The 288,358-nt window shown below is 31.6% G+C and overlaps 19 protein-coding genes across 21 annotated transcripts; 10 read left to right on the top strand and 9 right to left on the bottom strand.

The window, feature by feature from the left end:
- Positions 1-31,986: 31,986 nt before the first annotated feature.
- Positions 31,987-50,991, top strand: LOC125065444 (RYamide receptor-like). The gene is made up of 6 exons (XM_047673026.1): positions 31,987-32,621; positions 39,432-39,630; positions 41,848-41,916; positions 43,085-43,243; positions 50,345-50,435; positions 50,795-50,991. Exons 1-6 carry the CDS (start codon positions 31,987-31,989, stop codon positions 50,989-50,991), a joined length of 1,350 nt encoding a protein of 449 aa, XP_047528982.1.
- A 34,892-nt stretch (positions 50,992-85,883) lies between these two features.
- Positions 85,884-97,807, bottom strand: LOC125065310 (RYamide receptor-like). The gene is made up of 5 exons (XM_047672843.1): positions 97,533-97,807; positions 95,803-96,001; positions 91,743-91,901; positions 90,032-90,119; positions 85,884-86,179 (listed from the first exon to the last, which is right to left on the bottom strand). Exons 1-5 carry the CDS (start codon positions 97,805-97,807, stop codon positions 85,983-85,985), a joined length of 918 nt encoding a protein of 305 aa, XP_047528799.1. The 3' UTR covers positions 85,884-85,982.
- Positions 97,808-100,839: 3,032 nt separating this feature from the next.
- Positions 100,840-121,925, bottom strand: LOC125065443. The gene is made up of 4 exons (XM_047673025.1): positions 121,814-121,925; positions 120,617-121,734; positions 102,436-102,633; positions 100,840-100,917 (listed from the first exon to the last, which is right to left on the bottom strand). Exons 1-4 carry the CDS (start codon positions 121,923-121,925, stop codon positions 100,840-100,842), a joined length of 1,506 nt encoding a protein of 501 aa, XP_047528981.1.
- Positions 121,926-122,127: 202 nt separating this feature from the next.
- LOC125065442 lies at positions 122,128-126,549 on the top strand. Its single transcript, XM_047673024.1, has 10 exons — positions 122,128-122,181; positions 122,260-122,411; positions 122,573-122,669; positions 122,748-122,877; positions 122,985-123,069; positions 123,340-123,544; positions 123,797-123,985; positions 124,387-125,116; positions 125,192-125,955; positions 126,533-126,549. Exons 1-10 carry the CDS (start codon positions 122,151-122,153, stop codon positions 126,547-126,549), a joined length of 2,400 nt encoding a protein of 799 aa, XP_047528980.1. The 5' UTR covers positions 122,128-122,150.
- Positions 126,524-132,251, bottom strand: LOC125065097 (peptidase inhibitor 16-like). Its single transcript, XM_047672523.1, has 9 exons — positions 132,083-132,251; positions 131,373-131,528; positions 131,106-131,202; positions 129,953-130,085; positions 128,015-128,108; positions 127,777-127,945; positions 127,115-127,654; positions 126,713-127,045; positions 126,524-126,575 (listed from the first exon to the last, which is right to left on the bottom strand). The coding sequence occupies exons 1-9, from the start codon at positions 132,218-132,220 to the stop codon at positions 126,562-126,564; spliced, it is 1,674 nt and encodes a 557-aa protein (XP_047528479.1). The 5' UTR covers positions 132,221-132,251; the 3' UTR covers positions 126,524-126,561.
- A 3,145-nt stretch (positions 132,252-135,396) lies between these two features.
- LOC125065099 (ribulose-phosphate 3-epimerase) lies at positions 135,397-136,998 on the top strand. The gene is made up of 4 exons (XM_047672525.1): positions 135,397-135,785; positions 135,985-136,092; positions 136,200-136,421; positions 136,737-136,998. Exons 1-4 carry the CDS (start codon positions 135,549-135,551, stop codon positions 136,851-136,853), a joined length of 684 nt encoding a protein of 227 aa, XP_047528481.1. The 5' UTR covers positions 135,397-135,548; the 3' UTR covers positions 136,854-136,998.
- Positions 136,718-138,741, bottom strand: LOC125065098 (putative methyltransferase C9orf114). Its single transcript, XM_047672524.1, has 4 exons — positions 138,063-138,741; positions 137,544-137,816; positions 136,882-137,401; positions 136,718-136,767 (listed from the first exon to the last, which is right to left on the bottom strand). The coding sequence occupies exons 1-3, from the start codon at positions 138,614-138,616 to the stop codon at positions 137,020-137,022; spliced, it is 1,209 nt and encodes a 402-aa protein (XP_047528480.1). The 5' UTR covers positions 138,617-138,741; the 3' UTR covers positions 136,718-136,767; positions 136,882-137,019.
- Positions 138,742-139,221: 480 nt separating this feature from the next.
- On the top strand, positions 139,222-146,976 carry LOC125065096 (bifunctional purine biosynthesis protein ATIC). Its single transcript, XM_047672522.1, has 11 exons — positions 139,222-139,369; positions 142,499-142,604; positions 142,714-142,930; positions 143,784-144,059; positions 144,159-144,271; positions 144,773-144,996; positions 145,072-145,320; positions 145,403-145,624; positions 145,794-145,977; positions 146,206-146,369; positions 146,628-146,976. The coding sequence occupies exons 2-11, from the start codon at positions 142,583-142,585 to the stop codon at positions 146,745-146,747; spliced, it is 1,791 nt and encodes a 596-aa protein (XP_047528478.1). The 5' UTR covers positions 139,222-139,369; positions 142,499-142,582; the 3' UTR covers positions 146,748-146,976.
- A 2,147-nt stretch (positions 146,977-149,123) lies between these two features.
- On the top strand, positions 149,124-168,841 carry LOC125065517 (nuclear factor NF-kappa-B p110 subunit). The gene is made up of 22 exons (XM_047673198.1): positions 149,124-149,494; positions 149,867-150,003; positions 151,268-151,413; positions 151,672-151,780; positions 153,015-153,147; positions 153,751-153,855; positions 154,598-154,709; positions 156,403-156,584; positions 156,956-157,005; positions 157,112-157,174; positions 157,422-157,665; positions 158,373-158,410; positions 158,607-158,666; positions 160,066-160,191; positions 163,014-163,123; positions 164,291-164,466; positions 164,571-164,708; positions 164,801-164,979; positions 165,955-166,065; positions 166,253-166,417; positions 167,549-167,704; positions 167,915-168,841. Exons 1-22 carry the CDS (start codon positions 149,338-149,340, stop codon positions 168,011-168,013), a joined length of 2,796 nt encoding a protein of 931 aa, XP_047529154.1. The 5' UTR covers positions 149,124-149,337; the 3' UTR covers positions 168,014-168,841.
- Positions 168,842-168,985: 144 nt separating this feature from the next.
- LOC125065516 (dnaJ homolog subfamily A member 1) lies at positions 168,986-172,560 on the bottom strand. The gene is made up of 8 exons (XM_047673197.1): positions 172,326-172,560; positions 171,758-171,964; positions 171,435-171,676; positions 171,179-171,337; positions 170,925-171,080; positions 170,468-170,639; positions 170,117-170,244; positions 168,986-169,650 (listed from the first exon to the last, which is right to left on the bottom strand). The coding sequence occupies exons 2-8, from the start codon at positions 171,954-171,956 to the stop codon at positions 169,501-169,503; spliced, it is 1,206 nt and encodes a 401-aa protein (XP_047529153.1). The 5' UTR covers positions 171,957-171,964; positions 172,326-172,560; the 3' UTR covers positions 168,986-169,500.
- A 1,800-nt stretch (positions 172,561-174,360) lies between these two features.
- Positions 174,361-180,644, top strand: LOC125065379 (ATP-dependent RNA helicase DDX54). Its single transcript, XM_047672946.1, has 13 exons — positions 174,361-174,669; positions 174,915-175,094; positions 175,175-175,358; positions 175,463-175,809; positions 175,949-176,159; positions 176,520-176,638; positions 176,914-177,027; positions 177,223-177,414; positions 177,758-177,871; positions 177,994-178,145; positions 178,278-178,413; positions 179,001-179,142; positions 180,391-180,644. Exons 1-13 carry the CDS (start codon positions 174,472-174,474, stop codon positions 180,564-180,566), a joined length of 2,265 nt encoding a protein of 754 aa, XP_047528902.1. The 5' UTR covers positions 174,361-174,471; the 3' UTR covers positions 180,567-180,644.
- A 457-nt stretch (positions 180,645-181,101) lies between these two features.
- On the bottom strand, positions 181,102-209,937 carry LOC125065121 (phosphatidylinositol 4-kinase beta). 2 transcript variants are annotated; one of them, XM_047672565.1, is made up of 10 exons: positions 209,382-209,937; positions 194,555-195,446; positions 190,734-190,934; positions 189,338-189,604; positions 188,954-189,133; positions 186,576-186,809; positions 185,070-185,248; positions 184,376-184,487; positions 184,108-184,249; positions 181,102-183,657 (listed from the first exon to the last, which is right to left on the bottom strand). In XM_047672565.1, the coding sequence occupies exons 1-10, from the start codon at positions 209,468-209,470 to the stop codon at positions 183,476-183,478; spliced, it is 2,478 nt and encodes an 825-aa protein (XP_047528521.1). In that variant the 5' UTR covers positions 209,471-209,937; the 3' UTR covers positions 181,102-183,475. The 2 variants fall into 2 exon arrangements, with proteins under 2 accessions (XP_047528521.1, XP_047528522.1); XM_047672566.1 differs by lacking the exon at positions 209,382-209,937 and adding an exon at positions 195,526-195,731.
- Positions 209,938-210,654: 717 nt separating this feature from the next.
- LOC125065228 (dynactin subunit 6) lies at positions 210,655-211,844 on the top strand. Its single transcript, XM_047672735.1, has 4 exons — positions 210,655-210,819; positions 210,894-211,064; positions 211,157-211,329; positions 211,471-211,844. The coding sequence occupies exons 1-4, from the start codon at positions 210,809-210,811 to the stop codon at positions 211,683-211,685; spliced, it is 570 nt and encodes a 189-aa protein (XP_047528691.1). The 5' UTR covers positions 210,655-210,808; the 3' UTR covers positions 211,686-211,844.
- Positions 211,845-213,725: 1,881 nt separating this feature from the next.
- LOC125065346 (ATP-dependent DNA helicase DDX11) lies at positions 213,726-219,790 on the top strand. The gene is made up of 14 exons (XM_047672897.1): positions 213,726-214,065; positions 214,153-214,273; positions 214,399-214,730; positions 214,820-214,986; positions 215,343-215,583; positions 215,698-215,965; positions 216,263-216,582; positions 216,727-216,915; positions 217,336-217,539; positions 217,929-218,117; positions 218,195-218,310; positions 218,501-218,661; positions 219,411-219,511; positions 219,627-219,790. Exons 1-14 carry the CDS (start codon positions 213,934-213,936, stop codon positions 219,717-219,719), a joined length of 2,634 nt encoding a protein of 877 aa, XP_047528853.1. The 5' UTR covers positions 213,726-213,933; the 3' UTR covers positions 219,720-219,790.
- On the bottom strand, positions 219,708-221,633 carry LOC125065347 (NAD-dependent protein deacylase-like). The gene is made up of 4 exons (XM_047672898.1): positions 221,230-221,633; positions 220,964-221,158; positions 220,504-220,663; positions 219,708-220,122 (listed from the first exon to the last, which is right to left on the bottom strand). Exons 1-4 carry the CDS (start codon positions 221,545-221,547, stop codon positions 219,917-219,919), a joined length of 879 nt encoding a protein of 292 aa, XP_047528854.1. The 5' UTR covers positions 221,548-221,633; the 3' UTR covers positions 219,708-219,916.
- A 3,698-nt stretch (positions 221,634-225,331) lies between these two features.
- Positions 225,332-269,852, top strand: LOC125065230. The gene is made up of 14 exons (XM_047672737.1): positions 225,332-225,404; positions 232,663-232,756; positions 251,922-251,947; positions 254,753-254,789; positions 260,355-260,417; positions 261,373-261,587; positions 261,659-261,778; positions 263,690-263,815; positions 264,211-264,360; positions 265,785-265,980; positions 267,282-267,415; positions 268,334-268,463; positions 268,902-268,992; positions 269,130-269,852. The coding sequence occupies exons 2-14, from the start codon at positions 232,678-232,680 to the stop codon at positions 269,257-269,259; spliced, it is 1,497 nt and encodes a 498-aa protein (XP_047528693.1). The 5' UTR covers positions 225,332-225,404; positions 232,663-232,677; the 3' UTR covers positions 269,260-269,852.
- A 642-nt stretch (positions 269,853-270,494) lies between these two features.
- Positions 270,495-272,713, bottom strand: LOC125065231 (PCI domain-containing protein 2). Its single transcript, XM_047672738.1, has 3 exons — positions 272,335-272,713; positions 271,938-272,100; positions 270,495-271,344 (listed from the first exon to the last, which is right to left on the bottom strand). Exons 1-3 carry the CDS (start codon positions 272,542-272,544, stop codon positions 270,539-270,541), a joined length of 1,179 nt encoding a protein of 392 aa, XP_047528694.1. The 5' UTR covers positions 272,545-272,713; the 3' UTR covers positions 270,495-270,538.
- Positions 272,714-273,169: 456 nt separating this feature from the next.
- Positions 273,170-275,940, top strand: LOC125065202 (MKI67 FHA domain-interacting nucleolar phosphoprotein-like). The gene is made up of 8 exons (XM_047672704.1): positions 273,170-273,343; positions 273,424-273,639; positions 273,883-274,060; positions 274,142-274,242; positions 274,345-274,406; positions 274,489-275,097; positions 275,392-275,501; positions 275,814-275,940. The coding sequence occupies exons 1-8, from the start codon at positions 273,263-273,265 to the stop codon at positions 275,894-275,896; spliced, it is 1,440 nt and encodes a 479-aa protein (XP_047528660.1). The 5' UTR covers positions 273,170-273,262; the 3' UTR covers positions 275,897-275,940.
- A 50-nt stretch (positions 275,941-275,990) lies between these two features.
- LOC125065184 (protein AAR2 homolog) lies at positions 275,991-279,004 on the bottom strand. Of its 2 annotated transcripts, none has more exons than XM_047672673.1 (5): positions 278,653-279,004; positions 278,284-278,486; positions 277,856-277,918; positions 276,867-276,987; positions 275,991-276,486 (listed from the first exon to the last, which is right to left on the bottom strand). In XM_047672673.1, exons 1-5 carry the CDS (start codon positions 278,853-278,855, stop codon positions 276,036-276,038), a joined length of 1,041 nt encoding a protein of 346 aa, XP_047528629.1. In that variant the 5' UTR covers positions 278,856-279,004; the 3' UTR covers positions 275,991-276,035. The 2 variants fall into 2 exon arrangements, with proteins under 2 accessions (XP_047528629.1, XP_047528628.1); XM_047672672.1 differs by having other exon boundaries at positions 276,867-276,993; positions 277,673-277,918; positions 278,653-278,998.
- Positions 279,005-288,358: the final 9,354 nt, after the last annotated feature.

Here is a 288,358-nt window from a genome sequence, read left to right as displayed (position 1 = left end):
TTGGAATATAACATTTTTAAATTATTGGTGATAAAAACTATATAAAATGTTTATATATCATATTTTAAAGAGATAATAAACGTGATGAATTGTTTTTTATTTAATTTAGTGAACTTGTTAATTTTAGAGTTTATTAACTTTATTTTATTATTTTAGTAAAATATATAGTAATAATATAATACTTTATTGAAATCCATTACATAAATATTATACGAATTAGCCCAGACTTCTGAACTGGTGTCACCCGTGCGTCAGAAGTTAGTTCCTTGTCATAAAATTATTACAAAGTATCACTATACAAAGAGCCTTAGTACTATTTTTTTATTTTTTTTGAGTTGTATTTTGACCATGTCATGTCATTGTTAGATTCTGTTATTTGTTGTTTCATGTAATGTGCTTTTTTGTACAAACCATTAGAATAATCGTTTCATCAATTAAATGTTATGTCAAGTATCAAGCACGTCGTTTGCGAATTGCGAATATTTTCTGGTGTGTGTTTTTTATATCTGTTGTTTGCTTAACCCGGCACAAACAAGCTTGTGTGACATCGTTTATTTTTGGACTTAGGATCTACGCATTACGAATTAAATTGGCTTTTTACCTGCATCATTGACAATAATATATTAATTATACGTAATGGATATTATGTTCTTTGAAATAAAAAGTTCAAAAATAATTGTATGAGTTGTTGTTTTAATTTAGTTCGTATTGTATAATGTAACATCTCGCCTCAGTTCTTCGAAGGGACAGGCACAGGTATATAACATCACATACTGTTGGCCACATTTGCAGTTCGTTGAAAATTCCCTGTATGCTATACTGCAATGACAGAATCATATCATAATGTACTTCCGACATCCAGACTTGAAGCGTGATAAATATATAGAGGATGAATAAGCATTTATATTCTAATAATATATGTATATGTTCTGTTAAGAGCCTATTATATAGTATTAAATTAACCTGAAGCACCCTAAAAAAATCTTTTAATGGCTCGATTAAACTACATTTTTTTTTTATAAAAATTAATTTTAATTTATTGCATATACAAACGTTGATTGAGATATACTGTAAATGAAGAAATATATTCAAGCAAAAACGCATTAAAATCCAACGTTTCGTTTAGAAGTAAGCTAACAAACGTCAAAAGTGACTTCTGTTTATGTAATTTATTGAATTAACCAAAGGTGTTAAGAGTATTCATTTACAATTAATCAATTTAAATGGTTTACAGGTTAGGATTTGAGAGCAAAGATTTCATTATTTATGACAATATCTTTCTTTCTTTATAATAATTTATTTTTTAATATTTCCGTCAAAGTTTGTCATCATTTTCAGATTGTCTACAGGTTCTCGGGCATGCGCCGCTGGGCGGGCGGCCGTCTAACTGCATATCGTTGTAGGAGGAACGGCAGGCGCGACGTCTAATAAATTTTACACGCTATTCACGTTAACTTTCGTGCAAGATACAAAAACCTAATTTAAAAAAAATTTAGCACAGTGACAGTGTAGTTGTAAAATTTGCGTCAATTTCTTTGATTTTAATTTTAATACTTGTTAAAAGTATATGTGAGTTCAACAGTTTTGTGACTTCGAAAAAGTTTTTGTATCGTGGATATATATATATATATGAAGAATTAAGTAAGTTCTTATAGTATATTAAAATATGTAATTAAGTAAGTAAAGTGCATTAAAAGTAGTAAAACTATGATATTTACTATACGGTATCATACTCACTCACTCACTATTTAGCATACAGTGTGTATAAGCTGGTTTAAAATATTAGAGAGTACTGCTAGTATAGTGGCTCTGCTATTTCATATTAATATATATATATACTTTATTCAAATAGTCTTGCCAGATATAAATTAAAGCCACCAGCGTCTACATGCCATACCGGTGTATGGCATGTAGACGCTACCGAGAAAAACCAACAAGAAACAGAAGTTGGTCTTTTCCGATAATCAGTCACAAAGATTATTATTGTGTCATTATTCTATCTATTTAAACCATCGAGGCATTTAGAAAAATTATATATACTACTGTATTATTATGAACTGAATATAGTTTTGCGTGGGGGTAGGGCTTTGTACAAGTCCGTAATCAGGTATTCTACCGCCAAACAGTAGAGCTCAGTGTTGTTGTGACATTGTTCCCAAGGTTGGCGATGTAAGGAAGGGTTGATATTTCTTACAGCGCCATTGTGTATGGGCGTTGTGATAACACAACCAGGTGGCCCATTTGCCCGTAAGCTTACTAACATTATAAAAGAAAAATAAATCTATAAAGATTACTTTACGTGCACATATAACTGAACTCCTCCTGTATCGTTGGACTGATTTAGATTAACTATTTTGTGTGTATTTGAGTCGATGATTTAGATTAAACCTAAACCAACAACGGGAAATATTATAATATTTTACTCGGATGTAATCAGGACGAGCAGCTGGTATATTATATAATTTTGATTAAACAGATATGTATATTACTAGTATCATAATATCTAATACATTTCAAGAAAATTGAATGTCGGGATCACCTTGAACAAGCAATATAATTAAAATGTGGGTACAATTATTATGCATATTATTTTTATAGTAAATTTAATTTAATTTATAGTATTTACGATAACGATATTCCAACACTAATGTCAACAGGGCACGAAACCAATTACGCATATACAATTTTTATAAATCACCTTAATCACATGGCCTGTTATAAAAATGCTTTGAAGAAGGCGAGTATTTTGATAAAAATTATAATTTTTAATCTTCATACTTTTGATATATTATTAATAAACGATAAAAATACAAAACGGGTCGATAAATAAAAGCAACAAACACTATTAAAAGGGCAAAATATTTGTGAAATAGTTCACGGCTAAGATGAAGTAGAAATATTATTATGTATGTGCATACAAGTATGTTATTAATATGATAAATGTTTTTTTTATTTATTTATTTTGTGACTACTTTGAGGAAGTAAGTGATAAGATGTAGGATACATTAGTAGAAAATGTGTCTTTGACGTTACAAGTTTTCATCAAACCATAATGAATAATAATTAATATAATTACGCTATACTAAACCAATAATATCCTTTTGGCCTGTTTTGTTTATTGGCCAAATACCCAATCACTTTTTAACGACCTTTCCCGGGGCTTAAGCATTGTATGTACATATTTTTAAACAAAAAACAAAATATATGTTAATTTTAAATGCATCAAAACCCACGATTATCCTATTAATATCAGTAATCCTTCTCATATTAATTACAACATAAGTATAATCATTCAGTTAGTCATTATTACAACAGTGTCATATATTGGCAGCATATCTACTAAAGTCATCTATTCATTATCATCATATGTGTTTTTTGTAGAATTTTTTTTATTTTATTTTGAGACAAGCAATGTATATTTCGAGAAACAAATAAAAAAGACCACTTACCAAACACTGTCTCTTTTACTAAGTATTTTTAGGAGAATCGGTACACCAGTATAAAAGAATTAAAGGTATCAATTTTTTAAATTCACGCAAATTTCCGACTTGTTTTTTCTATTTTGACTAGGCTATACTATTTATTCTATAAAGTACAATGATAAGCAAATATTGCCCAGTCACTTACTTGGTGGTAGGGCTTTGTGCAAGCCCGTCTGGGTAGGTACCACCCACTCATCAGATATTCTACCGCCAAACAGCAGTACTTAGTATTGTTGTGTTCCAGTTTGAAGGGTGAGTGAGCCAGTGTAACTACAAGCACAAGGGACGTAACATCTTAGTTCCCAACGTTAACGGCGCATTGGTGATATAAGGAATGGTTAATATTTCTTACAACGCCATTATCTATGAGCGGTGGTGACCACTTACCACCAGGCGACCCATTTGCTCGTCCGTCTACCAATATCATAAAAGAGTCAGAATAGGATGATTGCGGATGAAAAACAAATTTTTCGTAATTGCTCCGTGATGAAAAAGTACTTGTATCGGATGACATTCTGTAACATGTATATTCCTGTGTTATATGTTAATATCGTTGAATCATTACATGGGCTTCGTGCAAGCCTGTCTGGGTAGAGATTACAGCTAAGCAGCAATACTTAGTATTGTTGAGTTCTGGTTTGAAGGGTGAGTGAGCTAGTGTAACTACAGGCACAAAAGACGTAACAATTTTGTTCGCAATGCTGTTGGCACATCGAAGATGTAAGAAATGGTTCAAATTTCTTACGGCGCCAATGTCTACATGAATATGTAATGGGCGGTAGTGAAAATTTACTATCAGGTGGCCCATTTGTCCGTCCGCCTATCTATGTTATAAAACAAAAACAGCTCTAAATGGTCTTTATAACAGAGGCCTTGTTCATCAGTGGGATACTTGCGGTCTGTACTACTAGCTAAGTTTAAAAAAATAGGTTTTATTAAAAATCCTAAATACTTATTACCTGACTTAAAAATGACCTTACCTTTACCTTATTTAAAATTGTTTTTTATATTTTCGTTACAAAAATATTTTAATCGTCTATAGATCGACAACAATGACTGTTTTTATAGGTTTTAAAAATTGTTTCTTATACCCAAATTTTATTACGCTGCCTTGCACGGGATTTAAGACGTTTATTATTATTGACCTAATATATTCATTGATGATATGATATTTTATTTCCCCTGTGCCTTTAATTACCCTGTCTGGTTCATCATTTAAATAAGAAGATGTATAAAGTATTGCTAGGTGGCGATAAAATATATACCAAATACTTGCAAACTGAGACAAGCCTCCTCAAATCAGATAAATATATACCATAATATATTAGATAATATGGTACCAATCTTTTTACTTTTGGATAATATATAAGTGATCTCATTGAGCGGGCTAATAAACTAATAGAATCACAGACGACAATAGTATACCTGAACCCCATTGGAATAATATTTGCAAATGTTTGTTTGCAAATCAAATGTTTTTCTGTTTGCTATAAACAATTTTCCTGGTTACGAGAATTTAGCTTACCAAATAGTTTGTTCCGTTAGTTCCACGAAATTTTACAATTTATTAGAATTAAAGAATAGGTTAATTTAAGCAATTGTATGTTTTGATAAGAATCATCGAACCAGAGAATAACTTAAAATCGATTTAATATCAACATAAAAATCGGCTACCGTAGTTTATTATCGGCTATCATAAGACTTATAGACGGTCATTACAAATGTGATCGTAAATTATCGACCAAGCGTTATGACAGTTCCATATTTTTTAGGTATTATTATATTATGATGATATGTTGTTGACCTTAATAATAGCTATTTAATATATATTAACAGCCTGTAAATTAACTTTAGAGTTTGTTGGGCAAGGCTTATTCGACCACGCATAGACTGGATACCGCTCAGCATACGCTGGAGACCTGTCCCGTATGGAATGTGGGTCAGAGAGACTGGACAAGACCTCTTCATGCGAGCAATCGTATCAGTAATGCTCCACAGGGAATTGACGTAGAGCCTTTAGCCGTGACTTTCTTCTGCGAGATCTTCATGGTCTAGAAAAAGACAGTTGTTTTCTTGCCATTTTGTTATGTCGGTCCAGTGCGTTGGTTATTGAATACACGTGTTTCAAAATTGTATCCGTCACAAGCATGTTTTCTCACGATGTTTATCTTAAACACAATTTAAGTACATGGTAACATTTAATGCTTGCTCGGGCTTTAACCCGCAATCTGTGGACAATATTTTAGTGTTCAATGTACCATACCATCCTAAGTAAGTAGTTTGTCTTCAGCCCTTAATGCATCAAAGCAATCACGCCAATATATGCTGTTGCTACGATGAGGCAAACCACCTGTCTAGGTTCCACTGTTTTGTCTAAATAAACTCGCCTGTCACAGAGAAGTTCCACTGTCTTTTATTTCGCTCGTTTTTCTCAGGTCGGGGTATTTTCTTTTCCGACTCGCGGTAGTTTTTAATTTGTCAATCAGTGAGTTAATGTTATATTTCTAAATTGAACAAAGGATTTTGCTTCGATTTGCTGCTGCAATTTCTTTTTTTATGTTGGCGGAAGAACATATGGGCCACCAGATGGTAAGTGGTCACCACCGCCCATAGAAAATGTCACTAAGAAATATAAACCATTAACTACATCGCCAATGCTCACCAACCTTGGGAACTAAGATGTGATATTCCTTGTGCCTGTAGTTACACTGTCTCACTCACCGTTCAAACCGGAACAGAACAATACTGAGTATTGTTGTTTGGCGGTAGAATATTCGATTAGTGGGTAAAACCTACCCTAACCTACCCAGACGGGCTTGCACAAAGACCTTCCATCAACTAAAGTAATTCTGGGAACACTTCACAGTACAGCACAGCACAGCCTGAATCTAAAGATACTCCCAAACCATGAATCTCAAATATACTCGCTCAAGCTTGGGTTTAAGCATTGCGGTCTTTAATGTATGTTAAGAGCGCCTGCAAATAAATAAAATCGAGCGTAATGTTCGTTCAAATAATATTATCCTTTAGGTTATTTTCGGTAGCGACAAAATAATTTATACTGATATCCAGATATTCATTTAGCAACGAATATTTATTTTGAAATATTGTTTTCGATAAAAAAATAAAATTTCACGAATTAACGCGACAACAGCTGTCAGTAATGAATTCACGTTTCCAAATAGTCACAATATATGTTTTTTTTTTTTTAAATAATAGCTTTCATTTGGAAAAAATCTGCATGGTAAAAGTTTTATTTATTTTTATATTTTAGTTTTAATATTTTTAGTAAGATGTAAACGCAACTTAAACTTTGATATTTCCACAAATATATAAAAAAAACTAAGCTTGATTGTAAATAATGGAGAAAAATGCCTTAATTTCTTCTAAGTATAGTATATCTATATTTGTACGTAATAAAGTTAAGAAAGTGCATTCGCTATGTAAAATAATAGACCAAAGGCAGATTTAAATATATTTTTTAATACTCACTATCACTATAAATTATTTCGATAACGATTATCCAAAGTTACTCGAATGGAAATTATTCAATTTATGTAATAAGTTTTATTAACATACGAGATACATACGAAGATTTCTATACTATGCAAAAATAAGAATAGTTTAAAAAAATACATTGTACACTATATTAAAAATGTAATCGATATAAAATGGCGTACGCATAATTCGAACACAAAAATGTTAAAATTATCTATCGTGGGATTTAACACGTCACGTTAAAATGAATATCAATTCATAATGCAAGAATGATAAATGTAAAAAAGATGTCAGCGTGTACCTTATTCTTTTGTCTTTACCGCGAAATAAATGAAACTGGCACATAACAATCAAAAATATATTCAAAGAAAATATAACTCTAGCAACTGACGGATAATGTGAGTATTATGTGGCGCCCTAGGGTCCTACTGAATGTATACCAGAAATAATCTAGATTCAAATATTTATAACAGATAACTCAGTGTTAGAGGCATGTAGTAAATGAACATTATAGATATAATATACGTCTATAGGACCTACGCGGACCGAATGAGCTCGGGGCTACAGCTATTAGCACTGTTGCCGCACCCCATCTATCATACTGATTGCGTTTAAGTCTGCGATTACTCTACGACCCTAAGTCTATAGTAGAAGACAAATAAATATAAAATATATTTGCTCATATATGTTTTAAATGGCACCCGATAACATGTCACAAGCACTAATGAGAAATTAATTACGAGCGTTAATTATAAATCAACAATAATAAATATATCACATCAAATGCTTTGTTATTTGATTCCAATATTACGTTAAGGTCCAAAGCTTACCACCGGTAGATACGGAATACAACATATTTCAAAGCCCTTAAGTGGATTTATTGAGAACTAGCGACCCGTTCCGGCTTCACACGGGGGTAATTTTATATATTTTTATGGCACACAGTCTCTGTTATAAAACCCATGCCAACTTAAGTTTCCTAGTGTCCAGTTTTCTGCGCATTTCCGTAAGAACCTTCTGTAAATCAAATATTAAGTCTATATATAAATACTGACGATTATCCATTTTTTACTGATATCCTTAACGAATCGTGAAATTAAATAAAAAGCATACAAATCAAATTAAAATCTACAAGTATTGAGCCCGACTTATATCCAAACATTTGATTAAGATATAAGTAATAATGTTGCACCTACTGAGCTATTTTATGAATCACTGTTATGTAATACATTTTACATAATTTATATTAATGGTGAAATCGAAATATATACGTTTTAATACCTTTGGATATAATTACAAAAAAAAATATTTTAATTGAATATTTACAAAAAAATAACAATTTACAAGACAAAATGCTATTGATAGACTTTTTTCCTTTTTGGGTAGGTTATACACCTACTTCATATATTCTATCGCGAAACATTAAACTTAACTTGTGTTCAGGTTTGTGGGATGAGTGAGCCAGAGTAATTACAGGCACAGAGGACAGGAATGTGTATCTTAGTTCGTATTCTCTATTCCAACCATAACAGGAAAAAAGCTAAATAAAAAACATTTGACAGCAAATTGACGCGATATCATTGGTTGAGAGCTTCATTAATCTATGGATTTGCACAAAAATGGCGTTTTGAAAGTTGACGAAACTGTTATAGGAATTTTGGAAGTAAAATTAAAGTGGAAATAAGTAGTTAAATGTGTATTAAAATTAAAGATATAACATTAACAGCCTGTAAATTTCCCACTGCTGGGCTAAGGCCTCCTCTCCCTTTGAGGAGAAGGTTCAATGCAGGTTAGTGGATACACATGTGGCAGAATTTCGTTGAAATTAGACACATCCAGGTTTCCTCCGATGTTTTCCTTCACCGCCGAACACGAGATGAATTATAAACACAAATTAAGCACATGAAAATTCAGTGGTGCTTGCCTGGGTTTGAACCCGCAATCATTAAGATGCACGCGTTCTAACTACTGGGCCATCTTGGCACATTAAAGATATATAGATCATAAACTATTAGTAGTGCACAATATAGCTGAGTTATTGGCAAATCGCGTGAATTACGTAAATCTAATCTTCCATTGGAATAGGCTATAAGGTGAGCAGTGTATTTATGATTTAGGGATGTTTAATAGTTCTTACAGTGGTAATGTTTATGAACAGTCGAGAAGAAAAGTGAGTTACTTATATACGCGCGTGACTATCTCTATTCCTTCGGCATATCATATAAATATGCTCTCATTATTTTTTTTCAAAACGTGCCCAAAGAATTATAACTTCAAAAAACTAATTTGTTAGATTTTTTATACCCGATATGTAGATAATCAAAGATATAGGTTTCGACAACGACACGAAGATAGTGTTTCAACTTAGTCAAAACTCGTTAGCAATATTATTTCATATAGGTATCAGAAACATCGATGTTATAGGGCCTATCAAAACTTTTTGATCGATGTTATTGAACCGATAGGTTGACTAAAATATCCTTGCAAACTTAAACTTACTCTAAATGATTGATCTAACTTCAATTATTTCGAGACAATTGTAATAATAATTAATTATGTAATTATTGTTTTTTATTCAAAGCACAAATTTTAGTTACTAATATTACAAAAACTAATTTCGTTGGTAGCTGTCTACAAAAAATCAACATTCTGCATTCCGGATTGGTGGTAGTTTTACTTTAAATTCAATACTGTAACATAACTTATTAAAATGTCCTTCGTGAGCGGGAATTAATAATAATTTATATGTTTAATTTGATTTTATAATGTACTAGCGACCTGCCTCGTCTCTGTACGGATAATGTCTGTAATTTTTACTCTTTATAGTATACCTAGTAGAAACTTAAATTATTCTATTACAAATAATGTAGATTTCTATAAGTGAAAATATTTTTTTAACCTCCAGTTCCAAAGGTGCTTCCTACAGTCAAACAAACACATTTTAATATTAGTATAGATTAAGAAGTAATTTTCATAAACGTTTGTTTACAATTAAAACGACGATTTGATGACAGTAGCAGACTCATGCTTATTGGTTAACGCGGTTCAGGTTAATAACAAAATTTATTACTTCTGGACTAATTCATAAACATACATGACTCATATACAAAATTGTATAAGTCTAGCCTTTCACATAGGTAAGTGTATAACCGGATTTTACCGGAATTACAGAAAATAATAGCGCAATATAAATACAGTTAATAAATATATATATATATATATATACATATATATAAAGTATAAATATGGGGTGGGGAAGACATGGCCGCAATCTATTTAGGTAAACCAGCAGTCCGACCCGTTAACGAATGATGAAAATAGTAAGAGGGCGATATATTTGGTTAGGGAACGTTAGGCTCAAAGTTAATATAATTTTGATTAAGGTGATATCAATAGTACAATCAAATCTATTTATCAGAGTTACTAGGTGTTACCCGCGGATTTGCTCGCGTAGAATATGAATATATTTACAAAATTAACTTAAAATATTACGTTATGTAAGACCTCTTTGTATACTACATTGGTGTGTATTTCAGCTCCTAGGGGAGAATATTCAGAAACGCTTAAATGCGAATCAACTCATTTTTAATCGGTAGCGCAAAATTAAAATTTCGAGCTTCTAATTTCAATAATGACGAACTTCCAGACTATATACGAAATGTCTACCCAATTTCTATGAAAATGAAAATGAATATAAATGTGAATCAACTCATTTTTAATAAGTGGTGTTAGAAACACTTAAATACGTATTTAATCATTTTTAATCAGTATCTTAAACGAAGTTTCATATTTTTAACTTAAAAAATAACGGACTTCCATAAAAACTTTCATCCCTTTTTTCACCCCCTCATAGGTAGAATATCAAAAAACGCTTTCATACGTATCTACTCATTTTGAATCAGTATCCCAAAGAAATAATTCATTATTTTAATTAAAAAAATGACAGACTTCGATAAAAACTATCATTACATATTTCACCCCCTAAGAGGTAAAATATCTAGAAACAATTAAATACGTATTTAAACATTTTTAATCAGTATACCAAATATATATTTTTCATTTTTTTAGTTTAAAAAATGATGACTTCCATAAAAACCTGCAACCCTTATTTCACCCCCTTTGTGGTAAAATATAAAAAAAACACTTAAATAGGTATTTACTCATTTTTAATCAGTATCCCAAAAAGAAAGTTTCATGTTTATATCTTAAAACATTACCGACTTCGATACACATTTTACCCTTATCTCACCCCCGTAGGGGTTGAATATACAGAAACACTTAAATAAGTGTCTACTCGTTTTTATCAGTATCCCAAAAATAAAGTTTCATGTTTCTAACTTAAAAAATGACGGACTTCCATACAAACGTTCAAACCCTATTTCACCCCTTTAGGGATAGAATTTCCAAAATTTGGTCCTTAGTGGGTGTCGTGATATGTTAGTTAATAAATATACACCCTAAAATATAAGTTTTATGCTTCTAGTTCTAAAAATACAATACTTTCAACAGCTTACAACCTTCATCCCCTTTTCAACCCTTTACAGCACTTTGTCCAAATAAAAAGTAGCCTATGTCCTTTTTCAGGCTTTAGACTATGTGTGTACCAAATTTCATTTAAATCGGCCCAGTAGTTTTGTGAACGTGAAAGCGAGACAGACAGACAGAGTTAATTTCGCATTTATAATATTATATATATATATATATATAATAGTATGGAAGAATGGATTAGTATGAATTATTAATGACGTCAGCGTCAGCTGGCGTAGCTGCAAACACATCATCATTTTCTGTCATACGCAATTGCAAATAATAAAAATAAAACAAAATAACAACATCTAGCAATTTTTAAACTGTGATTAACTTTTAATAATCCTATATTCCGCCCACAGCTTTTTTTTTTCACCAAGTTTTCAATGCACAATGGCGCCTTCGGCTTTTTTTCTAAAGTTTTTAATAACAATATTCATAAAGCTCGAGTTAAATTTAAACTGCTTCTATAAATCAAATAAAAGTAAATATTTGTAAAACCAATAGATATTATTTTATTTTATCGTTTTTAATCATTATTTTTATAAACATAATTACAGAAGCTTGTTGTCACAGACGAAAACAAACAATCAGAAATCCCTTTTAAAGTTATAACTAAAACTATTACAAAATCAATGTTACCTTTTATTATGATTATTTCTTATCTAAATTAATAATAAGATAAAGTGAATACTTTAATTTCTTAATTAAAATAATAAATAGTGCGTCAACGACCGTCCTTGTATCTCTGCGTCGACATATACGAAACAGTATGAATACTGGTGCTACTGTAAATAAAATAAATTAAGGAATCACAAAGGCCACGAAGACGAACTGATTAGATCTATAGCATATTTTTCGCCAAGAAAATTTAAATATTGATTTAACAGATTATACGACTAACATTTCAAACGCAAACTCAAATTCCTTTATTCAATGTAGAAGCATTATACTTACTTATTGATAGTCAAATTAATCACTACCACCGGTTCGGAAAAGGAAACACCTTGACTTGAGAAGAACCGGCGAAAGAAACTCAGCGGGTCTTTCTTTTTTTGTCAATCTAATTAAGTACATACATTTAATATGAATAGAAATAGCCGCCATTTTTATCGCCATTCAATTCGTTCATTTTTCTTTTAGTAATGTTAGTTCTCAAACATTGTTAATTTATTTTATTGTACCTATATTTTAATACAACATAGCGAAAGAAACTTCTTTCGAATCGGGAGTCTCACGACGACTCTCTTTTTTTAATTTTATTAATTTATTTGTTTAAATTTATTATTTACGTGTTGGACGTCTGGCGGACATTTCTTTCACACCAATTTCACGTTTGATACCTACTTTTAATTTACCGTATTTATTTTGCGCAATTATTTTGTGTAATTTGAATTATTCACTATTGGAGGCAAGGAGCTGGGGTAAAATATAAATCAGAGATATAATAGATCGCGGCTTCCGATACAGATAAATCCATGTCAAGGTTTAAATGATTTAATTAATAAAGTCGACTTAAAATACTCTTGCTCAAAAGAGCCCAATTGGCAGTCACTGGACTGATCCATTTATTTTTTTGAAGAGTAATTATTTTTTAAGGTCATCGCTCTTCTTGAAATGCAATGTTTCTTGGTAAAATGTTTACTTAGTATAGAAAAGAATTATACTCAATGTTGATGCTTGTTCATAGATAATATAGTAAAGGTAACCTTAACTTACCCTGCGGCTTTTCTAAGGAATAATGGTAACTTAAAGTTGTAGTTATCCTGAATCTACGTTGGTAAACTGTATTTTGTAATAAAAAGTTTGAATTTAATTATACGTTTATTCTGAACTTTATATTTTTCATTAGAGATTTACATTTTATGTATGATTTTATAATTGTAGTCTTGAGGGAAATCAGTCTTGTTTTTGTCGTCATATTATTTTACATTCCTTTTATAAAGTCATTAAATATACTTTACTCTCTGAACGCGCGCTTTGCTCGTGTGGAATCCAGTTTGTGACTAAAACCCCTAATAACATGAATACAACCCTTCATCTCGAACTTTATCCCATTGAAGGGTAAAAAAAGGAGGCTATGTCCATTCTTGGGCCTTGCATTTATAATATTAGTATAGATAAAAAAAATTAAAGTTGAATAATGTAGACTTTTTCTCAGACATTCTATTTGTTTTGTGCGCCATTTTAAAAAAATCTGTATGTTTTTTTGACGAATTGACCTGATGAAATATCAATCAATAATTATCAATAGAATATTATTTTTTGTTAGTTTTTGCATTCTTATCGATGGAATTTTTATTTATGTCAAAGAAATAAAATCGAGTTGAGTTGAGTGCGTGTTCGAGTTCTCCGTGTGGTACATTTTTTAATCCTAAAAACGTGTTAATATTTTGCTTGGTGTGCTAACAGGCACAACATATTTAACGGGTCGGTTGGATTAAGATGAAGATTAAAGTAAAAGGACTTGCTCTAATCAGAACAATACTCGATTACAACTCGATGAAAAGTAAAAATCGAAAAGTTGCTTGTTTCTACAACTACGAATGTCTCTTAATGTCCATGTTAGTTAGTTTTTGTTAAAAATATAGAATGTTAATATTGTAATCTTTGTATAAAGTAACAGATTGAGTTTTAGGTCTCACAAAAATGATGAAATTCGACGTCACGTTTCAGCCAAGACATTGCATTTTATACAATTACTAGTTTATACCTTCAACTATTTTGTATAATATATAATAATGATTCGGGTATATTATTAAGTCGAGGGTCAATTTCAACGTATTGAATTAACTGCTTCTCTTAATAGAGCTTTTCTCCAGCTAATTATGCTACTCGTGTGTGAATCATGTGATTAATCTTCCGGAAACATTTGTCACAGATATATGGTAAAATTGTGAAAGAAAAACAAGCAAACTAGTAAAATTGCCATGCTCTTGATATTAATCTCTAGTAGCTTGATCTTAATATATATTTTTATATTGTACACACTTGTCTGAAATTCGATGTTTTTTTGGAACAGACCCAATTTTTTCGTAAACATATACAGCGTAATTTCTTTTCAATGATATCAATTATATAAGCTTCGAATCCTTATATAATAAATTTTATTTATTTGTTACGTTTTTTTAAGTTACATTATTAGTGTATATCGAATACTAATAGATAGTTCAATCCACGATGACGTGCCCTAATCTTTTTTCAATTACTACCGTGCACGTGTATCTGCTCAGAGTCTGTATATATATATATATATATATATATGCAGACTCTGATATATATATATATATATATATATATATAATTAAATAACAGAAGATATTTATTGACGACCGGATATATGCTCTACGACATATTCATTGTGAAATATTCTGTATTATTATTTACTAATAAAATATATTTTTAAATATTTTTTTTTTGTTATGTATCTTCCTGTCTCTTTCTATTGTATGATATATCCTTGTTTTTGTTATTGTTTTAATTCATATAAGATTTTTAAGAACAATACTCTCACTGCTATTTAATTATTTCAAACGTTGTTATTTTATTCCAATGTGTCTGTTATTGAATGCAATAATTATATACAAAGCAACTTCGTTCTAATCGGGTATGTAAGTTCTTATAAGCTTAAAGAAATAAATATCCCTGTACCAAGAAATATATTGTTTATAATTAAATGATCTTTCCATTCAATGCCCGATGGATCATTACTTATAGTAAAAGTAAAAGTATCTAAATCAAAGTATTTCATATGTCCGTTCCCTTTTTTTCAGTGTGAAAAAACGTATATATCAATATTGAACAAAACGTCGCTGTTTAATGTATATTTATTTATTTATTTGATCACCAACAAAGTACACACTGATACATGTCAGCACACAGTTCATAAAATAAAAAATAAAAAAGTGGTACCTCAATTACAGGTGATAACTGCATGAACAGTAAGGCAACATATACATTATAGCACAAAAAAAAAAATTCAAATTACAAAACAAAAATAAAAACAAAACCATGAATAAAAAATTAATAAACTAAAATAAAACTAATAATGAAAACTAATATGGATAATTAAGTATGTATAGAAAACTTCATTTGAAATGGGTAGTAATATTTTGAACAATATTATGACCCGCAACGTAATTCGTAGTTATGCCCCATATGTTTTTGATTGGATTAAGGTTCATGTGATAAGGGGCAAGCGTAATTCTCGCTTTAAATTTTATATTATTTGCGTATGGCATTTCTAATTCCTGGATTTGGAACTTGGTATTTTTCCGAACAAAATTTCAGGTAAGTTTCATTATCTAAGACAACTAGTGGATATTTTGGAAATTAGCATATAAGTGTATCCCTTAAAGTGGTAACTTTTTAATTTCGAAAAAAAAACATACAAGAGCCTCTTTTACGATGACTCAATATCAGGAATTCAGCTTAATTAATGTACACCAAGCCGTGGTCGACTCGAGACTAACGCTTGGGTTGTGCTTCACGCACTCTGTGTTTTTTCCTCATGGAAAATAATGAGGCGCGTCTTCGTGGATTGAACTGGCATCATTAAAGTTAATATACAGAATTACTGAGGATGTTTTTTCGAGATTACTTACCACGGAATAAAGGTAAAAAAAGCTTGGGCTTTCAAAAATTTTTTCATATTTTTAATTTAAAACTTTAAAGTCAAAATATGGGATTTAAAGACAATCGCAGATAAAATATTGAATTATAGCCTACATTGTACATGGGTATCGTGAAAAATGAGAATCTTTTCGACAATATCTTGGTATTGTCAAATACTTGCTCAAAAACTCAACAATTCCTAGGCAGGTGTGACTATTCCCTGCCTAGCTTAGATAAAATATAATTTTACGTTTAAATTTCTTATATTTAAATATCGGTTTGGCTCGTGATTTCGTCTAGTTAGTTAGGATCCATATAACGTTGATTTTGTGTAATAACCGTGTTCTTTTAGAGCGTCAGAGATTATAAGTTCAATCGACTATAGAGGAGTCAAATTAAACCAGGTGTATCTTTTAAATGCGTTTTTAATATAAATATTTTGTTTAATATATTTGAAATAATATTAATCGAATGTATGAGATACCGGTCCCATTTCCTTTAACACCTCTTACGAGTAGCTGAAGGATGTCGCTCCTACCCATCTTTATATATTTAACTGTTTTGAAAAATATAAAAGGGGGAGGAGGTTGAAATGGCCCCGCGCCCGCCATCAACTGTAGATTCCAACCATATATCGGTGAACCTTCCTCGAACATGGGAAGTGCAATTTTATAGTGTGCCAACACTTTGTTAAATAATATATGAACTAGAACTAAAGTCCAGCAGGTATCACAGCCGTAGCTGAGGTGTATAAAAGACTAATAGTCTTATAAATAAAACTAGACCGTAGTCCAGCGGATAGCACAGTAATAACTATGTTATTCAAATCGACGATTAGACTTATAAATAAATCAACAAACTAGACCGTGGTCCGGTGGTTTTCACAGTCGTAACTGCGGTGCTTATAAAGTAGCCAATGCTACAACAATAATAATAAAAATAAGGATCAAAGTCCCATAAATAGTTAATCAGTCATAGCTGAGGAAATCTGTAGTCAACGGGTTTAACCCTGGATTATCATTTCATTAAATCACTGTTTCTCATACCAGTTCAAGTGCACGACCATTAGGCGGCCTAATGCAAGCACAACGTTATTCGTTGCTATATCCACTGTCGCAGAGTGTCGTTTTATCGTAAGATAATACGTATTAATTCCAAACATAGTGGAATAATATTCAATTAAACTCATAGATTACCGCGTAGGAATCATTTAAGTGGATTTATCATAATTTGTTATATTTCCTACCGGAGTAGGTTAAAAAGTATGAATATATATATCATATATCATAAACGTATAATCGTATTCTTTCTTATAACTAAGACTTATATCTAAGACTTATAACTAAGACTTATAACTAAGACTTATCACTAAATCGAACGTTTTCTTAACTAGCTTATAAACCTTATAAATGCTTCGCGTATCACGTTTTACTTAAATCTATAACTATACAGTGGATATACTTAACTCTACAACAGGCACACACCCGACAATCGATTACTTAAACCAGCTTTGAACTCAGATCATTATTTGCATGTGATAATCAACTTCAAAGAGATATACGCAGTCTTATTACTAAACTAGGTGTCCTACTACAATATTTCTTATAATATCCTTAACACTGGGCTAAGGAGGCGTCCCTAAAAGGACGAACATTTTGCTACAAACGACACTTCTCGTATTAAGCGATTAGTGCGCCATATATGTATAGTGATGCCAGCCTGGATGAAATCCATTATTTGGGTCCTTCAATGCATGAACGTATCACTTCAGCATTATTACAGCCTCCGCAACGCCCTGCAACATTCGGTCGTGATTCTGGTACTACCGATTGATGAGAGACATCAATAAAGACATCGTAACGTCAACCAGCCATAGCTCAGTACCACATAGCACATACACTACTCTAGTAACCCGGTAAGACAGAGTGAGGGACATTACCGTATCGCCAAAGACGTTATACAGTAACCTCAAACCCCGAAACTATCTCACGTAGGCAGCCTCATTGGTAACAGAAGGAGGGATACTACCGTATCGCCGAAGACGTTATACAGTAACCTCACACCTCGCAACTGCATCACCTAAGCAAATTCAAGACGACATCGCCACGAGGGACACTAATGCAGCGACTCTCGGTCGAGCCACACAGCCTCAGACCACGCGTCGAATCATCAAGAATCCACCAGAGTATATTCAGTACAGTACTCGTGCGCGATCATTTTGCATGTGCATAGTACAAATATATTATAAAGGTTTTGTTATTTAACAATAAAAATCTTAAAACATCAACATCATTAGATCGTTGTCGTCGTGATCGTATCAAACAGTTATACCAAACTTGGATCTGTTTACTGATAATAATTGTGGAGTTTTAGAACGACCGGTTTACGAACTTACGTCCGTCGATCGACACAGTTTTACATGAAGAGTATTTATTTCGACCGCTTTACGAACTTACATCCGTCGATCGTCACAGTTTTACATGAAGATTATTGATTTCGACCGCTATACGAACTTACATCCGTCGATCGTCACAGTTTTACAATATAATATCGCTACAACTTGCTCCGCTTACGGTTTACAAGAATCTGCAACATGGAAGACAAAGTTGACAAGCAATATGTTTAGTTATTTTACAAATTAATTATTATTGAAAGAAGTTCAATCATTATTTATAGCCTTATTGCTATTTGTTAATATACTTGATTTAAATTTCATAATTAATAGTCACCGAGGTAACCCTCTACTATCAGTATGCATCGCCCAGTACATACTTTTTTTCAATTAGATATTATCGCAAGACGGCTACCATCAAACCGTTTCTATATCATATTAATTTCATTATTATATTTTATTCGAGGTTAACCCCGACCTTCTTTATATCGCTTTTATATAATAAATATAATGTCTCATTGAGAGCACTCATTCATATGACGGCCTGCCTTACCGTCATTTGTAATAATCATTTGTATTATTTATAGGAAAAGTGCACGAAGCACATTCTCATTATAATTATATTTTGCCATGCATCCACCATTAATATATGAGTAGGCACTACACCGACACACGGATCTGCGCCACTCCTATATTTCAGAATAATCAACCATAGCTAGCAGCCTCGCAGTATAACCCGCACAGCTGCACCGCCTAGTATCATTTCTTATTATGTAATTTGATATGCATTATTGCACGCGGCCGATGCGGCGAGCGCAACACTCCACGCGTCCAATTTGAACCGAGCTGCCAAGCATCATACCCCTATATATGCTTTCACGAGAGTATGACATTCGGCGCAGGTCAGCCTTAAATCTATAGAATTTTGTATGGAAAAAGGCCGGTGCCGAGATTTTTCCTTAAAAAAGTGGCACGTCATTTTCTTCGCCAATACACGAACATATCCATGAATACACGAACGATTTCACCAAAAACGTATGAAAAAAGGTAAGCTTAATATAATGTCATTAATTTATTATTCCATGTATATGTATACATTTACTATGCAATCTCATGAATTTATTTGTATGTATGTTTTTATGTTTCTATATATGCCATATAATTCTATATATGTATGTATGCATGCATGTATGTAAACTCTCCAAAACAACTTGACCAATTTTGATTAAATTTTAATATGTGCTTAACTGAGTCTACGGACGGCTTATATTGAACCCGGTAGGTGGCGCTGCGATCGATGTTATGTTTTATATATATAAAAATGTATTAAAATAACAATAATTCATTCTCACGTATTTATGTAAATAGTATAGTATAGTCCGTTACACAGGTACTGAAAGCACCCAGACGGCACAGTACCGCACAGCCCGGTGGCACTTGTATTTCGTTTTCGGTGATAAAATTTAGGGAACGCCTTACAATGTCATCTCAATATTAAAAACAAATAATGCAACACATCGGTAATTAAAAAAAAAAAATCTATTGAATGTAGTAATATTAAAAAATATATATTATATAGGTATACAATTATGTAGTAATCTTTTTTTAAATTTACTTTAATATATATTTTATCAAAATATACGCTGAGTCATTAATTAATATACAATATACAGAATTAATTAATTAATTAATTAATTTAATTTGACAGCGCTTAATTACTATGGATGTTTATCTTTCAGTGGAGTTAATTTCAATAATGCGAAGGAAGGTTTAATAATCCGCGCCCATTCCAGACCTTGTGAAATTGATAATTGTTTATAGTAAAGGATACGTTTTATTATTGTGACAATTTATGGTTTTACTGTATTAACCTGTTTTATTTATACGAGAAAAAATATAGCTTAAAACTTATAGTTTACAGGAAATATCATTATTTATTTGAATTTATTTCAAATTTCGATATAGTACCTATTATGTCTATAATAAAATACTTTTAATCTGGTTCACGAGCCCTATGTTTTTATATATCTTAGTTCCTAATAAAGTGATAGCCAGTTGAACTCTAAATCAATCTTCTTTTTTGCGAGACTTTCGAGTCATTTTAAAAATATAATTATTTAGAACAATTTGTAGCAAAATACAATATAAGACTATTTTGTCTGAATAGTATAAAAAAAAAGATCACTTAGTGCTAGGCATACTCTATTCAGGATTAAGGTAGCACAAAAATATGGATAATGTGCACTTTAAACTAACGTGTGTGACTACAAAATTTAAGAATAAGAAGTGATACATAAGCAATACTATGTATGTCTACATAGATACATACATGCAAACATTTTATATATACACTTATTATAATGTAATATAAAAAAGTTATAGAAGAATAATAATTATGCAAACGACTTTTATAAGCGTGTTGGGATGTCATTTTCTTGGCTTGTAATTTGATACGAGGCAGATAATTTCATAATTCGACAAGTTTATCTGCAAAGTAATTGCATTTGAGTACGACTAAGAAGCTTCAGCAATTTATTATCTTTTTCAAAGCGCAAAATTCAGTGAGCCAAGGAACGTATTAGAGGCATGCTAAAGGGCAAGGACAAGGACATACATGTTTCTACGAAAACGTATTAGCGACCGAGATGGCCTAGTGGTTAAAACACATACATCTTAACCGATGATTGCGGGTTCAAAGCCAGGCAAGAACTACTGAATTTTCACGTGGGAAATTTACAGACTGTACATGTGGTTATTGTTGTATTAGCAACTAATTTAATGTTTTACGATGCTCAGAAACATGCACATATTTACGTTGTGCAAATGAAGCGGACACATATGTATGTCACACGTCATATTCTGTATGCGTTCCAGTTTATTTGATTATTTCAGCATGTCCTCAGAAAGATCTAGTCTGGTTCGGCATAGTACAATAGGGGTAGGTGCAACGAGTTGATTAAGACGATTTTGGTTTTTAATGTACCCTAGGTATTTTATGTATTTTTTGTGCATATTCTGACGACGACAAAACGATGGATTTGAACGATGATTAGAACATTTAAAATATTTAATTAAATAATTTCATTAGAGTTACAGATTTTTTATCGTAACATTTAATCTGGTTTAGATGAAAACATACTCTGGGAAATGAAACGATCGCCTCAAGGTTGTTTCAAACAGAAAATGATATAAAAAAGTATCGCTGATCTTTTTAGAAGGTACACATCAGGCCTGAGATATTTCCTTTCGATCCGGTGGTAGATTTTATTGGCAATCAGTAAGTAAGAGTACCTTTCTGCTTCTACATATCTCTCAGAATACAGATTTTTGACGTTCAATTTAACGACTGTTGAATATGAAATAATGAGGGTTGTTTCTTTTTGCTTTTACGGATCAGTTGCATTGAAGTTTATTTAGCTAGATCTTCTCATGTTTGAGCATTACCTTCGGAAAAAGAAGAATCGACAATTCTGATGTTTCCTTCCTCAAAGATGTAAATATATACACACTGCATCATATTTAAGCACAGACATGATTACGTCTTTTTAAAACACTAAAGACTTATAATAATGTCCAATCTTATAATTTACAAAATAAATAAAGTAAATCGCACTTCAAATAATAAACTCTTACATTCAAGTAAGTTAGTGGTTGTAGAGCGAAATTTCATATCCGTGCTAACTAAGGAATCAAAACAAAATAAAAAGTTAATAACAGAATGTAAACGAATATCTTGTTGAGAGTTACAGCATTTCTCGTTAGTCGGGAAAATCGATTGAGCGGAAAATACATGATACTAAATATTTATTTCAATCAAAGAATTTATAAATTATAAAGCCTTTTTATTTTCGAGTGCAGTGTCTGTAAACTCCTAACTAGCCAAGAAATATTAATGTAAAATAGTTTTACGTATTCTTAGTGGCTTCGCGCGACGTTCGCGCTTTTTCCCCAATTTTTGTTGGTTTTTGCAATTACGTATGCGGACAACATGCGAACTTTTCTGAGAGTAGAATACTGAATAGTTTTTGCTGCGATTCGCCCGTGAGGTATTTTAAATACTTTATTTAATATTAACTTAAAAAGTGTCATACATCTTTTAATTCTATAGTGTTATTAATTGAAATTTCAATTTCAATTTCAATTAATAACACTGAAATTAAATGAAAATTAATGTTCTAAATACAAAGAATATATATATAAAACTTTTACATCGTGTAAATTTCGAGTATTATTTTCATACCTCTATTACTAATTGTGATTTGTGAATTTAACAGTTATAGTCGAACTACTGGCTCTTGCCCGCGGCTTTGCTCGCGTGGATGTTGAAATATATACAATTATACATATATAAATTAACTTAAAATATTACATAAATTTAAGACCTCTTTGTGTGTATTTCACCCCTTAGAGTAGAATATCTAGAAAATATTAATCTTTTAATTTTTAATTAGTAGCCAAAAAATAAAGTTTAATGCTTCTAACCTAAAAAAATGACGGACTTCCAGATTAACCTGTATAAAAAAATTAAAATAAATAAATCAAATAAAAGCCGTTCGATGTACCCTACCGTCCTGTAATTATTTAGAAATAATAAACAAAAATATTCAGAAATTAAAAAAAGAAACAAACTTATGATTTAAAAATATTGTTTATCTAAATTAATTAATTGCGATATGATAAGTTATTACAAAAACATATAAATAAAGCAGTTCGCTGAACACAAACGTTCCGTACCGAGCAGTTTATATGTATTATCTATGGTAGGGAGCCGGCCACGCGTCTAAGGCCGGAATACCCACTAAAAAACCAGCGGTACCCACTCCGTCTTTTGGGAGACGTCACGGGATCGCTTGCGCATACTACCGTGACGTCCTGACGGTAGGCCCAACTCTGTGGGCCTCCAATTCCTAGGGGGTTCTCGGGGTACAGAGACCCCCTATCCCCGGCGAGCCTTATGGCGGGAGGAGAAGGTGTCCATAACGAAGACGCCTTCTTCCTGGTCCTCTTCGGCGAAGCGGGTCGGCCGTACTGTTCTCACGCTCCCGCTCCGCGGCCTCTTTCTGTGTCATCACATTTTCACAGAACAAGACCATTTCCTTCCAGCATCTCTCGCTGTCGATCATAGCGCTTATCACGCTCGGCAGCGAGAGATCTCCGTCTACAATGGCCGCCAGGGAATGGCGCTGAGGCCCCCATGCGGAACACTCAAACGCGGCGGACTACCTAGCATAGCTAGAGATATTATATAATATTGATAAAATATTTTATTTATTACTAATATGTTTTTGTACGATATATCGATAATTTGATATTGAAATGTAGATATCGATGGTCGATATATTTTTTTAAGTAATTTTTATTTGTAATTATTTATTTAATCTACCAAATCATCTGTAAAGTAAGTAATCTACCTTTATTTTTAATTATATTATGTTTTTTTTCTGTATTCCTAGTTAATCAATCAATCTTTTAGTCCCTAATAATCGTAGTAAGCAAACAGCTCTTTCTAAAAAATATTAAATTATCTTCTTATTTAAATATTTAAAAAAGTACTAAGAACTATAACCTAACACTTATCTACATTTATAATTTAATTTGTTTAATAAATACACTGGACTATAAACTGTGTAATCATTGTCGAGCTGACTTACGATTATTTTTTTTAAATAAAGCCGATATATTGAAAGTCTAGTGAGCCGAGGAGTGCGATATGCACTCCGATATCAGGATATACTTAAAAATATCGATATATCGAAAATCCTATATTTAAACAAATAATTACAGTCCTAGCTAGTGGCCGACTCGCTACCACGCCTTCCCTGCTTCGCACAAATGAAGGCCCGCCACGCACTTGTTCAGTATTTTGCTGCGGAATTATTTTAATAACATATTTATTTAAATAAAAATTACTACCATGTTTATGAAAACAACTTCGCAAATAATTTTAAAATAATGTTACTTTCGAATAAATTTGGAACATAAGACATAATATACAAACAAACAATGCTGCCATACATGATTATTGCGTAGCTTTAACCTTTTACGCAGCGTACGCAACTAAATCTCTCAAAAGGCATCTATTCTCCAGATTTTGCAACATTTTTCATCGATGCGCCGTCGTAACGTGATATTATATAGCCTAGGATCTCTCTCGTCGAATGGGCTATCCACAAAAGAACACAATTTTTTTTTTTAATTCGAGCCAGTAGTTATTATATAAGGCTAAACTAATTATTGTTAGCGAAGATTTTAAACAAACAAAATATTTATTAATTAAGTCTACATATCTATCCAAATAAACTACAGTATACATAATACTTATATATAAAATATTTTTAAATATAACATACAACAACCAATTTAAGGCACAAAAGTTTAATCTATTCTATAATATATATAGTATCTATGCAAAGTAATATGTACCTATAATTGTTTTTTACGATTACCTCGGATTAATCTATTTTATCAAATATATTACGGAGACATAATACATTGGTTTTTAAAACTAGTATTGTAACCGCGAGCGTTTTAAATAATATTGCAATACGTGCGCACGTTTGCAGTCATTCAATAATACAGGCAGCAGCGACCAGTATACGTTGAACCCTATTCAAATGATTGATGAGAGGTCAATTTATATTGGACAAAGTATAAATTACAAATTCTCCGAATCTATCAGTTTTTACTTTACCTGTCAATAATAACCATTTTACTAAAGTTTCCTAACCAAATCAAATTGATGACATTTTTACAATAAACATTTAGATGTAATTTTCTTTAAATTGACATATCTCTTTTATTTGTGAACCGATTTTAATAAAACAAAGCCTACATGTTATCCCGAGTTTACTACCATAGTGAAAAACGGGTCAGTTAAGCCGATTCCGAGATGAGCGGTAACGAACGAACAGATAAACAAAAAAACAAACAAAAATTCGAAAAATCATATTTTGTGATCTATTGCGTTAATAAATAACCCCTACAATTTTTTCTCAAATATCTTCCATGTACAGTTACGATTTTATTATATGTATAGAAGATATAGAAGAAGATATAGATATACTAAATCATGCATTTAATTTTTATAGATCTACATTTTATATTTATTTATTCATTTAAATAGTTACACCATCAACTTACCACTTCACACTTAAAATTAACAACTGATGGATATAGGTAACATTCAGTGATACTTCTTTTAATCCGTAAACAACTTTGTAACTTATACATAGACTAAATAACTAAAATGCATTAAATATTATTTTTTTTCTATCGTGGTTTCTGCGCCATGGAGAATTACGAGGAGTTAGATTTAGTTAAACCTCGGTCTTAGTAAGTTTCTCGGAAAGGAAATTTCTTATCGCGTTGCTAAGCAATTAGAGCCTTCGAGCATTCTTTGCCTCCCGGGCGAAGAGCGTGATGTCGTCGTTGCAGGAGCCAGGAGCCTGTGTAATAAAAACACCTTTCTCTGAAGCACAATATGACGCATAGAGGTAGTACGTCAAAAGCTCTATGGTTTACGAGCCGCAATGTAAAGTCACAGGTTTAATCCTGATCCCTTGGGTTATTGTCGTCCCTACTCCTAACACAAGCTTTAAGCTAAATTGGGGTAAACATGAATATTAGAGCATTGATATTATTGTTTTAAAAATGTGTATTCGCCGGAGAGTTTTATTTCTTTTAATAAGGTTAAAAGAAAAAAGTTATCTTAAATATTTTTATATTTAATTTTTAGGGGAACGGGCTGTTGAGCCATCCGATAATAGACATTGGTGCTGTAAGAAATATCTAATCCCGACATCGCCAATGCGCAATCTTGGGAACTTAAACGTTGTCTCTCGTGCCTAAAGTTACACTGGCTCACTTGGCTTACCGGATACTTCAACAACATCGCAAAAAAAAATTATATACTCTTGCTTGAATCGGTTCAAAAATAATTTTATAAATTATAATTGACTACAACCATTTATTACATAAGAATATTTACATAAAGGACTTACTAAAGTGTATACGAATCAAAATTAATATACCTCTTAACCACGTAGAATGGAAGCAGGAATGCTAACTGCATTTCCTCGTGGAATTACAAATACAATTCTCAGGCGAAAAGTGATCTCTCCTAGCACCATGCAGAAATGTAATGTAATTTATACAACGTAATTGAAATATCTGCCTGTGATATCAGAATATCTGGAACGTGTATGTATTACTGTCGCTAATTTAGGCTCACGTAGGTAATTATATAAGTACTTACTTTCTAAGAAAAATAAGCCTTTAGCCCAGCAGTGGGAAAATTTACAGGCTGCTAATGCTAATGCTATTATTTTCATATATTACGTGTGTTGCAGCCAACTAATTTTTTAATTAATTGTTTAATTAGCTTTTTAATTATAAACTTAGCCTTTGTAGTTAAACGGCTCCGTTTTATAAAAATGATATTCAACGTAAACATCATGATTCATTAAATAGGGTAATTTGCTTTAGTTAAAATATTTTTATTTGTTAGATTATACATAAGTTCATTTTGCAATTTTATTTAAAGTCATTAAAAAACATTGCAAAAAGTGCTAAACATATTGTAAAAAACTTTTGAAACATTAAATGGCGCCTCTTAGTTAAAAATCCTAGGCTGTGTAAAAATGCAGTGCTGTTAATTGAATAGCTAATTTATCTAGTCATCTGCGATACTCACACAAATAGGGCAACGTCTAACGGGTTTTTCTATAATATCATATATCTTCATTATGTATTCTATAAATAGGCAAAGACGAAACAGTTCAGTAGCCCACTACCAACCGATTTTCTTTTCAGTATTACCAGTTAAAATATTCAAAACATGTAAATTAATTTGTGTTTTCCTCGAATGTTCAATAATGGTTATGGTCAGTTTTCCATCACTAGGCAAATGTTAGTCTATACTACACGTCTATATCACAACTCATACAAATATATGTATAAACCTAATAACTGACAAAATACCATTATGTTAGGTTTCATTTACGTTCTCTTTATGATACATATATATATATATATATATATATATATATATATATATATTCTCTATACTTTTTAATATATAATAGACAAATCAAATCAAATCGAATCAAAATATACTTTATTCAAGTAGGCTTTTACAAGCACTTTTGAATCGTCATTTAAAAAACTATTTAAAGTAAAGCTACCACCGGTTCGGAATGCAGATTCTACCGAGAAGAACCGGAAGAACATACATTATTATTTCTGTTGACAAAGAATGCCTTTTTTTATCCACTACAATAAACTATTTATATAAATTGGTAGGTATAAAACACTAGAAGTATGACACACAGATACGCTAGTCTAGACAGAGCAAATGAATTATGAAGCGTATTTTTTCATATCAATTAGCATTCTGTTTGTTGTCAATACATCAATTAGCGAGAGTGCACAGTGAATCACTACGTGCCCTAATGATAGATGGTTTATTGTATTTTAGTAAATCCGGTCCGACGTAAATAAAACTACATTACACTTCTTTATAGAATTGCTTCACTTGGTCGTGGAGCTTTATACAAGCTTGTCTGTGTAGGTAACACGTATTCATCAGATATATTATCGCCAAGCAGCCATACTTAGTATTGTTGTGTTCCGGTTTAAAGAGCGAATAAGCCAGTACAGGCACAAGGAACATAATATCTCAGGTTTTTGGCGCATTAGTTAAGTAAGTAATAGTTTAAAGTTCATACCAAATTTATATGGGTAATGGTGAAAATTTACCATCAGATTTACTATTTGCACGTCCTATGGCCTACTCGTGCTATACAAAAAATATTTAAATACTCATACCAAATAACTTCATTAAAAAAAGTGACCGCAAAACTCGTACGATATGTTATGAAAATTAAACTAGAAAACCTCATTCGTTTCCGTTAATTTCCTTTGACTAGGCTTAAGAGCATCATATACGATTGCACCTCTGCTTAGAATGGTCGTGGTTGGTGGAGACGGGAGGCTTCTGGTCATAGCACTAAGGTTGTGATCACGTCTGCTTGCGATCACTAGCCCAGGTGTTTGTTAACGCCGGCGGAAGCCGAGTAAATATTACTTATGTAATGTTTTTGTTTATAGCTAACAGCCCATTCGTATGGAACGAAAGGGGTGTTAGCTATAACTATACAACGATTGTTGTTTCGTAGGAAGTGCATAAAACACCAACAGTCATCATAAGTTTCCTCTGAAGTTGTCTTGGACTATATACGGATTTCTAGGTGATTTAGCTCTCCTAAAATAGACCGTTGGGAGCATTCTACGGTGAACCCAAATCAGCAAAAATGAGGCCTTTTATACGATTTAATCAGATAGCTACAGCCTATCTCAACGTGAGCTTGCAATGCAACCCTTCTCTTTTTAATAATTTAGCTCATTGAATCTGACGCTTTGAATAGAGTTTTCGCTCTTTTTAAGGCTTTAGCACAACTTAAAATTATAAAACTGACAGAGTATAAGACATTTTTTGAAACCGCATTTAAAAATCCTATTCGTAAGATTAACTTACATTATTAACACTGACATGAATTAATGTCAAAACGGCTCTCGTTTCAATATTCACTTATTTATTTATTCTTAGGATCACCAACAGAAATGACAAGTCTAATAACAAGTATATGTTATATTAACATCAATAGGTTTATTTAAATATTAATAATATCTCGTCCAGTAACTGTGACTATATACTATGTAGATTTAGTAGACAAACATACCTTACCCAGAACCGGTTCTCGATGACTAACACGATAAAAGCGCGGTAATTATGATTGTAATAGAACAATACTTGCTAAATTTTCTCCGAACATTCCTTTTGTAGACCTTTCGAATCACTGATATTATATGGGTTGTCTATCCGCGAAAGGACTTTTTAAATATACATTAACGAAATATGTTGACTTCAGATAAAAAAATATTTTAAAAAACCTAAAAAAAATTGTATCCAAAAACACTCAGTCAGTAAATGTTATTTTATATGACAGTGTTCTTGTAAAATTAATATTATTTTACTGAAAACTTATGACCGCTACACTCAATATAGATGTATCGTAGCGATTCGATTATGAACATGATTTGTGTGATTTATCGAACAGCTCTATGTTTACCACAAACTACTGATATATATGTCGATCGGCAAAACTCGCGAGTGATTTTTCATCGGAATTAAAGGAAGATAAGAATACCTCCAATTCTTAACGTGTCTACTTTAATTTGTTTCTTATGAATTGAGCCGTAGTTTAAAAGCGCCAAGCTGTACAAACGATTTCTCGAATAGAAAATTTATTTGCCGCTATTTAACTGTGCAACCAAACTAATCTACAACAGTAAATAATACATATGTACGTTGAATAAATCCCTCAACCACACAGATAAATCGCTGTGATATATCATTGCCGCATATAGCCTCCATTACGTAAATTAATATCGCTTGCAGATTTGAGAATTTTAAACTTTAGCTACCTAATCATTTATTTAATAGTAAAATACAATTAAACTACGTAATGGCCAACCAAATACCTTGGATCTTAGAACAAAAAAAAAATCGCGGTAAAAGTTAAACGATCTAAATATCCATTTCTTATTTCAAATTATGACTTTGTCCCATTTGCAGTTGGGTCACTTGATCCTTGGAGTAATAGTGCAAAAACCTTTATTAAAAGTATAATACCTCGCCTTATCAACTCCACTGGTGAGGGGGCTGATTCGTTTTTTGTCCAGGGGATCGAAACTGCAAATCAACACGGTTATGATTTTGCTAAATTTTATTTTTCCAATAATTATATTATTTCATTCAAAAAAAAAAACTCTCAGAGGAAGTATAAAATCTAAAAATATTAAGTATAAATTAAACCATTATCTATTTTTATATCAACAATAAATATACAAATTACTAAATGAAAAAATTAAGGTATAAAAAATAAAATATTTATACCCTTATAAACCGCGAACGTTAGCCGCGTAGGAGGAATGAAAGAGGTTTTTACATTATATTTATCTCTGAAAATAACCTCATATAAAATTTATTATGTACTTATGCTAGCATAACTGATAATATTGTCACTGGATGATTTTATTTATGCTATTTAATTACCTATTCTTTTTCGCAAAAGCTATACCTTATATATATAAATATAATATTATAATTATAGTATTTTTTTTTTGGTGAATAATAATAAATTAATATATAAAGTATATAAGGATTTTACTAAAATATTGAATGCATACGTGCTCGTACTCGCTAATGTGTCGTCTACACAAATAGAGTTATGTCTCTATGGACGTGGCATTTCGAGATAATGGGATATAAAATAGTAAACCCTAATAATAATAGATCTTGATTTCAATGAAAAATTTGTAAAGGTTTTTTTTTAAATATATAGTATATAGGCAGACTGGCAAATGGACCCCCTGACTCTAAGTAGTCATCAACACCCATAGACATTGTAAGAAATATTAAGTAATACTTACATCGTAAATGCTCCACCCACCTTGGGAACTATGTGATGCACAAAGCATCACAATGTAAATAGTATAGAATCAACAGAGTTATTAGTTGATTTACATTAATTCTTAACGTATTATTTGAATGTACCATAATTTAACTCACATTCTCTACTTGGTGATAGGATTTTGTGCGGTTTTGTGTAGGTTTTCATCATATATTCTACCGCCAAACAGCGTTTGTTGTGTTCCGGTTTAGTGAGTGAGCCACTGGAGCTACACATCACATCTTAGCTCCCAAGGTAGGTGGCGCATTGGTGATTTAAGGAATCGTTAACATTTCTTATAACGCCAATGTCTACGCGCGGTGGTGATTTCTTACTATCAGTTGGCCCCTTAGCGTATCCGCCTACCATTGACATAAAAAAAAATTGTGCACGAATTTAAATATGATATTGCATGATCGGCATCACTTCTTCCTTCATTATTAATGTTACAATTTGTTAAATCATAGAATGCAATTAAAGACACCTGTTATTATCAATGGTGTGTAGGAGGACAGAAATGGGTCGACATTATTATGTGTGTATGTGTACTTATTGAATACAATGTATACAATAACACTCCTCCTCCACATACCAAAGCATACTGTTTCACAAATATAATAAATATTTATTTACTTATTTTATTATATTTTTTAACCTTTTTATTTTAAGTAATTTAACATATTAAATAATATTGGATAAATGCTTGTTAGTGGATGCTACTCGATTGGTAATTTAAAATACAATATCATATAATACCAAAGCATAATTATCAATTTCGTATTGAATCAAATAAGATATAAAATACATTTTATGTTATATTAAAATTTTTAGTATCCAGTAAAAAGCACTGTATTTTTTAATAATGAATCTTTATGCGTTGTCACATCACAACTTTTTTTTTCAGATAATGGAAGTCGAAATTGGTTTCGATAAAATGGAAAAAAATTGAGATCAGATAAGTATGAATCACCTGAACAACTTAACAGATAATGTTGTACCTGTATTGCCTGAAATTTTGTATTTACCTGAAAATACCGGAAATGAATCATTGAATGGAACTGATTTAAATTTTACGGCACATGAGTTCGTTTGCGTTTTAGAATCACAGTCGGAAGATTATTTATCGACATGTGTTTTCCAGACTTGCGTCTACGTCACTTATGGTATTATTTTTGTGATAGCACTCTTAGGTAACGGGTTAGTTTGTTTCGTTGTGCAATCGTCACCGCGGATGAAGACAGTGACGAACTTTTTTATAATGAACTTAGCGGTGGGTGATATATTAATGACATTATTCTGTGTACCGTTTTCGTTTGTGTCGATGCTCATTTTACGCTACTGGCCGTTTGGTGGATTAATGTGTAAGTTGGTGAACTATTCGCAGGCAGTGTCAGTGTTAGTGAGTGCATATACACTCTTAGCTATATCAGTGGATAGGTATTTTGTGATAACAAGACCCTTGAAGCCGAGAATGGGAAAAACGGTTGCCAAACTAGTGATGTGTTCAGTTTGGTGCGGGGCTTTAGCAACGGCTGCACCTATATTAATAGTTTCACAACTAGAGAAACCTTCTTTATGGCACCAAGTTTGCGAGTTGTAAGTATGACAGCATTATTAAATTAATATTTTAATTCCAAAGACAAAACAAGAGCAAGGGTGGCTCCAGGATTTATATCTAGTACACAAATGGATGTTTCAATTTTGGACTCTATAAACCTACAACAATAACGGTATGGTATATAATCATAATATTAATATAAGTTTATATAAGCAGTTTTTTTATAAGTTTCCGACTAAAATCTTCCAATACATCATTAAGGTTCATTTTTGGCGCTGTCTTGGTATGGGGTGTACATCAGATCTTAACCATTTAAGCGATCACGTTTCGGTAGCTAGATTTAAACAATCGATCTTCCAGTATTGTAATCTCGAAAAGTAATCGATATATCATAGACTTATTCATTTTTTTTAAATGTATCGAATTCCTGTAGGAATACAATAATTTAAATTATAAATCAATAATAATGAAAGAGAGAGAGAGAAAACAGAGAACGAAAGAAAGAATAAAATAATTCTCAATAGATAATATGATATATAGTCTGATAGTATTTTTATTTGGTTTAAAGTTAAAATAAGGGACTTTGAAACATTACATTAATCGATAAATTGCCGATTTTTGAACGCAATTAAAACATAATGGACCTCCATTTGGTGTTATAATACATTAATAACAGAATATAGGAAAAGTTGTTTTGTCCAGCAGCTTCCCATTTGGGCCATAATGGACGATGTCCTTTATTTGATTGACGGCCTGAAATTCTGCGGAATGTGATTGTTGTGCCAATTTAGTTTCAGTCTCAGCCCTTGCGTTTCCAAAATAGTTTCACGTTGCCTCTATAGACCAGCATTGTTCGTACTGATAGGTTGAATTGCAAATAATATATCAATTTCAATGGCTTGTAATAATCGAGATAAACGTGATTCCTGAAATATTGTTGGGATTATAAACACAATTACATTCCGATGCCATAATAGCTTCACGCAATAAATTTTTCTTTTTATTATGTAATAGGTAGGCGGACCGGCAAATGGGCCACCTGATGTTAAGTGGTCACCACCGCCCATAGATATTGACTAAGATGTTATGACCCTTGTGCCAGTAGTTACACTGGCACAACCGAAACATAACAATACTAAGTATTGCGGCTTGGTGGCAAAATATCTGATGAATGGGTGGTACCTACCCAGACGGGTTTGTACAAAGCCCTACCACCAAGTTATTATTTTATTTTATTTATTTATTAACTCCTTATTGCACCCAAACTTAAAACTAAAAATTACAATTTTGTTATACAAAAGTTGCATGAGGTGCAACATTTGTATAACAAAATTGGCGGCCTTATCGCTGCTTAGCGATAAGGCCGTATGTGTCTATTAGTTGTATTGAGTAAAGTAAATACTTATATATAAATATATAATGTTGGTCTCGGCAACTGATCTAACCGATTTTGGTCATGGCGGCAAATGTCAAAGAAGAACAGTCAACTAAGGGCATATTTTAGTGCACAAGTATTTGTGCAAATATAGGTGCACTCTCATAATCTGATGGGACGGCAAATCCGACACGACCGAAAAGAGTTCAGACGCAATACCAACGGCTGTATGTGTTATCCGAGGCAAGGGAGAGTACACACTTAAAAGTTCTAGACTATTATATTACGACAATAACTTTTGATCGGCCTGACCTGGGGAAACTAGAACCTAGGGAACTCTGGTTTTATAGCCACAAGACCTACGAGGCACATATAGAGGCGAGGCACATATATATATATATATATATATATATATATAATATGTAGAGATAAATAAAATTAACTATAAATCTTACGTAAGCAATAGATATTTAATGTTTAAATTGATGGACAAGGGCTTCTCGAGGAAGGCTTGACTTTAATCTCACCAAGTTGCTTCAATTTACTTTCACTTTTTATTTTATGATTATTGGTTTGTCTTATTTAAAAAATATTTTTTGAAAAACTGGTTTTAACTGATACATATGACCGCAGTTCTGGCTCAAAAAAAAATAGCTGAATAAAAGGTAAACAGGATTCATTAGGGATGCGGTATTTCTAAAACATTCAAAATGCATGATTCGTGTAAACATACAAAAAAGTTATGTCCGACTCATAAAAACCAAATAGCGAAACTCGAGTGTTAATTTTCATTCCAAAACACGCTGATGTAATTAAAAAAAGTCGTAATCCGGAATGCTACTTTTTAAAACCATCAGCACATTATACTTATTGTTCTTTTAGAAATAAAATCAAATAAAAAAAAAAGTTAGCAGACTTTGTAGTATGTTTTTGAACCAAAGCTTTTCTTAAAGCAAGGCAAGTCAAATGTACGAGTACTTCGATTTAAGAACGTACTTATAAGAGGTAAATGGTTATTTTACTTTTCTATATTTCTTATTTTATTATATTTTATAACGTGATTATAATATAACAAAGCTGAAGAGGTTATAAAAAACCATTTTTACTTTCGATAGTCCAATAACCACTTAATTAAGAAGTATGGCTACTGGATACGAATGACTGAAACAGTAAGTACTAAATATGAGTTCCACTATATGACCTGCTATAATGAGCTAACACAGCCGCGCTTACTCAGCTATAAATTGGCTGTTTCAATGTAAAATAAATATATTATAGAACATATTTAACATGAGTTATAAAGATGAGATTTGAGATACTAAAAAACATTTTATTAACTTTACATAAGAGTAAAGTAAATAAAGATTTTTTTTTCCAATAACGCTCGAATAACACATTAACAACACTTTTTCATATGACGGTAATAAGCCGTCGAAGGGCCATAAAATGGCACGTGATACGAGGGTTCAATATGACTGTAATAAATAGCATAATGGACACCATCTATCTAAATGATGCATGTAAACCGGGAAGATTTGTCATTTAGTGTAACGTCTAGACCTTTATCAATCGACTTTATATTATAATTAAAATTAAATCCATTCAATAGTGTAAATAACTTGCTCACTTATTTACCGCGCGTACTTAATTCATAATTTCAAAATATGTTTTAATAATAAGATCTGACATCTTAAAGCTTTAAAGCTTGCATTGCAGCCATGCTTTGACTTTTGTGACTGTTTTTCCATGTTTTATTCATCTAGTTGGGTAGACCTTTCTTTGATTCTTTTGTTTTGGCCGAGTTTTTTTTGACTAATAAAAATAACAAGTTCAAATGAAAGCCGTTGAATAACCAGCTGTGATGCTGATTATAAGTAATTACAAATCACAACTGGGGTAGCGGTTTTATTTACATTGATTAGTTTTGTTATTCTGTATATGAGAAGCTTTATTATTTAATAAAATGAAATATCCCTCTCGGTCAGCACTAAGCTAAATGAGACAATAATAATGAAAATACGAGTACATTCGTATAAAACAGTGTTAAGTGTATTTACGTACACAACAAAGATAAGTAAGAAAATAAGAAAAAAAAACGGTCGGACTGTTTGAAGGATAGCATGTACAAGAGTAATAAATGAGGTTGTGACTTTTATGACTCGAGATAGAGCGAATGGGAAAAGAAAATACTCCAACCCTAACTAAACGGTAATAAACAAACGAATAATAATGATATATATAATAATAGTAGCAGCCTGTAAATTACCCACTGCTGGACTAAGGTCTCTCCTCCCTTTAAGGAAAAGGTAAAGAGTATATTCCACTGCGCTGCTCCAATGTGGGTCGGTGGATTTCCATGTGGCAGAATTTAGTTGAAATTAGACACATGCAGATTTCCTCATGATGTTTTCCTTCGCCGCCGAGCTCGAGATGAATTATAAACACAAATTAAACACATGAAAATTCAGTGGTGCTTGCATGGGTTTGAACACGCAATCATCGGTTAATATGTACGCGTTCTAACCTCTGGGTCATCTCATACATAAAGTTTAATAAAAAGGTTTAAAATAGATACAGGTATTTATCAATAAATCACAAATAGATTTGAAATAAGAAATAAATCCCAAAGTGGTTATTAATAATTGAGTATTCTTGTTTGTACTTTTTCTCGTTTACATTATTATTAGAACAATAAAAAATAATACATACATATTAAACAACAAAGTTGTTCCACTTCTTGACACAGGATTCTTTTCTGTAGGAAAAGAGTGCTACCATAGTCTAATTAATCCAATATCAGTCAGGCTATGTTTCACAAAACATAAGCGAAATTGGTAAAATCTTTTTTAATATAAATTAATAGTCTAGGCATGTTGCAATAGGCAAAACTTCATAATGTGACTACTACATACTACATGTTCTGTATTCGAGTCTCATATTTATACTAGACTTCATTGTAATATTATTTGAAGAGATTTCTTTTGCAAGTAATTGTAACACATTTTGAACTGGTAAAAATTATATGTCCATAAATAAAAATATGAAAATGTAATCTTTGCTTATAAATAAGGCGAAGTTATTTTGTAAATTCCTAAACTAAAACAAAATATCACAAATATAAAACCTTTTTGGAGAAAAGGTTTTAATGTTACTAGCTACCAGATCCGGTCTTGCACGAGTAGAATAAGGATTTAAATAAAACGTTTACATCTTTATATAAATCTTTATTATTCGGAATTTTTTTTCTCCAACAATCACAATAATAACATAAACATTAGTAGCCTTTAATTTCCCACTGCTTGGCTAAGGCTTCCTCTCCCTTTGAGGAGAAGGTTTGGAGCATATTCGACCACGCTGGTCCAATGCGGGTTGGTGGAATAAACATGTGGCAGAATTTCGTTGAAATTAGACACATGCAGATTTCCTCACGATGTTTTCCTTCACCGCCAAGCACGAGATGAATTATAAACACAAATTAAGCTCATGAAAAATCAGTGGTTGCCTGGGTTTGAATCCGAAATCATCGGTTAAGATGCACGCGTTCTAACCACTGGGCCATCTCGGCTCTATGATACTTTAATGAATTATACACCTTTCTCATGAATCCGTTCTCCGTTCATTAGTGCAAACCGTATTAAAATCCGTTTGGTAGTTTTTGAGCTTATCGCGTTCAGACACGTCAGGAGGACTTTATGATATTAAATGATTATTATTAAAGAAGCTGAGATTAGCTGATTCACCCGCTTTAAATTTAGACTATTGACGGGACTTTCATGTTACTAATAATATTATAAAATAAAGCTTTCCTGACGTGTGTGTACATGGCAAATGGTTAAAAAAAAAAAAAAATCCCGCTGAGTTTCTTTCGCCGGTTCTTCTCAGGTCTGAGGTGCTAAATTCCGAACCGGTGGTAGATTTTTGACAATCAATAAGCAAGTGTATACACTTCTATATTGAATAAAGATTTTTGACTTTGACTTTTGTGTACGCGATAAGATTAAACATTACAGATTAAATCTGCAAAGATAATTAAAAATAATTATTATTTTGTTAGTTTCTACTAGATATAACATCAAATGGTTTTATTGCGTCAGAAAGTTTTTGGTAATACTTAAGGGTTTATGATGCTTATTACAATGGGTCGCAATATTTTGTCTCGAGAGAAAACCCAACCGAACTTCAGATAACTCGCAAAATCTGAATATAATTTTAAGTAAACTATAATATGAAATCCATAAAAGTACCGTGAAATATGTATAAAATAAAATAGAGAAGTCTAAATAGTAAAAAGAAAAAAATATTTCAAGGTCTCTAAGATGGTTCTATCAACGTCTAAACAGATAAGACATTTATTTTATATACAAACTATATAATGTAACAATAGATAGCATGGTTGTTGTATCTATATTGTTAAAGGTGATATCAGACATATTCACTCTGAAGAAAGTTTACTCGAGGAATTTCTATGCCGAATGCCAAATATTTCACAAGGTTGAATCGGTTCTGTAAGCAAAACATTTGTCACTTTTGTTTAATATTTTTTGTTTACACGTGTCGCTGTGAAAGAACAAAATTAAATATGCAAAATCAACGAAAACGGAACCACCTTTTCAATTCCACCTTTAACAAAAAGCAATTTCGTTCCATTTTAATAAAAAAAAGTAATTATAACAATAGCTTAGTACTACCTGTTTTACCTCAAGATTTACCTCATCAATGTTATTTTGTACGTAGGAAAACAGTTCCGCCTCCTAACACATTGATAATTAGCTTTCCGAGGAGTAATGTATTCATTACATTATAAATACGCTGAAAACTATTGTGTTTGTAATCAAACGTTGAAAGCTGAAAGGGAAGGGGTAAATGTCATAGAGCAAGAGAGACAGTTAACAGTGCGAATATAATATTTACTGGCTTTGGCCAGCTCGTCCGTGTGGTTACCACCCGACCATCAGATAATATACCGCCAAGCAGCAATACTTAGCATTCTTGTTTTCCAGTTTGAAGGGTAGTGACTTATGTAACTACAGGCACAAGGATTATAACATCTTAGTTCTCAAAGTTGGTTTCGCATTGGTAATATGAGGAATGATTCTTATTTTTTACAGTATCAATGACTAGGAGCAGTGGTGACTACTTTCTCACAGACATATCAGACTCATTTGCATAAATAGAAATAAAGTATTCGAAATCAACAAGTTTAATTACACTGGAAGACATCACTTTTAAGTATTACCTTATTACCTTGTTTGAAGAACTATGGATGAGCGAATATCCACTCACCACTACGTCGACGCAATTTTCTTGAAGTATTATTATTGTTTCTAACAAGAACCAAAAATGAACCATATTCGCGTATATGTACAGAGTTTAAATAAGAAAAAAAAAAGTGTAATTTTCTGATTGATGATAGATTGATAATAATTGATAACTTATTAATAAAATGATGCATACAATTAATTTTTAATTTTAGGGATGTTTGCAGCGAGAAATGGGCCTATCCTGACCAGAGCGAGCAATACACTTACGCATTACTGATATTCCAATTTGCGTTACCGCTCGCAGCACTCGTTTGTTCATACGGTCGTATTGCTTATGTAGTGTGGGGCGTGCGACCACCTGGAGAGGCGGAGAGTGTACGGGATATGCGAATACAACACTCTAAGCGAAAGGTAAGTATTTTAATAAAAAGCATACTACAATATATAAAAAATACCTTGATTGTGTGATGTGGTATGTACCTATATGCAGGTATTATAACTATAAACTTTTTTTTAAAAAATTGTCATGAAGTTATATTTAACATTATTTAGATTAAACATGTAAACTGGATGTAAAGTCTTAAAGTATTTGAATACCCGTTTTATGACGGACTTTATTAAAACAATGTATTTAACATAACGGGAATTTATTTAAACTAAATGTCGTAAACGGCATGTAAGTTACAAGAATTTAAAAAATATCTTGTGATTACAAATACATAATACTGTTTTTTATCAGAGAGAAATTAGGAAATTATACAATATATACGTATATACAATACTATAATAGAAAAACTTCACCAGTTAAACTGGTGAAGTTTTTTAATACTTCGTCTATTTGGTCATACTTAGTGGAACCTCTTTTTGTCGAAATTGCCAATAAAACTTTTAGGTCATACATTGCATTAGTTTACCATTGTACTTCAGAGGTATTTTATGATACAGCTATCATATTGGATTTTTGAACAACTTATTTCGTGTTTATCGTAAACCAAATTTAAACTCTGGCGAGCGAGGTGGCATTTACTTTATCCAGATTAAAGCAGATTTAATAATACGCCAGCCATACAACGTATAACCATCGTTTTTGCTTGTATTAGATTAGGCGTTTTTGACTTCCGCAGTGTTGACTACAAATCATGATTCAATGTTTTAGCGTGTTATCGAGGGAGTATCTTTTGAAGGGCGCCATCAATGCCCACAACGATGTTATCAATCGGTATTATTCTTGGAGACGGATCAAGGCTTAGATCTAATTAAAATAACTTTGAAGCATAATCACTAAGTTAAGAATCAGAAAATTTTACAGTATTTTTTCTGTAAAGAGGGTCCTCATTTACATTTATATTAAAAGTATAAAAATAAAATTTCTCATTCATAAGATTCTTGTCTTTTGTCTGATATATACAGTCCCTTGTTACTTTTATAGTTAGTAATAATTTATTATGATTGGCTTGTTATGGAAGAATGTGAATATCTGACACGGTCACCGTACAGCTCATAATACCTTAACAATACCTTATAGATACTGAAACTTTGTTATGGATAATGAATTTGTAACTATGATTCATATAATTTATTCAATAATATTCATTTACAAAACGTATTTAAAATTGTGATGATTTTCTTAATTTAAAAAATTGAGTTTAAAAAATGAGTTTATATCATCAAACTAATTGTTTTGTCTTGTTTAACAATACGTATATTTGTACTAATGGGCGGACTTTTTATAAACAATAACTGAAAATAAAAAAATTGTGGCCGTAAAATTGAAGGTAAAAACTTCATCCAAAAGTGCTAATTAAATAATGCCTTCAATATTCCTTTTTCTAGTTGCTTCAAACCTCTTGTGGCCTTAGTGCTCACTGTTACTTGTCGAACTTTCTAGAACTTATTTTTTAACTGAAAAGAAGTTAAAGAGCAAGTTTTAAAACCGTGCTCACGTGCTGTACATTATGAATACTCTATGAATGATTAATAATCTTCTTGAAGAATAAGCTTCGACATTAAATTCCATCCTGTGCTAATTATATATTTTCTCTATATATGTATATATAACTTCTGCACGTGTGTATGTAACTGAACTCTTTCAAAATGGTTGGATCGATATCGATGTCTGGTTTTGTGTGTATTTGACTCCCTAAATATTTTAGATTCGATCTGATAGGAGGCGCTGCGATCGGGAAGTAAATAAAATTCTTATTTTACCGAGACGTTGGGACGACCAGCTCGTATACTATTTACCTAATAATTTTTTGACTTTATTAGCGTTGTCTTGAAATTTAATGGTAGTAAATTTTTATGAAATGGTTTTTAAGAAATTTTAATGATCTTCTCATAAGATTGATTTCCAACAAAATATAGCTAAAAGTATGTTATTTATTAAAGCATCTCCATAGCTGTCCTAGTTAATAATCGACCTTTGATCTACAGATGCGTTTCCAACACTAAATTGTACTCGTAACGTCAAAGTGGGTTCTAAAACACACTTGGTATTCATATGATTTGATTACAATACGATATCTATGCATTTGATTCGTACGATTTGATTTACATGCGATATATAAAGCATAGTTTAAGTCACGCATAATGTGTATGAGGAAATATTTCACTGACCCTTTTTTTCAGATGGTTAAAATGATGATAACCGTTGTGGTTGTATTTACCGTGTGTTGGCTACCTTTGAATATTTTTATCGTAAGTATATTTATGTTTTTATCATACTTATGACTTTATGTACTAATGTTGTTTACGGTATAATTAGTTAAACTATACGCCCTTCCACATTAAAAATATGTACATACATATAATATTTATTTTAATAAAATTTACTAGACAAAATAATTATATCATAGGTAATTTGCTTTTTTTGTTGACTTTACTCTTACTCGTATCACGCACACTAAGACATTGTGTAAGGATGAACGTCACTCATACTAATGCACACTGATAATAATCCAACGTAGAACTTCGTGAGCGAATTCATCTATACTGTATCTTAGCCTTTTAAATGTCAAATCAATAATGAAAGACAGAGGAAATCTGCGTTTGATTAAATACGATGAACAATGTTTAAAAAAAGATCGTTCATCAATAAGAATTAGTTTAATAATAATTATTAATAGAGCTTGCGTACATGGCGTTTTATTGTAATAATAATCTTATTTTTGAAACGTCTCTAAAATATAGGTATTTATGTAGGCTAAGTATAAATAAATAATACATTAACGAGTAACATTAATAGTAAACATTATTCTGAAAATGTAAATAAAATAATATCGTTTTCATGTGAAAGATTAATATGAGATCATTAATAATATCATCTCTCATCATTCTTTCAGTACCGAAGCTATTTTATTTGAAACTATTTGTTTGAACAAGAGTTGTATTTCTGAGTATAGAACATTATTATTAAGCATTTGGTATTTATCAAATTATGATATTATATATACGTATGTATATATATTACGTGTATGTTAGAGCTATATTATTTAAATAATATATCATGCTTAATTACTATGTTTTTCTTCATTACTTATGTGTCATTCCATAATATTGTTTTTGGCGGTATAAAAGACGTTATGAAGTATGAAAGTCTATTACATAAATATTTCAGTGGTATATTTAGGGTTTTGTTACGTTATTGTATATAAATCAGTAACCGATTGGTTTAAAGTTACGTGCAACAAGCCGTTCCTATAGGTTCTTATGTAACACACATGCAAATACGAGACTTTGGAAACATTTTATGGGACGATTATTGGGACAATTTTGAATTTCGCGTTCGCAAATTCATTCCGTATTAAATTTTAATAGACCAATAGGATAATATTAAGATGTGCTGTGTTTTATTTGTTGTTATCAGTTATTATGGACGGCGCACGAAGATGACGAGGAATGGGGCAGATGGCCGGGAATGCCGTACGTTTGGTTCATAAGCCACTGTTTAGCTATGTCGCATTCCTGCTACAATCCAATTATTTACTGCTACATGAACGTGAGATACCGCAGTGGATTCATACAGGTAATTGTTTTCGTCAGATTTCTTTTATCTTTTAATATTTTTAATGTATAAATGTGTTACAAATGAGGGTCTTCTTCTTCAAATGGTACATTTATATTATGACAGATCTCCAATAATGTTATAATTATACCGGGATTACTGTTTAATTACACATGGTTCTGACTTTTTACAATAATAGTATTATTTCGAAACCAAAGTAATTTGTCAGAACAATGAAACTTTCTGTCTACTATGAGAAAAAGATATCATAAAAGTTTATTTCCGAATCCGCATCCCAACCTCTTCGCAAGATTCTCGAACTTGTGCAGCGGCGTGGTGTCACTATCTTGTATTACAGTAAAATTTTCGCCTTTTAACCCCATGTAAGGTACCACGTAACCTTCAAAAACATCTGATATATAGTGTTGTGCCGTTAAATCACCTCTTCTACCGTTTTGACGAAACATATCGATGAACATAAGTTCCGTTCACCCGATCATCGAAATGCCACCACACGCTATACACGAACCGCATCCAAATGGAACACTATCCTCAATTCAGCTTTAAGTATGTCTCTCTCCACACGTCGACGATAGACTCTTCACCATTTTAACATTAGAATAATACACTTATTAGTGAACAATATGGAGATCCATTGCTCTTCAGCCCAATTAAGATGTTCGCGCGCAAATGTAAAAGAACTTGTTTATGAGCTGCAAACAGATTTGGACCATTTGCTGGTCGAAAAGTGGTAATTGCCGCTCCTTTAAGCCTCCCTCTTCGTTTACTCCACATATTTCACTGAGCTCTGTTTTGATGTTTACTGTCGTGAGGAAATTATTTTGTAGGGAAGTTGCAACGCTAACAACATAAGCATAGGTTAACATCGGTTGCCAAGAAGGGCGGTTGGTTGAGTGCGACCGGTACCTTACCGGTCTCCTTTTGTAAGAAACTGTCTCTACAAATCTTTAAATTAAAGCTCGATAGTTTTAATTTGATAATGCTAAAGACAATAACATAGTCATTGAGTCTGGACAAATTAAATCAAGAAAATATCCTAAGTAGCCTCGCAAAGATCTCCGCTAACGAACCATTAATTAAATTACAATCTGATCAATCGGCAAAAACATTTCGACAATAGCTATACAAACTTTTCAAGACGTTCAACGTTTCAAGCATCTTCTTTCATTTGTAAAATATTAATTAAACTTATGCAGTGCTAAAGCATTCATTTTATATGAATGCGTGATCTTGATATTTTTTATTATTTATTAATTTATTGAAAAAGTTACACCATCAACTTATCACTAAGTACTTAAAATTAATAACTAATGCCTTTAAATGTGTTTATAACATGTTCAATGTTTTAATAATCAATTATGTTATTTGTAAGTTTATACATTATATTGCTTATTTCTCGCATAATGAAAAAAATACGAATGAAATTGATCAGAATCACGATTGACGTTGACTGACGATTTGAAGACATAGAATGCGAGTTTCATTAGATATAGATTTTTTTGGCCACTCGCAATATTTGAGGAGAGATTCCATTTAGAAAATATTTTTCACATTGTCCTAAGAGACACTCAGACACATACACGGTCACAAAAATTACAAGTTTTGAATGCGGTAAAAAAATTTAAAGCTCGTGGCAGTGCTCGGTTTTCGAGAAAAAATATAAACGTGAAAATATATCAAGATGACTGCTCCTACCATGAATTATATCATTGTAGGAGCAGGATAAGTAAAATATTTTGTAGGAAAACATATAACATTGTTATATGTTTTATGTCCATGTTATGAATGTATTCTGACTAGTGAAATATGTCTTCCGTAGTATTTGTGAAGTTTGAATATTATCAAAACAACTTAGCCCCCTCTACACATTCTCTCAAATTATATAAATAAACCGTATGAGAAAAAAAACTTACAAAAAAACTGATGGAATAATTTTTTGACGAAATTCGGTTTCCAAGTTTATCCTAAAATGTAATCGAGGACTTAAGTTGTAAATTGATTAAAATCAACTCCATGAAAATCAAATTCAAAATATATTTTTTCAACTAGACTTTTTCAGATTCAAACGATTTATTCTTCAGTTGTCGATTTTTGGACCTGGAATAGACAAGCATTTATGAAGCAAGCCTATTATGAAGTAATTGGGGTCCCTTCAAGTATTAGCTAAACATCAAAGGTTACCACCCCTTTGATGTTTTTTTGCATTGCTTATTTTTGATGACACATGGTGATTATATCAGCACTATTTATATCTATTGAATAAGTGATAAATGTGAATCAAATTCTTCTACAGCCTATAAATTACTTTTTCTAGACTCACGTATTGCTTACTGTAAATAACAAAAAAGAAACCTAAACAGATAAAAATAAATATTTACCAATGTTTACGTAAGAATATTGGAATTTGAGTAAGGGCGTTGCTTACTCATGCTGGTAAGGGTCAGGTTAATAATTACAAAAATTCTGCTTACGTAATACACGAATGGCCCCTTGTGAGTAAGCGGTCAGAATTCAACAGACAAATTGGACGAGAATACGGTTTCTATTCGGCATGCAACAGTATAGAGTCCCTCAAAGTTAGTGTCTGCTGCCCTATAACATTCTGAAGATAATGTTTCAAACAGAATAAGGACTACAATGAAAATTTATTTTATTTATTTTAAAGGTAATCTGCTAATTTTTTTTCTTAAAATGATTAGATTCAACAGACAATAATTTTACATTTTTAACATTTATCTCAACAATTATAAAAAGGCTTGAAGCTGCAAAAGTACCTTACCTCTGTCACTAGCTTTAAGTACAACCACAAGTCACTAAACTAAAAAAATAATGACACGTTAGCTTTACAAAGATTACTTTTTCATGTGTATAATAATTTAAAAAATTCAAAAACGACACTTTTCCTCTACAATTGTTTGCACAATTTCTTCTTTATTTTCAAAAAAAGTTATCAAGTCAATTAAATACATATGAATATGTCCATATGTTACGATTCTTATGCGAGATATCAGTATCACTATCTTTTGTATATATTGCAATAATTTTAAGCATAATTGTAAAATGAATATTTACATGTCAACGGTAAATATTCATTTTTTCATTTTTATTCTTATTTATTATATCTGACGTATTTCCTATCATTTTCATTCAACAAAGCCCTCTAAACCTCTCTTTGATGTCCGCTATTAACACTATTTTATGTGATTTTAATTTAATAAAAAAATATATTTTTAGAATCACTCTGAAGACCCCAGGCCTCATTAAAATATCTGTTAGGAACATTAGGTTTAATAAATAAGTAATAAATTTATTTATTCTCTCCCACATATATAACAGCTTAAATGTGTCTTAATAAGAAGTACAATTGTGTGTGGGGGACAAGAGATACATTATATATTATCAATAGATACATTTGGAAATAAGCGAGCCTTAGAGAGATCTACTTTAATTACCATACTTTGATTCAGCGCTATTTCTTATATTTTTGAAAATAAACATTGCCTTTTTTAATGTTTTGATTTTTTATCGATTTATAGCTAAGTTTGTAGTTTGATTGGTTCTGTTAATAATTGGACAGTTAAATTTAATGTGATTTTCTTAATTACATGAGCTACTAATTGATTTCAAATTGTATTATGACACGTGTATAGGAAAGGCGATGTATTGAGTTTTATTTGGATTCAAAGTGAGGATGTTTAAAGACATCCCCTTATTTTACAACTAATTGTATTAAGATTACAGAGCATTTATATAGTACAGAAGTAGAATCGGTCCTAAAATGCTACCCTGAGGAATTCCATAAGTGATAGGACTCTTTGCTAATAACAACATCTATTTTAACCTGCTGGAATGGATTTTACAAGTAATTTTCTTAAAGTTGTAACTATTTATCTCTTACACCTAAACTTATTAAAATATACCGTATATCCAAGGTCTTTTGAAGATTAATAACAATTGTTAGGCATTTTTCTTTTATGTCTAGTTTATCTACTTTTAATCCGTGAGGGAATGAACTGCATATGATGTTGATATTCCTTTCCTAAAGCCATATAGCGCATCAGAAACAATATTTTTATCTTCCAAATATTTCAATAGTCTATTAATTATATTTTTTTCAAGTAGTTGAGAGGGGATGGTCATGTCGAAAATGGCCGATAGTTTGATACTTTGTTTCTGTTTCTGAATTTAAAATTTGGTATAATTGTGGAATACGCCTTCCCAGCCAAGGCCACATTCTGTTTTTAGGTGGATGATATATCTGCTTATTTCATCTTGTAGTGTTTAAGAAACCAAAATATGTTTGTAGCAAACATCTAAATTATCTCCAGCTAGTTGCATATAACAAATAATCCACATAAATCCAAATGGTCCTAAATTTCATAAAATTACGTACTCCGTATACTTTTTTAAAAATATAATTTTTGCTTATCATTTTCTAAGGTAAATAATCTCAGCAAAAAATGACTTAAGCTAGGTAAATTAACCTCAGCCCCGTTGCCTAGGGCTTAAAAATAGGTACTTTTGGGGCCGTGGATGCGTGAAAAAACACAGACAGTTAACACAAAACATCTCAAGATCGCCATTTGAAATCGCTTCAAAATTTGGAATTTTCTTATTTATAAAAAAAAACTAGAAGAAACAAAGAAATCATTATTTAATTTTTTTAACACAAATTATCCACCAATCATTTTTGACGGAAAACTACAGCCTGCACTGAAACGTAACAACGTAATTACTTAATTCCTACCAAATTTGTGATATCACTACGCACCGAACTTAAATTTTAAAAAAAGGCCAAGTGCGAGTCGGTCTCGCTCAGGGTTCCGTAGCAGCAAGTAATATAAAAGTTCTTGTAGTTCGTTGTAACTTTTAAATGAAAGGTAAATTGCGGTTTACGATTTGTGACATATTAAAAAAAAACTACTTTTTATTATTCTCTTATTTTAGAAGTTACAGGAGCTGGGCAGTGGGCACACATTTTACTCCATTACAAGCGTATTTGATACAAATCGAACCGTTCTAGATAGCAAAAATCATATTAATGAAACAAATCGAAAAACAATATTCTACTAACAATATCCTCGTCCGTAACGGAGCTCTAAAACGAACTTGTCAAATGTAATTTGAGGGCATTATTAACGTATCCACATCTTATTTCGTTTGTTTTGCGTTCATTGTGTACTATAGCAGACATACACATATAATTAATAGAAATTACGATTGCATTTGTTTTGACGTTGTCGTCGAAAATGGACCTTCAATGTGTTAATTTACTTAATTGGTCCTGGCAGTAGTATTAAATAGTCTTTGTTCCTTGCATGTCGCTCGAATATGACGACATCGTTTGTCAAAAGAAAGTGGTACGGTAAAGAATGAGGTTGATCCTTGCGACGTAAGTAAAACAATCTTTAGTATTTAATAACCTCATAACTTGGACAGATATTAATTTAATGGGATGAATGATGATGATGATGGGATGGTGACATCAAACAAGTGGCAGGAGTGACGTGGAGTATAGTGGCTCAGGAACGAGCCAAATGGAAAAGGTTGAAGGAAGAGACCTTTGCCGATTGGCAGACGGATCTGCAAACGATAAATAAACAAGAAATGTTGGAAAATATTTAGTTCAACATTTGTTGTTTATTTATCTATTATCAAGTAATTGCTAGATTAATATTATTTTTATGTAATACTTTTGTAGTTTAAGTTTGATATGTTGTTTCCTATGATTCTAATAAAGGGCTATATTATTAGGTATTATTATTTAATTTTTCAATTAACTTGATATCTCATTATGACCTAAAGAAGGTGGCGAGGAGTGAGGACTGAACGCGGAAGACCAAGAACAAACCAAGAACATTGATGCAATTTAGATCTCTTCCTATGTGCAGTAGTGAATGACGATTGTCTGAAACTTATGATAAAATTTGTCATTTATTCTATTTAATTTTAATTAGCAATATTGGCCTGTAGCTAAACGCACAGATGGCTGTAGGTTGTTTACATACTTAAGCGTACTTTGGTATATAGTACATAGTTTTCTTGTACATTTTTATTTGAATAGCTGTTATAATAAATAAATATATAACATTAAAAAAAACTTTTATTTAAAATAGCTGAGTAGCTTCTTATAGTATTTATATACCAAAATACTACTAAAGAAAAGTAGCAATGCCCCTTTATAAGCAATTGCTAACATTCCTGATAACCCCCTTCATTTAAGTTAAAAGCTTGTGTTAGGTTAGGTTAGGAGTGGGGACTATAATAGCCCAAGGGATCAGGATCGGTCCTACGACATTTGATATCCCTAGGCGGCCCTTAAGCCATTAAGCTATTAACGCTTCGCATTGTAATGCACTGTAGCTCATAAGGGAAATGGGAACCAATAGATTGGATATGCAGTATCAGGATATGTATTCGAATTAGTACAACTGACCTAGTCAGCCACTCATCAGAACGTTGCCTTTCGTCTAGGTACTAAAATGCCACAATATTGTCAAATGTCGTGCATATATCGATATTTTTAAATAGTCTTATGTGTAATATTTTGTGTAGTAGTAGTGGTATATCTAAAACTATTACGTATGTTAGCAGTAGCCCCGCTAACCGTAACTGTACACCTAGCAGATTTTTGAAAGCAAAGAAATATTTTTTTTTAAATGTTATATAAGTGTCGTTGGGATTGGAAACAATAAAATGGCAACATAACCTCACTTTTCACTAAGCATATTTTTTTTCTCAACTTTATTTGATTGACTTTGATTAACTTTTTTTGTTAGTCTGGTTTAGTAGCACCAGTTTCGTTCGTCAACGCGAGTCTTAGTTTGGCTCCACGATTACATTAGTGTGCGCAATCCTCAATTCATCAAATTTATTCATCATTAAATTCATGTAGTTGTAGAACGTTTTCACGAACACGTCTTCATTTTTTTTCTGACTTGAACATAGCGGAGTTTAAAATATTACATAAAAGGCAACGACACAAAAAAAAACACATTCTCGTAGCAACAAAATACTGCAATACAAATTTTTTGCTTAAACTTTGCCCCATACATATTTCACACGTGAATTTCGATTAACACGCAATGCTGTTTCCGACAGGTTCTCGGTAAACTTCTGCGCTTGAACAACAATAGTGCAGGCAGCCGCTCGTGTCATCGATCGAGTGTTTGTGAGAGAATTCCACTGTCAGGTAATACTATACTAACTCATACATTTTTAATCGTTTAATTGCATGTGGTTCAATAATACCATTACCGGATATGTTCCACTTGCCTGATTACCGCCATGGCAGCTATTCTCAAGGAAGACTAACCATCTGCAATCCACTGCAGTGCACAAGTGTGTGCGAAAATATAAGTGCACTGTGCACTTCCGTCACTCACACATTTCTAAGGTCTGGAAATCAATAATATCAAAAATATCGATTTAATATTTCCATATGTCCTTAAAAATGTTAAATAAATAATAGGCAATATTGTTTGGAGAAAAAACCTACATGTTAAAATTAATTAAGTTTCGTTTTTAAATTTAACAATGTTTTTTTTTCAGATTTGATGGATACTAATAGATACTCAACACAAAGAAGTATTAACAGATGCAAACGTAAGATCACCCGAGATGGTCTAAGTAGCTCTGAGTTAAATAGAAAATGTACTTCATGTACATCGTTACGGCAATCATCGTCTACGATGTCTCGACCACCTGCACCGGCGCGCGCTGTTTCGGTGCGTTCGCATTTCGACTAGTGCACTGAAAAATTACGATCGTTTTATTTTGATATGACATTTAATTTAGATATTTAACATGATGTGAAATTGATGCTAATTGAAATATTTTATAATTAAAAAAAATAATACAATCATTAAATATGGATTAAATTAAGCAAAAAACTTGTGTTTCTTTAATGGAATAAATATATTTTTCTTATTATTATAATCAAATAAAGCAACAAGTTTGCGAGGGAGTAGAGAGCGGCGGCAGAGACGGGGCATGTCGGTATAACAGAGAATCAAGCCGTTTGCCATCACGGCATATGAGTCGGCCTTACCCCCAAGACAAGGCTATTAGATTTTTATACGTATGGTATTTGGATACTAATCTATATTTAAATTTCGCAATTTTTTCACGCAATAAGCGCTGATTGTTTTTTTTTTAATTTGTTTTATTATATTCAGCGTGTTTCAGAGAAGATTTTTGACTAGTCAATACTATACAATATACACTGACGCACTCATAAACTACAACTGAATGTTTAAGACGCCTTTGAAATAAACATTTTAACCAAGTATTCCAACTTTTTATATAAAATTAAATTGAAACCTATAGTTTGGTTCATTAACTTCTTAACAGCGTAATATCATATCCTTAAGTATATGTTTGTATAATGGAAAGGACCGTCACATTTTTTGAACAAAAACGATGAATGTAACAAAAATTAGTTTATTGTAAAAATATTTTTTAATTTTTACAATAAACTATATATAATAATTATATTAATAATTTAAGTTGAAGCGAAGTTTTTTTTTCTTTTAATATTATTATACACCTTGTATTGCATCCAGGTGCCCTTATCATAGATTCTAATCGGATCCGAATAGATCTGATTATTAAACGTTCTTGCGGAATATTGTTCCATTCTAGCTGTTTAGTGCTGCCACTGTCGTGGGCACAGAATTTATTACGTAATATTGTCTAACTTGTGCAACGGCGTGGGGTCTTTATCTTGCATCACATCAAATTTTCGTCTATTTATTTCATATAAGGTACCACGTAGCTTCTTATACCTCTGTTATATAGCATTGTGCCATCAAACCCACAGTCAATGCCACCCCACATCATAAAAGAACCGGTTAAAAAAAGGAACACGCTCCTGAATGCAGCTCTTCTGCGACCGTCTGCATCATTTAAACACGTCCTACATTAATCGGTGAACAATATGAATAACAATGCTCTTCGGTAAAATTAAGATGTACACGCGCAAATCTTAAACGAGCTTGTCAGTGAGCTGCAGACAGCTTTGGCCATTTGGTGGACTAAAAGGGGTGATTGCCGCTTTCTTAAGCCTCCTTCTTATTGTTCGTGCTCACGTTTACTCCACGCACTTCATTCAGCTCTGTTTGATGTTTATTGACGTGAGTAAACGATTTTGTAGGGAAGTTGAAACAATAAATCGGTCATCACGACAAATGGTTGGTCGAGTTCTGCTGGTAAAAGGTCTGTTTTTGTAAGAACCTCTCTACAAACCTTCGTTATAATCTAGAAAGCGTTGACTAGCTTAAATATGAATTTCTAGTAATGGTTCGATCGTTAATCCAAGCTTTGCATGTCACAATTTGAGCGGCTTGTTCGGATGAAGTATCCATATTTATGGTTACGAAAGTTTTGTTGAGTTAAAAAGACTAATAAAATCAATACTATTTGTAACAATTAAATCAAATATGAAAAATACAAAAACAAAAACAGCTTTACTCCAATAACACACGAATTTGAGACTACAATAGAATTGAGAATATGGAACATACATTTTATTTTCCCGACTACAATTTTACTTTTTACTGCAGTTCAATTTTTAAATATTGTTTTTTTTTTTGATTAATGGACATTCTCGACATTTTCATCTAGTCTAGTCTAAAAACTTTTCATACTTATCAAATAAATCATATTAATTCGAAGGTTGTTCTGAACTTTGATGTAGTTTATGAGTCCGTCAGTGTAATTAAACATATATAATAATCCATAAAAACGCGTCGTGGCCAAGTCTGCTACTGTACTTATAAAATTATATTTATGTTTACAAACGGCTCTCACTTGCATTTGTCTTATGTCATACTGAATCGATGTAAAACAAGTTTACTAGACCAACATGTATCATTAAAACAATTGAAGTAAATAACATGATGATGAGTGGTGCATTTAAAACGCTTAAATATTTATTATCCTTTAATGATATTTCAAATAAACGTCTCCATGTTGTATAAATGAAGTAAAAAACCAATGTTTGATTATGAGTGAATTTGTTTGAACGCATATAAGATTTTGTGTGACGAAAAAGATTATAAAAGGATAAAATTAAGGATCTAATGTTTTTTTTATAAATATCATCGTTTATTCATGTAAATAAAAAATTAATAAAACAAAAAAAGTGTCAGTGTATTTTAATTTTTTAAGTTTATTTGTGTTTAATCCACTAAAAATAAGCGATACCCAATCATCTCTTCGGTGGGCATTACGCGAACGCTTGCGCATGCTACCATGACGTCACGACGGATGACCCACCTATGGCCTTCAACACCTAAGGGGGTGCACAGAATACACTAGCCTATATTTTCTTCGGTCTTCAATGTAATGTTAAATTCAAATAAATCCGACAAAAACTCAGAAGTTTATTTTTTATTGCCAATTAAATAATTTAAATAACATAAATTATATTTAAAAATAGAATATTTTTTGGGCAAATGTGCCAACTGATGGTAAGCGATCATAATCTCCGTTTTTTTATGGTATTGGTTAGCGGACGCGCATATGGGCCACCTGATGGTAAGCGGCCGTAGATAATGGCGCTGTAAGAAATATTAACCATTCCTTACATAACCAATGCGCCACCAACTTTGGGGACTAAGATGTTATGTCCCTTGTGCCTGTAGTTACACTGGCTTACTCAACCTTCAAACCGAAACACAACAATACTGAGTACTGGTGCTTGGCGGTAGAATATCCGATGAGTGGGTGGAACCTACCCAGACGGGGTTACACGAAGCCCTATCACCACTTAAGTTACTCTGGTCTCACTTCTTAAAACCAGAATACAATATTGAGTGTTGTTGTTCGTCGATTTAGATGATGAGTGGGTGGTTCCTATAAGAGAGTCGGGCTTGCAGAGAGCCCTGCTACTAAGTAATTATAATAAAATAATAATACATTTTTATAAAAGTTGGAAGATTGGCAACAGAAACTGGAGAATGTTGGCTTGAAAACCAGTAGAACGAAGACTGAATACATGTTCTGCGATTTCAGCGGTCTCTCTGGTCCTGAAGCCATAGCGCTTGATGGCATGGCCCTTCCAGTCTGATCCGAAATATATCGAACGGTGAAGCACAAGATTAAAACGGGGTGGATGAAATGGCGGCAGGTTACGGGAACAATTTGTAACCCCCGTATTCCCCTTAGACTTATAGGGAAGTTCTATAAGACCATGATCAGTCCTGCAGTTCTATATGGATCAGAGTGTTGGGCTATAAAAGGGATGACTGAAAGACAATTGCATGTGGCGGAGATGAGAATGCTGAGAGGAATGTGTGGTGTTACGCGAATGGATAGAGTAAGGAATGACTATATAAGAGGAAGTTTGAAAGTGGTACCGGTAACCGAGAAGCTATCTGGAAACCGGCTGTCTTGGTATGGGCATGTTATGCGGAGGAATGAGAACCATGTTGTGAGAAAGGTTTTGAGTATGGATGTGGATGGATATAGAGATAGGGGACGACCCAAGAAACGATGGATGGATTGTGTGAGAGACGATATGGTTAGAAAGAATGTTACTTGTGAGATGATGTATGACAGAGAAGTATGGAAGAAGAAGACATGCTGCGCCAACCCCAAGTAAAATTGGGATAAGGGCAGGAGGATGATGATGACATTTTTATAAAAGAAAAAAAACCCAAATAATATATTTTTTTACTTATGCAAACTACAATAGTAAATGTATCATCATTAAAATTTTAAAAGCTGCTTTTTTGTTGCGTCTTCAGAATCATAATCGGAATCATGCGTCTTTACGTTAGGAGTATTCTTGATTGATGACTGTACTGGTTCTATGGCAACAGTGTCTTCATTGTCTCTGAATCATCGTTGTCAGCTGTTTTTCTTGAAGGGGTATTATTGGTCATATTGGGATTATGGGTTTTGGTTGAATAATATTCGGCCAGTCTGTTCGAAATCGTATTATTTATATGCTTATTTATTTAATTTTCAATTTTTATGTATAGTTGTTATTTCGGAAGACTATCATTCCATTTGGAGTTCATTGATAACAACAGTGAAAATACGCGTAATTAATTTGAACTAAATTTCGCTCCCAATTAGTAAGCCGATTTTCGCATCGTCCGAAACGTGAACCACGTAAACCTAATATGCTATTTTGACCATGAAATATATAGCCATATCTTCATATTAGACTTAAGAGGATTTAGGATCAAATACAAATGATTACTGGCAAATTTTTCGTGCTGAACAAGCACTTCTTCAAGCGATATAATATTATTTCTCAATTAAGGATTATCGTAGTCTTTTCATACGCCATATTTGTACAGTCTCGATATTAAAATCTTGTCGTATCATTATTAAATATAGATTTTCGACAATAGCTAAACAATATGATTAGTGTTGTGTACCTGCTGTAAAATTGTATATGCGCTATGAGCAAGATGTAAAACATTTTCAATCTCTAGAAATAATACGGCAAGTGCATTCTAAAAAATATAAAAACAATGTTAAAATTCTGTTACTCGTATTAACGAGTAATCACAGTTACTATAAAATAATCTTAACTTTTAACGGATTAAATAATTTATTAAATATTAGTAAGCATATGAAAGAAATACGTTTTAACACATATATTGATATCAAATAATAACTAATAATTTATTACAATTATTATTAATATTACCTGAAAATTTTACATAAAATATAAAAATGTGATGTCTTTTTTATTTTATACCTATTAGGTTTTTGTGTATTCAAATTATTTTAGTTAAAATGTAACAATCATTGTATAAACATGAGAGTGAAAAAAAAAACTCGTAACAAGTTTTTAAGGTTCTGACTCGACAAACTTCATATTATTGGTACAAGGTTTTCGTTCCTATAATAAAATTTACGAACAAACTTAATACTATTATTAATTTTGGTCTAAAAATTATAAAAATTAAATTTATAAAAAATATCGCAGACTTCACTTTATTTTGGTTGCTATTTATCTGATAGTAAATGGTCAGCGTCGCCCATAGACAATGGCACGGTGAGAAATATTAACCATTCCTTACATCATCAATGCGCCACCAACCTTGGAAACTAAGAGGTTGCCTGTAGTTACATAAGTACGTTGTAGAACTTCTAAGTTCAAATTACTAGTACAATCAACTTCTAACTTATATAAGTTAAACTTATAAAAGTTTTTTAAATCATATTAAATGTACATATAGTAGAATACAATTATTAAAAACAGTACATAGTAATTAGTATAAAATTATCAAGACAAATACGTCTTTTGTATAACGAGATAGCCAATCAAAACCAGACTCGTCAACAACAATGTTACGAGCGAAGTGGAAAGTTTCACGGAAATTGATTAACACACCCTTAAGTATAAATGCTGGTTATAATTTAAAGGAAATTATAGCTTCAATGAAAAATATTGTTTCTAACATTTCCAATCTTTACAAACAAATTTATGAACCACGGACAAAATAAAAATAAAAACGGCAATCTACCCAATAATAGATTGGAAATACTTCCATCTTTGTTAGGTCCCTGTAATATTATCTCTATTAAACTTATTTGTCCTCTGTCGAGTAATATAAAATAATGTAAGTTAGTTTTATTACGTTTAGGTATTATAACAAATTTCTTCGGCAAAGTTTTACTACATACATACATAGCCTTATGGCGTATACTAATCCAAGACAAAGAAATTTAAACATAAACAATTTTACTATTTTTTACTAGATTACAATCTAACAAATTTTTACGATATCATAATCAAATCGAAAGTAAAGTAGCTATTGTATAGATCATGATCACTTCGAATGGTCTGAAGAATGTTGGAAGGGTTTCTCCGATTGATCGCATTCCAATCCACTGGTCGAAAATTGAATTTGCCTTCCTGTTACCAGTGGAGGCAATAAGACGGGGCATTGCATATCTTACGTAGCAATGATTTTGCAAGATTACTCTAAGCTCCCAGGAATCCGGTGACAGATTCTAAATCAAGTTTATTGCTACGACTAATTCCAGAAGGCTCAATAAGAACAGAAACATGATACTAGTAAGAAATTTAATTTCTTCAATATTCTTATGATATTAATATAAAATTTGTCCTTACCCTTAAAAAAAATGATTGATATGAATATGCGTTTTCGCGTTCCCCCCGAATTATGCGAGAGGTATGTGGGACTCACTGGCAACCAAGTGCCGTAATACCAACTAAATAAGCAGCGGTACCCCCGCCGATCCTTCGAAGGGCGCCACGGGATCGTTTATGCATACAAACATGACGCCCCGACGGTTGGCTCACTTGTGGGCCTCCAATTTAGAATGGTCTCGGAGTATATAGAACCCTCCTAGTCCCTATGACGCTTACGGCGGTGTTCCCTTTGTCTTTTTTGACGAGCGAGTCAGTGGAAGCACTCTTCTCACGCGCCTGCTCCGCAGCCAAAGACCTGGTAAGATGAGATATTTGACCATTAAGTCAACTTTGTAGGATACACATAAAATAAAGTATTATCACCCAACATTATAATTTGACTTTTGTTACGTTTATTAAATTTACTCTGTTTATTTCGCAATCTCATCTTTAATATTGTATTAAGTTCAATTGAAATTGAATACGATTAGCAAAATTTATTTTAATTGCCTTATTCTGACTATTAAAACATTTTTAAGAACGAAGAACTTTGTAAGAACGCTGAACTACATCAAATTTCGTGACCGCTCTTTCAAAATTCGCCTCAGAACCAAAAGTCATAAAACAATAATGTTTGAGTTTTATTTCTTTCTAGATTTTCTACTTCTACTTATTCTGCACTTTTAAGAATTTATTAATAAACTAACTGTTACCTGCGGCTTCGTCCGCGTAGAATATGAATATATTTACAAATTAACTTAAAATATGACGTAAATTTAAGATCTCTTTGTATACCACATTGGTGTGTATTGCCCTTAGGGTATAATATTCAGAAACGCTTAAATGCGAATCAACTTATTTTTAATTGATAGCCCAAAAATAAAGCTTCATGCTTCTAACTTAACAAATGACAGACTTCAAGACTACCCTGTATACGGAATGTTATGCCAATTTCCCTCCTTAGGCGTAAAATATCCAAAAACGCTTAAATGCTAATCAACTCATTTTTAATCGGTAGCCCAAAAATAAAATTTCATGCTTCGAACTTTAAAAATGGCGGACTTTCAGACTAACCTGTATACGAAATGTCAACCCCTATTTCTCCCCTTAGGTAAAATATCTAGAAACGTTTAAATACGTATCAATTATTGGTAGCCAAAAAATAAAGTTTCATGCTTCTAACTTCAAAATAACGGTCTCCCAGACTATCTTATATACGAAATGTCACCCTCATTTTCCCTCCTTAGGGGTAAAATATCCAGAAACGTTTAAATACGTATCAACTCATTTTTAATCGGTATCCCAAAAATAAAATTTCTAGCTTCTAACTTAAAAAATTACAGACTTCCAGACTAACCTGTATACGCAACCTGTACATGCAACCCATATTCCACAAAATAAAATTATAATTAATAAACTAAATTCAGATCATTGTGGACAACAAGCTTTATTTAACTTCCATGTTAAAAAAATAAGCAATTCCGAAAAAATAATGTTTGTTCCTTTGACCACTAGTCGTATTGAGAAGTTTAGAAGTAATATTTTGGCTAATCTACCACACTTATCTTTTAGTGATAACCCCAATGCTTTGTATAATAATCTATTTAAATTAATTAGAAACAAGTTTGATGCAATATTCACTTCTAAAACAGTTAATACAAAAAACTTTTTAAAATTCAATGATTGGGCTACTATTGGAATTCATAAAAGTAGGCAACGAATGTACGAGCTTTACAATGAAAGGACGTACAATCACAGTGCCACTTTTGCCAACTATGTAAGTAACTATTCAAAATTATTTAGAAAAGTGTGCTTTTTGGCAAAGTCTTTAACTATAAAAAATAGAATTAAGAATGCACATGACAAAATAAAAATGACTTGGAAAATTATTAATTGTGAAACTGGTAGAGGTGGCAGTCGCAGCTCCGAATTGAACTTAAATTATAATAATAAAGTCATAAATAGTGAACGGGAAGTTGCTTCAGTTTTTGAACAATTTTTTGCTAACATACCAGTTTCTACAACTAAGTTACTTATTTCTTCTCCAGCAGTTGCCGAATCATTAATGAAAGAAAATGTACGTGAATGCAAATCAAAATTTAATTTTACCCCTGTAAACACCAATGACATAATTTGTACATTTAGGTCATTAGACATTAAGAAAACTGCTGATCTATGGGGTATTTCTGTAAAGGTGATTAATTCAATTATTGATCTAATTGCACCTTATCTTGCAATAATATTCAATGATTGTGTTCAACGTGGTGTATTTCCTGACCTGATGAAACATAGTAAAGTCATTCCAATATTTAAATCTGGTAGCTCTTCAGATCCTAACAATTATAGGCCAATCTCGATACTACCAACCCTCAGCAAAATATTTGAAAAAATTATTTTAAATCAATTATTAGCATATTTCAATAGATACAATCTGCTTCATAGAAAACAATTTGGATTTACGAGGGGTCGCTCGACTACCGACGCAGGTATCGAACTAATAAGAAATATCTATGAAGCCTGGGAGAGGTCGCAGGATGCCTTAGGGATTTTCTGCGACTTATCCAAAGCCTTTGATTGTGTTCAACATGAAACTCTGGTCAGGAAACTATATCACTATGGAATTAGAGAATGTGCACTCGACCTTCTGACTTCTTATCTTAACAATAGAATTCAGAGGGTTGACGTTAAAGGGACAAGATCTCCTGGGGTCTTAGTTGGTATGGGGGTCCCACAAGGATCAATTCTTGGACCTTTTCTATTCCTCATATATATTAATGACTTGCCCTTTCTTGTTGGGAACAAACATGATATAGTATTGTTTGCTGATGATACCTCTTTGGTTTTTAAAATTAATAGGAAACAGGTACAGTATGACGATGTAAACAATGCTATGTCTGATATAGTACACTGGTTTAGCGTAAATAATCTTAGGCTGAATAATAAAAAAACTAAAATTGTAAAATTTAGCACACCAAACGTGCAAAATGTAAAACCCGATGTACTTATCAATGGGGAATCGATGGATCCAGTTGAAACAACTGAATTTCTTGGCCTTACTCTTGATGCCAAATTACAGTGGCTCCCCCATATAAACGGATTGGCGGGTAGACTGAGTTCTGCGGCATTTGCGGTCAAAAAAATTAGATTATTTACCGATGTTGATACGGCTCGCCTAGTTTATTTCAGTTACTTTCACAGTATAATGTCGTACGGTATTATGCTTTGGGGTAACGCAGCCGCTATCCATACTATATTTGTGCTGCAGAAGAGGGCTATTCGCGCAATCTATAACCTGGGAGCCAAGGAATCTTTGAGGTATAAATTTAAAGAAATTAAGATATTGACTGTTGCTTCTCAATACATATTCTGTAATGTTTTGTATGTACGGAAAAATATTAATGTTTTTATGAGAAAATGTGATTCTCATAACGTTGGTACAAGGAACAAACACAATCTTGTTACTCCTGTTACTCGACTGAATAGAGTCAGTAACTCTTTTGTGGGGCAATGTATACGCTTCTACAACAGGATCCCAGAAAGCGTTCAAAATGCTTCTGTTGCGAAATTTAAAAAAATTGTTAAGGAACGCTTGTGTGCGAAAGGTTACTATACAATTAGTGAGTTTATGTTTGATAGCACACCTTGGGAATGAAACGATCGCCTCCTGGCTGTTTCTACTCATATATAATTATGTATATAATTAATTTGACGTAAAAAAAAAAAAAAGTCCCGCTGAGTTTCTTTCGCCGGTTCTTCTCAGGTCAGGGTGTTTTCTTTTCCGAACCGGTGGTAGTGTTTAACTTGACAATCAATAAGAAAGTGTAATACTTCTATATTGAATAAAGGAATTTGAGTTTGAGTTTGAGTTTGAGTACGAAATGCCAACACCTATTTTTCTCTTTAGACATAAAATATCAAGAAACGCTTAAATACGTATCTACTCATTTTTTATCAGTAGCCCAAAAATAAAGTATAATGCTTCTAACTTCAAAAATGATGGACTCCCAGACTATCTTATGTACGAAATGTCACCTCATTTTCCCTCCTTAGGCGTAAAATATCCAGAAACGTTTAAATACGTATCTGATTTTAATGACGGTCTTCCAGATTATCCTATACACGAAATGTCACCTCTATTTCCCTTCTTAGGCGTAAATTGGAGGCCCACAAGTGAGCCAACCGTCGGGGCGTCATGCTTGTATGCATAAACGATCCCGTGGCGCCCTTCGAAGGATCGGCGGGGGTACCGCTGCTTATTTAGTTGGTATTACGGCACTTGGTTGCCAGTGAGTCCCACATACCTCTCGCATAATTCGGGGGGAACGCGAAAACGCATATTCATATCAATCATTTTTTTTAAGGGTAAGGACAAATTTTATATTAATATCATAAGAATATTGAAGAAATTAAATTTCTTACTAGTAAGGACTTATACTTTAGTCTGTCTACTTTATAAGTAGACAGACTAAAGTATAAGTTTTATGCTTCTAGTCCTAAAAATGACAATACTTTCAACAATTTACAACCTTTCATCCCACTTTTCAACTCCTTACAGACTTACTTCTCAGGCTCTAGACTATTTGTGTGCCAAATTTCATTTAAATCAGTCCAGTAGTTTTGACGTGAAAGCGAGACAGACAGACAGAGTTACTTTCGCATTTATAGTATTAGTATAGATAACAATATTTTCTATTTAGGTTATATTTTCAATTTCAATTAAGTTCACTGTTTATTAAGTTTTTTTTTATTTTATTTGGTACTTAGTTCATAACAGCAACCCATTTCTGTATGCAGCGAGGTATCCGTTGATATCTTGCAATACCACTTAAAAATTTCAATCATGCATAGTTTGTCGAAATTAGTGTTCATGAATTCCATAAATCAAAGCCGAGTGAATCGAGAGTTGCAGAAAACAAAGTACGTTTGATATCATATAGAAAAAATAACATCGGGGAAAAAGATCTTGTTCATTTTTCCGAACATCGAAAAGGACCAAATCTCACAACGACAAAACTGTACTATAATACGTGTTTTCAACAAAGTCAATATGGCATTTACAAAATGGATACTTTATTTCTGGTAGCACTCAGTGCTGTAAGCCCTTTAACTCTTTCTCATACCTTATGGATCTAGCGCTTAAGGTATGATTTCGGATATATTTTATGAATCGGAAAAAATGACACGAAATCAAGATACGCTTTTTTTATTTTTTAAAAGTATAACACCTCGCCTTATTGCCTCCACTGGTGACAGGAGGGCTGGTTCATTTTTGCCCTGAGGATCGGATTTGCGATTCAACGGGGAAATGCTGATAGCATTCTTGCCACCATTCCACGCGGTCAAGATTTATACAGTAACTATTTTTAATTTATATTTATATATTTTTTTAGGGACTTGGTCTTAATAATTTTAACTTAATAATTACATAAGTAAATAAAAGATTTGTATTTCAGTTGTAAAGGAAGCACAATATACAAGTTTTGAAGAATATTATTTATACTAAGAATAAGTATATAAGTGGTGTATTCACGCCATTCACGTTACTCAATTAGGTGTCATCGATGGAACTACCCGTTGCAGGTAGCGCACACTCTGTGTTATCATACAAATCTGCTCAGCAAAGCCTCTCGTCCCATACTTATTTATACTTATACATTTGGTGAGCGTAAGTCAGGCTGATCGTTAAAAATAAGAATATTTTGTAATACAATAAGAGCCAAAATCCCTTTTGCCCATAAACTTATCTAATTTCGAAAGCCGAAAATTTAGCACGTCTCTTTTAATTCTTATTATTTTTAAAATTTTGAAGCTGATGGGAAATTCTTTCTATATGAATTAAAATATATCTTTTTTTTACATTTGATTCAATATTTATTTAATTAATAAAATTTACATTACCTTTATCCTGATAGTGAAACCAGTTCTATGTCACTTGGAATAAGCTTTCGATAATCTAGGATACTCACCTATAAAAATAAATAATAAAACGACTAAATAGTGGAATAGCGATTTATCGTGCGTTACTTTTAAATTAAGTGACGTCAAATAATCTCTGGTACTGATTAGTTACAACTTTCACACGTTAGTTGCGGGTGGAGAAATGAAGATATAACTTATTGTTTTTCATAAGAAATAAAAATATACAAATCTTTTTATAAGTATAGGTAGGTGGACAGGCTAATAGGACAACTGATGGTAAGTGGTTAACAAGGTCCGCAATCGTTGGCGCTGTAAAAAAATGTAATCATCTTCACATCGGCAATGCCCCACCAACTCTGGGCACTCATATGACAAGTCCCTTTTTCCTTTACTGAAACTGAAATTGAAACTGACCCTTCACACTGGAACACGACAATATTAACTATTACTCTTGAAAATTTCCACTAAAAGCTCATTTAACATGTACAAGTTGTAAGACCACCTATCCCTTACCCATATTCGTCCTTTATTTATTTATCTTCATGAGTTTGGTTTGTTTCACTTTGGTACTGTTGTTTTATTCTTGCATTACCGAATTAGCTTAATAAATTTTAATAGTACTTTTGTTCGCCTGTATGCCGAGATCAGGTGAAATGCAACAATAGCCCCAAAATTACTAAACGTTCCAAAATAAATAAAAAAATAAATTAATATTATGGAGACACTACATGTAGTTTTTGGAACGAGAAAATAGATTAACAGCGGGCACGTCCTGTAATAAAACAGTCAATTTTATTTCGAGTTTGTTTCCTCTGTGAAATATCTCGTTGCGTATTTTGAAAGTAAATAAAAATAAAAACATTAGTAAAACTTTCTAGAAACAAATTTGAATTTGGTATCACATTGCTTAAATCATTGAGATAAAAACCAAAAATATCCTTTCAATGTTCCATTTTAATCTATGGGTAAGGCCGTTCGTCTCGATAAGCAGGGAGATAACTGAGCTTGACCTTATACAACCTTATAGCATTTAGTTCCATTACTAATGAGATACAGATAAACATAGATAAATCGCTTTAATAAAACAGTTCGCAATAAAATTTCCCAATAATAGCTAATGTATAATTTTGACATAAATAAAGACTAGTTTATTCAACAGATTTTTTGGGAATTTCGAAAACTATGACAGGTTTTGTTTTGATTGAATGTCATTGTTAACTGACGACGTTTATTCGCACATTTGACATTAGTTTTTTTTTATACAGCCATAGCGCCGCTCTCTAACCGGCCAGTAACTTTTTTCCGCTCTCTAAATTTATTACTAGTTAAATCGTAACAGTTTATTAAACTGCAATCAAGAATCCTCTTTAATTTTCTGCACATCTATGGCTGGAGCTCTTCAAAATAAAACCATAACCGTTCTTCTTTGTACAGCTCTCGTTCCATAATCACTCGGACAATAATCGGCTTACGCTATTTATATATAACTTTAAATAATTCGGATGTAATCGGTTTTACGAATTTAGCCGATGCTATATCTAAGTTATGCCGTACTATTTATGTGTAAATAAATGAAAAAAAAAACTTCTATCTTTTCTTTATTTTTAGATCATATTCCTAAAAACCATTTGATGTTGCGTACGAAATAGAATTTAGATATCTTATAAATATATAAGTTTTTTATTTATTTTGTAAAATACATTTGTCTTCACTATCGACTACTAGTCAATGGAACATAAATTTTGTGACATTTTCATTTAAAAGCTAAAAGATTATGCAATATATTATATATATTTTAGTTATACGTCTATATCAGATATAGAGTTAATAATTCTGAGAAGAAATGTAAAACCTGAACGTATATGATAAAAACTATTTAAAATGGCTTTGTTCAAAATTAATGTTTCTAAAAAAAAAATTTTAATAAAAATTTGATAAAATCACATTTGACGCGCTTTTTTGTTTCTTTTTTATTCGTTAAAACTGTATTCAAAAAATATTCTTAACATCCATTATTTATTGTTCTAATTCACTCGTTTGATGTATCATGTAGCGTTTATAAAGTTTAAGTTATTTAACGAAGACTACAAAAAAAAAAACAACTTCCTTTACTATTATAAAATTAAATATTGTATGCACAATATTTTAAATCTTAGCTTAACTAGGAGTGCTGTTCTTTATCCAGATGATTTAAAATTTAATTGAACCTTTATGTTCAATCAATGAAAACAATACAACACCAAAATCAACGGTAAAAAACAAATTCACGATTAATACGCGTTTTTTGAAGAAGAGAGAGAACCCATATTACGAGATATTATATCATGTAAACGCAGAACTAATTTCGCTCAAGTACCAAGAATTAATTATTCATCATAACTTGCAAATATTGCGTGATTGGGGTTGCTCCATTTACGAAATCCCTGCTATTATTTAATACCAGTAGACAGACGAGGTTTGAATTAAGAAACGTATCAACAAGATTTTAAGGGGGTTGATTACCAGTTTAGAGTAAGATCGTTTTTCACGGTGACACTAAAATTATGATGTAAATTATACTCAAGAAAATCAAAGCAAAAATGATATTAAGTGATTTTAATATTCGTCCAGTGAGTGATTTGTATCACTGAGCGGTTTTAGAGCAATACTTTTCGTTCACTAATACATTTTTCCCTCAGAATTCACAAGCCACAATTTTTTTTCAAATTCAAATTTGAATTATAACGTCGAAGTGGGTTAGATGAACTGAACGTCTGTCATCCATGTCGATCGGCTAATTATGTAGTTGAGTCCATTGATATACTTTTTGTTACCATAGCAGTAAAATGTATCTGTAACGATCCAGAAGACGAGTCCAGAAGAAGCAAGTTTACAGATCAAATAAAATCTAAAAATCATAGCACTTTATTTTACAAGCACTTTTAAATCGCCATTATACAAGATTAATTAAGTTTAAACCTATCATCGATTTGAAATAAAGTTTCTACTGCGAAGAACCGTCACGAAACTCAGTAGTTATTTGTTAAACAGAATATATAGTCATTGTATTAGTCATATACAATGAAATGGATGAAGAAATAATAACCAACCAATATAAAAGTAATCATCTACACGTAGATATCCCTCAAGTCAAGACAGCGCTGATATTGGGATGAAAAACACGGCTGAGGCCTACAATATTTATGGCCAATTCGTAATTTATTGCAATTAGTATCAAGTCTTAATATAATCAGGGCGTCTTATTATATCTTAATTCAAGGACAACAAATAAATTATTACCAATAATTTACTTCGATATACCTAAATTAATACAATTTAATCAAATAATTGGACTTGATTGAAATTCTACATTCAGCTTGGAGAGGCCGGAGGGGGTGGATCAGTAAGTAACATTAATGCTATCAAAGCACCAAGTATATCTCTTGTACATCATCGAATTTATAAATAAATAATGAAATGGCTCATAGTAGCTGAGATTATTGATTATTACAATTTCACTAGTTTCTACAAGGAGATATAAAATCGTAGACGCGAAGCATGGTTGCGGAAAGTGGAGTACGGATTCTAATTTTAATGAAAACAATCTGTTTAAAAAAACTATTAGTATCTATTTTCTGGTTAAACTTTAATCTACGATGATATCAGAAAATATATGCAAAATATACTCGTGACAAGAGCCACTCTGACACTTAGACATCACTACTCAGCAATTTTACTCACAGTTAGTAGCGGTAAAACCTTATTTAATTTGCAAATAACATTTGTATATTTTTTCTGCCAGCTATGCAAATATTTGTTGTATTTTACATAATATTAAGTAAAAGGTTATTCCTGTTGTATTAGTTTAAAATTTCAACTTTCTCTCTATCCTTAAATATTACACAAATAAAAAAAAGCTAGTGAACAGATAATGTCCGCAGGATGGTGACAAGAAAGAATTATTTCCGCTTTGAGACACAGTTTTATAGGTTCAAATTTAAATTAATATAAAATGGTCTCTGATTTTATTTATGAAGGAACCGAATTCACGAAAAATGATTTTCCAGATGTAGACGGAAATATTAAATTTAAAGTAATATTTTCTTGTTCTTTTATAATTTTATTTTCAAAATACTGGACAAAATTATGCAAAGGTGATGGAGCTAATATACAAGTATGAGAAACAGTCGCAAGCCTGTAACGGTCCGCTCTGTTTATTCACAAAAGGTTACTAAATAATATGTACGAGTATATGTCATCGTAAAGTTGTAAAGACCGTTAGATTATAATATATCTCGCGAGATTGTGAATTGTCGAAAGATTGTGAACTGTAACATACTGCTTACAATTAAACTCATTGCTTTTCATCTGCTAGCCCTCCGGTGTGACAGATATCTATGGGCGGTGATATTCACATAACATAAAATAAATTTTAAACTGCATAATCATTTACACAATTAAGTAATTAAATATGTATGTTAATAAACGATGAATATATTTTCTTTTATAATATAGGTAGTCAGACGGTCAAATGGCCCACCTGATGGGTGACACTAACGCCAGTAGACATTAACGCTGTAAGAAATATTAAGAATTCTCTATATTGCCAATGCGTCACGAACCTTGGGAACTAAGATGTTTTGTCTGTAGTTACACTGGCTCAGTTATTCTTCAATCTGGAACACAAAAATACTAAGTATTGTGCGGCGAAAGATTATTTAATGAAAGTGTGGTTCCTGCCCAGACGGATTTGAACAAAGTCCTACCACCAAGTGAAAGGTTGCAAGCTTTGATTGTTGATTTCAGCTTTTCGACGACGCGACATTTATTCCAGCAATTTATATCCTCGAGTCAAAGTTATGCAATGTAATACAATGTAATATTTAAAACGAATATGATGTACAACGGTATGTTTTAATAAATTTTATATTGTAGTGAGTCTTCGTCCACAGTGCTAATAAATAGACGCAATACAAAACTATTTTAATATTTTATACTTTAAATTAATACAAGAAGGTACATTAACTATTGGCCACAAATTCCCAATGGACCTAACTAGGGACTCAAATCGATACGCATCGGATTGCGCCTCAGCTCATTTTACATATGGTAAGAAAATTTAAAATATCTCTACAGTACATAAACTCTAAAATTGCATGAAACGCGCATACCAAGTACGCATTTTGGAGCCGACTGTTCTTGGTATAGTATATAATGCAGGCCCGAGTCGTCTCTTAGAAATGTCGTTTGTATCACATTATTGAATAATGTGATCACTGTCGTATTGAAATATCCGAAACGTTCTTTCGTGGTGAGACTATGAAATTATTATTAATAATTCTGAATTACACATACTTTCTTCTGGGACTTAAAAACCTCTATCACGAGATTATAACAAATAATATTTTACCGATTTTTTCTTTTACCGCTTACTTCTTTCTCTGTTTAAAACCCGATTGATTGACGTACATAATATAATCTGACAACCGAATTTATCAGATTCATGTTGGTTTCTTCCGAAAATAAAACTTTACCTTAACCGCTATTGGACTGTCCAATTACTATACATTTTTTTTACTTTGCTGCTGCTTAAGAAGTAGTAAGTTAGTACTAAGTTACCATAGGCGGAATGGTGTTGCGATAATCTTTTCTGGGTCGCCTTGAGTAAAACTTGTATTTGAATAAAATTTAAGTTTTTTTCGATTCAGTAGTCGTTTTTCACTTGTATTCCTAAAAAAAAACATAGACGATGAATTATTTTCTTATATTTAACAAGCAAAACAATATGCAGACGTTGTTTGCTATGTGCTTTACGCTTATCCAAATCGCGTTGCAATTTTGGTATAAGTTTTCATAAGGGAACACAAAAATGCAGCCAATTGTAAATCAGACTCGCCAATGAAGGGTTCCGTAGTAGCAAGTAACAAGGTTTATGTTTATGAGATTAATTTTTTTATTTTTATTTGAGTTAATTGAATGAAAGCTAAATTGCGGTTTACAATTGATGACGTATTAAAACAAAACTACTTACTAGGTCTCATTCAAACCAATTTTCGGTGGAAATTTGCATGCACGCCTTAATGTACACCATATATATTTTTTTAGTTTTATCACGTTCTTATTTTAGAAGTTACAGGGGGAGGGACACACATTTAAATACATTTTACCACTTTTGAAGTGTCAAAAGTGGTAAAATGTATTTATAAATGTATAGTTGGAAAACTATTCAGTTTAGAAAAAAAATATATTAAAAACTATAATATCAATTCTCAAAATATTTATTTGAGTTTCAGTTCTAAGTAAGGGTAACTAACCAAATTTTTTGTTTTTTTTTCCACTTTTGAAAGAAAATCTTAATGCGGTTCACAGAATACATCTACTTACCAAGTTTCAACAGTATAGTTCTTATATTTTCGGACATACGGACGGATAAACAGACTGACATGACCAATGTATAAGGGTTCCGTTTTCTGCCATTTGGCTACGGAACCCTAAAAACGTTTTCTCATTTATTAATACGGATTAAGTATCTAAAACTTTACTATTAACTGATGAAATAAAGTTATGCAGTAAACGTAAATAAAATATTAAGTTGATATATAAACTAAAACAACAAGCTAGATTTCCTTCAAAGGTCACCAATTAATCTATTATTATAGCATTACTCTGCCAGAGTTCGTTTAAATTTAATAATATAAACATGTTATCGTAAATTCAAAACAAAACTATTTATATAGTGCGTAAGCTGGAATTCTAATCAATAACATGGTTAGTGGATAACGCTACAGATAATAGAACAGTCAAATTTACTTAATTTAAATATATTCTGGGTAATTAGATTTTTTTGAAAATTTGTTTTATAGATAATATATAATTAATGTCTATATCTATGTATGTATATAAATAATATCTGTATCTTTCTATATAAATAAAAATGAATATTTGTATTTGTTGTACCATCGATATATACGTCTGAGAGGATAGGAAAAAAGACATATATTTTTTTATTGTCCTTTAATATACATATGTATAAGTTTTATGTAAACCCTTAATCTACCCGTGCAAATCGGGGTCGGGTAAATATTATTAATTAATAACATAAATAATTATATTTTATATCGCAACATTTTTTATTTAATTTAAATATGATATATATAATTTTTAGTTCACGACAGAATAAAAAAATATATAATATCAGCCGGTAAATTTTCCACTGCTAGGCTAAGACCTCCTTTAGTTTTGAGAATGAGGATTTTAGCGATGTAAATTAGTTAATTCGATCTCACTTTGTAGAGTTCGAGACAGGTTTTGCAATTGTTCAAAGTTTTCCTTTACTTCGAACACTTTGTGAGAAAATATCAAATTAGATTTTCTCATTCTCAAATCTTTTGCATTAACTTTTTCAAATACTTATAAAACTTCATGTATAAGGTAAAAGGTAAACAATACTATAAAATTGCTTACAAGCGAAAATAGTACTAACTGGAAGCCACAAATATATAATGGTCGCCTTCAAGAAAGCAACATATTTCTGTGCTTCCCGTGGGAAGTGAATGTTATTATCCCATCAACTCAGGGCCGCCACGGAGATTTTATAGGAAAATAGCATGATCATTGTTTAAACTCGGAATTTGAAACAGCCAAAAGGAACAGCCAAATACATTCGGCGAGATCATATTGCATTCCATAATTTATGTTTACAATAGAATTATTAACATCATATAATTTAGTTGATCGACCTTTTAATTCCTTAGATATGTTATTTAAAAAGCTAGAAGTTCTAAAAATTTGGTACACAAATATTTCTTTTTATAATACAAATTCAACTAGGAATGATCCGACTCTTCTAGTTGGTTCTAGACCAGCTACTAGTTACATTCTATCTTATTTAAATTTTATCTGGTGCAATTTTGATTTAGTTTTTATGAACATCAGACGGTTACAGAACATGTATTTTATAGAATAAATACTAATATTTGACTGTTTCCTTGTGATGATGTTCAAAAATTCAGATTGTGATGCTGCCTGCTAATAATAGTATCAGTCTGTAAATTTCCCACCGCTAGGCTAAGGCCTCCTCTCCCTTTAAGGAGAAGGTTAAGAGCATATTCCGCAACGCTGCTACAATGCAGGTTGGTGGAAACTAGTAGCAGATTTCGTTGAAATTAGACACACGCAGGCTTCTTGAAGATGTTTTCCTTCACTGCCGACTAGCACAAGATGAATTATAAAAACAAATGCACATGCGCTTAGCATGAAAAATTCAGTGGTGCTTGCCTGGGTTTGAACCCGCAGTCATCGTTGAAGATGTACGCGTTCTAACCAAGTCACAATGCTTCAATTAAAATAACATAATTAAAATTATGAATTATTTGATATAACAACCGCACGGAAAGCAAGTGTAAAAAAATTATAATAACGTAAAATAATTAATTCATAATAATGTATTAACGTGGGTAGTATTTATTATGTGTTTGTAAATAATATCGTGTATGAAATAAATTGAGCGATTATAATTGTTTCTTCCATATAAAACTCGTTGTCTAAAGTATATATTCAATTAAAACTATGAGAGCCTTGCCATCCTACCACATAATTTTATATCTGGTTAAGAAATAACCAGAGTCTTTTAATATGCAAATAGAGATTTCCATCTAAAAAAACTTAATTTTTATATTAATTTAATAGAGATTTAATCGAATACTTTATATATCACCATACATATTAATATATTTTTCATAAATTAGCCTCAGGAGTCTAGATATGCAAGGCAAATTAATGTTCATAATATTTTAAAGTAATCAAATCTCTAATTTTCAATTTAATCGAGATATATAATTTGTTTATAAGCCGTGATAGCTTGAATCTTAACCAGTAATTCTGAGTTTCAACCCGGGACAAGAAACACCGAATTAATTTGTATTTGTAATTCATCTCGTACTCAGTGGTAAACGAAAATATTTGCCTTTGCCCAAAAGTAGGGTAAGGACCATAACAGTTGTCTAACTTTTATTTCAACAAAATAGTTTGTAAAGACATTTTTAATTGAAAATTTACCAAATTTAAGTTTTATAATGTGACCGAAGACAGTAAATCTTTATAAGAAATAATAGTAAAAAATAACAAATGGCATTTAGTTGATCTTATCCGGTAGGTATATAAGATTTATAATACTATACTGAAAATAAATATGAAAAACCCAAGTATATACTTGCATGCGAAACTATTAATTATAATCAACAAAAAGTTAACGAAGACTCAAAATGTTTACATTTAATTAATATAAATTATCTTTTCATTCATTGAATGAGGTTTCGGGTTCATTGATTATCAAAATATTTTCACAAGCTAAAGAAAGTTCCTTTCGTTAAATTAACTTAAAATAGACTAAAATATATATTTTCCTTCGAATTTTAAATTATATGTTCTTCTTTTATTAGAGATTATGTTTGTATGATTCCTCGCCATGTGGTGGTCTCCGAAAGAATACTTATATCATACACATATAGTATCATAATATCCGCATTAATACATTATTATTATTCTATTTTTTATGTTATTATAATTTAAACACAGACGTGAACTCCGAGCGGTTGTTATGTCATATTATTATTTATAATTTTAATTGTGTTATTTTAATTGGTGCATTTAATTGCGCGGCAGCAAATTCAGTCTGAATTTTTGGACGTTAATACATTTAAACAGACAACTATTGTTCCTAAATAAATGTGATGTAATTTTTATGATATAGGTAAATCAACCGCCCATATACATCAGTAATGTAAGAAATATTAACCATTCCTTACATAAACAATGGGCCACCAACCTTGGGAGCTAAAATGTTATGTCTCTTGTGCTTGTACTTACACTAACTCACTCAACCTTCAGACAGGAAAACAAGAATACTATGTATTGTTGATTGGCGGTAAAATATCATATGATCAGTGAGTGGTACCTACACAGACGGGCTGGACAGCACCCTACTATCAAGTATGGTAATAATTAATTTAAAAAGTTTATGATTTTTTTTGTACATACTTACTTTAATTATTGCTTTTAACAACTTTAACACGGATAATTCAGATTTTCGTAAATCTTAATTTTGACAATGAGTAGTAACTTCCTGCAGTTCTTGTCTATAAGAACTTGCTTATGCTATAAATAAATCGTGAAATATTGTTATGATGACAATGATAAAATTGAACATATTGACTAATAATTATTTTGAGGTTATACCAACAAGGAGGTAATCTACACAATATATTCATGCATTTATAATTTGATATCAACCCATTAATAAACCTTTGTGCTTTATCATTTTCCACTTTAGTGAGAAACAATATGTAATTATGAAGTACTAATGTGTGATCACGCGTGTGAAGACCCTTGATACTCCTATTATATGGTTGATTTGGGCTAAATATTTATATGGGCTTTAGTATTTTTGCGAAAATCAGTCATGTGATCACTCGAAAATAGCCAAAAAAATTTTTTTTTGTAAATTATAAATATAAAGTAAGTCTGTCTGTCTCTGACCTTTCACGGTTAAACTACTGAACCGATTTTAATTAATTTTTCTTGAGTAACATTAAGACCCAAGAAAAACGTGGGTTACTTTTCATCTCTCGAGATGGTAAAATAGGATAAATTTTCGTGCACAGATTTCTTCAGTTTTGAAGTTGAAGATGTATTAACAAAGTAGGCCATGAATTATAAAATACGATGATAAGTGGTGTTTGGAAATTCTGTTCGAAATCGTAATAATAATAGAAAAAGAAAAAAACAAAACATGTCTATGTATTCTTGTGACAAAACGCACACTAATGCAATTACGGGCATCGAGGGAATTGTAAGTAAACTTTCATGTTGTTATCGATATTTTGTTCCTTTTTTGTTGTATTCCCAATTAAAAAAAAAATTTATGTGTACTCTATAGTTACACATACATATTATAATTAACATAAAAAATAAAACATGAAATAATTGATAAGATGTAAAATAAAAACGAGTAATTAAATGATACATTATATGTTAACTAATGTTATATTCATATTGTTTTTTTTTTATTGTTTTAAGAAAATGCTAGCTAACTACGCCGGGTTTGCACAAGTACAATTAGCTGATAAAAAATGAGCTATATATAAGTACGTATATCATAAATGAGCAATAAGAATAATAAATAAATTGATTTTTATTGGCCTCAAATTATTTACGATAAATAATTCATAACGATCAAATTTTATGTCAATAACACGATGGCAACAATATCTAAAAAATAATAATAATATCAGCCCTGTTTATAAGCTGTTTTAAGTCCACTGTCCGAGTGTAAGTTCAAGAGGGCAAATGTTTGCTTGTACTAACTTCTTCGAAAACTCTCAGACATGCAGATGCACCGTTAAGGCTAGCAACAGAACTTCGAAAAGCCAGTATACATATGCGTTTATTTGCTATTACGAGACTTGTAAGGAGATGGTGAGCCCAACATGTCATTGTATTATTTTTAAAATGAACTAGTACTGCCGACATTTGCATATTTTATCTCACATATCACACTTTAGGTATATGCAATTATTTCGAGCAATATTTAGCTCACGTTTGTTGGGCCCACTCGCCTTTTATCTATACAATGGATGCATTTAACATGCGTACACTAATTAAAAATGTATATATTTAATATTCTATAGAATGTATATTATAAGAATAATTAATCAACTCATGCTTTGTTTATATAAATACGAAAACAGGAGAAACCGATAAACTTCAGAGCTTGGAAGCTTGAACTGAATTCGAGAAGTGTTCTTGCAAGACTATAAGTTTGAAATGAAATCAATATAGTAATAGAAATATAATCCTTAACGTATAAATGCATAGCTACTAAATAACGGAAAGGTTTTATTCGTAACCAAAAGTCATGTTTGTCTCCGTTTGACAATTGTTAATTGTTTGATATTTCTTTGTTATTTCATATTGGAACAGTGTAGTAAGTAGTAGGTATATAATTATAAAATAGTTCTATTGATATTGTCAAACGTTATCCTACGATTCATTACAATAGACCCATTAAAATTATATATGACGACCTCCGTGGTCGAGTAGTGTGTACACCGGTTTTCATGTGTACGCCACTCCGGGTTCGATTCCCGGCCGAGTCGAAGTAGAAAAAGTTCATTAGTTTTCTACGTTGTCTTGGTTTTGGACAGAGCCGAGATGGCCCAGTGGTTAGAACGCGTGCATCTTAACCGATGATTTCGGGTTCAAACCCAGGCAGGCACCACTGAAATTTCATGTGCTTAATTTGTGTTTATAATTCATCTCGTGCTCGGCGGTGAAGGAAAACATCGTGAGGAAACCTGCATGTGTCTAATTTCAACGAAATTCTGCCACATGTGTATTCCGCCAACCCGCATTGGAGCAGCGTGGTGGAACATGCTCCAAACCTTCTCCTCAAAGGGAGAGGAGGCCTTTATCCCAGCAGTGGGACATTTACGGGCTGCTAATGCTAATGCTTGGTTTTGGGTGTTTGTGGTACCGTCGTTACTTCTGATTTCCATAACACAAGTCCATAATTTCTAATAACTTTCAAGTTGGATAATGACTACGACAAGTAATACATGTAATAAATAAAAAACATATTTTTAATTCAAAGCTTTAAATAAACACTAATAATAATAGTATTAATCATTAAGAAAGTAACGCCTTGAAAAAAACTGTTTGTTAATAGTTCCGGTACAAAATAAAAATATTATTTATTCAAGTAGGCTTATAAAAGTACTTTTGAATCGTCATGTTTACCGAACCGAGAAGAAACGGCAAGAAACTCCTTAGTTACCTACTCCTTTCTACCATTTTAATTACAGAGTGTGTCAGTTAACAACCCTTTTTTTATCTAGCCTAGTTATTTTAAATCAATAAGTACTAAGTCCACGCTTTTTATCCTTAATATGATCTTGTATTTGCGTTATTTTGTGTTTTGATATGATCTTTTAATTTTAAATAGGCCAAGTTAAAATTAATTACATCAAATAATGGCCTTATAGATAAATAATAAATTTATAATTTTAGTATGTTATTAAATCAAGATATGTACATCGTGAACTCTATTCACACACAAACCTACATAAATTTTACTTACATGATTTTTACATGCTCTCGAATACAAATGCGTTATTTATACAATATGAATTCTTAATAAAATATTTTACTGTATTGCAAATTTCCGGTTGAAAATCCAATCAATCAATCAACCAATCACATAAACAGCTACAAACGGGAAAATATATTAGGTATCCGCAGAATCTGTTCGCCGTCGCAATCTTTATAATAAAACGTTTTATATAAGAAAGACTTTAATTCAATTTTTTTGTAGATTTCTACAAAATATAAGTTCTTTTTATTTTCATTCGATTAATTTAAAGACATTTTAATAACATTATAACAATAGATGTAATAAGATTTATTACGAGTAATCGTGACTATTAGAATACAATTATACGACGATTTAAACGAGATTATAGTTGATAAAATAACGGAGTTCAATAAACTACTAAAAATGTATAAAAATTTGATAAATTTCGAGTAACTTTCTAAAATCATAAAGACACCATAAAATATAATGAGAGCTGCTTTCATACCTAATTTAAGTCATGTAATTTTTTTTGTATTGTTTTATTAATGCCTCTATGTCTTGTTATAGTTTTAATGAAGCCTTAAAGACATTTTTATATAATATTTGAAAGTTGATATTGTTCTTGATTTACTAACCACACGAGACACAATATTGCACAATATACTTAAATCAATGACTGAAATTACTAAAACAAGCATCAGTACAAATTAAATAAATTAAACCATTTTACATATATCTCTATAATACCAAACAGTTTTATTGAAGCCATAAAGAAAATATTTTTTTAAATACTTGTAAGTTGTTATTGCGCCTAATTTATTAACCATTAGTGATTAAACCAGAAAAGTTTCAAGGACGATTAACTACGAAAAGTGTAATTATACCAATAAGGAAGATAACATTTTTTTAGAAATTTATATTTATTGTTTGTATTTACGTAATAATTTTATCTGTTATTTTATGTTTTTGAAGATGTCGTTTTTATATTTGGTGTATTTGGAAAATATTGCTCTCATTATTATTATTAATAACAATAGAATACATACGTCATAGATATTATCGCTGTAAAAATAACTAATGACCGTCGTCATTGGTTTTATAAAAAGTAGCGGCATTAGCGGCATTAATGGCATTTAGCGGAAATTAAAAAGTTCTATAATCACATGTCCTTGACTCTAGACCAATTACTTAATCAAACCAAATTACAATATAAAGAATTTCTATTTGATGAATGGATAGAACCTATTCATAGAAACCTAGATAAAGTTCTACCATCTCGAAAAATATTGTAGCTTATAAATATATATCTATGTCAATTAAACTGTACTCATTACGAAACAATCATCCAAAACAAAAACTTCAGAAAACTTGTTAAATATAAGTAATTTTTGATAATGTTTGAACGAAAAAACAAATTAAGGTAAAACCTTGCAATCATTTTCATACAAATAACCTTTCTATAAAGCTATGGTTGTGTTTTATTGTACAATGGTACTAACTCTGAGCCAAATGAGGTATCGAATTAAGTAATGAGGCTCTGACGACGAAAGATCACATTACAAATGACGCAAACAGAGAGATGACGCAAATGCTGTTAATACTCTCAATCACAAATTTTAATGTATAATTTAGTATCGCTTAACCGATGCGATGTTTTTTTTTTCCTTTGCGACAAGTGCTCGATGTTTCAGTATCAATGAAGTTGTTTGAAGTAAAACTATCCACAGCATAAATATAATTACACAATATAGTTTCCGCCAGCAGTTTTATCTGCAAAGGCTCAGATATTTAGTATCATTTGTCCTTTTCTGTACCTCTGAGAACTATATTTAAAATTTCATAATAATCTGTTGATTAGTAAAATCGTAGCAAATAAAAATAAATTGTTTACTACAAACAAAATTAGAAAGTGACTCATTTATATTAATCAGGAACATAGCATTTTTTTTAGCATTAGCAGCCTGTAAATTTTCCCACTGCTGGGCTAAAGGCCTCCTCTCCCTTTGAGGAGAAGGTTTGGAGCATATTTCACCACGCTGCTCCAAAGCGGGTTGGCGGAATACACATGTGGCTGAATTTCGTAGACACATGCAGGTTTCCTCACGATGTTTTCCTTCACCGCCGAGCACGAGATGAATTATAAACACAAATTAAGCACATGAAAATTCAGTGGTGCCTGCCTGGGCTTGAACCCGAAATCATCGGTTAAGATGCACGCGTTAACCACTGGGCCATCTCGGCTCTAATCAGGAACATCTGCTCCAATTACAGCTACGCTAACAAAACATCCTGCTACGATCCGAAGTCGTAGCATGAGGATAGTAAGATATTTTTAATAATGTATATGTAATATATCACATATATTACTTTAATATAACTACATTATTAAATCAGACTGCGGCTGAGACTGAGGCTTTCAAGCACACGAACAAAAACAATCTCTTCAGATGTAAAAATATTAAAATAAAAATCTTACAGTTCGAGTTGGATATTTCACTTGAACATGTACAGCGTAAGCAGCGTATTCGTGTTTATGGAAACAGTAAATCTAATGAGATTTACTGGTTTCAAGAAAATGTTCTCGCGTAAAATTTCCTTTCTTCCTGGTATCTGGAATCTACCGGATATATCCTTATGCTATTAACGGTAGTCCCATTCTATATTTTAATATGAAGCTGTAGTTTTTGTATATTCTATTACAATTATTTTTTTTCAATTTGTATCTTCTTGTTAGATGTTACAATAGGTTTCGTTTATACTGCTAATCTTAGAAAAATAAAAAACATCCCTATCCTTGTTTTTAAGCATATTTAGCCATGGCCCTCTACGACTAGTCGATATAAGTTATATGCATTTTTTTATTATATAGGTAGGCGGGATAAGCAAATGGGCCACCTGGTGGTAAGTAGCCACCACTGCCCATAGACAATAGAGCTGTAAGAAACTTTAACCATTCCTTACATCACCAATGCGCTACCAACCTTGTAGTTGTATTGGCTTACTCACCTTTCAAACCGGAACACAACAATACTGAGTACTGCTGTTGAATATCTGTTAGTACCTACCCAGACGGGCTTACATAAAACCCTACCACTAAGTGTACTTTAAAAGTCCATCATGAATAAAACAAAATTTTTATAAAAAATATGAATATTATAAAAAAGTTCTGTAATATATTGTAATAAACATTTAAATATATTAGCAGTCAATACTATATTATTTTTTATAATATATTATATATATACTTTGTATAAATGTAAATCTTAGGTAAGACCTAAGACAAGAAAAATATATTTTCACTAATAGAGCAATTTATAAATTATTTCGAATCGCTAAATTATAGAGCAAAGAACACTTCTCGAATTCAGTTCAAAGTTCTTATATAATTATATTTGTCGTTTAATTTTCAATAAATATAATTAACATTTTTTTCTATTCGATAAGCATTAGAAGTCGTGCACTTTAGAGTCATCATATTTTTTTATTTATTTATACCTACTTAATATTTTCTTCAGAAGAAAGTCTTCTGAGATAAGTCAAATATCGTTATCTTCGTGAAGCACTGGTTCAAACCATTGATTACAAAACTTTAGCAATATATTTTTATTTAAATGAATTTAATTTTAAAAGAGTTTATGAACTCATAGTTCTGATTTTACTTTTGACTTCGCAATTATTAATTTTTACATATATTGAGAGTATTCAATAGTTTTTATTCTACTTTTTATTTGGATCGAAAAAGATTTATATCCATATTTCGATAATTACAAAGTTTATTTAAAATAATTTATACAAAAAAAATATGATTCTTCTTTAAATATATATTCGTATTTAATATATTTATATAAATTGCCGTTATTTAACTGATAATCGATCCAAAAATAAATTATTTAGTACCGTTAATTAATTTGAATACCAGAAATTTTGTAAATCGCAATACAAAGAAAATATCATCACCACGTTACTAATAAGAAAAATAACCAATATTGAAAAGCCTCTCCTAAATCAGTTCCAAATGATGAATGAATGAAGTGACAGTTATATCATTTTTGATCTGATTATGGTATTTTATATGGTGGCGTTGAATACATTCACGTTACATTAAGTTCAACAGGTAATAAACAATTTACAGTTCATTCATTGACATGCATAACACCTGTAGACAATTTTTTATAAAATTTTATTTTTTTTTTGTTTTTAAAGCTATGCATTAGCATTAGCAGCCCGTAAATGTCCCACTGCTGGGATAAAGGCCTCCTCTCCCTTTGAGGAGAAGGTTTGGAGCATATTCCACCACGCTGCTCCAATGCGAGTTGGCGGAATACACATGTGGCAGAATTTCGTTGAAATTAGACACATGCAGGTTTCCTCACGATGTTTTCCTTCACCGCCGAGCACGAGATGAATTATAAACACAAATGAAGCACATGAAAATTCAGTGGTGCTTGCCTGGGTTTGAACCCGAAATCATCGGTTAAGATGCACGCGTTCTAACCACTGGGCCATCTCGGCTCTTAAAGCTATGACTATGCGTAAAAATCTATTCCACGTGGTTATCGAATAAAATAACTTTAATATTTAATTACGAATTTTTAGGGTTTCGTTGAATAACGAAATTTATTATTATTATTTATTTACGTCTGCCATAAACTTTTTTCTCCGAATCTATCAGACGACATCCGATACTGATATAGAGTTCGATAACCCAATCTTGGATATATCGCTTGAAAAAAATCTGATTATGAAGGTGATTTGGGGACACAAATAAGAAAATTATCTTAATCTTTTTTCGTTAAAAATCGTTAAAAACATTCTATTATATTTTTATTTCAAACTACATTGCTTAAAATATAATAATTGAGAAAATATCGATCGATAAAGTAACATTTTGTTTTAAAAATACAAATAATCTTTTTGTTTCAAGTTTAGAAGAAACACATGACTAAACAAAAATAAGTTCTTAAATTCTTACTTAAAAATGCACATATTTCATTTGGATTTCAACAGGAAACTAATGATATTTTTTCAGTTTTTTATTAATAATCCTTTTTAATGCTTTTTTGTATGTATTGCAATTTTGCTTATTTTTCATATCAGTATTATAACGTTTTTCATTATTCTTTAATCTAAATTTCGAATAGGAAGCCTTATATTTAATAATAAAGATTTAAAACGACTTGTTTAGGACTACTTTATTAAGAGCATATTTTGTATTATTTTTCATCGTAATTGTACAAAGTCGTATAAGCGAGATAAATTTATAAAAGTTCGACAAGAGCATTATTTTCTAATGTTTTTACTTTCGTAGTAGTTATATAGAAATGTTTAATAAGTCTCGATTTTCGACATGAACAGTTTCCGATGCGCCATTTGCTCGACTTGTTACAGCCATAATCCCTGAAGTCATTGACTTTTTCTTTCAAGAGGTATTTTAAAAAGTTAAAGATTATAGAAATTCTCCTGTCTCACAAATAATGTAAGCTGTTAGTGCTTTGTCTGATATCGTGCACCTGTCATGTTGAAATAATATACCATCGGACGCGATGAAAGTGAGAAAATATACAGTGTACAAATGCTCAGATGTCTGTTTTTTTACCTAAACGTTTCTGTAATATATTGTCGATTAGTTAGTGTTTGAGTGTGGCTGTCGTACCTACACGAAATTTTCAGACAGAATCAGAATATCTCGTATACGTTTTATGTTTAAAATTAATAACAAATATTAGATATTTTATTGTTTAGAAGAATATTATTACATATATAGTACCAACTTAACCGGGTTTTCACAAAACCGTACCATCAAGTGCTCTTTTACCAAGTCATTTTAATAACTAGATTCCATAGTTTATCCATATTTCTTTATAAATTTTATAAATATGGATTTTTATTTAATTTTCTCGGTGACATTTCCTGTCCAAAATAAAACACAGACTGATTTCATGGGCTCTACTTTGGGATACTCGAAACAATCGAAGGTTTTTACCCAAAAAAAAATTGTCCATCGAAAAAACTTCTAACTAGTTTCGTATTAATAAATTCCAAATTGGGCTCTCCCACTACAAGTATGAAACGGAAGTTGCCTTTTAGAAAATAAAATTGCGGACATTATAGTAACTGGGGTCGGCTAAACCTAGTTCACTTCAACCCCAAAAAGACGCAAGTTTGCGCGTTAACTGCTAAAAAAACACCATTTGTCGCATCTCCACGATTCGAGAACATTCCGTTAGCCGCTACAGCTAGTATCGGAATACTTGGCGTTGATGTTTCGAGTCTCGTTCAGTTCCGCGGTCAATTGGAAGGCAAAGCCAAATTGGCATCAAAAAAGCTTGGTGTGCTCAGCAAGGCAAGACAGTATTTCACGTCGGCCCATCGTCTAAGACTATACAAGGCGCAAATTCGGCCTCACATGGAATACTGCTCTCACCTCTGGGCGGGTGCTCCCCAGTACCAGCTCCTTCCATTTGACCGTATCCAACGTAGAGCGGCTCGAATTATCGACGATCAAGCCCTTTCCGATCTGCTTGATCCTTTGGCTTTGCGTAGAGATGTTGGATCGCTCTGCATCTTCTACAGAATTTATCACGGGGAATGTTCCGAGGAATTGTTCGAACTAATCCCGGCTGCTGAATTTCACCTTCGGACATCTCGTCAAAATTCCAAATATCACCCGCACCACCTAGATGTCCGAAAATCCACAACAGCGCGATTTTTAAGACATTTTCTGCCTCGCACAACCACTCTGTGGAACCAGCTTTCGCCGGCGGTTTTTCCGAACCGATACGACTTGGGAACCTTCAAGAAAAGAGCGTACTCTTTCCTGAAAGGCCGGCAACGCACCTGCAAGCCCCCCGGTGTTGCAGATGTCCATGGGCGGTGGTAGTCACTTTCCATCAGGTGAGCCTCCTGCTCGTTTGCCACCTTATGACATAAAAAAAAAAAAAAAAAAAAAAAAAACTAAATTACTTATAAGAAATAAGTATATATATAACCTTAGCGGTTGCCGAGCCATTGATAAAAAAAGAATGTAAAAGAATGTAAAGACATACGTTTAAGTCATTAGACATTAAGAAAACTGCCGATCAGTGGATTATTTCAATCATGAAAGTATGTATGCTAATATTGTTATCAAAATATTTGAAAAAAATATTAGCATACTTAAGCATACATACATAATCTGCTGCATAGAAAACAATTTGGATTTATGAGGGGTCACTCGAATATATATGAAGCCCAAAGAGTCACAAGATGCCTTAGGGATTTTCTGTGACTTATCCAGAGCCTTTGATTGTGTTCAACATGAAACTCTCGTCAGGAAACTTTAAACTTTACGGAATTAGAAAATGTGCGCTCGACCTTTTGACTTCTTATCTTAACAATAGAATTCAGAGAGTTGACGTTTAAAGAAAAAGGTCTCCAGGTACTCCAGTTGGCGACAAAAATCAATTCTTGGATCTTTTCTATTCCTCATATAAATAAATGATTGCCCTTTTTTATTAGGAACAAACATGATACATATTGCTTGCTGATTGATGATAACTCTTTAGTTTTTAAAATTAATAATTATTTTGACGATATCAACAACGCTATCTCTGATATAGTAAATCATAAATATAATAACCATATAATAAAAATAATCACAATGTAATAAAATTGACAAAAGAAATAAACGCCGCTGAGTTACTTTTGCCGGTTCTTCTCAGGTCAGGGTATTTTCTTTTCCGAACGGCTGTTTAATTGGACATTCAATTAGTAAGAATAATATTTCTATATTGAATAAAGTGATTTGATTTGATTTGATTAAAATAAATCTATTAAACTCTAACTACAGAAATATAACAATATTTTATTATTTTAGGATTACTCCGCCCTATAAATAAACAGTTTACTTCCGATTAAATGAAATTCCGAAAAATCACTCAATTAATAAACTTATAACAAGATGAAAAATTCAATTTCAGTTAATTTCAGTGATTTTAGTTGTTCGAAATATTATATATTTTTTTATGCGCCTTTGATGTGATTTTCTTATATTTTGATGAGCGTGCAAGTTTTTATTACCAGACAGCATCACAATCAAAATTTCAAAATACATCGAAATTTAAATACATAATTAATTACCATGTATAAATGCAAAAGACGTGTACTTTATATACCTCTATGTCTTATCTTAACTTCAAGCAATATTTTAATTAACAACGAACAAGTAAACACAGTTTATTAACATTAACGGTAAGTTATTAAAGGTAAATAAGATAATAAATACGACCTCGGAAGTAAATACTAATTTGAGCTGGTGCTCTGAATAATAAAATGTATTTAATTCATTTACTCATGTGCTATGTATTTATAAAGAGAAGAGTTTTTTATTTTTATCTGTATATATTGTGGTCTGAATTCTTATAGATATGATGATCGCTTTTAAACTTATTGGTAGAGCGTGTGGTAGTCTATTTGGCGCCTCTACTACCCACCCATCCCATCTTTTACTGCCAAAATGATAACAAGATTTAGTATTGTTGCGTTCCTGTTTGAACCGTGAGTTCGTCTTTGCAACGAACACTAAGAACATAAAATCTTAGTTCCCAAGATTGACGATGTTCACTCGTGAAGACGCACCCCTCTCCGTTACATTATCGGTATCTAGTATTAATATAAATTTGATAGTAAAGGTTATATTTTAGATACTGGACTGATGACGGTTATCGTACCTATTAGTTATATAGTTAACAGCCAAGGAGGACGAAGTTTAGCTTATTCGAAAGTTACTGTTAAGTTATCGAACCCGACAAGATACGAAAACTGACAGAGACTTAACACAGCTACTACTATAATTGATTACTTTTCAAAGTAATAAATTCTTTAACCTTATTTCTTTAGTCCTGGCACGAAATTAACTTAATCGAAAAAAGAAGTTTATATAAATCACGCCAAAGTTGCAAGAACTTTCTCTAGCTCTTGTTTTTATTGGTCTCTATAAATGTTATCGTGGAAAATATGAATTGGTTGATAAAGAATTATATACTCAAACCGCCTAATAAAAAGGCTTGCGATCGCGCTCGAAGTTTATCTGCTACGGACATGGTATTTGTTATTAATTATTATATATACGTTCATGTCATTGTTAATTGTTAGTTATTATTATAAAGTAAGACAGTATTCTTTTCAAAGAGATATTTTAATTTCTGTTCTGCGAGAATACTTTTGTTTCATGTAGTTAAGCACTATTAATGAAAAAGTCAATTTAAATAAAAGAAAACATATCAAATTCTAATAAAGAGGATTTATAAACATTCAAGATTCGAACCTGATCTATATTGCGTTACAACCAAAAACATCTGAAACAACTTCAGTTACAATTAACTTAATTTGTTAATCATACGATTGTATGGAAAATAATGAAAAATAATTTAAAAAATTACAAATTCACTATGTGATAAAAGGTATTATAACATAATACAGAAACAATTAAAGCTTTTAATAATACGATTATTAAGAAAAAACTAAATCTTAATAATTTCACAACAACAATATTATACCTAGTACACTTTGGTATGTAGTTAACTATGTCTATATGAGTTATTATTTAAATGTTACAGCTGGAATTGTGTACGAATTGACAGCGCTTGTATTGGAGGTGTTGATGCGGTGAAGTGTCTCGATGACAGATTGTTATCGGAGTTCGCGCCACGACGTGACGACATGGTCGACGAGGAAGTCGTCACGCGCTGCAACCGACTCGAACCGCTGCTGATTTCTCGACGGTTAATGCCGTTGACACCGATGAGTTCTACATTAAAAAAAAACATTAAATTAGATAAGGGCAAGATGATGATTTATATAGATGAAAAATAAAATACCCTAAAATTCCAGTAATTGCAAAATCGACTATCATTCTACCGTTCGGTAAAGTTTACTCATTACATATTAAGACAAGTAAAATAATAAAATTCTGTAGACACAACATCTTATACTTTTAATTCAAAAAATATTTCTATGTACGAGGGATTGTGGAGTGCTGTTTTTTAAGTGGAATCATATAGAAATAATTGGATATTATCTGTTACAATTACGTCCTGTGCGTAATAGTGCAGAATCCTGGATGATTGCGTCATGGATGTTCTTCGGCTTTGGTAAGAGTTTGTCAATCAGCCCTACAGGTAGACATAACAAATTCTTTATAATTCTTGTTTTTTTTATAATTTCTAGCGGTGTAACGTAATCAAGCAGCGTCGTCGCCGTAGTAATTTAATTTAGCGTAACAAATTGATTTGCATGATCCGAACTTTAACCCTATTACTCAAGATTTCATTAAAAGTTTAATAATATTAAAATTAAATTGAAGAAACAGAATAGCTTATTTTAAATTATAATAACTCGTTTTACCTTCCGAGCAACTTAATTTTAATGTTCAGTAACATAATTTACTTTCAATATCAATTGATATTCAGTTCGCTATCAAAAGATATTTATAAAAAAAAACACATTGTGTTAAGTTTGGGTTTTCTTGAAATAATTCCTGTCACTGATAATTTGGCCGTACCAACCTACTATTGCGCAGTAATAAAACTATGTATGTATTTATGTAACGGCATAATGATGTACAAAATATATTATTTCAAGAAATGAATACACTAATTGTTAATTAATATAATATAGAGTAAATGTTATCTGTTTTTGTTATAATTGGTTCGTTTGCGGTGATCCTCTATTTGTCGGTTAGTTAACAGTTTAATTGCATCAGATAAGTTTTCTGCTCTTTCTCTATGTTTAATTTCTATAAATAGCAAAAATATTATTAATCTCTCTAGATTAGTTTTAAAGTTTTTTTTTTAATAGTAGTATAAAAAAAACTAATGAATGAGTCGTATTTACAAATTGTGGCATAAAAAATCATTATATACGATACATAAACAGTACAATACAGTATGTTTGTACGTATGTATATGATATATAGTATAGCAGGTACTTTTTCCCGAAAAAGTATTTTTTAATATTAATCTACCTCAAGGAAACAAGTATAAAAATGTATTTTTTTAATAAATAATCAAAATCCACACGTAGTACACGGTAAATCATCTCAGGAGTTGAACAAATTAGGAAAATTGTCTGTCAACAACTGAACAAATTAGGAAATTTGAGTGTCTGTTTGTAATATTAAAATAACCGCTTTTAACTAAACGCATATGTATGCGGTACATATACATATACAAAAATAAACATTAAAATAACACGGTACATATACAAAAATAACATTTTTTTACAATTTTTGTCCGTGTGTCTGTTTGTTCCGGCTAATCTCTGGAACAGCTGGACCGATTAACGGGGCTTTCACTGGCAGATAGCAGGGTTTATTTTAGAATTATATGTAAAATAATAATAAAGTCACGTTGCAATGTCCAAATACTGTCCAGTACCGCGCCCAGCCCTCAAGTATGCCAATACCAATCCGCCTTCAAGTCGGGTACCTCCCACCAAAGACTTAACATTACAAAAGCTGCCTAATATAGAATTAATAAGTTATAGTAAAATCTGCGAACTGAACAGTAACTTTTTTGTTAGATTCAAACGCGCACTAAGTCGCGGGCACATCTCGTTTTTATATATAATAATTATACCTACAAGTCCTTAACAGACAGATTTTGGGACACATTGTGTGTTCACGTTTGATAAATCCGTTTGGAACTTATATATTACGGTTTATATTTAGCAGTCATTCAAGAGGTGGGTCCTTTTCTTACCCTCTTATTGAATCCTCACTAAAGAGCCTGCTTACACATGTGTGAGTAATTCCTATTGAAAATTGATTTATACCTTCTTTATATATAGAGATCTATTAAAATATTAAAAATATGTCGCAAGAAAAGGTCGGATTTACTATTTTCGTTAAATATTTTTTGATGCATCTTCCAAATACTTAATATTTCACTTGGTGGTAGGATTTTGTGCAAGCCCACCTGGGTAGGTACCACCTACTCATCGTATATTCTACCGCCACGCGATAATATTGTTAGGTTACAGTTTGAAGAGAGAATAAGCCAGAGTAACTACAGATACAAATACAAGGGGTATAACATCTTCCCAAGGTTGTTGGCGCATTGATTATGTAGGGTATGGTTTATAATTCTAACAGTACTAATATCTATGGGCAGTGGAGACCGATTACCATCAGGTAGCCCATTTGACCGTCTGCCAAACTATAACACACAAACATTGGTTATTAGCTTAGTTTTATAATATCCTTATAAAATTTTATAAAGGCATGCTTAAAAAGAAAACTCGATAACAGTTTAAAAATAGATATGATTTATTAATAATATCTATTTTTAAATAAGTGAATTATGAAGTATAATTATGTATTATTATGAAGTACATTATATGTGATTTAATTTAGCACAGGAGAAATATCATTATTAATGGCTGAACAGACTGAATATCATAAAAACAAAAACATTTATTATCTACGTATACGTGTACGTACTGTTGAAATAAAACAAAAACTCTCCTCGCAATCAATAATTTATTTATAAGTGTTTCACAATCAAAACTGATACAAAAATAGTTATTTTCTCGATGCTTCCATTACGATTAAAGTAAGAATGACAATTTATATGCTAACTACTAGTATTAAATGTTTACAGGCCCCTTCTCCCACTGTAGGAAAATCTAGTTTTGATCTATTTTAAAATAAAAATGAGTTTAGTCCAAACTATTCAAATCGAATTAATTCTACGATGGCAAACTAACTTACGTGATTTTTGGCAAATAACAGCCGCTGACGTAGTAGGTAATAATCGTCCAGTAATTATTTATGTTAGTAACACTTTTGTTCAAATTTTCAGAAACTAGCGGTATATACGTTGTCTGTTTTAATAGGGCAGTTTATTTAGTTTAATAATACGCGGAAATTACGTGATTCAAAGTAAAAATATATATATATATGTAATGTGCATATACTATATAATGATTGAAAAAACCATTACAATCAAACTCAATTTCGTTAATTTATAATAATAGATCGGATATACTTTATCATTATGCACACGATGTTAATAATTTCATAAGGTTACCTATCTAATTATTTATTGTTTAAATATGACGAGCATATTTGCACAACATATTCCTTGTCAGCAATTATTCTGCTCGGAAAGAATCATACAATGCAAAAATAAATATATCCGATATCGTTGCTAACGGTACATACAGGCGTCAGTAAACGTCATACCATGCTCCATTGCAAAATGCATATCCTAACATTATAGATAAAACAAAAACCATGATGGGTAATAAATAATCCTTGGTATAATATTATAACAATGCATGTGTCATTACCTACTACTGCTGCTTTACACAAGCCCGCCTGGGTCGCTACCACCCACTCATAGCTTACCCCTACTCTACCGCTAAATTGATGTGTATCAGTTTTAAAGGATAACGAGATTAGAGTTAGATGGGTCACCGTGATTACAGTCATATAGGATACCTTGTTTTTTCTCAAGGTTTGTCATTGACCAAACTAACACTAAACTTGCTCTAACAGGGTAAATTTCTATGGTCGTAGTGGTAATATACCGTGAGGTGATTTTTTTTATTCATTTTTGATAGCATATCTGCCTACATATGATGAATAGTTAAAAAATACCTGATAAGGGAATAACATCGCACGTGCTGGTACGTCGGCCCGACCGCGATGTCTGGTATAAGCGATTTGGCATCAGGCTACCCAGTATCTACAAATAAAAAAAATACTCATAATAAAATATATATATATATGTTTTTTTATGAAAATCATTGTTAAAACCTTATTAAATCCAAGATTATAAAAAACTTATTTTTATTTATATACATACATACATACATATATATAAATTAGTATGTATTTATTATTGACAGTGATTCAAAATCAAGATATTCTTTTATCATGGTAGTCTTGAATTAAATGTAAAGCTACTGGTTCGGAAAGTAGATTTTTTTTTATGACATTGGTTGGCGGACGAGCATATGGGCCACCTGATGGTAAGTGGTCACCACCACCCATAGACAAAGGCACTGTAAGAAATATTAACCATTCCTTACATCACCTATGCGCCACCAATCTTAGGAACTAAGATGTTATGTTCCTTGTGCCTGTGATTACACTGGCTCACTCACCCTTCTAACCGGATGATGAGTGGGTGGTACCTACCCAGACGGGCTTGCACAAAGCCCTACCACCAAGTGAATTCTACTAAGAAGAACCCTCAACAAACTCAGTTCAAGTCCACCATTTTAATTACATTGTGTCGATAAAGTGCAACAAAGATAAATAATAATTATGCATTAAATTACTATAAGAGCATTTATATGATCTAGGTCACCGGCATCCATTACCGAAGGATTAAATCCTTACCTACTTAATATTTGCTGTCAACAATAATTACGATCTCTAAATAAAGCTTTAATTTTATTATATTTAATTAAACGCGTCCCAGATTCGTGCTGCGGCAGACGTATCTTTGCTTCTGCGTTTAATAAAAACTTTACACTGTGTGTCTTAAACATAATAAGCATATAATATTTAATCATAATTTCATAATATGAATAGGTTTCTCGCAATCTTAAAAGAAATAGATTGCAATATCATATTTATGTTTTGTCATTTTGGATAGAACCACAGTTAATTTGTATTCTCTCATCTTATTATTTTCTTACAAAAACTTGTCAATGCACATTTCGATAGTCTAGAAGCCAAAAGTGCTAAGTGTCTTTTTTTAAATTTAAATATACTAAATTATCATGCTCTTCCATTTGTACATATTATTATTTCAAAAATTCTATTTTCTTTCTTCTTCCTTGTCTTAACTGACATCAAGATGAATCAAATAGGTTGCAAAATGCACAAATAATCAAGCATGATCAACGCACCTATGGCATTTCACTAGAGTGTTGCCATAACTCGCCATCCACAACAGATCTAAACGTTTTATTGTTTGTCAACATTCAAGACCATTGTTCTAAAACGTATTACGTGATTCTTAGTCTTAGTATTATTAAGTAAGCTGGACAAATAAGTTCAAGGACATTAGATTAATTGTTCATAATGGTGTAACTTTAGTATAGAAAAGTAGTAAATATATTTTTCTTTCTATTAAAATAATTTTTTTCTGTGATTTCTGAAAATAGTCATCTCTTTTTAAGTTAGGATGTCAAAATACCTAACTAAATTAATGTAATGCAGACGCATTCACTATACAAAATGTTGACTTTCAGAAATCCAACTAAAATTCACAAAACTGCTCTCCTGAACAATTACAAAATGTGATTTAACTTGTCTTCTAAACTATCGATTTATAATAAGGTTACATTACATTTACCTGCTTGAACCCTCGACGGTATCTTACATTCATATAGCTGTATATGATTGGGTTATAACAACAGTGTGACATAGCGAGCCAGTGGGCGACGAACCACACGTATGGCATGCCCGGCCACGTTGCCCAAGCCTCGTCGGTCTCGTGGAGTGTCCATAGAATCTAAATTAAACAAAAAATATAAAATAGAATTATAATTATTTATGATACATTTCAACATTTATTATTTTGATGCTACACTACCAAAAATATAGATAATCAACTAATTGTATATCGATGTACTTCTAATATAATTATCGAATTATAATATTATAAAAAATAAATAAAATCGACCTGATTTTTGTTATTTAAAAGATAACTATCCTGGACCTAGACTCCGATTGAAAAAAAAAATTGTGAGTTAGATTAAAATATTATTTATAAGTAAGTAATTATTGATTTTCAATTTCAAAGTAAATGCATTTCAAACATTAGTTTTATGAAATACACATAAATCAACAATGCTAATCACTTCAGAGCCTACAATTATTAATATAACAGAAATAAATTCCTTAAATTATTACGAGCGTGTGTTTTAAATACATAATATTGATACATATAACAGTTTAACTTGAAAAATACTTGCAATGAATATATTGAGAGGGAGCCAGCAGATCGTAAATACAATAACCACCGTCACCATCATTTTAATCATCTGAAAAAAGGTCACATATGAGTTATTATTTAAAAAAAAAAAAAAATTTAAAATAAAGAAGCAAGTCATATATTTAGTAAATATTATTTTTATATTTAAACAATTGCAAATGTGTAAATTCAAATAATAAAATTGAATGGAATTGGAACAAATACTACAAGCCGTGAATCGGAAAGTAAGATAAGCTTCTATCGACTGCGCTCATTCCGCAAAATCCGTATAAAAATCGTAAATTTTGTCTAACCTAAAATAATAATGTTACAATATATTCTGACGCGCCGCAACGTATAAAATCAACTGTAGAAAAAATAAAACGACATGACATCACAACGCAAAAACAAGGGCAATAATCTTCAAATATGAATCATGTCATTTTACTTATTTTTCAATATTAATGTCTTAATGGCCAAAAATCTTTGTAATGTTTGTTAATGGGCTTGTGGTAGTATCGCTGCTTAAGCCGATCAACGGTGACATTGATTTCTTCATCTGTCCGTTAGAAGATCTCCATTTATTAGTATCTCGATAGACTAGTTATCTCCTCCCTTTCAGTCTCGTTTCGTGTTTGCACATTAGCTAGATTTTTGACTGATCCATCTCCCAAGGCTCGCCGTGTAAATGTTTTTTGTAAATTGTTTGTGGACCAAGAAACTGTGCACCGATAACTCAATGTCAATGTCTGCTGTGCTATAGTTATAAATTATTTCGTTAGCATCTACGTTATTTTATACAGCCCTGATTTTCTATAATGGCAAATATAGTGGAATGCTTAAAATTATAAATTCATCGAATAGCTAATAAAATCGTAAAACTCGTTGCTGTTCCCATGTTATACGGATAATATAGCTATGCTCGACATTTACGAGATATATACACCTCCTAAAGCTCTTGGATTTTGAAGTATATTATTGTCGTGCGATTCGTTTACGACATTATTGTTTTAAAGTAACACAACACTTTTACTGTTAAATGTATTCGTTGTATGTATTGTTATGTATTCGTATTAATCTAGAAAAGATAAGACTTGTATGTAGAAAACACCGAGCAAATAGTAGAAGCAGATTGTTAATATTACTCACGCTTTATAATAACACCGTATCTTAAAATAAACGCACAGATCAGTAATTAATATAAATTTCATGCTAATAATTTCGATAAAAATGTATGCCCGATTAAATATTTGAGATTTTTTTTGTATTTATAGCGCTTAACGTTTGAAATTTGCTTGTTTAACGATTTACTTGTACAAAAACACATCATTCTTTTACAATAATAATATTTACGATATAAAGATTACACTTTTATTTTTGTAGAAGAGATTTAAATTCGGAGGCATATAATTTAAAGAAAAAAATACAGATATCACATAACGATATATAAATAGAGATTTTTTTATCGTTTTACGCACAACAAATATCTCCAATACAAATGTATATAATAATAATAATGGTTTTAATAAATGTTAATATATTTTCAGAACACTACGATATTTTTACCTTCAAATATACTTAACTATAATATATAACCTTAATCCTGTTTGATTGGGCAAAAAATTAACTATTTTTATTAATTGCGTTTGAAATGAATATTCCATTACTGTAATCAATAAAGTACATTAATCACTAATTATTCAACACAATTCCCTTTGAGTTTGTATTCGATTTTCGTAATTTTCCTTTAAAATAAATAGATTTTAAGTGTGTAAAAGTGCGTGGGAAATATTTTTTATAATAATCATGTGTTCTATTCCTTTCCAAACTCTTTTTTCAGGTTGCTGTTTACACTGAATTATTGTAAAAAAAAAATGTACGTCGCTTTTTACTCCATGGCCATATATATTGAATATATTCTGTTTTCGGGATATTTTTTTTTTGTAACCTCAATTTTTCTAATTATAACGTTCTTATTTGTTGAAAGGTGCGAAATAATAGGGCTCCATTTAATATTTTTAACGTCACGATCTCATTCTTTCATTATCTTGTAATTGCTACATTTAAAATTTCAAACTGAAATTTCCAGCTTGGACATTAGTCATTAACGTCTTTTGCGTCAGGTAGCGATTACCTACAAACTAGCTTATTATAAAAAATCAAGTAGTATTGCTAGTTCATTCCTTTCTGTTTTTATCTCAATGTAAATCAATAAAACAGTAGGTATTGGTTTAAAACATTTTGTTTAAATGTTAGTGAAACCTTGTGACGTAAACTTTAACCAATCATTACTTCATACGTAATATACAAAATTATAGTAACGTTGATATAGAAACCAAAGAGTAAAACTACATCTACAGCGGAAACTTCGTACAAACGATGAAGTTCATTTAAATACACATGCGATTAAAGATAATCCATTCATCTATTTTAACGCTTTTGTATCTTATTAGTTCCTAGAAACGAAATCATCTTACTCTCTTACTTATTTTTATGAAAAATATAATTAACCTCGCATTAATTAAGTCCCTAATGGTTTATTTTATCCGTAACCTTTTACGGATAAAATAAACCATTAATTGATTTAAATGGAAATCATAGAATACATTAATAAATACTTAAGAATTCCTGTTAAAGTAATAAAATATCTACATAAAAAAGTCTATTGTATATGATCTTACTTTTTTTGTGTAAGTTTAAAATAATATGGAACATAAGAAAAATCTACCGAATGACAAGATATACCTTTTCTCACCGAGATGCACTCTGGAATTATTCTCGGATCAGCGTTCTAAGAATTACTAATGTCTTTAAAATCTATATATATATAAAAGCGAAATACCACTAACTGATTAAGCATGAAATCTCAGAAACTAAAAGCCTACAAAGTTTAAACTTAGCAGGTAGCTTCCCAATAGGGTGTAGTTATCCGCTAAGAACGGATTTTACGAAACTCGGGTGGAGTGGAGTAAGGCGGTAAAATGATGGAAGTTTGTATGAAAGTCCTATGTTTTTGAAATAAGATGGTGTGTGTGTAGGTAGGGTGTAACCCCTTGTGGGGTTAAAACATGGGATAATTTGTAAGATTGTAAGATAATCAATGTTATGGAAGTTAAAGTAATTATAGAAGACAAATTTTAAATGGTATTTAAGTATAAGAATATATATTATAACGAGGGATGTTTTATTATAACAATAAAAAATATTTAGCGTGGACCGTGCGGATCGAGTCGTACATAATAATATTATTAATAAAGATTTGTTTGTTTGTCATAGATAAAATCTGAATCTGTTGAACCGATTATCCAGCAAAAACATTTTATTTTATTTAAGTAACAATAAAACTCCTACAAGTTACAAGGTGAAATAACTACGGATAAATCCGCGGGCACAGCAAGTAAATATATATATAAATATGAAATAACGTTTCAAAGTGAACCTTTCGTTTCGAGTTCTGGATTCGCGTATCTCTTGCTGTTTGTGCTTCGCCCGGTGGTCGAACTCCCCAGACGACGTGTGCAATTCGTGCATAAGTGCAAACAAGCGCAGTGAGGGGCAATCCAAATTGAAGAACCAATAGTGCACACGAGTACTGTTCGTTTTGTTCGGCCCACTCCCATTTTTCAAGACAAACATCTCTATAACCAAAAATAAGACAGAATATTTAGTTACTATTACAATTATAGAACTACTCGATGACGATTGTGCGGCGCTCTAAGTTAATTTAATTATTTTTTATAAATTAAACTTAACACATATAATCTAATTTGTATTTTTATTATCTTAATCTATTCTTAGTCGCCTCACGCACACTAAGACATCTTATAAACACGAGCAACACTCACCTATGCATTTAATATGTTACATATAAATATATAATTATTAAATGATTATCGGCATTCAACATGGCGAAAGCACTTTCGTAAGTGGAATAGATCTATGAAATACATTTAATAGTATTTGACACATTTACTCATTTTTCGAAGGACATAAATTTATAAAATTACACGTGAAATACTATACAAGAAATATTTCAAACTTATGTTCGTTTATTGAATTGAACCCTTATGGGTTGATTGAATTGAACCCTTATTATCATATTTGCATTTAAAAACAAAATAAGTATATAATATGCTTCAATAAAATATAAACGTAAAATGTAAATACTTTGTTTGTTAAAATCTACAAATTTTTCGTTATTTGGCAGCGTTCACTTTGAAAAGCGCCAAACCAACAGCAATATCTTTGATTACACAATTAAGTATATACAAAAATGTACTCCTCTCTCAGTTCCACTCGGTTGCTCGATATTGGGACAATTCTTCATTTCTTTTAAGAGCCTAATGGATGTTGACGTCAGAAATTCTAATCCATTATTTTGAGTTCCCCAGTTCCTTTACCCTCTCATTCCATCAACGACATTATTTAATAGTTCATACTTCACAACCGTAATGTACTACGGGCGATAACACAAGAAGATTCTAATCCGTTGTTTTAAATTAATCTGGCGTTTCTCATTTAAATTTACGAAACCTCATTTTCATGAAGGGCAATGCTAATCTGTGTTAATCTTCTGCAGCACTTTTGAACCAACAACACAATGTGCCTGTAGTACTTTGGTATATTAATTAATTGCTATTTAATTTAACAAAGTCCTTCTTTAAACAAACAGATTTTAAATATTCAAACACCGTAAATCAATTTATGAATGATAAAACGAAGAAAGTTTGAGTTTAAAAGTGTAACGTAACGTTAATGTATAATAAAAATTATTAAACATTTTTAAATATATGATTTTTGGTTCGAAAGTCAAAATTAAACATGTGTTTAAGTGGATGGATAACTCAAATTCTAGTTGAATGTTAATACGTAGTTGTAAAATGTAAGTTATATCTTTGCGATGTTGAATACGTACAAAGATACGCCTTTTAAAGATAATTATTACATTAATATTGCTATAGATAGATACTTCAGGATAATGGCGTTGTTTATATATTCCACTATGAAATTCTTTGCAACAGAAAGTATTTTATTTCATTTTCGATTTCAAACTTGAATATGAATTTCATAAATATAGTTTGTTGATTAAATAAATATAATTTTGTACAAGTAACTATAGAGTTGGAATATTAAAACATCTTATACTCATAAATGTTTCTAAATACTTACGCTTTACAGTATTGATGCCATTCAGTTGGTCTCTGTATTTGGGAAACGATAATGATTGGTGCTGCAGTCGTTAACGCTCCTCCCCAGACCGCTGCGACTACAGTTTTAGCAGCAGTTTTACCTAATCTCGGCCGCAAAGGCCTCATGATTGCCAAATAACGATCAATGGAAATAGCCAAAAGCGTATAAGCACTAACTAGTACTGAAACAGCTTGAGAATAATTTACTATTTTACACATAACCATACCAAATGGCCAGTACCTTAGAACTAACATTGACACAAATGAAAACGGCACACAAAATATTGTCATCAAAATGTCACCAATAGCCAGGTTCATTATGAAGTAATTTGTTACGGTCTTCATTCGAGGTGAACTTTGCACAACGAAACACACGAGTCCATTCCCAATCAAAGCAACTATAAATATAGTACAATACATGAAGAATACACAAAATTGAAAAATCGGTGTCGAAAGCAAACTGCCAGTTGATACAGGTGAACAAAATTCTTCGTTTGTCCATATTGCGTTAGTTAAATTTGTATCGTTGTATTGTTCAATGTTCGTCTCATTGGTGAATAATTCTAAATTATTATAGGAATCCAACATTCTGTATCACATTTTTGGGCTATCGATATTCAAAACATACGTCTTGTTCAATTAAATCTTCGTGAAGATCTTCAACTATCATGATTATCTGCAACAATATGGAAAATTATCTGAGATTACTATGTATTATCTAATTTTGTGTAATAACAGCGTTATATTTCAATCTAAATTACTATACTATAATATTCATATATGCTATTGCGTAAATTAAATTAATTCTCGATATCGTATTTGATTCACAAAACAAAAATTAGTTCACGTGCCGAAGTAATTTGCCGTGGCATAATAACCAAAATCGAGCAATATCAATATCAGTTAGCTGTCTAACTTTTCCAACTGCGTTTACTGCTGAGCTGTCTTCCCGTAATGGACGTTAAATGAGGATTCTACTGAAGTTTCGAATCTAAAGCGATTCCTAAGAACACTGTAGCGATGTAAATAAAGCTTTAACGCATTTTAGGTATACTTTTTGGATGTTTTTATTGGTTCGCAACAGACGTGTGGTGTAAACAATGCGAGCCAAAACAGTCGTAATTCTTCTTCTTTATGGAGACTGGAACAGCATTATAAAACTACGTCCGTACGTCCTTGTCGTACTACTCGGTTAGAAGAACTTTAGAAACAAATTTTATTTTCATTCAAAATATAATAATAATTTTACATTTATTAAGACTATATTTGCTTTTAATACATTAACATTTAAACGAAATAAACGTTAAAGTGTTAATAACATGGTCTGCAATTTTTATGTGAGCTATTTTTATAACATACATATTTTACACGGCCATGTGTGTAAAATTATTCAAATGTTAAGTGTGTCCCCATCGATCATAGGATTGGACTTCTCAAATTTGAATTATAATTTCTGGTTGTTGGAAATGTATTCAAGGCTGAATGTTCATTTTGACCGGACTAAATATGACTTTAACTCTGAGGCCACGTACAAAATAAATACATACATAATAATGTTGAAACTTATAATAATAACCCAACATAAAAACACACAAACATAGAGGTAACTACTACCGGGTTCTGCAACACGATTTTGGCCTAAGATTGGGAAGTAACTTTAGGACACTTTATATCTGCTCTCTAAATCCCTTTTATAGACGATAAATATAGTCTGTGATTCAATATATTCCAATTTAGTGTGGCGATTTTGAGAGTTACTTAATTATTATTATTATATTATTTTTGGAAATTGTTACGTACGGTACGTTTATTAGTCAAAACTTTTACAGCTATCTACATTTGAATATATGTACCCTATGTGTAGGTATTTTATGTTTTCTTCGAATCACGCATTTCGCTGACGTATTTTCCTAAGTTAAATGAAAAATAGAGAGTGTGGGCATTTATGTCTTTTAAATGTATATATCGAAATATTGTAGTAAACTTAAAATATGCATAACTTCAAACTGATATATATGAAATGTTCAGTACAATTTCATCGCGTTTATATTCGTGTTCGTAATATCCTAAGAATTCTGAATCCTCAACGTCAACACTAACTAGAAGGATCTTATTTCCGCCTGAAATGCTGAATAAGAGAATTAAATTTACATAATATATTCTTGTTTCAGGAAACTAAATAACAACTATAAATCGTTTTCATGACATCGTAACATTTCCCTCAACGCGGTTATTTTTAACATGATTAACTTCTTATAATAATACGTGATGTATTACTCGGAATGCTTACCCGTAGAAAGTAATAAGTAATATTTTTCTATAAAATTTATATGTGGAGTGCTGCAGTCACATGTACCCGCACTAAGAGAATTATCGCTTATGCGTCTGAAAAGATACAGGCGTGTACAAATTACGCGACTTACTAATAATAAATAAAATTAATACCGTCTTCGCCCTTCTACCATCGGAAAACCAGACGGAGTAAGAGCGGACACTATTATAAGTGTTTTACTTAAACACGCACAGGCGTCTGTGTTTCCTGAGCATTACCGAGTATCTTAAAGGCCAGAGTGAATAGGCATATTCTAGGCAAGCGAAGTCCATCACAATTCACGACAATTGGATTGTGTCAGCACTTGTCAGGTATAATTGTAGTCAACCGCAAATAAAATAAAACAAAAATTCCTCAGTATTCTCTTTTTAAAATGATAATATTTAATTTCCTAAACACAAGTAAACTTATATCTTCATCATGACATATTACTTATTAAAAATAACCTAATGAATCAGAGCGATCGAACCCATTTCGTTGAATATTTAAAAATAACAAACCTAACATTTATAGCAAGCATCAAAAGAAATAAGCGAAGACATGATTTAACGCAGACATCAGTAAAGACGTTAGATAGACAGACGGACAGAGTGATATTATTTGTAATTACGCATATTATATTATTAAAAAAATACGACTATTACTGTAATTATATACATTAGTAATACACATATTCTAATGTTTCTAAAAAAAATATTCGCTCTTTTGAAAAAAAATTATAGATCACGTATTATTCTGCCTTCATTGGTACAGCACTTTACTAAATACTTTATTTACGTATCAGTTATGGTGTTCGGGTTGGAAACAGATTTATATCTAATTTCTTGGTATCACCTAGAGAACTTTTTTTATAATCAATAAAAAAGTTAAGAATAACATAAAAGTAATGTACAATAAAATGTTACCATAAAGTTCAATTAGCTCTATATCCTACTAAAGTATGCTAATAAAAGTTTTAATGAACTCTATCTTCAGCCCTAAAAATAGATATAATGTTTTGTTGACAGGCAAAAGTAGTTGGACAGCGCAGCACCTGCAACAAAATATAAACAGATTCCGAAAATATTGAAAGCGTGTTTTGCATGAACAAAAAAAGTAAAGTAATTTTACCTTTTACAAAAACTTTCTGGCGCTTGGTACAAACCATATTTACAGATTGTACATATTATTTATTCAACGTAGAAGCTTTTACTTAGGTAGAGGAGACAGACCTTGTTATAGCAGAGGTAAGTAGTCACACTCAATTTTTTTTCCTATAAGATCAATGATTTTTATATTATTTTCGACCTATTTTGTCATCTAATACGAGCGAACCTACATACATTACACGAACCCCGCAAATGTCTTGCTGGTTGAAACATCTATTTAATGTATATAACGTTTCTGACAGTCATTCAGAAAAAAATGTTTTGATGGATTTCTTGCATTTTAGAACCCCTTCGAAGGAATTTAAGGTGAAAGTTGGCTTGATTTTCTAGTTGAGTTAAGGGTTTTTATTAAATATTCTCATGCAAATAGCTATCACAAGATTAAAGACAAAAAAATATATATAACGGAGTGCCATGGAAGTAGTCCCTTTTAATATATATTATATAATTACAATTGGTAATCTAGAGCGATTAATTCGGAATGGAGCTATATGTAGCCTAGCAATGGTGCTGATTACGTTTTGACAGTGTCGCCATGCAGGGCACATCCGTAAAAACATTTGACTCGAAATTTCTTTGTAATAACACCAATTTGTATTTGTAATCTTAAAATATCTGCACTATTATTACATTATATTAAATACAATATATTCGAGGCTTTCATATTCAAGTCACCTGCATCTACGCGCTTATGAATGGTCAAATGTCGGATGAACAATAAAATCTATAGCAAGTCGATAACTAGTCATTTTTTTAAGATAAATTGAAGTTGGCTGCAAATTTAAGTTTAATTAAACCTTGCTAATTAAATACTGAAAAGTTTTCGAAACGACTCTACGAATAAAATTTACTTTGATTTGTTTTTTATTCAGAAGTTAAATGTTATCATTATAAATAGGTACCTAAATTTTTTTGTATCTATCTAATGTGTTGATTACATTCCTATAATGTGACTGAAACAGCAATTGATAGGTACTTGGCAAGAGATTTTCGTCACGAACTGATGGTCATCACCTTATTAAACCCTTCGAATACCCTTACCTCTATTTTCCTCTTATCAGAGATATTATAATACAAAATTAAATAGTATCATTTTAATATTGATTTCTATTGTAATATATCAATGACCTTTTCTGAACAAAGTTACCTAATTTGAGTCTTTGATGATTCACGAATTCTTATATCCAGACTTGTACATTATATATCATTATATAACTGAAGTCACGTGTTTGATTCGGAACAAGTAACAAATTAGAGTAGAAAAATTACCGCAACAAAAGTAATAATGTTTTCTTCCCTGCCCATTATAGTAAATGTTTATATAATATAATATATTTGATCTCTGACGTAATTATTATAAGTATTTTATACTTGAAGTAATATGAGACATGAGTAAACCTCACCATCATCACATCATCATCATCACTGCGGGGGTGCTCGTATCTAAGCGTAGCTAGCCGTAGAGGATGTGAGTGATCTCGCAACCCCACAGTTCTCATTAGTGCGGTCGGCATCACGAGGCTATCCCGGATGCCGGCCTCTCTAGTGAAAAATATACTGAAGGCCTCCACTCCAGGCATCCTGCCTGAAGCAAACTCTTCCTGAGAATGCAATTACTGGTTAATTCGTGCCCCATCTCTAAAAACATTTAGTTAACAATACCACTTAGGATACTAAATTAATATGTCCGTGCTAACAAAAAAAACCCTTAATCGAACCAGTTCAAATTAGAAGTTTAAGAACGGACAGCTTTAAGCAACTGGAACCACACAGCATAGATGAAAATCTTTTATCTTACAATTTATTTTTTCAAGAGAACCCTGAACTTTGTATACTTTTGATTTGTAAACATTTTTCATGTTCACTGAGCACCGTTGAAAGGTTTCCTTCAACCGCTATAACTAACTGAAATTAGACGAAAAACACGACTAGACTATTACTGTGTATTTTTCTGACATAGAAATCTTCAGTTCCCGCTAATTACTTTCAGGCTAAAATAATATATGTTCAATTTAAAAAATAATAGAGATTTATCTTCATATTATATAAATTTTTTCCATTGTATATTAAATATTCCATAGTATATACATGGATTGTTCGATATATACATAAGAGATCCGATTGCACTTACACTGGCCAAGTAAAATGAAAATTCTATTTGTAAGAACTAATACTCTGTTTTATTTATAAATACTAATCCTAATTAGTGTTTAGAAGTATAAACATAACTTAAGTTTTCAATTAGAATATGTCATCTCTTAAAGTTACGTTGACAAATATGTACAAGAGATCGTTATTTAACATCAGTACAGCTATTCTTTAAGACACTCGAAACATACCGCAACACAAGCGAGTGAGATACTAAGTGAATCCGTACAGATACGCAATATAGTAATCAAACGTATTTTTTTAAATAACGCCTCGTAGAACATTTGTAATAATAATCCATATATAATGAATATCGTAAAAAAAGTAACCATTAATAAAGCAAATGTACAGAAAGTAGAAATTTATAATAGTCGTATTTTTTTAAATAAGTGTTTAGTTTTATTTATTATAGGTAGATATACAATATAATAACTATTTTTATCGTAAAATGAGCCAAAAAGGAGTGTTTATCAAAAACCTTTTTGGGCGCCATTTTTCCAATATGGCGGCGGCACGTTCGGCAAAAATGTGATATGGCAAAAGAAAAAATACAAATGCGCCTCTATTTCTATCTCAAAAATACCAATTTAAAAAGATCTCTCATAACTTTCCAGGTAAAATTACCAAATGACTGAACTAATCGCTACATTCTATGATCTCATTCAATTAACCTAACTAAATATAAGCATAATAATTTATCAGAGCTTATTTTTCTATGTCCAAATAAAATTGCCATTAATTGACATATTTCATCCATCTTAATTTGCATGACGCTCTTTTTTTGACGTCATTCTTACTTATTTTTAGTTCAGTTAGCAATTCCTCAGTAACGCCTTGTATTTACTTATCGCGTATAAATTATTCTTCGACGCTTTTGTATAAAAAGTACATAAATATTAATTAAAAATAATAACATCAAGCGAAAAGTATGTACAACATAAATTAAATAGAACATTTCAATGGTGCAATTATTAGACTACTTTAGAAACAATCTACATATAAAGAATGTACGAAAAGGCAAATAATCTTGGCGGAAAATCCACGCCTATTTGTTTTGTGTATGTAGGACGAACAACTAGCAAATACCATACCAGCCATTTCCCATTAGCACGAAGACATAATGCTCGACTAACAAAGGTTATAATCCTATTCAAAATATTATTACAAATTTGAGATAAGCTGTTGAGAGTAAAATTTTCAATTAAATCTGTACACATAAATTCACTCACGAAAGCGCGCAAATCCATATTAAATTATTTTTTAATTAAGAAAAACTACAGTACAGTTTTTTGTAGACTAACTACTCGTATTTTTATTTTTTAATTCTATATAATTAATTTCTTTCATTAATGCCTTGATGTCAATAATTCTTATGTAAAGCGACGATTATTTATTTAAATATAGAAATAAAAGTATAAAATAAACTGAACAAATATAACCTCATTTGTATTTTACTATCCTTATTCATAAAATCGTCGCACGCACACTAACACATATTGTAAGCACGTGCGTCACTCACACGAATGTAAGCCGATATTTTAGCGTGGAGGGCGCAATTTCATGAATGAATATATCTTTGTATATGACTCTGGTATCTCATTTCTTCTTGATTGGTTACATATTCGTAGTTTATTAATATAATGTGCATATTATTGGACCTTAAGCAATGAATCGTAATCTTAGGCCGACTGCGAATCATTTTTATTAACTAAGCGTACCGATTTTATGCATTAGTTGCCTAATAATGTTTGCCGACAGAAGTTTATTAATGTTCCTAACAATATAAATTTATTTTAAAGCTATTTAATAAAAATGAAAGTAAATAAAGCCTTACTTATCATTTTTATACATTTATAAATAATTCATCAACATCGATTAATCATTTACATATCAACAAAAATACCGAAAAGTTTGATGATTAAATGGAATATAATAAACACTTAATTCAAACCAAATCAAATGAAAATATATTTTATTCGAGTAATACTATACTTGAATAAAATATATCTTCATTCAATTTCAATCACTTTTGAATCATGTCACAGTATTTTATTGAGTGTAAAGCGTGTATATGTAATTGAGTGTAAAAATCTACGGTTCGAGAACGTAGATACGTCCGAACGTACCGTGTATGCTCTCAGAACCGACAAGAAACTAAGTAGCTTACTCTTTTTCTTTAATAAATTTATAAATCAATCTATATATTATTAAATTTATATATACTTTTTGTATCAAAATGAATGAGTACTTACGAACTACATGGTTTTTATCTTTGACATAATATTAGATAGTGAAGCTCTTCAATGCTAACCTTCCAGTGACTTAAATACACATAAAAAGTTCGACGAAATCAGTAAAACCGCTTTGAACGTTTTCAGTTACATACATATACAAAAGATTTATATATATATAAAGATAAGGATTCTTAACCTTTTTTATAATACTTATTGAAAGCGCGGCTTTACTCGCACAAACTTTGTAAAAGTTAATGGCACAAAAACCTTCACCCAGCATTTTACCTTACATACATTTATTAATTTCCCATACAAAATTACAAATCCCTTACACCCTCTTACCCCCTTCGTCACACCTGTAAGGTAAGATTAGCGTAATAAAAACAATCCTATATACTTCGCCGAGACTTAAACGTTTTCTATACTAAATTTCATTTAAATCAGTTCAAGCGTTTAAGCGTGAAGACATAACAGACACTGTTACTTTCGCATTCATAATATTCGTAGAGATTAATCATATCACATACGGTCTCAAGGTTAATAGAAGATGACCATTTACCATTTCAAATAGAAAATAAGCACTAGAACCAAATTCACATTTAATTTATCCGTATTAATATTATAAATGCGAAAGTCTGTCTGTCTGTCTGTCTCGCTTTCACGCCAAAACTACTGGACCGATTTTAATGAAATTTGGTACACAAATAGTCTAGAGCCTGAGAAAGGACATAGGCTACTTTTTATTTGGAAAAAAGTGCTGTAAAGGGGTGAAAAGGGAGATGAAAGGTTGTAAGTTGTTGAAAATATGTGTCATTTTTAGAACTAGAAGCATAAAACTTATATTTAAGGCTATATATAACATATCATGATACCCACTAAAAAGGGAATTTTGGAAATTCTACCCCTAAAGGGGTGAAATAGGGGTTGAACGTTTGTATGTTGTTGTTGAAGCATGAAATTTTATTTTTGTGTTATTGATTAAAAATGAGTAAATACGTATTTAAACGTTTCTTGATATTTTACGCCTAAGGGAAGAAATAGAGTTTGACATTTCGTATACAGATTAGTTTAGAAGTCCGTCATTTTTTAAGGTAGACGCTAGAAATTATATTTTTTGGGATACCGATTAAAAATGAGTTGATTCGCATTTATGCGTTTTTGAATATTTTACGCCTAAGAAGAGAAATTTTTCGTATATAGGATAGTCTGGAAGTCCGTCATTTTTTAAGTTAAAATGAAACTTTATTTTTGGGCTACTGATTAAAAATGAATGGATACGTATTTAAGCGTTTCTTGATATTTTACGCGTAATGGGAAAAATAGATGTTGACATTTCGTTTACAGGTTAGTCTGGAAGACCGTCATTTTTGAAGTTAGAAACAGGAAACTTTATTTTTGGGCTACTGATTAAAAATGAGTTGATACGTACTTAAGGATTTCTTGATATTATACGCCTAAAGGAAAAAAGTAGGGGTTGACATTTCATATACAGGTTATTATGGAATTCCATCATTTTGAGGTTAGAAGCATGAAATTTTATTTTTGTGCAGCCGATTAAAATGCGTTGATTCGCATTTAAGCGTTTCTGGATATTTTACCCTAAGGGCTGAAATACATACATCTTACATTAACGTAATATTTTAAGTTAATTTGTAAATATTTACAAATTAACTTCAAATGCTTATTCTACGCGAGCGAAGCCGCAGGTTACAGCTAGTTATATATAATAAAAAAGCTATTGAAATTAAAGATATTTGCTTTTTATGTAATTAAACAGGAGAATTAAAAAGATAAATATTTTGGCCTGACACATTACTATAAAAGCGAAAGTTTGGATGAAATTTGGAATAAAGATAGCTTATACAATATACATATTATATATAACACAAAGGCACATGCGGGCGTAGCCGCGGCCAGAAGCTAGTAATTTAATGACGTTGACAACCAATATTATGTGAAAATTTTATCCGGCGATGTTCCTTAGTGATTAGAAGATATTTCCTTTAAAATTATACATAATTTTAAAACGCTTTAGTTTTTTTTTAATATGACTGAAATAATTAAAATGATGGTGATTCATGAGCTGTCAGTAACAGAACTCTCATCGCTTTCACGGTGAAGTGTGAATTTTATATTAATTTTATAGCTTTAATTTTTACCATAGATAAATTGGATATCCATAACAGATTTTTTTTTGAAAATTAAATTCTTGAAATTGAAACTTAGTCTTAAAAGATAAATTCTTATTATATGGTCCTTAAAATTGTATTTATATTTCGCTAAGGAATATATCAAAATATCTGCAACTGTGAGCATATATATTAAATTCAGTTTACAAATGAAAACATCAATTCTTTATTAGTAACTATTACACCAAACTGTCAAACCAACTATCCACTTTTTGACAGTTGCCTTAGAAAGTAAGTAATTAATTTAATTATTTTATATATAGAGTCTGTAATGAATATAACACTAAATTTTCCAGCATTGATATATTTACAGAATCAGTTGCTAACTTCAGGAAATTTGTGTTAGAACCATAAAACCCAGATCTTTTATTTTTTTTAAAATTTGCCCTTCATTCATTTTTTTTTTCTTATTATTATTATATTAGATTTATAATTAATTTGTTCTGCTCTTAATATGTTTTTAGTTATAAGTGGAAAATTTACTGGTATATGTGCTAATTTTTATGTTATAGCTTTAAGAATGACTTGTACTGTTTGTTTTCCTAATAAAGTAAAATAAAATAAAAAAAATAAAAAAAGCTCTTGCAGATTGCGTAAAAGTTAACTTTAAAACATATAATTAAAAAAATCATGTAAACTGCCCTATCTTATTTAATTACCTAATTTATGACGTTTACAAGCATTTTTATACCTAAACAAACGTAATCACAAAAATCACATAAATGTATATCACATAAACATAATCACATTCTCGAGCACTAAGTGACATGATTGAATGTATTCGCTGCAGATAAATAAATCGAAAATAATCGTATTTGAATCATTACTGAAAAACGTGTGACATTTACTCACACAAAAAAAAATATTTAAAGGTAAAAGTATGGTTTGGTAAATCGTACATTTTAAATTGAACAACCAAATAAATATTATAACGTTTCAGTAAAATAATTATGTGTTGTTAAAAAAGCTTAATTTTTTTTATATATATAGCTTATTCTTAGTCTTCAGACAAGTTATTTCACAAAATTTGCCAAAAAAAAAAAAAAAAAAAAACAAAATATTAATATTTTATTTCGATATTTAAAACTTTCATAAAAAATATATACAAAAAGTGGTGTTTTTTAATATATATCCATCATTTAGATATATATTTTATGACAATGATGGACAACTGGGCCACCTGGTGGTAAGTGGTCACCACCGCCCATACACAATGGCGCTGTAAAAAATATTAACCATTCCTTACATCGCCAATGCGCCACCAACCTTGGGAACTAAGATATTACGTCCCTTGGGCCTGTTACACTGGCTCACTAACTCTTCAAACCGGAACACAACAATGCTGAGTACTGTTGTTTGGCGATAGAATATCTGACGAGTGTATGGTACCAACCCAGACAGGTTTGCACAAAGGCCTACGACCAAGTATAGATTGATATTTTATGAACGATTAAATTTAAATACCCATGACGTATGAATTTTTCACTTTCACAACAAATATTTAAAGCAGCGAAAAAAAATCGTTGTTTTTCACGAAAATTATATTTATAGATCTTTAATATAATAAAGTATACTTTCCCGAATTATTATTTAATATTAAGGCCAATCACACAAGAAAAAGAAACCAAAGAATATTTTTTGTTATAACGTTATTGTCGTTTATAAAAGAAAATATTTCAACTGTTAGTTATAAAAAATGATGTTAGAACAGTGGTCAAAATGAGATGTATGTATATCGTACTCGTAGATATTTATAATTTCATTTCGGATAAACATCAAAGTGATTTATAAACCTGATATGCAAATATTATTCTAATAGTCGCTTCAAAGGACGTCAGAATAATATAATTTACATTTTGTCAAAACAGAAGTAAAGTTGTAAAAACAAAAGGAAAGTAAAAATACCTCATCGCTCAGCTAAGCCCTCCTCCTCTTCATTTAAGGAAATGACTTGGAAATTATTCTACCTGCTCGAATGGATACATGTGGCAAATATAACTCCAACGCATGCCGGTTGCCTGACGATATTTCATAATTATAATTTAATTACATGAATATTCAGTGTTGGCTTATGTTGGAAAGGGTTCAAAAATGATCGGTTATGATTTGGGCCATCTCGGCTCTTTCGTTTTTGTATATACTTAGTGGAAAGGCTTTGTCCAAGCCCATCTGGGTTAGTTACACCCACTGATCATATATCCGACCATCAAACGGCAAAATTTATCATCACTTGGTAATACCAATGCTTATGAGTGGATATGATCACTTACCATCAGTTGGCCCATTTGTCCGTCCGCCAACTTAAACTATAAAAAAGCTCTGGTAATTGAAGACTGTGTTTCGTAATTTAATAACAGCCCAGTGTTAAGAAATTGTGTATTATGAGATTATCTGTCAAGACTCATTAGATTGTTATAATAGAAATATCAACCGATGACAATATTTGAGAACGCGCATCGTTCGATTTTCACATCTTACATAAACTATACTTTTTTTACGGTAAGCATTCCAAGATAACTGCACCATTTCACGCCAAACGGGTGGGGGTTCAGGATGGACTTTGTTCGGTCTCAGAAAGCTCAAATTTCGAGGCGGCGTCTAGTACTCGCCCCCACGCCAACTACTGGAAGGCAATTAGGACCAAAAGCAATAACACAATCAGAAGAAATACCGCTCAGACTCACTTAGCTGCACGTAGATTAATTTTTAATAAAATATACATAAAAACAACAGTGATCATGTAGTCTAATTTGTATTTTATATGTAAAGTTCACATATTCTAATGCACGCCAATAATTTACTGTTTAGGGGCGCTCTTTCGTTAACGAATAATACTACCAATTCAGTAACAGTACAGTTGAATTCAGTATCCTAACTAATGTTATCAATGCGTAAGTTGTTTAGTTTGTTACGATTTTATGACTTAACTACTGTACCGATCATCATGAAATTTAAACACAAATACACGTTGTGAGTCAGAAAGACCGTAGAGTAACCTAGCCAAAAAATTGCACCCCCCAACCTCACACAAGGCAAAATAAAAAATAATAGTTTGTGACCTCGATCGACATTGTATTGATAAACACAAGTAAAATCCATTGAATCATTTCGGCTAATCTTATGTACTTAGTTAATCTCAATAGTAATAATATTTTCATTTTGGTATTAGATGACTGGCGCTTATCTCACTACTCATCGTTATTTTGATGAAAAAATACCTTTGCTTGTACATGTATCATTTTTATTGTATTTTATTTATTTTATAGCTGGATGTGAATATGGAAGAAAAATGATATTAAAGTCAGGTGAACACAGATACCTGATTTAGCACTTACGCTCTTTGAGTTAGTTAGTTGTTCAACTAGAGCTAAAGTAACAAATATTATATAATTATAAGTTATGCTTTCTTCTAAGAAAATTTTCGTTGATGATTACTATCAACATCTTTAAATGATACTTTTATACATAATTAGTTAGCAATCCGCTTACTTTATAGATTTGGTTATATCTCAAAGCGTTGCGGTCAACTTATCGTCTAATACTAAAAATGTATTGTATTTGTTTTAAAGATTCCATATCAAAATTTGGACATAAAAGATAGTGATAAAATCTACAAGCTAATGTCGACAAACATAACGTATAATCAAGACAATTTAATTTAAATGTAAAAGAACCTACGAAATTACAAAAACAACTCGACATCTGGAAAAACTTATTGTCGCCAGATAAAAGATCGGAGTAAAAGTAATTATGAAAATTGATTTGAAAAACTATGATAGGTCGTATAGGAGATAGATTTATAGACAAACTAATAACAACAATGATCACACTAGCAATGACAGTTTAAATTTAATTTACATAATAAAAATATATGCATTCGATTTTTAAAATTCCAATGAGAGAGTTCTGTTAACAATTTAATATCTCAAACTATATCTCTTAATAGTGCAAGACCTATTTAGTAATAGACTAAAAAAATGCTATAAATCTTAAAAAATATAATAACAATATTTTCAATATGTTTATGTTTTGTAGCCAGACATGTGTAGACCATTGTGCATTAAACACGTTTGTAAACAAAACGGTATCTAAAATTATCTTCTTACCTTTATTTGAAAGAAAGATATTTATTATAAATTATCAAACAACATAATTTAAAACACCCACACATCATATTTTAATCGTTCGTTATTTCACTTAGGTTTTTTTCTCGTGAGTTAACTGAACCCTAGTCTATCGTTGTTATATATTCTATATTAAATTCCTTAGTATAGCAATAAAAGAAACTTGTCAAACGCTTTAGAAATTGAGAAAATACCGGCAAGCGCGAGAAGCGGGCGGTCGCGACGCGGCTAGACACAAACTCCCAATTTTTCGCGCCCAAAGATCCAAATTACGCCGTATAGACGTCACGATCCACAACGAAATTTAAAAGTTACTTTTAAACATACAGTAAATACTTCATAATAAATGAATTGCTCTTTTATTGATTACAGTTACTTTGTGTTTTTATGATTTATTCAATTAAATATACCCATGCACACAGTCAAATAGACCTGAATCTTTGACTGTGAAATCAAAATATAAATACGAGTACTTCTATTTGTAAACCTTTCACTAAACATCTCTGCTAAAGCCAATTAATTTTGGAATACTATATTTTATTAACAACATATTTTACCATTATAAACTTTGGTAAACTAAATTTAATCCTTCGTTCGAATTTATTCGTAAAAAACGTCCTTTAGATGCTTCCGGGCAAATACAAACAGCCTCAGCCGATTGATTTATTAAAAGCCGACGGTCACTTACGCCAAAACGAACTGTCGAATAAAATATTTATATAATCTTTTCTTGTACAACTAAGGTTTAATTGAAACTTTGTACTCTGTTAAAGTTAACGAGTTTTCTCTGTACACGCCATTGGGAGACCTTCCATATTGAATAAATCCCTTTGGTCGGAACAACTTAAAATTGTTTGTTAAAAAAAAAATGATATATATATCTCCTGCTTTTTATCCAAAGGTTTTATTTATTAAAAAGTTGTTTCAAAACTACTAACCTGTAGAAGCTTTTTCAAATTCTTGTGTTGATGATTGATTGATGAAGAATGATTTTTATGAAACTTTGACTTCACACATTGATTTTACGAGTGAAAACACAATATTATGATAGTCTCAACTTAATCACGAAGGTCTGATGATAGAATTTATATGTTGTGCCGAGACCTGAGTGGCGTTTGAGAGACTAAAAATTTTATTTATAATATTACAGCTTTGCCTTCAAGATTATTTTTGATTTATAAGCTGAATACTCCTGAGGAAAATACTATGAAACAAAAAATTAAAAACATTGAAAGGGCTATTTATTGGTGAGGTGGTTAAGAGAAATTAACTGGTAAGAAACCATGCAATAAGGATACTATTAGAATGACACAAGCTTGAAATCAGATTAAAAAATAAGAATTCTTAAAAATTAACATTTAAGACTAACGGGTTTATTTTAAAACATCAGCTGTACCAAAAAAAATCATTAGACATGCCCGAACCTTCACGACATTCTAACTTGAGGTAAGGAAACATGCTATTAGTAGTCTGTATTTAGAATATCAGTAGTAGTCTTATGAAATAAGGAAAAAGGATGGCCCAGTGGTTAGAACGCGTGCATCTTAACCGATGATTCGGGTTCAAACCCAGGCAAGCACCACTGAATTTTCATGTGCTTAATTTGTGTTTATAATTCATCTCATGCTCGGCGGTGAAGGAAAAATCGTGAGGAAACCTGCATGTGTCTAATTTAAAGAAAATTTTGCCACATGTGTATTCCACCAAACCGCATTGGAGCAGCGTAGTGGAATATGCTGCAAACCTTCTCCTCAAAGGGAGAGGAGGCCTTAGTCCAGCAATGGGAAATTTACATGCTGTTAATGTAATGTTAAAAAAAAGTACAATCACATGTAAGAATAGTGGGTCTTTTAGCAGAATAAAATAAAATAAAATGGTACACGTTAAAACTTTTTTTAACACACAGGCAAAGGGAGTAAAATAATGTTTTATTCAATTGAATACATTCCCAGTAATCTTTTACCGATTTCACCCAAGATTCTGTTTACTCAAATTATTCCTATTTTTGATTATGCCATCTGTTATCTTGGCCGCTAAGCAATTAAATGAATTTGCGAATTGCGTGTTCAATATCTTTATATTTAGCTTACATTTGTAATTTGTAAACATGATCGAAGTACGTACTGCTTAACTTAAGATATACTCGATAATCAGTACATTTAAAATCTAAATAGCACATTATTATTTAGCGTTATGGATGCCTTTCACGTTTTGTTTTATTTTTGCTAAATTTATGTCAATCCGATAACATCTATACTTCTATCTATACTACTCTATAAATCTGTAGAGTTTGTTTGTACACTAAATTTTTTTGTTGAATTTCGTCATAAATTATCGTTTTATGACTCACTGACATCAAGTTTACCATTTTTAAAATTTTTGACGGTCTGTCTGTCTGTATGTCATATATATAATGCCGTTTTGGCTATAACAACAACAAATTTTAATCATTAATTTTCTGTTTTCTTAAATAAATTAAGAAGAATTATTCAAGTGTGTGTAGTGTGTCTGCGTGTGCGTGCGGTTTGCGATTGTTTTTTGAAAATCTCAACTTTCATAGCGGGAAGTTAAAAAGTATTCTCAAAAATAAATTCGACTTTTCTGAAGTCTGCATAAGTGCAGTGAAGATTGCTGAATGTACTTTGTTTCAATTTGTAAACTGAATAAAGTGTTTTTATAAAAACAGATCACTATCTGTTTATCTGCCATTTGTCATAAATAATAATTGAATCGGCATTGCTTTTGTAATTTACATTACTTTTATTGGCTAGGATTCATCTACATCTTATTCTTATGCTTTAATGTTTTCTTGAATTGTTATTTCTATCTTCATGTAATTGATAAAATATTTTTTGAATAAGAGATTTTTGATCGAGTTGTCACTGTCACTGGTCATGTGGATTATTTATTTACCCCCCATTTTTGTTTCACCATCCAAAATATGGATAGTCACACTCACTTCATCATGGTTCGTGATGAACTTAAAGTTCTTGGTCATCCAGCTGCACCAAGTATGTACTTTTATTTTACGCGATCAAATTATCTCCTTAAAACGCATTCGGTGGATGAAGTAAAATAAAGTAAAATTCTCTTGCACTGGTCAAGACTTCCCTTTAAATTTTACTTTTTGTTGTTTTTGTATTTAGATTTTCACATGCCATGTATTTTTATGGAAACTGTGTGTGTAAAACGAGCTGGACCACGACATTTCGCTTTTCGACCTACGGGTTTTCAACGTCAAAAATATTGAACGAGTGACAGATGAGGCGGAGTCAGAGGCCGATTAAGTTTGTCGCGAAAATTCAATTTATTTTTAATTTGGCGTTCCTGTTATTAATTTTATTATTTTCTCTGTTGATTATCATTTTATTATCTTTTATAATATGCTCTTATTTATTTATATGTATTATTTATTTAACATTTACAAGTATACATATTAATTAAGTTTATGCTATAACTTTTATGAAATTTACTTTCTCATCCTGCTTATCAACCTCATTTCTATATTCTATATACATATGTATATAATTAGGTTAAGAAATTCTAATATTGTCCTTATAATAACAAACAAGTATTTTTTTTTAAATAATATTAATAATGTTCTATTAATATTTCAAGATCATTGAAAATATACGAAGTTCATATCGTATTTGTATTGATTATTTCATTTTACGATGTTCCGATCTATTTCTGAATCGGTTGATGTGATGTCGATTTAAGATTTATTACTTCGGTATAGTTTCGGAGCTCTTAGATCATTTAAATATTTTGTTAGTAAAAATCTCGTCTCGTTCACATAATCTACTACCAAACAGCGACACTAATAATTTTGTGTTTCAGTTGAAAGTATAAGTAAACCCGTGAAACTATACGTGTGATTGTAGAATGTAATTTATCTAAATAACAGATATTATTACACCTGTTGCAATGTGTTTCCATAGCTACAACGCTCAAGAGCATATTTTACATACCGAGAGGAATTTCATAAATTAAATAATGTTATAAAGTAACATATTTATATTTAGAAAAAAAAGTGTATTTCAATTTCGGTTAGGAACGTAATCAATTGAAAGGAAGTCGTTAGATGTGTAAGTAGGATACCGGGAACTCTTCCAATATTTACTCATATAGTTCAGCTATTCGATTCTGTAAGAATTCACTTGTATTTCTCTCGTGAAATATTGACAAACGAGTTACGGTGAACGCAATTGATACGTATAATCTTATTATTATTATCGGTCAGGGTCGCATCTGACTTTTAACGATCGTCTTTTGCGGTGATTTTCGAGATTCTTCTTACAGAATACCTACCTGTGTTTTTTCAAAGTTCCTGTAACGAACCAATCTTTCAGCTTTAATTACTAAGTCCTAAACGAAACGTGTTATATCGATTATTCGATTTAATGAATAATGAAATTAATGTATCTCCGTACATGGAAAATACTAGTAGATTATAATTTTAATGTGAACGTTCATGAAATTGTTAGTTAACTAGTTAGTTGAGCCGTAATTGTTATTATATTATACATATTGCTAATGAAATATTCAAATATTTGAAAATTTGTCGCTTGAACTATATCTTTGGTAATTATTGAGTTAACGGATTTGCTCGTAATAGTAAGTTAAGCTATGTTCAATTAGTCTGTTATAGATCTATTCAGTCACAAAGTCGTGCCCCTCCCCGTTAAATTATTATCGGCTCGCATTAGTACGAGTGAGTGACGATCGTGCTTACAAGATGTCTTAGTGTGTGTGAGACGACTAAGAGTAAAGACAGCAAAATAATTAACATTAGATTATTTTTTTTAAGCTCATTTTATTAAAAAAATCTCTATGACATTATGTGCCCACATTGTGTTGTCTATGATAATGGATGCGCTCTTCAACTTATTTTATAATTATGCTTAATATGATATTCTTAAGTATTTTTAAAAGACACTGATTTAAAGAGGCAGCTGTAAATAGCGGTTGTGGTAAGTTAAAAATTATAAATGGCACATTTAATAACTAGTTCAGCAGTTAAAACTAAGCAGTAAAGTAAACAAAAATGAGTAATAAAAAGTAATGAAATGGATCAGTGAATATATAATTGAGCAGAAAAATAATTAAATGGGCGGTAAAAATTATTGAACGAACAATTACGTGTGGGCAGTAATTAATCGGAATTTGTCGGTAAGAAATCTAGAGTAAGCTAAGCAGTAAACTTACCTCTTTTTTTTGTTTTACGAGGAGGAAATGCATTTACGCATGCCGTCCGGTCGGGGGTCTGGGACGGGTATGTGGTACTCAACCGGGGCCTAATGCGCCGTACCAGGGCCTAATGCCCTGTCCTACCTACTAAAACCATCCTCGGGTGTCCACCATGGTGTCGAGTGGTGAAGTAACGGGATCGCCAATGGCATGCAACCGCGTCCCCACCAGCGGCAGCCGTCGTAAGATTTGTTTTTACTAATCTTCATATTTAAATTTATGTATGTTTGCATATACAATTATAAATCCTACATACAATGCATTAACCAATAGACAAAGTTTTAAATTGATATAAATTAATTAAACATAACGGATTCATTAAAAGTACTATAATACCTCGCCTTATCATGATCTTGAACTGGTTCAAGGTCATGATTTAAACAGGAACTATTAATTTTGACCTAATCAAATTTAATATATTATACGACATTTTCCTACATATACGAATAGCAGTTTTCCCCGAAAGCAACCTAATCACTGGATCAATGCTTAACGAGCAAAGTTGTGTTCTACAGCTACGTCTACGTGGTTTTCTGTCATGAGAAAATAATATTTAGAAAACTACATAATCTGGTTGAATATTTAAAATTAACTTGTACGGAAATTTGTTAAATTTAATGAATATTATGGAATATAATAATATAGTGCAATATAATTAATGAATAGTTAAGACATAAGCAATCCATTTTTATTGGTAGCTGAATTTGAAAATAAGTAACGAACATGGATTAAATTCTACACAATACCCTGTTTAATATTAAAAAAACTATTGGTAGTTTAGAAAATGACGTCAGCGAACATCGGGAACAAATACGCAATATTTAATCTTAAAATTATTTTGAGATAGTTCACTCGGTCTATCGCATTATCATTATTTACAAACGCATTAGTAATTTAGTACGCATTCCTAAGTATAGTATTAATAGAGCTTTTATGAGTCACAAAACTAAAAGATAATTTTAAAATTACTCAGTAATCGAAAAAAATACAAATATAAAAAAAACAGTACCTAAGCTTATAAGTTATAACTAAAATGGTTTTAAGAGTGTTGATGTCACTACACTGTGTTTATTGCATTTTGGCTCAAGAAAGTTTTAATGAGAAAGTTACCCGTAAAGAGTTTCTTCTTAAAACAATAAATTAAATATAAGAAACTTTTTGTACAAAAACGTTAATTAAACGTCGTTTATGAGTTTTCTGGTTTATAGTTTTTAATTACAAAAAGGAGAAACCTTAAAGGATTATAGAACGCAGAGGAAAATAAAATATTAAACCACAAGAGATAATCATTCTCCGATAATGTACGAGTATATAAATGAGGAGTTTCCTGTACGCTATAGAATCCCAAGATTGTCACAACCTTATGCGCGTGACGCGTTAACTTTATCCTTCGATATAGATATATATATATATATATATATATATATATATATATATATAGATATATATAAAGATAATATATTTATTTTATTGCGAAGCTCCAATTTTTTATTATTTACAACATATATTCATTTGTATATTTGAACAATATTTTCGATAAGCATAAATTTTTATTTCACAATAGATAGTGTGAGACATGAGTGAAGTGCTTTCGATTAATCCAGCAGTATAAAAAGAAGAATACATCTAACTAAAAATGTATATAAGCTCTTATAGATTAAATATATAAAGGTGAAAATCAAAGATACACTTTCACATGACTTGTCATTGAATAACATTGAGTTATTGTGGACTAGATACATACTCAGTGTTATTTGTTTACAGTTTCGTATTGTCAGTAGCGTTAAAATGATTGAGGTTATGGCATGAAAAGTTTAATGTGTAACAAATGTTATAATTACTAATACACCTCATATAGAGTAAACGTAACGTAAACGTAAAACTATTTTTCACAGTACGCATATGAGAAAACAGAACAACCAAATACGATTATATTTTATTTGGTATAGTTTGGCGGACTAGCATATGGGCCACCTGATGATAAGTGGCCACAACACATATAGACAATGGTGCTGTAAGAAATATTAACTATTCCTTACATCGCCAATGCATCACCAACCGTGGGAACTAAGATGTTATATCCCTTGTGCCTGTAGTTACACTGGCTCACTCACCCTTCAAACAGGAACACAACAATACTGAGTACTGCGGTAGAATATCTGATAAGTGGGTAAAACCTAACAAGACTAGACTAGTATTAAGGTAAATATTTTAAGGCACATAGTTACAAAAAATTTAATTAATTTAATTTAATTTAACAGAGCATTAATTAGTTGCAATACACAGTATTTGAGGCTTTCAAAGAAGATTTTTTACATGACACAAACCACGATGCAATCCTAAACAAAACTGATAGAGATTTGTCTTTGCTGTCGATGGATAGATGAGCTTACACCCTAGTTATAAGACACAATCCTCGATATGTTGATTATAATGTGCGGGAATTACTTATCTCTTAGAACGAAACACTTGGTATAATTATGATAGAATTTAATGTGTAGCTTAGGTCATTTAATCATTAATTAGGTTTATAAATTCAAAATAATTATTAATCAGAAATAAATTTTATTTTAGTGAATGAATCAGCCCAATTTTAGCAATTTCCTTTGCAAAGTATGCACTAAGACAGCTCTTGATTAATATAACTTTACGCAGAATATAACACTCAGATTATTTTAGATCTATATCTATGATGTCATGTCAATTCGAAGTCTTGTTTATTTATCTTTACTCTTCCTGCCTACCATTGGAAGAGGTTATAGAGTCGAGATGGCCCAGTGGTTAGAACGCGTGCATCTTAACCGATGATTTCGGGTTCAAACCCAGGCAGGCACCACTGAAATTTCATGTGCTTAATTTGTGTTTATAATTCATCTCGTGCTCGGCGGTGAAGGAAAACATCGTGAGGAAACCTGCATGTGTCTAATTTCAACGAAATTCTGCCACATGTGTATTCCGCCAACCCGCATTGGAGCAGCGTGGTGGAATATGCTCCAAACCTTCTCCTCAAAGGAGAGGAGGCCTTTATCCCAGCAGTGGGACATATTCAAGCCACCGATGATTTTAAATGATTACAAATCCGATCTCTGTAAAGCTCGCTCTCTATTAGCATTTAGCATTAGCATTAGCAGCCCGTAAATGTCCCACTGCTGGGATAAAGGCCTCCTCTCCTTTGAGGAGAAGGTTTGGAGCATATTCCACCACGCTGCTCCAATGCGGGTTGGTGGAATACACATGTGGCAGAATTTCGTTGAAATTAGACACATGCAGGTTTCCTCACGATGTTTTCCTTCACCGCCGAGCACGAGATGAATTATAAACACAAATTAAGCACATGAAAATTCAGTGGTGCCTGCCTGGGTTTGAATCCGAAATCATCGGTTAGGATGCATGAGTTCTAACCACTGGGCCATCTCGGCTCGTTTTCGATTAAATAGCGTCTCGTTTTTTGATTTATTTGTCTTCGATTAATTTTTATCCGATTGTCTTAAATGCTTGTATACATTGTAAACAAACTGTGCCAAATTATTATTAATATTTTAATCGAATGGTTTGTTGCTTCATATTAACTGAAAGGAATTAATTGATAACAGAGGTGAAATAATTCATTTAATTTCAAAGTAAAAATAAAATGGTAACTAAATAAATTATCATGTTTTTAGATGATTTTAAGGATGACAATGAACAGTAACAATCTTTAATAACAGCATCGCTGTAGTAAACTTTTAAATCTTCTACTATACCTTCGACAAATTTATCGTTATCTATAACTTTTATGTAACCGTTATTTATCTTTTTTGCTAAATCAAAATCTTTTGTGCCACTGTTGTCATAATTTATTTTATATAATTTAGAATTTAACGTGCATTTATTTTTCGAACATTTATTTACTGACACATCATCGTCTGATTTGTCACTTTCTGAATACTCATCATCATCATATTGGTCATTCTCATCATCTTCAATCTCTTTAATTTCATCCGCATCTGAGAATAATGCCTCGTCAATGTACGGTTTCTTTATTTTCCTATGTTTTGGTAATTTTAAATCATTAATTACATCTGGATGGTAATAAGTTTTAAAAGCTTCTGTTGTTATTCCTAAGAAAAATGATGGGTAAACGAAATAAGGAAAGTACGTAAGAGAAACCGAATAAGCTTCAGTTCTTGTACATTCAGGTCTTATTGTCGAATAATGTTCTGTGTGTGTGCAAATTTTTTCAGTACTCGTTTGAGCTCCGATACCACGATGACTACAAATTGTATGGTGATTATTTCTCATACATGTGCACTGCCGCTTAGCTTGCTGAACGTGAGATAAGCTTTCCGTATGCAAAGGCATAACAGAAAAACTTCTTACTTCGATAATTTTATTTTGATTTTCAACTTCCATATCCAAATTACCGTCTTTATACAAAATTTCATTATAGCTTTGTTTATCGTTTGATAAATCCACAGATGTATAACTGCTAGCATCATCAAATTTTGGTTTAACACTTGTTACGGATATTCGTTCATAAATAGGCCATTTCTGATTTATTTCCAGTGTCGGAGTTGGTACATTATTTTTAAATGATAAATAAACTGATGATGATATTGGATCTTTCTCATACAAATGTTGCTTTATGGATAACATTTCGTTAGATAGCATCTTATCAAATATGTTTGATTTTAAGTTTGGAACTTTTCTTGAATTATTTATCAGGTTCAAGTAATAATTTTGATCTGTTGTGATTGATTTTATTGCGGTCAAAGTTTCTGTAACAAATATTACAAATATTAATATTTCATTAAATATTATATTCATTACAAAAACACGTATAATATACTAAAATACCATTAGATATCGAAATAACTTCATTATATTCTGTTTTGTCTTCTCTCTTAATGTTGAAACTATTCGTTTGAGATAAAAATAAATGCAAAACGGTATAAAACATAAGTAACATAACCAATATTAATCATGTCGTTCATTTTTTGTAGGTATAAATGTCTTTCAAAGATGTAAAAGTGTTATAGAGAATAATCTAGTAAGCTAAGAAAATAATTTATTTAAAAGTGTCATTTTATTTATTCATTAATAATTTAAACAAAATTATCATGCTAAAATTATTTTTCGTTTTTATAATTTCTATTTGTAGTATTTATGCTTATTCAAAAAAATATTGTGAAATATGCCCAAACCATACACTTTGCAGATACGAGGTGATTATTTTCTTTCAGATAATTTATAAAAACTGAATTTTTATAATATACATTAACTTCAATCGTTTTAGGTTTCAGGTCCGAGTTCAACATGCTTAGGGTATGATAAAAAAGCATTACTAACAGAGAATGATATTAAAGCAATAGTCGATCATATCAATTATCGAAGAAATTTCATTGCATTGGGCCATTCGAATGTTTTGCCAGGAGCTGCTAACATGCAAAAGATTGTAAGAAATTTTATAAAAGCTTATACCAAAAGATTTATTAAGAAAAATATCATTTATGTACATGTTTGACTTCGCATTATTGGTTGATCTCATAATTTTGAAATATATTTTAGAGTATTATTATTTCCCAATTTTTCAATTAAATATTTTTTTTATAATAGAGCTGGTCTCAAGAATTAGCAACATCTGCTCAGCGGTGGGTGGATCAATGTGACCAAACGTTACGGCCCGAAAAAGAAGATCAATGTCGTGATTTAGGTAACATAGGATCAATAATAATATTCATTAAGAATGTTTGCATAGGTTTTATTATTCTTGATTATGCAATCATTTTAGAAAACATGAAAGTTGGACAAAATATTGCCACGATATTTGGACCATCCCCTGGTCTTAATGTGAAAAGCTTCGTCGAAATGTGGTTTATGCAATCATTAAACTATCCCGGAGTAGTTACATATTACAATGAGTACGTATTGATTGTTTGATCAATTATATTCCTTATAAAGTAAAAGGATATTGAAATGAATTTAATAACGATGAGAAACATACTTAGTCTACCTATATACTTTTTAGGTCTCGAGACTATAAAAGTAATCAATTTACACAACTTATTTGGGCCACTACCGAAATAGTTGGATGTGGAAAAGCTAAATTTTACGTAAGATTTATTTAAAATAGTTTGCTTCATAGATTAGTATTATTATTGGATATTTATATTCGTAGGCTAATACAGTGTGATATTTATTACGTATCGATATATTTGAACTCCTACCGAAAGCGATTTTAAATGATTTTAATAATATCTTAAAGCTACCTAAAATTCAGACCTTATACCACAGTCCTTCATTTGAATACGTGAAATACTTCATTTCTATATTTTTTATTACTTCATTAGCTGATTCGTATATTTAATTAAAAAATATTGCAGGTTAACAATAATAAAAAAACAATCGCAGTAAGACTCGTTTGTAATTTCGCCCCACGGGGCAACGTACATGGAAAACCAGTTTATATTATTGGATACGCTGCGACGCAATGCCTAGACGATATGGATCCTGATATCATTTTTCCTGGATTATGTCGTCGACCACTACAAACCAATGAAGTATTTGGTAATTCAAAAAAATTCAAAAGTAATTCAGGTCAAAAATCTGTCTTACCTTTACATTGTTTGCTTACAGTGGGACGATTACAAGCTACACTTAAAGGCATTCCTTCTTATTTTTAGTCTATTCCACCACGCCCGGTCAATTGGGCTATCTGACGATGTTTTCTTTTACCACCAAGGACAAAATGAATTATAAATACATAAAAACTCGGTGGTTTATGTTCAAGAACATGTATATTTTTGATAAGAATTTACTAATATACACATTATTTTTTAGGTAGATTGTTACCAGCGACACCAATAGCCAATAGCTTACTTCGGATTCGCAATTTATTTAATGATTCTGCAAAGCAAGAAATTGATCCCGTTTATAATAATTTAAAGCACATGAAAAAATCATGCAAAAATGAAACTCCTCAAAGCAACAAAAAATCAAGCTCTATTATTGTGCAGGATAACACTCTCGGTATATATAATATGATATCACAAAATATTCTTTGCTCAAACATAACACGACACGCGATAAAAATAGTGTAGAAACCAAAATCTTTTAGTCATATTCGACGCGAAACAGTTGACAAAAATTGAAACATATTTAATAAATTTCATTTATGTTTAAAAGCAGAAACAGTTGGAAGAAATAAATATATCGCTGTGCTTTATCTATCTTCGAGACTATCGTTTGATACAATAAGGTCAACTTCTTAACTCAAAATTTCATATAATGTAAATTTTCATTCAGTTATATGAATATTCAAATTCTAAGTCGTATATCTGAAAAGCACTTTATCTTAAGATTAATAATAAAGTAATGTAAGGCTTTTCCATATAAATATATATTCATTTTGAAAAATATTTTCTATTTAGATGCAGTCAAACGCAGCCATACATTGGATAGCGAGAATTTTTGGATAAATCACAGAAATACTTCCCGAAATTATGGAGATGATCTCTTCCATCAGGATAAAGGACATTCAAGAGTATATCATGGCCATGACCATAGAAATGAATTCGATTCAATTCATCCAGAATCATTCTTTACAGATTCTCGAAGATTTGACTACACTACCCCTCCATTAAATTATCTTAAAGATCGAGATTACCGGAAACATAATATAAACAGACAGTGTACTCGTAATATAGGATCTAAGATTATAAAAAATTTTGCTACAGAATGTAATCCATGTAAACAAAAATTAAAATGTACGAGAGGACAAAAAATTAATCCTCAAACACATGTCTGCGATGATCGCGAAGCTCTCGCCTATCCTCAAGATTTTTGTAGATGTCATAACTTTCAAATAACTTGCCCAACTACTAATCTTTGTATTCCAAATACGAACAGTGAATGTTTTAACTTTAACTATCCAATTCAACGCTGTCCAAACATGCTTAGAACTTTAGAAACTAAAGTCAAAAATAATATGGAAAAGCAAGAAGAAATACATTATTTTGACTTATTTCCTAATAGGGGGTTAAGAAAATATGATCCAACTTTGAAACAAGTAAAACTCTTTACTACTGAAAATATAAATATATTAGACGAACAAAATCTAAAACTTCTTAATAAACAAAAAGACAATTACCCAAATTACAGGCAGGTAAATTATTCAATTAAGATATTTTATTTGTATTTTACTTTATTCGTTAAAGTATTTTTTTCTCATTTTAGTGAAATAAAGAGAAGTGTGTCTGAAGATGATACAAAATTTAAACCGTTTTGGCAGATAGATGGTTTTACTCACAAAAAAGAACCCCAGCTTAAGTCCATGAAGTATACCACATTATCAAATAAGAAAAACAGGATATCAAAAAGAACGACTTCAAAGCAAAAACTGAAAACGGAGCACATAACCTTAAAGCTTAATTATGATCAAAAAGAAAATAGGAAGCCTGTTTCTGAAAAATATTTATCATTTGATGAACTTATGCATCTTAGAAAATTGAACACGGGTAATTTCAGTGGTCGGCGATTTCATGATATTAATTCTGAGGATGACGAAAGCAAACAATCTTTAAGAAAATCGGCCACATCGGAAACGACAGAAAGTACATCAGAATATACTGCTAATACGCCATTTATTCGTTTGAAGCATTGTACACGAAAATTAACGTGTACTTGGACAGCCGCTTCATTAACTGACAGTGCAGGTAGTGTTATACCGGGAGGAGCAGGAGGTGCAGCTGGGCATATGGGTTCCCGTACACCTCCTGGTTACGTTGAAGGCTGTACGCGTACATCGACATGTACTAGAGATTATATGAATAGAAACAAAATGGCTAAATTACCTGTGGAAACTACAAGTTCTGAATTTGATTCAGGTGACGAAGAGGACTACTGTGAACGACGTTCTTTAAACCGCCGACATTCTAATAAAACTGTTTCCATTCAAATAAACGACCTGTATAATAAATCTTATTCGAGACAAAATTCTTTAAAAATGTTTACAAAAAATTATGGAATAAATATTATTGAAACATTTGTAGAATGTAATTGTTATCATAAAAATTACAGAAATAAAAGAAATGGACTAATTAATAAAAGATTAGAAGAAAAATTACTTAGCTATAGGAATAAGAAAAGAGAAAATATAAAATATGAAACTGACTATAACAATGATATAATATCGTATGGTGACTTGTATTATTCTGTGTTAAAAAAAATTCTTAATACATGGAAGAGTAAAAATTCATTACATTCTAACAGCAAATGCCTTTGTAATAACACAAACAAAATTAATCATTATAATTTATTGCTATTTATTTCTATATATATTTTCATGTAATAAAATAATAAATATTATGTTCTTCTAATTTTAATTTATATAACTTGAAAAATACAACAAGTACCAGCTAAAAGACCTAAAATAAAAAAATAAGACGACACTTTCTCTGTAGAGTTATGTGAACAATGGAATTTTTCATGTAACTTTAATTTTCTTAAATCATCAGCTAATGTTTTCAACAAATCGATGTAATTTATAAATAAATCATCACTTGTTTCTCTTTTCAGTCTTTTATATTGCTTAAATGAAAGATTCCCTATATTGGTCCATCTAGAATAATTAGATAATGTGGCTTTAATATTTGACCCTAAAAGTTAAACTAAAATTATATATGTATTAAAATTGTATGTTATTATTTAAAATTATATTTAAAAATTATATTATATTTTTTTCTTTTCAAAACATACCATTTGGATTATTTACAGTTGATAAAATATTATCCCTCATAGTGTCTTCTGTAATAAAATCCGATTCAAGAATTTCTTCTAAGAAATCCTTCGTACCAGGGTGTCTTTTTAATTCTTCGATTTCTAATGATATTTCGGATGTCGGAATGATTTCGTCATATAAGTCAGCTGTTTCCTTTTCTGTTTGATCTCCTTCTTCTTCAGGAAAAAAATAGTGTCCTGTAAACTCATTATTGGATTTAACTTCTCCGAGTTCTGCTTGTATTTTGACAGGTCTTACTTCAGAAACAATTGGGGTGAGTAGTTTGGTGTCTTCGGTACTTGTATATTTATCTGTAATAATGTATTATTTGAATATTTTCCTTCGAGCTATCGAATCAAATTTTATTTAAAATTGTTTACCACTGTGTCTAAATATGACCGCTTCTACTAAATCAACCAAAAGTGTTGAATTTAAACTATCATTCTCTGGTAATTTACTTGTTGTAGGTGATTCTTTTTTGCTATATAACTGTTTTATTATAGCTGCTACAGTTCCATCTGAGAGCATAGGCTCGGGGTTTGGCAGTCTAGTTGTTGATAGCAAAAAATCTTTCAATATGTTATCGTTACTGATTCTACTTTTTAATAATTCAATAAATTCGTCTACTGCCAAAACTTCTTTACATTTGGTAGTACTTTGTTCCGTTTGCAACAGAGATTGCTTAGTCATATCAAATAGATCAGAAAAGAAATCAAACTGTGTATCAATACTTTCGACTACTTTCGTTGTAGGCATTGTATGTTCAATATCTGAATTTATGACAAAATTAGTATTTTTAGACCATTCTGGTACATTGCTAATGGTACCAAAATTTATATTACTTATTGCATTTTGTGGATTTTTAGTATTTTCGTCATAATTTAAAATTTCATTAACAGTAGAAGTCAGTCTTGAAGCTGCTAGAACAATTAATTAAGATACATGAGTTCTATAAAAAAAATGTTACTGATACATTAAATCAATTATGTACAGACATACATACTAGGGTTTTAATTTTATTAAATATTAATTCGTTACTTACAACATAAATATGTATATTCGGAATCACAATTGCGTCCAAAATCACATCGAGTGCTCGGTGAGCCAAAATTATATACAGATTTATCGAACTGATTGCCAGCCGGTGCAAAATTACATACCAACCTACTGACTGTTCTGTTTTGCAAAGAGCCAGACTCCATGCCTATTTCCTACAATTTTACAGATTCTGTAACTTATTCAATATATCTATTTAACAAACTTTAGAACACAGATTTTACTTTAAATTTAACTCCACCGCAGCCCACTTGAGTTGTGCTGGCCCACACAAGTTGCGTGAAGTAATCATAATGTTGCATTCCTGTGAGTGAAGATCTAAAATAGAGAATCAAATCAACAAATCAAAGAGCAGGCATCAAAGGAAAACTTTAATGAAATGAAATAGTGTTGTTATTATATTTACTTTTAGAACAAACGAAAATGATATATTTCCTAAATTTATTGTAACTTTGTATTGTTTTCCAAAAAAATCAGGAATATATTTAATAAAATTATAATTCAGTGTATTTCTGTTAATTAACTGTGCATTTAAACTTTGTTTAATAAATACTTTATAATTTCAAATGGCAATCCCTTGAAGTTATAAGTATCGTCATTCGTCACTAACATAATAGTAATGATTACCAAGGGATTCAAGTAGTATTTGCTTTACTTGTACTTATAGAAAACGGTAATACATATTTTATATAATATGTATGTAACATACACCGAATTAGTTAGCTAGAAACCATTGATACTTTTGCGTAAAACCACAATAAAAAGCCGCTTCGTGCGAAATATTGAGATTAAAATTGCATATTCGTTAAATGCAATATACATTTAGGTATCTTTATAAATTAAAATTTGTATTTTTAATTAATATGCGTAAAGTAAAAACACTAGATAAATTAAATTAACTCTCACATTTTCGAATTAAATCTTAAGCTTGTCTTTCGTAAGTATTTACATTAAGCATATGAATGAAAAATAAGATACGATGCACAATACGATACATTTCTTCGATTGAACGAAATTGCTGTCGGAAAGGGAATAACGAAAACCCGACTATAACGAAAACTACTGACCCGAGGTCGATGGGACCTCGGGTCAGTAGTTTTTTTAGAAAATTGCATAGACAAATATGTATAAAGGTCAAATAGAGAACCTCATTTTTCGAAGTCGGTTAAAAATGTAAAACTTGCCAGTATATTTTTAATTTATTTTATAGTGTAAATTCACAAAAATGTGTAGTTTGTGCATTTTACAGTGTGTCTATGAATACACCGATGCGCACTTTTTACATGACTATTACAGCTTTTCTATCCATAGGTAAGAGACACATTAGCTTGACTGCTTTTTCGTCGATTTACGTTACATTATCTTCTGCAAGAACACCTTTACCAACTTATATTTAAACGGCTTAATATGTATTCATGGTCATCCTGAAGGCTCAATCCTAATATGGTCAATCGTATGAGTCATTGACGTCCATATTTACAAACTGTAAGTATTAATAATAATAAGATACATAGCCATATAGGCTGTCGTCTTCATACCGTTAATTATTTTAAAAAATATTTATATACATCAACTTGTCACCGTAAAAATATAAGGGATGTACTTTAATCCCCAATTAAGCCGATGTTCACGATTGACGACTTTTTAAAAACATTCAAAGCATATTTCAGGGAAATACACAAAAATATGAAAATCCTATAAAACAATACCTTCCTACGCCTTTATTATTTATATAATATGAACCACAATCAATTCTAAATTTTGACAAAAAATTACTCGCATGTTTTATGTTAGTCTCGTTTAATAATAAAATTAGCTCTCCTACGCTTTCTTTGTTTGTATAGGGCTTCCAAGGCCTTAAAAGAAGCAACAACAAAGTGGAGTTTTAAAATAATAAATATTATAAGACTATATGGCCTCGCCAAAGTGTAAAAGAGTTGGTCTCCTTATGAAATAATTCGTCTTGTCTCGGAAAAAACACGTAATGAGAGAATAGTGTCAAAGAAGAGGATTTGTCCGGCCGTGGTACGTACCAGGCTGGTAATACTAATAAAAGAAAATCAATAACGGTAAAGTATTCTTATACAAATTCAAAATTCAAATCTATCACAAATAATATATAAAGCAACATCACACTACAAGGTAGCTTAAAATTTACTCACGGTATGTAATGTGACAAAATTGATGCATTCATGTTAAGTAGCTCCACAAACCACAAATCAATCATTGAAGTTACGGTCAGTCCCGGCGCCTCATCGTATATTGTAGCAATATTTTGTCCCACTTGCATATACTCTATAGTTAAATTAAAAAATAAAGTATGTATTATATAGCTCTCTCCTCAGGGCCGGACCGTAAGCTTAGGGGGCCCAGGGCTAACACTGCTTTGGAGCCCACCTAAAAAATATCTGAACGTAGACTTGAATTAAATTAATTGAATGGGTTTGATTAATTGCAGGACTCGCAGGGCTGCAAACCATACGATATGTTTAATTTAATAAAGTTATAGATTCTTTCGCATTATTGCCTATTTTTGACTTTGACTTGATTTAGCTGAGGGCCCCTTGAATCCACGGGGCCTTGAAGCCCAAAAAGCCATATGTTAGATCCGGCCCTGTCTCTCCTGACATCTCATGACTCACAAACGGATGTACGAAACGTTGAACGTTTTGATTTAATGTAGTAAAATAAAAAAAATACTAATCTCTAAAATAAATAATAAAAAATATAACTGCCGCCCAAAACAGATAGCTGCCAAAATGAATCAAATGTAGGTAACTAAGCCGACTAAACTAGTCACGTCATATTAAAGTGCTAAGGCTGTTGGAGCTGACGAGTCCTAAAGAAGAGTACATACAAACGTAGCGTAGGGCCCTGGGCGAATTCGCGCTAGGTATACCCATGATTTGAAGAACGTAGCTGGCCGAACTGGATGTGGAAGGCGAAATAGATAGCTTTTGGTCACCATGTGACGGGCCTAGTCCAGCACGGGCGTGGTCGCGGATGCGTTATATGGAAACGACCCTTCAGTCTTTCCAATCCGTGCCGAGGGTGGCCATTGCAGCAGTCTAGATCTAAAAAGACCTATGTCCAGTAGCAGATTGTAAGGGACTGATTGACGGATAAAAATTAAAACATCGCTAGAAAGTCTCCAATAAGTATTCTGCGGGTTAATACGAATTGTATATGTATTATACTTCTCTTCAATAGTGTGTGACCTATGGCCAGCTATCATTGACCTCTTACAGTTTAATATTTTATACCACTTCCAATATTTGTGGTTTCATTTATTTATGTTGTAAACGTTGCACTAACCTAGATCTCTACACGAGTCTGTTCCGTCATACAAACCACTTTTCACACACTGATCTGCCCATCGCTGAGCTGATACTTCCAAATATTTATTCCATTGCTAATAAACAAATATTAGGTAGAATTTGAATTTCTATATTATATAATACATGAATATTAACATTCATATCAAAAGAAATTATAAATAAGTTTACATTAGAGGAAATTTATTGAACGTGTTGCAAAATAATATAAATAGTGAAAAATTTCACTACCTACATGGATTCTTACCAATTTTACCATATTTTCCGCCGCTGGTAAAGAGCGGATTTCTCCCGACGCAACTTTATTTCTTCGGCTGTTAATTTTGTTTAACAAATCTTTTTTCTCTTGTTCCGTAGTGAATAATTGTTTATAATTAATACAAGAACTCGCAGGACCTGGTGACTGATGAGAGACAAGTTATGGAATTTGTCCTAATCTAGCTTTTTATTTACGTAAGTAGGACGGGTACGTGAGAATCCTGATGATAAGTGATCGCCAATGGGCCAGCCTTGAGACCACAGATATAATGTCCCTGGTGTCTGTAATAAGACTGGATCACTAACCGTTCAAAACAGAACATAAGAAGTATAAACATTGCTGCTTGGCGGTATATATATGAGAAGACATGAGAAGCGAATATATGAGAAGTGGGTGGTACCTACTCAGGCGAGCTTTAACAATGTCTCACCACCAAGTAAAATAAAAAATTTGCGTGCACACTCCTGTTGTTAAATGTAACTCGTAACATTTTTTATAAGCCTTAAATACAATATTATACAATAATATTATCATTATACGAGGTTTAAAGTCAGTAATATATTTTAATTTAGAAAGCTATTCAATTTTACATAAGAGACTAGATGGATATCACGTTTATAATGATATATGTATAATTTATATGAAGAATTACTTATTCACAAAAATATAGCTTTAAAAAAAATTTAGATCAAACAAACCTGAAATTTACATAAGATGTGTTCTTTAGTGTTGTTACAAAATTTAAAACTGCAGAAATTTTTGGAATCACAATAAAATACCCTAAAACATAGTATAACAAAAATCCAAATTTTAAATAAGTAGATAAATAAAATCATTTATGTAATTTTCATGAAACTTAATAAAACTGGGATCAACACAATATATTGGCAATTTAAAAAATCCAGATGGTCTTTATTTAGCTTGAAACTTTTTCGATTATTTATATATCACTATGAAAAGATAGAAATCTAATTTCCTTATTTCTACCCTTTTTGACAGAAGATGGAATATCGAGCAGGTTTTAGAGTAGGTTCCGAGATTCATAAATTTCGCTGCCACATTGGGTAGACTTTTGTTCAATAGGAAAAACCTGGATTTTCCTTGCTGGCACTATACGCCAACATAGTTCAAGCCATGGCATTGTACAGGGCTTATATAAAATTAAATTTCCTGACTTGGTTTATATTCGAAATTTAAAAGGGAAGACTTTGATTTGATTTGAATACAAAATTTATTTTCATATTTTGTAGCATTACTCATATTTTCAAAGCTTTTTAAAACCCAGCCGAATCCTTTTTTTGAAAGTAATTTTAATATTTCACAGCATATTTGAGAAAAAGTAATTTTCATCGATAATAAAGGTAGTTGTCACAAGAAAACGTCTTAAAGAGCATGAAAATGCTTTCACGCGCACTGTAAATTTAATCAGAATGTCCTAAGTGACAGCATTAATTCAATGGAAACGCCTTTAAGGTACCAATTCGTCTAACTACTATTTCTTTTTCTATTTTTTTAATAAGGTTTTACATTTGTATCTTATTCTCCTAAATCCTAGTTTATATAATAATTAATCAGCAATTATACAAATGGCGAAAATAGTAAAAAGTTCTAAAAAGCACCAGTTCTAAAAAACAAAATACATAAATACAGCAAACTAAGTACAATAAATACTTTAAATAAACTGGGTCAAGCTTATTATATTGGTAATTATTAGTAAAAAGGACCACGTCCATTAATACTAAACGACTGTTTGATTATTTAGCATGATGTTTGGTGAGTGTCAAGCGTTGCTGTCACGCACACCAAGATAATAAAGTCGGCTCGTTTATTTTGTTTCGTAGAGCTTCACCCTATATAGATATATAAATAATCTCTTACATCATAAAAAAAACTGATAATCACCAATTGAGAGTGCATATTTATTTATTTCTTATAAATAATCAATATACGAAAAAAAATATAACTATGACTAACTATTGGGAACAAAGATGAACCTGACGGGATAAAATAATTAAATTGATATGTTTAAAACATATTTTTTTAAAGAATTTAATGAATTTATACCGAAATTTATACCGAGTTCAGATAATTTAATTTGTTTTTATTATTCGAACACCCGACTGATAAAACTGTTTAATTTAATTGGTTGGAGTATAATTACCCAAAATTGAAAAAGCTTTTTAATTTCGTTCTCTTTGAAGGGAGAACTCCAAAGGCATGGCAGGTAACAAGAGTGTGGTCGTCTTGTTCTTCAAAAAGGGCGATAAAACCCTATTGAAGAACTATCGACCCATCTCACTTCTGTGCCATGTCTACAAACTATTTTCAAGAGTCATTACATATCGTCGCGCGCGAAGACTCGACGAATTTCTGCTAATGGAGCAGGCCGGGTTTCGATGAGGATTTATCACTATATACCACATCTACACAGTGACGTAGATTAAAGAGAAAACCGAGGAGTATAAGTGCTTGGCATTTATAGACTATGAGAAGACTTTTGACTCTATAGAAACCTGGGCTGTTTTAGAGTCATTGCAACAGTGCCAGATAGACTGGCTATGTATCCAAGTGCTGAGATGTCTGAATGACGCTGCTACTATGAGTGTCCAAGTACAGAACTAAATCTATCTCATTATGCAGGGTCGTACGACAGGGAGACATTATTTCTCCGAAACTGTTTAGCTACGCTCTTGAAGATATGTTTAAGACGCTGGACTGGTAAGGTAAGGACATTAATATTAACGGCGAGTACATCTCACCCTTGAGATTTGCAGATGATGTCGTCATTACGGCAGAATCGTTGCAGGGCTCGCAACAAATGCTGCACAGCTTGGCTAACGCTTCTCTAAAAATCGGCCTCCGCGTGAACTTGGATAAAACCAAAGTCATCATTAACGGTTCGGAGCCTATCTCTATGAGCGCTATACGTATCGAAGTTATTCAAGAGTACCTATACCTGCGGCAAACTATGCCGTTAGGTAAAAACAACTTCAAGAGGGAAGCCAATTGAAGGATTCCGACTGGGCTGGGCAACGTTTAGAAAATCACGTCGAGTCTTCCCGTAGCCAATACCCCAGTGCCTGACGACGAAGGTCTTCAAACAGTGCGTCCTACCCGACATGAATTACGTAGCCGAGACGGCGGAGTACGACTGGTCCACCAATTTAAAGTCGCTCAGCGGGCTATGGAGAGCGCTATGCTTGGCGTATCTCTGAAGAATAAAAAGGATTAGCCAGCTGAAGTGGCAGTGAACTAGTCACATCTGTAGAAGAACTGATAGCCGATGGAGCAAGAAAGTTCTAGAGTGGAGACCGCAAATCGGCTAGCGATGTTGCACAGAAGGTGAACCGGTAGAAGATGGATGAGAAGGGTCGAAGATCAGGCTCAGTGGCGCGCCTTGGGGTAGGCCTACGTCCAGCAGTACGGGTTGATCATGACGATGATGATGATAATTGCCCAACTGCATTCAGACTTCTAATTCCGACGGTTATTGATACTCAAAAAACTGAACTGTCTGGATATCTAAACATACAACAAGAGAGTCACACAAACTTATTGTTTAATAAATGTTTGGCCTTCGCTCCTACGAACCTGATCGCTTACGTTTAATATAATATTTGTTCAATTCAATTTCAATTCTTAGTTTAATGGCTTTTAGTTGTGCCGAGTGCCGACAGGGCACAGATTATTTCGCCAATGTCACGTGATGGAGAAGACACGAAAGAGATTGATCGGTACGATTGAGGAAAATGATATTTGTTATTTAGCGCCTATTCTTTAAAGCGACACACTTGACGTTAACGAAATAATGTTGCTGTGTAATAAAAAAATAAAATAAATCTATCTCAAAACGAAATGTTTATTAATTTTATCATATTACTGGATGTAGATTGTTATTGTTTTTAATTTATTTTCACCTTATAGTTGTACCAGAAAACTTACTCCGTATTAACTAAGGACGTAATATGTTATATGGTATTATAGTTGACTTATACTGTCTTTGGTCATAATATGTCATAACAAGTTCAGTGATAAAAAGTAAATTATACTCTTCGTGATAAAGATAACCTCTGACAAAAACTATTTTGAATATATTATAATAATAGTTTCTTTGATAAGGCGTAAAATACAGCTTGAAAACAACATTTTGAAAAATATTACAAGATGAGCCGTAATTTAAAAGCGTTAATTGGTCCGAGCATTCTCAATGCCGATTTATCTCAACTATACGAAGAATCTCAAAAGTTGCTTGATAACGGCGCCGATTATTTACATTTAGATGTCATGGATGGACATTTTGTACCTAATTTAACATTTGGTCACCCAATAGTTAAATGTCTTCGGAGCAAAATTAAAGATGCCTTCTTTGAAACTCATATGATGGTGTCTAAGCCAGAGCAGGTAAAAAAAACTTCAACGGGTGCAATTATTCATTACAAAAAAAAATTATATTAAATAAATTAATTTTAGTAATAGGATCATTCTTACTTGTTACATCTTTTATATATGAGGTAATATCAAATTTTCCATTTTATAATAGTATATGTAACTCATTTACTCCTGAGTAAAATAAAATAAAAAGTACTTTTAATGATTCCAGTGGATAGTACCTATGGCAGATGCAGGAGTAAATCAATATACTTTTCATATTGAACCAGTGAATAATGTGGAAGATGTATGTCGAAAAATAAAGGAGAATGGAATGAAGGTATAATATACCTCTCAAAAAAGAGTTTTTTCTATTTTTTTAACAAATGATGACTAAAAATATTTAACCATATTATAATATAAATAATAAAAAAAATGCTTTCTTAGGTAGGAGTGGCAATAAAACCAGGTACAGATGTAGGAGAAGTCGAAAAGTACATATCAATATCTGACATGGTGTTAATAATGACAGTAGAGCCTGGTTTTGGAGGGCAAAAGTTCATGGCAGATCAAATGGAGAAAGTTAAATACCTTAGAGAACATTATCCACTCCTAAATATTGAGGTTGACGGTGGTGTTGGTCCTTCAACTATAAGCTGTTGTGCTGATGTATGTACATATAAAAAAAAACTTTTATACTTTACAACAATGATGAAAACTTGCCTTAATCAAATAAAAAATGTGTTTGTATATTAAATTGCAAAATGAGTTATATTTATGGAATTAAACTAAATGTTCCTTTTTAATTTATCTTTAAATAAGGTAAAACAAGAAAACTATATTTATACTTTGATAAGAAAGAAAGTATTCAATGAAATATTACTTAGCATCCTTCAAAAGTATATTCAATTTCCCTTTTAAAATTTAATTATTATACTAAGTTTTTATTTTTATTCTCCAGTAAGTGAATTTGTTTTTTTTTAGGCTGGTGCAAATATGATTGTCTCTGGTACAGCTGTAATAAAAGCACAGGATCAAGCTTCAACTATTAAATTAATGCGGGACACCGTTCAACAAACAATTGGGAAAAATAGTTCATAAATTTGAATTATATAAGTGATTGAATTACCTGCAGGGTAAATAAATTAGGAAATAAAGGCCAATGGTAATATTAGGGATACACATTCCTTGTAGTGATTGTCTTCCATATATTTTTATACTTTTATAAAAACTAAAATAAAAGAATCATATGGTTTTATAAGATGTTTTAGTCAAATCTGCTTAAATCTAATTTGTTTCCTTCACTGAAATTTTCATTTTTTGGGAATGTAGAGCTAACAGCTATCCCACTCTCCTTAAATATCATCGGCTCATGGTTAGCTTTCAATTTTGTTCTAAGGCTGGACATGGCTATGAGTATAGCTTCTTCTGTTCGAATTGTTCTTGAACCCTGATTAGGTAATACATTGACATAATGATTAAATAGCAAGCTAGCTTCTTCAACTTGTAATTGCTCATCACTCTCAAGAGCTGCTTCTATACCATGCAAACCTCCAAACACAATTAAAGCATGATTGTATTTGACTTCATTCACTGGTAAATCATCTATAGGTGTACCTCTATCGGATGTTCCTATAGTTAAATCATACCTGTAAAAATAGTATTTGAGGCATTAATGAGACTACCAATTCATTATTATTTTATCATTGATTTAAGTAAAGCCAGAGTGTAAAATCATATTATCTATGAATTAAAAAAGTTAAAATTCAACTATAATATAATTTTACATACCCATCTTTATGGGGGCAAAGTGTAAAGACTTGGCTGAGGCTATTAGCTATCCTTACTGTGTACCCCCAGTACACACCAGTTTCTGCCCTTGGTGATGTTAGACTAACAATTTTCCCTTTCATTTTCTTACTACCTTCTGAAGACGGTAGCATTTTGACTGTAACTCTAATACCAGGATTTAATAATTTGTCCGTAGAAACATCTTGTAATAATCCCACATTGACTTGTGAACCTTTCCCTGGTTTTACTTTTTTATTCATTGTTATTCCTTCCCTAAAATTAAGAAAATTTTATTCATTATACATACAAGATTATTATGTTATTTTAAATACAAGATATAAAGTTATTCATCTATCACTATATTTCAGGGTGTTATTTGCAAATTACAATAACTAGCCACCTATCGGAATACAAAGTCTGAAATAAAAATTTACTTCACAAAAGTGAAACAATCCAAGTATCAATTGTAGAATAATAGTAAATTCCAAAAAAAGCACAAGAAACATATATATTTAATACCTAAATTTAAAGTCATTTGTCATGCGTAAATGATGTGGTGCATCTAATGGATTTAGCAGTCCCGCAAATTCTAAATCTTTATGAATTGGAAAGAAGTGTTTTCTTAAATATTGAGGACATTCTAAATATTGTAATATCCTTGCTAATTGTACGCAACTCTTTCGTGCAATTTTAACTCCATCAATATCTTCCAATTTTGACTTTTTTGTATCTAACTTATCTCCAATATCATCGTATACTATAATTTCATCTACACAGAAAACACAAGCAGCTCGTGCAATCTGACCCGCCAAATATGTTCGTAATTCAGCCGATTGAGCATTTTCCAATATAGATCCTGGCACTGCTATGCTAATAGTAGAAATTTCAGCATTTTGCTTTTCTTTTTTTATTTCCTCTTTATTTTGTAAGTCAGCTTCCTTCTCAATAGCTAACCGCTTCTCTCTTTTCACAATTTTTTCCTCATTTCTTTGACGCTTTAGAGCTTTTCGCTCTTGATTTATTTCCCGCCAACTTTTACCAGCTGGTTTTATTGATTCTATAGGTAGAGACATAAGAGTTTGTTAAATTTGCTTTTATTTTACAAATTAATGTGTTTGAAATAACACGTGAAAATAGTGTCAAATTATGCCTTGTACCAACTGTCAATCTCTACCATAGAAAGACCAGAGACCACACCTTCAAGGTATTGTGACTTATCTAATTAAGCAACATCGATCGTTAGGTACATTGGTACAGACTAAAACTAAAGTAATATTGTAATTGTGCAGGGACTCCGCAATAATTATAAGATTAACGTTAAAAAATTACAAATACAATAAGCTAATATGTAATGCATCCATTATAGAATTATTAAATACTAACAAACAAACTAAAAAAATCATACAATTTATCTTCTAAAAATTAAGAAAATGTAAACAATACTTAACTTAATAAATAAAAAAAAAAAACAATTTTAGTATATATTATAAAGTAATAGAACGGAATCCTAGCTAGTGTAGACTGGACTTAATTTATTATCAATAATAAATAATAAAATAAACCACAGAGTGACAAAATACAAAAATATATAATTAAACGGATTATTTAGATTTATAGACATCGGCTTATAAATAAACAATTTACAACATGACATTTCATGACATGAATTATTCCATGTGATCTACATGTGGATACTGGCTTGTAGATTATAATTTAATTCACACCGATTGTGTTTTTTTTATGTAAATTGAATCGATAACTGTAAAAAGGGTTACTTTTTAAACTTTTACTTACATAGCCCTAACCATAACTATCAATTATTACTGGTAAGTAAAATGTTTATATTATTATTTACTTTAATAGATGTAACGATAGCGAATATGTTTTTATTTATTTTTTAAAATTATGTATGTATTTGTTATTTACTGTTTTTGACGGTCATTCTCTATGGAAAATAGCTGAAAGTTCAAAGCGCTGAAATAATGTCTTGTGCTTTTCGAGGTTGTATTCAATGCTGACTTACAACATCCATACTCATAATTTCCAGACATATCCCAAAAAATGCAACTTATGTATATAGTAGCTATTATAATATGTAACAATAATATGTAATAAAATATGTAACAAATTTATATTCATCAAATATTTAAAAGATCTCCTCAACAGGATTGGACCTTTGCCTTTAACAGAAAAATATGTTCTTAACTATTTCTGTGTGTATATACATTCTTAATTACTATAATTCTAGTAATTTTATTATTAATATCTCTAATATTTTAGACTATTTACTGTTGTGGATTTTTTTATTGAATACAACTGACATATGCAACAATATTAATCAATATTATAGTAGTTATAAACACCCAAATCTCAAGAACTAATGTGAAATTTATATATTTCTTTTTCTGTAAATATTTAGAACAGAAAGAATAATGCTACACTTATAGCCCGATTAAAAATAAAATGGTGGCATTCCTAAATGCACCCTTGTATAACTTATCATAAAAGCTGAAATTTACATGAATGTCTATTATAATGAAATTGTGAAAAGTCCATATAAATCTCATGTGTCCAAAAATTTTGTGCCATCTTCACAAGCTTTCCCAATGCACCTTCGCTATTTGTGTCATCCGATTTTGAAACGACTGCTTAGGATATGCCATTACGTTGAATTAGACACACATTATTGAATTGCATTGACATTGAATTAGACTTATGAATCATCATGTTACAGGATGATTCATAAGTACTTGTGTGAGCCTATTTAAAGAATATTTTGATTTTATTGTGAAGTTGTAGTTTTCTTATCCTACATTTGATGATGATGACCATCTCATCAATCAAGTCTATGTGTCTCATGTATTGTGGGGGTGTTGGATCCATCTCTGTTGCTATACACATGGATCTGTAGGGATTCATTCTTGTGTGTATGTCAAGTTAAGTCTTGGAGATTGCTGCGGCTTAGATGCAGGGGCTTTTTTACTTTGCTGGATGAGTATATGCCTCCATAGACTTCATTAGACGTCTATTGGTCATTTATATGTGCAAAACTATTCTTCTTATCATAAATGGTAAATCTTAAAAGAACAAGTTCCAGGGTTTTTTTTTTAGATAATTGCATAATCTCTCAATCAATACAATTTTTGATTGAGCTATATTAATCATATAACTGCCTGAAATAAATTTAATCGTAAATCTGTGTAATTTTTTTTGCAGAGATGGAAAACCAATGTAGTACCTACTTATAACCTATACCAGGTTCCAGTTGAACTTTTAAAAACTCGCATTTTGAACATTATCAGGTTTAGAAGTAAAATTAAAGCTTATATAAGTAATAAATAATTAAAGAACCATCAACCAAGAACTATAAATCATTGTTTTATTTCTTGTATTATTAATTTATTATAATAACGTATTTGACAGTTTTTTAACTTTCGGAATTGAAATTATTTGATAATAGATATTCTTGACTTGACTCAAGTATATCGTGTCATATTTTTCCCTCTGAATTAAATCGACAGTAGAATCGATTAAATTTTATCTCTATAAAATATTTATTTTCATATCTTAATTTATTATATTCGAATACAAATCCAGGGAATGTTATTATTGTTTTACTTAGAGATAGTACAAAAGACGTAAATCGACGGCGATTTACGTCTTTTACTTGTACTGTTTGCATAAACATAACAATTATTTTATTCGTCAGAAAAATAAAGTAAAATGATCAATAGTTACTCATTTGTAATAATAAAAGCAACGATGGGGAAATGTGATCTTTATCTGATCAAGAACTACGCCTATTGTACGAGCGAGTTTCTATATAAAAGACTAGAATAATGTTTTTTAGAGAGATGTAAGTAATTCAAACTAATCAGAAGCGATTCAAACTTCCCTTAAGCAAAAAAATTGTTTAAAAATGGCAATGACTAATCAAGACAATGACTATTTTTAATATGATATTAACCTCGAGCCTTGGAGGGTCCTGATGTCATTTTCTTTTATATTTCTATTTACTACTAGGCAATTTTAAATTAAGTCCTTATTAATAAATCCGATCAATAACAGGTGGGAACTTATGGCTACACAAATTCACGGATTAATTTAAGAACTAAACTTCATATCAGCTAGCAAATCTTATTACGCGTTTTATACTTGACTTAGAACTAAAATAAATTATGTATCTACGGGCTGTCATTTTATTTTTTTATAGATAGTAATCAAGTGAGAAAATACACGAAGTTTTTACCGCGTCACCCCGATGCGGAATGATTCTTTAACCGCTAGTATAGCTTTAACACTTAAAATAACCGAAGGGTATAGATAGTGTAATAAAGCAAATACATCAGTTAATTGAAAAAAGATCTCAATTGATATTATATTTTGGTATTAAACAAATAAAAATTCTTCGAAATAACTCTTACAACAAATAATTCTTAACTTGTTTATTTAGTAAGTAGGTAGTGTTCTCTTGTAAGATAATTTTACATCATTATTTTCATCATACGAATCTTAAATGAGATAGGGTTGTCAAAATATTGTTATATCATATTTTAAAAATGTTGGTGTTTATCGTTACAAAAAAAGAAAACAATACAGAAACCTATTAGCTAGTACATTAAAAATAAAGTAACAACTTCGGTTATGGTTCATATGTTCTGCCAATGGCCTATCTCAGCTCTTAGGAATATTATAAATATGAAAGTAACTCTGCCATTAACGATTTTTGATGAAATATTGTTTAGCTATGGAGTTCATGTTAGAATGTTGAAAAATTGTGAAATATAAATTAATTTTTAGCCGATTCCATTAATGGAAACAATCTATGGCTATAGATTCAGTGTTTCATTAATATGTTCTGACTATATTTCAAAAATAAAGTCAATGATATTTATAAAATTAGTATTAATGTACAACCCTATTACTATTTACCAAACAAGTTATTCTGTTATCAGGACCCCTCTGCTAGGTCAAATTGATACACGGTATTGAAGAACATTGTTCACACAGTTCAATAATACCATTACGAAGATTCAGTCATGGCAGTCAATGGAAAATTAGGTAAGAATTTTTTTTTTTTATTATTTAAATAAAATTTTCATATATAAAATCAAATACTTAGTTGATATAGAAAAATATAAATATTAATCAATATAAAATATTTTTACAGCTCTCCTCAGTGTATCAGATAAAACAGGCTTGATACCTTTGGCGAAATGTCTCTCCGAAATCGGCCTTGGATTAGTTGGCAGCGGAGGTACAGCTTCAGCTCTTCGCAATGCTGGTTTTAAAGTTCAGGATGTGTCCGATATCACTGGAGCTCCAGAAATGCTCGGAGGACGTGTCAAGTCTCTTCATCCAGCTGTTCATGCTGGGATATTATCAAGGTAAAAATTTCCATAGCACTTATTTGGATTTTAGTATAAATTTTAAGATACCACTAAAACAAATTGTTTACATACTTAAAATGATTACATTGGACTCGAGATCATTTACTCAAACAGACTAGTAAATGGTACCACAGGAATCAAAACAATGTTTGATTGTTACGCACATTTTTTTTTGTTGTTAAACTTAAACTCAGTTTTAGGAGTAGGTTTTGTAAATAATGATTTGAATGAATGTAACCATGCCTCTTTTCCATATGTTACAATTTCCGATCTACATTATTTTCGCTTGTTAATTTTTAATTAATCCGTGAACTTTTCCTTTGCCTACTAGGGGCTTGCACTTAAGAATTGAGTTTTCCTAACAGGTGTTTTAGATATATATATATATATATATATATACTGCTAATACTATATGTATCCACATTGAATCAAACACACTGATTGAACTGACTGTTTGAAGCTTATTATAACAATACGAGATACCGTAGCATGATCGACTCCAAGTTCCTGTTTGTTAATTTCCGATCCAATTGTTAGCCATGGAGGCTATTTAAAAATCTGTCACTTATGTGTAAAGTAAATAATCTATAGAAATGCTTCTCCTCTTAATGAATAGAAGTTTTCAAATTTCTGAAGAATTTTCTTTTTCTGCAAGTCCTAGCTCATTATTGTTTTTATAAATATGGACCTTGTGTTACACTTATCAATTTGATATATTTGTGGTTTCCTCATATTGATATCTCTATTAAAATATATATAATTTTTTTTAAACAATAAAATGTTATTATGTCCCTATTGTTATGATTGCATAAGTACACATTTCCTTATTCTAATAGTTCCTTTATGGCAGGCTTACAGACTCCGATCAGGCTGATATGAAGCGTCAAAAGTTTGACATGATAAGCGTAGTTGTCTGCAACCTCTACCCATTTGTTGAGACCGTATCAAAGGCTGACGTCACCATCGCTGATGCGGTAGAGAACATTGACATTGGAGGTGTAACATTACTTAGAGCAGCTGCCAAGAACCACGACAGAGTAACTGTCATTTGTGATCCCACAGATTATGACAAAGTCATTAAGGAATTAAAGGAGAGTAATGATCATCAAACTTCATTGGATACAAGGTAAGTCATTTATAATATGTGTAAAGACTAGATTCTATAAGACTTTTATAGCCTTTCCCAATTATTTACAATATATTTCTTCCTTCTATCTCTTTTCAGGCAAAAATTGGCTTTAAAGGCTTTCACACACACTTCCCAGTATGATGTTCATATTTCTGACTACTTCCGAAAGCAATATTCAGCAGGTCAATCACAGCTGACTCTGAGATATGGTAAGAAATATTAAAATATGGAATTTGTTTTTTTGATGATTCAATTTCGTATTGTAAATTTTAAAGATATTGCATAAATATGTAATATAATCATAAAAAACATATTTTACAATATTTTCTAGACGAATTAGCAACTTTTATCTAATAATAGATGATAAGTATTATAAAATTCAGATTACATCAAGAGAGAGTCGCTGAATTCTTAAAAAAAATCTCATATATATATATATATAATAGAGCTGTCGGGTCTATTTAGAATCTTGGTGCTTGAGCTTTTTTATTGTAAATTATTAGCAAATACATAGTGGAATGCCACTCAATTTTTTTTTGTTATTAATTACACTGTACAGCTCACGCGCCACCTAGAGCCTGTCTGGTCCAGTTAAGGTTAAGGCACGGTTTAACTAATTCAGATGATTGATGTGTGACCACATAGACTAAGAACGTCAACAATAATTATTTTGTACATAAAATATACTGAGTTTTTTTTTATAATTTAAGGTATGAACCCACATCAAAAGCCAGCTCAAGTTTTCACAACCCACGATCGCTTGCCGCTGACCACTTTGAATGGATCTCCTGGTTTCATAAATCTTTGCGACGCCTTAAACGCATGGCAACTGGTCCTTGAATTAAAAGAGGCCTTAGGTCTTCCAGCAGCCACCAGCTTCAAACACGTTTCACCCGCTGGAGCGGCTGTCGGTCTTCCTTTGACGAAAGAAGAGGTGAGAATTCTTAACATATAATACCTATAAGTATTAAAATGAATGACGAGGCATTAATTAAGCGTGTACTAATAGGCGGCAGTGTGCATGGTGGCAGATCTCCTGCCACAGCTCAGTCCGCTGGCGTGCGCCTACGCACGCGCACGAGGCGCAGACCGCATGAGCTCCTTCGGGGACTTCATCGCCATCTCCGACGAGTGCGACGAGATCACCGCTAGGATCATTTCACGGGAGGTGTCGGACGGCATCGTAGCGCCCGGGTACACTCCCGCCGCGCTTGCAGTGCTCAAAAAGAAAAAGGGTGGCAACTACTGTGTGCTCCAGGCGAGTTTTGACGTACCTTTTATTTAAATAAACTATGTTGGACATTTTCGTCTTCATACTTTATTATTTTTTATTTTTTTAGATGGATCCCAATTATAGACCGGACTTGATGGAGCAGAAGACGATTTTCGGTCTCACTCTCGAACAGAGACGTAACGACGCAAAGATTACATCGGAACTTTTCAAAAATATCGTCACCACCAACAAAGATCTGCCCCCGGGTGCCGTGAGGGATCTAATCATCGCAACGATCGCTTTAAAATATACACAGAGTAATTCCGTATGCTACGCGAGGGATGGACAGGTCCGTTAAACTTAAATTTCTAATCTAACTATTATCAAATGAAAAATCATGTTCTTCGTCTAAAATATATTTCCTTATTTATTAATAAATTGTTGTACGTAAAAATAGTGGTTAACGTAGAGGAAAGGATTCCTCAGCCCGCCATTGAGATCAGTATGTTGTGTCGCAGGTGATCGGCATCGGCGCGGGGCAGCAGTCGCGCATCCACTGCACGCGGCTGGCGGGCGGCAAGGCGGCGCTGTGGTGGACGCGCGCGCACCCGCGCGTGCTCGCCGCCGCCGCGCGCGCCCGCGCCGGCCTCTCGCGGGCCGTGCTGTCCAACGCCATCGACAACTACGTCAACGGCACCATCGGTGAGCGACTCCGAAACGTTTCGTTGTTGGCCTGATCTGATGTTTGACATGTCTCTTATGAGACACTAAATCTATTGTTATAGTATCGACTCCGTTCCGAAATAATAATATATACTTTATGGATTACCTCTCTGACGGTAGATTTTAAATAATATTTTGAATTGTATAAATTCAAAATATTATTGACCCAGTGTTATGTTACTAAAATGAAAATGTTATATGTCTTAGGAACGGATCTGCCCCTAGATCAATGGAAAAGCTTGTTTGAAGGGGAACCGCCCGCACTTCTCACGGCCGAAGAGAGAGACGAGTGGGTCAAGAAGTTGGACAAAGTAGCACTCGCTTCAGATGCATTTTTCCCCTTCAGAGATAATATTGACAGAGCGGTTCAGGTACCGACTATTTTTTGAAATTGTATAAATAATAGGCTAAAATATTATCATTATTTCACATTTATAGAAAAGATCGATTGCGTAAATATATTTTATTTGAATATTGTCTAGGGATATCTAAAATCAATGCGAATGAGCATAATTGTACTGTTAATTTAATAACAAGATTAATGTAAACTACTAATCTAATCCGGTTGTTGTAGAATATAGAATATACAAGTATATTATTTTTGTTTTATAAACCTTATTTAATTTCAGTGTGGTGTGGAATACATCGGAAGTCCGTCGGGATCTAACAATGACAAGGAAGTGATTGATGCTTGCAATGAACACAAAATTGTACTTGCTCATACAAGCCTTAGACTTTTCCATCATTAAAGTATTTAACTTCAAATCATTAGTATTGTAAGAAAAATGAGGTTAATTATTAATGTAAAATGTATTCATAGAATTTTTACATATCTATTATTTACTAAAATTAAAAATTCAAGAGTTATTTGAATAATATCTAAAATACTCTACAAAACATTCCTCAAAGTGCCTTATATTAAAATACAAATAAATGTAGGATTTTTATATCCATTTAATAAAGATGATCTGAAACATGTTAATTTGTTTTTTTTTTTTTTATAATTTAAAAAAAGTAATCACTAATGTTTAATTTAGTTAAATATTATTATTGTGTTGTTTTATTACAGACTATAGTTGTAAGTCAAAACTATATAACCTTTGACATATTTGTACTGATAAATACGAATATTTTCTTGTGACATTGAACACTTATATAGGTTATATTTTATTAAAGGTTTTATTTCTTGGTTAATATTCGTGTTTCTCCAATAAAATTAAATTTATTTTTGTTGTGGAGAATAAGGTTACTACTTTTAATTAAATTTTGTAATTTTTTGAATGTCGCTCACGTCAGGTAATCTCCTGAGAAAACCTACTTGTATTTCTTAAAATAATATAGAAACAAAAAATAAAAAGATTATGAAGTTTCTGATGTTTGTGGCCTAAAGTCTATTCCAGAACAAAAGCCAAATAAACAACATTTGACAGTTGACATCGACTTAACGCCATTGATCAAAAGCTTGAATAATCTACGATATTACTTATGGATTTGCGAAAACGTTCTGAACGTTCATGAAGCTGTTATCAGAAATTTAGAAGCAAAATTAATGTACATATAAGCAGATTAGTGTAATAGTATTGTATTATAAATAACTACGTATTAGTCAAGAACTGTTACTAGTGCACAGTATGTCTAGGCTATTAGAAAATAGCGTTGCATACGTTAATCTAAGATTTGTTTATTGTTATGCGATTCGATTAGACTTGAATATATGAGAGGGCAAAAATGACGATGATTACGATAATCGTACGTGTTAAGGCGTTAATACGTGAAATAGCTTCATTTGAGTTCATTGATTCATCTTTACCGGAAAGAAAAATACGTTTAATATTATTTAGTAGAGGTTAAGGAGCCCAATTAAAGTTGTTTTTTTTTTATTTTAGTCCATATTTGCTGAAACATATCAAATTAATATTTAAATAGCGCGCAAATACGCTACTTTGACGATATGGCGCTGCAATGAGGTCGGTGACGTCACTTGCCTGTATTGTAAACTGTAGCACATATAATCCACATACAGTAAGCAAACGAGGTTAAGAAGCAAGTGACATCATCATAAGACTGGCTAATCAGGAGCGTTAAATGAATTTACATGACACAAGTCACGTGAAAAACGTTTAAAAAATGCATTTTTTTAGGGATTTTTGAATAAATTAATTATTATTTTCAACTTTTGTTAATAAATAACCATTTTTAAACTCATAATATATGCTGGTTACAATAATTGATACTTTAATTTTCGCATTGTCAAATAGCTTATTATAGTAATAATGAAATGGAAATAAGTCTAAAATCTTGTAACCATACATACGAACTATATTTCTACCAACCTAATTAATGGCATTAGTTCATTTATTGTTAATTTCATCTTTTTAGCTTTATCTGATTTATTGATTATGTTATATGGATAATGCCTGAAACAAACAAGTTTCATTTAGCCGCTTTCTGCAATATAACAATATATGTATCACAAAAACGGGGATTTTTGTGACTCATGTTTCGAGTAGTAACTGGTTCTTCCCCGAGTACGCTTCCGTAAATTATAACCTTGAAATAGTAATACCATTCTATAACTCCCCAATATATGGTAATTTTGTTTTCGCTAAAATAATCTAATTTACTATTTAATACTTAAATGCTAATATTATTTATGTATAAAGCTACAATAAAAAGAAATGTGGTTTATAGGATTGGCATCGACAATTCTTATTATTCGTCTAAATTTTCTAAAAGACGAACGAGTGTGTACTCTCATTTTCTGTTCATATGATTTATTAATGAAATAACTAGTAATAACTACAATTAGTCGTAATACAGGCGAATCAATTACTTTAAAATTTATATAAATAGCATTGAACATATTTCGGTTGAGAGAAGTAAATATAAAAAAAATCTTTATCCTAAGCATAAATATTAAACACTAAATGCATGTGAAGCATTAATTAAGTATATTAGAAATAGTTAACTAAAATAAACCATAAGATATGTTTTTCGTGCAAATAAAATTGAAAAATTGTAAATATAGCTTTTTAGTTACAGATTAAGAAAATTTGGTACAACTTAGTATAGTAACACATTGTAAATGTCAAGCAATTGAAGTTATAATGTTGTGTTCTCAGTTCTGTGTTCAATGTTGATATCTTACAGAATAATAACTTGCTAACATTTAATTGTGTAGTAATTAAATGTTTTTAAATTCTATTACAACGTTTGTTATTTTTTAATGTAACAATTTCGAAACAAACTGTTATTTGATAAATGTAATCAGTAAGAATAATTACATTTCGTCATACTGTGTTCTGTTTGTTTTCAAGTTCTCTGATAAGTTTTTGCAAAATGTCTACAAGTGAAGCTGATACTATGAGTGATTCAAATTTAGATTCTCCGTTTTCTCAAATTGAATCACCGTATAGTTCCCCTTCACAACAAGTACCCCAGCTCGCCAATAACATTTCGGAGTTATCGTGCACAGACAAATTATATATGCACAATGGTAAGTAAAATATACAAACACGATACCTTTTTTATAATTAATCTATCCAATATTCGTAATTAACGAAACAATTTATAACATAAAATATGCAAAATCTTTTATATACCTAAAATCATGAAAAATGTTCTTTCAAAAACTTTCTTATCCTAAATTATACGCTTATCTTTTTGCTATCACAATTGATTGCCCACATACTAACTGCAATTCCTTTCGCCTTGCACTTAGAAACAAAGTAAGACATTTTTACATTACATAATATAAACAAAAGTATTATTATGTTATTAACTGTACTATAAATATTTCGAATGATAGTTACGTTATTTCCTTCTTCAGTAAAATAAAAAAATAATAATTACATGTTCTTCAAAACAGGCAGATGTCCTGAACTGCGCATTCTGGAGCAACCACAAAACCACTTTAGGTTTAGATACAAAAGTGAAATGATTGGTACTCATGGCTGTCTTCTCGGCATATCATCAAATAAGTCAAAAACTCACCCAACTGTTGAGGTAATAAAGCCTTTTTTAGTTATTATTTGAGTAAATTGTTATAATAGATGAGATTTAAAAATAATAATGGCAGTTGATAGGACTTGCGCTTGATGAAGAATTAGCTGAATATTGTAGGTTTGAAAATCAGGGTAACTCAGTGTATATGTGGATTTTTCCAAATAATAAATAGGCTATAGAGCTGACTGCTTTCTCTTCATTGCTATAAATGAATAGTTTCATAAATGTTTAATACAATTACTTAAACTCATACTCTTGATTCGACAATAATAAACAAAGACTGATTTGATTTAATAAGGGAAAACCAAGCAACATGCTGTATGTAAATTCTTAGCAGGAACAAGGAAAAAGTAAAAAATATTCATAAAGAAATCATGGCTCTATGCTTTTTGTTTGTTTGTGTGTTTGTGTTAAGTGTAGAGGTATACATTTTAATTATGAATAAGAAGTGATCTAATTATTTTGATATATTTTTTAAATTTTAATTTATCAATTATGTAAATATAGGAAGACACTAAATATACATATATCAAGTAAGTATAGGATATTTAAACTTTTAATTTGTTTAAATTCTAAGGAGGTTTTTTCTGTTGTTGTATTATATCTAACTATAGTAATGTCTTAAATGTGTATAGCAAACATAATGAAAGTATTGCCTTTGTCTTTTTGTGATGGATATAATTCTAATCCTAAAAAATACTATGAACATTTCTTTACTTAATCGAAATTGTTGTAGACAATAATAAAAACTATTATTGTTTCATAGTAAAAATGCTAAGTTATTAAGTTGTATAGCCACACAACGACTGTAAATGTAGTCACACAAATTTATAAAGCTTTTCAACGAAGAAAGGCAAATAAGCAGTTATTACAAGTGAATTATGAAAAAAAATTAATGAATAAGTTTAAGCAGTTAAGCCCATCTTTAATAATAATTAATCATATTTTAAACCATAAAAATATTTTTTTCAGTAGGCAAAGACTTTATAATTGCTTAAGTATTTATTTGGTTAACTGTAGAAATAATGTGACGTTTTAAGCTTAATATTGTTAATTACTGGATTTCATTCCCATTTTTTTATAAAAAAACAAATAGGAATACTTTTTATTTTTGATCAATACATTTTAAAGAAAGCAATCTGCTTGTTTATGTAGTGTATAGAAAAATGACTTAACTTTTACACTGAAAAAATTAACTCTCACTCTTTTTTTTTAATTATTGTTACTTGCTTTTGATTTCTTATATTTGTTATTATCATTTTAGTTACGACATTATTCTGGGAAAGCCATGATAAGGTGCCGATTGGCTCGACATGACAAACCAGAGGAACATCCACATAAGTTGCTTGAAGATGATCAGGATCGGGATGTAAGCAGTATTCTTCCAGAACATGGAAGTTATAGAGTCGCGTGAGTCGTTTTTTTTATCTATACTTTCTTTAGCATATATTGGACTTAGGAACTCATTAGTGTAGTTTCATAAGTAGTCACTACACTAACGAGACATTTAATTGTGCAGTTACATGAATAAAATCACATATAAAAAAGACTAAAGTCATTTTCAAAGTTGATTCACTTATATTATACTTAATTTAAAAAATACACCAGTTTGGTTCTAATAAATTATCTATTTGTTAATTCATGTTATATATCTATTTGCTTTAACAGATTTAGCGGTATGGGCATCATTCATACTGCTAAGAAAGATGTACCAGCAATGTTGTATAAAAAGTATGCTTCGGAAGCTACGCCAGATACGCCATACAATGAAAACAAGGTATGGTTGAATTAATTATCTTTATAATTAAAAAATATATAATTAAACATTTCAATCAAAATATATATTTGACAAAATAACGCGAAACATATTAAAGATTTATTTTTTCTGTAAAAGTCTATTGAATCTCTAGTCCCTATTACATTTTAATGCTTTATAAACATTACTGGCATCCGGCTTTGATTCTACGCACACATCACTCTCGCGTTATGACAATTCACAAGATTATTATTTAACACAAAGGCAATTTTTAATTTATAAATGTCTTCTTATTTAGAATAAGTGTATCTGTCAAACTCTATATGATATAATATAAAAAAAAAATATATATTATATCATAAAAAAAAAAACATTGTTTTGTAAAAATATTACAGATATTTTTTAATGATACGACGTCGAACACGTCCAGTTTCGAGATCCTTGTTTTTATTCTGTCCCAATAACATTTCACCATCAGTTTTTATTTTACGTAATAGTGCCCTATTTCATAATTAGGACTGTCTAATTTACTTTATCAAACCTAATTTGAAACATTAATGGTTTTTTACGGGCCACATCAGATTAACAGACGTTAAAATGTAATTTTAATTGCTTTAGTGTTTTTTGTGTATTTATTGTTTGTTTAAATGACGATTGCTTTATGTATTAATGTACCTAGTACGTACCCAGAGAGGCTTGCACAAAGTTTTACCACCAATTTATTTTATATTCTAAACAAACCTTTTTTTAATAACAAAAATAAAAAATCACATATAATCATGTACATATTTGTTTTTCTTATTCTATAGTTTTATATATAAGTATGTATGTTTCTTTTTGTGTATTATTAATTATTTATTAATAATAACCTAAAGATTGACTGGCAGAGAATGCCTTCAGGCATCAAGTGCGCTTTTTGTTCCATTTACATTGTGGTGGTCAATAAGGTCTAAATAAATATGTAAATAAATAAATAATCAATGATTGAGTCACATTAAACTGTTTACATTGAGGTAATATTAATGTAAACTGACGCCTAATGTTTATTACTTAACCGAAAGCTTTATGTCGATAAGTGTACGTTGGTCGGTTAAGCGTCAGCCAAACATAATCAGTTCGTTGTTTACGTTCACAAACAACAGTCGTGTATATTTACATCCTCATTTCTATACTCTGTACCGACAAATGTTAGTTTAGTTTAGTAGGGAACTTAAATTATATTCTACTTATAGTTTTTTTTTTAAATTTTTTTTAGCTCCGCGTTCTATGTGAGAATGAAGCGAAGAATATCAACTTAAATATCGTCCGGCTCAAATTCAGCGCTCATGATTTGTTAACTGACAAAGAAATTTGTCCGCCGGTGTTTTCAGAACCCATTCATAATATGAGTAAGATTTCTTTAATTATTATGATTACTTGTAATTTATTACGTTTCATTATTGCAGGTTTTTCTCTTACATACCTTCTAGTGATATGTGTGTGTGTGAACAACCAATTCCAAGCAATTGATTTGCGCACACAGTTGCTTGTGATATACAGTATCTTATAATAAATATCAATCGCTTGGTTATAATATAATATTGTTTTTAATATAGTTTTCCTTAATAATATTTTTTAGTAACAATTTATAGACACATATACTCGTATTATAATTATTGAATGACATTCTTGCATTCTATTTAAATTTTATCGTTTGGATTTTTTTTATTGTCTCTAAGTAAGCGTTTGATACAATTTATATAATTTTACAAAACGATGATGGAACAATGAAGAAATTTTTCAACCTCTAGTATTTAATCATATTAAATGAAATCATAATTAACGATCTTATTAAGTAGAGTATAGTTCGCATGTAGATTTGAGAGAATTTCACGCGACACGTGCGAAGTTCGCGATGTTTCCTATTACAGTTTACACTGAAATTTCAATGATACGCGCTCCTCTTCCTCGTATCTCATTCGCCGCAATAAAGACATTTATTTTTGTTTTAGAGAGTGCAGCCACGAATGATCTGAAGATATGTCGCATCAGTCGCTGTTACGGTCGGCCGGAGGGCGGGGACGATGTTTTCATATTCGTGGAGAAAGTTAACAAGAGTAAGTTTTTGATTTGTTTCTTGTAATAAGGCTGTAACACATTAATAAGAGGAGTCCACACAAAATACTTCTGATCCGTTGTATACAGAACCTTAAATGTTTGAAAGCTTATAAAGCCCATCTCAGTCTGGCAGTGCAGAACAGTACAGGGAGTAAAGATAAATAGACCTTAGAGTCTCATATTCCATGCGAGCTAATACTTGTTGACGTTCACTTCTATGAAATATATACTATATATTTAATTGTATTTAACTTACAAATGTCGGAGAAGAGTAACTACCGAGTTGTAGTTTCTCTTCAGCAGAATCTGCATTTCGATCCGGTGGTTGCTTAACGTTCAATACAATTATGTAAAATATCGTATCAAAAGTACTCGTAAACTACTGCCTACTGGAATAAAGTATATTTTGACTCTTGATTATATATATTTAACTTTTAATCGTAACTTTTGATTGAATATTAAAGAATTTGAACGAATGGCCCTCTAGTTGGAACACATTTATTTAAACCGAAGGTTGTGGTTTTTCAATCGAGGCAAGCAACACTAAACTTTAATATTTTTATTTATATCTGTGTTTATTATTAATCTTGTGTTCGGCGTTGAAATAAAACATATGTCGGTTGACAGTCTACCGCATGTGCTTCCACAAACTCGAATTGGTGTAGCGTGTTAGAGCAAGCTTCCAACTTTCTCCTGAATGAGAACATATCTAAGCCGAAGAATAATTTTTATTATTTTCAGAAAACATTAAGGTTAGATTTTTTGAGTTGGACGAAAACGGCGATCGTGTGTGGACTGCCGAGGCGTCCTTCCCGCCGAGCGACGTACACCATCAGTATGGCATCGTATTCAAGTAACTACATTGTACCATTATACATACATACACTATGTGCCGAAACGTCCATGTACTTACTGGGTGGTAGGGTTTTAGGGTAGGTCACACACCATATATTCTACCGAAAAACAATAATATATACTATTGTTGTGTCTCGGTTTGATTATTACTCATTGGATATTTTACCGCCAAACAGCTATGCTTAGTATTATTGTATTCAGGCTTGAGTGAGCCAGTGTAACTGCAGGCACACGTGACATAACAACTTAGTTCCCAAGGATGAAGTAGCGTTGGCGATGTAAGGAATGGTCAATATTTCTTACAGCGCCAATGTCTATGGGCGATAGTGACCACCCACCATCGGGTGGTCTATTTCGCAGTCCAACCAACATATACAGACAAAAATGAAAATAATGAATCTTTTATTATTTCCAACTTGCAAATGGCCATAATAATTTATAAGCAAGCAGTATAAACATGAATTTTATTTTAATAACCGCCATTTTTTTTAATTATGACTCAATGTATAATATAATGTAAATACATTTTAATGTTATACAAGCATATATATCTATTGAATGTTGATTTACACTTTACTGGTCTCCGTAATAACCACAAACAGGAAACGTTTAGCGTGGGACGAGTGAGATGAGTATTTTAAATTATTGTGTATCAGCTTTTATTTACACTCGTAGGAGCGACTTACTACGGTTAGTGTTGGCTGAGTGGGCGAATTTCGACCTTATTTGCGGTATTAAATTTGTGGAAAACAAATTTAAAAATAGTCTATAAAACTGTAAAATAGCCTACAGGCTATTCCAATGGAAGTAGGAAAAAAGATAAACAAACCTTAGGTTTACGTATTTTATGCGATTTGTTAATAACTCAGCTATTTTGTGCACTACTAAGAGTTTATGATTAATATATATTTATTTATAATACACCACTATTGCATACATCTTATTTCTTTAATTTTACATCCAAAACTCCAGTAGCAGTTTCTTCGACGTTCAAAACGCAATTTTTTCGCAAATCGCAATCGCAAGTATAATGTAAAGGATTTTTGTCCTTTCATTTTAAATCATTAATTATTTTAAAATCTTCTTTTAATTTGCTAACGTATGGTTACGTTTTCGTCGTGTTTATCTCTATAATTCATCCCAATGGCAGGAAGTACAAAGATAATCGAACTCTAGGATTATATTTTCCATGTGATTTGCTAAAAAACTCTGCTATAGTATGTATGTATAGTAGTTAAAGTTTTTGATTAAAAAATATATTATATTTATTATTTACATATATATTTTTATACTCAATTTTATTTTTCATTGAAAGTTCGATAACATTTTTCACATTTAATATTTCTCACAAATCAACTATGAACTAATAATGAATTTATATAGAACTTCGCCAATGATCGATTAAACGAATAAAAATCGAATAAGTTTAAATAATTATGTTTGAATAAATCTAGTTGTAAACTATAAAGTGAATTGATTGCAAAAAAAAAAACGTAAAAATTAACATCATTAAAATTGTCAGAAACTATTCAGGTGCCAATCATTTTATTTCGCAAATAACGTTACATAATAGATCATATTACATACACTGCAGTCATTTTTACACTTTACAATTATTTATAAAGCGATTTACATAAAGATGTATGTTTGTAAATTGAGAATTTGTTATAACTATTTGTATCAAATGACAGGACCCCAGCTTACTCAGACCGGAAAATAACATCGAATGTGAAAGTCCACATCGAGTTGCTTCGACCGAGTGACGGGAGAACGAGTGAGCCCAGAGAGTTCATATACAAAGCGGAATCAATATACAGGCAAACCAAGAAGAGAAAGCCTAACTCTTCCTATTCATCTTTTGATAGCATGACGGGTAATTTGTTATGAAGAATATATTTATAAATTTACGAGATAAGTTTTATAAACAATAGGCTTTTTGACTGGTTTTTAAAATCCATTTTATATTATTTAGTAGAAGTTAAGGAACCCAGTAAAAGTTGTGTTTTTTCGTCATCATAGACCCGACCAATAAGGAGCGTTTTGTGTTACGTGACAAACGTTTACAAAAATGCATTTTTATTTATGGATTTTTGAATAAATTAATTATTATTTTCAACCTTCGTTAATAAGTAACCAATTTTAAACTCATAATATATACTAATTTATTGATTATTGTAATAATTGACACTTTATTTTTCGCATTGTCAAATAGCCTATTGTCTCATTATTTATTTAAACCCACAGGTTCTATTAAAAGCTCGAATGAACTACCCGTGACCCTAGACTATATAAATGTAAGTATACTTTATAAATTTTTTTAAAGGTTTTATATTCCTGACTCAGTTAACGTTGTTTTAAAAATATAACCATGAAGTTCAATTTATATATTTTTTTCTCTAGCAAAATGGCAACTTCGATGCGCAAGACACGATCATGGACGAAGTTCCCGCATACACCATTAAAGTGAGTCGTTTTATTACAATATTTTAACCTCACATCAAAATAGTACAAATAGGTCACAGCTTTAAAATCTGAACATTATATAAAATGCCGCGCAGTAATCGTCATCGATTCGAATCCTCGAGAGAGTCCATCACAATATTTTTAAGTCGGGGAACTCCAACCCGCTTCGACCTCGAGGGCTCCCAGGGCACGCCGTACGGTGCGAAACTTCAGTGGTTCGCGAAAGTGACCGGACGTGGGCGCGCAGGTGTCGCCGGTGGCGCGCGCGGGCGCCAGCTCCGACGAGCTGATGGGCGACGCCATCTGGAGCCACAGCGTGAGCGCGGGCGCGGAGGCGGGCGGGCCGGCGCTGGCGGCGCTGCTGAGCGCGCCCAACGTGCCCGCGCCGCCCGTGCTGTCGCTGCACTCCTCGGAGATGGACCGCATCCTGGGCCGCGGCGTGGAGCCCGAGCCCGACGAGCAGCGCCGCTTCCTCAACGCCGACCTCGCGGGTCAGTGCCGCGCTCTCTTTCTGCGTTTTCTTATTCCACCGCCGGACATCGATACTTGTAGCGTATTGTTGTGTTCCGTTTTTGAAGATGTTATTGAGTCGCTACAATTACACCGCTGATAGACATTGGCGCCAAAATTTAAACCATTCCTTGCATCGCCAATGCGCCACCAACCATGGAACTAAATTGTTTGTCTTGTATTTACACTTAACCCTCATACCCGAACACAAAGTAACAAATATTTGGTGGTGTATATATGATGAGTGAGTGGTACACACAGTGCGCTCGCACAGAGCTCATCACTAGGTTATTTATATAATGTAAGTAAAGAAACCAAGAAGTTAATTAGAATGTTAAGTACAAATATGCTGCAGTTAATTTCACTTTATGCGTTCTAATGATATAAGGGACTGACATGACAAACATAAGTTAGTAACTTAATGTCCGTTAAACACTGGTTATTTATTGGTAATTAAATTATAACTTACCTTTTAAAATTTTGCAGAACCTTAAAATTAATTTAACTTGAATACGTCATTTTTTTTCACTTCCTGCATTTTAAAACTTCTTAGGGTTATTATATCTTCGGTTTCAGCCGAAAATCGACCTTCGTCCGGACACTAACAGTTCAAATGTCATTCTGTAGTTGAGCTAGAGTTTTATTTTGTTGTGATGTTCGTTTTTTTATTTGTCTGTTTAATTTTCAGAATATTTCCAGCATTACGATGGTACCGACATGAGTGGGGTAAATTTTGTTGATTTATATATGTATTAAACACCATTAATATGAATGCTAATTAATTTCAACCAAAAAATTAAATAAATATAAATTTCTAATTTGAAAATAATTAATTTTTGCAATTAAGCAAAAAAATATTATAATTCCTTAACCTTGTGTGAAGGTGTCTCGGGATCAATCAATTTTTATTTTATTTTTTCAGCTAAGTACAATGGACATCATCAAATTTGGAATGCTGGTCCCTGATTCAGGAAGAGTCACGGTATGTTATGTTGTATTACACGCATATACTAGTAACAAATATAAATATTCAAGTTGCTGTTTTTTTTTTCTAATTGGATTCATATTACATAATTGTCATTGGTCAAGATCTGAAATGATCTGATTCATTATGTATCTGTGAAAAAAAAAAACATTCCGATAAGATTTGAATGTAGATTTAAAGTGGATTAATTAAGTGGAATAATGTTTGATTACAAATTAAAACGACATGAATCGAGAAATCGCCTAGACGATCTTTTTGTTTATCTATTGTGTTTGTGAATATTTTTGCGCAACACGACCAGGGGTCAATCAAATATGGGCGGTTGGTTTAAGGAACAGTAACATCAGTAAACAGTGCCTCGGTTTCGAAGTGTGATGATAACTTTAGTAGTAAGCAGTATCTAATATAATCGTTTATCTGATCACCGTGTCGGACCGAAATTGGTCAATATATAGTTATATATACTTCCGGTTACTATATTCAAGAAACGAATAATTTTGCGTGTGTATCGTCTACGAGGCGAAATTCGTAAGTGTCTGTATATAAAACGTTCAGTAAGTTTTGAAGTATTTTTTTTTTTTTTTTAAGAGCTTTGTCGCTAAAGCGACTATGTCGCTCTGTTAGTGCACAAACGGTGTATATACATTTCTTAGTAATAAGTTTATGGTCGTTCTATCAAGGCTTGGTAAACTATCTTATACAATTGTTTTGCAGAGTTTGACTCAGGAACTGATAAAATGCTATTACACTCGCCAACGTTCATGTGGAATAGTATACTGCTAAAAAATTGACGTCGCTTATTTTCGTTCCGAACACATTCCATTAAAATATGGTAGACGTCTTCCAATATCCCACAAACGGAACAATAAGGGTTGGGAGATTTTCCCATCATATGGCGAAATTTATTTAATGGAATGTGTCCAGATCTTAGGCGTAGAGCAGTCACAATGTCCTTTCTACCCAGTGAAACGGTGTCGATCCAAGGTATAGTAAGAGGTTGAAACTGTATGGTCCTAAACCAGATGCCTTTATCTTTCGACCTTTTATCAAAATATTCCGCCCATAAGTCAAAACATTTATTTTTAATCACATGCAGACATTCAGTATAACAGGGTTTTACAAAAATTTCAACACCTTCGTAAGTTCCGATTTTAGCGAGTGTATCCGCTATCTCATTACCTACTATATTCACATGGGATGGAATCCACTGCAAAGTAATTATTTTGCATTGTTGTTTTCTCAAATAGCATATTTGTTTTAAAATTCTAAAGGCTACGGGAGTACTTCTAGCATTAGATGTACATCGAGATGAAGTATTTATGTGACAAAAAATTTTATAGGAACAACGAATTAAAATTTACAACAATAGATAGTTAATTATTATTATTATTTGTAGAACATCAAAACGGAAGAAAATAGCGGCGGTATCGACAATGAGGATAATTCTAAGAATATCAAAAAGAAAACAAACACTGAATATTCAGCATTTTACAAATCAGAAGACGGAGTCGAAGTTAAAAAAGTGAGTAATATGGGAATTAATTGTATTTTAACTTGTAGATATTGATACTAGTATCACAGGTGACATTACAGGTAAGTAGGTCATTAATTCATCACACATTAATATTATTACATTAATTCCCTTTATTTTAATTAAAAATCGAGATTTATTCTTATTTTATTTAAGGAGAATATTCGAGAAAAAAATATATTTTCATGTATGTACTTTAATTTATCAGTATTAACGATTGTGATAAAAAATTAAAGTATTATGGTAATTATTATCTATATCGTATCTCTATCTGACGTAGTGAATTAACTTTTTTCATAGTGTGGACCTTTCTCTTTTCTAAAACCTATTTCGTATAGACCCTTTCATACAGTATGCATTATCATTTAATTTAGGGAAATACAGCTTAAATCAATAATTCAAATTTATTGTAATTAAAAACAATAATAAAAGGACACTGCTGATTTACATTACATTACATTACCAGTCTGTAAATTTCCCACTGCTGGGCTAAGGCCTCCTCTCCCTTTTAGGGGAAGTTTTGGAGCATATGCCACCACGCTGCTCCAATGCGTGTTGTTGGAATACACGTGGCAGAATTTTGTTTCAGAAATAAGACACAAGCAGGTTTCCTCACGATGTTTTCCTTAACCGCCGAGCACGAGATGAATTATAAACACAAATTAAGCACTTTAAAATTCATTGGTGCTGGGCTGCACTGGGCCACCTCGGCTCTATGATGTCACTGATCACTCACTCTATGATCTCACTGCTGAAAAAGATACAAAAAACAATGTATATTGTTTACCAAGGGTAGGCATCCTGCCCCCATCTCTTTTATTTGCTAATTAACTAAATATTTTTACTCAATTTTATATAAAAACTTATTCATAACATTATTGAGTAAAATTTATACTAAGCGACCTCCCAAATCACTTTGTTTCATGTAAATTCCAAGACCGGATAGCCTGAGCCTAATATACGTTGGACTCTCTACTATCAATTTCGACAACAATAAAAATACAATAAAAATGTATACCTTTAAACTCTCATACAACTATACAATAGTATAATTGGTGACTAAAAATTATTAATTGTACAAAAACTATATTGAACATTTTCATTGTTTTATTAATCACATATTAAAGCAATTATGTTGAATATGACTCAGAACTGATCACGTTTTAAACGATTTATGGTAACAATTATTATCTAAGACATTCTACCCCATTCCGTCTTTGATTTACTCTCTTTGATCTCTCTTTTAATATTTAACTTATCTCGTGATCTCTTGTACTTTTTTTCATCTTCAATTTGTATATATCTTTCTCTTTCTACACCTTAAACTGTTGTGTACAACATGTTTACATTAGATTTGTTTACCAAAGATATATTTTACATATGCGTTTAGGCAATTGATCAGTAGACACCTACTTCCAATTTGCCAAGAGTTAAGAATTAGATATAATGTTTGTTTTATTATGTTATGTATAATGTTTGTTAAAATACTTTTTGTATAATTAAATCTTGTTAATTATTGACTTTGTTATAATTTGGTTCGATGCATATTGTTAAGATATATTTAAAACTTTAAAAATGATTCATGATTCATCTTTATTTATCATGCATAAGTCTTAAAAGTTATCTGGCAACAAATAAATCGTCTGTGTCGTAAAGCAAATGTGGTTCTGGATAATTACGTTTTTAATTATTATCTAATACACTATGGATGGCAAAAGGCTGAAAAAAGAACTTTTTTTTATTTTTATTTTCACAGACAATTTAGTAAGTAGTAGTATTAGTAGTCTTAGTACATTTAACATAAAACGCTTATATCATATGAGTGCTATGCTGCAATTTTACAGAATCACAAGCATTTGTGGCACATGCCAACGTTCTACGATTAGGACCAAATATGTAGTTTCTTATAAAAAATTAACTGTCAATTTTTTTTTCTGATATATTGGCCTTATTTGTACATTTACACTTAGTAAAATTGTAAATACACGATTATTATTGATGTCGTTTAAAAATTTAAAATGTTTTAAAAAACGAAGAATGTTTAAATTCTATTCGATTTTTATGTGTAATTTGAGACTTTTTATATTAATGTTTTGGTTTATAATCCATACAATCTCGTTTTTGAAAATATTTTTAACAATGTTGATTTCATATACATGTTTATAATGTTAGTTTTTTTTAAATAAAGAATACTACATTTTCGTATAAAATGGTAGTACATTCTTATCAGATGTTTCCCTTGCCTCCTATCCTTCTTCTTCTATCTTATCCTTCCTATTTAAAACTCAGGATTAATAAAAGTCATATTTTTTGACGTTACAATCTTTTCTGGTTTTCTTGTTATCTATAATTTTGCAAAAAAATATTGAAATATTTTAGTATTGGCTGTATGCGGAACTGTGACAGATAAGTTCACCTAGGAATGGTAAATACAATAATTTTTAATTGTGATTAAACCAATTTACACTTTTAGTGTACCTATAAATTTAAATTGGATACTTTCATAGTACTGTGTAAGAATTAATAGCTGATAAATAAAGACTCGATAGAAATACAATGGATTCAAATAGATAAATTGAATAAGAGTTTCCCGAATGAAAGAACTATTTTCAGTTCGAAATTAGCTTTCTAAGTTTTTCTGTAGCTACAGTGGTTAAGGCCCTCCTCCAACAACACCTTAAATTTCTATCCTGTATAGGTAAGACGTTTTCACCATCATCATAATTATTTACATTACCATCAAAATAATTTAAATATTTAAATTTTAGTTTTGGAAACCAACCGTAAATTTAATAAATTAAATGTATTTTCAGCTCGTCAAAGAATTATGCGAGATGATCAGAAATAAAACGGGACACAAGAAGCAAATGGTTAGAAATAAACTGGAACGACTCTTTGAAATGCGACTGAGTAATGGGGATACGTGAGTAACCATATTGATTTTTGTATACATACGTTTCGTTACAAAACATTATTTTTTTATTTTATGATACGGATTGATGTTCACATATTCTACATTGGATTACTGTGTTCATGTGTAACTACATGCACAAGGTGTGTAATTTCTAAGTTCCCATGGTTGGTGGTTAATTTGTCATTTAAGAAATGGGTATTTATTTCTTACAGCAACAATGTATTTGCCAGTCCACCTATTATAAATAAAATATTCGCGACAGTTAATCAATCAAACTAATTAGTGCTAATTTAGTTATAAAAAGCGTAGCTGCGAAATATAATCAATATCTTTTTATCAACCGGTAAGTCTTAAAATAGTAGAACAATTTAGTTTAAATAATTTAAAGTGGAGTTAAGAGAGTTCTTATATCGTCAATGCACCGTCAAGCATGGGGGGGGGGTGAAGGTGCATATTTCTTGTTCCTGTAATTACACTGTCTGACTTGTTTTTAAACTGAGAAGAATCAATCCAATGTAAATAGGTAGAGTGGTTAGTAGTATCTTATTAGCAAAATTTAATAAATAGGGTCTAAGGTAACGATAGTGCTCCGCCAAGACGAGCCAACCCAAGCGCAAGGGCACTTCCTACCTTTTGTCAAAGCGCTTCGTCGGTTTTTTCAATCTTTATTACTTGGGTTTGGATTATACCAGATAAACAAAATTATCGGCATATGTTGTCAGCGACTTATTAAACATATAAATTTTTAATTGCGTACCTCTTATTCTCACTAATGAGCATTAAAATTCTTAGGGTATGACCTAATGTCTTAGACAATTGAAATTTGGTATGTAAGCTAGTATTAATTCACAAACAACAAAGAAATTTTATTCCTCAAACCCTTAAACTTGGGGATGGAAGTTTGGATGAGACTTCCGCAATTTTAACGTTGGAATTCTGAAAATTTCAATATATAGGGACTCCTTCTTATTATAAATAAGAAAAAAATATAAAGTAAGAAAAAAAAAAGAATGTCACAGGCCACTTACAAAAAGAAATCAATAAAGTATTAATACACTATATAGTATGACATATGGTCTCGTCTTGGCAACATTTTACATGAAAATATTTTTGGTGTGATTAGCATTATCTACGATATGTAATAGTTAATTATATACATGATATGATATTTTTCAGGTTCTTACATATGACACTATGCAGCAATCAGCCTAGTCTAGAGTATATCGTGAAGCTCATACACAGCATGAGAATGACGAAACTACTGAATTTGAAAAACGATAAGATGCAGACCATCCTTCATCTCGCTATCATAAATGATCTGCCAAGATTGGTCACATTCCTCGTGTCAAAAGGTACGAGCCGTAAACAACACTATATTACTAGTTATTTCCAACGATTAAAAATATTAAAATGCTAGTCTTATTTATCAAAAATAATCGAATTGAAATCATTTCAGGGTGCAATCCAATGGAGGAGGACGGCGAAGGGAACAACGCCATCCACTATGCCGTCATATATCAAACCTGCGTCGGACCTCTTTTGGACGCCATCGAGACCTACTCCGTCACCTGTGATATAAACGCGTACAACAACGGTAATGACATCAACGCATACTCAATCTATCGTGATCTTCGTGTCATCTAGAATCTATTTAAATGTCATCGAATCAAATTACCTCGTTCGCAGAGAAGCAGACGGCGCTGCACCTGGCGACCATCTACCGTAGCGCGGACAGCGTGTGTCGCCTGCGGCGGCGCGGCGCCAGCGCGCGCCTGCGCGACGCGGCCGGCCGCGCGCCGCTGCACCTCGCGCTCTACGACCGCTGGCGCCGCGGCGCTCTCGACCTGCTGCAGCCCGCCGACCGCGTACGTGCCAGTGGCCTTCTGTGACCGCTTTTGAATCGTCGTTTTACAGAGCTATGCTTAGGGAAGGGCTCTCTCCGGCTCGGAGGGTAAATTCTACCTGAAACTAGTCACCGGTCACGGTGATGAACGAGAGTCGCATATGTCTGCCTCCCGATTGTGTGGAATCGAGGATGTCGGTCATTTTATGTCCTCGTAGAGAAACGATCGAATCAAATTAAAATCCTTTATACGTTACACTTGTTTATTGAAATGCGTTAAGATTAACATTTTTTCGATAAATATTTTACAATCTCCGACCTGTCCTCCTTTTTTAAATACTGCAATTTTACACATTTTGCTAATTTTATAGTTCCATCTGTTGTAACGATATCTTACACTGCTGTTGCAACTATATACAACGACCACAAATAAAACATAAGTACAGTTTAAACACTATAAATAGTTTCCATTAACAGTTCCTTACGTCGCTAATCCGCCACCAATTTTGGGGACTAAGATGTTATATCCCTTGTGCCTGTAGATCAAGTGGCTCACTCACCCTCGAAACCGCAACACAACAATATTGAGTACTGTTGTTTGGCGGTAGAATGTTTGATGACTGATAACCTACCCAGACGAGCTTGCACAAATCCCTACCACCAAGTAAAACGTACACACATACATACGTTAAGTGTGGCGTAACTTATCAAATTTCTAAAGTGGTTTTTAATAATTACACGTGTTTAAAACAATCTCGTAAATTTCGAATTATTACATTAAATTATTTCAAATTGCATTCTTAGCCTTCTAAGCTAGTCAAATGGCTTAAATTATAATCCGTGAATGTAAGGGCGAGATAGATGTGCATCATCTGATATCCATCAGAAAAGTGGTCAAAAGTCCTTCCTTAGGAAAAAATATTAATCATTTTCTCTTTTATTTAAAAATCTTTTATGTTTGACATAACGATTATAATTTGTTTACTGTCTTTTTTAGAGTTACATTGAAATGGTAGATGGAAACGGCTACACTCCTCTTCAAATTATATGTGACGGAGAAATGACAGAGAGTACCCTCGAAATAGCAAAGCATCTTTTGGAAGAGAAAGTAAGAATAATCTTATCGAAATTTTGTTAATTTATAGGAATTATATTTCTACTAATTAACTATAATTACTTATTAAAACCAGAAGGTTTTAATATCTTATTAAACAAATAATAAATAACAAACGAATAAATTAATATTATTTTGTCTCACTACCTGCGGAATTTAATCTTTCACAATTTGATATAAGGCGGATCCAACGAAACACGAACCGAATAACCTACCAGCGTGGAAACTAGCTCGTGATAAACCAGAGTTGCTGCAACTACTGCAGGCTTACATGGACCCACGAATCATCATGGAAGATGATATCAAATCAGAGCCTGAGGACGAGTTCGAGTCTGCGGACGAAGACGTTAGTATATTTTGACTTCATAACTTACCGTTCTAACGAAATATTTACTCAAATGCATTCACAAGCCCACGTAACGATATACTTTTCATTTTTTTTTTCTGTGGGCGATTTTTGCCCATTAGAGGTATACTGCTTCTACCTAGTTAACCAGAAATGATATTGAGATGGAATTATTATTCCATTTTCCGTTAAATATTATCACATGTATAGCGTAACGTGTACGTTGTTGAACACTTAAAATTTCAAGATAATAAATCTATAAAAATACTTTGAATCTGCAGGTGACAATTGATCAAATATAAAGTAATTTAATAGAAATAAATTACACAAAAAATTACCACAATACACATCGGGGAATTCCCCCTGAAAAATATAGTTCGTGTATCACGTTAAACAGGTAACACGGAAGCGCAGCGATGGTACCTGGTTACCAGCATTATTATAAATGAAACAAGTATGTGTATGCAGAATTAGCCTACTTAAAAATTACTTAAGTCTTTATCCTCTCACCGCGAAGTCAGAAAACATTATTCAATATAGAAGCATTACATTTAATCATTGATTGTCAAGAAAAAAAATCTACTGCTGACTTAGAAAGAAACACCTCAAATCAGAGAGGTTTTTTTCATATTTCTATTAGCAACGGCCTGAAGGCAATCATTTCATTCAATTCAATAAAATTCAATGTGTGTTTCATAAGTATGTATAGCTCAAAAGTGATTCGTTTTATAATATCCATTAACTATTAAAATTTTATAATTTTCATTAACACACAAATCTTCCTTGAGGATTTTTATAAATATTGCAAATTTCCTTCATTCATTTAATTTCATTGTGCAAAATTTGACGTGAATCCGACTTTGTTAACTCTTGACTCTATCTGGTCCCGTAAGCCTTACCTCTAATGTTTTTTAAGAAACGAAGACCACCTATATAAATATAACCACCTATAAAATAAATTTTATTATTTAATATGTACATTAGACTTTCGTGTATGTATATATGTGCATTAGTATCATTATTGCCTGCCGTATGCTTAAGATAAAAAGAAAGGGAGACAATTGACAAATTGTAAAAAAATTGAAGCTCGAACGATCGGGCGATGACAAGGAATGGGTGTCGTGTCCGCAGGAGGCGGGCGAGCCGGCGCTGGCGGAGCTGCCGCAGCTGCCGCAGCTGGTGGACGAGCTGTCGGCGGCGCTGGAGCGCGGCGCGGCGTGGCGCGAGCTGGCGCGGCGCCTGGCGCGCCACGCGCTCTCCGCGCGACACCTGCTGCTGCAGCTCAAGGTCTCTGTCTGCCCCATCCCATGTCATGACGGATGACTTACTTTCTTAAAAATTAACGGCCTGCTGTTCTCGATAGTAGGTTCTAAGTCATTGGCCTTTGCAGCAGTAATTTTAAAAATATTATTCCGGAGTCGAAATAATTCTAGCTCAATAAATGCATTTTCATTCCTGGTGCGAATTAAAATGATAAATATTTTATTTATTTTTCAGGACTGTGATGTTATCACTACGAAGTCGTTAGCTTTTTTACTAGAGGACATTGGAGAAGCTGAAGCGGCCTCCATCGTAAAAAAATATATATATTACTGAAACGAAATTATAAAATAAACTGATGAATTACTATAGTGCACTGAGTCGTCATTTCAAAAAAAAAACTTTACATAGAGCTAAAAATTGGTACAAATAGTAGGTAATCTAAAGTGCAATAAAAAAAATCTCCGGGTAACTTTCATTTAATTACTTAGTCTTGCAACTTTTTTATAATTTAGGCGATATTAAATTAGATAGGTTACAAGTATTATTTTCCGACTGCGGCATATTGACAAACTTTCTTCATTTAGATAAAGACCTTTCTGGTTCAGACTCTTCGCTAGGGTCGTCTAGGGTAAAATATACCAACAATGATAGCAGGGGGTAATAGATCATACGCGGAATAAAGGCACGTGTTTTTAAAAAATTGTATACCAGACAAAACCTAAGACTAAAAGAAAGTACCTATGACTAAAACCTGTACCAATTTCAGCTGTATGCCAATTATTGTAATCTGACCATTATTTTTTTGGCTATTTTTGCCGGACAACTACTCATATTTGAGTTGAATAAATTTTAATGTGTAAATTAATTACAAACTTAAAAACCATTTTATATATATATAACGTTAGTTTTAAATCCGTTGAGGCAAAATATTTACGTGATTAAACATTATTATCGAAACTTTTTTAATAAATAAGTTAATGTTTAAAGAAAAATACTTCAGTTTTTGTATTGTTTAAGTATACTCGTAGGACCTTATAGAACAATTTATGGTATAAGTCATTAATGATTATCATACATTTGTTATTGAATGATGAATACTTTTAGGTAAGAGTTGAATAGTTTTCAAAATGGATTTATATATTTTTAATAATATGATATGACTGTCTTGTTAAAATGTATACTAGGAATAATATAATTAAAAGGTTAATATTAATATTTTGTTTTATTTTTCTGTTTATTTAACATCTTGTTTCTATTGAAAAGGAGTTTGGAACAAAAGGAAAGGAATGAAAATAAAAAAAGATGAGTTTTCGAGAAGAGTTTATTTATGTAGGTAGTCTTTATAACTATAAAATTTAAGCAGTTTTATGGTTAAAACTTTACCAGGCCCATAATTTTTACTGTGTTGCCAATTTGAAAACATCTGTTCTATTTGGTTTACATAAGCTAGCTCAATCTAATTCGACTACATTGAATCTAATAATATTATTAGGCAAAAACCTGTCAATTACACACTACATTATGCTAGTTTTGACCAATCCCTACATTAAAGAAAATCACAGTGACAATAGCTTTAATCATTTTTAAACTAACTTTACCACACAATACATTAAAATCGACCTAAAATCGCAATCAAAAATTGGGTACTGTGTGTTTTGTAATCATAATACGGTGATAATATATAATGTTTATAAATATTATAAGTATACTGACATATAACTGCAATTCATGAAGACAGTAAACTTAGTAAAGGGATTAAATGATGCTATATCGGAGTATAGTTTTGCAAAAATATGCAGAGTACGTTGTCAATATGACTACTAGCCCGTAGCGCACTGCACGCGGTTGACGCCGGGGTGCTCGTCGTCCTCCTCGTACGCGTGCGCCTGGTTCGAGCGGCGCCGTCGAGACTCTTGCTCTGGATCCAAGTCCATCAGCATGCACTCTTCCGCCAACTCCGGAATTTCCACCTTTGTGTACATTTGATTTAATTATTTTGATGAACAATGACATCCATAAATACATTCAAGTAGTGTCTAACAAGCACTTTTAAAACTTATAAAAAATAATTTTATATGATTACTAAATGCAAGATGATAAGTAATATTTCTATGTGCTTTAATAGGTAATTTAAATTGTAATAAATAAAAAAAACAACATGTTACTATTATTAATAGCTAAAGTATAAAATGCATACATTATCATTTATTTATTATATATATAGAATAATAGTCACCTGAAAAAAAGAGGTGTGCAATTAGTGAGATTAAAATATTTGATGGTTATTTAATTCTTAACTATATAATTCTTAAATAATAATGTATGCATTGACATAAAAGAAAAGTTTCAGTGACATTGAAGGCTCCGTCTTAAGATCCCTGTGGGATATTGACAGAATATTACTTTATGTAAAATGTATATCAAGAAATTACTTACCCTTGGCCTAGCTGGGAGACAGTTCTCCAATGCTGGAATGACTTCATGCGGAATGCTATTAGGGAAATTAACTAAAAATTGTATAATAAGTTGTCCTTTGTCAAATGGATTCTTGTACATTGGCATACCTGTAAAATAAAAAAAAACAACTAATTAAAATATGTTTTACTTTTAAGTTAAAGTGTAATATTGCAAGTGCTACTGGTATTTTGTATATAAAGTAGTTTAAAGTTGAATGGTATCATTTAAATAAATGACCGTTAGAATTGCATAAAACCGTAATAAAATACCAATAATTTAACAGTATTAAAGATAAAATAGAAATAATAACAACATATAAATAATAATAACCTTCGTTCACAACACATTTAACTTCACCATGCTTTGTCACTTCTCCAGGTAATACTGTAATGACAATATCTCTATCATCTAAAGTTCTAATCACTTTCTGGAAACCACACAAAGATTCAACTAGCTCAATATTAAGTCTAACTATTAAATCATTGCCAGATCTTTTGAACACCTGAAACAAAAAGATTTTATATCATCTTGAAAACATTAGAAAAAATGTACTAATATCATTTCATTAGATAGTAAGATATATATATATATATATATATATTTTATCACAAAGAAACCAGTCATATTCTGCAAATAAATTTGTCAAATTGTTTCCATTCAGCCATTTGAGTAAACTTGAATAACAAGCACACAAACATTCACATTTAATATAATATTAATGTTCTAATGAAAATAGATTTCTATTATACCATCAAATAACCTACAAGATTAAAATTTGTATACTTACGTCATGCTCCTTCTCATCTAAAACAATAATAAGATCGCCAGCTTCCAACTCAGGCTCTTGATCACCTTCCCCACTAAATACTATCTTCTGACCATCAGTCATGCCCTTATCAACATGGACCTCAAGAATCTTTCGATCACGAACTGTTTTGCGTCCCTAAAACATTAAAAATTTAATTTTTTATTGATATGTCTACCAAATACTATATATTTAAATTTAAGCATGGGTAATTTTTTACCACAATAGATACTTACTTGGCAAACTTTACAGCGATCTTTGGGGTCAATTTTTTCTCTTTGACCTCTGCAATCTGTGCACATGGTCTGTATCTGCTGGATCATACCAGGTCCAAGTTGTTGTATTTGTAATTGCATACCTGTACCTCCACACGTAGGACAAACTTGTACTGCTCCCTATAAAATGTAGTACATTGAATTAGTTTGGAAATGTTAGTTACTAAATTTATAAAATGTTTAATTGTAATAAATGTATGATAATTTAAGATCAAACCTTTTTTCCACCTCTGCCTTCACATTTATCACAAATAACACTCTTCTGTAAAGCAAGTTTACGAACGGCTCCTTTGTATAGCTCTTCGAGGGTTACCGATAACTGGTGAATAACATCTTTGCCCTTCCTCTCTCGTTCACGTCGTCGTCCACCACTGAAGCCTCCACCGAAGAACATGTCAAACAAGTCCATAGGTGAGGAGTAACCACTTCCTCCACCTTCTTTCAAAGCTTGTTCACCACCTTAACAATTATTTAATTGTGAGTTTTATATATTTAGTACAACACATTACAGAAATAAATAAAAAATAGTTAAAAATTTACCTTGATCATAAATTTTTCTTTTATCAGGATTTGAAAGAACTTCATAAGCTTGTGAAATTTGCTTGAACCGCTCACCCTCATTTGGGTTCTTGTCAGGGTGGTATTTAAGAGCTAGTTTTCTATATGCCTTTTTTAATTCATCAGATGTGCAACTGGGTTTCACCCCAAGAATGTCATAGTATGTTGTTTCTTTCACCATTTTAATGCCTACAATTACACAATACATTAATTTAATTATAGAAAACATTATATTATTTTCAAAAAACTTCATTTGAAAGTATCTTTTTACTATAAATGGATTCATAAGAAATTAAAATAATACAATAAGATTTTATCGCCAGTATGAATGATACATTTCGCTTAAAGTATTGTCGATAGTTAATATATTAAGTCCTCAATTAACATTTACTAGACAGAATAATGATGATGATGAAGCAAAAAATATATTATTTTAAGGATAAAGGTTAGGTTTAAGGGAATTAAAACTTCTTGAAAACATGTAAGAGTATTATTAATACATCATTCTTATAAAGGCAATTTGGCCATTTGTTAAAATATTTTTTCTCACCTTTTCGGAATTTGATTTAACGAAACTACAATACAAAGTACGGTATATAAAAGCAACACTTGATTTTGCAATTTACGCACGCGAGTCAGAGAACGACTTTAGTTCACAAACATCGTATGACGTTTAATAGCAACTGGAACTGAATAGAGGTAGCGAGAACCTTCGAACTTATTCACTTCTGTAGATTATTCGATCGCAAAAAACGTGTTCGTTCGAGAAATTTCTACCTAGTATATATTTATTGTAGTCGGTGTTGTCACCATTAGAGCCATTCTTCCCTAAAAAATATTAATGAGTAGTAAAATTCAAGTAGCCTAGCTCTTAGATGCATTAGTGAAAATATCAGCAGTTTTCATAATAATTGAAATTTCAAATACGTAATTGATAATTAATAATAATTACATATTTTTTCTGTTAGCGGCATTTATTTATTTTTATTTTAAAACTAATTAATAAATGTAAACAATTACGTCTGCTCATCATTTGATATTGCAAGTATATATATATTCTAGTTTAATAAAAAAAAAGATATGGTTTTATTTCTAATATTTTGGCCCTAGGGAGGGTTATGGTTATGGGCACCTGATGCACAAATACCTGGTGTACACGGTGCCGATGGTAGCTAAGCCACTGACGTAGTTACCATCGGGCAAGGCGGTGAGCCTACAAACATACTCAATATTTTATTTCCCCAAAAAATGGGAAGAACACCTTTAAGCTGAACACTTATTTTATACTCTATGATTAATGATTATTCTAAATTCTAATCAGGAACTATCCAGATTTGAGATCAGTAACTTATTTATGTTGCGTTACTTAAATAAAAGTTTTAACAGTGAAAATATTTTGATTACTCTTACTATCTGTAAGGAAGATTTGTTTTATAAAATAATATTCTCTGCTTAAGGAGTTAATTATGACAACAATTTAAAAAGCACCATATCAGCAGTCTTTATATTAAATAATTAAATGTTAAAAAATAATAATTTCATAAATCGAAGTTTTACTTAGCATTTCATAGCAACTCCAATAAATAATAAGTTTAATTTTAATAGGTTAAACGACTGAAAATATAGTTAACAAAACCAAAATTATTTTACACTTGCAACGGAGTCATAGCATCCTTGCCAGTTGTCATGACAAAATATTATTGAAATTATTATTTGTCTTATAATTTTCAAGAAAGATGATAGTGACAATAGACAATAAATATTTTTTAAGCGATTAATAGTAAGTTATTTTGATTGGTTACTAGAAACTTAGCTGCACAATGTTTGCATAATGATTCTATCTATTGTTATATATCTATTGCTGGTAATCGAATTTTTCTCTATATTTTAGATTTCCTGTATTTATTTTTATTCTGATGCAGATTTATCGTTTCGTCGATCATCGATTTTTAACTAATTATAATGTCGTATGTCTGAATAAGTAGAATAAAATTTATTGACAGTTATTTTTAATTTGTCTATAATTTTAGACTTTCTTAATATAATAATTAGTTTTATAAGTAATAATATATTATGTTCTTTTGAAAAATCGTCACTATTATGAACTAGACAATATTTTCTCAAGGTGAATGCTGATAACCGACAAGGGACTTCGCCCGTTATCCTTAAACAAAGCCCAAAGAGAACTGGCGTACATTACAGCCATTTAATCTAACAGTACAGTAGTGTTAGTATATCGGACAACGTGTTAGTAAGGATAATCTTGTAATAATCTAAAACGATACGAAAATGTATATTTAGATATTGATTACGAGATTTCTTGCAATGTGTATTTTTTTCACACATCCATATATTTAATTATAAAAACAAAAGTATAGTAAAGTTACTTTGATAAGTATTAATAAATCTTGTAAAATAAATATTGTACGAATAAAACTAAATAATAAAAAAATGAGGCTATAATGACGAAGTATACCAACAAATTATTAAACCCTTAATTATATTAAATAACAAAAAAATATATTTTACCAACGTCAATAAAGACGTCGGTCGGATGGACAAAATTTGTCAATGTCAAAGGCATGTGACGGCTGTCATAATAATTAAGATTTCAAAACAAACTGAGTGCACGTGTATTTTAAGTATAATTTATACTAATGATATTTTCTCGATAATTATATTGAGAATAATACATCATGATTCAAACTCCAAAACTTGGGGATGAGCTCCCAGGTTTTGAAGTGCCTGTAAATGAAGATTCTGAGAAAAGCTCAGTGTCTAACAAAAAGCAAAAAAAAAGTTCTGGAGGTTTTCAGTCAATGGGTCTGAATTTTCTAGTGCTCAAAGGTATAACTAAAAGAGGATATAAGCAACCGACACCTATCCAGCGAAAGGTAGGAGTACATATATTCTTTTCATAACCTGAAAATTATTAATTAAATGATGTTTTGCGTCCCTTGTTAAAGTCATACGGAACTTATTTTAAAATAATATATTTTTTCTAGTTTGGATGTTTTAAAACATGTATATAAAATTGTTTCTTAATTAAACGAGCCTTTTAAGCACATTTATTGCGTGAATTTACTTTAAGATTAATTAAGTATTTATAAAAAAAATATTATAATTTAATCATTTTCAGACAATTCCTATAGCACTAGATAACAAAGATGTAGTGGCAATGGCCCGCACTGGATCTGGTAAAACTGCCTGTTTTGTCTTACCAATTCTCGAAAAACTTATGGCTCCTGTACACAAATCTCCTCAGGGAAAAAATCTAAGAGCTCTTGTTCTTTCTCCTACGAGAGAATTAGCATTGCAGGTATTTAATCGCTTGCCTTTCTCATTTTGATTGTTAAATTAATTTTCACTTCTGTTTGTTACATCTCATTTTAATTCTAGACATTAAGATTCATGCGGGAACTAGGCAAGTTCACGGGACTCACGTCCGCAGCTATTCTTGGTGGTGAATCTATTGAACAACAATTTGGAGTAATGTCGGGTGCTGCTCCTGACATTGTTGTTGCTACACCGGGTCGTTTTCTACATATATGTATAGAGATGAACCTCAAATTGGATAACATAAGTATGAAAGTCATCATATAAAGTAATAAATAAATAATTAAATATGGTTATTCTGTTATACATCAATTTATATTATTCATAAATTTTTAACACTATTTTTTACAGAAATTGTTGTATTTGATGAAGCAGATAGATTATTTGAGCTTGGATTTGGGGAACAATTACAAGAAATAGTTGCACGACTGCCAACCAATCGTCAAACTCTTCTATTTTCTGCAACACTACCTAAAATGTTGGTGGAATTTGCTCGTGCTGGTCTCAGTGATCCTGTCTTAATCCGATTAGATGTTGATTGGAAATTACCTTCAACATTATGGCTTGGCTGGATATATGTTAGATCTGAATTGAAAACAGCAGCCTTGTTAATGTTATTAGATAGAGTTATAACTCCTACCACCCCACAAGCTGTAGTTTTTGCAGCAACTAAACATCATGTGGAATACTTGTATTTGGTAACTATAATTTTAAATAATAATATACTTTCTCTATCAACACAATAAATTACAGTCAATGGCATTCTAGTCATTAGTAATAATGTTAAGGAATTAATGTAATGGAAACTAATTTTCAGTTTATCTGGGAAAATTTCAGATACTTCAACAAGCTGGCTTCTCATCAACATATGCTTATTCTGGTCTGGATGCTTCAGCCCGAAAGATTGCTCTTGGAAAATTTATGAATAAAAAATGCTCTGTTCTTTTGGTAACTGATGTTGCTGCAAGAGGATTGGATTTGCCATCATTAGATACAGTCATCAATTACAACTTTCCAGCAAAACCAAAGCTTTTTGTCCATAGAGTTGGTACGTAAGCATTTTTTGTTAGTACTCCTTATTATATAGTCTTGTGGTGCTCAACAAGTAGTTTTTGTCAACCTGTGTCCCAATGATTAATACCCCTTAAAGTAGTTATAGTCATAGTATGTACACCATTTTACGCAACTTTGTTTACGCGTTTCTGGGTGGTTAAAAAATTAGATATACAATTCAGAATTATGTTTTGAACCATTGCAATAAAAGTAAAAAAAAAGACAAATGTCCACCTCCAACTGTTAACGTAAAAGACATGTCAATGATAATGAATAAAATGGCACGTCCCAGTGGTACACTACTATATATCATATATGTACCATGAGTCGTGTGCGAGTGTGCGTTTGGGCGCAGGTCGCAGTGCACGCGCGGGGCGCGCGGGCCGTGCGCTGTCGCTGGTGTCGGCGGAGGACGTGGCGCACTTACTAGATCTGCACCTCTTCCTTGGCACGCAACTCATTTCTCCAGAGGAGGTTGGGTTTTTTTTACTCTAGATGAGTAGACTTTAGTTTAAATATTTTCGAAATCTAGAACACTACATATATGTTTTTAAAGCAATGAAAAAAAAGAATTCAATCTGAAAAAGTAATCATAAAATTTAACTTTAATTCAAGTAGAATGTACAAAATTTTAAATCAAATATTAAGTTAACAAGGCCAAATTTCACTTAAATTATTTAAAATGCTTTTTGCGTGCCATGTAGGTACTATATATGAAACTCTTTCTAAGTTGTAAACATATTTTATAGATAACAGAATGTGGAGACGAGTGTCCTAGCGGCGTGTGGGGAAGCTTACCCATCAGCGCGCTGGAACTCAGGCATCAGGATGTCATGACCTGGGAGAAGAACATCTCGGAGATCGTGAGAAATCATTATTGTCTGCTAGTTCATAAACCAATAACTGTATACTCTTGTAACAAAATATATAAATTGAAATGACTTTTAGGAGAACTAAGATACGATACTATACAGTAACTATCGTTCGTAATCCAAGACCATGTAACAAAATAGTGTAGAATGGTAGTAACTGATACATCGAGTTGTTCTCGGTTACAGGAGGAGGCGAGTCGCGTGTGCGGGCGCGGCTGGCAGCAGTACGTGCGCTGGCGGGAGGCCGCGTCGGCGGAGGCCAACCGCAGAGCCAAGGCCACGCCGCCGCCCGCGCGCCCGCACCCCTTCCTGCGCGACCGCCACGAGCGCGTCGGCGCCGACCTCGCAGAGCAGATCCGAAACTACACGCCGAAAGGAGTGAGTCGCTTCATGCTCTATCCGTATCATATGATGGAAAGAGAGCAAGCGTCGACGGCGTTACTCACATCTCTCACTAATCCTTACAACAATATATGTATGTATACGACTGGTCTTACGACTACAAGTCTCGTGGTCGTGTCTCCCCACAGTGTACAAGGTTGGTGCATTCGTAGGTCATAGAGCGTGAAGAGTAAAGACCGTTGTTTCGCCGAGTGAGTCGTTTGGATAATCTGCTTCTTAAGTACAAGAGCGCCTATTTATACTAAATTTATCGTTTACTAGACTTCACACACATAATATATAATGTAGCGAATATCTCATCTCTCATGCTTTATTTCAGACAATTCTTGAGCTGACGGGAAAACAGGATTCACCGATGTACCTCGCCATGAAAGCAAAGCGACGCGTGCACGGAAAAACTATTCAGAAAACAAGGGAAAATAAAAATCTACAGGTAATTTTCTATAGCAAGTATATTTATATTCATATTTAGATAGCAAAAATTTTTCTAACATATACATATATTTAATGGATAATTTGCTTTCTAATAAATTAATGATGTTAATTATGTCTTAGGGAGATGGAATATTAGAAGAGAATATCAACATGAATGCCAATAACGGCCACGATATTCACAAAGCGGCAGGTGTAAAGAAAAAGAAAAAGATTGTACAACGCGATGAAAACTATATACCTCATTTTGCTAGCGACCAACATACAGAGGCCGGGTAAGTGCATTATTACGAACCACGATTTTGTTAAATATGCTTAAAATAAATTCTTATATGAGGAGCAAAGTATTTGGTTTATCTGCGCCGTTACAATCAACTGTAAATTCATGGGCGTTACATTTGTTGCAGCATGGCGGTGAACTTCGCGTCGAGCGCGTCGTCGGCGGAGCTGGAGCTGCGCGGGGACAGCGAAGTCGGCCTGCGCCAGCGCCGCGCGCAGTTGCGCTGGGACCGGAAGCGCAAGCGCATGGTGCACGTTGACCCCGTGCGTAATCGTTTACCTTTATCATACTTCATTATTTATTTATTGCATCTTTATTTAAAGCGTTATTACAAAGTCCCACAAAACCAGGTGACGGTTTCACTGCGAGATCCATAATTGAGTCTTGTATTACAAAACTTTGTTTACATGCTAATTATGAATATATACCTAATATTTTATTGAGTTACTTAAGATTAAAATGCACATAACAACAGTATAACTAACTAAGATTTAATAAATATTATTTCGGAAAAATATAAAATAAAATATAATCATTATATGTATTTTTATATACATTTTTATTACATATTATGGGCGTTTTCCATGGGTATAAAATTTGAAATAATAGTTAAGGTATTTTATAGCTTAAGGCTGTTTGCAGATGAAATAGTGGAACCTTGAACCAATTGTTAAAAAATACTCTAAAATATATAACCATACATTATCTTTTTGCCCATATAATTGGATCTGTGAGTCATATGTAAAAAACTTAGAATTCTATAATTATACTGGGTTATTTCATCTCATATATTTGTATATAAATCACATAATCTTCATATGCATATATTAAAATTGTCGATGGTACCCAGGACGGCGGTCGCAAGATGATTCGTACGGAGAGCGGCGGGCGCGTGCCGGCGTCGTTCCGCAGCGGCCGGTACGACGCGTGGCGCGCGCGCAACGCCACCGACGACCACGACGACGAGCACGACGGCCAACGCCCGAAATCAGGTGACGCATCATCCATTCCCAATTTATTAGGGTATGGACTGCCTCGTCAAGTGGCATATATGCGGTAGCTGGATTCTGGAATCTTGTTCACTTCAGTGTCTAAGAAAGCACGTAAACCCGTTGGTCCTGCGCCTGAAATTTTTCCGACCGGCATCGGAACATGAGAATGAAGAAATAGAGAGTGCGACGGTGTTTGCGTTACACACACACACACATTTCAGTTCTATAATATGCCCTGCGTCTTGGCCTTTCTCATTTGAGATTTCAAAAAATGATGTTTACATTTGTCAATACTAAGTACAGATGTAGTGAATAATCCTTTCCTTTCGTATTTTCTCGGAAATGTTCGTTTTTGTCTTACTACTTCACTCGCACTCAGTACCCATCGAGACAACGTAGGGAACGGTCGCATTGCAAGAGGAAGTATCTATATAGAGTAGTTAATACCACAGAAATATTTTGTTGATATTTATGTTAGATTTTGTGATAAACTTCATGGACTCGTGTTTTAATGCAGGCCACCTATATTTTGATATACTTTTTACATTTCACTCTTGTCTGTCATTTTTGTAAATAATAAACATTGATTTTATTCGATCCACATTAACAAATCATATTTATTTATATAAATTTCTTTGCTGGTATGTTTTGTTTTATGTTGAGGTGTCTTTTTTGTTATGTCATAGTATTTTTAATTAATTACAAAAATTTATTGTTATAAAAAGATCTGCAAAATCCTACTGTAGTTTTGACTTATAGTTAGACTTTTGGGGTTCCAATCCTTATAGAATCATTAGATCATCTCAACCGGAATTTGGTTTTTATCAGTGCGTTTTATTGAAATAAAACGTCCTCGGTAACTAGTTATATTTTTGTTTACCTAACGAATTCTTTATATGATAGAACCGTGGTGGTTTTAACATCTCATTGTAATATACGTCAAACGGGCAGTTTGACATTTGACATTGATAAATTAAGTATGCGATTTATTTGATACCTACACGTAATTTAATAATACAGTAATTCATAGACACATCGGCACCATTCGGGTGTTATCGTTGTTCCGAGTTTTGCCGATAGGAAAGGATTATTCACTACATCTGTAAATCATTTTAACATTATTCTTAATAGTAATATAATAATTAATAACGAATAATACAGACAGAAGCGAATTAACAAAACATATTTACCAAACATTGTAAATAATACGTGCACAGATTTAATAATACAAATTTTTTTGTTTTTTAGTATCAGAATTCCGACCGCGCTGGGTAAAACACAACGAACGTGTGGCTAAGAAGAAATCGGAGGCATCTTCGAAAGAATTCCGCGATAAACAGCAGATTGTAAAGGAGCGCTTGCGTAAAGATAAAATTAAGCAAAAGCTTAAACATAAAAAGGGTCTTAAGAAGAAAAAGAAGTAAATATTGTATGATTTTCCTATTAAAGTTATATTATATATTTTATATATTTCGTTTTATTATATAAAAACAATAGTTATGTAACTGGTAAAGCAAAAAATAATAAACATCTTACTTCGGCCAGACTTTGATTAAAGTGAAAAAATCTCTTGGAAGTCGATTGACTGATGTTAAACATAAAGAGAAGTTACCGAACCGGTGTGATGATACGACTAGTGATACCAGCATTATATTCAACTATAATAAAATATTTTTTCTAAATATTATATTTATATACCTAAAAATATATTAATTATATAGCAACTAACAGTTTTACCTATAAAAGTGGATTAAGAGTTGTCAAATGTAACTAAATCTGTGTTAAATTAAACACCTGCTAGGTTTACGTTTATAGGGTGGTAAGGATTAGGGTGGGGTAAAGTTAGGACACTAATAATGAAAGGCAATTAAAAAATTGATATATGTATATTATTTAAAAAAAATTAAGGTAATCAATCATAAATGTAATCTATTAATATTTATCTGTACATGTTGGATAAATAACATGAATTATTAATTTTGAAGACAAACATTATCATTTTATGAAACAAATATATTTACAAACTAAATATTCTAACTAAAATTTTCAAAGTATAATGAGCTACTTTGAATAGCCGTAATGAGATATTACAAATGAAAGGAAAGAGGACCAAACTAATGATAATGTAAAAACAATTTTTTGATATTTTGAATTTCCACTATCATTTTTAACGAAAGTATATTTAATTAATTCAATACCTTAGAGTACAAAACGCATGACATATTAATGGTGTCATTATATATTTTTAAAATCAATACATCGGATAAGCTATTATATTATAACACAAACACAACATAAAGCCACAAGCTTTTACATCACTTTCCAAATCAAACCTTACATTTTTCATTTTATTCAATGTCATTTATATTATACAACGGAAGCAAAATTTGATATAAGCAAATTTGTTGAACGTTTTAGTATAATTCAAACAGCAGATTTATTGTCGAAAACGCTCGAATTTGCTATATAGTGTCATTTCGGAAAGTACACATCGGAAGAATCAGAAATGTTGTGATTGTGAGTGTTTTAAAAGTACCGAATGGTTGTAGAATTTTGACGGAATTAAAAAATATCATTGACATTTGGAATCTATACATTTCCGATAATTCAAAATTATCGATTACCTCGATGTACATATTTAGGTATTAAATTTGCTATTAAACTCTAGCACGACAGAAAAACGAACCCTATTTTACATTTTCCAGTCAAAATACAATGGTATTAGTACACGGTTTGGTGTTTTAGCATACCTATCTAATCAACAATAAATTCATTTATTATTATTAATAATAATAGTTTACTAACTAGATCATGCTTTCTCTTATCGACATTTTGGCGATTGTCTGCGAACAACTTTGGAAATCACGTTCGTAATTTATTCAAAAACAATTTTATATGTACATGTTAAAACTTAAATTTATTTCAATATAGAACCTAAATCTAACCTCTTTTCATCCGTGAAACAATCAGTCTTCTCATTGCAAAAATTATCGATCTCTTAATATTTACATTTTCAAGTTTCAATTTATATGCAATATATAGTGGACATAGACCGAGAAAACTAGCCAGTGAATATTTTCGTACGATTTCTTGAACATTTTGCGTTGTTTTAATATTGACTTGTTCATGTTCATTTTAGTTTTCAAGAAATTTATTAAAGTGCTATGTGAAATTCTAGTTACTATAATGGACGGGACAAAGTGTGTTTCCATTTTTTTATATTGAGCGAAAAATGTTATGTTAACCTACTTGTTCAAAATAAAATATAACTTAAAACAATCTCTATTTGAAAATATTGGAATTACGAACAATATTTGTTTAAAGAATATTTTGCAAAAATAAATATATTTTACGAAAGTGTCTACTACAAATGTAAATTGTGTAGAAGTATCAGTGTGATGTGTGTTCGTGATAACTTATATCTGATAAGCCTTCGCATACCATTCTGATTGTTCGGTCTCAGGAGGGTATGGCACTAAAATTAAAAAAATCTGTAACGTCATTTAGACGTTAAAGTAAATAAATATAACGATTATTCTAGTCCCATTAAAAAAAATCTTTACATGATACAATAATAAAAATTAAAGGCTAATTTACAGACTCTTGCATATGAACCTAATACAAATCTATTTAAAGTATAACCTGACAGAGCAAATATTAGAATTTTATTATAGATTCAATAATTTATATCATTCTATTCTTTCAATAACCATACATTACATTACTCTTTAAACCACACTTATTACATGTCACACTTTTTATTATATACGGTTCGCTCCGAAGATGTAATAATCATTTACTAAAATCATTTTCAAGGAATTGCTGTTAAAATGTTTATAAGTTATTGTAATATTTTTCAACATTTCTTTCACATTTTATCTTTTTTATATTTACTGATTTTATGATAGATGATAGATGAATTTGATATCAAAAACGATTCGTGTACATTTTGGATGGAGCTATAGTTTTTAAAGTGAATAAGAAATGCAAGTCACCATCTCTTCGAATTCTTATGTATTCATTTTACGCAACGTCATCTGTGGTTATGCATAAGTTCGAGTTCGATTATTTTTTTGTAGTGACGAAAATTTTCATTAATTCGCTTAGCGGAAGTTTGTTAAATTATTAAGATACAGTATTTTTCAAGTGAAAAAGAAGAAAACGGATTATCGAATTGATTGTACATAGTGGTTAAGAGTTAAGTGACTCGATTGCGAGTCGGTCAGCACTGCGATTGTAAAAATAGAGGATGCTACGGAGCATATGATACTACAGACGTGAGTCATAGTGTTGTCTGATGAGCGGCGGTAGTCAGCGCAGGGCGCAGTGCGCGCTATAGGATCCCGTTGGTGTAGTACTGGTAGTTGTCGTAGAGGCGCGTGCTGAGCGAGTGCAGCGCGTCGCGCACGAGGCGGTCCACGAGCGCCCGCAGCTGCGGCTCCGTGCGCCCGAGGTGGAAGCGGGCGCGGAACGCAGACACCGCGCTGCTGCTACGCAGGCACGCCAGCTGGCCACCTGTGGCAATCGTTGGAATTACTGTTTTATTCAATAGCAGTGATCACTACATCATTTTTTTAATGAATACATATACTTTTATAAAATAAAGATAGTTTTCGTTTTGGAATCTTTTCTATCCAAAATGAACTACGCTACTGAAAACTGAACTACATACATCTAAAGCCATTTACCTGCATAGTAATGACACGGTTGTCGTAGCTAACAAAGTTAGTTAGTCAAAATGTTCGGTGTAAATATTGACACATTTAATGAATGTCGCTCCTTTTTTTATCGTTTACTACGCTAATGCGAAATTGGAGCGTTCTTAAGGCATTACATACATACATAAGACCCGTAAGTGTCTAAGAGCTTTATTTAGTGAGAGCGACTTTGATGTTTTATAATTTTGCACTTTTAGATTATTTTTACACTTATTGAGATATAAAAGTAGTCTTAATATCAACGCACCCATCCGCATAACGTCGACAAGATGTATGATCTGGTCGCAGTGCTTGCGTGCCGCAATGAGACCGCGCAGGATGAGAATCTTGAAGTACGCGAACATGTCCGAACTTTCACCGTCCATCACTTCGACAAACTCGCTTGTCAGCTTAAAAAATATTGTAAAATATTCTTACTAAATATTCTAAAACAATTTTATAAAGAATAGTCAATTTTACGAGTGCACTGACATCACATAAATATAATACATATTTGAATATTATTCAATATTCACCTTAAAGGGAGAACTTTCAAAACCTAAGTTTTTCGGTGATATGGAGAAAATAAATCCAAAATCTATGTGAATGATGTGCCCTGCACTGTCCAATAAAATGTTCCCATTGTGTCTGAAAAATAAAATACAAAATTGATGTGAGTACTATTTGTAGTGCCCCGCACTATCAACTTTTACACATAAATATAAACCAAAACATCCTTATTTCAAACATTGAAAAGAGATGAACTTCTACGCAAAGTTTAATCTCCAATTTTAACCTCTAAAAGTTTAACTTTAAAAATCCTTTCAGTGATTATCAACATTGCATATTCAACTCCTAGGCAAAATTTTATCCCGTTGGAGCCGCTGGTTTAGGCTATGCGTATGTTAGTCAGTCATGTAAAATTTTTATAAAATTTAGATTAATATTATAAGAAAAAAAGAATCAGTTGTCTATTATGCGGTCACCTTTAGAAGAAAATTTTGTTCCGAATCGATGATTTGTTCTTAAAAGAACCGACAGAAATATTCTCAGACAAACAAAAACCACGATTGACGAGAAACAAATAAATTAATTACTTTAATACATATACACTAAAATATAATTTTAATGTCATATCATTTAAATGTAACCGCGCTTAATAGTTTAAATTATAGTTCAATTAAATATTAAATATTTATTAATTTTTTGTATATAACGGTCGCTTATAACCTGTCTTTCAGTTGTAAGAGGTAGCTTGTGAGAGCGTATGCGGCGGCAGATTGGACGAAGTTCTTTTGTGCTCGCAGGAAGCCCTCGCTGTTGGGCGGCCCATGCTCGAGTTCCAACCACGCACGAAGTGATTTGCCGGATTGCTTTTTGATCTGATGTAGTGACACTGAGTTCAGCACCTGAACAAATAAAATGTAATTAATAAATAGACACCCGAGACGTACGGAAGAGCTCGGCTGAGCAGAGATAGATTGCATGTCAAATTATTATATTCATTGATGCTTTAAACTTATCGGAAATTCGGACTATTGTATATATTTAATAGTCGCGACGGCTGTGACTTGAAAACGTGAAATTAAACCAGAAATGCTCCCACGGCGGTGATGGACATCGTGAGGAAACATCACGTAGGTTACAGATAAATAACTATCCAACAATACGGTGGTTGTTGTTATGTATGTGTATCTGTGCGGGATGCATCAGTTTTGTTTAATCTATATGAACAATAAACCAATGCATTGCCAATCGCTGGTTGACCTGCTCAGAGTATCCCAGTTTATTGCTATCGAAGAAGGAATCAAGATAAATAATCTTTAGATTTACGTACGTCACGCGATTTGGTAATAGCTCAGAGATAATACTCACCGCTATTGATTGATCTTTATTCAAAATGTAACATTAAACTTTTTATATCCGTTTTATTTTACTTCCAAAGAACCAAAAGTTTCGTCGACGTTATAAACGGCATTTGATTGTTTGTGGTTGAAATAGATTGGATACAAATATTAAGTAGGATTAATTTATACTTTTTAAGAACGACGAATAGTCTCACTTATTAAGTTCTGATACAAATTGGTGGTGGTGGGTATGAAGTGGGCTACAATCCACGTATTATATTAAAATTTACTAATTAAACCAGGATTGCGATTATTTAAAATCTTTAACGTTGTGTGACACTTTTTGGTTGACTTTTTAGTAATAGTTACATATAATAGAACGATTCTCCTTTTAAATATTAGCATATCACGTGAAGTTTATCCGCGTTTATAAAGGTCAAGCTGAATATTTCGTTAAAATTATAACGTAAATTATTGTATGCAACTGAATCTAGGGAAAATATATTGATTATTGAAACTAGCTTCGTTCGACGACGGGAAAGCCACTGAACTTATGCTTGAACGTAAAATAAGATCGCGATAAGATTAATTTGAACCTAATACGTCACCTTCCTTTAATGTATTTTATTAAAATATAAAAACATAATTTAATAAATCACATTTACATTTTAATATTGTAGCGATAAATACTTTTGTTTATTTTTTATAAGGAACACCAAAATAATTAAGTCTGAACCTAGTATTTAATTTACTGGCTACTGGGACTGGCCGTACATTTAAGGTAAATTTGTCTCCTCGCAACATCGCGGGCATAAACTAGCACTAACGTAGAGCACCTTGGTGCCAATGCTGCAAGCCAGTTAACAACGTTTCAGAGGGCGCAGCGTACCGGCTGGATGAGGCCGCTCTCGCGGTCGAGGCACAGGATCTCGTAGGGGCGCAGGCGCAGCGGCACGCGCTCCAGCTCCCACACGGCCTGCAGGCGCCGCAGCAGCTGCGCCGCCAGCATCTCCTGCCGCAGGTCGTCGCCCACCTTCACGATGCAGCCCAGCAGCCGCCAGCCGCCCAGCGAGCCGTACGGCGAGATCGAGCGCATGCGAGCCAGCTTGCTCTCCCACGATTCCTATTCCGAACGATCATATTTAGACTTGGACTGACCATAATCATTTTCGACTACGTTAAAATAAGTCACAGATAGACATATTATTATATAGAATTTAACCCTTGCCACCTTGAAAATTTGTACTTTTATAATTATAAATAATATAAAAACTATTATATGTAATAATATTATCAGTGATACTTCTGATGTGAATCTCAAAAGAAATTTCAAACAACCTAAAATAATTACGTTATAGCCGTTGTCTGTAGAATTCAGTGTGGCTCATTTAAATATTTTTTTAAATACAGACACAAACGTCACAATACCGCGCGAGAAAAATTGTTTAATTCTCAAGAATTAAATGAAATTTTCTTTTTACCAATTATTATCAGAAAATATTGACCTCTAAAATGTTTAACAGTTCTACTAACAATATTTATATAATTTGATCATTTAAAACGATTACAGCAGATTTAATTGTGTGATTATTCAATATTTAATTGCTATGTTTTAAACATTGATTAATATTCTTCATTGATGATTTATTACAAATAACGGTCGCATCGCGTGTAACCTCGCCCTATGGGATTGATTCGTGACTAATACTTGCTAGATTGTGGTTTCCCCGTTTTACAAATATCGATTTATACCATAGTATAATTAAGTTGTTAGTTTACGAAATAATCTATTTACATTTATTCTCAAATATTATTAAATAACTTATATTATTAAGTATTATTAACCTGAATACCTAAAGTTAAAGTTTGACTGGTAGAATAATTTGCTATATACGAGTATATACGTAATTTAAATTTAACACATCTATCTGATTTTGATTCGTGTTCGCTCGCTAGCAATCGCGAGAACGATGCAGGGAATTGATAAGTGTGAATGGGAAAATCCCACCAATAAAAATGTTTTTATAAGTTTCATTCGATTTTTGAAATATATATTATATATATTGTCTTTGGTATCTAAACTGTTGATATATAAAAATGAGACGGTATAGTTATTGCTATCATCACTAGTTTTCTTTATAAGGATCAAGAATAATATTCTTGAAATTGATTCTGTACTGTAATTGGGGGGACTAACAGTCCCCCTAATTGAAGTAAAAATTTCCAAAACTCCTTTATAAGCGGACAATTACCTGATAAAATGAACCTAAGACCTAAATTTCAACTTTTTAGACTGAATCGTTTTGGCTGTGCGTTGATAATAATTACAAACGATTTTATAAGTATAAGATATTCAATTCGTTGAGCCACGAAGCGTGAAGTATCCGGCGTCAGCCTTATGTTAAAGAAGCTTGTATTCATTCAGTAAGTACCTAATTATCGGTGGTTAGTTTTGACCTTGTCGTTAACTATCTACAGCATTTAAGTTTTAAAAATATATGTGAGTGAATATTTGTAATTAACGAGAGAATTGTTTTGGTCAAATTTAAATTAAAATGTATGTACGTACTTATGTCTTGTGTGTGCGCCCGCGTGCGTTTGTTTGAATAATATTTAGTTTGACGATTGGAATGAATCATTAAGTTATTAAAACTCTTTTATCGAATGTTAAATATAAATTAAAGATAATTATTCTGTAAGATTAGATAACATTCTAATTTTTTACGTAAACATTTATATTATTATTATTATTGTTTATGTTTTACTATAATTTCAGTCCGCCATGAGAAACAGCCGTACTGCGATCAGGATATACTGGGTAGTTCCTAATACGTTAGGTATGCGGTCACTATCTAAGTATAAAAAATTAAATAGAAATGTTACAAAGTTGTAAATTTATAAAATCATTGAAACTACGTTCTAATCTATTTCAAGTGCAAGTTATTTTATAATAATTATTCCTAATAACCCCAAAATATAATAATCTTATTCTATATTATTGAAATACTTCTTTTGAAAATATCAAATGCTTCACATAGTTTAAACACGTGAAAGACTCTCAATACTAGAAATCTATACAAACACTAGAAACAAGTCTTAGGGACACTGGTCAGTGAGTTGCAGTGAGACCTACTTCTACAGAATGTTACCCCTAGGACTAACTTTAAAATTCCTTAAATGTCGATTTGAAGCCTCTAAAGTTTTTGTGCTACACCCTGTGAGGGCAAAACCCCCGAGCTGGCGCCACTGGCTGGGGGCCTGTAGTACCTTGAGCGCCAGAGCGGAGGGGTCGGCGGGGTCGTGGCGGAAGGCGTTGGGCGGCGGCGCGGCGGTGGCGTCGGCCAGGCGGCGCCGCACCTCGCCCGCGCCCACCGCCAGCGACTCGCGCGAGCCGCACGACGACGTCGACTGCGCAGACGTCACCGACAGCGCCGACAGTGCCGACACCTGCGACAATATTTACTATGTCTCAACGATTATTGGCCTATTGTTCTTCGTCATGCTATTCTTGAGATACGCAAACGAATACGTTTCGTATTGAATTGATTTAATCGATTTGTATTTTGTTATAATTTGAATCTTTTTTATATGATTTCAATATATCAGTCTCTATAATCTGGATATTTATGACATAAAGCTACGGTGTCATACTTGCGATAAGCAATCGGGCGCCGGTGGTTTAGCGGCGTACTGCGTGCTGAGCTCCTCGTCGTCGTGGCTCCAGCAGTCGCCTGCGTCGACGTCATCGAGCGCCGAGTAGAGCGAGAGCGCCGGCCACTCCGGCACGAGATTCTCTTCGCTCTTTGTATGTCTGATCGGGGGCGAGTGCGGCGCGGGAGGGGCGGGCGGCAACAGGCGGGGCGGGAGAGGTTCGTGCCCTTCTGTCTCCAGCACTTCAACGTACATTATGTACGGAGCCTGTGAAAAAGGGGTATATGAAACGTTTCTTTTTCAATGTAAATGTAGGAACTTTTGTGTATCGACGGCTAACTCAAAAAAATATATTTTTACTACACGGCGATCACCCTACTTTTTTCTTACTTAATTACTTACATAATTTTTCTCTTATCCATCGACACATGTTTAAACCGCAGGGAGACAGAATTTCGTAGACTTTTACGACCTGCCTGTGGCTAGCCTTAATGTGTGCGGAATTGATAGAACCGCTTAACAAAAATTCCCTAGTCTATTCTTACGGCACTCATTGGTTGATATGGGTGGCTTTCAACTCAGACGTATAACATGGTTGTATATCTACAGCCTTGCAAATTTATATAAATATTAGTTAATCACATAATAATCGCAATACTGTGAATAAATTTAAACATTTCGATTTTCACCCACTTCGAGAAGTGAAATTTCGGAAACTTACGTAAGTCAAATTGAAATACAAACATCTTATATTAGATCTTTGAAAATCTTCGGAACCTAATGCGGTCTACATTAGAGTTCCTTATCCTATAAATAATAACTTTAATTTTGATTAAAAAAAACCGTTAATTTGAATTCGTAATTAGAACATTAAAACATATTGTTAACACAAATGTTCGTATTGCGAACAAATTAACTGTTGAGTGACGACAGATGCCGGTGACATCAATACATTACTTATGATAATCAATTTGCAAATATAAATGCCGCACATTTTGTTTATGTAAATTAAAAGTCTCTTTGAAAGATACTAAAAACCAAATTCATTATTTTCACGGCGTTTAATATAAACGATTTTTTCATAAATGTATGTAGGTTATTTTATATTTTTAAACGAAAAACGTCTTCGGCATTGCGTGATTTCAGATTTTCATTTTTAATAGCACATTTTTTTTCTAACTACAAACTGTTTTCGAATAGTTTTAATGGTTATTAAGTAGAATATTTAACGAATACGAAAGTGTGAATGTCTAATGATTGCATTATGAATTATAATTTTAAATGGTAATTTAATACTAAAATTCATAATATTAATATAACATTTCCTAATTTCACTATACTATTAGGAATAGAAATATATAGAAAGACTTAAACTTACAATCGAAAAACTGTATACCTTATCTTTGCTGTTGAGTACAGCAGCGGCGTGAGACGGTATTCTCAAGACGTAGTGAGATTTCTGATGCAGAGGTAACCAGACTCGAGCTGGTAAATTAAGGTCTAAGGTGGCCAACTCGGCTCGAAGACGGCCATTCCGTCGTTCTTTATCTGCCACCGTGGCAAGTTGTCGGCCAATGTTCGTGAGAGCTGTGAGAAACTGAAAAAAACATTAGCTCGTTATATTAGGAAAGTTCAAATGATGAGTACGCCCTATTGATTTTGTCGCTAAAGATATTACTCATCTTGTTAAATCATAGCTTATTTACCTTTGACTAATCTGGAGTTATGAATACTTCAGTGTTATGACTCATTTATGCGTCTGATAATTTACGTTAAAACTTTAATCATTCAAATTGCAGAAATCATCTGTTGTTCTTTGACCCCTCTTACACATTGAAGTATTCATCATGTTGTTTTCTTTCTTAATAATTGTCGAAATAAATGACTACACAAAAATCGCTTTAATTTTCAGCAAGAAACATTATATTCATCATTTGCTAACAAGAAAACTATGCGTATGTTAAGACATCTTAAATGGTAGACAAGTTGTACGTTATATAAAATGTAGTTTCCTAACATTTTAACACCAATGTAAATTTATATTATTTAAAATCTAAATCACGACATATTGCATTAGTTATACAACGTTACTCAACGTCGAACAATGATTTTTTTTCGTTTATTATTTGTCCACCGCCTCAAAATCTCGAGTGACATAATTGTAAATAATGATAATTTGTTAACGTAACTATAGAGCTATATTAGTGTTCTATTCAAAATTTTAAAAAAGAGTATGTTGAGAACACGTTGAAAAGAAACTCATAACTGACTTTTATATTATTTGTATATTTTAAGTAGGTAGGCAGACTGACAATTGGGCCACTTGAAGTAAAGTTATCATCACCAACGATAGACATCGATACTGTAAAATCTATTAAGCACCTTTTTTATGATATTGGTTGGAGGACGAGCATATGGGCCACCTGATGGTAAGTGGTCACCACCACCCATGAACAAAGGCACTGTAAGAAATATTAACCATTCCTTACATCATCTATGCGCCACCAACCTTGGGAACTAAGATGTTATGTCCCTTGTGCCTGTGATTACATTGGCTCACTCATCCTTCTAACCGGAAGACAACAATACAGAGTACTGTTAATTGGCAGTAGAATATCTGATGAGTGGGCGGTACCTACCCAGACGGGCATGCACAAAGCCCCGCCACCAAGTGAACGTGTATAATACGTCAACTTTTGGGAACTAAGATGTTATGTCCCTGGAGGCCCTAATTACAACAAAACAAAGTATTGTTGTTTGTAGGTAGAAATGTGATGCGTAGGTGGTACCAACGTAGGCAGGCTTGGACTAAGACCAATTAATGAGAAATATTCTTTTTTTTAGGAACATTTAGTCTTTAGATTTATTCTTACTTTCATACTGTGATTAAAAAATTACCCTTTTGATATGACTAATTTATTATGTAGATAATATTGTAAATTGAAACAGAGCACTTGTAAATTGATAACAGTTATGTTATGGTTTGCATAAAACAAAGACGCGTACGTACGCAGTTATTTTGTGTTATTGCATTCCAAAAACGCAATGAATTTTTGTTCGACGTTTTCAAATAGATTTTTATTTTTAAACATACAATATACATATTTCTAATTTTGATTTTAAATGAATTGTAAAATATAGGGGAACTTATTCGTGTTCGTATCAAAGGTTCGTATTCTTTATAAACGTTACATATCATGTAACATTATATCATATTAACTTTATCATAGTATCTGGTGTTTCTCACAGGATGTGTCTATAAATGGACAGAAAGTCTAACGGACATTTTCAAATATCTAAACGTCATCGACTCTAACAATGTCAATTTTCAATGGTAATATTTTAAAATGTTTAGTTATTTAATATTAGTCAATTAAAGTTTATACTACAAAAATATAATCATACGTACTTATGTGCATTTATAACAATATAATCAAATTGTATTCTTGCAATATTTTTTGCAAAAATTATCCTTTTCGAATACCCGACATCTTGAAGTTGCTCTAAAATTATTAATAAATTATTCTGAGCTAAGTGGTATCGAAAAGGTCACTTTAATACATGGATTGGAGGCGTTACTCACAAAATGCAATTTGTCTGAGCCTTCACTTACTTAGAGTCTCTAAGTTATCTTATTGCTAAGTTTAATAGATCCTAGCAAAGACATAAAGTTGACATTGCTATTAATGTATGTTATACACTGAACGTCGTGTAGTTTTGACTTGTTCAATGGTTTTAGGTCATACGAAACATTTAAAAATATAACCATATTGTTCGAATATTAAATGTCACCTACACAGGATGTACCCAGCTCTTTAAAAACGGAGTCGCGCTTAAAACTTTCAAAAGGTATTATAAAATTGCAAGCAAATTTATCATGTATGACTTTTAAAAAATAACTTGAATTAATTTTTTAAAGCAAATTACTTTTGCATTTAGGTAATTACCGCATAATGCGGAAAAGGGAAACATTTCGTTTCTTAATACGAACCGGATAGCAATAACTGTTTCCGACAAAATAATGACAACCGTTTGGACGTTTTTAAAATTTAAATAAGTGCAGGAGATAGCTAAACACTAAGTGTACGTATGTTAACATTATTTCGTATATTTTCGTGTCCTCAGACTGAGATGATGAATTGTAAACAAAATATTGTGCATAACGTAATTATAATAGTGTTAACTATTGTGACAATCGTTATTTTTATCATTATTTGAAACGGGTACTATTACGTTTTTTCTGTTTAATATCTATCTAAGATAATTATAAAGTAAAAAAAATATTAACTTCTTTCCAAATAATTCTTGAATATTGAATCGATATTTGTAGACGATATAATAGAGCAAATTATTTATTACGTAAGGGTTATTATTATGTTTATGTACGTACTATTATGTTAATGTAACTCATTTGGTAATAGTAATAGTTCGTATATAATTACTTGTTTTACATATGAATATTATAAGACAATCCTGTGATATAACATCATTCAATATATTATTTATTAATAAGAGTGTAAGAGTATATAACAAACAGTACCGATTGAAACATTTAATATTATATATTTGGGGCAAGTAACATAATCAATATCAGTGACGCGTGTTCCAAATATTACCAATCTTTAACGTATCCCTACCATTACAACCACTACTGCTAATGTTGTCGATAAATCTATACATATACATATATATATATATATATATATGTATATATATATTCCATATATATACATATATATATGTATATATATGGTGTAGTAAATATATATATATATATTTACTACACCATTGACACATCATGAAATCTCAGGAACTATAGGTCCGATTGAATAGAAATTGAGGATAGTCACTCAGTTCGCAACGTAAACACTTACTAAGAAAGGAATTTTGCAAATTTACTGTTCAAGCTCAACTCGTCGATCTAGTCATTTTACATTGACCTGTCATTTATGATTTGGAAATTTGTTCTAAGTTCAAAAAAAATTATAAGCTCCCTTTCGAATTTAAATACGCTTCTATGGATTTCTTATCAACATTAATCTTTGACATTTTTTATCATTAATTTAATTATAAATGCTTTGATTTATATATTTATATGAAGACGATGAGATACTGAAGAAAAATGTTTCTGATTAAATATCAACGTTTAAATGGGGATTTCTATAAATCATGTTAGTAAATGTTCATAATAATTAATATAATAAAATATGTATTTACCTTTGTTTGAGGCTCTAACCTTGGCGCCCCGCATGAACATTGCTCGCCGCAGAGACAACCGTTTTCAAAGGCACGGCCAGAGGCGAGGTCTCCCAAATGCCTTCCTGATGGCGTAGCTAGCCTCAACGCAGAGGCATCAGATTGTGATCTGTGATGACCTCTCCGTGCAGCCGGCCTGATTTCCTCCGCTAGAATAGAGTCTTTTAACTTCGTCGCTCTCGACCTCTTTGCATCTCCACTAAACGCTGTTAATAACCACGCTAATCGAAGGGAAAACTGTGCACTTTGTTTACACCGATACACCAAATATGGTCGTAAAACGTCTGCTACGTCTCCCATTTCAATGTACATTGTAGCTAATTGTGGGAGGTAAAAGTCTACATCTTCGTGTGGGAATGAGAACAATTTGTTAGCTAGGTAGGTTTGCACACCTGGTTCTTTAGAGTTGAAAAGATACGTAATAGCCATACTCATATCAAACAGTTTACTCTCAAAAAGTCGCAGAAGAAAGTCTTTGTTTTTTGCCGTTTCAGTAGCACTACTAGTCGAAGCTGGTGGTTCGCTAACCGTATCGGGCGGATCCGGAGGTTTCTCTGTTTCTTCTGGATTGCCCGAATCGAGACTTTCTCTTGATCTGGCAGCAGCAGGAGGTTGAGGTCTTTCTTCGTCATTTCCGTCTGGCGGAGTATGAATGCCAGAGTCATCGGACCCAGTGGGAACTTCGGGTGGTAGTGCGAGCCTTGGCGCAGGCGCTTCGCATGATATTCGAAGCGGTGCACCGTCCGGCGACGTCGGTGTCATATCTTCCGGTATCCTTTGTAAAACAGAATCCAGAGATCTGTTTCTCTGGTGGCCGCATCCCGCCGGCGGCCCGTTCGCGCCCGTCACATGTCTATGGGCAAAAAGAAACAATTGTTAAGAAAAGAGTATGTCATATTATTTTAAAATAAACTCTGTAATTTTAAACGTACATATCAAATGGATCTTCATAATGACGAATTCCTACTACTATAATTTTTCTAACCATATTTTCAGCTTAATATTAGAAACAAGTAACACTTAAATTTTAGATCATTTATATCACAAAACTCTGCACAAACTATTTAATAAAGTCATTGTTTGAAATGTTCTGTAGCACATAATTAAACACTGTATAGCTGCTAACACACGTCCAACTACTTCGTGAGTGCACGGTAAACTGTTTTACGCAATCGGAGGTTTGTAGGCAGTAGACACAACGCACCGCATACCAGTCCAATAAGGATCACCTCGATTACGCAGCAAGAACGCGACTGGACATTTAACGAAATACTGGACCAAGATCTTATTAATATTCATGCAAATGCATATTCATCAAAATCTTCAAAATAACTATGAAATTAATAATGTAATTGATATCAGTCATTCTCGGTTAATCATTTTGTTAACACATCGAATTAAATATATATAATTACTGATAAAAACATTCATTTACAAGTTGTACTTTTAAACAACAAGGTATTTTGTATTCTATATATGAATAAACATAGTTACTTTTACCGTTCAACTTGTAGTGCTGTGAATGTCAATGACAAAATGGCATTGACAATTATAATAATTAATAAAAGTTTGCATAGCATATTATACGCTTTACTTAACGTAGACAAGCCAGATGTACTAACAGTATACGGAGAGGAAAAAGGATATGGCCCCCTGATTTGATCACCACTTAAATATTTTAGTCTTAGTTAGTAATCATAGGAAGTACAGGTTCATGCGAGCTAATAAGCGAACGTTCCATTCGAGCCTGTGTAGGAAGCGAATTAACATCGTTAATTTTAGACCGTTATCGTACATAGGCCAAATGTAGCATGCCTTTAACATATGTTCTAATTCCATCGATATGTGTAATGGTCAACTTAGATTTCTAAGTTAAGTTAATTAAATATACATAGCGTTCAATTTGCTTTTTTATTAGAGCATTTACAATGTTTTGACATGTATGTTTTACGTGTTAAAAGACACATTCCACAGTGAGATAGGATAATAAAGGTTATTTATATTAACGATTGAAAATATAACGATTTGAAACAGATTTTTAACAGAAAGAGGGATGAATCTTTTAAAAATAAAACTTCTAACCCAATTAATATAATTGTTGATATTAAAGAGAACGTTTCTATAAAAACAAATAGTTAATAATAGAGGCAAAATATTGTTCCTATCAAGAGTGATTGGAATTAAATAGATGTTATTCGTATAAATGGGACACTACTTAACCTTAACATTCGCTATAATAATATCTATTAGAGCATTGTTTACATTCAACATCTGTGCCAACAGCAAACTCCTAACAGTTTAAACTTACTGACATCAAAATCACTTTTATAATGCGTAATATCATGATGCATATACACTATATTTTAGTCAATGTTTTGACGCAAGCAATTTCAAATTATAACTATGGAGTATTGTTCAATTTAATTCTGAACCTTAACAATATAAAGAACATAATATACTTCATTTCGGTAACATTAACATAACTTAATTATAATAGTATCTAATAAAAAAGTAGAAAATTACAATTCCTATTTTGTAGTAGGTATGTGACTTTGCACTCGGATGGGTTCTGTTTTCACTTAACTATACATAGTGAAGTCGGTCAAAAATTATATCTGTACGTATCTCCAGCTTAAAAATCGTGAACGAAGCGCGAAAGTAAACGACTCTTTCAACCTTGCCGTGTTACTTCGCGCTCTATACTCACTTTCTTATTGACGAGGAATATTAAATTATACAATAGTTATCAATAAAAACAAGCAACTTCTTAAATATTATCTAGAAAACTTTATAGAATATACATTGAATCTCTCTGAATAAAATATTAGATTATTACAATGTAATGTATTATTACAATGTAATGTAATAATCTAATATTAAGGTTTAAAAATGAAGATGCAATTGTACACCAGTGACGTGCACTTATATTATATAAGTATATATAGTATATTATTACGCTCTACAGAACCTATTATATATTTGATTTATATTCTTAATTTAAAGGTATTATGCATACTATTATGACAACCTTGTCATCCAATTGCTACTAGGATTTTTTCGTAGTTGTCATTGTAAATTCAAATTTATTTAATAATACTTACCGATTGCACACAATGTTTAAAAACTATAGTAAAATTATGTCAACTGTAAATTTAATATTACTCAACAGCATGCCTATACACTTGTACAGTACCTACTACATTATATGATCAGATTAATATGCGACGAGTATACTATTTGCTAATAATGTAAAAGATTGCAAAAGTATACTCTCAAACGCTTCTGGACCGTAGCGCGAAACTTTCGTAAGATTTCAAATATACTTTCGTACTAAGAACGACAATACTATATATGTATACATGCGTGGTATTTTAAAATACATAATATAATAATAATACCAAATTTTTATATACGACATTGCATATAAAAATATATATATAATATATTATTTTTAATTAATTATTTAATAACCTAGTTTTTTTGCAAGTGTTTATACCAACAATATATAAATAAATAAACAAAACCAACGTTTATTATTTAGCTGGACCATACTATCTCATCATAATTTTTCTGGACATGTTTCCTGCACTGCTATTATTATATATTATATACTAATATAATGTGAAAGTTCTATGACAAGCAGATTATTAATTTGCCCGTGAATAAGTTAAAACAATTCATATATCTAACTTTCTATTGAATAATGTTATTAAATTAATGTTCAATGGGTTAAGATGATGAATATAAAGGCAATCAATAAATCGTTAGTTAATAATATTTCAATAATACTAGTTTTTATTAACCAATTTATTAGAGATACATCAGTCAATGCATACACGTAATAATGGTTATATTGTCCAAAGTGAGCATGCGGGTACGTAATCTAATAAATAGCTAAGCCCATTCCACTTATTAACGGTACCACCGTCTGTCGTACGGCTTCATTGACACTGCTTGTGTCAACAAACAACACAGTTATTCAAAAAGATCGATTAATAAAACCTGCACTGTGTGTTTATAATATTTATTAATAAGTTTTTTTTTTAATAGTAAGAGTTTGTTAAAGACCAAGTATATTTTATTGATTATACCGGATAAAAGAAATGATGAATTTAACTTTCACTTTAACTTACATTTAATGTATCAAGGCGAAATTTTGTTTTTTTATATTTATTTACAATTTACTAGCTACCCATCTTGGATATCTCCTCAGGCGGGTACAATATGGAGCTATAAAATAAGGATATATATTTGATTAAAAAACAAGCCTAAAAGTATATTTTTTTTCTTGTCTTCTTATGTTATCTTTTCATGAAAACCGCAAATCCGTTGCGTATTTTATAGAGCTAAGGGCACAGACGACAATAAGCGAGTTTGTTTTGTACAATATTGTACAGAGTTATAGATAGATTCGATTAATACATACATAATAATTAAAAGCTGTAGGATATTAACAATGACCTCAACATTTAAAATAAACACGTATACTAGTCCGCCTACATTTTGACCGACAAAATTACTAGGCACCATGATTCATCAAAGGACTTATACTTCTTAATACTTTGTCGTTTTCACAAACCTCAAACGACTATTCGTTGACATTGTTAAATGTTTATATTCGTTGATAAAATCTATCGAAGTTCCATTCTTTGGAAAACTTTGACGGGTTAACTTTTATACAAATTTATGGTTGAATTCATATGAAACTTTAATATTACAGATTTATTTCCAGATATAGATACATTAACCCCAAAGTGTAATGAACTCAAAAGCGGTTGGCATACACAATGTTTGAATAAAATAGGTTAAACGGAACTATGGATATAATATAATACAAAAACTTGATTGATGTACTAATATTGCGGTGTTTGAAAATATCGTTGGTCATCTTGCTTTTATTTAAATAAGTCGGCATATAAATAAAATTGTAATTGATAAATGTACCTTATTTTCTACAAATATCGATACACTTAAAAATGCTCCAGGGCAATTTAAATTTTGTTTGCAAGACCCTATCCTAAAATAACTTAATTTCCAATGCCACGTTTATAAATGAAGGATAATATATAATACTGATATCAAAATATGTATGAATTTAAAACGAGTAAAAAGGTTATGCACTTAGTTAAGTGCTAAGTGCACAGGTGCACCTGTCATCTACCAAAAAAATAATGTTAATAAATAAATGGGCTCAAACGCAGGACATAAAATTGTTTACCCTGTTGAAATCGATTAGACAACTATTTATTACATAAAAAATGATGAAAATGTAATAATTACCCACTTGCTACACTCTAGTTGTTTACTCCTCAAGGCCACGTTACTTAGAACGTAAATAAATTGTAACATAAAAGGGAGTTATGGCTATTAGATATGATAACGATTTTTTGGCGAATCTTGATGAACTAAAACAAGACTTGTCTGGCAAAATAATCTATACATATTACGTTCAGGTTGACCAAGTGATTGTTATTTACAGTTACAATAGAGCAACCTAAATTAGGCAGTCCTAGCGAATCAATACATTTTTTGAGACGCATTCTATCCTTCATTTATTCATATTTTGTAAAGCGGTTATTCGAATCAGGTATAGAGATAATGCAGCTGTCGCTATGTGCGAAGCTGATTGGTTAGTCGAAAAACCATCTGTCGCAGTATGGGATTCGCAGCATGCCACCGCAGATGCGGAGTTGGCTCGTAGCATCATGTCTATAGTATGTAAAAAAATATCTATCTTGTAGACAGATGTTCATACAGCATAGATTTTTATTTATTTAATGCAGGCGAAAAGAAGAGGCAAGCGAATAGAAAGGACACTAGATGGTAAGTGAGCGGTTGCCAATCGATTTTGTCCCTTTAATAAATATTTCTTACACGCCACCATATATGGAAACTAAAATACTACGTCCCTTGATATCTACTATTGTCTTGTGCCTTTAATCACACTGGTCTCTCAACTCGCAATAACCAATCATTCCATAGCATCATTTGAATAGCATTACGAAGTTTTCCTTAGAAGACTTTCTAATATAAGGATTTTCAACATTTTGACAGTTAATTGTTTAATATATTGAGATTTTTATTTAAATAGATGTATAATATTTATCCATAAGAAATATATCTTACTGCCAGCTGTGTTGGCAATAAGATATATTTAACATTTAAAAAAAGCTAGAATCCATCCGTTTATTTTCTGTTTTTCATTAACATTGCATTTGTCATAGAAATATATATAGACGATTCGTAAAAACAAATTTCGAAAAAATTGTAACACTACATACTCGAATCTTGTGAATTTGGCTAAAAAATGAATGTATGTATCGAGTACTTAAAATCCGAATTGGAGAATGTATCCACCTGTCCTTGCTGGAAGTGAGCGAAGTGTTTGAAACCAGTTTTTGATAAATAAATCATTAAAATGAATAAAATCAACGACAAGTAATGATCGCTTTTGGTTACTCGTTAAGTAATGTTGTTTTTGTTTTTGAGTTTTTTCATGAATACAATTATACATTTGTATTTATATGCAAACATTTGCCATTTTAATTGTAATTTTGCTTTTGTACAAAACAAACTTCGGGATAGTTAAGTTTTAAGTGCATGAGTTATCGGCTGGCTACTCGGTTATCCTGACCCTCGTCGTTATTCATAATTATTCTTCCGTCACGCATGGCAGAGGCTTTTTACGTTCCATTGTCTTCGCACGAAGAAATCAAATTGCCTATCAGTTGTGGTAGGAAGCTCACTTTTCGAATAATCTGTAAATTATAGTATCATCAACGTAATTTCATTGCTTATAAACCAAATAACAGCAAGTCACGTACATCAGAATTATGAATATTCTGTTACTTTGACTAAGCAAAGTACGACTAATATGTTAAATAGAAAACAAAAATGTATACTTGTATTTCAATCTAATAGTATATTATAATATTTTAATTAAAATAGGATAAATGATTGTACTGAAGTTATTTTATGTGAACAAGGAACAGTTCAGTATTGACAACCTTACGAAAAGTCTTCCTTACAATTAAAAGTAAATGTTAAATTTACCTACTCATACTTAATTTTGTTCTTGAATAAGTTAGTACAGTAAATAAAAGTCCCAAATTGGATATTTAGTCAATTATCTATTATATACGACTATGATGTAGCAATTAACATGTTATAATTAGACCAATAATACACCAGATGCTTTAGACGCACCAGACTTTAAGTTAATACATAACAACCAGAATAAAGTCATTTTTCGTACTCTATGTAGATAACAATACTTTTTGATAACTCTGAGAGTAAAATAATAGGATTTTTAATTATCTTATCTTCATACGTGGTTTAAATACTCTATTACGACCTTACACCATAAAATAATTGTTACAACTCTTTCAGCGTTACGCAATTCTATTGTGAGTTAGATGCAACTGATTAGAAATAATAATACTAGCTCTTAGTTCGTTTTTAATTTAAGTATTTTATTTCAAGCGTTTGAAGTATTCTCAAATTTTTAGCAGGAAAAAAGCCAAATAAACAACATTTGACAGCAAATTGACGCGATATAAAATAGGTCGAGAGCGTGATTAATCTATGATATTCACTATGGATTTATGAAAATGGCGTTTTGAACGTCAACAAAACTGTAATCGGAGTTTTGGAAGTAAAATTAAAGTAGAAATAAGTAGTTAAGTTTAATAGTGTTGTATTACAAATAAAGATATATTAATCATATACATATTAGTAGTGCACAATATAGCTTAGTTTTTAGCAAATCGCATGAACTACGTAAATCTAAGGTTTGTTGATCTTTTTTTCTACTTCCATTGAAATAGGCTATAGATACATACGCACACAGATCAACTTATTTTGTTAAGCGGAAAAAATGTATATATTATAATCCATGACCGAATCTCATAAAAATTTAAAACAAAATCACACTTTCATACTCTTTACGAGTTTTTTCAATACAAATGTTGTATCATAATCCTACTAAAAACTAAAAATAAATAACTATACAATATAATAAGTCGTAGTAACAGTAGTAGTGGTAGCACTTTTTTACACTTTTTTTTACATGCAACAAGAAAAGCATTAAGTTCTACTATAAAAAGACCTTCATTCATAAGACTAATAAGAATAGTGAACTCCCGAACCGTGGGTGAGAAATGAGAATGTTGATTGATGATTTCCGTCTATTGTGTCCTCAAAAAGCCCCCAGTTGGTCTAAGTACTGTTACTCATGTCTTTTATTAATATGTCTTAATGTGAAATACAGCGTGATACATATTGAAAATATTTATTTAATACTGTTTTTGTAAGTATTACCATTTCATATATTTACGTGATAAATTTGAATATTAAAACTATATCTCGTTTGTGTTAAAAAATTAAATAATTCAAACTATGTAATAGTCATTCCGAGTTCAACTTTACATAAGAGATTTTTCAGAAGTGAAAACACTGACTTCATCGATTGCGTTTAATTATTTTTTTAATTTATTTGTAGCCATACTAAGTGAGTCGGTGAGATCTGCCTCCTCGAACTACAATGGTTGGCCACGATAGTTGCGAACGATAAATACTACAGAATGCTTATTGTTGGCATTGGAGAACAATAAATAAAAATCAGGCGACGCCATTAACACATGGCAAAATGAAATTTTATTTCAAGCATCTCATAAAGATGAAGATTAGTATTGAATTGAACTTCGTAATTTCGACCTTTTTATTTATTTTGTATATTGTACAATGGTTTTATAATATTAACTAATTCAAAAATATGAATACATTTGTATGCAGAAAACGACAAATCACTTGAATTCATTTTGACGAGTTCTCATATTTTGGGAAAGGGTACTGCCTAGGTTAGATAAGAGAATCTTGCGTTTATTTAATTAAGCAATATATTATACATGCATGTGTATATATAATGTGCAAGTCTATCTCCAGGATCATGCGGATAAAAATCAACACAGCTTGTATAATAATACCAATACACCTAATAAAGCTCTAAAAGGCCCGTTTGGCGGGCTACATAGACATAAGACAATATTACTTGACAGTTGACATAGTTATTGAGCTGTAGAGTAGAGTTTTTATTTTAAACATTTTTAAGAAAATCAAGCAAAAGAAAAGGTATGACGTCGAAATTTATATTGCAAAGAACACTTTTTCGAAATTTTTGTTTTGAGATAAACTTTTAATTTAATTATATATATATTTTAATTATGTTGTGTTCAGATTTTATAAACTTTACTTTATTTATCGGTATGACCATTTTAAATTCGTAGGATTTGCTCTATTATGAAAACGTAAAATAAATTATACGTGCATTCTTTATTATAACCCCATATAAAGAGGTCAATGACAGAATTTCTGTGTGTAATTACGCGTCACCTGCGTTTCTTCTATATCCTGTGACAATAGCAAAATGAACTGTGCTCTCTTGACACCACTACAAAGGATTGTAATTAACTGTATGTATAATCACCTGCTGTGCATATATTTAAGTTGAATCTGTATAGAAAATACATATTAGTTATTATAATATATGATGATGATGTTATCCTGAACAATATCGGCTACGACAGTTAATCTACCTAGCCAACTACGCAGTACATGTACTGGTACATGTGTACAGGATATGATACCCGGTATAAGTTATTTTAGATTCGGTGTGTTACTTTTTAAGTTCTAAAGCTTTAGGAATAAACGTAATTGTGAACCAAAACACAAAGTTAACATTTTTAAGGAACTGATTTGAGGGTTGGCAGTCAACGTGACAAATGGCCATGAAATGATGGGCACAACGACTTATACCAATGTTTTGGCTATTCATCAATGTCTTTACGTTGCTAAAAATCCTGTTTATTTTTAGTTAAGTATAATATATTTTCTTGGAATAGACACACGATTTATTTTTCCTTGATTGATATATTTCATGATTATAGAACTAATCACTTACGAAGGCGCGCCCTTCCATATTAAATTATCGGGTTTCTAATAAAAATAATGTTAACAAATATAATGTATTTTTTTTTTACTGTCTTTATACTCTTAGCCTTCTTATGCTTATATTAATGCACGCCGATGATATAATTTAAGCTGGAGGGGCGCGCCTTCATAAGTGAACATATCTATTATAAGAATATAATGTATAACGATGTTTATTAATTATACGCGGGCTTATCGTAGATCTGATATTAATCCAAGTGTCCTATGACGGTGAGCGCAATTATGTCAAGGTGCAGCGACGTAAAGAAAAACTTTATAATAAACAATGACATAATTTAATTAAAAGTACACGAGGAAACTGTTGTTAAAAGCTTAATAAGATACCTTAAATTATATAAATTTTTCCTTAAATATTTTTTTCTAAGTTTAAGGTAAGCATTTAAGCTGTTATTGTATCGTTGTATAGTCTCAGTCGAATATTTGAATGCCTAGTGCCTACAAGTAGCCCTGCAAAAATGGCCTACAGATGTGCAAAGGCCAATTTACTATTAAGGTCTGAACCGTAATAACAAACAAATACATGTATGTGCAAAATTATGAAAGGTTTTTTTCCTCTCTAGTCGTAATCACAATCGTTTTTTATTAATTATTTCCTGAGTTACAGAGATGTGTAAAACCTATTTACTTGCTAAGCTTACTTGCTAAAATTTACCAATCTTACAATTAACATATTACATAAATATTTTATTTCCGAATTAACCATGTGTTCATAATAACAAGTTATTCTGAGTTTGACGTTATTTATCGAGGATTGCTATACATTTATCGCGATGACTACACAATCGTCATGAAGCAGAATTCGAAATGACTAGTTCTATTAAGAAAAAAAGACAACTTTATATTAGAATTATGCCGGAAGAATACATTCGTCACCCTTTTTTGCGACATGCGTAGGCGCTCTTTATCATGGGGTCACAGCTAACTAGCTAATGATTTCATTTTCTGCTTAGCGTTATCATATTCTTCATTACTCCAACTTTCTTTCGCATTTTTCGGTCTTAGTAGCTTCGTATAATTAGCTATTGTTTTACTGTTGGTAGCAACTGGTAGTAATGTAGAAAAATCCTTACACGTAAAAAAAAAGTCTTTAAAACACATAGTTTACTTTGTTAGAGAAAATGGAACATTGTAACAACGTTTAAAAATATATGGAGCAATAGAAAAGATGTAATACACACTTAAAGAAAATAGTGTTCATTATAATATTATAAAACAGATGCAATTACTCTGAGCTGACATCATATTTTCATTGTCTTTGAACTGTTGCTTGTTTATATTTATTTTGAAACAAATAGACTAAATACTTGTAAATAAATAGAGCTAACTAAATATATACATACAAAAATTAAGCTATTAACTTGTGATATACTTTATCTAATCTAATCGCGTTATGTATCGAATATGTACCTGTTCCAATGATACAATATTATATAAATATATTAAAGCAAAGTTTGGATTATAATATTTACAAACATTTTTTCTCGGTATATTAGGCTGGTTTATCGAATATTTGACTTAAATTTTGCTCATTTCGCTCGTGCCCACCGAAGTGTACTAATATTTTTCATAAGTATTAAAGTTTCTACTTAAATCCTTTTAACGTACTACATTTATATTACTTAGCTATTTTATGGATAAACAATTATCATATTATTTTTAATATGAATGTATGCATAGCAAACTCCGTTAATATATAAATTTCTGGCAATGTTCTAATGGTTAAGCATATAAAATCACAATGAAAAAGGCCTTGGTCGGTCCACCGCACATTGGTTTAATGGAGGTCGCTTACATTCTATTCTAAAAGTCAATTGTTTTTGATTGATAAGTAATGTGAGAACGACTTATGTAAAGTTAGCTGCAAAAATATATAACAATTTTTGATATTAAATTAGTATTTATTATTGTAGCGATATATTATTCTAATATTATAAAGAGGTATGAGAATTTTTAGATTACAAATTTAAGCGTGATATACGCTAAAATTTCTGATCCAAATCGGATATGATGTATATTTATAATATTTTATAATTTTAGGACGGTTAAAGTCTTTGTCTGTATAATTTTTGAGCTATTATAATGAGCAGAAGCTTTCCAAGTAAATACTGTCTAAAAAACTCGATTCAAAAGAAAACTGTAAGTTTGTTGGATGTCTTAATATGTGACTAAGGAATAGTGGTAACGGTTGTTTAAATAAATTGCGAAACGTCGACGACATTTCAAGTGCAAAAACGCCATAAATTGTTTAATTTATTTGACACACAATAATTAATCTTAAGCAAAATAATTTAAACATTTTTCTGTAAATAAAAATATCCTTTTTATATTTTGAATCAGTAGAAAACGAGATATGTATTTGAATCATTATCTTGATTGATTTGAGATCTGTTCACCATAAGTGTGTTTAAAGTGCTTAGGTGTTAGATCGCAAAATGCGTGTCACAAAAAATCTCTAGGCGTCTGCTGCAAAATCCACTGTTAAACTATGCCCATACCACACACGGCTTTTGTAAATGTCGCTATTTCTATATTAAAAAAAAATCACGACGTTAAACTGTTTTTACACGCATATGAGGCTGTTGGTAGTCTATTGTGTAGTCTTGTAAGTTTATTATTATACGGAAGTAAGTTTGTGTTACATATTTTCGATAACAATCATTGAGTGCTCGTGTCCTATTTGTACTTGATCGATAATTAATTGATAAAATATTTTATTAAAACTAGGAACAGTCTTCTACGAAATTAACAAAAAACCCTAAACGTGAAGCCATTGAAATCAATGTAAGCTCTTGTTTCCATGATGAAAAACATCGCTGATCAATATGAAACCTTGTTACCTTGTAGCCTGTATACCGTGAAAACTTGGTTGAATCTTTGTTACTTTTTATAAGTAGATATAAATCGGTAGCTGCTTTAAATATCGAAGCATAGCACAGCATAATAAACGAGTGAATTTTTTAGTAAATTATCCCCTTCAGCAAGAAACCGCCAAAGATTAATTGATGAAATTATTTAAATTTTTAATCTTTAACATAATAGTGAAAATTACCTAGTACTCTGCTCCAGACTAAGATGTCAAAAAATGTTAACGTTAGCGTCAGGAAATCGGGTGCTGCTTTTCGTCGACGGACCGTGCGCCGGCCACTTTTACTTTCGCTCCCGTCCATTCACCTGATCTCAATGCCCTACATACTATACTACCAATATTTACCTGAATCTTGTTTTACTATGACCTAGTTATATTAATGGCATGTACTAATTTCTTAATTACTCTACTTTAATGACTTGACATAATTATATATGTAAGACATTATAATTGGAAAAAGGACTTCTATTACTAGCATCTTGATTATGTCTTATTTTGATAACCTTAAATAAAATATGTGTGTAATTAAATTGCATAAAATAACAGAGCATAAGTAAAACTCTAATATAGAGAGCATTGAATATTATTTCACCAGGCTGTTTTTGTGTAGGTATTCAGATTTGTAATAATTCCTGAAACAATTTACTTATGTTTCTAACAAGTTATTGTTTTCACCCAACCAAGATGAACACATAAAATTACATCCTAGTAACAATTTATTTCATTTACCAACACTACATACTATAGGACAGACAGTAAGACTTTGGATATGGTTTGTTTACTGGGGAAATCTTATCATCAGTTATCATTTTTCATAATATTGTATAAGTCTCATTTGTCAATTTAAAGTATTAGCTATCATTAAAGTAATTTTCATAACATGATTAAGAAAGTAAAGAGTCAAACAATTTTATTATACAAAAACTGTTGCTTTGGTGTATGTGTCCACAAAATAGCAACACTCATAAAAATTATAATATTTAGTTATTCATGTAGCTTCATTCAAATTTTATATCAAAAGCATATTATTTAAAGTCTATGCATGCATATTGTATAATATAAAGGTAAATGTTTATTCATTTTATCTTTGATGGAAAATTCTTCACTTTCAATTATTTATCATATTTATAATTTCAAAACAAAGTATTCCTAAAGAGGATACATTGCAAACGATTGAATCTAGTAACAGGTTTAAATAAATAACAACAATGTTAAACCTGTTACTGATATGGTAACATGTAACTCTTATTGGAGCAGAACTTTGTAACTATAACATTAATAAATTTAATAGCAAAATTATGTGACCGATTAATTTAAAACAATGATTAATCGCACATATATAGTACATTCATGTCTTGAAGAGAATTAATTTGGATAAATATCCTATCTGATCATTGTTAGCAATGTAACTGTAAAATCTAATGAATGATTAGATATATACCTTTACATATTTATGTGAAGTGATTAATTTTTATAAATTTACTGTAAATGAGATATGCAAATGCACCTTCAGGCAAACTTTTTTTCACAGTATTTAATTGTACGGGACTTATAATATGTTTATAAAAGTCTAAAATATATATAAATATTTTTGTAAACAGTTACAAGTGTATTGATATTAGATCAATGATAGTAATAAACACTGAGTATTAAGATAAATAATCGATAACTATGAGGCTGTGATTATATTGGCCTTTACCATGCTAAATGTTAAATAGAATAAAGACTCCTCTAAGGTTGTAAATGTATATTAATGTAACAACTGTAATTTGTATATAGTATATACGCAAATAATTTTAATGATTTTATACATCTAAATTTAGAGTACTAACCGCAAATAAACATATAAATGCTAAATAATTAGCCATACAGATAAATAAACTCACTGTTTACCTCAAGCATTACAAAACTTACCTAAAATCCAAACTAAGGTTTCTTTGGTGAGTAGGAGGTTTGGTCTTGGAATCACTGCGACTTCCGTGTATGGGAACATCTTCCAACATGCTCACACACTGATTTATCCACAACACTCAAAACCCATAACAAAAAAAGTGAAAAATCAAAGAGTAAATAACAACATGGCGTCGATAATGTACCACAATCAGTCGGAAACGTTTCACTACGATTTAGTTCTTTAGCGGCAACGTGATGTGAACGAAAACCTCAAAATTTTACTTATTGATAGTTAAACCCTTCTATTTATTATCACGTAAAAAGAAAATCCACAAAATCCTAAAAAGAATCTTTTTATTTTTGTAGAATACAGAATATAATATAATAGATTCCAATGGATATGTAGATGAAGCAATAAGCACAATTTCAACTAGATAATTTTTTGAATAACATTATTCATTATTGACATTAACTTTATGCAGTTTTTGTTATTTTGTTACACCATAAGTCACGCACAAATATATTTAACGACGACAACGCCACTACCCGTCAATGGTTTTTCCAGACGATGTAGAGTCAGAAAGTATTATAGACTATGATAGATAATTAGGAAGGGGCTTGGGAAACTAAATAAACTCTATTATTTTTGACGGCTTTTTACAGATAACAATTAAAATTTTGACATTCATCCTAAACTATAAATACATTTTTTAAGTGAAAGTTCTTAAAAATCGTAGTTATAAGAGAACGAAAACAAAAAAGATTTTTTATCATTAAATTTTACTTCTACCGTGTTTGAATTACACATTAATTTAATTTACATAACTATGTTTAAGATATTGCATAATTAAACATAAAACTAGACCAAAAACAAGAAAATAAAACAAAGAAAACTTCTGTGTTAAACACATTTATATGAATACTCTTATAATAATCCTGCTTTCGAAATTTTAAGCTTATTTATTATAATTTAACATATAATTAGAAATAAAAGGATGGTATTGCTTTAATGTTGTATTGAATCAATAATATAGTAGTAATTTTCTTTTTGAAACTGTAGAGACCGAAACGAAAAATGTTAACGTTTTGGATCTGAAAGACATTGTATGTCCAAGATTTTTGTAGGGTATCGCAAGCAACTGAACATTTTTATTTATTGATAAAGATAGTAATTTGGCATGATTATGAGCTTTTGTTAAAAATTAACAGTAACAGTGAAACATTAGTACCAAAAAGAGAAAAAACTCGCCGAGCTGAAAAATGGTGACTTGACAGTTGACACTTGACATCTCCTATCGACTATGACAAATTGTCTACACAACTGCAATTTGAAAAGTAAAAATGAAATCATCATCCTCAATTCATAAATAAAAAGCAAAATATTTAATAGAAGTTTAAATATATTTGGTCATCGGTTTCATTTAGTTTCAAGGTGTTATAGTTTCAAAATGTCGCAAAAGTGAGTTTAACATTTGTGTTCAACGTTTGTTATTATTACAAGATATGAAGTAATCTGTTTTTTTATACTTGCAGTATTAAAATTTTACCTGGTGCAACTGTGTGTGAGGATTGTACATTAGAAGGGGATATAACAATCGGTGGAGGGACAGTCATTCACCCAAGAGTTACTATCATTGCTGATGGTGGCCCAATTATTATAGCTGAATATTGTATTATAGAAGAATATTCCACAATTATACATAAGTAGAATTTTAATTTCTCTTTATTTAAAATATAGTTTTATCAATATTTAGTTATTTCTGCAAAAGTTGTCTAACATAGTTCACCTTTTTCAGGAAAAGTGAAAAACAAGAGAATCCACCAAAACCGCTGTTTATAGGTGCTCATAATGTTTTTGAAGTGGGATGTCGGTTAGAGTCTTCATTTGGCCATATTGGAGAGAGTAATGTGTTTGAATGCAGATCATTTGTTGGTGTTAATGTAAAAATTGGTAGTGGATGTGTTATTGGTAAATATTCCTTCCTTATGATAATTAATGTATTATGTAAATTTAGTTACATCATTACATTTATTTTAATAATATAATATTTTATCATTATAATAATATTTCAAATAGTATACTTTCTAAATTTTATAAAATACTTTATAGGTGCAGCATGTAATTTAACTGTAACACAAACATTAGCAGATAACACAGTTATTTGGGGGTCGGAACATCATAACAGAGAAGCTCTAGAAAAGCAACCTTCCCAGCTATTACAATTGGACTTTCTCAGCAAAGTAATGCCAAATTATCACAGGCTAAGGAAACCAAATGTACATAAACGTTTGCCTTCCAGACAATCACAAGAAATTTCAAAATAATCCTTTGAAATCTTGTGTTTAATATTAATTAAATACTCTTAAAAATATAATACTGCTTGCTAAATTTTAAGCTTAATATTATGTTTAATAATGTAAGATATAATTGTCTTTTAATTTATCGAGATAAATATTATCAAATCTTCTGTTTTTAATACCTTATGTTTGGGTTTTATTTAAACCTAACTTTTTATTACAAAATACTTGATGTATTCACCAACTTGCACTTTTCAGCTTGTGTCTCTGATACAAAACCAAAATATAAATGCTTAGTAAACCTTGCAAATGTAAAAAATAATGTTCTTTATTATTGAACCTATAATATAATATTCACACATGCACAGATACAGCATGGCCAACAACCATTCATTTTAGACCTCTAAATAAAACCAATAATGAGAGTACATGCACATGTAATCTCAAATTTTGTTATAAACACTTATTTGTAAACAATCTGTGGAAGCTATTTAAAATACAATATGTATAGTATAATGTAGAACAGACCTATTCTATAGTAATGATTATATGATCTAATCATTTCTAATAAAAAAACTAATGTTTGTTTAATATGAGAATGATAAGACTGTAGACTCGCCCTTGGTTCAAATCCTTGATGAAATTAGGTGTTTGAGAGCGGCTTTTTTAACGTAACTTCCTGACATGTCACAAAATATCCCTAAATCATCTTACGGTTCCTTTCCCATGCTTCAGTTTTTTTTATTAGCTCGACACCAGCATCAGTTGTCGAGCGACCTATTGGAAACCCAAATTGTTTGTTGCATAGTAGCATCATGTTTTTTTAAAAAATGTTATATTATAGTTATCAAATTCCGCTGTATCAAACTGGGCTAAAAAATACTATAGTAAATTACAAAAATCTAATTTACTATGTAAGGTAACTGATTGTAGATAAAAGTGTCATCTAGATTTAATGGTAGACAAATTATTATTAAAAAAAATAACAGATACTTGTAACCTAGTGTACATGACACTACCATTTTATTTCTATAATTAAAATTTTGATATTTTCTCTCATTCTAACTCAATGCCAGTAGACATTTTCTGTCCTACACAATTACTCTATAGAACTAGCTTTTGTAGGCATTTTATTCAGTACAGTTAAAACTTGGCAACTTTCGAAAATAGAACCTAATCAATTCTTTAAGGAACTCTCGTTCCCGGAACAACCCTGCAAGCCCTCATTTTTGTAGATGTCCATTGGCAGTGGTAGTCACTTTCCATCAGGTGAGCATACAGACAATTTACCTCCTATTCAATTAAAACAATAAGAATATTACCTCTAAGGACAGAGTTATCAAAAATTGTTGCATCATGAGTAGAACCTGGCCATTGTGCAACAACATTTATAAACTTTAAATCAGCATCACAGACTGCTTGGACATTCAAAGAAAAGGAACCATCAGTTTCTAAATTCCTCTCCTATTACTTGACCTACAAAAAAATCTTTAAATTTAAATTAAAAAAAAACAACAAAATATGAATATTTATTTTGTTTTGGGTAATATTTACATAGAGACTGTATGCGGATGTGTACAATCAATTGCTCCAAGACCCTGTGGAAATCCAGCGATTTCATAAAATTTATCTGCTCCTCTCCTCTCCGAAATTAAAAGTCTAAAAGTGATGGCTTAAACTTGTATGAACTTTCGCCTGACGGCCGTGAGCGCTGAGCGCATCCAGGGACCAGGACTCAGGACGGCAGCGCTTGCCGTAATTGTTAACATAGAAATTCATAAAATTGTTTTGAGCGCCCAAAACGCAGTTTTCTGAGCGCGCATATAGAGTGCCTAAATATTTTGGTGAGGTCGTGATTGTACGAGTATACTCTTTGGTACCTTCTGGCATTTGCGACTATTGACTACTTCATTAATACATATTTTTTCTAACAAACTGACCGTTCGCAGTGCAGAGCTTATAGATAATACCAGATTACCAGCTAATATAAGTGTATTATCTATGGATAATACATAATACATGTAAACTGGCAGAGCTTCTGTCAGACCCTGACAGATGCATCTGTGAAGTGTATATAATATAATTTGGCGCCAAGTCTCAATACTTAATAGTAATTCTACTATATAGTCTAAATAATATTAATGCTAATAAGATTTTAATAGAACATATGTATGTGGTTAATGAATATTAAGTTGTGGTTTAAGTAACATATTAAATATAAGATTTTCTAAAAAAACTAATTATTTTAAAACAAGCCTAAACAATAATAAAGACAATGAGTGAAATTATGAATCCCTCATTTTCATTTCCTTTTCAACCTTATGAAATCCAAAAAAAGTTTATGAACGAACTCTATTTAACAATTGAAAATAGAAAATGTGGTATATTTGAAAGTCCCACTGGAACCGTAAGTTGTTTTTGTAATGTAGTAATAAATAAATAAACAAAATTTATATGACTTAATTTGTCATTTAAATATTATGTGTTATGTCAGGGTAAATCATTAAGCATTTGTTGTGGCGCCCTGCAATGGCTAAAAGACAGCAACAAGAAAATTTTAGAGGATCTAACAAAGGAAATAAGTCAAATTAAACTTGAACTTTCAATCAAAGCAGGTAAATTATATTAATTTACATTATAGTAAAATTTTTGAAAGTGTAAATTTGATAACTCTTATAAAAAGAATTTATTTGAAAAACTAAGTGATATTAAAATAATTAATAACGGTTATAAACTACAGATACTGATGATTGGCTCCAAGAAGAGTATAATAAAATAAAAAAGAACCAAATTTTAGTAAACTTGCAAATGAAATTCAACAGTATAACACAGAAAGCAAAAGAGTTTGATGAATTAAAAAAGAAAACTATTAAACATAACATTAGTGTTAATAAAAATGATTATTTTATTAAAGAAAGAGACAAAGATAAAGAAACAAATAATGATCACATATCAGAAGAAAAAGAAAATATTGATGATCAAGATCTTATTATAGAGGAATGTGAAAATAGGGAAGATGATTCTGACAATGAAGAAATAAATTTAGATACTAATGAAGAAAATAACACAAAGGTGTTACAAATAGAATATGGATTAAAATTTAATGAGATTACTTTTTCTACTTGCATCTGTCTAAATAAATAAGTTTGAAATGTTTGCAGATTTATATAAGCAGTAGAACTCATAGCCAACTGTCACAGTTTGTAGGTGAAATCAAAAGGACGATTTTTAAAGATAACACTAGAGTAATCACTCTTGCATCGAGACAGCATTACTGCATAAACTCTGATGTTAATAAATTAAAAAATGGTAATCTTATTAATGAAAGGTGAGATATTAATGTCATTCAATTTGTTGTCTAATTGCTATTAAAAGCTATTATTTTAATTTTGTAATGTTATTAATAATACTGCTTAAAAATACTAAGATAATAATAAAACCTAGTTATTTCAGATTAATAATGCACTGATTCCTGATAAGTTAGTAATAAAAATTAAATAGTTGGAACTTCATTAATATTCAGCATTAGTTTTTATTTGTTGGACTATTTCCTTTTATTAAATTAAGCCTTTATTAAGTGGTGCAGTTGTCACTGTGTAATTTTTGTTTAGTTCATTCTTAGTATATTTTTTAATATTTGTTTTTAATCTCTCTTAAGTATGCAATATCATTATTATTTTACAGATGCCTTGATATGCAGAAATCTAAAACAAAGTCCACTTCCATTGCTGAAGAGGGTAAAGTGTTAAAGAAAACAAAGACAAAATCTTGTTCAGCATGTCCATACTATAATCAGAACAATATAGCTAAGTTAAAAGATCAGTTACTAATTGAAATAATGGACATGGAAGACATAATAAAGTGTGGAAAACAATTGAAAGCTTGTCCATACTATGCATCCAGGATGGCTTTGGATGAATCAGAGGTATGTTTTGTTTCTATTCAATATGACAGATAGATCTGAAAATTAAATAATTGTAATGTTTTCAAATGAATGTATTATAAAACTTTTTTTTATGAATTTGATTATAAATTTCAGGTAGTTTTAATAAGCCATGCCGGTATAGTAAGCAGTGGAGCGAGATCAGGGATTTCTTTAAAATTGAAAGATAATGTTTTAATCTTAGATGAAGCTCATGGTCTGACTGCAGCTTTAGAGAATGCTCATTCGGCTCCAGTGTCTTTTAAACAATTAGGATCTGTAAAGACATTTTTGGAATTCTACATTAACAAATACAGAACTCGTTTTAGTAGCAAGAGTCTTTTACAATTGAATCAAGTTAGTTTTATAGTTGGAAAGTTATTAGGTATAAAACAATTTTTTACTTATTTATTAATTTTTTTATGAAACAAGCACTTTGTAACTCTATATTTAGAACTTTTATACATTCCTTTTTTTAACATAAGTTATTAAATCAGTATGTAGTTAGTCAACTTTTATATTCCATTGAGAAAATGCATTAACCCAGAAAAAAAAATAGTATTTTATCAACACCTTATATACAATGTGTGTCATTTTTAAATTGAAAAATTACCTATTATATACATTTTTATCGAAGATACATAGGATTATGAAAATATAGAGTTAGAATGTGATTTTTAAGGTCTGATAAAACCAAAAGCGACAAATGATAAGAAGCAACAAGCAACAATATACACACTAGAGGATTTCGTTATAAAATCTGAAATAGATCATATGAACATACGTCCCCTAGTGGAATTCTGTAGAAATACTAGACTTGCCCCAAAATTACATGGCTTTTCGTTAAGATACAGTCAGCAAGGACTCATGGAGGAAAATAAAAAAGAACCAATCAACAAAAAGGCTAATTTTAAGGAATTTCTTAGTAACATATCAAAGAAGAAAGATGAACATGAGCAACTTGTAAATGCACCAAAATTAGACATAAAATCAAATAATCAGGTACCTACATATTTTTCTATCATATTATATTAATAGGATTGCTATGTTCATAACTTAACTTTTTGTTGAAAATATAAAGTTGTAATAATATTATGTGTGTAACAACAATGTTATAGTCCAAGTAAAAATGAAGTACATTTTTAGATGCCTGTATTATCAACGGAAACATCAGCTGGTAGTGGGTTATACGCGGTTCTGGATTTTTTGGAGAGGTTGTGCGACCGAAGCGAAAATGGGAGAGTTTTAGCACATGTTGGGGATACTGGACACCTCAAGTATCTCCTTTTGAACCCAGCAGAACATTTTGAGCAAGTTGTCAGTCAGTGTCGATCTGTAAGTCTTCTCAACTCTTCAGAAAATTTACGAGGCTCTGTTTAAGATATATTATTATGTGTAAAGTAGACGGGAGGGATGTGCATAATAAGATTTATATATTGCTTTTATTTTTGTTTAATCATTTATTATAGAATATATTATAGAATAATATATTATAAAATAATTTTACTTATTCTGATATCATAAATCTGAAAAGTTTATATGATATCTCGGGAACGACTAGACGGTTTTTTTTTTATATATAAGTTCATAATAAGCGAAGTAATAAGCTGAAATCACATTCAACTTGAAAAACTCTTATTCACTTTTTTACATACTTCTTTTCTATGATATAGGCTTTATACTAACGCCATTTAAACTTTAGGTACTAAATAATAGTATAAGGTAATAGTTTTAAATGTTTATTTAATATTTCAGGTCATTCTAGCAGGAGGTACAATGGAACCGGTGAATGAGTTTCAAGCCTTGCTAACAAACAACCAATTAAGCACAGAATGTGTTAATATAGTAAAATGTGAACATGTTGTGGCGCCAGAGAATGTGTTGGGTGTTTGTCTATCGAAAGGTCCCTCTAACGTCAGTTTGAATTTTTTATATGAAAACCGAACTTCTATAGACTTGGTAAGAATTTTTATTACACCTTCTAATATTTATAATCTAAATCAGTAGCAGAAGGATTTCTCTATAATGCTACTTGCATTGTCATAATCATTCTCCACAAGTGAGGATACTTTTGGCCAGCAATAGGAAATAACATAACTCTTGGCAAACTGAAAGTCTAACTTTTAATTTTAATTTGACGATTTCATTTGCTGTTGTCGACGTTACTGTTAAAATTTTATTCAATCCCAATTTTCGTTTGCCATAATACACTTAGATGTAGCCTCGTAATCTGTTTCGATAAGTAAAATATTATTGGTAGATTTACTAAAATTTCTAACATTATTTATAAAATTTACTGATTCAAAAATAACTATCCCATTTAAAATTCTACTTTTATATATTTTTAGTTGAATGAAGTCGGTCGCATACTAAGAAACGTTTGTAGTATAGTACCCGACGGTGTCGTATGTTTTCTTCCATCATACTCTTACGAACAGATGTTATACGATCATCTGAATTGCAGTAAAGTTATTGAAATTATAAGTAAAAAGAAAAAGATATTCCGGGAACCTAAATCAGCGTCGGAAGTTGATGAGGTATATTTTTTTATCGATATATTTTAATCCATAAAACGATATAAATTCATATACCATTATGTTTTATGTGCTTACAGGTTTTACAAAAGTATGCCGCGGCCATAAATGGTAAAGGTACAGGGACAGGAACTCAGAATGGTGCTCTCTTATTTAGTGTGGTTGGTGGAAAATTAAGTGAAGGTTTGAATTTCAGGTACATATAATCTTTTACTTCTGATTTTGGTATTTTCACTTCCATATGTTCTATATCTATGTTTTTTTTTTAGATACAATGCTATACAACACTAGAGGTGCAATAATTATTTCTTAAATGACACTTTGCTTTTACAAAAGTGAACAATATTCTTTATTACAAAACGATGTGAATAAAAATTTTGTTTCAGCGACAATTTAGGTCGGTGTGTTATGGTAATCGGCATGCCTTATCCAAACGTAAAATCCCCGGAACTACAAGAAAAGATGAGTTATATGAACAAAAGAAATCTTGGTGCAGGAAGCATTTATTATGAAAATTTGTGTATGAAAGCTGTCAATCAGTGTATTGGTAAATAAAATATATATGTAAAGTAAAGTTAATGCGACCAATTTTATTAAAACCATACCTTTATGTCATTGAAGTCAAAGACAAGCTGCACCGACCTCAAATAGTTTGAGACAAAGGCAGAGCAAAAGAAGAAGCTATTTGTTGTATTCAAATCTAAATTAATATTGCCTTACTCTTCTTGCATAGATTTCCCATCGGATATCACCAATTAATAAAATTACAGCAAAACATACAACATCACATTTTGGATAACTATAAATATATTAAACTGAAAACTGAGGTTCCGACAAATGCTGAATAGAATAAAATTGTGAACTTGTTGCTAGAATTTAAATATACTAAACCCGAATTGCGAAGTGCGACACATGACGACAACTAGTAGTGATTATTACTTTACCTTTGCTTAAGCTTTGGATCTTCAATGTTTTAGTTAAGTCTCTTTAAAGCTAGTGAATGTAATATCTGGTAACAGTATCATACCTGCTAAGTATAATCCCACTAGAGCAATCAAACACATTTCATTAAGATGAAGAGGCCGACATATAAGCTGTCCATAATGGTTCCCTAAGAAATTTATGATTAACAATATAGATGACAATGTTCGGCTGAATAGCCCATTTTGCCAGAAGAGTATGAGTCCAACTAGATTTCTAATATTTTTCTAAAATCCTGTTCATAAACTGTAAAATAATTTAGTTTTACATCTACTTTCATACTGTGTTAATTAATTTATGTAATTGTATTTTCAGGTAGAGCTGTGAGGCACGTTAATGATTTTGCTTGTGTATTGCTAGTAGATGAAAGATATTCTAGACCTCAAACCATTTCAGCATTGCCTTCATTTGTACAGGTAATATTAATATATTTAAAAAAACATCTATAATTAACTATAACAAGTCAAAACAAATATATTATTATTAGTAATATAATGATAGATGACAGCACAATAATTTTTCATTTTTCAGAAATCTCTAATATCAAACTGTACATTTGGACAAACAATGGGATGTGTGGCTAAGTTTTTTGCAAGACAAAGAGAAAAAAAATTTATGGTTTAAAAATAATTTATTTTAAAATTTTACACATACAACTCTAATTCTAATAGCTGTGATAAAAATCTTTTTTGTTGTTTTTTTGTTATTATTTAACTATACCTAATTCCTAACATTTTTAACTTGGGAAATTAAAAAACTAATAACATGTCAATAATATGATAACAATTAGCTTACAACTATACACTCCTATCCTATCCCACTTAATCTGATAAAGCTACTGGTAGTGTTTTTCCACATGGCCCTTCAAAGTAATAATGAAAATCTGGTGTAGCCGGTGTAGGTTCAATATTAAATTCAGCAACAATAGCTCCCCTCTGAGCTGCTTGGGGTGCAAACATTGCAGCAGGGTACACTACAGAAGATGTTCCTACTACAAGACATACATCACAGCTTTCCATGGCTTCTCCTAAACAAAGATAAATTAGGTAATTTTATCTTATTCAAATTTATGTTTGCAAAGTTGGCAATTATTATTTTAACATAATGTAAAATAGTTTATAGGTGAAAAGAGTGTTATTTATTGTATATTTAGCCATATGAGTAATAAAGAAAAGTAAAAGTACCAGTGGTTTTGTTTCATGTTCTAATTTTTTTTATCTGCATTCAAATTATACTCTATATTAATATGTAATATGGTTATACCGAACAATCAAACACCATATGCAGCACTTTTAAGTTTCCATAGAATACCTACATATCAGGCTTGTATTGGTTCAAAGTATTGTATGATTAAAAGCAGTTTTCTAAATAAATGCAATTTTATGATTATATACATTAAAGTGTTTACCAGCTTTCTCCAAAATAGCAGGTTCTAAACTTTCACCAAACCAGATAATATGTGGTCGTAAGAGGCCACTGCAATTTTCTTTTTTACAGTGTGGTAAAGATTTAATTGGGATATCTGATCCAACTATATTGGCATCTGGTGCACCCCGATTGGCTAAAGCCTATAAAAGCAAGCATAAATCAATGTTAAATGTAAATTTTTTTGCAGCTAAATTTTTATCTGTAACTTTGTTTCTTCAAATTTATTTTTTAAGAATAACAATAATTTCATTATATAGTAGTTAACTAAAATTACAATAAATATCGATTAGAAGATAAAATTGTAAAAATATTTATATTAAAACCTTAGGATAAAAAATATTTTTGTATATATTTTAATTGTAACTAATTAACTTAAAGTGTTTCATTGTAATTAAATAAGAATATAGACTATATTTTAACTAAATTAAAGAAGATTGTACCTCACAAATTGGAATGTCTGTGTTTGCTAAAACTTCTTTGCATTTAGTGCAACGAGTCTTGAATAAGTTACCATGAAGTTCAATTAGATTTTTTGTACCAGCTCTTTCATGGAGACCATCAACATTCTGAGTTATAACTGTTACTTTTTTTTCAACACCATATTTCATTTCAAATTTAGCTATAGCTATGTGTCCCTAGAAATAATTAAATTTTACAAAGTGGAAATAAAACCATTTTAAATGGAAAATAGTTAAATTAGTATTACTGCGTTAGGTTGTGCTTGTGCAGCTACTTCTCGCCTGTAGTGATAAAATTCCCAAACCAGACTAGGACTACTTCGGAATGCCTCTGGCGTTGCTAAAGAAGATGCCTGATATTTTCTCCAATATCCTCCAGCTCCTCTGAACGTTGGTATTCCTGATTCAGCACTTATCCCGGCGCCTGATAAAATTACGATTTCTTTTGCGGCTTTTAATGATTCCTTAAACTTTACGATATCACTAGATTGACGAGTTGCCATAGTTTGGAAATGGATTGGATGTCTAACTACACTACGTATGACCCTGACTAAGATTATGCACATAATAATTGATTCAATATTATAAACAAAGCAATCATATGTGATTTAGAGAATGTAAATATTTTTATGTAATGACAGTCAGCTGACAAGTTTTGATAGTCAAATTGTCAATGACACTGTTACTAAATTTTAGTCACTAAAATTTAAAAACAATCGATATATTAGATTCTTCCGCCGGTTCTTCTCAGGTCCGAGGTGTTAAATTCCGAACCGGTGGTAGATTTTTGACTATCAATAAGCAAGTGTAAACACTTACTATTCTGAATAGACTTTAGACTTTGACTTTGTACTTTGAATTAAAATGACAAGAATTATAGTTTGAAACTGGAAGAGTTAAAAATTGCTTTCCTATTGTCTACAATATTGTACACTTTAAAAAGGTCTAGAAAAAACTCCGCGATGGTATATGTCTTAGAGATAGGGATAACCCAAAATAACCAATTTTTATCCTTTACTTTTTATAAGAAATTTAATGTAAAAAGTTAATGTAATAATAATATGTATCAATATCAAACTTAGTTAATACATTTTTATACGAAGATGTTGCTGAACAATAAACAATTTGATTTTATAAAGGGTCGCTATACAACTGACACTTAAGACGAGTGTCTCATCAAAAGTATTTTTGAGGCTTGGGGCGAGTCACAGGATGCCTTGGGGATGCTTAGGGCCTTCGATTATGTGCAACGTGAAACACTAGTCAAGGACTAGACACTACGTCATTTATGGTTAAACTTTTTGATTTCGTACCTAAGCAATTGAATACAAAGGATTGATAATATCAAGAGATCTTCTGGGGGTCTGGTTCGTATGGGGATCCCTCAAGGATCTATTCTTGGTCCATTTTTCCTTCTCATTTATATAAATGAAAAAACTTTATAATTTGAATAACAAGTACAAGCTAGTTTTGTTTGCTCATGACACTTCGTTGACTTTTTAAGTAAAAAGACACCAACCCATATGGCTTGGCGTCGTCTGGCGATGTAAACAAAAATAGTACATATGTTTAGTGTCAATAATTTTCTGTTTGTTATGTATGCGACCACACTATGGAGGTACATTAGGACATCGTGTTCACCGAGACCACCGACGACGGCCCGGTACAAGCAACCCTTGCGCAACATCACGCCGCCCAACAACGGACCACACCGATCTTTCTTTATAATTTCTGTGTCTCTTAGAATTAATAAAAGTATTCATATAAATAATATAATAATTGGTTCTGAGGGCATTTTGTGTTACAACCTCAACACATGAAGTAGTTTAATTAAATTAGTATTAATATTTGTAAAATAAGTTTGTGAATTAAAATAAATTCACTTTTAAAGTACTTTCGGTTTTTTTTAAGTCCTTCGGCTGCGAACGACGTAATTTGTTTAATAGTTAGAAGACTAAACAATAGCATAATATAAATATGAAAAATTGCATTTTGAATTCAACTGTTGAAAAAAAAAAGATCGGAGTAAGAAAAGTCCCGCTGAGTTTCTTTCGTCAGTTTTTCTTAGGTGTCGAGGTGTTGCTTTTGGAACCGGTGGTAATTTTTTTTCTTGAAAATCAATAAGTAAGTGTTTCTATAGGGAATTAAAAAAATCGTCAATTAAGAAAGTGAAATTTGGAATGAAAATGTTCCGGAAGTTCTACATTTTCGTTATATATATACCTATATATATAAAAAAACGGTCTTTAGAATTTAGATTTTGTTTGAAAAACAGCATTAGCAGCGTTTTTATTTATCTATAAGGGCGGATTTGGGGATTTAAGTTTTTATGGACGTTCTTCATATTTGAAGTTAGTCAATATGTTACAACAGATTACAAAAATTCTTTAAGAATATTGTTACAGTTTTTCAAAATTCATCCTTTAAGATGGTTATATAGGATTAGGTTGGAAATAATGTAGAGTATGTTAGATTTGCATTTGCCTCAATGCAACGTTGCACTATGCTTTTATCTGACTGAATACACCACTGGTAGCATACCAAGTATTTATATTTGGGTTATGTTTATCAGGTACCTATTAAATTAATTATTATACAACCATCAAAAATGTCATTGGTAAATAATTAAAAAATGTTTTTGTTTTATATTTGTTTATCTACAACAAAATGGAACTTTGTTGAAAAGGAATATTTGACTTATACAATGACTCCCTAGTTTTGTTTGGATAAAACCTACTTACATATAAATAAGGTCATATCAGGTTGATATTTAGTAAGATATATACGGAGATTGGTAAATTAATAATATACAACATCCAGTTAAAATTTAAATCGACCCTTCAAATGAAAATCCCAATTTTTTAACAACGCAGTATATATTAAAATCGACAGCCACCATTATAAGGCAACTAAATTCACTGAAATACAAATCTATTCACGACTCAAGTAAATAAAGGCAAACCAAGGACAAGGAAAAAAATTACTGAACACACTATTGAGCTCCTAGATGGTAACTGATTATAGATCTATTCACTCACGACGTCGCCCTGTTAATATTTCTTACAGCTCCATTGTCTAGGGGCGGTGGTGATCACTTACCATCAGGTGGCCCATATGCTCATCGGCCAATCTATACCATAAAAAAAAACTAAAAAGGAAAATTTCATGTATCAATAATATAAGAATATTACCATATTAAGTCGCAAATATAATTTTGTCAAAGATTTATCTCCATGATGCGTGAAATTGTTAATATATCAATCATCAATTTCAAATAACGAAAATACAATACTGATAAGAACAAAACGACAATTTTCCAAGAATAATGTGTAGTACATGTTTACCATAACCATGAGATAAAAAAAGGAATGAAAAGATTCTTAACATAATAGTATAAAATCATCGTAAAACGTTAAATAGGGTATACAATTTCGTGTATATAATTTAACATAAAATGCGCATTAATGAATGGACAGCTGATATTAAGTCGCTGAGTTGAAATCACCACTCGAACCAGCATCATTTTCACGTTTATCCAAGAAACGAATTATAATTTGTGAAACATTAGGTACTTCAGTATATAATACATGTAAATAATAATGTTGTATCTAAACTAAGCACTATTTAAACAGCTCATATATCCAATAAGCACAATATTCAGAGACTAGGCTACGTTATGACTCAATTTATAATACGCGTAGCATATTTTATACACTAAAAATATATACTAAACAAAAAAATATCTCTGGCGTAAATAATTCCGATATATGACGGTTACATTACAATACATACCTACAAATAAAGTGCTAAGAACAAATAACGTTATGAGCACTGAAAGGCGCATAGCCGTTGTATTACAAATTCAATTACTCCAGACGCAAGCTCTGGTAAAGACAAATTCGATTTCGAGCGTTACGCTTTTGCCTTCATTTCGTACTTGTATAATTGCAGCAAAACTAGAATTTTTAATACGTAATAGTTAAGTGATTTTTCTTAAGACCACTATAGATTGACTTAAGTATTAACATATATCTGAATCTCTTTTAGTATAACACTTTAAAGTAGGCCACGAAAAGTATAGTTGATTTAGAAAGAGACACACTTGTAAGGATTAAAGCTAAAATATTTATTTAGATATTGCGTTATGTAGTTTTATGAACAGAACAAAAATATAGGTATTGGAAATCACTTCAATTTGTAAGTAGTAATATAGTTTGAAATAAATACCACGCTTTGAGCTCTGCGGCATTTTTATGAATACAGACACCTGTATTAGTGAACGAAACCATTGACGTCATAGGTTTTAGCGCAAGCGCATTGACCAGCCTCGCCATCGCATACGAAGGGATGAGAGCGCGTGTCGCAGTTTCTAACGGCGGACGTTCCTAGTCGCAGCTTGAAGCCATCGAAACGCGGGAAACCGGTGAGTTACTTAAATTAAAATATTTTATGTAGATTTTAGTAGTTATTTATCATTTTGGCTACAAATATAATTATTATAAATAACGTCCAGTATTCAGCCTTCTGAGTAAGTTGTGTTCAGTTTTGTAACGTCTAACGTAGAAATTTAGGAACATTAAATGCCGACGCACAACGCCACTAGGAACATTTCTAAGCTTCTTGAAGTAATTTTATACATTACATATATTGATATCACAGCTCACGTACATTATTATTTTTGACTTATCGCCTTAAGTAACATTATTTAATGGGATCCTTCTTCTAAATTCTTACCCTAACGAATTAAAGATTACTTCAAATTTATTAAAGTGTTTTTTTTTAATTTACCCTTAGAATTAATAGCACTACGACAGCTGAAGTGCTCTTTTACCGATCTAATTAAATTAAAATGACTATTTAATTAATTACATTAGCGCCGCTCTCATCAAGATTTATTTAATCGTTTATTTATGTAAAAGTTATCAAGAAATTAAACACGAATAAATTTTATTTTAGAATATACATAATATATATATAAAAGCCAATCTTTTAATGTTATGGCGGCATTTGGTCTAATATATAGGTATTTTCAACAGATAGTTATTTTTAAATTATACCTAAAATCGTGTATAAGTATATAATACTGGCTACACTGCCCGGGTTCACATGGGTCGAATAAGAAGTTCTTTTGAGTGCTAATTCTACCAAAAGAGTTGTCATCTTAAATTGGATGTCGTTGCCAAGAATGAAGTACAATAGTCAAGGCGGATTTCTTTTGTTAAGATGGCCATGAAATTAATTTGATCTCAGTTGATAAGATCGGCCTAAGACGGGGCACTCCAGAAAGAATTCACTATCTATGATCCTCGGTCTAAATCGCCTACGTTTTTTAAAATAAATTATGACACATGTAATATTTTAAGGAATTAAATTTATCATTTTCTATTTAATTATATTTTTACTATTTACTTACTTATTATTGCCGAATTGGAATTATTGGACGTCTTGCGGATGTTAATTTTAACAAAATTAAAACAAATATAACTAACTTAAATTAATAATCTTTGGAGTTAAATGACTATTAATTTGTAACCTGTTCTGATCTGACAATATGCTGCATAAACTTGTAATGATAGTGAAAATATTAAAAGATATGTCTCTTTAAAGCACAGAATATTTAAATGAGGTGATATTTTCGGATATTTACTTTGAAGTTGAGAGAACACTCAATGAATCAAGAAAAGGTGACTGAAACTTTAGATCAAGTAGGTGAAGACTCGGCTTTGGTTGTTTTAAATTACTTTTTCTTATATTTTTATTAAAACGAATAGCGGGGCAATTACGTAATATAGTCATTAAATATTATTTGATATTGTCTCTATTTCAAGTATAGCTCATTATACCCAAGCACATCGTGTGCTGTCAACCAAGATCTCCAAGATATAATTGTGCCTTTTGTTGCTGTAATTACGTTTTACTTATTCTTTTTCCTGGAACGTCATAATACAAAGCGTTGTTATTCTATTGTAAAAGTCTGATTAGGCTCAAAATATTTAAGGCTGTACAAATTATGCATAAAGAGTAACCCTATTGGAATTATATGTTTTGGGAATTTAAAATATTAACAGCCTGTTTGACCATTTTTTGATATCAAAAGTGCCTGACAGCCTAAACACAATTTATCTGAAAGATAAAATTCAAATATCTAATTGACGAATCTCTTTTAGATAATAAAAGGAACCTTTTTTTGTCTCCAATATTTTGTAATTTATTTTTGTGATGAGGCATTCATTTGTGCGCCTTTTTGATTTTTAGAAGATCTGTATAATGATTTCTTTGAAAATATTACGTCAAATTAAACTTAATGTAATTTTTATACTCAAATTGGCACTTGTTTAAAGTTCCTTATAATTTAATTTTTCATGTCGCATTTGAGTTTCTTGATTACGTCTCAATATAACAATCATATACGCAAATCTGTTAATCGATTTTCAGAAATATCTCCGATAGCAGACCTGAGTGGTGATTAAATTAAAAGAGCTTTCAGTTCAGCAGATATTATATTATAAATGTGAGAGTAACTCTCTCTGTCTGTCTGTCGCTCTTTCACTACCAAACCAATGACCCGAATTTTATGAAATTTGGTATGAAGAAAACTTTAACTCCAAGGACATAGGCTACTTTTTTTGCCTAACATACGACAATCAACACCCGAGCGAAGCCGTGGGCGACACCGAGTACTTTATATGTAGATGTAATATCATATAATCAGTACTGTTTAGTAGAATAACTAAAAATAAAACTCTTTTAGAGTTTAATATTTGCTCAACCAAAGTAATATTATAAGTAAGTTAGGTAATCTATGCAGTAAGTTTCTTTTTCCAATTAAGGCAAAAACTATTTATGCTATTGAAAAGAAACTTTAAAATTATTATAGTTTGTAGTTTCAGAGCAGACGTGGGTAGACGTTTTATATTATATAACAATTTTTTTGTACCTACATATTTTTTGTATTGTTTGTTTGTTTTCAACATTGATCCGTGATTTATATTCTTAATACATTTTAACGGGATCGTACTTATATCTTTGATATGAGTAAGAAGACACCCGAAGGCTTTTTATGAGTAAGGGTCTATCCAGGATATCTCTCTAGTATATAAAGTGGTATGTACGTATTAACAACACCGCAGCAAAAAAATATCTATTACTAATTATAAATAATTCTACTACATCTGTTTTTCATAGATAAGCAAAATTAAAATCAAAATCAAAATTAAAATATACTTTATTCAAGTAGGCTTTTACAAGTATTTTTAAATCGTCATTTAACAAACTACTTATATTAAGTGAAGCTACCACCGGTTCGGAATGTAGATTCTACCGAGAAGAAGTGGCAAGAAACTCAGTAGTTACTCTTTTTCAACATCTAACAATACAGTCATGTTAGTCAAATACAATTATATATGTATGTAATATATCCTGCCTGGAAGTCAACAAGCATTAACTCCACGCTTTTTTATCACCTATATAATCTTGTATCGAATAATATGCCTTCTTTACTAATGTATTTTTTACAAAATCTTTGAATTTATGAAACGGCAAAGTTTAAAAGATGTTCAATAAACAACTGCTGCTTTAAAAAAATACGGGGGAAAATATACACACACTATTCTTCTATTCTAGTTTCTTGAGAAACTTGTTTTATTTTTTCATTTGCGTTATATAATTTATTGTTATAGTTTGTATCATATAGATACGTATCGTTAAAAAAATCTTATTATCCTTGTTTCTTATGCTAATGAGTATATTTTTATACAAAATGAAAATGAAATGCTAACTATTCAATTGGTTATTACTGGATATAACATTGATGAAGTCCGGCGTGACGACTCCTCAAGTGACTTACAAGAGGGTAACGGAAACCAATCTAATGTCAGTGGAGCTTGTAGCTCTGTCGGCCGGAGATTACTTGCATAATAGAGATTGGTGTGTGTACATTAATCTTATTTTATAGTCTTTGTCGTATTTTCCGCGCCGAGAGATGATTAGGTATATGTACGACGTACAAAGAATGATGGCGGACCACTCTACGTCCTTTTGTGATCGTTATAAAAGTATCGTGGTATCAATTTACGAGGACGCCTTATAGGGCTTTCTTAATTAAATTGTTATTGGAAATTTTATATTCAATATTGAGAAAAGGTTTTAATAATACGAGTATAACTTTAATCTTGATAGTTGTTTAAGGTGAGTTAAATAAATAATACTTTATTTAAAAAAAGATGTAATTTATGAAAATATTTTGAAATCATAGTAAAATTCGTGTTATAAAAAAAAAAAAAAAGTTGTATAAAGAGAATTACACGTAAGGGTTTGCTTAAGCTGGATATGTAAACAATGGATTCATCAAAAGGAAGCTTAGCCGGACTTTGGATCAGTTTAGATTAAAAGCTGACAAATCTCCCTGCTAAAGGGATATTCATTTACTTCATGAACTAAGGTATCACTGCCGGAGATGGACAGATAAGATTACTTTATTGTACTTATGGTAAACGTAATTGTTTCTTGATTTTACATAACCACAATTATTAATTTATTTGTTCGTGAGTTTAGTTTTTAATGTTGAAGTTTGAATAAATGGTATTATAGAAGGCATGCTCTTTTTGATTTAGTTGTGTTTTAGTACCTACGTTTATTCAAGTAAAACTAGAAAATAAAATGACACATCCACACAGCGTCAGGTTGTTATATTTTAAAGTTTCGTTCGTCTCGTTGCCTTTGTTGTCGTTATAGTAAAACCAAAACCTTTCACATCGTGGAACTAAAGTAGGACGTAGCCAGCGCTGAAAAACGTAACAATGAAAAATAAGAGCACTTTTAAATAAGGCTTGTTTTTTTTAACATATACTGAAACAGACATAGTTTTTGTGTAATTATATGCTATTACGTTTTATATAGCTCTAAATATCTTACTGTAAGTTGGCTTAATTTTGCCTCATGTTTTGCGGTTTGGCCATTCTTTTAGATCCATCTATGGATAATTAAGGAACATTTATCAAATGTAAATAAAATTGATAGAACTTTAAAATTGTTATTTATTATTTCAGTAATACTGAAACAATAACTTATTGTTATAATTTTTAATTAATTGATTTTAACGAAGTTTGTGGCAAGTTACAGAAAAGCGGATAGTTAAACAACATTCTTCAGTAAAAACATACATTATTGTGCCAAGTTTATGATATAATCGGTCAAACGGTTTTCAAAGTCTATAATATCAATCAGCTATGTACCAGACAACGATTTTAATATATCGATGTGAATTGCATTCTCGACTTTTCGATGAATTAGAATACGCTAAAGTATTAATGATTAGGTATGTCATGAGCGAATAATAAATAAATACGTATAATATCCAACCCTCGTCAATGTCAATAAATAATTATTGGAGGCTGTTCTTGATAAGTGCGAACTTCTGACGTGATATGGCTATAATTGGATAAATAATTGCTTCACCCCAATTTCAAACATTGTTTGTTATTTTCCTATTACATGTTTTTAGACATCCGTAATCATATGACAATTTATGAAATTTATTTAAATTTATTAATATGTAAATCCTTCTAGTCTTACATAGTTATATTCCTTGACATTTACAACATAACATATTTTATAAAGTATTTTATTATATTTTGTGGATATAAGAGTAAGTTTTAATAGATATTTGTAATTATGAAATAATAATAAACAACGAGTTCAGTTGTCGAATTATTTGCGAATGATGGCAACACTGTATGAAAGAATATATTAAATTTAAAAATTATACTTATCAATAAATATTTTAAAAAAAACGCAAAAATGAGTTAGCAAAGAAATTGTAACGATATTGGAATTATAAACGGTCGGTGAAGAATTATATACAATAATAACATTAAACTTATGAGTACATCATAATTTTATACCTAGTCTTCAATACTGATTTTAATTGATTATTTAAAAATAATAAATATCTTATGTTTGTACGAATTCCAATAATATTTAAAACTAATATTTTAATCACACGATGTTTGAATGAAATGAACTACTACAGTGTCAACATTCAAAAGAGATTGATTCGTTCGAAAACAAACACAATATTCGTACATATAGCGACTGGTTCAGAAGTTCACCGGGACACGGGTGTGAGGGCGGTGAACTGGGTCACCAGAACAGCATCGAGTGCTGCCGCAACTGGAGCAGATTTTAAAATCTATAAATTGCTCCACTTGTTGATCCTGTTATTGTTTTGGATTATTTTACATTTTCATATCGTAGACGATGGAATTGAATTATATATATATTTTGAATATACCTAGTGATCTTATACTAGTTTTTGTTACATATAAAAATACTTTTATAAATACAATTACGTCGTAATTAACAGTTTGTATTTATTTAATCACTACTTTAATCTAATCAAGTATCATATTATTTTGTGTTTTATTTTTCGGATTTGATTTTAGTTTGGTTAAAATTTACAGTATGATATCATTGAATAAATAATAACTGTTATATTTATATTATTTCTTGTTAATAAACTAGAATGAAAATATTTGAGTGCTTTTTTGTGGAAATAATTCACTTTTTATTTTAGTAGTAGAGTAGACTGATAATTTCAGGATCAACCTACTGCCATTTATTTCTCCCGCTGGCAAAGGGATGTTGACGCGATTTGCTCGTTGGCGGTGCGTCAAATTGAATATTAATTTAAATTACACGGTCCCTCATTTTTATCTCAGTTTTGTAAAAATATTTTTCTTTTAATTTTTTACACTATTTTTAGAGAAGACCATCATTTTTATTTGACATATACATTATAAAATATGTGCAATGCAGAAAGAATCTTAGATTTTAAGGGTAGGACTAATGACAGTATAAGTATCTGTATAGTGTATATTATGCCTTACTATTTACAATGCCAATGCCAGAGGTGACATCTTAGCGTCAGGTAGTCAACATGGTTTGGTCTTTCTATTGTTGCCGCACACATATAAACTTTGTTTAATAACAAGTTGCATATATAGTATACGACTACTATGAATTTTCTTAACATTAACATTAATCACTTTGATAGTCATTCTATATACACGAGATGCAAGGATAAACTTATAACGCCAAATTTTCAACTCCGCAAAGTCAATAAATCCTCCTCCAAGGTATCCATTTCTATAACAAAGCATTAGCATTAGCAGCCTGTAAATTTTCCCACTGCTGGGCTAAAGGCCTTGGAGCATATTCCACCACGCTGCTCCAATGCGGGTTGGCGGAATACACATGTGGTAGAATTTCGTTGAAATTTTTAACTTAGCCGAATCATAAATTCAAATAATTTCAAAAAAATAGAATAATAAAAAAAAAGCATAATCTTCAATACAAGATTAAGTATATAGATGATAAAACAGCGTGAAGCTTATACTTGTTGACTTCCAAGCCAGATATATTATAAACATATATAAATATTATAGTATTTAACTGAGATAGCTTTGTATTTTAAATGTTGTAAGTGAAGAGTAACTATTGAGTTTCTTGCCGGTTCTTTTCGGTAGAATCTACATTCCGAACAGACTTCACTTAATATAGTTTATAAAATTACAATTCAAATATGCTTGTAAAAGTCTACTTGAATATAATTTTGATTTTGATTTCCAAAAATGTTACATAAGGTTTGTATTGTTTATGTAACTTATTTTTTTGTTCAACAGATACAAGCAACAAAGATGAATTCAGCAGTGATATTGGGGTTATTGGTTGTCACATGTTCGAATGTTCTATCGGCCCCGATAGCGCACAATACAGGTATGTTTTTGACTAATGATTGTAATTTTTAATAAATCACCTTTACACCTAAATATATACTTAAATATTTTCATATTATTCGAAGTTAATTAAAGTATAAATATAAGTTCTCAAAATCTCAATTGTGAACTGTTGAAAACCGACTTATGATACGCTTTTTTGATGCGTGCTGGATCGTTTCTTTTATCAAAACATCGAGAAGTGCCCTCGATCACTTTTTTTCGTTTGTTTGTATCTCGTTGTGTAAAGACGAAAATCTGGGTCGTTGTTAAAAAAATAGGCGCCGAATTTAATATACTCGTAAGTACTTCATCTAATTTTTCGTCAGATAAAAGTTTTCATTGATATTATGGACCTTAGGAATTATTTATAAAAGGTTGATTATGTATGTAGAGTTGTTTTAATTACTTTGTAATTTAGTCTTTGCAAATAAGGACATCCTTTCGCCATCGTTCGGTATTAAAGAGTTAGGTTTATGGCAGAATTCGCAACATTAATGCAATGTATATCCACTAATTAGGTGTTTATGCTTGCTTAACATAAGAGTTTAAAATAACCTTATTGTTAAAAAAAAACGTATTCTTATATTTCTGTTAAAAGTATAAGCAAAAGAATGTGCGCTGCGTTTCACCGAGGTGCTTCAACTCACTGCTAGTGTTCTTCCCACCATTCTATTGGCTAACATAGACTTATTAAAATTGAGTATTATTATAGTATACACATGTACATAAATATGTTTATGTTAATTCATAGAGGCCACTCACAATTATTATTTTTATATGTTTTTTATGTTGTTGTGTAATTGTAACGAAATATTAAGTGTGGATCATTATATGACCCAAGAGATATATAAAGAAGAATCCTATTGAATAACAGCATAAAGTATTATAAAGGAAAAAATATTGCTGTAAAATAGGTCACAGGATCCTAGATTATTCAGACTCACGACGTACCCAACTATTTTTAGCGCTGCGAAATTGAAACTGTCAGGCTTTATACATTGCATTATAAAAAATAATGGCATCCATTCTTTAATAACATTTCTTTGTTTTCACTTTCACGCCGATGGCAAATTTCTAATATAATTCTAGAATAGCGTTCTGATTCCAAATTACATTTCAGGAACAAAATTATTACTTTTCTTAAATTTTGATCACTAATGTCACAAAACATAATTAAAGTTGATGCTTAAGCTCCAGTTTGAAGTTAAGTGTTTATCTCACAAACTCTTTAGTGTAATTTATCGTTTTATAAGCTTAAAACTGTATAAAGTTAGTCCGTAACGTTGTGAGTTAGTTGGATTTAGTGACTTTGCTCTTAGTTCTATTTTACTGCCCTTCGTATAAATTCGCTTGTGTGTTATGTTTATTCACTAGACGTTCTCACAGAAGTAACATATTGAGGAAAGCTATTGTCATTCTTAGAAAAAAAAAATGTTGTCTCGCGACTAAATAACGGCGTAATAAATCTTTGGAAGGAACAATGATCATTGGAGATATAAAGTTTATTGAGATTATATAGACAGGTTAACTCCTACATTCATTAGGTTTTTGTAGTTCATTTATTTAAATGTATATAGGTATTAGGACCTATTATCTTTACTTATTGATAACTAGAGTACGCTTCGGTGGTTGTTAATATATACTACTGGTCTATCCTATAAATGTCATAGAAAACATATTCTTTACAAAACGTTAAGTAAAAGTAGTACGTACACGTAGTGTGATTGCAAAGTGTTTTTTATCTTTTTCAATATAGGGCAATAAATCTTGATCTGTAGATAGATGTAGATCTACGATATAATCATCAATATCCAATTTTAGTAGATACAGACAAAGAGGCTGCAAGAATTCGTTCTTTGTTAAAAATCAGTATCTGCTGCTATGAATTCAGACCGCAGGATATATACATATTTGCAAAACTTAAGCGAGGTTTAAGTGTCTGGGAACGTACCCATCAAATATTCTATCATTAAACAGCAATACTTAATTCGATATGCAATGAGCGCTTTAAAGAGTGAGTGGTATTTTAAAGGATTTTGCCTAAAATTTATAAATCTTAATGTTTACCATAATAGTATATGGTTTAGTTACTATTTTAAGCGTATTATCATGTATTGAGGCTATTGGTAAAGTCAAGTGATAAAGTAACAAATATTATTTTTAAAGTAACCTTTTTTCCCTGTAAGTTTAGGATTAATATTTAACAAATGGATATTATAACTTCATAAAAATATACGAAATAATTGTATATACATATATAAATAGGCCAAGAAAAAACCTTCCCTATTTTCCTGTTTATCTACCGGTTTTCTGTTTTTGGTTCATTAGCGTTTAATGAGTCTTAGAGTTATAAATCAAGATAATAAAACAAATGGAACTAAAACTAAAAAAGTAGAAAAAAAAATACAAAATGATATTTCATTAACTCTATGGCATCATTTCGACCAACAGTGGTCTCGAATATATTGGCACAGGCAAACACCGTGACAATTAATTATAAAGTTAAATTAGTTTACACTTATTTACACTACGAGTAAACTCCAAGTCCTCGCTCGATAGACAATTATTTTAATACTTACATTGATTAATCATTGAATATTAAATAAATAATTACTAAATATATTATATTAGCCTAAACAACAATTAAATTGGTACGTTTAATTGTATTTTACTCGTGAAAATAAAAAGTTCTACTTACTTTATAAAAAGTATATATTTAATTGTACATAACTAGTGACTAGCTCCGGCTTCTCCCGCGCTCAATTTAGTAATTACACTATTCAACATATGGTGACGTTTCAGTCATTTTGCGTCGCGGCGCTCTGACAAGTTTTTGTTGACAGATGAGTGCAATTAAGTACTTCTGACTCGAGATGTTATCGTATTAAAAATATTTTTACATACTAATAGTAAGTTGGAATAATCACAATATTTAGATCATTTATTATGAGCTCTTTTAGATAGGAAAATAATAACGGCCTGGTTTCGGCATAAGGCTTAGAGTTCAGACTAAAATATATATATTAACTATTACAAAGGTAATATAAATAAATTATTAAAATTATAAACTTAGTTAAAATACGTAATTAAAGTAACACAAAATATAATAGTATTTTATTTTACTTTAGGTAAAACAAAAGGTAAACTTTTATTTGCTCATACATCCCTTATTTTAATTAACCTTTACAATTGGATTCATCTTCTTGTTAACTATTTTTGTAAAAGAAAACATCGACAATACCAACCCACAGTCTATTATTACTGTTGAACCTGTAATAACACTGGTATTCACTCTTTATAATAAACCGTAACAATACAATCCGAAGTATTGTTGCTCGATAGAATATGAATAATAAGAGGTAAGTGATAGTACGATTACGTGGGCAAATAAATTATTAATATAAAAATAAATAATATTTTCATATGTATCGACTATAACTTTCACGATATTAATATTAAAAAACAAAACAGAAGTGTGTGAAAGTGTATCCTCATAATAAATAATTGTATAATGTATCATCTATATATATAAATATATATCTGACATAAATGTTGTAAAAAAAAATTGTAATTCATTCTATGCAATATGGTCGTCAATATGCTTTTGTGTTCTTTTTGTAGGATTAAGTCTCGGCGAATAGTCTCGAATAAACCACCGCCAATTAGAAAATGTTGTATAATTAAATTATTTTTAAAGATTTTAGCAATTCAGAAAAGATTATAACATTCATTATCATAATATTAAAACCACATTATTGTCTTCATTTATCCCTGTAACGTCAGTCCGAACGTACGTAATAGAGAGGAATTTTATCATTTCATTAGTAGATTAGTAGACGCTGATATTAAAAATATTTATCAAGCCATTTAGGTCTATTCACTTATTTATTATTTATTTAGCTAATCATATTATTAAAATTAATAAATAAACACTAAGAAGTAAATGAAAAAAATGTTTTATTTAAGAGTTAAGCTTTAAAGACGTTTTTAATATTAAATACCGATTTTATAAAAAAAAAAAATGCGGACAGACAAATAACCCGTAAACCCGTAATAGTCAGTGGTTATCATCGCCCAGTGACATAGACACTGTAACAAATATTAACCATTCTTTACATTGACAGTGTATCAGCGTTCATATATGATAAGACGTTATTCCCTTGTGCCTCATAATACATATTCCCTTCTTACACTGGCTCACTCATTCATTAAACCGGAACACAACAATATTAGTATTGCGTTTGGCGTTTATATAAAATCCTAGTAGCCAAATATAAAAATACTGTCATAAATACAAAAGGTACAATCAATATATGATAGAGTTAATATTGTTTCTTAAAAAAGTGCAATGGAAAATATATATTTTTTTATTTTAGATATGCTAAGTACAATTTGCATGTGTTTATTCAATTTTATTCTACAGTTCCATGTTAACTTTTAGACTGGAAGCTATTGTGTAATTACTAATTAGTGTTATAATTACATTGCGAAGGGCGTTTCCAAATTTGACCTTTAGACACGAGTTGTTAGTCGCTAAACACGTGCAAAAACGGAAGATAATGAAAATACACGCCTACGCTTCTAAAACCTCGTTATCCCCCTTCATCAGTGAGGCCGTAAGTCAATCTAATAGCTAATATTAAACAAGAACGAACGACCTTATATTATTTTGAAAGTAACAAGATATGAGATCTTGTTACTTTCAAAATAACGATGTCTTGATGTAAAAGTAGTCTATTTATTCAATTGTTTTATTATTTTATTTATACAAAGCTCAGTCTGGAATCAATATTTTACTGTCAGAAGTTACGTTCCAATAAATTATTTATTAAATAAACATACAAAATAATTTGCTTTCAATAAAAAATAATTTTTCACACGTTTCATAAATAAGAGTAAATAAAATGTTAGTTTAGTTACGTATGACCTGTCTCGTTTTAGGTCAACAAGACGCTCAGAGATTCGTTTAATCTTTAATACCGGAAAATTTAATATTATAAAAAGAAACAATTTTTTGTCCCAATAAAACCTTTAATACGGTTTTAAATAAGGATTACTGAGTAAATCATTACTAAAAGGTTTCATTAAATAAAACTGACTTTGTGTAAGGTCGTCTGGGAAGGAACCACTACATATTCCGCCGCTTTACATAGCAATACTAGTATTGTGATTTCGCAATGTAAAGGATGAGTTAGCTAGTGTAACTAAAGGTTTTGTTGTGTCGTTCATTCACTATTTAATACCGTTTCAATTTTCAACAAAAACCTGTAATTCGCAAAAATAACACGTTTTATTTTGTAATATTTCTATAATTGATTGTCGTTGATAGTAATGGTTTACAAAATTATATTTACATACTAAACTAATTTTAAAATAGAGTCCATTTTTTTTTTGTAACATTAGTTTTACATCGGTTTCCGTTTTTTGTGGAAATTTAGGTCAAAATTATTTCGATTATATCTTATCCTTGTTCATATTTTTTTATATATTATCCAACAGAAACCCTAATATAAAATTAGACATTGTGCTCGTAAATATACTTAACATACGGTACGTTGACGGGTTGTGTTAACTCTTAATATATTCAACCACCCACGTGGACTTAGATCAAAGGCTTAACGATTCAGTGACTGGTCACACCTCACTGAGCTTATATAAAACATGCCTCATATCTCTGTATATTCTAGTAAAATATTATAAGGGTGAGATATATTTAACAGCGTATTGTAAAATATTCAAGAGGTTTATGACCGTTGGTATAAAACCGCATCATATAAAAATTTAAAAGGGAAAAGTAAAACGTTAAAAATATTGTTACTAAAACGCGTTCGAACAATTGTACGATGAAAATAATTTGGAATGTAGTAAGTCGATTGTGTCGTGGAGCATACTCGTTGATAAAACTGCGAAGCGCTGCTTTTTATATAATAACATTACGTATTAACTGTTGTTAACAGAAACAAAACAACCGAAAACGTGCGTACGTTTTAAAATGCTACTGTGTAGGCTTATTACTTTTTTGATGTGACATCAAAAAAACACAAATATTATTCATCCGTATAGAATTATATATATTCTGACTAAAATATGTTACTTATATTTATTTATATATATATAGTATTATAGATTTTTTATTAGGTACGATTTCTACATATATTCGCTAAACTAAGTTTAGTACTAAGAACTTTATCGTAACAAACGTAGCACGTCTCTACGTTCGTAGCACTTAATATTAAAATAGGTTTTTTAACATCGACAAGTATTAATGAAAGTTAAAATACTATGCATGCCTGAGTTGGCTAACAATATAAAAGATATGCTTCGTGTGGTAGTGATGGTATTGATATAAAGCCAATACTAGCGTTGGGGGTAACAACAGCCAACGATTTTTAACGTTCGAAGTCAATAATTGACTTCATTTCATTATAACATAACTTTATTTTTTAATAATTAATTTCTCTTCAGCTAGAGATTAGGCAAAAAACGTTGGTCACAAGTATTATCATGTATAATTTTGAAGGAAATAAGTATACATAAAAATGTGTTCAAATTATAAACAAATGTCAATGGACCACTCGATGGTAAGTGGTCACTACCGCTTTTGACTAAAGACGTTGTAAGAAATATTAACCATTCCTTGCATCACCAATACGCCACCAACGTTAGAAACCAAGATGTTACGTCCCTTGTGCATGTAGTTATACTGACTCACTCGACCGTCAAACTGGAACACAACAACACTGAGTACTGCTGTTTAGCGGTAGAATATCTGATGAGTGGGTGGTATCTACCCAGACGGGCTTGCACAAAGCCCTGCCACCAAGTAAATTCAAAATATAAAATATACAAAATTTTTGTTTAACAGAAGACTAAATAATATTTCATTTTATTATTTGACTTTTAGTAAATAATTTTAAAACTAAAAACAAACGAAACCAAATTCTATGTTTTAACTGCAGTTTATATTCACCAGTAACTATAACATTACAAGAAATGTTAGATCCGTTTACAATATGTTTTTACCAAACAGAAGTAATCAATTCGTATTATCGCTCCTACCCGGTCTTTTAATAAATCAATTTCATATTCTAGTTGTTCTGCATTATTTATCGGACATTGACGTATGTACGATAAATAATGCAGGTCTTATAAGGAAGAATACAAGCGTTGATTAGCCACATACTTGCAATTTATTGCTATTAAAATATTGATCATTATTTTCTAATATAATTATGAAATAGTAACAATAACTTATTTGAAACAAAACTAGTTTTTAACGGATTTAATCGCGTATATTAATTATTTTATTTTAACATCCCGACGTTTCGAGCACTTTGCAGTGTTCGTGGTCACGAAGTTTCAATGTGTAATAATCGCGAAAATCTAAGACAACAATAAATTATTTGTTTATTAAATATTTTATTTTTGTTAGGTTTAATGTAATCAAATTCTGAAACATTAGCGTTATAATTCCGAGAAATATTGTTTATAAGAATTTAATACGAGGGAATACGAGGCCTTTTTTTTTTTTTTTTTTTTTTTTTTTTTTTATTGTCCGGGAGGGCAAATGACTCTGCTCCACCTGATGGTAAGTGGTAGTAGAGTCCAAACGCGACGACGGCTAGTGCAGTTGGGAAAGGTGATCTGCTCTAGCCGCCCCCGCCTTGCCGGCCCGCAAGATGCCTCTTCACGCCTCGCTTGAAGGAACCCAGGTCATAAGAGGAGGGGAATACGTGCGCTGGTAAAGAATTCCATGTTTTGGAAGTGCGACAAAGAAAAGAGTTGCCAAATTTCTTTGTACGCGATGGAATTGATGTCACAGTTAGGCGGTGACATCGAGAACCAGCACGCGTGGACTTGTGAAGGAAAGGGGAAGCAGGAATAAGGGAGAATAGTTCCTCTGAGCACTCGCCGTGACACATTCGATAGAAAGCGCTGAGTGCCGCTATCTCTCGACGCAATTGTAAAGGCTCGAGGGTGTTGGTGACCTTTACATCGCCAATAATGCGAACCGCACGTCGCTGCAACCGATCCAAGGCCTCCAGTAGGTACTTAGCGGAGCCATCCCAGAGGTGCGAGCAATATTCAACGCAGGACCGTACCTGTGTTTTATACAGCAGGAGCAGTTGAGCAGGCGTGAAAAAACGCCGCACCTTGTTCAGGACTCCGAGTTTACGTGAGGCTGTTTTTATAACAGCCTCGATGTGATCCTTTGGATTGAGGTCGCACCGAACGTCGATTCCCAGTATGGCGACTTTGCTATGTATCTCCAGCGTGGTGCCACAGAGGGAAGGAGGAGGGGAAAATGGTGACTTTTTCGCTGTGAGAGCGCACACCTGAGTTTTCTTGGCGTTAAACTCAACAAGATTGTCAGAGCCCCATTTGGCGATGAGTCCTAACGTCCTATCGAGCTCAACAACAAGATCCCTCCGTCTCTCCTCAGTTTCCGCCCGTCCAGCCGCTGCGCGTCCGTGGTATCCCCCGTGCACCGTACTGTCATCTGCATAGCAATGTATGTTCCCAAGAGAGAGCATATCATTGATATGCAGAAGAAAGAGCGTGGGGGATATCACAGACCCCTGGGGGACTCCAGCATTCACTACATGGGATTTTGAAGCGCAACCATCAACTAGAACGCGAAGGCTGCGCTTGTGTAGGAAGCTAGCAATCCAGGTGCAGAGCTGAACCGGCAGACCGTATGCCGGCAGCTTGGAGAGAAGACTTCTGTGCCAGACTCTGTCGAAAGCCTTGGAGATATCGAGGCTGACGGCCAACGACTCTCCACGCTTATCGATAGCTTCACCCCAGAGGTGTGTTACGTACGCTAGAAGATCACCTGTGGACCGTTTTGGTCGAAACCCGTACTGACGATCATTAATTAGACAATGATCTTCTAGGTAATGGATCAGTTGGTTGTTTAAGATCCGTTCCATCACCTTACAAAGAACTGAAGTGATAGCTATTGGCCGATAATTTGCCGGGTCAGATCGATCCCCTTTTTTGGGAACCGCTTGCACATTAGCTTCTCTCCAAGAATCCGGCACACATCCTGTAGAAAGAGACAGCTGGAACAGGCGCGTTAACACAGGAGACAGCTCCGCTGCACACTTCATCAGCACTATGGCTGGTATTCCATCGGGACCGCTAGCTTTCCGCACATCAAGTGATTGTAGCTCTGCACGTACATCACGTTGCCTGATTTTGATGTCAGGCATCGTGTAGCCACATGAAGGAATTGTTGGTGGCAGCGCACTACAATCATTGATTACGGAATTATCCGCAAAGAGTTTTGCCAGAAGATCAGCTTTCTCCTGCGGACTGTGAGCTAGCGATCCGTCCGGATACCTGAGCGGTGGCAGCGAAGGTTGACAGAAATTGCTTTGCACAGATTTGGTCAGACGCCAGAAGCTACGGGAGCCTCTAGGTTGTGAAATAAGGTCATGGCCAAACCGCGCAATGCGCTGTGCATCCGCTCTTGTGTATGCCTTCCTACAAGACTTGGAAGTTTTATTGTAGGTTGCTTTCAGTGAGTCAATGTTAGATGCCCCACTAACGCAGCCATTGATCCACGCGCGATAAGCCGCCTGCTTAGAAGACACAGCATCGGCACATTCGCGAGTGAACCAACGGTTACGCGTACCCTTACTGGCGAGGTCTGAGTTAGGAATGTAGTATTCCATCCCCAACAGGATCTCACCAGCAATAGCAGCGGCGCTAGCTGTCGGGTCATTCTCACTGAAGCAACGCTCCTTCCAAGGGACTGACGCATAGTAATCGCGCAAACCGTCCCAATCTGCCGACTTATAGTGCCAAATGCGACGTTTGCTTACCGTTGGTGGCGGCAGCTTGGCCTGTGGCACTTTGGTAGATATCAGGCAGTGATCCGAAGAACCAAGTGGAGCCCGAACCTCAACCTGATATTCCACCGGGTGGCTAGTCAGCAGAAGGTCCAGTAGGGAAGGCGCTTGCCCGTCAATGTCTGGGATCCTGGTGGGCTGATCAACCAACTGGGTCAAGTCATGCGTGAGAGCGAAAGCATGGGCAGTCCTTCCCGCATGGTCAGTTTTGGAGGACTTCAACCATGATTCATGGTGAGCGTTAAAGTCCCCCAAAAACACCAGTTCCGCGTTAGGAAACTGCTCTTGCGCAGCATCTGCCACCCGACTAAGATGGTCAAATAGTCGGCTTGTCTCCAAGTCACCATTGTGGGATCTGTAGAGGCACACGTAGACCCGACTCTGACGAACCAAGTCCACACGTACCACTAACAGGGAGAAGGAAGGGTCCTCCAAGCAGCGCAGACGGTGACAACAAACATCCGTCCTGACGAACAAGCATACTCCGGCTTTCGCTTTGAAGGATTCTTCAAGCATGTAGCCGGGATAATTAAGGTAGCTGGTATCGACAGGACGGAGTATTTGAGTCTCCGTCAGAAACAACATTGCTGGCCGTGCTGTCTCGAGATGGTGGTGGACAGCATTGAGGTTAGCGTGGAGTCCACGGATGTTAACGAACTCAACCTCAAACAGCGTGGGAATGGTGGGGGTGTGCACCGCTGTACGACCGTCATTTCTTTTATGCACTGTCATGGATAGGGGGAAAAAAGAGGAAGAGACGTGAAGCGAGCGATGCGTTGCCACGATAAGGACGGTCAAAGTGTGGAGCTGTGTTTCCCCAATAAGTTGCCAGAAGAGAAAATAAACTGACCCGCCGGGCGGAAGGGCCCCCGAACCCTCCCGGTAGTGGCCGCCGGGACCCCACCGTCCGGTCACCAACCGGCACGACGGTCCACACCGGGATTATGCGTGGCCTGGTGGGGCAGCCTCGCGAGCTGGTTAGGAACGCTTGGGCCCCTGTACTCTGCCACGGGCGGCCAGCGGAACAACCGTTTCTACGGGTCTCCCTGACCGGCGGGTCAATATACTTTCCTCCAGCATTGGTTCAACAGCAACATCCACCGGACCAACACTTATCGCGACAATGCGCGCTCGGGCACTGGCTGTACGCCGGCTGATCTCGAAACGCGGCTGCAAGCAGCCACTTCACGAGTGTTTCACCATGCGTACGGTGGTAACAAGCCAGGCGGATGATTAACATCCTACCACCAGATCACCACTCTTCTTTCCGTATAAGTTGAAACTGTTGATCTAAACAGTCCACAGTATTCGAAAAATCGAGAAATATTTTATCGTAAACATATATCATTTAACCAATTTGAATTTGTTATTGTAATATAAATATTATGAGGTAATTAAAATTATATGAATACCTTAATCCAGAATAAGAGGTAGTTGTTGTTGTGTTAGAGTTTGTTGTGACTGTTCTATAATTAAAATTGCTATTTACATTTTTGTTTAGTTGGTAGTAGTCCCTTTTCGGTTACGCTCTAATAACCTTCTAGTAGAGAGGAGGCTAATGAATGCTTTGTCGTCCAGTAGACAGAAAGAGTTCTAATTTCTTTTCAAATAAATTTACAATTCCATATTTTGTAATTGCTAAAACTTAAGATATGATGGAACGATGAGAAGTTAAGCGAATACAATTAAGTATTAAATTTAATGTTTTTATAATGAACTGTACAATGTTAAATGGGATAAATTTAATTAGTAATTTCAAGAATTTTAAGATAATAAAATGTATTCAACCGTGTTTTTATTACTTCGGTATAATTTGAAAGTTTCCATTTAAACGCTATTGCTGGAGTGTTATAAAGTTTTATGCTGTCGGTAATGTTTGCAATGTATTTCACATTAAATGTATAAGAGTTTGAAAAGAAATAAAAAATAATGTTAGACGTAATATTAAAAATATGCGGTTCCGTTTTCACAGAAACACAAAGATTAATTTCTTAATGAGATTATTGGTGTAAAGTTAATTTGTAACCTAGAAAAGGCCCGCACATACTCTTCGTTAAATTAAATTTGTATAAATATCTTGCTTTAACATTACAATTTTTAATATATGTTTCTAATCAAATATGTATACTATGTTTTTGTTAAAATAAAACAATACTAACTCACTATTAAAAAAGTTATTAAAAAATTCTATGCATTTTATCTTTCAATTTCATTGGAGACAGTGCTGACATTATACAAAATATATAATAATGTTCATTACTACGTCGTAGGTACAATAATTTTAAACAAATATGTCTCTCATTCTACTCGTTCGAATGGAAACGTTTGGTTTCAGAGCGGTTGAATTTAATATAGACAAAATTTCGGTTCACTTGAGTTTCTAAAACAATAATGTAGTGTGATAGTAAAAACTTAGTTTAAAATATATAGTAGTTATTATACGTGGATTAAATGAATGCAAATAGATTTCCAACCAACGATTGATAAACTATATATACCGTTAAGATTAAATTTGGTAAATTAAAATAAATACATAAGCCGAGATGGCCCAGTGGTTAGAACGTGTGCATCTTAACCGATGATTTCGGGTTCAATCCCAGGCAGGCACCACTGAATTTTCATGTGCTTAATTTGTGTTTATAATTCATCTCGTGCTCGGCGGTGGAGGAAAACATCGCGAGGAAACCTGCATGTGTCTAATTTCAACGAAATTCCGCCACATGTGTATTCCACCAACCCGCATTAGAGCAGCGTGGTGGAATATTCTCCAAACCTTCTCCTCAAAGGGAGAGGAGGCCTTTAGCCCAGCAGTGGGAAATTTACAGGCTGCTAATGCAAATACTAAAGGTATCAAGTATTGTTCTATTCAGGTTGAAAGGGTGAGTGAGGTAGTGTAACTGCAGGCACAAGGGACATAACATCTTAGTTCCCAAGGGTGGTGGCGCATTGGTGACAACGCCAATGTCTATAGGCGGTGGTGACCATTTAACATCAGGTGGCGTGTTTGCCGCGTACCTTTTAAATAAAAATAAAAAAAATACCCAAAATATCCGCGTGTTATGTAATATGTACTCGTATATATAAACCGACCAACCAAATAATACATCCGTCGAAACTTTGCGCAGTTGTTGACATTTTCGTGGAAGTTTCTGGCATTATCAACAAACAATATTCGGCACGAGTCATTAACCGTATTTGTTTACTACATATTTTAAACAATCATTGATATTAGGTAGTAATAGATGACAGCGCGTTAGAGTAGTATAAAACATGTTTTTACAATAATATACATAATATTAGAGGTTTATTTATTTCCACATGTTCGCATATTCATAATCAACTCTTACACATTGTTATAATAAATTAAATAGAGCGCCTCCTCTATTCTATTATTTATGTTAGATTAGGCTAGAATACAAATAGAACGCGGAGAAGGTTTTAGTTTAATTAACACTAGTAAACACCTGAAAATTCATAATGAGCTTGTAGCTAGTTACGATTTACAAATATGAATGGTGATTTTGCTATAAAGAATAACATTGTTTCAAAAATAAGCTAAATTTATATATTTTTAATGTTAAACCAAAAATATGAAAACAATAATTTTGGAAATACAATAAACGATAATTAAATAGAGCTTCGATAACATTTAAAGACCTTGAAAATAAAGAGACTCTTCTTGTCATTTCCATGATAACGTGTCATTGCCAGAAATGTTTTCGCAGGGAGCGCTGAAATAGATCACATTAAAAAATCAATTTCAAGTCATAGTATTTGTACAATACCATTTATTACCTAAACTTAAGACAATTATACTCTCTGCTCACGTGGGTTTATCCGCTGAACGTAAGTATTAATTAAATAAACTTATTACAATTAAAGATACATTATGTTTATATATTACAGGCAGATACTATCCTGACTTGAGATTATTATCAGTACAAAGCTTAAACTAAAATACATTTGAAAGATATCTTTGTTGGGTAATGTAAGGCGCAAAAGGAATAGGTTATGCGGATTACTGATTTTTTAAGGACCATTCTTTTTTTTTTCATCTAACCAAATCGTCCAAAGCAGTACACATACATACAAATATATATTTTTTGTATTTCATCATCATAATTAAATACTTAAAATTAAAACAATGACTGTAGCTATGTGATATAGTAAAGTAAAGTATTACGAAATTCCTTTGTGTAACTGCTTGTAATTAACGTTATTCTTTTAACTTTATAGTTTCACTGGAAACGAGCAGACAATTACGTTCATGTTACGTGTCTGGCGGGCGCGTTGGCGGCAACGAATATAAACGTGACCCTAACTGTGCTCGATTCTATTGTGTTTTATGTCAATGAGACGTCATATCCACAACCAGAACTTGGTCTTCACGATACTCGTAACTTATACATTAATAATTATGTTAATTATCTTTTAAATGTAAAAAAAAATATGAACTATTTGAATGCCTACTATTTCCTCTTTAAGGTTTTTAAGTTAACTTGCAACAAATTGAAAAAAAAGGACTTTACTATAATTATCTTATTTAATAAAAGGCGCTTAGTTACTAACAAATGAAATACAATCTACACATTAAGGACCTTTTTAAATTCGTGTCTCGTAAAATAGATCAACGCAGTTGGTCGTGTTCAATTGCTTATTGTCGTGGACATGCCGCTTGTAAAAAACGTGAAATTTTATAGAAAATAAATTGTGACCCTCGTCTTGCCTCCGTCTTATATATTAGTTGTTCGTTTGAAGTGAAATATTTGCGCTGGAAACGAACTGGATTTAATTAAACCGTGCGGAAAAATCTTAGAACAAATGGCTTATAAGTGAGCTAGTATATAAAATTATTTAAATATTAGGTTGTTTTGTATTTTTGTTCAATTTAACACTTTTTAGTATAAAAGAATAAAGTTCTCGTGTGCTTCTTATTTTTAGTTTAGTTTTGCTAGTAGCAAAAAACTTTTATCCTTTCAAAATACCTAAACATTATTACGAAAGTTTAATAATTTTGTAGATATGTACTATACTATCAAGAATATTATTAATTAATTTTAATGGTAGTCATTAAATTAATATCTAGGAGTCGTAATAAACAATAATCATCTCGGCAAGGTCTTCATCGACAGTGATGTTGCCGTTATTCCTCAGCGATTGATTAAATACTGGAGGATCATTGGTGTATAATGGTAATCTTGCGTCACCCGCGACACGTTTTTTTTAAATATTTTTAGTAGATAGATGGTCCGAAAATTCTGCCACCTGATGGCATGTGGTCACCACCTATAGACGCTTTGTTGCTGTTAGAATTATTAATTAATCACCAATGCGCCACTAACCTTGGGAACTTAGAGATCATGTCTCTTGTATCTGACATTACACTGCTTAACAATACATATTTTGCAATTACAATATAACCGTACAGAGGACAGAATTCACTAAGCAGGTTCACGAGGCTGCGACCCGTAAGAGTTCGATGATATCTATCGACGCCTTTCACGTAACCTCACACCTAATACTTCAATATCATATGTATGTAATGATGTATTTATATAATTCATATAAGTATGATTTTGATAGGAAATCATGTAAATTGTAACATCAGATAAATATTCTTCTTCTACAAGTAGTTCTACGATTTTGTGACATAAGAGAAAACTGATAAACTCTACTTCAAGGCATGTATTTTATTTCGCTAATCTTTAGATACCAAATGTTAACTTAATTCATATTTAACAGATACCACATGGTGTAACTGTATAATATACACAAGTTACCAGTTTTTTAATGCCTTATGGCTACAGAAATGTATGAAATGCAGTAAATTTCAATACGAGGGCATATAGTTTATTTTAAATTAATATTCGCCAATAATTAATGTTCACATTTTATTGTAAATTAATATACGACTTTAATCAGACAACATTCATACATTATAATAAAAACTAATTATTTTACAAGCTCAGAATAAGACAAAGCAATTCTTGAAGAATAAAGTTTCACTTTGTCTTTATTATGAGACGCTCTTTATAATATAACTGTTTTAATCATATTTCTTATATGTATATCGTATTCTGTATTAAGCGGCACTGAAGTTTTCAGTCATTGTTATCACAGAGCAGAGACAAAGTTTTGTCATATAATAATAACAAGCAGTATTGCCTCAGTCCGGCACGGGGCAAGCGGCGAACAACGTGACAACGCTTACTCAACATACCTTTCATTAAAGTTTTAATTGAATTGAAGATTTACTGCATAACATGTTTATTTGTTTTTTTATTTATTAATTTATATTACAATAGGGTGTCAAAATATAATGAACATTCATATCGTATAGTTTCAGTGATAGCCAGGCCTCTGTGACTTACAACCTGAAAGATACAACAGATATGCTTATGACAAAATTGTAAAGATTCGGAAAATAAATGTACAAAAAAGAAAAAGGCTAATAAGTCGCTTTTTTTTACACCATAGAGCTGTAACAACATATATACTAGAAGACCGTCATTTGCTTGACAAAAATTAGTGCGTTTATTTGCCAAGTAAGCAGTTTCAAAAGTACTTTCTGGTAAGAGTTTCAAGCATCAAACTATCTCACAATGGGTGATAAAGCTCGTAGCATATCGACCGCTGCAATACAAAGGCACTCGACGAACGGAAATCCTTCACTTTGGAATGAGCACACTCGAGTTCTGCTTCTAAGTTGCATATAACTACGTTAATCATTGTCATTGTCTCAGACACGGAACTGAGAAAACTTTAAAACGATTATAACATTGTAGCAAAATAAAACGTGTTATAGCAATTTTAGATTCTATTAGGGATATTTAAAATCATTCAAAAGTCGTAAAAATGCCGTTGTCTCAATCTTATATACTTTTACTATTTATTGTATTTGATATTACATCAGAACTCTATGTAAGTCTATGCCAAATAACTCTATTGTTAAAAAAGACAAGCAAGTTAATAGTGTTAATAATACCAGTAACAGCCTGTAAATTTCCCATCGCTGGACCTCCTTTTCTTTTGAGGAGAAAGTTTGCAGTATATTCCACTACGCTGCTCCATTGCGGGTTGGAGGCTACACATTTTCCTCCTGAGGTTTCTTGGAGGTTTCCTCACGATGTTATTCTTCACCGTCGAGTAAGAGAATTTAAACGAATTATAAACATAAATTAAATTAAATTAAAGATAAATAGATATAGTTAAATGCTATATAGCATTTTTTAGATAATATTTTCTTTTTAATATTCTTGTTAAATATTCAAGCATTCTCAAGTCATTACTTTTTATATGTATAATATACAATATCTCGACATGATACCGAGATAAAGAAAACATCACAAGACGCAGTCTTGCGGTAACGAATTTTGGACAAAATTCCCTAAAGAACATTACATTTTCCATTATTTTCTAAAAGTAAATAGAAATGTTTCTTATTTACACATGTATAAGTATATATTACGTTACACGTTTATTAAGAATTGGCAGGAATCGTACATTGATTACGAAAATCTTAAGTGTTTTGAACGTTGAACAATCTACATTCCTTATCTGTGGGCTTAAAAGACGAGGTATTTTTGTAAAGCTATGTCAACTTCTGAGAAATTCATTATGCCTGAAGGGTAATATTGCTTCTCCGGATTTAGAAAGTGTTTGCCGACGGAGATTGAAAATCATTGGTTAGGGTTGTCGGACATTGGTCAGCATAAGATTTATGCTGTTCGAATGTATGGATGTTTTTTATTTACAAGTAATTTTTTCAACTATAGTGTATCACTTTTGAAACGGTTTTACAATATAAAAAAAATTGCGATGCTATAAACAACTTTTTTTATTTTTTCTATTTTTTATTTTGTGTTCAAATGTATACAAAACAAAATGACAATAAAGAAATAAATTTGATTACATTTCTCATGATGTAGATACGACATCAGTTTATTATGAATTTAGTCCATGAAAGCAGCAGAGCATACCATATATTTTTTTGTTTAGGTTGTGTTATTCAAACTATTGAAAGAATTTTTTTTAAACAAATTTTAATGAGGTTATAGAATGGTCGGTAAAAATACCATAATTAGAACGAATACTATTCTAAGTGTGTCACTATAAAGTGTGTAGTTTAATAAACGGAGTGTGTTGAGAGCCGTACGTAAACTTGTTATGTTAATCCTGAGAAATAATTGTCATCACAAAGACGGCGCTTATTGGCTAGAGAAATACACTTATATCCAGAACGTGTTATTCCTACGGGAGTTCTTAGAGTTTCTTGTTAGAAATTATTATAAGTGTGACCTTGATCTCAGTACTTTATATACACACGATAAACTTTACTTGAGTACTAAAACGAACTGAAAGAGTCGGTATAATAAGAATGTAATATTACTTTCCAATTTAAATATAAAAGAAACACTTAATTTTTAATTAAAATTATGAGACAATTTTTCTTTAGAATATTTTGTTTGTTACATGATTAATAATGCGATTACTATATTATAGATTTAGTAAAATTAAAAAATATTTGCCAAAATATTAGATGGAAAAGTAACACTCCTGTTTCTTGGAAAATTGTGGGGATATGTGTTAACATAATATTTGTGTGTCAAACTTCGACTATCAATGATGTATGTATGTCATGCGTAGTTGACCTAAATATAAATTCCATTTGGGTTAGTGGTTGGAAGTTTAGCACGTTTCTCCATTAATTTTATTGAATATACTTAATAATATTTATGTATAAATTCAGATTCGATTCATTGAAATATTTTAGTAAATATATTATTAATATCACGTCAGGCTTTTTATATTTTTTTATTTCAAATGTATATTTACATTGAATTGAATAACGATCAGTGTCCACGATATAGTTTAACCTTTGAAGTATACATATTGTGTATGTGACATAAGTAGTTGTTAAAATAATTGTATTGAAAAATAACTTTGAATTTCTATTTGAACATGTGAATCTTAACCAATTTTTGTACGTGCATACCTGTAAGCACATCTGAATTTTCATGTGCTCAATTTGTAATCATAATTTATCTCGTTCTGGGCCAATGAGAACAAGAGTGAGAGAAAACTATCTGTTGATTACCATAGAAATCATTCGCATATGTCATATATCAAACAAACCGCGTTGGGTCAGCATGGAGAAGAGACCTTAGGTCAGGCGTAGCAAATTTACAGGCCTACCTTTTAATATTTACAGATTAAATTAACCATTTAAATGTTATATTTAAACACAATATAAAAACAACATTTATTTACTTTTATACTAACTTATTTAAATGTTGTTTGTTTCAGAACAAGATACTGGAGAAGTGAAATCTGTAAGTATAAAATCATTATAAGTTTTATGAAACACTTCAAGTTCTCTTTATACAACTGGATCTCTGGTTTAGTTTATAATCTCTGATATAGATCGAATATTTATATAAACGGAGTGAGCGTTAGGGAGTTATAATAAATACATAAAATGAGTTCGGCATTTATTGAACCTTTATATACGCAGCGTGGGTGTAAGACGGACATTAACGAAACGAAAATATTTTGGCATCACAGTATTTTTACATTATTATTTATATTATATACATTACTTTATATATTTATATTACATACAAGCTTTGGATCTTCAGTTCAATTGTAAAATGTTTTTTTTTAAGATGGTAATCATCCCTGATAACCATCTTAAAAAAAAAACCACCTCCTTTTCACCTCACCTCACCTCACTTGTCACCTCCTTTTGAAAGGAACAGACAAACTGATACTTAACTTAAAATTCAGAATCAATGATATCTGACGGAGTAGGGAGTACTAAAAGGGTTTTTTTGGCTTACATTGTATTTCCTAATATACATAAGTTAATGTAATAAAAAACTATACGAATCATATTTAGTGCAGTGCTTTACCTAAAGTGGTTTTCCGTATTACGACCAGTGACCGATGGGTATGTTGGTAACGGACGTCGAATGCTTAGAGCGTCAAGTATTTAACAAACATTTTGCCGGTTCTATGTAAAACATTGAAATTAAGTATCACTGAATTTTAATTAGACATAAACCAATAAATAATAAAATCATACAGTTTCCTTCAATAAATGAATATATTATTGTAATAAACGAAGCGTATAACGTATGCGCCATCCACGCATAAAGAGCGGCGGACAGGAGGCCATTAGAGAGCATCCTACTTGAGAGATTCTGTTTGAAAAGGCGCGCCAATAGATGTTCCACATCAAATATTAACCTACCTTTGTAAGCGTTTTTACAATTTTCATAAGTCTACTTTAATGGTAGGAACAACATTACGTAATTGTCTTGTTGTTATTAGCACAGCATGTCAACCTCCATTGAATTTCTTACCTTTGTTCTTTAAGAAAGTTATCCCATGAAACGTCACTCATAACTCTCAAGGTCAAGTAGGAAACTTTCAAAGAAGTCGCTTTTACAGAAGCTTTTACGTAATAATTTTAATAAACATTTACAGTATTGTATACAATTGTAAATATTTTGTGAGGCTATAATGTATGTTTTGATAGAAAAATACACTTTAGTGACTACCATAATATTAAAATGATTCAGTTATTTTAAGGTTTCTTAATATTCCAGGCGTGAGGTTTGTGGCTTAAAGTATGCAAATAAGATTTATTACTTCGAAGTCACGCTCTTACCGCCTACACTTTTATTTTCGCTCACACATTTTTATTTTTAGCGTTGAAATAATAAACAAGTTTTAGTACGTTTTTAATTTTATTTGTGAAATGTTAGATAATGGAATCATTATTATTTATCTACATTTACAAGGTTAGATATTAATAATTATCTAGTCTTCGTAAATATAATATGAACCTTATTTTCAAATCAGCGAATTAATTACCATCTACTACATATTTATGTATTTACATCTATCATTAGTTTATCAGCAGAGGTGATTGCCCGAATCTGAACTTTTCAATTAATTACTCGCAGAGTTTGCTCGAAAGAAAATATAATATTTTGGCTAATTACTAATTGAGTTGCCTTTTCTGTTCAATAAATTACGAAGTGTTAAACTACTCTTAGCAATCTATCGATTATAATCAATTAGTGGATTGACGTGCTAGCTTTATTAAGCCTACGATAAATCAATTTTGTCCAAGAGCGGTCATATTTTTTGTACCACCGCTGTAGTTTATTTTATATGATATAATTACACACGCGCTTAAATAACAACAACAACATGTACAACCTGTAAATTTCCTACTAGTGGGCTAAGGCCTTTGAGGGGAAGTTTAGGACCATATTCCACCACGCTACTCAAATGCGGGTTGGTGGATTCACATGTGGCAGAATTTCGTTGAGATTAGACACTTGCAGCACGAGATGGATTATAAACCCAAATTAAGCACATGAAAATTCAGTGGTTCTTGCCTGAATTTGAACCAACAATCATCGCTTAAGATGTACGCGTATCACTGGGACATCTCGGCGTTTAAATAACGTAGGCTCATAATAATACTTAAAAAATGAGCATATTACAAATCCTTTTGGGTTAATTTATCGCTAGTACATGTTATTATAACCTTGAAATGATATTTTACTCGTTATATGATTAAACGAGGAAAGCTAGAAATGTAATCATGTTCCGGAAATTATACTTTCACAGTTAAAATGATTTTTCTTAGTTTTGTTTATTTGGAATTATATTTAAATTAAACAAGATCTTTCGTTTTATTTTAATGTTCCATTCTCTGTATATATTGAAATTTAGGGTTCTTGAGTATTTTGCAATTTGCAAAATGAAAATGCGACTATTTGCATTTTGTAAACTATTTTAAAGGTATCTTCGCTAATTTGATAAAGGGAAAGAGAAAAATATTGTTGCAAGTTATGATGCAGCCATTGCTTTTTAGTCCATATACATGTGTTTCTAAAATTAATATCTTATACATATATATATATATATATATATATATTTTTACAGTAGAACCATCTAACAGTTAGATTTTAAAATATAAAAATATATATTTTAGGGTAATGCGTTCTGGTAAAAAGGACATTGTCTTTACATTTACATTTGGTAGAGCTACGAAACTTTCGTAGCCCATCTACATACGTAGCTCGACATACACTTGATCGCCATGTTTTCTGTTTCAGGATGTTCCGGTAAAAGAGTTAGAAAATCTTAAAATGGGTAAGATATTTTATTAAGCCTATCTTTCGCAAGTGAGTTAATACCAATCACATTTTAAAATATGAAAATAATGGTGCTCATTATTATTTTGAAAAACATCTATTTTTGGTTTTGTAACTTCGTTATAGATATATACGTTATAGTTGTGTTAAGATGTCATGAATATTAGAAAACCTTATGATTGACTTAAATTAGATTTCTTAGAGTTACCTAAGCGCTACGTCGTCGTCGTAATTAAGTTGCTCTCTTTGATGAACATATTGAAAGTATGAGTTTAATTTTGTGCAGATGAATGTTATGCTTCATTACACAGTCCCGGAAAGAAAATAATTGAGTCGATCCATAAGAAAATACATAATATGAATATGAAAAATCATTAAAAAAAATCGTATATTTGAGCTTATGAATTTTTACATTGCCATTCGTAATAAACTAGATTAAAATTATATTCGATTATTCCCACTTATAGTCGTTACCAGTAGTCTTTGTTGGCCTTACAGTGAATTAAAATTAAACTATTTTATAGCTGCGCAGAATCAGTTAATTGTATTCTCAATCAAATGCGTGCGTTAGTTAAATTTTGACATTACGCTTATGCTAATATCAACGATCGCCATGCCAACAGCATATATTAGGTTTTGTCTTCATACTTGCAAAAGTAATATTGATTTCTGGTATCGTTTGGCATTCAGACATTACATTGGACAGGAAATTGCTTGTAATACGAGGCGTTTATGACTTTCCGCTCTATAAAATTTTATCGATGTTATGGGAAAGCTTGATAAACGTGATAGTATTATCGATTTTAAAAACATCAGCGATAGTTACAATTATTAATAGCTTTTCGAGTAGCCTCTTATTCAAAATATTACCCTTATTGTAAAATATTGAAGATTTAATTATTGACGATATCTAAATGTTAAGATATACATAACACAAATTATTAAATTGAGTTAGTCAAAATTAAATCTGTCTAACATTGAATTCCGATGTATAATTTCAAAATATATTGTACAACGTTTTGTTATTATTCAAAAAGCAACGATTTTTTATTAATAAGAGGGGTGTACAAATTCCTCTTTTAATTGTTTACCAGATTTTAAAGGAAGTGTGAACACTTGAAAAATATAAAATTTAGCACTTTCTAAGAATAGCATCGACTATGACACATCTTATGTTTGTAATTTGACTTCTCAAATTTTGATATTTAATAGTAAGTACTCTTATTCATCTGGCTGGTGTTTTGATAAAATATAGATTCTGAAACAGAGATAATCAAACCGATTTTTACTAAATTAAAATTATATATTGTGTGCACATATAAATAGGAAAACAAATGTTTATGGTCTTTAGTTGTGATATTTTATTAGAATAATTAATATTAATAAAAAAAAGACAAAATATGTTATTATCTCTGTTCTAAACGTAAAACAATATAAATGTAGAATAAGCTTAAGCGAGGCTTTCGAGTAAGTGATTAATTAATTATTTAAACTGGATTGACACGACGAACTATAACCGTAAACTACCTAAAACTTAATTAAAAGACACGAAAAGCATATGATTTTCACACTCTGCATAGTATTAGTATTCAGACTAACTGTAAGCGTTCACAAAGAAACGAAGCACGAAGTATTTTGAATCACGATATTTGTTGGTTACTAAATGTATATTATGATGTTTTTTTTTACAAAGATTTTATTATTTTTTAACTGATAACTTTTAACTCATTTTAAAACAATAATAACATCTTATATACGTACGTATAGGATTCCACATTATTCAATGCTTTCTAAGAAATAATCGTGCTATGATTTTGAATAGCGTCACTTTGTCCGTTAGATTAAATATTATATTATATATGATACAATATTATCGTCGAATCAAAAAACGTAATAAATTTAGAAATCTTTACATATATTGAATATAAATAGATTGTGCGTATTCAAAATACAAATATTGGTTTGAAAGAAAAAAAGCGAGAGTATAACTTCATACTATGTTATCTCTCGTCATATATCAAGTTTCGCATCGAATAACAAATAGTCGGTAGTTGGGACGTAGCGTCCTCATTTTATCACAGTAACAGACGAATCGATACATTTTCTATAGTTGTGCAAATTGATATAAACCCAAAATTTATATCTATCTCATTACATATTGTTAAAAAATGTGCGATACATTTATTATCTTAGTTCTTATGACTTTTATGTTCTAATGTAATACTTAACAGTAAATACTAAAAAGGGTTTAACTATTGAAGATATGACGCGAGTGATAGATGAATATATACATTTAATATTAACGAATCAAATTATCAACCTATTGCATATATGGAATGAATTATAATGCTCTTATTCGCTTATACACAAGCCAAGCATCTTAGGGACATAAATACGATTTTGCGTGTAGAATCTTGAAAGCTGTTTACGTCCGACGACTAGTTGTTACCTGCAAAACATAAATGTGTAAGGAATTAAGCGCTACCACTATTTCTATACCTCGACTCTCAATAACGCTTCACTGTACAAATGGAAGAGCCATTTGTTTTTTTCCAAGCCCACTGGTTGATAAGTTGATAACGTTAAAGATTATCGATATTGCTAATGGGGGCTGAGAGACATGAATCAATCGAATCATTCAATATATTGATAATTTTCTGTACTCTCACCGTTATTGATCCCTATTCAAATATGGTATGACTTATGCTTTTTACTCGGCTGTGTAACAATCGCAATTATGATATTATCGAATTAGAAGAGACTCAGTCCTATGCACATAGCGAGCGAAGTTCCACTACCAGATGATATAGACGAGGCAAAATAGTAAGAAACGGCACTGGAAGAAGTTATTTTTTTATTTTATATTATGTAGTTAAATGCAAAATACAACAGTTAAAATATTGTTCAATCTATTTCATGCTGTGCTTACGTTTCCGAATACTGATGACGTCGACAAAAATATTTAAGTATTCTTCTACAGATTCAATTGTTTACGTACTTTATTGTGTATAAATGTATTTGTCGTAGAAAAATTATAACGAATACTTCTCACGATAAATATCTAATAATAATCTCACATAATGGCTTCTGGTGAATTTCATTAAATACAATGTTTTGACAATTACATATAACGATCAAAAATATTCTTTCTTTAATTCAATTCTTAGTTTAATGGCTTTTAGTTGTGCCGACAGGGCACATATTATTTCGCCAATGTCACGTAGGATGATTCTTTATTTAACTATTTGAATTAAAGCACATTTAAAACATCGCGTTACTGTGTTGAATTAAACGTAAAGCAACCGCCGGTTCGGAAAGTAAATTTTACCGGGAAGAACAAGATAAGAAACAGTTGTTACTCTTTTCCGCCATTTTAATTACAGAGTATCAAAATAAAGTGCAAGTAAATTTGTATACATACTGCATGGAAATAAAAAAAAAAAAATTAGTTCACATTTTTTATTATAAATTTAATTTTGTATTGAGTAATATTCTTTATTTATCAATGTTTTTGGAATGAGATTTAAATTTACGAATAATAACCGTGAAATCTTATACTTTCTTATTATAGAAACGAATATCGAGCCCCAGGATGTATTGACTTTGCAAAGTCGGAAACTAGGCGGCATAAGTTTACCTTTCCTCCTCGTCTCTTTATTGATGTGAATATACCTATATAATATAGTAAAAGTAAGTGATATTGAAACTTACGTAGATTTGCAGAACAGGCGTGATGGTATTATTGTTTTTTATGTTCGTTACTAAGATAAAGGATTTATAACTTTTTATAAGAATTATTTATACATAGTGAGAGAGATGTTTTGGCTTTTGACCACGGCAAAAATTCACCCCGTCGCAATTAGATCTGTCTGAATACATATTCAATAAATAATAGTTATTGAATATGTATTCAGACACACAGCATTCGCACAATACCGAAAAAAATATCTATAGTAGTAGATCGATAGCATTGGTGAGAAGTAAAATTAAAGGGGATTTAACCAGCGGAATAGTAATGAATTATAAAATCTAAAGATTTATTAATTATGAATTGTAGTGCAGTGCGAAATACACTGTATATAATATAAGAAAATATCATGGAATATGTAAATCTACGGTTTGTTTATCTTAACTTCTTCTTCGAGTTTCTTTTCTTTCTTCTTCATTTTTTGTTTTTTTTACAAAAAAGTCATAAATGTCAATGATTACACTGGGTGCATCCTGTTTTATACGTACTCGTGTAGGTTTAATATTTGACCGTGCCCAAATTCTCATTGGGGCAGCGTCGTATAATGAACACGAAATGCAGCTCGAATTTGGTGCAAAGAAAATAGGTACGTTAAGTACCTGGTTTTTATTTATAAACTTGCGGTCTGGTTTCCCCTGTGCGGCTGCGGTCATGCTTAAGAAACCTTACGTATTAGGTCTATATGTGTTTTATGAATCCAGATATGAAACGTTGTTACTATCTATTGCGTATCTTTTGAAGATTTCCCTGTGCTATTTTCAATCTGATGACAATCATCTGATGATCTTTTAAACTTGCTTATGCTTATTTGAATAAGATACTGAAAGAAAAACTCACTTACGTAAGCTTTTTTTTCACATTGTATATTTTTATTTGGTACAATGATCTAACGATTTTCGTCCGAAAAAGTCCGACAAAACGCTATAAATATTTATGTGGAATTACGGAGTGGAGCTAAAGTTATAACAGCTTTTTATTTTTTCTGTAACTATTACATTTTCGTATACTTACAATAGTTCGTAATAATTTAAAAATAGTTTTATGCTCTTTTACATAATTCTTAATCACTAATTATGTAGTTTATTGTATTTAATAACGGTAGTATAGATATGCTTATCATATAGGTTTATAAACCTATTCAATACGATCAGAAGAGGCCTCCTGTTGTTCGTTTCTCCGAATGAGGTTCAAGTCTTTAACCCTTATCTGGACATTAGATCGATTTCGGAATTTACATACGTATACATCGAACTTATATAATACAAAGGTTTTTACTCAAACTTTTGGGTAATACCGCTAAATGACAATTACATAGAGTTTTTTCGATATATTGAACATAACAAAGTTTTCCTACAAACATAAGGTTATATTCGTCTGAACTATTTCAAGCGTACAAGACGATTATATTATTATTTATGGGAGGAGTCATTCGCCACTGAAATCCAATTTGTGTAACTAACTAAAAATATCTATATATTAATATGTAACCGGGGCGTGCGTGTACTATACCTATTTATTATTTGAAAACATTTTTATGTGTGGAAGGTCAAAAAAACATTTCAGTTTGTTTAAATGAAAGTCTAATCTACTTTAAGGTACAACTAGAGATTATACTTTTGTCGTTAAATACATACAATACGTATATAGGATACAATACAGTAATATTGAAGTGACTTGCTCGCCTTCTAACAATACCAATCTTAAAGTAAAATGGAATTTGACAAAACAACACGTTGAATTTTATAAAATTAAATATATTTTAATCTTGTTTTCGCGTCGGAATTCAAACTTTGTTAATGTTACATTATTCCGCAGAAGAGGCAAGTAAGGAGACCGTTCCTGGAATGCAAAGTGAACATATGGAATTTCATCGACTTGGTAAGTAATTTGTTCTTGATGTGAATACGTGTGGACTTTCAGAGTTATGTAATTAACCATAAATAGTACTTTGATGATGTTCGAAAGCATGAGAAATGATACCTTTTTTTGCTAAATAATTTAAAAATTCGTCTAAAGAAAACGTTTTTTGACTTTTAAGTAAACGTAAATAGGACAGATAAATAAATAAATGGCATTGGACGGTAAGCGACGGACAGGTTGTGATGACCTGCTTTTTATTTTCTTATTTTATTCTCCACGTGATAATGTAATAATAAAAATATACTTGTACGCACAGTTTTATTCAGAGTCAAATAGATATCTTTGCGCTCTGAGAAGCGATAACGAATGCGATTTGAATCAGTTGTAAGGATGAGGTATAACTGTTAAACCATATGACAGTGATTCTATGTGTAACAATTTTGGGTAGCTGTCAATTGTACATAGCTAAATTTATATAGTACAAAGGTAATACTAGAATACGCCACATTCCAAATATTCAAGTCTCTGTAATTTTCCATAAATAATTTGGCGTAATTCAATTTGAATTTTCAATTCATTTTGTATTATTGTCATCGTCGAAATGGGTTGTGTTCGATCAAGTCAAGATAAGCGCATAGTCTTCGTCTCATCTGTCAATCACTAACAATATATTGACAATAACAAAAACGCACTTAATTATAATTCGTTATAAAAATATTTAATATTGTGCACATTATTATTATTGTAATTTATATTATGCAAGCAATTAAAAGTTTGACTAAAAACGAATTTTGACAAACGCGGTCAAGTCACAAGTGTGCGTGTGTTTATGCCATCACGAGAAATCTAATATATTGAACCATAGCCCTTGTAATGTAATATAAAGCCTCTTACGCCCTTTCCCAGCTTTCGGTTATTTATGTATGGATTTTTCACCTAATATTTACAGTTTTAAATTGCATTGTGTTTACAGATTCCGTACAAGCGAATGGTGAGCTTGTCTCCAGGTTAGAGCAACATGCCTCAGCTGATGCGACGGGAGATGAGAAGCCTCTTGTACATGCACAGACTCAGCTAGACTTGCCCGCTGAGGGAGTTCACAAAGTTCTGGTGCAAGATGGAGCGCACATTAGCGTGTTGGACGCGACAGCTGCTACCACTATTGCACCGGAGGAACAAACCACTAAAGTCAGTTCAAAGTTTTTTAGAATTATTTCATTTTATATAAAATGACGTATTTAATGATAAACTCTTTGCAGGTATTCCACGGCGCAGCTCGTTTAATCCAACCTGGGTCTGGGACTAACACTCCTCAAAACGGACACACGGCTGTACGACGTGCATTCAACGCTGACATTACTAAGGAGACAAATAATAATGTAAGTATCGCAGGCGATCAGCTTAATTAGCCACTCAAATAAAAGGCTAGCCATTTCAAACTAAATGTCACCGTTCAGCGGCCTGATTTATATATAGTATATAATCTTTCGCTCATAGAATTAGGTAATTTGGAGAATTTAATTTAACCAAATACTCATGTTCTAACGTATTAACCGAACCAGTATAAATAATTTAAATTTCAGTAATCTAAAGCAAATTACTATTTTATATGAGCAGAAAATGTTAGGCCACTCTGGTTGGACCAGACATTTTCTGTCGGTGCCGTTTAAAATGGCTGGGCTGTTAATTTAAATGCTAATTAAACTAATTCTCGCATATGAAATAAATTCTAAAAAAGGACAGTCGCAATGAAAAGTTAAAAAGTAATTAAATACTTAGATTCAGTGTTGAATGTTATCGTAACTTTTTATTTGGAAGTTGTCGTCGTTTTACGCAGAATGATTGTGGAATGGGACTGTACGACAAATGTTTCTCAATTCTATAGGCAAAATAACATATTATGTTTTTTAGTTCATATATACTCGCTTACATTGTTTTTGAACTACGAATTTACCTAACAAATATTTCTAAGGCAATCAAACATTTTAAACAAAATAATGAACACTGTTTTTATAAACTCGAAGCGGAACTACTTTTCGTAGTAAAAACCTTAATTCGTACTTTTTATTCTAGATTATTAATATATTATATTTACGTAGAAAACATAAACTAAACTAATTCATTTGAAACATGTAACTGTAAACATGTATTTTTTTTCTTCGAATTAGATTAGTGATTGGTGTTGATTAATACATGCGGTTTATTATTACATTATCATTAATACATAGCTTTTTACATGCGGTTTTTTTTACTGTTCTCTGTGAATAAAAATCTTCATTATTATTATTAAATTATATATAATTATCTTCTTATCTTCTCTAAGAAATAAAATCAATTTTTGTAAGCTCTAGAACTTTCCTAACCCAATGTTTTTTTTTTCTGTATATGTGTGAGAATCAATATAAACGTATCATATCGACACTTAGTCTACCCGGGCGAAGCAAGGACGGGTAACTAGTACATTATAAAACTACATATATTATAAATACAGTAGATGTTAACATTAGCGCAAGCTTTCAACCCCAATAAAAGTAATCTCACGGCTACCTCAATTACTCTAAAAATAGAATTACGAAGCGTAACCAAAGTAAGTGTTGTCGTTAACTTATTTTATGAGTCGACCAGACTTGAGTTTCGTCATAACATTTTATGACAAGTCTTGCTCGTACACGTGTCGCCCGAAAATTTCTATCGCGTATATTGAATATTATCGAATATTATACCGTACTTGCTTTCGGAAAATCGGTTTAATGAAAAATAAGGTTACTGCAAAAAGATTTTTACTTGAAAAAAATCGTTAAGACAGAGTTTTCTACTGTTTAAATTAGAATCGGTAGAATAGGCATACGCAAGTGATAGTATGCTGTAAAAATGCAATATAAATAAACATAAGTGTTTGTTTGAACGCTCGTATCTTAGGATTTACTAGTTCGATTTGATGTGCACTGTATGTCTGATTTTCCTCACTCCCATAAACATTGTGATGTGGCAAATTCGACACGACCGGACATAGTTCAGGCGTAGAACTAATGGCTTTACGCGCATTTTGAGGCACGTGTAAATAAAACTCCCAAACGTCGGATTGCTTCTAAGAATTCTCAACTGAAAAACCCAGTAATCATTAAAACCCGGGGTTTGAGCCCAGGACTTAGGGATTTGTGGCTTTATATGCAAACTAATATTGATAATAAACAAAAGTATAACAATTAAATAATAAGAATATAATTAAATAAATGCTTTAATATATTTAGAGTGTCAAATTTGAGAGTATGACGTATAATTTCAATCAGATGGATCACTACTCTGCGTACGCGGGGGTGCAGTACTCGCCGTTAGACATGGCCGAGTATGTTTTCTGGACCGGAGACGAGCGGGGCGTGACGACGGCTATCGAAGAGTTCCTACAAGAAGGAATGGTTCGTTTTCAAATATGCAATATGTTTAAATTGACGCTAGCTTAGGACGATTTCGTTTTTATTACATTAATTAAGCATTCAAGGTATATTAATACAAAGATTAAAATCTTTTTATCATTTATTTTTGACATTGGCAGTGTCAGGGTTTTTTTTGCAAGCCCGTTTGGGTAGATTCACAGGTACCACTCATGAGTTATTCTACCGCCAAACAAGATACATAGTATTGTTGTGTTTCGGTTGGAAGGGTGTGTGAGCCAGTGTAACTACAGGCACAACACGTAACATCTCAGTTGCTATCTATTTACAACGTGAATGACCATAGGTGACCATCAGATGCTCCATTCCTGTACCCATATTTTAAAAAATAAAAATTTTAATGTAAATGTGATTGTTAGATGACAAAAGAAGAGGCCATAGCGTTCCTGCAGGAGATCAAGTTCAACATCGATTACCTCCGCGCTCACTACACGCAGAACATAAAGGCGGCTGAGGAAAGCGCGCAACAAGAGAAACTGAGAAACTTCATTATGGAACAAAACGCTAAGGTACACATCATATTTTTTATTTTCTGAAATAACTTTATGTTTACAATAAATATAAAATAATTTTAACGTTAGATATTTGTACAACTTTAACTATTTTTCTTTAAGTTTTATTCTGCCTGTTAATTTTAGTTTATGGTTATATAACCAGCTACCTTCCTCATAGTAATTAAATATACCAGTTTTAAAATGTAATCAATTGGTTATACATAATTATAACGTTGCATTATCATCAGTCCGTAGTTTTAGTGTTCACCAAAGAAAAGTCTACAGTTTCATTCTTATTAATATTTTAACTGGTTTCTTTATTTATTTTTACACTTTCTCGTCTTTATAACTTATCGATGATTGTGAAATTTTACACACACGTCGTCAGAGCTTCCGAATAGGTTAATATCTGCTGAAAGTAATAGTAGTATAAATTTACATATAGTCATAAAATTAAAATTCTGATAACAGTTTCGTTGACGTTCAAAACGCAATTTTTTCGCAAATCGATAGTGAATATCATAGATTTTAATCAAGCTATTAATCCAGCTCTCGACCAATGATATCGCGCCAAAATGCTGTCAAATAATGTTTATTTGGCTTTTCTCCTGTTGTGGTTGGAATAGAGAATACTAGAAGCCCGATTATTTTACTCGTTGAACGACGAAACATCAAAAAGTTATCGTGTTGTTTTCAATTGTTTCTCATTATATGCATTCAGCTTGACCTAGTTGTAAAAGTAGTATTCCTCGGAATATTTCAGTTCGAACTCAGCCGATCAGTGACCCGAAATAATACGTATCCGGGCTACATGTACCGTGACTTTGGAGATTGATGTGACGTTAATAATTTGAGAACACATTATTTCGTTATTGATTAGTCTAGTATATAACTTAATTATAACAGTTCGTTGAATCTCATACTTCTGTAGAAAATAGCATTAAGTTATTAGAAGTACATACACATAATATACCTTATGTTCGTTTATTATTACGTATATAATAATATTAGTTGGGCCCCCGGCTTTATACATGCGAAAATTATAAAACTTTATAGCACACAAACAGTAGATTTGCACGTAATTGGGTACAAAAAATAATAGGTATAATTTTATAGGTAGGTAACATAAGGACAAAATTCAATGTAATTCAGCAAGTCGATGAATACTAGGTATATCAAATGAAAAGTCGAAGGAGTGTGTTTAAATACCGCTTTAAAAAAGGCAGGCGTTTTGTACAAAGCATAGGCATCACTCAAGTGCAACTAGATCGGTTAACGAATATTAAACAAATCTTATGTTACAATGTGAGTTTAGTAACTAAAATTAAGAAACAGTATACAGTCAAGTGTACGGGCAAATGTTTCTATTTCATTGGTTCAAACGAAGTCAGGACGGACAGCTAGTTATAAATGTAAATGGCATATAATATGCTCCTCAGGAATACCAATACCATCAGGTGCCACCCCAGTCGTTTCCGTTCGGTGGAAGCCCAGACATAATCCGTTCGATATCTGGAAAGACGTGGGACTTGAGTAACAATCTCGGCGTGATACCCTCGCTACCCGTCACCAGCGACCTGCGCCCTGAGCCCGTGAAGCGGACTTACGATCCCGTACTTCAGACCAATGTCATAAGTAAGTTTAATTTAATTGTTCGGTCTTTGTGTATACAGAGTATAGACTATTATAAATTTTTTTTATGCAAAACCCTTTGTTTAGCGAGAATGCTAGTCACAAGCACAATACAAACATAAGTATCCACGACCTAAACAAATATTTACCAATAGCTACGCTACGCTAGCAGTTATCTTCTACAACTAGTTGTATTAGAAGTAGAAAATTTTGATTTTGTTTTTAATTATATTATATATAATTGTATAATGAATTCTCTGCATAATTTCAAACGTTAACCTTTTTAAGGGATGATTTTTTTTAAAACTTCAATACCCTATTTTACTTTATATGATTTTTTTTCAAAAACGCTGAAATAACTTCTGGTACATAAGTAAAAGCCCAAACATCTAATTCTTTATTTGTAACTTCAAAAATTACGAACTTCCATGAAAACATTCATCCCCTATTTAACTTCGTTATGGGATCAATTTACTGGAAATCTTTATTAATTATCTTGAACTGATTAACAGAAGCCTAAATACCGAATTTCATATTTCTATCATCAGTTATGTCAAATTCACATACAAACTCCATCGCCCATTTAACCCTCTTTAGAGATTAATTTTAAAGAAATAATTCTTAGTTTACCGTTAGACCCATAGGGTTAGACGGTGCATTGTATGTGATTCAATCAGTTAAAGTTTTATTAAGTAATATACCTATATTATAGACATTATTTTTTAGACACTCGAACGCGTCTTAAAATTGTAAGAAACTTTTGCTTAATCGATATTCATCTGTTATAAGAAAAATTTACAAGATGAAACTTATTTTGTGAAAACTTTTTCAATTTTCGTTTTTTGTTTTTCCGATAAACTCGTGTCTTGTACATCACGCAATCTGTGGCAGGTTTAAATTTTATCACAATTTCTAGAATATTCATAAATAATGATATAGTCGGGTATGTATTTTCAAACATTTAGAATGGTATTCCTTGTGAAGCCCGTCTTAGGAGTTACGACCTATTTATCACATATTTAACCGCCAAACAGTAATACTTAGCATTGTTTTGTTCCGGTTTGAAGGGCGAGTTTAAATCTTAGTTTCCAAGATTCGCAGCGCATTTACGATAGTCTACCACCACCAATTATAAATAATTTAAAAAAAAAAACATAATATATGGATAGGCTACTTTCTACACAAACAGAAGACGATCTTATATATACTTAATAAACGCTAGTTTATCTTAGTCATATGCTTGAAAGTAAAATTTTATAATAAATAATATAAAACATTGTATTAAGTTGAAATATGACATTTAGGCACATCTGACTACGATCGTGAGAATCCAGTGATCAGCGAAGAGGAGTACGAGGAAATGATGGACAAGCTACGGGCGGCCGACACCTTGTACACCGAGTATACCTTGGAGGAGATCATTTACCAACTGGCTAAGGTGCGTTCAATTTGTAATATCCTTCGCAACAGCTGAGTACAGAGAGATTTCAATCTCGAAGTAGCATACCATTAACAATAATTAATAAATTATTTTTTATTTGTCTTGTTTCGAAATTACTTAAAAATATTAGAGCTGTGATGTCTCAGTTAATCGTGAATCTTAACAAATGATTTTGTTTCCAAATCCGGGCAGCATTTAATTTTCAAGTGCTTCATTTGTGTTTATATTCTTCTCGTGCTCGGCGGTGAAGGAAAAAATCGTGAACGAAAACCTGCACGTGGCGAATTAAAATGTTGCCAGTATATTCGTCATCCCCCAACTCTAAACCTATTTCTTCTCAAGAACTCCTCTCATGACCACCGTTGTTTGCGAATGAATAAATAAACTTGTACAAAATAATGTCTGTCTGTGGTGTTTCGTGTGATGCGTTGACTCGATCCATATAAGCTTAAATATAGGCGAGATTCAACGATTCAACAACGTATCAAATGTTTCAACAACTTATATATTATATATATATCAAAATATGGTCTCTATCATCGGGCATAATCGACATTATTCAATTTAAAATACACCAATTACAAGTTTAAATATACTACGAAGTACGAACTCTAGCTTGAATCGCTTGCAATATCTTTTATGTAGATATCAACATACTTTCCGTTGTACTCACAACAATAAAAATGTAATAAAAACTCACAAAAGCTTCTTTTAATCGAAGTTAAAACATACTCTAACCGGTAGGAATCACTGTACTGCTATTTCTCTGTTTATTACTACCGATACTCGAGTGCGATTGGAAACAGCGAAATTGAGCGAGTAAGGGATAAGCTTAAAGTGGGTGTCACGTATGGACGAGAAGAGGAGTTGAAGGCGTCGAGCAGCGTGTATGTCTGAGCGGCGCGCGTGTTGCAGATGATGTTCTCGCAGTCGCTGGGGCGCGAGGCGGCGTCGGCGCGCGCGGCCACGCAGCGCTTCATGGCCTTCCTCGAGCTGGAGGCGCAGCGCGGGCAGCTGTCGCGCACCATACAGAAGAAAGTGCTCGGTGAGTCGACCGTTTCGCTAGACCCAGACCCCGACCGAATGTTCTCTCTAGGACCACCTTCAAAATCATCTAAATGTCGATTAGAAACTCGTTAAGTTTTGTTGTCTTTTGGGCGCATACGTTTATTTATGACCTAATAATATTAATGTACTTTAAGGTTTTTTTATTTCTCAATTTTTCTCTTATCTTAACTCTTCATTGCATACCTTTTTATTTCACTAAACATCTTGATTCTTGGTTTTCCTCCAAATATCACTGAAAAAAAACCTTCCAAGTTGCAATATATCCTGACTAGGGTAGGCTAGGTCCTAGGTCTGTGGCAGTCGCCGTCAACCTGTACGCAAAATGTACCAGACAAAAAACTAACGATATGTTTAAGAATTAGATTAAAGTGTTAAACAACTTAAGCCATTGTTGGTAATAAAATTAATATTCCAGACGTGATGATGGCGGCATTGACAGACACGATCAACGATCATCCTGAACTCCTACAGGCGCGGGATGGACTTGGCCTGTCTCCTTCTAACCGGTAACATGAACAAATTTATTTTCGCTCTGAGTACATAATTTTTTATATCAATAACTTTTTGGCGTACACGGTTGATTATTGGGTATGATTATCTTTGCTCCTACCTAGCTCCATCCATTGTAAATTATTTTTTACAGAATAATGCATCAGTTTTTGGAGACGAGTGCACCAGAACCGAGCGTGTCCCGAGCGATCCTGGCAGCTTACAAAGACGAACTATTAAAAGGACCCCCTCTGCATAAATTCTCTTTTGCCGAGAGAAACTAAATCCAACGTATAACTTCGCATTTCAAGTCTCCTGCCATTTGATTTGATCTCTATTTTAGTTTTGCTACAATTTCCTTAGGAAATTTATACATTACATAATGCCAAAATGTAGTACGTAAGATTCATTTGAGCTTTTGAATGGTTAAAATACTATAAAAAATATAGCCGATTATTATTATCGTAAGAAATAACCAATATTGCTTGTGACAAATATGTCATACTTAATATTACTTATTTGTATGTAATAAGGTACCTGATGAGAAAAAAGTCGGTTTCGTTTTACATCTATTGATTTAATGTAATCAATATTCGAGATACATTCTCATATTCATTTTTAATGATTAATTCATTTATTACTTTAGTAGATGAAATATAATTATAATCTACATACATAATTACTAAAAATTTTAGACCATTTTATAAGAATCGGTAAAAAAATGAGAAATAAGATATTTACAGATAAGCAATTTCATAACTGGGTGCCGAAACCTTTGAAAAATCGATAATCTATTTAAATGGAATTCACATCACTAACTGTAAAAAACACAATTATTTGTTGAAAGATGTTTTCTTTTTTGTAAACCAAAGTGGCTTATCCGTAAGTATCTTTAAAGGATAAATGTTAATATAAGTTATTTATGCTAGATTACTTATAAATTAAATACTATGAAAATAAACATTGTAATATTTACTCAGAAACTCGTAATACATATTTTTCTACTTCATCATAGGACATTATGGTGTGTTTTATGAATATTGGAATATTAACTTTTCCACCTGCATTGAATATTTAATATATCTTGTTTTAAAGAGTATTACTTGAAACAGTTGCAAGTGCATATCAGAAGTAATGCTACAGACATATCATTGCTCCGTTGACTTTATTTGCTGTTTACTATTTGAACGATATCACAAAGCACATCACAATGTATGTTTCTATCTTAACATTCTTATCTATTTAATAATAGTTATAACTTGAAAATCTATATCTACAATAAATAAGACTTAGAGAAATCTATTAGAAACTAAAATATATTGCAAGACTTAATTCAGCATTGTTAGGATTGATGCTAAGGATCGGCGTAAAATTTATTATATTTATATTATTCTTTGAAATATATTATAAATTTAATAAAAAAGTTTTAATGTCATTGGTGTTTCATTTATAAAACCACTTCAAATTAAAACTATTACAAAAGGTATTGGGAATGGGTTCTTAAGAACAAACATCTTGATAAATATTTAAAAAATAAATTTAACATTTATTGGACACAAATAATTACAAAGTCGGTAAAGGCGGGAATGCATTTTGCTTGCTAACAACGACTTTTTTGTGTTGATATGACATATAACCTTTGATCATACCTAGAAAGATCAAATTGGCGACAATGCATAGTGTTTCGTCGGAGTCCACATCCTCTTGCCCACTTATTTGTAATGCCGCTTGGAAACTGGCTATTTCAATCTGATGTGTATTTTCAGCTAAAAATACTTTTCTGAAGAGATTCCTGTATGCAATTATTTTCAATTTCTCAACAATCAAATAAATACCAGCACTGATGAAAAAATTTTCATGCATCTCCATTATTCTATCTATGCCTCTCAAGTCACCATTCTTTACAACAGATGTCAAATCCCAGAACTGTAGGAGATCATACTTCTGAAGTAGAGCCCTAGTTGGCATATAGCCTAGTAACATTTTAACTGGTATTAGGTATGTTAATATAAGTCTTTTATTCTTATGACTTTTTCGATGACATAATTGGAAAGCAAAAGATAAATATTCATCTGCCATTCTGTAATCAGAATCAAACATCGCTTTGCGTCCTACAAAGTATCTGTATGTAATTTGCTGTGCCAATGGAAACTGGTACCAAAGAGGTGAAGAGTCAATTGCTCTTATGAGTGGTTTACACAAATGTAGTTTATTAATGCGGAAATAAACTTTTAAAAGTTGATTGACAAGATACAACATGCCGAGTCGTTTTGTATCATCATCTGATGTTCTGTTGTCAGCTGCACATACTCTGAAACAGGATAGCAAGCTCTCGGCAGCTTTTTCCAAAATCTTACCATTACTTTGGGCTGAAATAAAAAGAGATTTTTATTATTATTATTGACATATTTTCAATAATCAAGTAACTTTTTAGTCATTGTAACATTTAATATTTACATATGTTTATCTAATAATATTTACATATTCATCATTCATGTGAGAACTTCCATAATACAATCTTATCTGCAAGGGTAACTAATTGACTGACAGGACTGGATGGCTTTTGGTAACAAACCGTAAGATATTTTGAAGAAAAATCTTACTTTCTCTATATTTTAACTAGTAACAATCTCAACTATCTAGATGTGCAATCCTCCTTCAATCAGTTTGAGGAAATTATCTGATACTGGAATTCCAAAGATACATCTTTGGAATTCCAGGTAGCCAGATAGCTAAAGTATAAGATTAGGCAAGTGAGTCTTGTAGATGGATAAACATTGGCACTAAGAAATATTAACCATCCCTTACTTCATCTCAGCACCACTCCCAATCCCTTGTAGTTACAATAGCTCACTCACCCTTATTAAAATATTAGGTATTGCTGTGTAGCAGTAGAACATATGAGTGGTACCTACTCTATACTAGCACCAAGTAACTAATAAATAAATGGAACAGTATTTACCTGTCTCAGCTTTTTGAGCGACCAGTCTTAAATCCAAACACACAGTGTACATTAAAGGAAGACACCAGTTTTGTTCCTTTTGATTTTGCAGAATTTTTACAATAGTTACAACACATTGACTTTGATGACTGTAAGCTTCCAAGAATTCCTTTTCACAGATGGCCTAGAATAATAAGCAGTTTGATAAATTTATTTTATTAAGCTACAGTAGAGAATAGTTTAGATTAAAAAACAGAACAGATTATTAGTTTACTTTTCATCTATATCTTGATGACGATATAATAATTATCAGATCTTAAAATATACTCATATTGGGGAGTGTATTTTATTTAAGAAAGATAGTTACTTATAGAAATTATATTTCGTTAAAATAGATAAAAATATCGATTATTTATACCTTGACGCATAGTAAATGGCAGATAATAAGCTCATCAAGAGGTGCTACACAGTTGCCTTCAACCATGGTAGCAATATCACTGGATCGAAGGTTCCTATTAACAACATGCGCATCCCTAAGGGACAGAAGACGCGCGAGCTCGTTGCCTTCGCCGAGTCTAAACATTCTCTCCACCGTCTGAATATACTGGCTAAGAGTGCCGGTTGCCATTGTAGTTCTTTTTGCTCTGTATATGAAATAATACTCAGCATCAGGCGACTCCAGCTTTAAAAAGTAAAAATTTACAGGATTGGCCCTGTAGCAATATGTCTTTTGTGACTTTTCAATTCAATAGTTTTATTATGAACCTAAAATTGTTAGAAGTTAGAACGTTAGTTGACACTTGACAATGACAATTAAAAAAAATCAATATCCTTATTATATTATATAGTAATTTTGACTATAGATTAAAAATGGACGGCCCCGTCCCATTTTATTTAAGACTTCAGGGATAACAATGTGTAAAGCATGAAGGCACAGAGGCTTCATATTTATTTAAAGATAATTAAAATATAATATATTCATATTTTCAATATCTATAAATATAAATATTTTCAATATTTTCTGAATAATATGCTGATGGGGTTTTGAAAATCTATAAATAAATAAATACAATTAAGTATCGATACGTAATCCACAGACTATTCAAATGTGGCAGTTGTTTTATAATTGCTATTATGTTAATTCAACATTTTGAAGATAAGACATGCTGTGCCGACCCCAAGTAAAAATTTGGGATAAGGGCAGGGCATTAATTCAAAATTTGTCAAATGTCACTGTGACAGCTTAACCGCTCAATGCTTACTTTGAGTTTGATAAGTTCATCCAACCTGCACCTTTCTTGAGCTGTTAGTTGCTTTTGTAAGGAAATATAATTATAACTATAAACATGGAAGAAAGCGTTGCTTTAGATTCAAGTAAACAAAAGCAATTCGTTAAGTCTGTCAGAGGAATAAAGAAACTTTTAAAGGTGTTGTATTTTTAATAACCACGTGAAACACTTACTATTAACCTAACTTCTTAATTCACACTTTTTTTTTTTTTACGTAGAAAAAGAGTAAAAAATCTGTAACATCAGATACAGGTAACAAAACAGTGCCAATTGAGAAACCAGAACCTACGAAAAAAATAAAATCAGAGAAGAAGCCAAAATTAGAAAAAAATAAAAAGAAAACTAGTTTAGAGGAGAAAAAACCCAAAACGTTTAAGAAACGTGGAAAGAGAGGTTTAGTATACCTTGCCCACATTCCTCATGGATTTTACGAGGTTGGTTTCAAAATACAACAAAATATTATTATTTAATTTGTATGAAAGTAAGATATATTTCTTGAATTAATATCCATTTTTTACCTATTATTTCTTTTTAATGAACAAATTTATTATTTATTTGTAAAATATTTGTATTTTGGATAAATGCTCTTTAAAAGTAAAATATATTTTCAACATTGCAAATGTTTTAGGCATTATTTTATTCTCCTTCTATAATCTTTTTTTTTGTATATTTTTTAGCACCAAATGACAGAGTACTTCAAACAGTTTGGAGTAGTAACCAATGCTAGAGTGATAAGATCTAGCCGCACTGGAAACTCAAAGGGCTATGCTTTCGTTGAATTCAAAGAACCTTCTGTTGCTGAAATTGTTGCTGAAACTATGAACAATTATTTAATGGGAAAGAGATTGTTAAAAGGTGCTTAAAATTAATCTTATCTTAAATCTTAAAATTAATATGCAAAATGAAACTGTTAATAAAATAACATAATTGTTACAGCTGTATATATACCTCCTGAGAAACAAAAATTGCATGCTCTGAGAAAAAACTGGAATAATGAAAATAATCCAGCTAGAGATCACACACTAAAAATGAAAAGGGTATTTATTGCGAAGCTTTTATAAATATTTTTAATTAATGTTTTAAAAATGGTATTCAACTAACGTTAATTATTACTTACATTTTTCTTAATGTCTTTTTAGGCAATAAATGCTGATAAAACTGACCAGGAAGAGTTATTAGTTGCAGAAAAACTGTTATCCAGGTACAAAGATTCCCTTTTTCTATATAAAATTTTTATTCATTTTTATTTATAATTAATGATATCCTTTCTTTCCATGATGCAGTCTCTCGAATAACAAAAAAAAATTGAAAGTATTGGGTATAGACTATGATTTCTTTATGCCAGTAGATGTTCCAGAAGGCTTAAAAGAAAAGGTAGAAAAAGTTGAGGATAAAGTCAAAGAAGTGAGTTCCAATACAGGAATAGAATCAAAAAAGAAAATTAAGGTTGAAGAAAAAATAACAAAAACTCAACAGAAAAAAATTAAAAATGAACCCACAGAAAATAAAAATAACATTGTGAGTTTAAAGAAAGAAAACAATAAAAATAAGAAACAACAGAACAAAAATAAAAACAACATAAAATCTAATGAAAATCAACCAGAAAAGAAAAATCTAATTCAAGGAGTTGATATTCAAAATCAGACAAATAAACAACAAAAGTTGAAAGTGATTGAGCTAAAGGCAGATGATTTTATAAACATCAACAATTCAGATGATGATGATGATGACAGTGTAGATTTTGATTCTGATGAATTTGAAAAGATGATTGAAAATGATGATGATGAAGATGTTGACGATGAAGATGTTGATGATGAAGATTTATCAGAAGCTGACGAGAGTGATGATTTGAATAAGAAAGTTACACAAAAGAAACATATTAACAAAAAAATGTAAGTGCACATAAATCTTTCTTTCTTCCTAAACTACGTAAATTGTTATTACTTTGTATAGACTGATGTAATTTTTGTTAAGTGTATCCATCTATCCATCCACTTATGAGCCTTAACAGCTGGCATGTTGGGGAAATCAAACTTACATCAAAAGCATTTGCAAAGATAGTTTGGTGACCAGTCAAACATTCATCATTCTAAAATTTAAGTGCTTTAGTGTTGATATAGAGAAATCCAGCTAATAATTATATTTTGTTTTATTTTTATAATTATGTAAACCCAATTTGTTTTCAGTATGCCTATTGTTTCCCAAAAAGAGAATAGTACATCAAAAACAACATTAAAGAATAAACAAGGCAAAGAAATTCCTAAAGTAATGGCAGAAAAGAGGAAGAAAGTCATCAGTAAGTAGCTCTCTAATTGGTATTAATATTTGTATCTTTTTGCCAGTAAATCATTCAAATAGGCACAATGTATAAAAAGGGTTTACATTTTCTACTCTGTTTATATTCCACTACACTGTTTCCACCCACCCATTAGAATGTACCAACTTCTAAAACAAGTGGTTATTACTAAACAGTTCATTTTGCACTACTGTCTATGACTTTACTTGAATAATAAGGTCTATTATTGTTCAATAACAAATGTTATAAATACCAGAAAAAAAATTAAAATTAATAGTTACTTTGGTTCATTTTTTTTAATTTTATTTTCAGTTGCTCCAGTAACTTCAAAAAAGGCAAAATTTGAGAAGCAAAATAAGAAGACATTAAATAAAGTAATTAAGAAGAGAAAATAAAGATTAAACTATTTTTAAAGTTTTTTTTTTTCATTATTGTGCTAGTACTATTTTTTTGGTTATGTTTTTAATTAAATAAACAGTTCTGTAATTTTTTCAGTAGATTAAATTTTATTCAAACTGTAAACAAATATAATGATTACAAACTTAATATACAGTGTTCATCAATTGCTACAAAATCGTCAAATAGAACTAGTACAGGTTTCTCATCTTCTTCATAATCATTAAGTCCTGTGAAATCCCACTTAAGCTTTTGGGTTAAGTTTTCAATAAATCGAACAATCAAAGACAATAACTGACCATCAATCTTCTTTTTATTTACGAACACTGTGCGGAAAAAATATCGTAATTTTTTGTAAATTACGTTCTTATTCATCACAATGTCTGCTAAAAAGTCACCTGGCATTTCATCAATTTGTGTCTCAATTGTTTTAATAAAATTGAAGTAAACATTTCGATATTTTAGAATAGCTTTATCACAGGAACACAGCAAAATAACAAGATTCTTCCAATGTTCGAAAGCTTCAAGAGAATGTCCAATAAGGAAACATAAGTATGTAAACTGAAGCTCTCCAATGATATGTAGAGGCCTAAAAATTAAATCATAATGTAATAGGTTATGGATATTAGTTTGGAATAAGAAAACGAAGAGCGAAAATGAAAGTTACATAAATTATGCAATTCCAATTAAATTTTAATTTTATTATCGCTAGCACATTTGTTTGATCAACAGAAATTTAGAATAGAAATATGAAAGCATTATTACTTAAAAATACATTATTGATTGAAAAAGGAAAATCGTCATACATGTTAAATAATAATAGGTAAAGAATTCATTTGTTAATTTACAACAATACTGGATAAAGTAAACTGTTAATTTTTACATGATGGGTCATAAGACTATACCCCATGACATGTAGCATTTTTAAGTATTTAATAATAGAAGGAGAGTAACTTTAATAAAACTTACTCATCATGCTGTGCAATCATGAGATCTAAGGAATATGTTTGATCTAAATAGTGCTTCGTTATCTCCCCTGGTGTTGAGCCTGGTGGGTATTTTTCTTTTGGTATTTCTGTAAACCTCATTGCCTCTCCTACAAAAACAGTAAGAGTTTATTTAAATAAATATTATTTATATTTATTATGAACCAAAATTTTATGTATATAATGATAATGTTAACCATTTTTACTGATTTTTTTGAAATGTTGTTAGAAACATATTAATGGTTACTACAAAAAAGAAAGATTGACAAACAGAGGACGAAAATGTACTGAATTGTTTTGTCCCATACCTATATATTTATAGATAAGAACTTAAATTCAAACAAATTTTATATATATATAATTGATAAAAATAACATTTATTAGTGTTTGGCATATTTGTTATGTATGTATGTTAACCTCTTTTAAACATTATTCAATAGCTGGACATTGTTTATATTTTTAATACTTTAGAATTTTCAAAGGTATCATTGTGGGTTCAAAGTCTCCATTTATTACATGTAACAACTTATCTTAAGATAGACAGTGAAAAGAGGGTTCAGCCAAATCGATGGAAACCAGTTGTAACTTGGTTTAAATTGACAAATCAGTCAGATGAAACTCAATAGAGTTTCCCATAAACTATGTCAAATTACAACAGTGAGAATTTATGCATAAGCACCATAATAATATTAAGCAAAAATTTTAATTAATCAGGATACTAAACTACTAACTACTAGTAAACTATATAAATACAATTATTGTAGTTTAATTAACTAATTATTTTTCTACCTGGGGCTGGCTTTAAATCTGGTAACATAGCTTGCTCCTTTTCTTCCTCTGTGATTCTTCTAACTCTTTTAGCACCAGATTGGCCTGGAGTTGAATCATCGCTTTGAACTTCTTTTGATACAGGATCAGGTTCTATGGACTGTTTTGACTTATTTCCTCTCGGTCTATCCTTATCACTCATTGGCAGTAAGTCCACCGAAGCTCTGATAAGACCATTCAGTGGCGAGAGTTTCTGTGCTAACTCAGCTGATACATATGAAATATAATACATAAATAAACAAGTAAGAAATAGTCATTTCAAATACCACCTGATAAATCAATAGTAAAAAGCATTAAATAAACAATATTTTATGTATAAAAAAATTGTGGAGTCAATACTGGGTGCAGAATCAGGTTTTGTTTACCATAAAAATGCATCATCATTGGACCTGAACCATCATGTTGAATTTCAACTCTATAGGTTCTAATTTAGCTCATAAGATCTGACTTAGACAGACTAAAAACATTGAAAGTTAAATAAAGCTAATTAACTATTAATTAATGCTGCCTTAGGAACTACCTAATACATTTACAACCATTATTTTAATAATATATTTCAAATTGATAAATACCTGTTATTTGAGAAGATAATTGTTTCCACTTTTGCCATATTTCATATGGATAAGGGGCTAAGTGCTTGTCGATGTTGAGCAAATTATCTTTTAAGCGCTGAATGCTTTCTTCACTAATTTCATCCTTACTAATATCTTCTAGTTTTTTATCCCACATTTTTACGACGAACTCTTTTTTATCAAAGTAATGCATAAATCCTGATCTATAAAGGAATATTGCTATTTTATAATACACGATTTATAGAAATAATTAACAATGTTTCATTATCTTCTATTTTTTTAGAGGTAAATTAACTGAAGCAGAAATAGGTTCCAAATTTAATTTATGTTGAAATAAATTGTGTATAACGAAAACACTATTAAAATTACCTTGGTGAAATGTCTCCGGTTTCTTTACTCACAGCAGAATAGTGAACGTAATGAAGACCCGGTGGAATCATTTTTATTCCTCGAAAATCTTCTTCAGTATTCCAACATTGCATATCAATACCAAATTGTGTCTCCTGGGGCACACCGAGGAATACAAATGTTCCTCCTTCAACGAGGAGCTTTTTAGCGGTCTCCTGGTCCATTTTGCACGTTTGTGCCGTAATATATTATAAATATGTATACACCTCAATATGTTTAAATCGGAATAAACTTCTTAACATATATTGATCATGTTTTCGCTATGTTTTCACTATTGGTATTTAATATTGATTAAGCAACTTTGACAGAACAAATTTGACATTTCTTATACTCCTTTTTACGTTGTTGTGGTTGATTATCATATAACTAAATTGCACGAAAGACTCAGAATACTTCATATTTTAAGAAAAAAATCTATACTAATATTATAAATGCGAAAGTAACTTTGTCTGTCTGTCTGTTGCTTTTTTACAGCTAAACCACTGAACTGAATTTAATAAAATGATGAATGAATGGTATGAATGTATGATTAATAAGGAAGGGCAGCCTATTTTTTATTTTGCCTAACACCTGACGACTAACCATTAAAACGCGAGTGAAGCCGAGGGCTATAATTAGTGAATAATTAATATAAATAATATATATAATTTTAATGTACCATATGAATTACTAGTAACATAATTTACAACTTAATTATGGTTAAAATATTAAATCATTTGATTATTATCGACCTCTATTCCGTGTTTAATATTAGTTGACATTTTGATTAAAACTACATAGTTACATAATGTTACGTGTGCGTTATTAATTTTTATTGAATACACTAGTATATCAATATACTTACTTAAGACCTAAATAAACTTATTCTATACAAAATATAAGCAATAATTACCTGGATTCTTCGCTTGGAATTCAGTTTGTGACAAAAAACCTCAAAGGTTAAAACGTAGCCTATGTTTGGCCTTGGGGTTCAAGTTTGTTTCGTACCATTTTTCATCAACATCGATTCATCGAGTGGTTAAGCCATAATGGTGTAATAAATAGTTGTATCCCTTTGTGAAACCGTTCCTAAATGGTAATAGAACATATTCTATTACATTAAATAGCATACTATTGAATATAATATAAGTAAATTTAATCAGATGAACCAAAAAATAATAATTTAATAACGTCATGTTGTAGGCGTCAGTTGTGATTTAGTGTGCCCATATTTTTAACAAACATTAATAGCATTAACTTATTCATTAATTTCCTTAACTAATACAAGATAATTTTTTGAACAAACGCCAGATTTCACTCGTTTTGTACTAGTCAATTCGACAGACGAATGAGCACACTCGTCTGGTAATACCTATACATTTAGGTTCAATGCGAAATTCCCACCAAAAATTCGCCTGAAATTTTTGAGTTGCCGTGGAGTGGTTAACACAGAACCTGCTGTTAACTACAGCACCTGATTTTTTGTTTTAGTACAGATTTTTTTGCCTAATTATTTTTCAACAGGTGACGAATTCCCGTCTCGAGCACCACTACAGCGAGACGGTAGCGGCAATCAGAAATAGCGTTTTAGTTATCGTTTGCAATTAGTGGATTTTATGAACTACGCTGTATGCGATGCCTAATAAACTTTGAAGAGGTCGAAAGTGAACATATCATCGAAGTGAAATGAAAATAAAGTCTGTTAATGTTTTTGTATGTAGTGCTTTTTTAATTAAAAATCGTATAATATAATATATAAATATTGGACAACATCACATACATTACTCTGATCCCAATGTAAGTAGCTAAAGCACTTGTGTTATGGAAATCAGAAGTAACGACTGTACCACAAACACCCAGACCCAAGACAACGTAGAAAACTAATGAACTTTTTCTACATCGACTCGGCCGGGAATCGAACCCGGGACCTCAGAGTGGCGTACCCATGAAAACCGGTGTACACACTACTCGACCACGGAGGTCGTCAAAATTACTATAATTATATTTTATATAATATAATTAAATTTATAATTGTACTTATTATACAAGGAGAAAGTGAATGGCTCTATAACTACTTTCCTAAATGATCTAAGCACATACAAATAGGATAAATGCATTACCATATATAGCTTTGATGCAATTGATTTTTTCATCATATTACAAGTATGGCCAAATAGCATCATCATTTTTCGAATTTTTGACATGACTGACGAATAGTCTCCGCAATATTCACCAGGGAAATTAGGATGTAAATTTCCATTCGCTGCGAACCTATATTCTGGGATTCTTTGTTTTCATCGAAAATTTAAGGATATATATTCGCTAGGGATTTCGGTATATACGAATTGCGACTTCATATAAAATAGTCAAAACATAACTATTATAGTAATAATATAATGTATTATATTCGTGGATATTAAATGTTGCAAATATGTTTTTCAAAAAGTCTGCATTCATGGACTAAAAATAGTACTGGTCATGCAGTTTTATTTTTTTAAGCGTGTTAAACTAAATTTCGATTATTAAAGAAAGAAGCTTAGATACAAAGACGGTGATATTCTCTAGCCTGATATCTGAACGGCAGTTTTTTATAACAGATACAAATAACGTTGTACGAGATAAGTATTATAGTGCACAAGGGTGTGTGATAGCACAGATGTGTGTGGTCTATTATTGATATTATTTATGAGATCACAACACAACCGGAAAGAGATCTGATGCTTTACGAGACCTGAGAGTATGACACTATCCACATCACAATGGCACAGGATATCTTGGCAAAAAAATCTCAATAACTTTTATCGGCTCGACCCGGATTAGAATCTTAAGATATGTAGCCATGTAGAATAATGAGCATGAGACACTTTTGGATATACATAATTATGTATGGAATACATTGAGAAATTGGTATTTTTTGGGCTTTGTGTTCTATTTTGTATGCTAAGTCAAATGGTATGTTTTCTTTGGATTATGTCAATACCTGTTCTTCTGAAAATAGATCTTATCAGGGTGTTTGGTGTTAGGATTGAAACTATGTACAAACTAGTTGCGTCGGAGTTTTCATAGTGTTAGGGAAACTTTTAATAGTGTTTATGTCCCTAGAGAGTCTGAAACGTGCCGTCGGAGTACATCAACGATGTACTGGTTATCTTACAAGTTATTACACATTATAAACTATCACTAAACTTTGAAGAAATCTTGGAAGGGTCTTATAACTTATAACTTTCTAAACTTATTTTTCACTTGCTACATACTGTTAAGAATTTTAAAAATTGTCTGTTTCTTAATTATTGATATTTCGCATTAACTAGATTATAATATTGTTTTTAATTAAATGCACAAAAATATTGATTGAAAAAATATACTTTAATGAATTTTTGGCTACTGTTTTATACAGTACACGGCAGGAAAGTATAGAAGTTATTATTTCCATTTTCAGTACCATATTGTGCTTAAACGAAGACGACGATTCATATTTTTTGTTACTATTAATTTTATGTTTAATAAAACAATAATATGAAAATAATAACAATTAAGCTAGTAAAAACCTATCGATTCACACAAAATGTAATCTATCGAATGATAAGAAGTAAAATTTCAATTAAAACGATTGCTAACAAATAAATTAAGCATAAACTAGAGCGCAAGTTGGGATAAAAATTGAAGTACGTGGTTTTGAACCCTTGTAGTGGCTTAGGATGTTCTCGTAAAGGTCGAGAGTATCCGTCTTGTGATACGCTCCTTTGAATCTTAACTGCCGTCTGAGTATTCGAGGTAATAGTCTTATATTATTTTATAATTCTCCACTATTATCTTTAATGACCATTAATATAATGTTGCGTATTAATATTTAAAAACTTTAGTGTTTTTGTATTAATATGGATTACTAAGTTTTCTTTCTGTTCGTATGGGATGTATCTCCAGTATTTGAGGGCAAAATATTCTACCAATTCAAAATAATGAAAATATTGACACGGGTTTATCTTTGTAATTACAACCTTACTATCATTAGCAGCCCGTAAATGTCCCACTGCTGGGATAAAGGCCTCCTCTCCCTTTGAGGAGAAGGTTTGGAGCATATTTCAGCACGCTGTTCCAATGCGGGTTGGTGAAATACACATGTGGCAGAATTTCATTGAAATTACGTTTACGGTTTCCTCACGATGTTTTCCTTCACCACCGAGCACACTGATAAATTATAAACACAAATTAAACATATGAAAATTCAGTGGTGCTTGCCTGGGTATGAACCCGAAATCATCGGTTAAGATGCACGCGTTCTAGCCACCGGGCCATCTCGGCTAGCCACTGGGCCATCTCGGCTAGCCACTGGGCCATCTCGGCTACCAACCTTGCTATCATTGTCTTATTAAATATGTTACCTTGTTACGAAGCTAAAATCTTTAAGCAAAATATTTTAGCTTTGTAACAAGTTATGTACGTCACAATTTATTGAAATACAATTGTTTTTTATGAACATAATTATTAAATATAAAAATATACAGAATGTATTAAGATTATATTATAAAATTTTTTATGACTTTAGTAATAATGTAAATCTTTGCGTTAATAGCCTCATTTTACGTATTAGACTTAATTACTGATTTCACTTAAAAAAAAAAAATATATTTTTGCAAGTTTTTCAGGAAATTGGTTTCCAAGTAGTCAATTAGACTTTATGCAGCTATTGGCCAATGTTTAACAAGGCGAGTTTGTTTATTTCCGATTTCTTCTCGCTTAATCCGCCGCCAGTCCTCCAGTTATTGTTTCTGTTATTGGCGCGGAGAAAATTGAATTTGTCCACAATCCACCGGATTGCATTGTGGCTAGAGGATCCAAACCAAAACAAACATTCAATTTTGCAATCCAGTTTTAGACTAGTACTGCACGATCGCTACAATGTTGCAGGTGTAAACTATCATTTTCCAATTAATAATCGGGAATTATGGACTCTTTATTAAATTTATATCTTTATAATTTTTTTTGTGTCAGTTTTAAAATTTAACGATGTTATTATTTATTGGAAGATGCGTTTTTTTATTTCTAAGTTCAATCTTCGAAAGTATTGGCATGAGGTTTTAAAGTCACGATCAAAGTAGGGTGTGTTCCATCGAGGGTCAATTACGTTAGAAATGACTTTATAACAGTCTTATCACGAGTAAATCATTTTTATATATATTTTGACAATTAACTCTGACGATTCAACGCACTTTTTTACCATTGATTTTATCTCTGAAATATTTAACAGTGCTACATTTGAACACTTACCCATCGTAAATTTTTAACAATTTGCCTAATAAAATGAATTAATTTTATTTTAAACCGTTGAAAGTGTGGGTTGAATGTAAATAGACTCTGAAATAAAGAAACTTGATTAAATTAATTAGTAAGACCGTTCGTTGGCGACTAATTGCACTTTTTTGTTCAGAGTTTTTTTGTAGCGTAAAAGAGGAAAAGTCAACGAGATTATCATTATAAGTGGAGAAATAAACATAAAGTATTTATGTTTAATTTTTTTGATAATTCTATTAAAATGATTCCCAGGCATTATAAGCGTCTGCTTCTTGAATGACGAAACACGACACACTTACACAAATACAACAAAAAATAACACTGAAGCAGATTCTTTATTTTTCCTCTGAAAGCTCTTTAAATAATTTAATAATATGGAAAGTAAGGAAAATAATTTAATAAATCGTCGTGGAAAGGATACGGTTACTATGTTACCGGTGTCCTTTCCGCAACGATTTATTAAACATAAATATGTATTATTTTATTTATTTCGACGCCTTTTTATTAGAGCTCTTATGTATGAAATATTCAGACCAAATTAAAACATTTTTAGGAAATAAAAACGAATCGAAACACATAATTTAATAATCAATTGATCCTAATATAAAGGCTCGATTCGTAGGTTTTCAGATTTTAAATGATGTATATGACTCGCATTTTATCTAAGTGAGCGTTAAAACTTTATGTATATATATATGTAAGCAAAAAATTTTTTAGTACATTATAATTTTTCCAGCACGGAATAGCCTTACGTATCATTACACTTGCCGCGTAGTGCTGAATTGCTGAGTAAAGCTACGTTCGGTTTCACGTAATACGAATGTATTGTTACGTGCCTCATTAGTCACGAGCTTGATTTATGCGGCCAGAGGAAAATATAACCATTGTATTAACTATTCATCGCTCAAGTTGTGATATATCTGCAATTTCCACTTCCATGATGTTTCGTTTAATAATGTGATATGTTTACATATAATATTGAACTTACATAACGTTTGTTATCTAAGTTCGATGATTAGTTTGTAATTAAGTTCACAAAATGTATTAAGGTAATATAAATGTAAAACGGAAGAGGTACAAAATAAAATTAATTGTTTTATGTGTATTTCATATACTAATTGGTAATTCAAGAGATGTAAACATAATGGCCAAAAATCTGGTCTACTAATCAAATCTAATTAAAAGGGGGAAAAGCATGGCAATATACAGAGTATATTGAATGCCAACCTCAACCTTTTTCACGTTTTCTCACCTGGATTAGGTGCAAAGAGGACAAAAGCAAAAAGTCGCTGACGAGGATCGCGGTCATAGAGGGATTGTGCCCTATCATCGTCAGAGCTCGTGTCGAGAGCCCGCTAGCCACTAGAGCTGAAAGGCGAGGCGAAATTGTTCAGCCAAAGTGCACGTTTCAAATCTCGTAAGTTCGTATTACGTATTTTTCGTCGTGAAATGATTGTTATTTTTTCAGGGTTGTTTGTAGAAAATACGTTTGTTTTACTAAAAATATTGAAACAGTGTTATATAAACAATATGGTTAAAACACTTTGTAATATATTTATAAAATAAAAATTCAGTCACTCTGCGCTGCGTATATACAATAATTACGTTTTAATTTGAAATATTTTACAAAACAAATATACCTACGTACTGTAAATTACGACACTACCATACATTATTACCATTTATATTAAAATAAAGTTAATCACATTTATACCACTTTTTATTGGATGTAATTTTTTTTAATTTAATTATAAATGATATTATTAACATGTTTAAAGATTATATTCATTTATACGCAGACATCTCAACAGACTGTTTGTATTGTAGACACAACTAAAATTTAAGTATTAAAAACTTATCGTTTGTAAGATGTTGAGATTCAATCGAGTAACCGAGGTGAGAACCCAGGTCGGGTTATAATTTTGGCTAACAAGTTGAATTTTAATTTACATATTAACAAGATTATTTTTAGCTTTTCGCTTGCTTGGATTCCTTCTTAAGCGAAACTCTACGAACTTGTAAAGAAAATGGTTCTTTATAATTCCTTTATTCGACCCATAATTGAATACGGTTCTATTGTATGGAACCCAAACTATATTAGATAAACAGATTAAAAATCGTGCAGAAAAATAATTAAGTGTGCACATCTTAAAGGTGTCGCGCGGAGTGAGAATGTTGAACGTTTGAATTTGTTATCACTTACTGATAGAAAACTGATCAGACGCTAAGTGGTTTTATTTAAATTAATAAGAAATACTTTTTTTCCCCTCTGTTCTGTCTTGATTGATTGATTTAATGTAACCGTTTGTTTCCCTAATAAAAATTAAATAAATTGACTTGGTAGGCCTTTGCGCAATGCCGTCTGGGTAGGCACTCAACAGATATTCGACCTCCAAACAGCAATATTTAGTATTTTTGTGTTCTGGTTTGCAAGGATGAGTGGAGCTGGTGTAATTTCAGGCACAACGGATATAACATCTGAGTAAAGTTGAAAATAAAATATTATCTTTAAAAATTATACAGGCTTTGATTATATGTAAGTTCACGGAGTGAATATTAAGATAGTAAAGTTTCAATATCGAAATAGTTCCAAAAGTTTTGCAATAAATTTTTTTTGTAGTCGAATTGCGACATGCTAGAATACATTTCAAGAGGCAGGTTTTGAGATGATTTTAATAGAAAGAACTATTATCTAAAAATACGTTTTTATTACTCATTTTTATTGTAACACAATTAATTTAATTCCTTGTCTTCAACTGTTAGAGTTTAAATTAAATTGCGATATTTAATTTAATATATTATATTATGAATGTAATATTTAGTCCATGAATTTATTTTATAAAATGTATTATTCTCAGTTTACAAACAGATTTCATACGTGTCTCTTACTCTACTCTGGAAGGTTATTGCAGTATATTGCAAGCTCGATATAACCTAGTTAGTACGCGCGATGCCTACCGTCGTATCAAAGGAATCTCTAATGATTGCATTCGTAAAGCAATTAACATTGAAATTCTGTTATAATGTTATCGACACATATTAATTTACAGTGTCTTTCAATGTATGATGAATATTTTCGTTTACCTAGTTTAGGTGTAGTCATTTCTTAAATAAAAGTAAATTAATCGCTCGTACTCAAATGACCTACTGCTTTGTAAACAATTTATTTTATCGACATGGCCCAGCTGTCTGACTACGTTAAAGAATTCACTATATTCGGTTAGTACACTAAGACATGCTTAATTTCTGTTTATGATTCATCTCGTGCATGTAAAGGAAAACGTCGCTTGCATGAGTCGGAAATTTTTCAGTCTCATGAAAATTCACCAACTGCATTGTAGCTTGGTGGAGTAAGCTCCAAATCCTTTACGTTTTTCAGCAGTAGGTCATTTACGCTCGGTTACTGTTTTTCTACATCATTAAGTTTATTACGTTTGCATAATCGTATAATCTAACGGCGTCTGAAAAGTACAACTGTAGCCTTTAAAATACCACTAAAGTACTTTTATTTAACAATATTTTCTCTTTTAACGCTCATTATTTAGTTTCCAGTGACTCAGTTTCGTCCAACTTTGAGAGTGAACCAGTAATGCCACCGCTTAGAGCAAATTATTGTTTGAAAATTAATGGAATGTGCTTAGTTTAAGCAGTAATGATACCTGTGTTAATGGATGTTTTGATGGTGAGGATTTGTGTAATATTTTGTAGAATTTGTACTAGCCGTATACTCGATGGGATATCATATCGGAAACATTATACAGAAAATCAATGAATTTATAAAAAGTATTCGAGTATAGTTTTTATTAAGTTTAATTTGTTGGTTACCTGCATTGCCTATAGAGCAATTTCCACACTTCTAGTTTCAAATATGAAGAACTTCCATTAAAATTTTTATCCCCGATTTTATCGTCATTGGTGTATTCAATTAAAATTTTCAAAACAACAAACGCTTTAACAACTGCGTTTAACTCATCATTTATTTTTAAAACGCTATTAGTAACTATCACTTTTTTTGTAAACAGAAGACAATATTACGATTTCCATATTTTTAACTTACAAAAATGACGAATTTTCATACAAACTTTAAGCCCTTATTGAAACCTTTTAAAAGACGAATTCCTGTAAAATTCAAATGCGGAATTTCTTCGCATTAGACGCACCCGTTTAGGCTGTACGTTGCTTATACATCAGTCATTTTAAAGAATTATTTAGTAAATTAGTAATAACTTGTTCTTGTTATTATTGATTAACTGCCTCGTTGGTCTATCAGTCTATATCTAATGTGCCGGCGTCCCGGTTCGAATCCCAAATTACATCATCTCCCAAAACTTATGTTCTTACCATGGTAATATGTTTCCTATCAAGGTCTCTCAGTCTAAAATCATCAAGATTCTTG

Source organism: Vanessa atalanta, chromosome 7, assembly GCF_905147765.1.
Source record: "Vanessa atalanta chromosome 7, ilVanAtal1.2, whole genome shotgun sequence".
Classification (NCBI taxonomy): domain Eukaryota; kingdom Metazoa; phylum Arthropoda; class Insecta; order Lepidoptera; family Nymphalidae; genus Vanessa; species Vanessa atalanta.
The sequence above is the reverse complement of the archived record's forward strand: the minus strand, read 5'-3'. Positions and strand labels throughout refer to the sequence as shown.

Coding starts and splice junctions, on each gene's coding strand:
- LOC125065444 (XM_047673026.1), top strand. CDS start 31,987: ATGAATCACCTGAACAACTTAACAGATAATGTTGTACCTGTATTGCCT. Junction 32,622..39,431: donor TGGCACCAAGTTTGCGAGTT/GTAAGTATGACA, acceptor TTTTAATTTTAG/GGATGTTTGCAGCGAGAAAT. Junction 43,244..50,344: donor ACCGCAGTGGATTCATACAG/GTAATTGTTTTC, acceptor TGTTTCCGACAG/GTTCTCGGTAAACTTCTGCG.
- LOC125065310 (XM_047672843.1), bottom strand. CDS start 97,807: ATGTTAGTTCTAAGGTACTGGCCATTTGGTATGGTTATGTGTAAAATA. Junction 91,902..95,802: donor TCCAGAACTCGAAACGAAAG/GTTCACTTTGAA, acceptor TGTTTAATTTAG/ATTCTATGGACACTCCACGA. Junction 86,180..90,031: donor CGATGTTATTCCCTTATCAG/GTATTTTTTAAC, acceptor TTTTTAATGTAG/AACTCATCGGTGTCAACGGC.
- LOC125065443 (XM_047673025.1), bottom strand. CDS start 121,925: ATGTTACTTATGTTTTATACCGTTTTGCATTTATTTTTATCTCAAACG. Junction 121,735..121,813: donor AGTTATTTCGATATCTAATG/GTATTTTAGTAT, acceptor TATTTGTTACAG/AAACTTTGACCGCAATAAAA. Junction 102,634..120,616: donor AAAACATGATAATTTATTTA/GTTACCATTTTA, acceptor TTGCATTCTCAG/GAAGAGTTTGCTTCAGGCAG.
- LOC125065442 (XM_047673024.1), top strand. CDS start 122,151: ATGCCCAAACCATACACTTTGCAGATACGAG. Junction 122,670..122,747: donor AGATCAATGTCGTGATTTAG/GTAACATAGGAT, acceptor CAATCATTTTAG/AAAACATGAAAGTTGGACAA. Junction 123,986..124,386: donor TGTGCAGGATAACACTCTCG/GTATATATAATA, acceptor TTTTCTATTTAG/ATGCAGTCAAACGCAGCCAT.
- LOC125065097 (XM_047672523.1), bottom strand. CDS start 132,220: ATGATTTTATTTATCTACTTATTTAAAATTTGGATTTTTGTTATACTA. Junction 131,529..132,082: donor ACATCTTATGTAAATTTCAG/GTTTGTTTGATC, acceptor GTCTCTCATCAG/TCACCAGGTCCTGCGAGTTC. Junction 127,046..127,114: donor GGTCATATTTAGACACAGTG/GTAAACAATTTT, acceptor ACATTATTACAG/ATAAATATACAAGTACCGAA.
- LOC125065099 (XM_047672525.1), top strand. CDS start 135,549: ATGAGCCGTAATTTAAAAGCGTTAATTGGTCCGAGCATTCTCAATGCC. Junction 136,093..136,199: donor TAAAGGAGAATGGAATGAAG/GTATAATATACC, acceptor ATGCTTTCTTAG/GTAGGAGTGGCAATAAAACC. Junction 136,422..136,736: donor CTATAAGCTGTTGTGCTGAT/GTATGTACATAT, acceptor GTTTTTTTTTAG/GCTGGTGCAAATATGATTGT.
- LOC125065098 (XM_047672524.1), bottom strand. CDS start 138,616: ATGTCTCTACCTATAGAATCAATAAAACCAGCTGGTAAAAGTTGGCGG. Junction 137,817..138,062: donor ACAAATGACTTTAAATTTAG/GTATTAAATATA, acceptor TCTTAATTTTAG/GGAAGGAATAACAATGAATA. Junction 137,402..137,543: donor CTTTGCCCCCATAAAGATGG/GTATGTAAAATT, acceptor CTATTTTTACAG/GTATGATTTAACTATAGGAA.
- LOC125065096 (XM_047672522.1), top strand. CDS start 142,583: ATGGCAGTCAATGGAAAATTAG. Junction 142,605..142,713: donor GGCAGTCAATGGAAAATTAG/GTAAGAATTTTT, acceptor ATATTTTTACAG/CTCTCCTCAGTGTATCAGAT. Junction 145,625..145,793: donor GCTACGCGAGGGATGGACAG/GTCCGTTAAACT, acceptor GTTGTGTCGCAG/GTGATCGGCATCGGCGCGGG.
- LOC125065517 (XM_047673198.1), top strand. CDS start 149,338: ATGTCTACAAGTGAAGCTGATACTATGAGTGATTCAAATTTAGATTCT. Junction 154,710..156,402: donor CAGTATGGCATCGTATTCAA/GTAACTACATTG, acceptor ATCAAATGACAG/GACCCCAGCTTACTCAGACC. Junction 158,667..160,065: donor CTGATTCAGGAAGAGTCACG/GTATGTTATGTT, acceptor TATTATTTGTAG/AACATCAAAACGGAAGAAAA.
- LOC125065516 (XM_047673197.1), bottom strand. CDS start 171,956: ATGGTGAAAGAAACAACATACTATGACATTCTTGGGGTGAAACCCAGT. Junction 171,338..171,434: donor AAGGCAGAGGTGGAAAAAAG/GTTTGATCTTAA, acceptor TACATTTTATAG/GGAGCAGTACAAGTTTGTCC. Junction 170,640..170,924: donor TAGATGAGAAGGAGCATGAC/GTAAGTATACAA, acceptor TTTTTGTTTCAG/GTGTTCAAAAGATCTGGCAA.
- LOC125065379 (XM_047672946.1), top strand. CDS start 174,472: ATGATTCAAACTCCAAAACTTGGGGATGAGCTCCCAGGTTTTGAAGTG. Junction 176,160..176,519: donor GCTTTTTGTCCATAGAGTTG/GTACGTAAGCAT, acceptor GTTTGGGCGCAG/GTCGCAGTGCACGCGCGGGG. Junction 178,146..178,277: donor GACCAACATACAGAGGCCGG/GTAAGTGCATTA, acceptor CATTTGTTGCAG/CATGGCGGTGAACTTCGCGT.
- LOC125065121 (XM_047672565.1), bottom strand. CDS start 209,470: ATGTTGGAAGATGTTCCCATACACGGAAGTCGCAGTGATTCCAAGACC. Junction 190,935..194,554: donor GGTTAGAGCCTCAAACAAAG/GTAAATACATAT, acceptor TGTTTTTTTCAG/TTTCTCACAGCTCTCACGAA. Junction 185,249..186,575: donor AGAGCGGCCTCATCCAGCCG/GTACGCTGCGCC, acceptor TTATTTGTTCAG/GTGCTGAACTCAGTGTCACT.
- LOC125065228 (XM_047672735.1), top strand. Junction 211,065..211,156: donor TATTCCACAATTATACATAA/GTAGAATTTTAA, acceptor CACCTTTTTCAG/GAAAAGTGAAAAACAAGAGA. Junction 211,330..211,470: donor TGGTAGTGGATGTGTTATTG/GTAAATATTCCT, acceptor AATACTTTATAG/GTGCAGCATGTAATTTAACT.
- LOC125065346 (XM_047672897.1), top strand. CDS start 213,934: ATGAGTGAAATTATGAATCCCTCATTTTCATTTCCTTTTCAACCTTAT. Junction 214,731..214,819: donor ATGAAGAAAATAACACAAAG/GTGTTACAAATA, acceptor AAATGTTTGCAG/ATTTATATAAGCAGTAGAAC. Junction 218,118..218,194: donor CAGCGTCGGAAGTTGATGAG/GTATATTTTTTT, acceptor ATGTGCTTACAG/GTTTTACAAAAGTATGCCGC.
- LOC125065347 (XM_047672898.1), bottom strand. CDS start 221,547: ATGTGCATAATCTTAGTCAGGGTCATACGTAGTGTAGTTAGACATCCA. Junction 221,159..221,229: donor CACAAGCACAACCTAACGCA/GTAATACTAATT, acceptor AATTATTTCTAG/GGACACATAGCTATAGCTAA. Junction 220,664..220,963: donor CAGACATTCCAATTTGTGAG/GTACAATCTTCT, acceptor TTGCTTTTATAG/GCTTTAGCCAATCGGGGTGC.
- LOC125065230 (XM_047672737.1), top strand. CDS start 232,678: ATGAATTCAGCAGTGATATTGGGGTTATTGGTTGTCACATGTTCGAAT. Junction 263,816..264,210: donor AGTTCCTACAAGAAGGAATG/GTTCGTTTTCAA, acceptor TGTGATTGTTAG/ATGACAAAAGAAGAGGCCAT. Junction 267,416..268,333: donor TCATTTACCAACTGGCTAAG/GTGCGTTCAATT, acceptor CGCGTGTTGCAG/ATGATGTTCTCGCAGTCGCT.
- LOC125065231 (XM_047672738.1), bottom strand. CDS start 272,544: ATGGCAACCGGCACTCTTAGCCAGTATATTCAGACGGTGGAGAGAATG. Junction 272,101..272,334: donor GCCATTTACTATGCGTCAAG/GTATAAATAATC, acceptor TTATTATTCTAG/GCCATCTGTGAAAAGGAATT. Junction 271,345..271,937: donor CGCTCAAAAAGCTGAGACAG/GTAAATACTGTT, acceptor TTTTTATTTCAG/CCCAAAGTAATGGTAAGATT.
- LOC125065202 (XM_047672704.1), top strand. CDS start 273,263: ATGGAAGAAAGCGTTGCTTTAGATTCAAGTAAACAAAAGCAATTCGTT. Junction 274,061..274,141: donor GGGAAAGAGATTGTTAAAAG/GTGCTTAAAATT, acceptor TAATTGTTACAG/CTGTATATATACCTCCTGAG. Junction 274,243..274,344: donor ACACACTAAAAATGAAAAGG/GTATTTATTGCG, acceptor ATGTCTTTTTAG/GCAATAAATGCTGATAAAAC.
- LOC125065184 (XM_047672672.1), bottom strand. CDS start 278,855: ATGGACCAGGAGACCGCTAAAAAGCTCCTCGTTGAAGGAGGAACATTT. Junction 278,487..278,652: donor ACCGGAGACATTTCACCAAG/GTAATTTTAATA, acceptor ATTCCTTTATAG/ATCAGGATTTATGCATTACT. Junction 277,919..278,283: donor ATTATCTTCTCAAATAACAG/GTATTTATCAAT, acceptor CATATGTATCAG/CTGAGTTAGCACAGAAACTC.